We start from the raw sequence: 288,358 nt of genomic DNA, 5'->3' as shown, positions 1-288,358 counted from the left end.
CTCTCAAACTGTTGATTTCTATGGTATTGTCGAATTCTGCATACAGAATGACGTTCACCGTTTCATCAGGGATTCGGTTTGCAAATTGAATTTCCACACGAATCTGGCCAGATTTTATAGGGTGGAAATGTCCCTCGTCGCTGCCTTGGTCTGGAGTGAAATCAAAAGCCCACAAAGCATAGCCTCCTGTGTAATCCTCGTACGTAATACCGTGACTGGTGTTGGTTCCTAACTGGCCGGTGGCTTCGTACAGGGACAAGTACGATCTCAAGTAATTCTTCTTCTCAAAGTCAGGTTCGAAAGGTCGGGTACACAAGGTCTTGCCATCGCGACTGACTTCGATCTTGGACACGCCAAAGTGTTGAAAGTGGAAAGGATTTTTACTCAAATCTCCGTTGAAGGCTGTATTTTCGACGATACCAACGATCAAACGTTTGGGTAGCTGTCCTTGAAACAGATGATCTTCGATCATGGATCGTTGTCCCTTGGGAATGGTGAAGGTTTTCACTTCCACGCGTCGGATGGGATACTTAGCGGTCGTTCTGCTCAACGTCTGACTGATGTCGTTACCCACTTTAGGTAACACTTCTACGCGTCGTACGTAGAGCCTGGCTTCCTCGATGACAGTTTTGCAAACAGTTTTACCTATCAAATGGAAAGCGGCACTGCTACGATTCAGTCTCAGGCGGACATTGACCCCGTTTAGCAAATATTTCTCTTGTAACCACATGTCCAAATGCAAACGATCCATCAGTTCTAAACTCTGTCCATCTTTGATTCTCTTTCTTCGTTCTGTAAATCCCTCATTGTATGGTTTATCTTTATCATTTGTAATAATTTCGAATTCTTCAAACTGGCCTGCTTCGTCAGCTTCCCATAGCACACAGGCATTGAGATGAGTGTTCTTGGCATCTATTCCGTACGTCAAGAGATTTTCCAGGTACGCTCGATAAGGGTAAGTATCCATGCTGCTGCTGACCAGTTTGTTGTTCAAGTACAAGTCCACTCCGCTAAACAAGGAATGCATGAAATTGTTGACGGGAGCTATTACCTCATCGCCATCTAGGGTCGAATTGTCCTCATCGACAACTTTGACTTTCAAGTACAAGTAACTGCTATTCAGATCGATGTAATCTTCGGGCTGTCCTTTGATTTCAAACTCGATGGGAGCTGAGGCTGTCAATGAGGAGACGGGGTGAAATTCCACCCACTGGGATTCTTGCATCGTCATCATGGTAGGGGGCATGGCAAACAGATCCAGTTCTGTCTTGGAACAAGCGCAAGATTCTCGGTGCATCATTTTTTTGTCTCTTTTCTCAATAATCGAAAACGTCTAAGTCTCGAACGGTTCTTCTTTTCTTGGCCTTTCTCGCTTGAAGTCTGGTGAAAGGGTGTTTTCTTCTTCGTCTCTTTCTGCCTTGTCCTTGCTGAATGCTTGACTCGGTAGCGTGCAGGGCATTTATAGGTGTGTCTCGTCGGCCTAAAATGTCTTTGCCCGTTTGCAGCAAGACATTTTTGCCTGCCCTCATGAAGGCTTCTTTAGGGTTTTGTTTGTCGATGATGACATTTTGGAGAAATTCTTTGCCTTGCGTCAGTGCCGCATCTTTCAAGGCGTGCAATCCGCGTGTCACCATCGGTTTCAACACCGGGGCCACCGAACGAAAGGCCGATTTTAACATGTCTCCTAAACCGTGTCCTCGCTGCTGAGCCACCCCTCGGTACACTGGATACATGACTTACGAGTCGTGAGAGAACCGTTTTCGAAAATGGAGTTTCACCGTGACTTTTCCTTTGGTGAATGGAATATTTTGTCCCAAATCTCCTTTTATAGTAATGTTGACCGTGTCCAAATACGACTTGCTGACCGGCAAATAGTGAGGATGGACAAATTCGCGGTGGACGTGGTAAGTGTTTCCACCTTCCTCGTCAACGTTCGTGGTAGAATCCACTTTGAAAGGAATGACACGCAGTAATGGCACGGAGGTGTGTCCCACCACGTTATACTCCACCACATCGGAGTACACGAACATTAAATTCATTCCTTGGTTCAGTTCTACCGGTTTTCCAAAAGCTTTGTAAAAATCCATATTACTGTTGATCTTGGGGCTCCAATTGTTTGTGACCATTGTTGAATGTCCACCCAAAATTTCAAACAAAATACCATTGAACCTGAAGGACAATGAGTCCGTATCTGGAAATTTCATCAGTAAGCGACGAGCCACTTTATGGTACTCCAGGGTGACACTTTTTTTTACTTTGTTCAGGGCTTTGCCAAAGGCGAACTCGAACCTGTCCACAATAGTGTCCACCAAATGTTGACCACTAAAATAAAACCCTGCTGGAATTTTCACGGTGTAGATACTGAAGGTTGGTTTGCTGGCTGGTCTTGTGATCCCTGAAAACCCGATGTCAGTCATGGCTTCTTGTAATTGTTGGTTCAGGATTTCCACCTCAAAAAAGTTTTGTTTTTCGGTGATGTTTTGGATTTGTGTAGGGTGAATCATTTCTACTAAAGCCACTTCCCAATGGGCTTCGTGATCTAAGGGGATGGCTTGAGGTAATTTGGCCGTGTAACAGCACAACGTGTTGTGGGGAAACACCTCCATGGAACTGTCACTGGGTAAAGTTAAGTAAAATTGGTTTTGGTGACTCATAATTCCAGAGTTCTGTGGCTGTCCGAGGGGATATTACTGGACGTCAGAGGTGGTTCTGGTTGTGGTTGTTGGAGTGGTGACTGGCACTGGCACTGGACACAACGTTCCCGTTCGAGGAGAATTTCAGGGAGGGATTGGGAAGCAGGTAACCGATGCAACTGCTCAATAAAATGGTCCACAATTGTTTGTCTCCTTGTTGCAAACTCAAATTGGCGATGGCTGCCCCGATGACACAATACACCACGAAGATTTGGCAGAAAAAGACGATTTGCGTTTTAGGCACACGTTCTCCACACCACACCCACAAGGGTTGTTTTTGTAAATCTTGCACAGAAGAACTAGGTGAAGGAGGAGTGGTCGACGTAGCTGCGTCTGCTGTGTGAAAGGGCATGATGGTCACTTCTTTTTATAGTCGATGACTTGCGAAGCGTCGATCCAAGAATCGAAACTGGGTGGATATCCTTTCCAACGTACTTTGACTTCTTTGACACGTCGTTTGCCCACTTTACGGGTTCTGCGTTCGAGAATGCTTTCGATGTCGTACACGTCGTCTTCTTTTTTGGTTACACGTTGTAACTCGGGCAAATAAAACGTTCCTTTGAGCACTTCTCCGTTCATGTCTTCCAATTTATAGACGGCAGGATGACGGCCATGTACTCGTCCAGTGACGCGAAACAATTCGGTCGTCCAGTTAGGTAAGTAACCTTTGTCGAAAGTGCGTTTGGTTTTGCCAATGCGCACCCAATCTCCTACGGTCAACTCTCCACTTTTCTTGGGGACAGCCCTCGTCGGGGACGTACCGAACAGACGCTCAAACACCAACACTTCGTTGTCGGGAGTCACGTCTTGCGGGGCACGTCCGATGCTTCGATGGTAAGATTGGTTGTACGCTTGCACCAGATGCGGTAAGATGTCGATGTACTTCAGAGTGTGGTGATGCGTAAAATATTTCCACATGCGTTCTTTCAAAGTGCGTTGAAAACGTTCCACGATGCTGGCTTTGGTTTCGGGATTCTCGGTGGTAAAAAAATGAATGTCACGTTTCTTTAATTCTTTTTGGAAAGCTTGGTTCAGAAATTCGGTGCCTTTGTCCGTTTGCCATCGAAGAGGGTGACGACCGCTTTGTTTCAACACCCGTTGCAGGGCTCGCACTAACTCGCTGCTCGATTTGGAAGTCAAGGGCACGACCCAAGCAAATTTGGAAAAGACGTCGATGACACAGAACAAATATTTGTAGCCACGATTGTAGCTGGCCAAATGAGAGACATCGGCTAAATCGGCTTGCCATTGATGATCGATGCCTTCCACTCGGGTGCGACTTCTGGCAAACTTGCGTCGAATGGGTTTGTGCAAAGTGTAGGTAGCTTGTTCTTGTAACCATCGTTGCACTTGAGGTAAACGGAGACTTTTCAGTCGCGTTTTGGCAGCACGATACAATTTTTGAACTCCTGCGTAACCTGCAGGATGCGAGGGATCGTAGTAAATGCTAGCTAAGACTTTTTCCATTTTTTTTTGCTGTGTTAATAAGTCACCCACTCTTCGGTGATGCTACTTTGGGTGGGTCGAAAGGGTGGTTTGGAAACGGATTTACGTGTCCGATGGGCTACGGGAGTAGAAGTAGAAGGTAGTGGTGGTGGTGGAGGTGGCAATGGAATGGCTTTGGTTTTCTTTTCTTTTTTCGCTTCTGGTTTCCCTTCTTTCTTTTTCACTTCTGTCGAAGGAGGCGTGGACATCATCTTTTTAACCCAAGCTTTCATTTCTTCTCGTTGGGGTGTGGGGGACGGGGTCAACAAGGATGCTGCAATCTTGCTCGAAATGGGAGCTGCTGACGGTGTTTGAAACACTTCGCGCATCTCTTCTTCCTCAGGTCTTTGTGGGGTAGCATCTCTGGTGACCCATGGGGATGATAGTGGTGGTGGGGGTAATGATGATGATGGTGCTGGACTTTTCATCAAGGTCTTAAAATCTTTTAGAGTGGGTAAAGCTGTTTCGTCTAAAGCTTTCTGGTGAAAGAGTTGCAGTCGTTGCAAGAGTTGACCGTACTTTTGCGATTTTTCTGTTTCGGACAAATCTTGGCGATCCATCAAGGATTGCAATTCGTGTTGTAACTGGGACATCTCGCTCAAATTGGGATTGGGAGGTAAATGCGGGGTGCGTTGTTCTTGCCACCGATGGTATTCCATCCATCGTTTGTAAGGCACTAAAGCTAGTTTTCGTCCTTCCATGGGGTTGTCAGGGGTCGATTCTGAGATCTTGGAACTTCCGAGGCCTTTTTATCTTGCTCCCATCAGTCCTCCCAACATGGTTCCCAAGACTCCTTTCAGTATGGGGCCTAACAAGAGAGGTAAAATACCTCCACGTTGGACCAACATCTTCTTTTTTTGACGAATGGGAATTTTCTTTTGAACCATTTGGCGAAGAACGTGACGATGTTTGCCTAAGCATTGTTTCTGGTGTTTGGACAAAGGGATCGTGCCTTTCAAAACGTTCAAACAACATTCGCACACGGTATCGATGACCTCTTTGGAGGCCGTTTGAATGAGTTTTTTTCGTAGGGGTGAAGAAGCTTTGGACAGGACAGATAACAGGTCCCCATGTTTAGCTAAACGTGGTGGCAGTCCTTTCCTTTTCTTTCCTTGGGGTTTTCTGGAGGGTGACATTTTTTGCTTGTGGGTTCCGGGACATTCACCGAACAGACACTAACGTCGATGACTTAACGCACACCCTTTTATCTTTTTTTTGGGACTATCGCTTTGTCATAAAGGTGACAATGTTTTTCCCAAAATCACCAAGGAATCCTCCCCTTTGTTGACGCCTCTTTTTCTTGGAACGACTGTGTCTTTTCTTAGGGTAATGTCGATGCTTGGCTAAGCGCTTTGTCGGATGACGCGTCTGCCTTTGTCTCTTTCTTTTGTGGCTTCTTGGAGGTGACATCTTTTTTACAAGTTCACTGATACCCCGACTTGGTCACAGGCTCTTTTTATACTGGAACGCGTCGCCACTGATTGTCTTTACGTTTTATCAGTTTGAGGACAGGCATGACACGTCGTGCAGGGGTACGCAACGGACTAAATCGAGCCAGTTCTTGCTTGGACAAATCCAGTAAACTTTGTAACATGCCCGATCTTTCTTGGACTTTGATTTTGGGAGAAGGTACTTTGTGAGCAGCAGCCACTGCCGCTAAATGGGAGGGTCCTGCCACTGGAGAAGTTCTTTTGGGGGTCATCAACGGAGATGTTCTTGGTGTGATCAACGTCTCCAAGTACTCTTCAGTTCTGGGTGTCATCAACGGAGAAGTGGATGAACGTGAGGATGCCGGAGACGCAGTCACTGCCGTGGCAGGTCGTGGTTTGCGAGTGTAAGGTTGCGTCCTGGCCGAAGTGCCTCTCTTGCGACTAGTTTTCTTCTGTGGACTTTTCTTTTTCTGGGGACTTTTTCTCTGTTTCTTTTTCTGGGGGCTTCTTTTCTTTTTCCGGGGTGGTGGTGTCTGGTAAGAGGAGGGTCCTGCCACTGGAGAAGTTATTCTTCTTGGGGACCTGGTCTTTTTCTTTTTCTTCTTGGGGCTTCGTTGGACTTTTGTCTTGGGGATAACTTTGGGGGCATTAGGATCCCATCTTAAGAGTGAGCGAATGATGACCCCTCCTAGAGTACCGCTCCCTCCAGGTTTCAAAATGATTTGTTTTTTGGTTTGAGTGTCGATGCGGGGATCGGCCAGTTGGACCAAAGCGACTTTGTTTCGATCGAAAAAGCGTTGGGTTTGATGAGGAATCTGAATGATTCCTTGGAGTAATTGACGTGCCGTCACCGTGAACCATCGTAAGACTTCTTTGAGACTAGCTTCTAAGACACGGGCTCGTGTTTGTGGATTTTTTTCTCGACTGATGCCATACAAGGCACGAATCAATTTGACGGGAAGATGCGACTGAAGGGACGTCATGTTCACACTGTGTGAGACAGACGAAAAAGGGTCTGAGGTTTTTATAGATTTTTTATGGGGAGTGAAATGAAGTCGAGGACGGAGACGTGTACAGGACAAGCCCTCCGTCTTGGCACCAGTGGTGAAACAAGTGGGTACGAAATCGCAAATCCTCGGGGGTCGTAGGTTTCAAATCGACGAGTAAATAGGCGTGTGGCGTTTGAGTGGCATCGTCGTACGCCTGAGTCAGCCAAGGCGTTCCTAACTGTTTGGCTAAGACTTGCACTTGCGATTTATCTCGAGGGCTTTTAAACAAGACCACGTAATGCGCATTGAGACTGATGGTGCGATGGGCTTTACTTTGTTGAAACAAATTTTGGGTGATGTAAACGACACTGGCATTACGGTGATGCCCTTTGCGCGTGAACCACAATTTAATTTCTTCTTCGTCTTCTCCTAACATGTCGTCGAAAATGACCAAATGGGTTTGACGGGAGTCAGAGACGATGCCGTCGTCTTCTTTAGGAATGCCTTCCACAAACACGATGGAATCGCCTTGACTTTCTCGCAAGAGGCTGTACGCCGATTGCCACTCTTTGTAACACCACACGATCCGTTGAGGGGGCCGATCGATCAAATGATGTTTATGTTCGATCAAACGTTTGACGAATTCGGTTTTGCCTGAACCGCTAGGTCCAGCAATGAGCATGTTAAAGGGATGGCGAAGATACAAAGCCTCCCAACTGGCACGATCTAAGTGTTCGTCGATGACTTTGACAGTAGAGGAAGAGGGAGCAGAGACAGCAGAGGTAGCCATGGTGTGAGAAATGTCACTTGTGACACGAAAACAAACAAGACAAGAGTTTATATACTTTTTCAGAACACGTTTATTGAATGTTTTTTTTTTCAAACATGAATACGAAAGACAAAAATACATAAAAGCCAAAGGCTTAAGTACAAGGATAAAAGGCACATGATAACGATGAACGTGGAATAAACACAAGTGTCTGTACAACAATCACATCTTTTGGGTAATGTTCTAACCAGTTCAACAGGGGGTAAGGTCACACAAGTGTCCTCCCGAAAGGGTCTTTCAGGTCTGTCCACGACAGTCCTGTCCTGGGTGACGGGTTCTTCTGGCACCGTCACTAACACGGGTTGAAAAGTAACTTTTTTCCTTGAACAACTCTCGTGCATACTGGGCCACTTCTTGGGTCCAAGCCTCAAAATCCCATTCTTTCCAGGCACGGACATCTGTCCAATGGGGATGTAAGTCACAAGCTACACACACATCGTCATACACGTCTTGGGTAGCTAAAAGTTGACGAATCTTTTCTTCCCGTAGAGGTCGAGAAGTATCCAGATGAAAACGCAAGGCTTTGAGCAAAAGGAGTTTTTCGTGACCATTTAAGGCCATGGAGGTGGTAAGTACTGATCGTAAAGAGTCCACAAAGAATCGGCTGGTAAACGAAATCCCAAAAAACAAGTCACTAAGACACACACCACTTGTCGTCCCAAATTGAATGGATACAGTTCTTGTAATAATCGATGGTAATGATCCACGGTTTGAATATGGTCATTGAGTTCCTTCCACGGAATCTGTTGGATGACATGTGACATAAGTCGTGGCATGGCAGCCTGTTTTTATAGTCTCTTTGTTTCGGAAACAATACACGTACTTTCTAGCCAGAGATCTTCGTTCTCCAGTAGGGAATCTAAATCTTGCATACTGTAACCGAAACTTCAGAGTTCGTTTAGAAGTTTCCTCTTCCTCTAAGTGGATTCCACGTAAAATATGTTGATAATCCTTTAACTTGTCTTCCTCAATGTATTGCTGTAGGTGAATCTCGAAGTAACCAAAATAATGAACATTTCGATCATTCACTAACTCAAAGTGTTGAACAAGGTCTGACCACTGAAACAATTTCTGACGAATCAGTTCTCTTATACCATTCAGGTACCAGTGGTTAAAGATCTGGTGACGTAACGGATGCAATTGTTCTTTACGTTTGACTTGTATTTTCACCAGCTCTCGGTAAATGCGTTCTCTCAACTCCACAGGCAAAGCACGAATGTTCTCTAGCAAAGTATCCATGAATAGGTCATACTAAATCCTCTTTGGTCTGACACAAGAAATGTACTCTTTGCACAAACATGGTTTCACTTCAGTGTCGAATTTAAATCGTTGAGTCACTAATCTACACATGACAATTCGTTCAGAAGTTTCCTCTTTCACTAAGTTGACATTGTGTTCAAGATGTTGGTAATTCGTTAACTCTTCCTCTGGAATTCGATGCAGTACGTTTACAATGTAGTAACTACAATCGTCCATACCAAACCAATCCTTTTTATAACCAGGAGGTCGTTCATCAATGTCTGTCCGATGGAACACTTTCAATTGAATCAGTCCTTGTATAGCCTTCAGGTACCAGTGGTTCAAACACCGGTGACGTAACGGATGCAATTGTTCTTTACGTTTCACTTGTATTTTGACCAGCTCTCGGTAAATGCGTTCTCTCAACTCCACAGGCAAAGCACGAATGTTCTCTTGTAAAGTATCCATGAACAGATGATTATGGTAAGAAGTTACTTCAATGTCTCGGTCCCACTAAGGGTAAGTAATGACAATTCGGTGACCATCGAGCATGTTCTACGTAGGCCGAATCTTGCGGTTCCCAGTGGTGAAGTGTCACATCGCAACTGAAGCACCTGACTTTATCTCCTTCGCCCAAGTAGAAAAATCCGGCTCTGGCTAATTCTTCGGGGGTCGGTCCTCCCAGATACTTTGGCCATTTTCCTTTGAACGATTGAAGACGATTTTCAAAGTCGCAGTATTCCGACAAACGCACAGGAAACGAATATTCGTTTTTCACAGGTTCGTTTCGATGAGGGTTGAGTGACATGGGTAGGAGTTTGCTCAAGGCTGGATGACATCCGTAGGGGGGTAGACGTGAAGGTGAACATTCCCCTTTAAAACGAAACCCAGTAAAATGTCCAAGAGGACGAGCGGCATCACTTTCGCATCCGACAGGTTTGACACGCACAGCATCACTTTCCATGACAGGGGTAGGGGTACTAAAGTTCCCATGATGCTTTACGGCATCGCTCAGGTCACAACGTACAGCATCGTATCCATCGCAAGGCTCACAATCGCACTCGTCTGCAAACTCCGTTACGCAATTACAATGGTAACCACATGGACAATCGCAGTCTCCTTCCGGACATTTTCCGTCGCAATGCCTGGGTCTTATCCATCCAGTATTAGTCACACTAGAGGAAGATACAACTTTTTTACAATCCCCAAACTGGAACGATGTCTCTTTCAAAGTATTCATCTTGTTTGCTCGGTCTTGGTAGTCCCAATGAACTATCGATCTTGCCTAGGGTTCCTTTTTATATACAGACCAATACCGACGTGACCGTACGGTAAGGTGAAATGATTGGGAAGTCGAACTCGCTTCTGGTACACGATTTGATAAACTTTTTCCAAAGGTCGACTGACGATGTGGTGAGTGGGTAAACGTACAATCTTGTTCGGTTGATAGGTGGTCACTTTAAAGTTTCCATCCTCTCCCGATTGCAAGGCTTCTTTCAATACCCCAAAGTTGACCACTCGACTGGTACGATAATTCAGAGTCAGTCCTTTCACTTTGCACGTCGTGTGCACTTCTCCTTGTTTGTCCCGGTATTCGTAGCCGTAATTTTTGGGACCGCCACTGACGAAACTTAGAATCTTGTCGTCGGGATGCTCGTCTGTCCAGGCTCCTAAACGGTCTCCTTCGATGTCAGGGTGCTGTTGAATCGGGTGATGGATGTAAATGCAACTGTCCGTGTCAAAGTACAGGACGCGTTCTTCTAACAGTTCTAAAGCTTCGTACAATTTTAAGCGAGCATGGGCTGTCACGTAAGCCGCAATGATGACATTTCCAAAAGGGTCGTCTTGTACAAAGTCCAGATCTTCTTCGTAATTGACCAAGATCAAATCCTCTCGAACGACGTCCACGTGTTTCATGTATTTGGTTTTGTCGTGAATCATCTGAAAGTAGCGGGAAGGTTCTGTCAAATATTCCGTCTTGGGTAAACACGGGCGTTGTGCCATTTTACCCCACAAGCAATTTAACATCACTTTGGCAAACGATCGCCTGCCTTCGTTTTTCTCGATGTGGTCTAAAGTGATGCCTTCTTGTTCGTAGTATTTCTCTTTGAATTGTATTTGGTCTTCGGGAGTGTGACACCAGGAAGGATAGCCGCTGGCTTCTTGCTTCAGTTTCAAAAAGGCATCCACGTAGTCTGCGAAAATGCCTTTCTGAGTGGGGTCACCCTTGTGGTATTGTTGTGTCTTGGGAAAGTGGCAAATTTCGTACACTTCTAACAGTTGGTATCCCATGTCCAAAGCTTTGAACAATTCTACGCTGACCCAGGTTCCCGTCAAGGCCCGTTCTTCCTGGCTGTGATGACAAGGCTGGTCTTGGTTGCACGTTTCGGCACAAGTACGGCACAAGGGAAACATCAGTTTGCCTTGACAATGGTGAGGTAAGACGGGATGGTATAGGTTCGTGGGAGGCAAAACTTTACACTTGATCAAGCCTTCGTATTGTCGAATGTTGACCAGGTCGATGTGTTCCGTCAACAATTGCGGGTGCCCTACGGGAAAGCGACAATATTTGCACACGTAGGGATACAGCGAACACACGTCCAAGTATTTGATTTCTTCTCCTTTCTCTTCGTCGGCTTGGTACAGCAAACAGGTGGCATTGGTCCTTCCTCCGTACAAACTATCCCTCGGGTTCAGCGAGTCCATGAACTGGTAACTTTCCACGAGGCGTTTAAACTCGGGATCGGTTTTCATACGGTGATCGTACTCGTGTTCCCACATTTCCACCACTTGGTATCCTTGCTGTTCTAACTTTAGGCGTCGCTGACAAGTGTCCTGGTACAAGTCTTCCATGGTTCGTTGCAAAAACTGATTTTTAGTGCCACGGTCAGGGTAACAAACAGGACATCCGTGAAATAAGCAACCGTTAAACTCGTACACGATCTTGGGGTTTTCTAAGTCCCAGCCATCGACCGAATACGTTCCGATGGTCTTTTCGCCCCCTCCGTTGCGGGCATGCTGAATCCACTTGTCTTCCTTGTCGCACAAGTAATGTAACCAACGTAGGGCTTTGACCGAGTATTGACGTTTGACAAAGTGGGTCGTTTGAGGGCTGATGACAGCCACGGTGTTTTCAGGCATGAATCGTTGTCGATACACTAGGGAACACGCTTTGGCAATGGTGCAAGCTTCTTTCAAAGGATCCACCCCTCCGTGTTCCATGAACAGTTCTCGAAATTTTCCACAGCAACGCCGTAAAATGTCCACGTCGGAACGACAATACTTTAGCATTTCTTCCTGAAAGTCGAAAGGGTCCGAGGCGTGAGCCTGGTACCAAGCGTAGAAAGCTTCTCGTTGTTCGGTACGCATGTTGTCGGGGTCGTAATAGTGAGCCTCAGGTAAATGGGGTAGAACGGCGTGTTGATTGGCTTCCGTATTGAAAAAGTGTGGAAAGTACCCTTTAGCCATTTCTGTCATTCCAAACGTTTTAGGCATTCGGCTCAAAGGCATGGCCAAATAGCTCATCGAATCTTTAAACTGCACTTGTCCCACTTGCATGAAAATGATTTTGGCTCCGTTCAAAGTGACTTTAGGACGTTCGGTGCCATGTTCCGTATAGTACCTCAAAAGAAACTGTCCATCGTATCCGGAGAAATTGTGAGCCATCACTGTGGCATGACGATGACAATCTCGGTAACGTTCGATGTCCTCTTGGCTCCACGTCTTGTCGACGGGGTCTAAGACCCATTGGGCAAAATCGGCTAACGTGTTCGGTCCTCGAAAGATTTTTTCACGCCCTCCAGGAATCTTGCTGCAGTGAGGGCAATGACTGAAGATAGGTTCTTGAATGCACTTCTCGCACGCTCGATGAGCCACGCAGAAATTAGGGATGTGAATGCCAGTCTCTTGCATGCATTCGAAATCGAAAAAGATGAAATTGCCTTTCTTCTTGTGACCGTCCTCTTTCTCTGGTGGGGGTTGGTATTTTTGCACGTAACATTGGTGTTCCAAGTCCACGATGTGGTGACAAATGTGACATTTTTTCTTTCCTCGACATACGTGTGCCTTGGCATTGTTGGTAAGTATGCCTTGTCCACACGTAGAGCACAATCTCAGGAGTTGACAAGCACATTTCTTCTGTGAACCTCGTGTTTTCAAATGTTGTTGGTAACAGGTAGGGCTGACAAACGTGCGCAGACAAGTTGAACAAGGCACTGGTTCTTCGCTCAGACAGGGTGGAGAGGCCAAACATCCTGGGCATTTCGATCCACAATGCTTGTGTTGCTCTCGATTGTTATAACCATAATCACATTTCTCACAATAATAACCGTATCCTAGGAATCCAGTGATACTGGTAATGGTATCGAAATGGTCATCGTGATGATAAACGTGAATGTATTTTCCGTCCTTAAAATCTTGCCCTCGAAACAACAAAGACCCGCGCACTTCTTGAGGGTGCACTTTCAAGGTGTATCGTGGAGCTAGGGCATCTTGCAATTTTTGCATCTCAGGTATGCCACAGGGTGTGTCTTTGGACATGCCAGCTTGTCGTAACAGGAGTTCTGCTTCACTTCGTTGTTTGGCTCGATCGGATCGTTGAATAGTTTTCCAGGTTCTTTTCCATTCTACCGTGTCGTTCTTGTTGGCATAGGTTCGTCCCACCACGATGGCACGGGCTAAACACATCTGGTCATGAGGATTGTGAATTTGGACAAGGCTACGCTTAATGCTGCGAAGGTCATTCACCAATAACATCTTTTTGCGTCCGGTTCCTTGAGGAGGAGAGACGTGGGTCATGTCCAATGTGGCTTTTCCATCGGTGATGTCAAACTGGTCATTAGATTGTTGCACGTGTTGAATCTTGTCCATGACTTTGGAAGCGGTCAATTCTGCAGGGGTGCTAAACTCGATCCAAACAGGGGATTTCAAACCGTCGTGTTGTATGGAAAGTCTCAAGCGATCGTCTTCTTTGGGTTGACATTGTCGCTTGAGTGCAGTGAGCAGAGAATCCCACACTCCGGTGATGAACCCTTCTGCTTTCTCTAACGGTACTTCGGACTTGAAATCTTTAAACTTCACCGTGTATTTGTAAGCCGTGGTTCTAAATTTTCTAGAGGAGCGCTTTTCCGTCTCTCGAATGGAATAGTATTTTTCAGGGTTGACTAAGGGTGGTGAACTTGGTTTAGAGGGTTCTGATTCTGGTTCACTCATGTCCTCTTCAAAATCACTGGCATGAATTTGTGCCAAGATTTCAGCCCTGGTACGAGGCGATAGATCACGTTTCTGCCTCTTACTTTCTTTTTCTTCTTTCTTCTCGAATGAATGGGATCGTTTCATCTTGAAAGCAAAAAGTCAAATGACTCAAGTTGAAACACCATGAGCTACTTTATAGTCATAGCAGACCAGCGTATATAAAAGGGTGTGTGTCTTGTCCTTTCACTATTCATTTCACTCTCAAGCCGAGCACAACGATGGAAGAGACTAACCAGATGGAACGTTTCGTCAGAGCTTTGCGAGGGGTCATTAGAAAATTCTCTTCAGACCAGCCTACGGACTACTCTCCTTCCTTTCGAGATAAAAGTCAAGATACTTGCTATATCTGTCAGAAGAAAGGGCATTGGTCTTCAGAGTGTCCAGACCGTCAAAAAACAGGAGCTAAAAAAGACAAAAGTCAAGATACCTGTTATTATTGTAAAGAAAAAGGACATTGGTCTCCAGATTGCCCAAAAAAGAAACAAGAGGAGTCAGAAGAAAAGAAGGATTCTTCAGAAGAAGAGAGGGATTCTTCAGAGGAAGAAAGCAGACAGGTGAAGAAAAAGAAACAGGAGAAGAAAAGAAGAAGGGAAGAAAGTGAGGAGGAAGAAGAGGAAAAGAGTGTGACGGTGAAGAAATTCAAAAAACAGAGAGACTAAACAAGGAGAAAGAAGAAGTCAATGAACTTTTTATTAAAGTGTTGTGTTGTGAATTGTGAATTGGATTGTAAAAAATGGAGAAAAGAATAAATGAATGATATAAGGTAAGAGTCTTTGAGTTATGATTTTAAAATAAGAAGCTACACTCACGCACTCATACACAGACACGTACTATAAGGGTAAAATGGGTGGGTTATTTTTTTTTGAGTTATTGGCAAATTGAAATTGTATTTCTTTTCGAGATATGTGGGTGGCCCTGAAAAGGGCCTTTTTTACGATGTAGGGGTGAGTTTAAGCAATCAACTTTAACTGTCTTATGCCTTTGCCACGGCCAAGGCCTACTTCTGGACTGCGTAATGTTGATGATGATGATAATGATTGGGTTGAAATCACTAAGGGTGGTACGGTAGGCTTAGTCACAGGGTTGACGTGTTTAGCTCGGGAAGGTCGTATTCTCTTCGGTCGTGATAAAGAAGTCTGATACATTTGTTTCAGACTTCTTAACTCCGCTAAAATATCCAACAGTACCGTGACCGTTTGATTTTCACCCTCTTGTTTCTTTGCTGCTACTTCTTCTTGCTGTTGTTTTTTTCTTACCTCTTCTTCTTGTTGCTGTTGCTGTAAGAGAAAAGCCTGTTCCGCTTCCTTTTGTCGTTGCATAAATTTCTCCAATTCTTCTTTCTGTCTCTGTCTAAAATTCTCCACTTGCGGTAATGAAGAAGGTAACGAAGGTTCCGGAACAAATTCTTGCGAGGAGAGAAAATCGACAAAATCCCAATTCACCTCTTCTGAAAGTAAGTCCGGGTTCCCTTGGGCGGTCTCCGCTGCTGGTGCACCCCATTGGATCGTTTTCTGAGTTTCCGTCATGTTGAATCACTGTCGCATAGATTGACTGCACACAAGCGCTAACAGATCTATATTGACTACGTGACGTCACAGACTGCTCTCTTCGGATTGGATGCGGGCTGACTGAATTCTGTAACGCGTGTTCGGATTGGTGAATGAACTCAATCCGTTTCAATCCTACCTGTCCCTATAAATAAGCGCAGTTCAGTGCATTGATTCACCTATTGTAGGAGCCTCAACATGTGGACCGACGTTGAATCTTCAACCCTTGTGTCAACGATGATGTTCAGGACGGACATACTCATGTATGTCCGATCCAAGTGGACCGTTGTCCACAGGACCAGCAGCAGCCTGTGGATAAGAAGAGTCTATATAGAGAGACAAGGTTGCCTCAAGAGGACTCTGATGTATGGCCCTGCTGTAAGACGAAGTTTGAGGACAAGAAGATGTCGCAAATGCCCTTTATGTTAAGGGCATATTAACATAAACCAAAGGCCCTTTTCAGGGCCAGCCATATTTCTCGAAAAGAGATAGTCTTTGAATTGCCTACCCCTTTTTTATTTTTTTAAAATTTAAAAAAAAAATCCCATGTTAATTTCCTTTGTCGCTATATGTTCCCACGATTTTTCTCCATGTTCAAATCCCCTTGTCGCTCAACAGTCCCACGATTTTTCTCCATGTTAAATTTCCCTTGTCGCTATATGTTCCCACGATTTTTCTCCATGTTAAATTTCCCTTGTCGCTATATGTTCCCACGATTTTTCTCCATGTTAAATTTCCATTGTCGCTATATGTTCCCAAGGGGTCCTGTAATGCTAATTTTCATTGTCGCTATCCTATCCCACATAACTACTTTAATACAACTGAGTCGTAACAGTTTGTCTTTATTGGGAAAAAGGTATGGAGGAACATTTCAGAAGGCTAAAAATGTGCGTACGATGTCCTTTAGGAACAAGTGTCCTGCGTATGAAGAGTCCACTAAGACTGATTTCATCAGATACAAATAAACTAAATCATTCGCTTTAACATGAACCTGGTGGTCAAAAGTAATTATGCACTGCTGTCATTTGTATATATTGTATGGCATACTTCACTGATGAACAGATGCAATCTTATCACACAAGGTATAAAGTCTACTTGACTCTGTATGGTCGGCTTTATTACATTGTATGATTACGTGGGTACGCTTTCATGACACAATCTACAGGGCAGGTATTTTGTGGATATCTTACAAATAATCCATTTTGAATTGAAACTGATTCTTTTAGCGACTATTTTTGGGGTACACAAGAGTCAAATATGCAATGAAAAGTACGTGAACAGAAACAGCCTTTGGCCATGAATCCAAAGGCATGCAGAAGAAAACGTAACCTTTAAAAAAAAACAAATAGTACATGCAACTATCATACTAATACCCACAGTACTAAAATGAACCTGTTATTACTATAACAGTACCCACCCGTCGCCTTGTCTGCACGCACCAACCCCCATACACACTCGTCTAAGCACACATACACAATATGTTGACCCCGATCAATGAGCTTACGCTTCACAGTGTTCACAAAGATTCATTGTCCATACACGTATGTTGTCCGTTTAAGATTCGATTTTTGCGGTGGAACATGCCATATAGATGCCGTTTCGCTTGTTTTTGTGTTTGTTCGTTTTTTTAAATTTCTGACGATCCAAAAACTATCGGTTTAGCTGATAGTTTCATCAAATGTGTAAGGTTAAAATTATTCCGCAACCTTTAAAACAAGCTTTAGAACAAGAAAAATGCTTAAAAGTAACATAACTGAGTATTCACTCTCAGCACAGTTTTGTATTGGAACCAAGTGGTCATCCCAATAAAATGGATTCCCACATCTTCTGGTACATATTGAATGCTTTCATAAAACCAACTCGTGTCATTTTTTAGACACTTATTTGGATAATATAAGATTCTAGGTCATACGATAAGATTCGCTCTTTAGTATTAGAAATATGAAACTCTGGAGTGGTATTGGGAGTTCATCATTCGTAACTTCTCTGCCAATCCTACTGATCATACCTCTAGTTAGACTGGATTTCTGGGTACTTATTTAAAACATTATGTTGGTTCGTGTTGTAACTGTTTTACTGAGTGAATGTATTCAGCTCTGTAAGAAGATAAACAATAAATGGCATCCGGGATGGAAAAAAACGGACTCTCTTTTCTATTTGTATCCGTACAGTAGCTTTTCCACGAGTTAAAAGTGCCATGTTTCAATTATTATTTATGTTAACACACAAAATGTGTCGTTTACAGTATGTTTCTTTTTTAGATGCATTCACCATAACACCTACCCAATCCGAAAACACTGAACATAGATTTTGATTGTTACAAAAGCATGTTTATACTGTGCACAATCATGTTAGCACAAACTGATAAACGGAAAAAGAATGGATGATTTATATATGTGGGGATTTTTTGGTTGTTATATAAAGTAGATCATGCTCCTTGAATTGTTATTGTAGAAAAAAAACAATTCAGTATTGTCTATGACAGGTATAACTGTCAAGGTACATGGTTTTTAATCATTCTAATAACTGTCAGGCTACATGATTTTTAATCATCCCAATAACTGTCAGGTTACATGGTTTTTAATCATCCCAATAAATGTCAGGTTACATGGTTTTTAATCATTCCAATAACTGACAGGCTACGTGGCTTTCAGTTATTCCAATAACTGTCAGGTTACATGATTTTTAATCAACCCAATAACTGTCAGGTTACATGGCTTTTAATCATCCAAATAATTGTCAGGTTACATGCTTTTACTCATTCCAATAAGTGTCAGGTTACATGTTTTTTAATCATTCCAATAAATGTCAGGTTATATGGTTTTTAATCATCCCAATATCTGTAAGGCTAAATGGTTTTTAATCATTCCAATAAGCGTCAGGTTACATGGGTTTGAATCATCCCAATAACTGTTTGGCTACATGGTTTTTAATCATTTCAATAACTGTCAGGCTACGTGGCTTTCAACCATCCCAATAACTGTCAGGTTCAGGTTACATGCTTTTAATCATTCCAATAAGTGTCAGGTTACATGGTTTTTAATCATTCAAATAAATGTTGGTTTTTAATCATTCAAATAAATTTCAGGTTATATTGTTTTTAATCATCACAATATCTGTCAGGCTAAATGGTTTTTAATCATTCCAATAAGTGTCAGGTAACATGGTTTTTAATTATCCCAATAACTGTCAGGTTACATGACTTTTAATGATTCCAATAAGTGTCGGGTTACATGGTTTTCAATCATCCCAATAAGTGTCAGGTTACATGGTTTTTAATGATCCCAATAACCGTCATAATACATGGTTTTTAATCATCCCAATAACTGTCAGAATACATGGTTTTTAATGATCCCAATAACTGTCAGGTTGCATGGTTTTTAAGCATCCCAATAACTGTCAGAATAAATGGTTTTTAATCATTCTAATAACTGTCAGGTTACATGGTTTTGAATCATCCCAATAACTGTCTGGCTACATGGTTTTTAATCATTTCAATAACTGTCAGGCTACGTGGCTTTCAGCCATTCCAATAACTGTCAGGCTACATGATTTTTAATCAACCCAATAACTGTCAGGTTACATGCTTTTAATCATTCTAATAAGTGTCAGGTTACATGGTTTTTAATGATCCCAATAAATGTCAGGTTACATGGTTTTTAATCATTCCAATAAGTGTCAGATTACATGGTTTTAATCATCCCAATAAGTGTCAGATTACATGGTTTTTAATGATCCCAATAAGTGTCAGGTTACATGGTTTTTAATGATCCCAATAACTGTCAGAATACATGTATTTTAATCATTCTAATAACTGTCAGGTTACATGGTTTTTAATCATCTCAATAACTGGCAGTTTACATGATTTTTAATTGTCCCAATAAGTGTCAGGTTACATGGGTTTTAATGATCCCAATAAATGTCAGGTTACATGGTTTTTAATCATTCCAATAACTGTCAGGTTACGTGGTTTTTAATCATTCCAATAACTGAGCTACAGTTAGGATAACATTCACAATGCTCTGACCGTTCCGGTGGCCTAGTGGTTAGAGCGTCCGCCTCGTAAGCCGGAGGTCGTGGGTTCGAACCCCAGTCGAGTCATACCAAAGACACACAAAAATGGTACTAACAGCTGCCTCGCTAGGCACTCAGCATTAAGAGGTTAGTGTTAGGACTGGTCGGCCTGGTGTCAGGATAATGTGACTGGGTGGGACACCATGCTAAATGTCTGCGGCATGATGCCCCAGTGCTAGACATCACTATAAACTGCCACACTGCAGATATCGTAGCGATATGACTGAAAAATTGTTAAAGCTACGTTAAAAATCCAAATCACACACACACGCGTGGTTTTTAATCATCCCAATAACTGTCAGGTTAAATGATTTTTAATCATCCCAATAACTGTCAGGTTATGTGGTTTTTAATCATTCCAATAACTGTCAGGCTACATGATTTTTAATCATCCCAATAACTGTCAAGTTACATGGTTTTTAATCATCCCAATAACGGTCAGGTTACATGGATTTTAATCATCCCAATAAGTGACAGATTACATGTTTTTAGTCATCTCAATAACTGCCAGAATATATGATTTTAATCATCCCAATAAATATCAGGTTACATGATTTTAATCATTACAATAACTGTCAGGTTACATGGTTTTTAATCATCCCAATAACTGTCAGTTTACATGATTTTTAACCACTCCAATAAGTGTCAGATTACATGGTTTTTAATGATCCCAATAACTGTCAGGTTACATAGTTTTTAATGATCCCAATAAGTGTCAGGTTACATGGTTTTTAATGATCCCAATAAGTGTCAGGTTACATGGTTTTTAATGATCCCACTAACTGTCAGGTTACATGGCTTTTAATCATCTCAATAACTGTCAGTTTACATGATTTTTAATCATCCCAATAAGTGTCAGGTTACATGGTTTTTAATCATCCCATTAAGTGTCAGGTTACATGGTTTTTAATAATCCCATTAAGTGTCAGGTTACATGGTTTTTAATCATCCCAATAAGTGTCAGTTTACATGCTTTTTAATCATCCCAATAAGTGTCAGGTTACATGGTTTTTAATGATCCCAATAAGTGTCAGGTTACATGGTTTTTAATCATCCCAATAAGTGTCAGTTTACATGCTTTTTAATCATCCCAATAAGTGTCAGGTTACATGGTTTTTAATGATCCCAATAACTGTCAGGTTACATGGTTTTTAATGATCCCAATAAGTGTCAGGTTACATGGTTTTTAATGATCCCAATAAGTGTCAGGTTACATGGTTTTTAATCATCCCAATAAGTGTCAGGTTACATGGTTTTTAATAATCCCAATAAGTGTCAGGTTACATGGTTTTTAATCATCCTAATAAGTGTCAGGTTACATGGTTTTTAATGATCCCAATAAGTGTCAGGTTACATGGTTTTTAATAATCCCAATAAGTGTCAGGGTATATGGTTTTTAATCATCCCAATAAGTGTCAGGTTGCATGGTTTTTAGTCATCTTAATAAGTATCAGGTTACATGGTTTTTAAACATCCCATTAAGTGTCAGGTTACATGGTTTTTAATCATCCCAATAAGTGTCAGTTTACATGCTTTTTAATCATCCCAATAAGTGTCAGTTTACATGGTTTTTGATCATCCTAATAAGTGTCAGGTTACATGGTTTTTAATGATCCCAATAAGTGTCAGGTTACATGGTTTTTAATAATCCCAATAAGTGTCAGGGTATATGGTTTTTAATCATCCCAATAAGTGTCAGGTTGCATGGTTTTTAATCATCTTAATAAGTATCAGGTTACATGGTTTTTAAACATCCCATTAAGTGTCAGGTTACATGGTTTTTAATCATCCCAATAAGTGTCAGTTTACATGCTTTTTAATCATCCCAATAAGTGTCAGGTTACATGGTTTTTAATCATCCCAATAAGTGTCAGTTTACATGCTTTTTAATCATCCCAATAAGTGTCAGGTTACATGGTTTTTAATCATCCCAATAACTGTCAGGTTACATGGTTTTTAATGATCCCAATAAGTGTCAGGTTACATGGTTTTTAATAATCCCAATAAGTGTCAGGGTATATGGTTTTTAATCATCCTAATAAGTGTCAGGTTACATGGCTTTTAATCATCCTAATAAGTGTACCCTATATATCTAAGGTATTGATATGCTATATGTGAACAAAATTCTAAAGTTAGCTCGAAGTGCGATACACAAGAAACTGAGAAAAGAAATAATTCTGTTTTGCCTCTGGCATCCAAAGGAAAAATAAAATTATTCCTGTTTCATTTTCATGCATTAAGTATTAGTATGATTCTGTTGATTGACAGAGATTTGAAAACAAAGTGTTACGTATATTTAATTTGTATCGTTTGTTAGTTGTTTATTTTATATAATTTTTATTTTATTATATGCTATTGTAATGTGGCATTGTTTGTTGGACTTGACCTTGTCCAAAATGTATTTTTTTTTTTACTGGACCTGAATTGTTGATTTTGTTTCTGTTAACAACTAATATTTGAGAAAATATTCTCTGTGTTTATGGGTTTAATATTTAGTATCATTATTAATAGAAGTAACAATGTTTATTTGGGTCTGGGTATAGGATATTGGGATTCCCCTATCGTACCTGACATATGCGAGCTTATATATTATAATTTTAGTAACAGATTTTATAATTATAACTAAAATTTATTTTGTAAACATTAAACATTTTCTAGAAGGTTATTGTCCATTAGGTAATAGTTCTCGTTTTTTGATAATGCTAACTGTGATCTGAGGTCAGTTAAATTACGATACAATCTCGTCACTGGAAAAATTATTAAATTCATGCTTTAACATCCGAGCAGAATCAAGTTATTGCTTTGAGCAGTATTTGATTTGGAATTATTCACATTATTTCTTCTCTGGAAATACAAAAGTACTCTGATAACATTCGTTGAAATACAAACTTGAAATTATACTAAAGTTTCAAATAAGGATTTCTTTTTGGATTGTATTTATGTGAACCAATAAAAGAATGTTAGTACATCAACATGTTACGAGCCATCACAGGCACATCAACACTTTCAGCGTTGGAATTAGTTTGGAATGCCACTAAAGTTTACTCAGAACTTTTATTATTATGACTTGTGTCTGTAATTCTAGGATTATTTTGTGATTTAATTCGCAACACCGTAAGTTCTTTTTTTAAATTTTCACTTTGTTTTCTAGGGAAATAAAATCATTTTTTGAATTTTTACAAAGCTTATTGCTTTTCAATCTCTTTTGTTACTTATTTTAAGACCATAGATTTGTAACAAAATGCTAACCATAATACTTTCAATTTGGCAAAAGGTATGTCATAGTGCTCCCCGAGATGCATCCATTCCTCAGGTTTCTTCAGTGACCAAAAACGAACAGTTTGCGCAGTGTAGGTTATCAAAAGTAACTTGCATGAATTATTGTCATGTTTTATTTTCAAGATGAAGGATTAAACATTATATTTCATACCCTATTAAAGAAAAGCGATTACAAAATTGAACTAAAAAATGGAAGGTTTAAAAAAAATCACAAATTATGAAAGTAGGTCCAAGCGATTAAGTTGTCCTTGTCGAGTTCTCAAACTGTAAGCAAACAGTGGACTTCCTTAATGAAGTGCAGTTAACACTAAAACATTGAACACCATATGCTACATATAATGCGTACCCTAATGCGTACCCTAATTATGGTGCAGTTGTATTCCTTCTGCAGAGTCAGCATATTATAATTTATTAGCATTCTGTTCAAACTTGACACGGTTATACAGTCTCTTACAATATGCGTATCACGTTTTAAAACACAGCATGTTAAAACTACATTCTAGGATTAAGTAAACAGGAAAACTAATGTAGACAGCATAAATACGAAGATGTCTTAGCACCCGCAGGGTCAGGAATTTTTAAAAGCTAAATTTTCAATATTTTTTCCAGCTCGTTGAAATTGAGTTGCATTTTCAGTCTGCCAAAATTATAGTAACTATCAGGTTAAGAGTATATAACTACGTAAATGTATCACATCTAAACCTTTTTATCAAATCTCCAGTTTGTGTGTGTGTGTGTGTGTATCTATATTATATTTTATTACATGATTGACTTATACCAACAACTGAATTTAGACCTTCATGACTAATGTCTTTTTTGTAAACAACATATTACATAGCTAGCATTTTTCTATGAGTGTAGATTATATATTAAGATAATTATAGCTTGGAAGTAAACATGTATATGCGGTCTTTTGACCTTGGAAGTTTCCAGAAGGGAACTTGTTTATGAATTTGATGGGAAAATGACCTTTATCCTGGTTCTGTTCTTGTGTCTTAGTTTTTATTTATATATGGTAGAAGTAAAAATTCTTTCTTTCTGTCTTAACATCAGTCTTAGATAATTCAGTTTTAGTTGAGTTTCAGTTAATATTGAAGAGGATTTATTTAGTTAAATATTCATTGGAATTACAAAGTGCTCAATAATATTTTTCGGACTAAACCAGTAATCTCGATTTTGATTACTATTGATTCATTCAAGGACATTTTGGATTATATCACTTCGATACATCTAGACTGTTAGCACATCAACACTATTCTAGGCTGCTGAAACGCCAGTACATTCAAATCGGAATTCATTCGAAACCCTACTATAATCCATTTGGAACTCTAAATGTTTAGGACTTGTGATAGAACTTTTAGGGCTATTTGTGATGAATTTCACAATGCTGTAAGTTCTTTTGAAATTTTCACTTTGCATTTAAATTATATATAATTCATTGAAAATCTGTCTCTCAGCCCCTTCATACTTATTTATGTCCATATTATTACGCGGCTTTATTGTTAGAACAAAAGATGACTTCAGCAGATATTTAATTAAGAATGGAACTATTATAAATAGATCGATAGTTCAAATACAAAAGAAGAATTTTCACCAGGTTCTGTGCGATATGTGCCATTTTAGTCAAGCTATTCGGGGGTGTTTAACAACGGGAGTGAGGTGTTTCTTGGCCGAAACAATTCAAAGGTTACTACGTCATGACCCCAATTAATTGTTCTGTCAGTAAATTTGTCTCAGAAATCCACGAAAACTGGTACCACACGAACACTGATGCGTTCACAGTATACAGAACTGGACGCAGGAGCAATAATTTATGTTTATTAACGCAAAACTGTAATATTTATGTTTATTAAACGCAAAACTGTAATATTTAATCTTTGTTAAATTTATAAACCCTTTCCAGTGCTTTGTGTACATACAGACATTTTTTTGCTCTCTGTCACTAACATTTTCAGTACCTTGATACAAAGAACATAAATGTTGCATATTTTTTCCAGAATTTTATTTTTTTGTTGTATGAAATACAACTTCATTTGCAAAGAATTGTTGACACGAGTTATATGTTGAATTGCGGTTTACACTCAAAATTTAAAGCAGAATGGATCAATTATGTATAACAGTTTCTCAACATAGTTTTCAAGTTCATGACTTTTAAATGAATACACGTGACGTCAATCTTTACAAAACAAAATATGGTATTACATATTTTGATAGGGCACGAGACTAAAGATCCATTTGTCTTCAACGTGTACCTGAACTTTGGCAATAGAACAGTAATCTACCTCCTCCGTTAAATTTAATACGCATTTTATGTGCCAGACAATCCTATTTTTGATTGCCGGTGTCAAAGGACGCTTGTTCGCTCGACGCATTGTCATAGTCTTCTATTCATTGGTTTTGCCTTGGAATGAAATGCACACACATGAAGCTCTCTCTCCACAATCCTATCATATTAACACGAACCTCTTTGTAACACTCACAAAGGCGTGGGCTCCATAAAGCCATGTTTTATCCGCAAATAAAAAAAATGCGAAAAATATTTAGAAATTGGCGACCAGATACTATCTTTCCGACAGGTTCTTAAGTTAGACCACATTCATAGCTCTGTCAGGTCCCCCCGCCCCCCGCGCTCCTTATATGGCCAGTAATAATAGAAAAATTGGTCTCTAAGCTGGGCTTTAAGTTTCGCCACAAAACAAGGGCCTATACACCTGCGAAAAGGGAGTACATGTAAATCGTCTATTAGCGCAGTTGATGGAATGGCCAGATTTAATCCGAATCCATAATAGGAGCTTAATGCGATGATTACGTTTGATGTCTCGTGCTTAAAATCACGATAGACGGGAATGCAGTTTTATGAGCTTATTTTGATTGTCAAATAAATGAATGAATCAGTGGGTTTTTTCTCCAGGTCAATACACAAGTATAAGATAGATCCATGCACACGTATACAATGTGTATATGAAGAAAAAGAACATTATGTACACTGTTTGCTGTCAATTGCATGTGGATAAAAGAAATTTACTGACATTACCTATCAAATTTGTCGTTATAACGAAAAAGTAAAACTCCAGTAAGCGAAATATTTTGCATATAAATAGTATGCATTCACTCTGACAGGACATCATTATAGACAGCACGACCACCACCACCACCATCATCATCATCATCGTTACCACCGCTGTATTCATTATAATCATCATAAACGTCGTCATTATCATCGTCATCACGTTGTAAGCTTAAGTAAGATGATGGTATCATTTTCCGGCTGAGATGCGTCGTCAGAGTTAAGGTTTTATGTTCTTGTTTTATGGCGGGGGCGGGGTGGGAGTAATATACATTAATGTATGTACTCGGGTGATACACCAGGTTCCGCCGAACAAATTATTTATTTATTTATTTATTTATTATTATTATGATTATTATTATTATTATTATTATTATTATTATTATTATTTCAGATGGCACCTCTACGGGATCAGACAGTTCCTCGAATGCTGTTTCTCCCGCTATTAAAGCGTTAATCACGTGCAGCATAGCAGTCGGTGCTTTGTTAATATCTTTGATTGTTTCCAAGCTTGTTGACTATTGCTACGATAAGCAGACAATACAAGATGACTCCAGTGATATCAGTGAACACACACGAAATCTAATTCGTATCAGAATGTCGGTACTTCAACTCAAAAAGAAAGTCCAAACTAAGAAAAACAACAGAAGGAGTATATTTCAGAAATGGTTACATGGAGCCAGACATAAAGAACAGCAACGGAGAGACGAGGAGAGCCAGGCTCAACGTGTATCCGTCCCATCTATTGCTAGTGTTATCCAAAGTGAAATACCAACGCAACTTTCAGAGGCAGATCAAAATAAAACTAAAGTAAACAAAATCTTTCCAAGTGCAATGGATCAAACTCTGTCTAGCCTTCATAAACTAAACCGATCTCCAACGGTAGAATTTTCAGGGATAAATAGTACCTTAAGTGCGCCTCCACAAGAGAGAGCATCCCACTCACGTACAAATGGTGCTATGAAACTACTGCCATCGAAGGACAGTCCCCGAGGAGGAATAAAGTCAGTGCATTTCGAGGATGAAGTACCCAAAGCGGAAGTTCACATAATATCACCAACAAAATCTTCGAAATAGCAAACATTGTGGAAGGTTGTTTTGTATTTATACTTGTATGTCATCTAATATTTCCTACATATTGGAGTTCATGCGCATTGGTTAATTGAACATGCCTTTCTTCAGTTGAGCTTGGCAGCAAAGATATTTGCTGTGAACGTATTTCTTTCTTGTTGCTTTAATTGCTGTCACTGTAGATTATATTATTCGGATGATGGAATAAGGACTAATTTTAAACCTGACGCACAAGGATCTTTGAGACTAATTTATTTATTTATTTGGTTCAGTGCCAATTAACTCTTACGTATTACCAGATTTTCACGTGGATTAAAGTCGTTCTTGAATATATTTTTTTCGCCACGGGACTTTCCCGAACATGCAACGTAGTAGTTAAACCACCATCTGTCCGCTCGCCCGTCATCACTGTCCTCAAAATCGGGTCAAAGGTTGTTGAAATGACCATGCATACTGTTTGTATCTGTTACAGATGTAATCTCATTCAGCTAGACTCTCGCGTGACTTAAGTCTATGCTGGTCGTAGATCACTAGGATTCACAGAAATGTAAGGTATGGAAGAAGCTTTAAAATACGTCTTATTACGTTGCACATATGCTATAGGTTTTAGGGAAGGCTACATGACAGTTTAAAGTAATTGTCTAGGTGAAAGGTTTAGAGATTCGATTCTCGGGGGATACTTATTGCATCCAATGAAGAAAAATAACCCCATTAAAAATGTTTTTTAAAAAAAAATAGGTTTGTCGTAACATTATTTCTTAGCATTATGATGCACATATCCTGCAGTAAGCTTTCAGCTTAATCCGTCACAAATTACATAGTGTAGTAAAAAAAAATTTTTTCTCACGATGGTGTGGATTTCGAGTTCGTTATAATTATCGTATCGCATCTCAGTTAACACGTATTCGTAATTTGAAGGTATTGGTGTTAGTTCTATGAAATAGTAATGCCAATAACACACCTAAAGTTTACCCAGATACGCAAACCATATTTTTGCAACACACACACACACACAGTTAAATTCGAGCATCAATAAAACTACAGGAAAAACGCATTAAGTTAGGTTGTAAATTCATTTTAATTATCTTTATAAAGTAGAAACCTATTCTACGTAGTTATTTTTGTAAATTTATAAATCAACGTATTATAATTGTTTGAACAGACCGTATTAAAATAGTTCTGTTTTCTGCAGCCGATATCTAAAAGTGAATGTAGCTCGGTAAAATAGTCCAGACTGCTGGTTAATAAACTAAAAACGGATTATATACGTATATAATTATGATAGTGTGTGTGTGTGTGTGTGGTGGTGGTGGTGGTGGGGGGGGGAAGACTGTTGGTATGTTTTAAAATCCTTGACCCTATTAGCATCACTTGGAAAGTTCGTCCCTTTGACCACCACCCCAAACAAATATTAATGTGGACGCCCGTGGTAAAATGACAATTTTTGTGGAGCCAAAAAAAAATAAAAAAATATGTCTTAATTACTTAATTATCAGTGTTCTCTACGTATTGCTTCTTGTCTCAACTGTGTTGTGAGATACAGGTATAACATTTCCGGCGACGACCTCGTCAACTTTATTCTGTCTTACTATCTTTCTTCCTGCCTGTCCGCTTGTTCGTGTGTTCTTTTTTCCTGAAGTGAATTTAGCGCACAGTGCATTACAGAGAGACAGGATTTGATTGAGGGTAGTGGACGCTGTTATTTGTCAATGATTAAAATATACAACTGTGTTAACTTCGTCTCGCTCCCAGTGAGTAAGATTATTTGAAACATAAACGTGATTGTTATAGCCCAACGGGCATGTTTATCAATATATGTACTGATAATTGGTGTTGTATTGCTGACTGCTTTGTAGTGCGAAATGAGTAGGAATAAAAAAAAAAAGGCCTTCCTTGAGGTACAAAGCGTCTGTAAATGCAGAGAGCTGCAATAGCTAATTTGGCAGAGCGTAAGACTGGTAATCCAGTTGCCGTAGGTTTGATATCCGCCCAGACCAGCCTGTTTCAGGTAGCTCGGTATATCCTCGGTAGAGGCACATAAAAACCCATTTGCTAAGTTTGATGTAGTCAAATAGAGCGCTGAAAGTACCTTGAAAAAAGCTAACCAACCAACAACAAATGAATGCAGTATTTTTTTATTATTTTTTTTATATATAAAAAAATCACATTTATGATTCTTACCCCGAGACAAACGCTACGAACATGCCTCTTACATATTAGTAAAAAAATAATTTAAATCGGCGTTTCCTCAAGTATGACTCAAGTGTTGACATAATTACGAAATAATGCGCAATTGTGTTATATGCCGCTGAAAGGTTCCTTGATATAGAGATTGCTCTAAACTGACTAATTCAAAGCAACGTAGAGAGTGGAGCCAAGACACCGTATTCTAACTTGTTAGTTTCAGAAGTAACCCTAAACCGCCCGGTCCTCTCCCCTGCGCCAGTTATCCAATACAGTCAAGGTGTACTTTCACTTTGGCAAGGTTAGCAACACGTATACAGACGGAATGGATTAAACTAATACAGACAGAAGGTATTAAAGAGTCTTGCTTGACACTAATGTAGTGATTCATCCGAAGGTACATTATAAATACATTTCATCAGTGTAAAGCAAGTTATCCTTAAATTAAACTTGGTTTTTAAACTGATAGCGTCCATTTGAAAATCACAATAAACGGATTAAAAGAGAGAGAAGAAAAGAACTGTAGTATGCAAGCTCATCTTATGTATAAAAGGAAAAGTTTACACCATTTATTTTGAATCACCTGCTTTGAAATATATATATATATATATATAATATTCAAACTATGTCCATGAAAACTGCGTTATCTAATTAGTGGACTATCAAAAATGGCTGGCGTATGTGCCGTCCAGCAGCAGGGAGGGTGAACAGACCCATTTTGGAGCAAGAATTCTTTGAAAATAAAACTTCATACCAAAAAAATGAAAATACAAGGTCAACAACGTCAAACCGAAGCCTAGAACCGACCGAAATTTTCTCTAATTGGATTAGCTCATTTTGTTACTTTATCTTTGTCGTTCGTGTTTTCAAATTTGTATGTGTGTCTTGTTTACCCGTCCCACACTCATTTTTGGTCGCACCCTCCCTACTGTTGTCTTTTTATCCAAAGATTGTAGCAAGACCTATACGATATCGTGACTGAGGGTCATACCAATTTATCGTGATAAATCCGTGTGGAGTAGTTTGCACTTTTGAAAAGAAGTTTTTTAAAACTTAATCATATCTATATCTCCTGAACATCACGTTTGATGAATATTTCGCAGAGTAGGCGTATCAACTCCATTAAACACACTAAAATATTGCAGTTATCTCTGATCACTTTAGGTATTTGTGTATCTCCCTGCGTAACATAAATCACGTCTGTATTTTTATGTCTGCCTCGAGAAAATATCCGAGCTGGATTTGATTGTTTGTCCAGCATTACATCATCGTATACTACGAGATTATTAATAAATCCATCGAGGTCATCTACAGATGGGGCTTCGTCAATATCGGTGATAAAATCAGTAATATCATTAACGTCATCGTCCAACAATTTTGCATTTTCATTACAATCTTTAAGCACATCGTAGCATCGCTGATCATCTACAGATGGCGCCACTAAATATAACTTGTCCCACTTGAGCCATCTCATTATCAGATTAAGCAACAATTGCGTCTTACCAGACCAGTTGGACCTATGATAATTGCTCTGATATAATTTGGTAGCGCTGGATGATGCTTGGCTGGCTCTAGTCCGATTTTCCTCTGACCCCTTGTCACCCCATTTTTGACATTTGGATATTTATGTTCGGGTGTAGGGTCAGAGTCCATTCCCTATCAAAAAGTTGGAATTCGCCGACACCATTTGGTGTCGGCTTGGGGTAGCCGATTACTAACAGGTGCAGCAAATTTGAACGATCTTTCATTGAGATATACCTGCATGAAATCGATAGTAATATAAATTATTTTCTCAAAAATCGTGAGCATAGCACTCGTCGTGTCTTTAATCGCTGACAGACGAGACGAAAGTACGTCGTTCCTTAAATTTGAGCTGGATCTGGCTATTTCATTCCGAGTCAATGACTATACAAATCTCGCAACCTACATGTCAATGACATCATAGGTTATATAGTCACGTGATACCGACACACAATTACCACCGTTTTCGCTTTTGTGAACTAGCGCCTCGACGTCTATTACATTCATGACAGGTCAGCATCACATTTTCGCGTGTGTGACCAGGACTAATATTTAGTCTATCTACGGTAAACTGTAGACGGTAAACTGTCTTTAATTATTATTTGAATATTGCCACAACATTACTGTGTTACCGGTCGCACAACGATTATTTTGTCGTTGTTTCAGTGTCATGATAAATTCAACATCAAGATCAAAGTCACGTTTATTTTTTGTCACACTGTTTATAACCAACTAAAAAAATTCTGACTACATCATCGTTATTGCCTTCTTGAGTTTGATTATTATTTTCTGTGAAGTCTGTGATAACTCTTCGCAGCTGAGATATTCTTCTGACTCGAGGCACTGCGAGATAAACTAAATTTGACCATTCAATACGATCATCAACAATCCAAATATTAGTATCCGAGATAGTTAATCCTTGTGAAGAATGAATCGTTATAGCGTATCCTAGAGTCCACGGAGTTTTGTCCGTCGTTAAAGCGCTGTCAACAACACTGACAGGAACTAAAACAATATCATTTAATACAAGATTTTGTTTACTAAAACAACCTGGAATTTCAACGTCGATATTTTGCCGTCGGGTGTCTGCTGGGCGATAATACAATAGTAAAGGTAGATTTGAAATTTAAATTTTTTCTTTATGGAACAGAAATAATTGTTGTTGAAGTGTATCGCGAACTATTTTTCTACTTGCAACTATCAAATCATCTGGTCTCCACATATTCCAAAAAATGTTCATAGGAGTTTCTGAAATTACTTCACGCATTTTTTCACACTCAATTTTATTTGGTTGTAGTCTGATTAATTTCTTAAGCTCTCTTAATTCTGGATCAAGCGCTCTATAATCATCATCTATTTCTTCATAATAATCAACAAATTTCCTCAGCAATTCATGTGGAGACAATCCAACAAAAGGTGGCGGTTGACCATGATCGCCGCACATTATTACAGCAGTATATTTTATGAACAACTAATCAAGAAATATTTTTAACGTCTCCAGCGACATTGTACATCTTTCATCCCAGATAATAATCTTTGGAACATATTTCTCACACAATCGTTCAGGAGTCCATGTATCTCCCTTCCATCGAAAGAAGCTGGGATAAGTATGAGATTTAACTCCTCGTTCGTTCATTTCTCTGGCGAGTCTATGAGTAGGGGATAACACAATAATATCAACAGATGTTTTCGAAATTATTCAACTGCACGTGTTGTCTTTCCTGATCCTTTTGGTCCGTTTAAGTAAACTGTTTTACATCTGGCGACAGGATTATGTACCGATGGTGCAGATGCAATTCCGATATTTGATTATTTTTATAATAAATAGCTTTGATTTCAACGTCGGCAGATTCGGAATAGCTAAGTATCTTTTCTTGTTTTATTCTCCATTCGTCCCATGATGCATCAGCGCCGATATGTAATTTATCATCGATGATAAATTTATCGAAACGTACGCAAGCATTGAAGATCTTAAATGAGTAAACTGCGGTGACTCACCATCAGTGTAACTCACACTTGTACATAATTTAGTTCCATCCGATAAATTAACATTACTTTGATTTATAAATATGTTTCTCTCCGTTGTATCAGTAATTATAAAATCAACTTCAGCATCATCTATACTTAATCTTGTACAATCTCGTTTATGATCATATGATCCTCCTTGCGTAAATTTACTAATTATTTTCTACCAAGATCTTTTGCGATTTTATTCTCAAAATCGGTTATATCAGGATTTTCATCATCAGAATATTTCTTTTGCTGGGTAACCAAACTTGTTTTTGCGGACAATATGATATAATTGCTTCACTTACAACCAACGATATTAATATTTACATCAAGCATATACCGTAATAATACTGTTGGTGCCCACATTTTTTTCTGAAAAGTGTTTGCCAAACCAGACATGACAAATCGGATGAAGATTTTGAGAAAAAAGAATTGAATCGATACAAGCGAATCCAGTCAGGGCAAAATCTGGTAATGGTCAGTTTATCGATACTCTGGTCATTTCGTGTGTTGAATGTCCGAATCGCTTAAAATACTCAGAACATTCTCCCATTCCAAGAAAACTTCCAGGATAACATGCAACCATATCAACCGAGAAAACATCCTTATAATCGTATCTTGTATTCCAGATCCATCGTATCCGTATTCCACACCACATCGTTGTATTTCTTCAAAAAATTTCAAACGTGTTGGTTTCTATGAATTTTCCTTCTGAGCAAAATGAGCAGCAACCGACGTAACGGTAAAACAATTACTCATTAATTGTTCAGCATCGTCATGGGTATTTTTCAGCGCAAGATTTTTCATTTCTTCGTGGAGAGATTCTGTACGACAAATATATCCATTTGGCCGTACAAACTGATCATTGTTTCCATCGTCGGAACTTTGAAACAGCCATACAGATACAGGATCGTTTTTACTGATATTTCTGACAAAATCAATTATGTCACCGTTATAGAACTTAACAGTTCGATTTCGTGGAAATATTGTTATAGCCGATGTCCATGCATACGCATTATGATTAGTAATATTTATCGAAGCACATTTCGATTTATATTTCGATTCGTATAAGATCTCTTCGGTTATTGTTTTTAATATCATTAGAAATTTTAGTTTCTTTCCCAGTTCAGCAACATCTTTGATAGGCGCTCTGGTATCTTTAACTGTTTCTGCCCATTTGTTTATTTTTCACGTCGTAGATCTGTTAGTTTATTTCCACGTATCGCATGTGTGAAATGTTCTGTAATTCGCTCGGCTACACAGTTTATTTCGAAAATTGCATTGGTTTGAGATCATGAACGCCAGGTTTATTATGCAGCTGATATATTGCATAAATAACTGCAGTCACATGACATAACGTTCATCATACGGTTTATCAATACCAGTCAATATTCCTGTTTTGGAAATTTTATTTAACGTAACAATATTTCCAGTGTGAAGACGGACAAAGTTACGTTTGTCATGGATAATCCAAGTATCGTCTTCTGCGGTATCTACCGCTACAATAATTTTATTCTAAAAAAATATCTTTGATTGTCGAGATAATAAATAATTGTTGCTGCTCGTTGGTCTTTCATTGTAGCATCGATAACACCTTCGGTGTTGCGCATGATTCTTAATGTTGACCGCACATGAGCTGCATCATCATCGCGAAATTCTTTCTTGGCGTAATGAATACTTTAATCAGAGCTTTCGTCGGATCAACCAGAGTTCTCTTCGGCAAGTCAGTGGTTCTTCTGTCAAGATCGAATCTAGATTGAGAAAGTTCGATTGCAGATATAATTTCTCAAACGCATCCATATATAATTAAGGCATATATATGCCTTAATTATATATGGAAGATTCAATGACGATTCAAACAAAAAATAACTGTAAATGGTTAATGATAGGTTCTACAACCTGTAATAAAACAAATATAACAAAGCTTGCGTAAACGAATTATGTGGACTTCACCTACAAAGCGTGCGTCCTGGAAGTCTATGACCAAAACCATGTTTAAAGTGTCGTGTTGGGGTAGAGGAGAAACGCAGTTGTGTGCACAATATGGTTGTAAAAATAAAGAGCTGACACAATAATATGATAAAAAATAACGCCAATTAATCTCCATAAAAATGTTGAAGACTATCTAGCCAGATTTTCAAAATACATATTTAGACAAATAATTGTGTTATACAAAATGGACGAAAATGAATTTGTGAAACATCCTATCATCAAGAGTTATGAAGCATCCCGTGATGGTATCATTAGGAACTGTCGACTAAAAACCGGTCGGTAATGTCATTAATACTGGTTATCTGAGATTTACTGCTGGAAAGAAAATGTATCTTTTTCTCAAATTTATCTACGACTGTTTTCACGAATTAATTAAAAATGGACTTGTAATTGATCTTATCAACATTAGAAAACTCGATAATTCTATGGGTAGTTTACAGGCTATGACACAGAGTCAGAATTCTGCACGTAGTGGTTCTGGTAAGCACAACAAAAAAATTGCAAAAAGTGTTGTTAAATCTGAACGTGCAGACTGGCGAAGAAATAATATTTCAGTCGATAAATACAGCTGGAAAACATTTTTATATTCACCCAAATTCGGTACAAAACGTCGCGAATAAAATATTCAAATCAGCATTTTTGAAGAAATATAAACAGTACATAACATTTCAGTGTTGCATATAGCAAAAATTACAAAGGGAAATAACTCTGTAAAGGATACGTAGAACACTTAAAGAATAACTTCGCTTGTATTTTACAATATTCTCTTATATATAAATGATATTTGTGGTTGGGTTTTTTCCCTTCGGTACAACAAACTAAATCGGTGTTATAAATAACTAATATTTTCAGCATTTCACTCCTGAAGTAAAATAAGAAACACTCCTATCGTAAGACAGAGTAATTTAACGTTTTATGACTTCGTCGATGACAAAGTCCTGATATGATCCTTGACAGTGTCCTCATATAATCAGGGGGAATAACCCTGTCAGATAAAGGTATCTTATAAATACATTTTGTTTACTGATGAATAATGACTTTTTTTGGAAGAAACATTATCTTTATTTTTCTGACTCTGTAAAGTTTCTTGCTTCCTCTAGGTTTTGTCAGCGATAATAAGAAGAACCAATTAAGTGATGAAAATAATGACAAAGTTACTAGTGATTGTAAAAGTGTTAACACCATTATAATATTTATTCTGATAATAATACTCATTCTGATAATAATAATTATTCTTATTCTAATTTTTTAAAATTCTGATTATAATATTTATTCTAATTCAGGTTTACTTTTATTCTGATAATAATATTTATTCTGATTCAAATTTATTCTTATTCTGATAATAAGATTTATTCTGATTCAGTCCTATAAGTATCATTTTTAGTATCATCTACCCCAACAAATTATGCAATCGGTCCTTTAATTATTATTGTTAATATCATTTACCCCAACAAATTATGAAATCAGTCATATGATTATTATTTTTAGTAGCATTTACCCCAACAAATTATGAAATGTGATCTATGATCACAATTTTAAATACCGTTTACTCCAGCAAATTCAATAATCAGTGAAGAATAAAATTTTTATTTTTATTCTGATAATACTTTTTATTCCGGTGCTAATATATTTTTTTCTGATAATAATATTTTTTGTGATAATTCTATTTATTATGTAATTTTATTTTCTGTTTTCGATGAGATTTTTTTTTTTGAGAATTATTTACTGTATCAATTTGATGAAATTGTTTGGCAATATGATTTAGTTTGGGTAATATACCCATAAAATTGATGAAATTATTTGATAATTTGATTTAATTTGGGTAATATACCCACCAATTTGATGAAATTAACCATTAATCTAAAATACTATTAATAATGATAAAATCATTGTAAAATCATTGAAATCTAAAATTGTTAATGAATTTGACTAATAATCTGATTTAATTTGTGTAATATAACCATCAATTTGATTAAATTCGATTTTTATTCTTGATCAGATTCAATGATTTTATCATTGATATTTATTATACTCTGCCTTGACTTTGTCAAGGATAATATTTATTCAGAATTAGATAATATTTTTTAAGCTGATCAAATTCAGTGTAAGAATGTGCATAATTCAGAATCTGATCTCTATCGCACACAATCGTAATAATATGTTCTCGCTGCAATTAATTTAACTGTTCCTGCTTTAACAAAACTTCTTCATCGCCGTATTCATCAATAATTATATTAACACTAAAGTGTTCTGCCTTGACTTTGTCAAGGATGGATAGTGTCAATATTGTTCAGTCTTTGTTGTATGTAAAAACTCTCACGTGTTGGTACATTATATAATATCCCTTTGATTAAATCAAGAAATAATTATTTGTCACGAGCATGAAGATCTACGAAAACATCTAAGATCTTACATGCAGTTTCAAATTCAAAACTTCATATCTCAAATCAAGGTGTCCGGATTGGTCAGTAAACTTGAAACGTATCCTTGATAATAGCGGATTATGACATAGCAGATAAACCTGATCAATGGGTTATTGTATGATCAAATATCCAGTTGGTACTTGATGTGTAAATGGGTATAAAATATGTCCCTGCTGAGCCTGACTGGATTTTTCAAGATTTGCTTGATAACTGCCATCAGTTGCGTAACATACAAGATTAACTGCCATCGTTGATGTTATATTGACAATTCCTGGTGAAATATGACGACCTCCACCGTATGGATCATTGTTATACTTGATAATAATTGCTGGTGGGGCTGTTTTTCTACATGTGTCAACGACTTTAGGAAAGTTTTCATCGATAAGATCGTTGACTGATATTTTTTAGTTCGTCTGTGGTAAATTCTGGTATTTAAAACGTTGGTAATTGTTATTAGGTTATTTTAAACCGTGTTAAAATGATTGCTTAATTGCTTAAATACGTATTTGGATATATTAACATTTGCAGCACCAAATCTTTCCTTACCTGGGTCAATCACTGCTTTAACGATATTTTCATTAACATGAGCAAGGTCTGATGTAGCCTGGTTCAGATGTTTTATTGTTTCGTTGATCTATTGTCTTATTTCTTCGGAATACAATTTTGTTATACCAGAAAACAAATTTCGTAAATTAACGAGTACACGTGTTTGTTCAGATTTAACCTCTCCAGAAATTGCATTAATATACTGTCCATTAATATATTCTCCCTCGAGATATACTTCTCCAGTTCCTGGTATAAAAACATACAAGGTTCTTTCTAATATATGCGGGATCTTAAAATATACAGTAAACTAAATTTTCTCTCTTATATCATGTGTAAAGTATCTCTTTAGACTCTTTTGATATTCTGGATCCTTTGAAAAAAATGTAATATCCGTGACAAAATTAGCGAGTTTTGGTTCTAACGGTCCTTAATATTCTGGCAGAACCTCAGGCCATCCTAATACTGTTCGGAGTTACGACTGAGAGGAAATAAGTTGTTTACAAAATTGTCACTGATATTGGGAAAGGTCATCTACTAGATACAATGTTGTATTACCCACAGCATATACATACATGCATACATACATATATATATATATATATATATATATATATATATATATATATATATATATATATATATATATATATATAGGCGATTGTTGTTGCAGCTGAAACACAAATTGTTACAATTACTGGTGATGTCATTGTTATCGTTGATAACAATAGGCCGGTTCCAGCAATAACAGCAGACGCCGAATACACAATTATGTCAACAATAACTATACGTCTGCGATCTTTTTTTGTTTTTAATGTATATTCGTCAATAATATTTTTTAGGTTGGTTTGCCACTCACATACTTGATTGTATCTGTAATGTTGAACGTTGATTGGGGAGCTCATTATATTTTAAGTAGGTGGTAATTTAATTAAAAATTCAAGACACCAATAGTACAACAAACCTAAATTTTGTTCTTCGGGTTCCACAACAAACGTTTCCTTGTCGTTTTGCTCCAGCATGACTAACATATATCCAGATGATCAAGTTAGTGGATAACGCCTTGAAATTGTGGTAGATATCGTGAATGTCCTAGTAACGATTACTGTGAATCTGTATATACCGGTAACCTCAGAGCGATGTTTGATGGATTTATTTAGTGGTGTCCATAATGATGATCCATATGCAGCAGTATACACTGAACTGTCGGTAATTTTTTATTTATGTCTGAGAGGTCAATACCGGTAACTACTGATTTTCCAAAGAAATCATCAACAATTCCATTTATTATTTTGCGATAATTCAAAAATGTGTTTACACGAGTAGTATAATCAGATCTAAATGAGGTCATGCCATTTGCAGACTATCTGCAGTCATACTCAGGTCGAGGTTCAAGTAATTTGCAGACTATCTGCAGTCATACTCAGGTCGAGGTTCAAGTAATTTGCAGACTATCTGCAGTCATACTCAGATCGAGGTTCAAGTAATTTGCAGACTATCTGCAGTCATACTCCGGTCGAGGTTCAAGTAATTTGCAGACTATCTGCAGTCATACTCAGATCGAGGTTCAAGTAATTTGCAGACTATCTGCAGTCATACTCAGGTCGAGGTTCAAGTAATTTGCAGACTATCTGCAGTCATACTCCGGTCGAGGTTCAAGTAATTTGCAGACTATCTGCAGTCATACTGAGGTCGAGGTTCAAGTAATTTGCAGACTATCTGCAGTCATACTTAGGTCGAGGTTCAAGTAATTTGCAGACTATCTGCATTCATACTCAGGTCGAGGTTCAAGTAATGTGCAGACTATCTGCATTCAATACTCAGGTCGAGATCGAAGCAATTTACCGACTCTGAATTCAGTACTCATATCAATATTAAGGTAATTTTTCGACACTCTGAATTCAATATTCAGGTCGAGGTTCAAGTAATGTGCAGACTATCTGCATTCAGTACTCAGGTCGAGATCGAAGTAACTTGCCGACTCTGAGTTTCTTTTTAATGTATAATTGTATATGGAATTATTTCGTTGAAAATCTCTCATCCACATAGCGATGTATTTCGTGACACAAAGGTGTTTTTGCCGTTTCATTCCATTCTTTTGTTTCCACTATCGGTCTAAGATAGGATAAACGATATTGACACAGTGCATTGTTGAATCGATTTTGAAATATTTTGTCAATAAACTTTATCAGTATGGAAATGAGGAAGCTGAGGTCTAAAAGCGTGATCCTTTTGATCGGTCTTCTTGACTTTGGTGATAATGGTGGTGGTGCTGGTGGTATGATCCAGACACAAACGCGTTCATCAGCGATGTTGATGGCAAGCCATAACAGTAACAGTAGAATTTAAGTCAGATTTGCAGTAAAATAAATTGTGGAAAAAAACCCATAAAAATTGACAAAATAAAAATGCACAAAATAACAATACTAACCTCACTGCAATCCATGCCTCCAAATATCCATTACAGCTAGAAATGCGTTGGAATAAAATATCTCACAATTAGAACACTTCAGAAAGGAATATGTAAGACTGACTTTGATGTTCATCAAAAAGTGATGCATGCATGGGGAAAATATATTAACATTTTTTTAAACTGATCAATTGGAATGTTGCTTATTACTCCTCTTCCAATTGGAACAAAACAACACGAACAGGGAAAACAAAACAACTTGAACAGGTAATCATGGCTTATGGTTGCCTAACTGACTAAATGGGTAGGAAAAAAATAACATAATAATTACAACGGACTACTTTATTGCAATTACAAATGAATATTATATAAAATGACGCAATATCGGGACCTGTCTGTTACGACACTACAGTCTTAAAGTAGGAGAAATACGCAAAACCAACAAGTTTTGTACAACTTGAATAATTTAATTACGTAAGTTATAAAACGAAAATTTAAGAGAAATCTAAAGTATTGTGATTTAAACCAAAAAATCCTAAAAAGTTCTATCACAAGTCCAAAATAATAGTGTTCTGAATGAATCCCAGAACCTGAATGTGCCAAAATTCATCAATCTTGATGTATCACAATGACATTGTCGAAAACGGCTTTGAATTAATTCACAATAATCCCAAAATGGTGCTGTAATCCAGTCAAATGAGCACTTTATAAATCCAATAACTAGTTTAAATGAATGTTTCCTCTCAAGCAAACTCCAAACACAAGATTAAATACATCTGCAGACTGATATTACAACAAGAATAATACTTGGAAATAGCAATATGTTCCTACTTGATCTATGTCGCATTACTTCCCATGTGACGTATGTCACAACTTAGACCACCTGAGTTATGTCGCAACACAACCAATCTGACTTAATCATCCAGTGGGAAATTACCCCAAACTTGTAAGCATGTTCATTATTAAGAGGGGATATTATATAAAATAATAAAATATATGATCCTGATACACAGGTTCCGGGTATTTAATATAACAAATTTAAAAGCATGGGTGATTGTGGGGCATGTTATTTTCAAAGCCCATCTTTCATTGTGAGGAACAGTTCTTGGTATCCAGCCGAATGGTCATCCGCCAAAATCTCACCAATTCAGGAAGTATCACTACGATTTCTTCCGAGACTCCCAACTTCTGTCGAGTGATGTAGTTGAACTATGCCATTGCCTTCAAAGACAGTCTGAGTTGACATTTCAGTCATTTTTGCATACCATTTTGATGAACAAGGCTGTAAAGTTAATAGTAAGAACATAGCCCGTCCCAAAGTTTATATCATAAAGGACCGGTGTTAAAATGTTAGCCATGCAAATGTAATGTAATTTCCAAATCCATTTTTAAAATACTACTTGTATCATAATCTGACTACACTTTTCTCACTTTAATTTTTCCTATCCAAATGTTTTTACTATCATCAACTGATTCATGAAACTTCCACAGAGGACATTAGGATTTAGATAAAAAAAGAAATAAAATTGGCCTTGACCTTACATATTCGTCATTTTATCTTTATCTGATCATATTTGTCCACGTAGTATTCATTATTTGCTTTAGCATACCTATGTCATCAGGAACATATCATAGTCTGTCACTAGTTCCAATTCTATACCACCTGATATTTGTAAAACACGTATCATATACTAATATATGAGCACTGCGTCTAGTTTTGGAATTTCGCACACAGACATAAGGGCATTTCGAAGAGGTTCAGTAGCAACATAATATCGTTCTTCACAAGACAATTATATTGATCTCAAAAGTATTTTCAAATTTTTTTCAAATGTTCCATGATAACCAGTTTAAAATGGCAGTCGTCATTTTGATAGCTTTTGAAATCATTAAGTGATAAGAAAATAGTTATATTAATGATATAACTGTGGTATGAGACCTTTCAAAATTATTCGCTTTTTACAAGGATAAACGTCTTTCCCTTTCAAAGCTATCCGTGTTTTCATACGGGTAAACGTCTTTTCTTACGTTTCCACATGGATAAAGCGTCTTTATTTTTCTAAGCGATCCGTGTTTTCCTACAGGTAAACGTTTCTACCTTTCGAAGCTATCCGTATTTTCAAATGGGTCAACGTGTTTCCTTAAATATTTAGATTGTATATTTATAAACTGCTTCAGTGGAATAAAGTTTTCATCACTGAAAGTTTTAGCCAGCTGTTTGATAGATTATCCCATGAACCTAGAGATGTCTACAAACCGAACCGTCTTTTTAACTACACGTATTTTTCGTCTTTTAACAAATTATGTAAACAAGAATTCCATAATGATTGATACGTATTTTGCTTTGTTGTAATGTGGGCTTGCTAACTGCTTCAGCCGGATCATTTTCAGACATTGTCTTGATGAACGGATCTCTGTCATCATGAAAAAGTTATGAACGAGAAATTGTATTATTTTGGATATTTGTAATTCAAATTACATTCTTTATATGCAAAACCTCTATTTGCCTGCTAAAATGGTCCTAGTTTCTTACTCCTTTCTCACTGATATATTTGTTGAGTTTAAATGTTGCTCGAAGACCATAGAGTTTCGTATTTTTGGCAGTTAATTCTTAATACAAAATACTTTAATACAATCCATTCCTCAGTAAACTATTGGTTAGTATCTCTTGAGGATTGATTTAATATACAACAGTACCCCGATTAAATGTATTTGGATATTTTGTTTGTCCAGGATATTTCGTTTAGTTGATTATGTTTGAAGAAAGATTTTGTGCTTGTTACACAATGATCCTTTCAAAATCACAATATATAATGTAATGAGCTCTTAATTAGTGTTGATATTTAATAATCATACAACAGAACCTTTCTCAAGCAATACATCCATTAAATTATCTACAAGATAATATGATGTGTTTTTATACTGCTTCTGGTGCATAGAACAAACCCAGGTATTTTTTTTTAAAGGACGTGTTACTATCCATAACAGCTATTTATCAGTACCGGTGCTAATCTTGAAAAATTATTTCATCATTCTCATACCTTCCATCTCTGTAGTCTATATTACAATCAAACTGAAACATAATTAACATTTCAATTTGCCCATATTTCTAAGTTATTCCAACTTATTTGATATTTCTGTCAGTATTGCTGTCTCCCGTTCCATTATTGCATACAAATTTACTGATATACATGTCAGATCTATTTTAAAACATTTTCCAGTGTCCTCCATCTTTGCAGAATATCTATTCAACCAATGACAATATATATCTAAATTGTTTTGATGGTCGATCACTTGGACTAACTGAAAGATTCCACAGCATTAAAATAATTGTTAAATATATTTTTGCACATTGACAAAAGCCTTTTTGTTCTTAAATTAGTCAGGTAATACAATGTACAAGTTTCCTCTGAGCATTTAATACCTAGATTATTAATTATTAAATATTAAATTATCAAGCAGCCATCTTGGACTTTCACTTCTTTCCTATCCATATTTGGTATGTACAATACTGAATGACCCTATCCATCTTCAACACATTTAAAGGCTTTGCTCTGCTTCAATATTTCTATATTCAGCTGCTTGTTCTTCCTTCTAAATCTATTATACATCTAACTGCCAAGTCAAACTGAGCTTATTCTTCCAAATTTATCACAAGTCTAACTGCCAAGTCAAACTGAGCTTATTCTTCCAAATTTATCACAAGTCTAAGTGCCAAGTCAAACTGAGCTTATTCTTCCAAATTTATCACACGTCTAAGTGCCAAGTCAAACTGAGCTTATTCTTCCAAATTTATCACAAATCTAAGTGCCAAGTCAAACTGAGCTTTCACGGATGAAAACTGTTAAATTCTCCTAATGATGATCTTCATATATAGATCAAGTCCTTGACAAATTCATTAAAAAAATTGTGACTGCTATAGCCATAGACTCTATGGTTATTAACATCACTGTCTTTCACTACTCTATTTAAATTATATTCATCTGTCTTAAGTATGTTCTTGTTCAAGTTGGTTGTAATTTTGTTCTAAAATTGTTAGGTACTGGAATATCAAATACTGACAAGTACATTTTGTCAACAAAAAAAATCCCCAACAACAAATTTTAATGTATATAACTACTATTTTGTATTGAAAGTTTCATGTATTTTACTTCTGGGAAACTCCCCTGAATGATGTGGTAATATTTTAAGCTTTTGTGAAATCATGTCTGACTGGTCTAGCAATTTTTCAAATACACATTTTGATTGCTTTGCAATTTATTATTTTTTAATTTGATGTAATGCAAAAGCTTTTGTGGTTTCTATAACAAAAGAACACCAAAGTCAATTCAGTCTTTTGGGGTGACCATTTAAAATAACTGAATGAAAGAAATGTAATTTTGCTTCATGTGAGTTCCATTCAGTGACTAAAGTTGCAACATTTTTTGAGCTGGTAGTTAACTGAAAACTCGAATGCAGTTTAATATCGTTTACCTAATATTTTTTATCCCAACTACTTAATCATTTCAACCACATGTACTTCATTATAAGTAAGCAGAGTCCAACTTGCAGACCCAGACCTACCAGTGCATAATGTCTGACAGATCAAGGATCTGCCTAGTTAGTTTGTAGTAATCAGCAGAAGATAAACCACAAACCCTGATCAGATGGCACATTATGCAATGGCAGATCAGGGTCTTCCTAGTTAGTTTGTAGTAATCAGTAGAAGAAACACAACAAACCCTGACCAGATGGCACATTATGCAATGGCAGATCAGGGTCTATGCTGTTTGGAGCTGGACTCAATAGTTGACCACACTTTCTTGAATCTAAATATTTGTTGTGTCCATTGAAGACTTCAGAGATAAATTATTGCTTAATTCCTTGCTCGATTGCCTGATTTATTGGTGTTTAAAGGCATATCGTTACATGGAAAACCAAGCTGAGGTAATGGAAGTAAAGTGCTTTGTCTACAGACCAAACAAAGCAATCAACACAGGCCATTGCTCCAGTCAGAATTTGAAGGTTCTATCCTGTGTAGCAAACACAACTAGACGTTGATGATTCCATGTTTTTATTTACATTTAATAAAATATTCATTGGTATATGAGCGAAACCTAAACACAATGTTCATCATGAGGCATTAGTAATAATAATAAATAACTAATAGTCCTTAAAGAAAGCAGAATTAGAACTGAATATTATTAGAAAGCAAAATCTCACATTATTAAAGCATTTATAAACTTCCCTAAAAAATGAGTGAAATAAGGCAATATCATACAAAAGACAACCTGAAAAGATTGCAAGAAAATCACAGATTTATGTTTTATCTACAAGACACTGAATTGAACATTTTTCTTGGATTTCAATCTAGCTTAAAATTGTTAGAAATAGGGAAAGATTATGTTAATTCAAATTTCAAAAGAGAAAAATTGACAGTAAATGAATTAAATTAAAAAACTTTCCTTATTAGATCTAACTATAACATCTCTTAAAACAGCAGATATAACGAGCAATTTAACTGAAGATACATGTGTACAAGGCATTCCCAAATACAGTGTAAACTTGGATCTGCAAACCAATCATGTGACAAGAGATATTATGCTGTTGCATCATGTGACAACAGCTCTAGGTCAGTAAGGCTGCATCATGTGACAACAGATATAGGTCAGTATTGTTGCATCATGTGACAACAGATCTGTCAGGTCCTATCAATCTGATCAGGCCACTGATCTATGCCAGTTACAAGCAACATGTAAGAATACGAAGCTAACTGTCAAAAACCATAACTCCATCAAAAATGGAGTTTTTAGACCCCATCCCCACGCACATCAAAGTCCTGACACAGTATGCATGCCAACTTGCACCAGCACATGGTACCTGAGCTATGCTGGTTACAAGGATCTCGTGCTGTGGAAATATATTAATGATGGAAAAAAGGGCAACAATCCTGTAAAACAAATGTTTGTTCGATTGGTTTGAAAAAGAGCTTATAACGGTACTAAATATATCACTGAATGACATAATTCTTCAAGATGTCTACCAAGGTGGCCATATTTGATACCAGATTGGCACCCTTTCTATTTAGTACCAACTAGATATCATAAGAAGGCTTTTGGTGAAAGCAAAATGTTGATAACGACCAACCATCTACAAGTAGTAGTGATACAAATTTTTTCATTTTGCCATTTTGGCAGTCATATTACAACTTGAATTCGCACCATTCATGAACCCTACACATCATAAGAAGTCTTTCAGTAAAATACTAATGCAGATATGATAATTCATTCAGAAGATTCAGAAGAAATAGTTACAACAAGGTTTCCATGATAGTCACTATGGCAGGCAAACTGAACGCCTGAATGGCAACATGAAGACCAACTAAACATGACATGTTGTTTATTAAAACCCCATCTTGTTATGATCATCCATTCAGGATGGGTAGCAATAAGATGGTCACCTTTATAGCTACACTGAACACAGATTGACAACCTTCTCATTCTGGACCAATTTAGACAGCATAAGTGTTTTACGGTGAAAGCACGGTGGCAAAACTACTTTTTATTCAGGAGGAGAATCGCCAGTAAGATTTTCAAGATGACCACTGTGGCATCCAAATTGGACTTCACATTGGTATCATTTTCATTTAGAACAAACTATACATCACAAGAATTCAGGTGAAAAACCTCACTGCAAAAATTATCCTTTGTTATGGAGAATCAGCAATAACAAGATTTTCAGTACGGCCACTGTAGATACCATATTGGACTTCAGATAAGCACCATTTGTACTTAGGACCAACTAGATATCATAAAAAATCTTTTGGTGAAACCTGCCTGTTGATATGGTCATCAAATCAGGACGAATAACGAAAGCATGATTTTCAAGATAGTCATCAAGGTGACCATCATCCCTTTTCCATTTCGGCCCAACTAGACATCGAAAGAAGTCTTCTGGTGATAATCCAATGTCAATATGACTTTCCACTCAGTTTCAGTAATGATAACAAGATTTTCAAGATGGCCACCATAACGACAGGGTGTTTTTGTTTTATTTGCATCATCTAAAACTCATTAAAACTCTCAAGTTAAGGATTAAAAATATTAAAATCTGTATAAGGTTAGCAATAAAACATTAAAATGATTACGATAAGAGTTGGTATATTTTTTTTGGACATATCCTGTAGGTTCAATAACAGCTGAAAAAAACTGGAGTATCACTGCATCCAACAAACCTCACAAAGAAAGACGATATCCAGAAAAAAAAGAAAACTGTGAGTGCTGTGTGAACTGCCAGCAGTATAAAACTTACATCAAGTTTACTCCTTTCCAAGTCTTTGCAACAAGGAAAGTTCATCTATATATGTTTACAATCACTAGAACTATCAACAATCTATCAAAGATTCAATACTGTACAATGTGCCCCCAAATTTCTCAATTCTCTTATGCTCACTTGTAAGTGTAGTCCAACTGCAAACTGCACAGACCCATATCTGCTATCACAAAATGTGCTGGCAGATCTGGGTCAGCGCAGTTACAAGTAATCAGTAGAACAAACAAGACAGACCCAGATCTGCAGGTGCATTATGCTACAGCAGATCAGGATCTTTGTTGTTTACAGTTTGACTTCACTAATAAGTGAGTATACACCAGTTTCTGTTAAATAACATGGCTCAAGATTCCTTCAATCCAATCCAATCCAGTTCCCGACCAACGAGCATAGCTGAATGGCCAACAAGCAGAGCTATATCGACTTGTTCGTCAGTCGTTTGCATGAAAATATATTTTGTTTCAGGCAAACATGGACCTGATGGGAGCCATTTTTATCCACCAGTGTCATGATCATAAAGCTTCAAACTGATGAGAAAACATGCAAATGATTCCCTGGTTTCTTTATGAATGGTTCATCATCCATGCAGATGTCACAAGGCTAGAGAAAAAGGTTCCATTTAACTCTGCTGACAAACCTCCTGACAACATGAACAGGGTTGATCTATTGAAAGTCGAAACAGGTTCTGTCTAACTCTGCTGTCAAACCTTGTGATAATATGAACGGCTTAAAAGAAACAGCATATATGCAGAGTCCCTGCACAATGTAATGGCAGATCTGGGGCCATGCATACACTCATCATAGTGGGTTACCTCCCTTTACAGCTTGGATAAAGCCACTGCAAGTTGAAAATCTGCTAGAAACTTGTAGAAAGGCTTTTTCTCAACTTAACCATGTTTAACAGAACGTTATCAATCTTTTGGCAATAACAAGCTTGAGATCACTCATCTTGCTGACATGTACCTAACAACACGCAAAAGCAGTTGGTCAAGAAATCTGGGAAAACATAATGCATGTCTAAGAAAAATTTTCCAAGACTGTTGACTCACTGTTGATCTTATGGACACATCTATTTCAATTTTTTTTCTCAAGTTTTTATATCTTTATCAATATTTGATGTAAAACATCATCATTTTGTCCAATAAAGCAGTACCACTATGCAAGTATGTTTCCTGTCCAAGTTCTCATAAGCAGTTGTTTTACACAATAATATCAGTAATATCAGCCATATCTGCACAAGCTGTGATGCTTTCTATCAAAATTCCGTTTAGCAAACTTTTGTTACGTTATTGAAAGTCCCTCTTTATTAACAGCAGCCTAATTTGACAATATATTTTATCATTTACAAAACTATGAAAAACATTTATTCCAAGATACTTTATATAAATTTTGGGCAAATTCTCTTTGTTTTTGAGGAGTTGCTTAATGATTTTTTATTTTTAGCATTAGTTACAATACTTGACTATGGATTGACATCACTTATCTAAAACTGAAAGCGATCGATGCCAAGATGCTGTCAATTTGGTAGAATTCTGTTCAGTAGTTTTCAAGGAGCTGTTTAAAATGTTTTCTCTATTTCCATAATGGTAGCAAAATTGGAAGACAGATCAGCATCCAATGAACAAAATCTGAAAACCCTCAATGCCAGAATTCTCCCAAAAATGGTCAAGCAGTTTTGAGGCAAAGATGCAAGTAGTGACTGTGAAAAGACAATGAATGACATATGAAGGACTATACCATAGCCTCCAGTGATTACAGCCAAGTGAGCTAAAAAATATAAAAAAAATAAAAATAAGGATGAGGTTTCAAAATAAGGCTAACTCTGGGGAAGTTGTTGTTGTTGTTGTTGCTGTTGTTATAGGGTTTAACGCCATTTTTCAGCACAAGATTGGCTATACATGGCGGCCAGTAATGGTGGAGGAAGAACCCGGGAAAACCCCAGAAAGAATCACCGACCCACGAGAAGTTACCGGCAAGCTTTCTCACATATCCACATTGGCTGAGCCCAAGACTCGAACCCATGCAGACAGAGGTGAGATGGCAGTGATCCGTGACAGAAAGCACTTTAGACCACTTGGGCCCCCCCCCCCCCGGGCAAGTAGCGACTGTGAAAAGACAATGCATGACAAAAGGAGGACTTTACAAACATAGATGAAGTTTCAAAAAAAGGCTAACTCTGGGGTCAGATGTTTGTTGCAGAATATAACATTGCTTATGTCATATGAGGAAGAATTTAGATCTATACTATTTGCAGTTGCATCTGCATTATCTTTTGGAAATATGAAATTTTTGTCCAGTCTAATCTTAAGACTTGAGTAAACCAATCATCTACTTGTGCACATCCTTCAAAGATTAGGGTTAATCAAGTTTATCTTAATCCATGTTATTCTTCATCATGGTACAAAATACTTTTTACATGCAACCTATTACATCCTGCACCAATTGACAGAACCAACACAAAACAAAAATGAAATCTGACAAATGGTTTTTGAGGGCCTATGTACATAAGTTTGTTTTTTTTTTAAAAAAACCAAAAGAAACTGAGATCAAATAATTTAAAAAATGATGAAATGCACTAAATAAGACAACAATTCATAAACCTAGAGATTTAATAACATAAAAAAAGAAAACTCCATCATATGGACCTAATCTTCAAATGGTAAGAAGTAAACCCTTTACTACAGTAAAACATTAAGGACAGCCAATCCGCTTTGATACAAAATCATTTTATGTACATGCAAATATTACTATAAAACACTTAAATGTGTACAATTTTCATTTCACTTAAGATCAGTGATTTCTTGGAGTCTTTTTCTTCATCATGTTGAAAGAAGGAAAAGGTAAAGATACTTCTTAAAATTTTGATACTTAAAGAATGTCAATGAAACATAAACACTTTGCCATATGACATTCATGAGAAATCTCTATACAAAATGAAATATCAAAATTTCCGTGGAAGTTTTAACTGCTTGCCCTTGTATGCTTACAATAAATATAGCACAAATTAATGTTTTGTACTTTATTCCAAGATGATACAGAGTCATCCCCAAGTTTGAATACAATGAAACCAGTCTGTAAATACACTAAAACCAGTCTATGAATACAATGAACCTGTCTGTGAATACACTAAAACCAGTCTGAATACACTAAAGCCAGTTTGTGAATACACTAATACTAGTGTGTGAATACACTAAAACCAGTTTATGAATACAATGAAACCAGTCTGTGGATACACTGAAACTAGTGTAAATACACTGAAGCTAGTCCATAATGGATAAATGAGGGACCACAGGATTGTCTTTTGTGGACATGTGTCATTTACACGAAAGTTACATATGCAAGTGAAACTGAAAGGAAATTGAAGGGATTCATAATAGCAGGCACAGCTTGTTACAATGAAAGTATTCATTACCAGGCAAAGCTTATTACATTGAAGGGATTCATAATACTGGGCAAAGCTTGTTACACTGAAGGGATTCATAATACCGGGCAAAGCCTGTTACACTGAAGGGATTCATAATACCAGGCAAAGCTTGTTACATTGAAGGGATTCAAATTACCGGGCTCAGCTTGTTACATTGAAGGGATTCATAATACCAGGCAGTTTGTTACACTGAAGGGATTCATAATACCGGGCAAAGCTTGTTACATTTAAGGGATTCATAATACTGGGCAGCTTGTTACACTGAAGGGATTCATAATACCGGGCAAAGCTTGTTACACTGAAGGGATTCATAATACCGGGCAAAGCTTGTTACATTGAAGGGATTCAAATTACCGGGCTCAGCTTGTTACATTGAAGGGATTCATAATACCAGGCAGTTTGTTACACTGAAGGGATTCATAATACCAGTTACAGCTTGTTACACTGTAGGGATTCATAATATCAGGCACAACTTGTTACAATGAAATGATGCATAATACTGGGCACAGCTTGTTAAATTAAAGGGATTCATAATACCGGGCAAAGATTGTTAAATTTAAGGGATTCACAATACCAGGCAAGACTTATTAAATTAAAGGGAATCATAAAACCGGGGACAGCTTAATAAATTCAAGGGAATCTTGATACCGGGCACAGCTTGTTACATTAAAGGGACTCATAATACCAGGCACAGCTTGTTACATTGAAGGGATTCATAATACCAGGCACAGCTTGTTACATTGAAGGGATTCACAGTACCAGGCACACCTTGTTACATTGAAGAGATTTATAATACCTGGCACAGCATTTTACATTGAAGGGATTCATAATATCAGGCACACCTTTGTTACATTGAAGGGATTCATAATACTGGGCACAGCTTGTTACATTGAAGGGATCCATAATACCAGGCTCAGCTTTTTACATTGAAGGGATTCATAATACTGGGCACACCTTGCTACCCTCACAACTTAAGCTCTTATTATAATAATAATATATATTTAGTGTATGTTCTGGACTTTTATCAACCTGAGCTATGTTGTGAAAGTGAAACAGAGTTGGGTATTGAAAAAAAGCTGGAGACAGAACCAATTAATTAGACTACCGGTACTCTCTTCCTCCTTCCCTCTCTCTGTGTCTGTCTGTCTGTCTGTTCCTATACAAGCAATACATTATACCTGTTTACAATCCAAACATTTTGGAATAAATTATTTTTTGACTAACAAAATAGGAACCCAACCCCCCCCCTCCAATGAGATATTTCATGCAATGCAGTGCACTTTTCTTTCGGGCAATGGCTAAGCTTGTGTCACACTACCAGAAATCTCCATGGTGTCACACAATGTAAGAACCTGCATGACAACATCAGCAGTCAGTCAGTTGCACTTACTATATTTAGGATCTACCCATTTCACATCTAGCAGTGTATAAAAAAAACAGGTTTTACAATGTATATCACTGACTTTTATGAATCTACCAATCAAAGCAAATCTTTTTATACTGAGGACAGGGCATATATTAACATCCAATTATAATTTTTCATGAAGATTTTAAGCTGAACACAGCCCTACTGATGGTCTTTACATCAAGTATAAATTCAACCCGCATACTACAAGAGGTCACAATTTTAATTCTGGCAAAGGATGATAAAGGGGAAATGTCCATAAAAATTTCAAATATGTTTCTTTCCTTTTCTTCTCTGTCAAAATTCAGTTACCTTGTATACTCACTTATAGGAAAAGTCCAACTGCAAACTGCACAGGCTATCATCAGTCACATTAAGATACAGTAGATCATGATCTTTGGGCTTTCTTTCTTCAATTTAACTTGATCTATATGTGAGCATAGATGGTACTTTGATGAAATTTTATTTACCAAACAATGAATTTTAGTTGACTGGACTAATTAGGAACTTGTCATCTCCTGTGCAGAAGTCCATATTCGTTACCCAGCTCTGATAAGAGTAACGATTAGATGTATGGGAAGATCTGGTACACATTACCAAATATATATATATATATATATATATATATATATATATATATATATATATATATATATATATATATATATATATATATATACACACACACACACACACACACACACACACGCACTACAATATATACTCGCTGATGAGTTGAGTTAAACTGCAAACAAAGATCCTGATCTGCTGAGGCATGATGCACCTGCAGATTATAGTCTATGCTTTTTTTCCTACTCACTTACAAACTGTTTGGATCCAGATAAGCCAGTGCATTATGAGATGCCAGATCTGGGATTGTGCAGTTGGACTTGACTATTGGCAAGTACATATGGCAGATACCTTACTGATCAAAACTCTTTCAAGTCTTTATCACTTAATGGTATAACTGCACTTTTGGCAGCTATAAAACTGCTGCATTTTTAAGGTATGTTGCAACAAAAATTCTGTTTACACCATTTATTTTCTTGTCTTCTACTTGACAAATATCATTTATTTTTGTGGGTTTATTTACCAACAGTGAATCAAGACAGACAATCACAAGTCTAAGGTATGACTGATTTTCCTGAGATGTGTTGCCTGTATCTGATGGAATGTATCGTCAGGTACTGAATGACTTGTATCATTTTTACAAGGCAAAGGATGTACCACAGACAACTTTTGAATGCAAATTCTCTGTACATAAACAACCAAAAAACACTGTGATAGCACATGAATTGAGGCAAAGTTGAAGCAAAGTGTATTTATTTTCCAGGAAGTCTGCAATGAAAAGATTTACAAATTTAGCTATGTTGGTGTTAGTCCTTGCCAAAGTCATGATAGTTTATAAAAAAAAACTAACAAAACTTTGGATAACAGTTCATTTGTTAAAAAGCACAAATTTAGGGTCTAAAAGTTTCCAGGTATGTCCTATTTTTGCCTGACATTTCCTATGGAAGGTCATTGCTGGTCACTAGTGTTGCAGATTTCTGAGGTAGTGCCAATAATATACGGGACTAAATTTCTTGCAAAAACACTGTAACGATACAATTTATAATTTAATCAGCTTAAGTGGAAAAAGTTCAAAGACAAAATAAACCAATTGTCAAAGAAAGTAGTGAGCAAAAGACTAAAGCGAAATAAGAGTAAAATCCAGAATGGAAAATCCCTTACATATACCATTTTATAGAACATTCTAATTAAGTGACCTCAATGAAATACCTAGTGAACCTATTTTAAGATTCCTAGGAAAAAATATGACTCCTTGACTTTTAAATGACTAAAATGTTTTTCAAGACCTATGAAAAAAGCTGGCATTCATATCATGCATTTGTTTTATGCATTTATATGTACAGTGAAGATATATTCATGTAGCTTAAACCATTAAACTAAAATATACATTATGGCAAGTTTTTTCTTTGAACTTAAAAACTTTTCACATGATTTCTATAAATCTCTTCCCAGACCTTGAAAGTTTTTAAACCACTTGCTTCCTAAACTTTATGAAAAATATTAAAATGATGATAATTAGCTACTAAAAATAAGGATCATCTGAAGCATGTACTTTATATACTTGCTTATATGCGGAGTCCAACTGCAAACTGTACTGACCCAGATCTGCCAGCACATTATGCGCCAACAGATCTGGGTCTTTGCAGGTGGTTAGAATAATCAGCTGAACAAGCAACACAGACCCTGATCTGCTAACAGCATAAGGCAAAAGCAGATCAGGGTCTGTTTTGTTTCAGTTGGATTTTACTTACATGCAAGTATACAGGGTACACGTTTTTAAAGATGACAGCATGGAGTGATCAGAAGCTGTGAAGATTTTAAGATGATAAGAGTATATTTTTCAAATGAAACATCCTAACAAAACTATGCAAAGTCTCGTTTTTCAATTATGAATGTTACATGCATGTTCATAATGGTAATTTGTACAATGAACAATTTCAAGAGTGCACATTTTTAACAGCAGTCATAATCTCTTAATACATTCTGAACTGTAAAAGTCCAGCCAATATGATTCTTATTTTCCAGGCATGAAAATTCATATATCAGAGATGGAGTTCTATTCTTTCTACAGAACCATCACTGTTAAAAAAAGCATCTTCAAATCTGTGATTTGAAGCAACAATAAAAACAAAAACTGATATTGTACAAGAAATACCGAGTTCAGTTATTAGTATTTTTTTTAAATGAACCATTAAATGTAAAACATTTTATTCATGCATAGAAAACATGCCCACATACACAATTTCTTAAGTATACGTAAAAGGAGTATGTTTGCCGATTACAATAATGGAGGTAAAGCACAAGTTGTCCTGTCCTCAGAGCAGGCAAGATATAAATATGATCCAGGCTTGATTAAAATATTCATGTCTTAAACAATGGAATCCATGTAGGGTGTGAATCCTCATTTAGAGTCAGAATATGTAACAAGAACATGAGGTCCAAGTGGGTCCAATATTGCTCACCTGACTTAGATAACTTGACCATATTACAAAGAAGGCTTACATTGCACTGTAAGAAAACGACCTATATAGGCCATCTCCCAAATTATAATTTGATAAAAAGTCTTCGAAAAGAGAGGCAAATTTAAAATCTATAATTTCTTGCTCATTGCTGAAGTAATCCAAGATCTTTAAAAGTTAAGTCTAAAAAAACAAAGCTTTTATCAGTGGGATGCAGTCACATGACTTCAACAAATTCAAATTATAGTTATTTTTGAGGATGGGTGGGTTGGGTTGTTAAAGGTAATGGGTTTCTATACTTTGGTAGTTAAATCTGGAAGTGTTTAATAATAAAAGCATGTTAGGGTGTTTTCTTAATTAAAAGCTAAAGAAACCAAATGCAAAATTTCAAATAATTTGTGAGTCATGGCACTGAATATGTGAAATGCGATAAAATAATGCACAATGTACGTGATTCGATACAAATAACAAATGTTTCAGGCACTTTAGTACGTCAATACAAGCACAGTTAAAAACCCTATTTTTGACAAACATATCAAACAACTTCCATATTTAATAATTTCAAATGTGGTAATGTTTTCAGAATTAATAATATGCAAAAACATTAAAATCTCTTTAACTGTGAAAAGAAATTCTGATCCTTAAATAAAACACTGCAAAAAGTTTATGCTAGCCTGCAAATGTCCCAATGTATCTTCTCTGTTCAATCACTAGTCTCAAAGCTTTCTTAAGAGTCAGAAACATGCATTCAAATGTTTTGTTGGACCGAGCCCACTTTGAAGTATTTGCTTTGAAGTCTTTCGGTCATTTCTATTTCTTACAGTGCTTGCATTATAATAGTGTTAAAGTGTCATGATTCCTCAGTTTTGCAAACTGATCTTTTTGCCAATTATTTTATCTCTTTAGATTTTTAATTCATACTTTTCCTTCATTCATAAATTACAAATTATTCATTTTAATCCATACAGTGTATTATTTTGACAATTTGAATAAACTGTTCTATTAAAATGTATCATTTATGTTCAAAAATATTTTTTTCTTCTTAATTTGGATTGCCTTTTCTTTTGCAAGGACAACTCAAGTCTAACCCAACCCTGTCAATCTCAATAGTCCAGGTGAGAAGAAAAACATTTTTGAAAAAAAGAAAACACACCGAGTAAACAGTATTCACCTTGAGACCCGTTTCTAACTGCTAAATTTCATTAATACACAAAGCTCTCGCTCATAACAAACAATATAGTAATGATAAATGCCGATTTACTGTAGTGTGATAAAAGTCATAACAGAAATGGTAACAAATGTGTTGAAGAACTTATCAAATCAGATGCAACATCATCTCAACAATATGTGCTGATCTTGCTCAAAATTGTAGTCAAGTTTATCATACTTACTAAACAATTGGGTCAGAAATGCAATCCTCAGTGTAGTAGCAAGTTCAGCCAATCAGATGATAAATCAGTAGACTGGTATTTGTGGATATCACTCATTATCTTGTGAGATTCTGATCGTACAAGCTTACTTTTCAGGTCTGACTAAAATTGGATCAGAAATATAGGGCAGTATCAAGCTCAGTAATCGTATGCAAGATTACCTCATTAAAGTGTGTTAATCTACATTAATGATCAAACTCACCCAAGATCTTGATGAAGTAAATACATATTACAATTTTAATGAATGCTGGATCAAAAATATGGCCTCCAGTGTCAGAAAATTAGTTACAAGATCAATTCATAGATATACTCGGTGCTTTTCCATTACTGAACTCATCCAAGGTCATGATGAAATGAGCTACTATTCGTGGCTTACAGAGTGGTATCAAGCTCAGCTAATTAGATGCAAGATTATCTCATTAATATATATGCGACTATCAAACTTGGGTGATATCTAGATTATGTAAGCAATTATTCCAGGTTTGATAACAGTCAGATCAGAAATGCAGATTCCCAAGAGGTAACAAATTCAGCCATCTGATGTAAAATCATCTTAGTATGTGTGAATCTCATTATCAAACTTGTCCAATGTTGATGATACAAGTCCATATTCTACGCATGAATGAAACTGGATCTGATACTGGGTCAACTCCATAGTAACAAGCAATTGTTGACAGGCAGACACCAGATGATTTGTGAAGGACACAGAGCTACAGCATAAGCTCCATTGGTTTTATGGCCGGGTGAGTTAAAAATCAGTGATGAGTGAAATTTGCTTGTCCACTGAACAAAAGCTTAACACACACACACACACACACACAGGTGGACACCCCCCCCCCCCACTTGCAATCCCCCACAATGTATACCAATCCCTAATCATGATAAAAAGAATCAGCACTGAGACGTGTCATCTGCTTCTGATGAAAACTGCTTGAACTTTGACCCCTTTTTTAGTTCTGATATCAAGGACTGTCTAAAATCAGGTTGTCCTCCTAAATTGTTCTCTCTTGGCACAGACTGACTTTGAGTGACTGGATTTGAAACATTTGGCGTGTAATAAATTGCATGCAGTTCCTCCTCACTGGGAGGAGGAGGTAAGTCATCATCCCCAGAGTGTAATGGTGGGGGAGGGGGGAAATCCTCCCCCAGACTTTGCACTATTTCACCTTGCACACCTGGTGTGGCATACGGTGTGATGGAAGCAGGAACAGACATATTTACATTAGTCTTTTCAGAAGAAACACCTCTACCATTTGACTGGGACTGATTTTCTAATTGAGACTCTCTTTGTTGGAATTGTTGCTGATGTTTCCTCATTTGTATACACTGCTGAATCTCTGCTAAATCTGCATAAGAGTGTTCAGGCTGGCCACTGACACTACTACTCTCTCTATGCTGGGGATAGTGACCGTGACTATCTGCCATATGACCTTGACTATTGGGCATGTGACCTTGACCTTGATGCAAAGATTGCGAATTTTGTGGATTCAGCTGTTTAGGAGGAGAAGATCTAAGCTTGCGCATCACTGCTGGTGGAGCAGTTGTTATTGATGAAGAGCGCCGAACAGGTGGTGGAGGTTTTGGTGCATTTATTGAGGCCCTTCTGGTCAAAGATCCTACACCCTGAGATGCTGGAACACCTGTTGGGATAAGGAAACAGATGAATATTACAGAATTGCCTCGGAATAGCTAGAATTTACACAAAAACAAAAATAATCTCAAGGTCACAGTAAACCTGTGTCTGACCTTTAATTTTTATTTCCTAATGAACAGGTCTTCCTGAGTCTTGTGCAGTATGATTTCTAGCAGTTTTTACCAAATTTAACGACAACTTGTTGCAACAAAAAAAAGGTTTCAGTAAGAAAACAACAACTGAAGCTGGATGACATGAAGGACAACCAATAGGAAACAAGGGTTCAATTGAAAATAGTAATAGTAGCGAGCCTTTAAACAGATTAAAGCTAGAGAGACATGAATTATTACAAATGTACTTTACAACTTTAGGCAAACAATGAGACTAATTCAAAATTACAGTTTAAATACAGCAACAGTTATGATGTATACTTGAAAATTTTATCATAAAACATTTATTATATAGTCATCAAAGCAAAAAAAATGACAGGCTTGACAATATAATTTTACCAGTGTACAAATGCACTTTACCCATATCATTGCATGATGTGCAAGCAAAGTAGGGTCCACAGTGTTCATTCTATTCTTTGGAAACCAGCTTATATTGGCAAACCATCAGCGTAGTCCAGTAACTGGGCAAAGTCTCTGCCTCTCAACTGGTTATTAAGTGACACCATTTGCACAACAGTGACACCATTTGCACAACAGTGACACCATTTGCACAACAGTGACATCATTTTCATTAAAGCTATTTTGGAACACACACAAACCAACTCTTAAACTGCACTGACTGGTTGGTAACTTCAAACTGGCACTGTCCACGATGATTACTAAGCAGCTACCCTATGCTGACACCAAACGGTCTTAGCGAATTCCAACTTTTCAATAGGCAGTGGACTCTGACCCTACAATCCAACATCAATGTCCAAATGTCAAAAATGAGGTGGCAAGGGTCAGAGGAAACTCGGACTTCAAGACTACAGGATACAGCCTTACCTCAATGACTTTGACAAATGACACGAGTATGGACACAGGATACTTACTTTAATGAAATATCATCACATGTGCATTGACACTAACATGAGCATGGCCACAGAATACTACCTTTCTTCACTAACATAAGCACTGACATTGACCATTGACATGAGAAAATAAATCATAAAAGCATGGCTACAGGATACTGCCTTACTTCAATGACATAAGCACTGACATCACCCATTGACATGAGAAAATAAATATGAGTATGGCCATAGAATACTACCTTACTTCACTAACATAAGCACTGACATCGACCATTGACATGAGAAAATAAATCATATGAGCATGGCTACAGGATACTGCCTTACTTCAATGACATAAGCACTGACATTGCCCATTGACAAGAGAAAATAAATCACATGAGCATGGCCATAGAATACTACCTTACTTCACTAACATAAGCACTGTCATCGACCACTAACATGAGAAAATAAATCATATGAGCATGGCTACAGGACACTGCTGTACTTCAATGACATAAGCACTGACATCACCCATTGACATGAGGAGTATGGACACAGGACACTTACTTTATTGAAATCGTAACATGTGCATTGACAATATGAGCATGGCCATAGAATACTACCTTACTTCACTAACAAAAGCATTGACATTGCCCATTGATATGAGCATGGACACAGGATACTACCTTACTTCACTAACAAAAGCATTGACATCGACATTGACATGAGCATGGACACAGGATACTACCTTACTTCACTAACAAAAGCACTGACATCGCCAATTGACATGAGCATGGACACAGGATACTTACTTTATTGAAATCGTAACATGTGCATTGACAATGATATGAGCATGGTCATAGAATACTACCTTACTTCACTAACAAAAGCACTGACATCGCCAATTGACATGAGCATGGACACAGGACACTTACTTTATTGAAATCGTAACATGTGCATTGACAATGATATGAGCATGGCCATAGAATACCATCTTACTTCACTAACAAAAGCACTGACATCGCCCATTGACATGAGTATGGACACAGGACACTTACTTTATTGAAATCATAACATGTGCATTGACAATGACATGAGCATGGACACAGGATACTACCTTACTTCACTAACAAAAGCACTGACATCGCCCATTGACATGAGTATGGACACAGGACACTTACTTTATTGAAATCATAACATGTGCATTGACACTGACATGAGCATGGCCATAGAATACTACCTTACTTCACTAACAAAAGCACTGACATCGCCAATAGACATGAGTATGGACACAGGACACTTACTTTACTGAAATCATAACATGTGCATTGACAATGACATGAGCATGGCCATAGAATACTACCTTACTTCACTAACAAAAGCACTGACATCGCCCATTGACATGAGTATGGACACAGGACACTTACTTTATTGAAATCATAACATGTGCATTGACAATGACATGAGCATGGACACAAGATACTTACTTTATTGAAATCATAACATGTGCATTGACATTGACATGAGCATGGACACAGGATACTACCTTACTTTACTGGCATAAGCAATGACATTGACATAAGCAAGGCCATAGGATGGTGAAAAATAACCTTTAGAGACTTCTAAATAAAAAGGACACAACAAACATAATCTGATTTCATTATTATATAATTACTAAAGGGCAGACAACTTATTTTGATTCTCATATACCATAGTTTTAATGTTTTGCAAAGTGACACTTTTTTTGTGGTAAGACCAGTAAAATAAGCATAAATTCAATGCCTGATCAATCTGTGAGCACACAACGAAATTGATGAAAATGTTAAAATAACATGCAGCACAGCTTCCTATATGAAAAAAAAAGTTACATCCAGCAGTACTTGTGCAGTAACAGCTATAATCAAATTCTGTTTTTGGTTCGGAACTACAACTGATTCTTCTGAAATTATTATGTTAATTTTTTTCAGCAATTATTCAGTGAATCAGCAGCATTCATTCTTTTAAATATGGCACATAATTTGCCACCACTTGATTAGTTGTCTGTGACCATTCATACAGCATATTTAGCAGATAAAATGCACATATTTTTTGTAGGTATCATTCAATACTATTACATTTATTTTGATACTTAAACGTGGATATACATCTGGCAGAAGTTAAAATTCAGTTTTTAGCCAACAAGAAATGCATAAATATTTGTCCCCCCAGAAACAAAAATGCATTCATTAAACAATAATTGTTTTTGCATGATTTTCAAAAAGTCATTATCATAAGAGTTTTTGCTGAAATCTTTCAGTTTTAAAGTATATATATCATTAATGCATGAGGAGAAATATCAGCAGTCAATACAGTACTTGTATGTTTAATGTACCAATCAACTAATTTACGGTTGTTTCAGACATGGCCCTGGAGGTCAGTAAAACAATTCCTGTAATTACTTCTTGTGTTAAAGCAGGGACTTGAAAGTTTTTGAACAGAAGCAATAAGGATTAGAAGAAAAAGGTTGCTTGCCTCTTCATGCACAAAGCACCAGTCACAAACTGCTGAAGAAAAAACCATAAGCAAACATTTAAGTGCAGTGCATGAAGGAACAATGAAGACAGAGTTCTTAACAATTTTGGAATAACCAAAATTTTCATTAAATTCAACCCTACTGACATGTTATAAATTGGCAAAAGACAAAAATTTTAAGACAAATAAACTTATCATTATCTTTGAAATTGTAAATTTAGCATTGATGACCAAAAAACAATTTAAAAAAAGAAAAGTAGTGTGACTGGCATATTATATACCCACTCTGTCTTTAATAGTCATTTGTGCTGGTACTAAAGCACAATGCTGACTATGGGGATTATTGACCAAGGGGTCTCATCTCAATGACCTGGGCCTTTGGTTTCAGTATGCAGTCTTGAACAAAAGTAACAGTGCAGAAACTCTAATATTCATATCAGACTTGCCAGGAACTGGACCTCTGGCTGACAGACCTCAGAATCTAAAGATTTATTTATTATCTTAAGTGGAAGCCATCCACAAACATTGGCCAAGACACTAACTCTACAACAAAAGGTGCTATGCACAGCCTATTTCTCTTTGAGCCACAATGATTCTGACCTATGAACATTGGATCCCGAAATCAACAGGCCTCCTCCACATCTAAATGCAAGCCCTCTGCAAAGGCACTTACTACTCAAGTTATTGTACCAAAAACATTTTTTTTTCTTTGTTTAGTCAGAGTGACTTGGCCCTTAGACCTCAAAATCAATATGCTTCTTTGTTACTCAATGTGCACATCATACAAAAACTTGTGAAGCTACAAGATGGGGAACTGATGCATAATGAGCCTGCCCCAAAGTGGTTTTCTAATGAGCCTGATCTAGGATGTGGACAGATATACAGACAGACGTACAAATGTACATGGACATAGATGCACAAGTGATCACTATCTTGAGACTGAGCCAGACTGAGCATTACTGTAAAATTGTATCACATATTTGAGGTAGCCTTGTACTGAAGTACATTGTAACCAAGACTATATTGTAAGTATGATGTATCCAGGACTGTGTTATAAGGAGTATGCTGCATAAAAGATTAAGTTATAATAAGTATATTTGGTTATGTTATAATGAGTATGCTGCATATAAGATTAAGTTATAATGAGTACGTTTTATGCAAGGTACTGTTATAAGAAGTATGCTGTATACAAGATAAAATTATAATGAATATGTTTTATGCAAGGTTATGTTATAATGAGTATGCTGTATACAAGATTAAGTTATAATGAGCATGTTTTACGCAAGGTTATGTTATAATGAGTACGCTGTATACAAGATTAAGTTATAATGAGCATGTTTTACGCAAGGTTATGTTACTAAAAGGTTGTATACAAAAGCATTCTGATAAGGTATGTTTTATGCGAAATCACACATTATAAGCAATAATAAAAAATAAGTAAAATAAGCAATAACAAAAAGGAAATAAAATAAGCAATAGCAAAATAAATTAAGACACTGATTTAAAAAATAAAATTCATTCTTTGTAAATAGTTGCATAAAAGTATATAGTGGTTCCTTGCTTAAGATGCCACACTATAATGTAGTCCCTTTAATACATTGGGTACAGTCAAAGATCCATTACATTACATAATAATAATATGTCTAATCTAACTCAGTATAAGGCAACCTCATCTACAACATATTATACAGTATAATGTGGCCCTATTAATAAAGTGGCTACAGTCACAGACCTCATTATATTACATTAAGCCAAGATGGCTACCGAAGTGGATATACTTGAAATTGAACTACACCTACCATATCTGAACTTCAGTTGATACCAACTCAAACACATTATGCAAGTTTCATTCAAAAGTTTATGGATATGTGCTAGTCATAAATAAGGATCTGATATACTTTTGCTATCACTGCTATGAACAAGCTGAAAATATCAGAATCATGGAAACATATTTAAATACCAGCCTTGTAGGTTCCTTACTCAACACACTCAGCTCAACCTTTTCTGCATCATTCTCTGGCTTTAGTATGTCTGATATACCTGAAGATCAGAGCCACACAGATAATCCCATGCAGGAAAGTCATGTTCAGAATAAAAATGAAAACAATGGTGCAGATGATGATTTGGAATTATCCATTATGGCTGACACTCCAGAATTCTTGAGGGTCAAACATAATAAATACAGTATCACTGTGAATATAGATCCACAAAAGTTTGAGTTTGTAAAACAAATATTGGATTCAGAACCTTGCATGACTTCATGCAGTTCAAGTGTACAAAATGGTATTATCTACAGAACAAAAGAGAAAAACACTGTGACAGCTACATTGTATAAAACAACATGTGTCTTACATATACAGGGGCTGAACAGTCTCACATGGTTAGATCATATTATCTGTAAATGTAAACAGGATGAGAATACCCATGCTAAAGGCATTTATATGCTGACATCTACACCAGTAACTAGATGTAGTACCAAACATGAAACAGTTCCTAAAGTCTTTGACCTAAATGACTCAGGCAATAAAATTAACACCCTTCCAGAGTGTCAGGCAATTACACGCTCCATAAATCATGACCACAGCAGTGATGGCTTAAGCCTTAATGATTTCTCCATGTGTGTACATAAAAAAACAATTAGGAAATTGGAGACCCAAATCGAAGAATTAAAACTACAGTTACATGCTATTAAATCAGCACAGGGAAGGGTTAATGAGCAAGTAACCTCATGTGAAATAGCAATTCAGACAGACTCCCAAATATCAACAGTATCAGATGCTCAGACACAGACAATCCCAGTACCAGCCAAAAGAAAATGTAAAATGACCATGCAAATAAAAACTGATGCCCAAAGTAATCCTGCATTGCAGACAACAGTATCCCCCTCTCAGTCATGTGACACACCTGCAACAGCAATAAGTGTGCATCCATGGCCCGCAGTTCAAACAAGTCTGTTACCTTCACCAACAACTGCATTTCCCAGTGCTCAAACAAATGTGTCAGAATCAACAACAGTAGTTCACACAACTGAAACACCAATTTCAGCACCCCTTCCTCCAAGATATGTGTCTGAAATACAATCCAGAGTCCAACACACGACATCACAAGCCAGAAAAGATAGGACTCTAATAATTGGCTCCTCAATTTTGAAAAGTATAATACCAAGGAGACTTTTTAAAACAGATGTACAGACTTTAAGAGGTGCAAAAATCAACAACATCACTGACAGAATAATGAACAGTGACCTAACCAAATACAAACAAATTATTATTTTAGTAGGTGGAAATGATGCCTGTGAGGGAAGGTCACTAAATCAACTCAAAACAGATTTTGAAAGTTTATTGTACGCTGCTAGATATTGCAGCCCAAATACATGTAAATTAATGATATCGGGACTACCTCCTCGTGTGGACAAATGATCTGATAATTGACTTATGTGAAGATTTCAACCTACAGTACATTCCACAATACAAATCTTTCTTCATTCAGAATCAGGATGTCAACCTTAGTCTCTACCACAGAGACAAAATTCATCTAAGCAGAAAAGGAACCTCTCAGCTACTGAGAAATATTAACATGTATGCCCCTATTTTCAAGCACTTTAATGAAGAGTGTTGTCTTAACTGTGGAGAAACTGGGCACTTGACACAGGTATGCCATCATGGCAAACAGATCGAGTGTTTTAGGTGCCATAAATATGGACACAAACAAAGACTTTGTCCATCAATGTATACATATTAGGAAGCTGGCAAAGAGGAGAATGCCAATGCTTCATTTACAAAAAAACTAAATGTACCCAGTGGGACTCTTGACTCTAACTATTCAATGGACACTATTGTAGATGCAAATGTAAATGGATTTTCAGGGTTTGTATGTGACTTTGAAGATGCTAATATATATGAACATTTAAATATAGAAATAGGATGTCAGAATGATAAAAGCAGTATGGAGACAATCTCAGTGAGTACCCCATTGCATGATGACATACATGTAATTGATATGAAACTAAATACAAAAGGTTTTAACATAGGTCACTTAAATGTACAAGGTATAGTGGGAAAGATAGACCAGATTAAGTTAATGTTGTCTTCCATGGAAAATAATATACATGTTTTAGGACTCACTGAAACCAAATTAAATGCTAACCACAATGATGATCTATTTCACTGTCAAGGCTACAATAAACCATTTCGTAGGGACAGAGAGACAGCGGGGGGGGTCTTGTTGTATACATTAGGGAAGACGTAAATGTAAAAAGGCGACTTGACTTGGAGTCACATGAAATTGAGAGTATCTGGGTGGAAATTTTTCAAAATAATGCAAAATCTTTCCTAGCTGGTTTCATTTATAGACCACCTTCCTCCAAAGCATTTTGGAATGATAACTTTTTGAAACAAATAGAAAGTGTTCTAGCACAGGAGAAAGAAACATATATACTCGGAGATATAAATAAGGACCCTCTCAATACTCAAATAAGGAACAACTGGATGGAATTTATTGAATCATTAGGCCTAGACCAGCTGGTAAATGAGCCTACAAGGGTAACAGAAAAATCAAGCACTCTTATTGATCACATTTATACTAATCTACCAGACAATGTGGCTTGTGTTAATGTACCAAATGTTGGTCTTAGTGACCACTATCCTACTTTTTTGACAAGAAAGGTTAAATGCAAGAAAAATAAGAAAAATACACATAAAACGATCACTTACAGATCGTTCAAAACTTTTAATGAAGAACAATTTCTCAATGACCTATATAAAGTTCCATGAAGTATGATCCAAAATTTGGATGACATAGATGAAGCCATGAGGGTGTGGACTGACTTATTTATGGATGTAGTATCTAAGCATGCACCACTGAAAGTACATCGAGTAAAGACTGATTTTCAACCTAATTGGCTTACTACTGAAATCCTAGATGCTATGAAAACACGAGACAAATTCAAGGCTATGGAAAACCATGCACAATATAAAGTATGGAGAAATAAAATAACAAGTATGATCAAAAAAGCTAAAAAAACTTACTATCAATCATTACTTGAAAACAAAAAGAGCAACACAAACTCCATTTGGAAAGTCTTCAATGAACTCACTGGAGGAACGCACAAAAAACAGACAAATAAAATTCACTCACTTCTGGTAAATGACACCATAGTCACTGATGAAACTGACATTGCAAATGTTTTCAATGATTTTTTCATCAACATTACCACAAAGTTAAAAGAGCCAGTGATAGAAAACAACTTTAATGAACTGAAAAAGTTCTGCAGCAGTAAAATCTCAAAGGAGGTATGTTTCTCTATCCCACCAGTGTCAAAAAACTTTGTTAAAAAATGTCTCAGTGAACTTGATACCAAGAAAGCTACAGGACTTGATCAGATTGGTCCACGACTCATTAAATCTTCTGCCTTTGCTATTGTAGATAGCATAACATTCATAATTAATTTAAGTATTGCAACCTCATCTGTCCCCAAAATATGGAAAACTGCAAAAGTAACTCCTATTCACAAATCTGTTTCTAAGGATGATGCTGATAACTACCGACCAATTTCAATACTATCAAACTTGTCAAAATTGATTGAAAAACATGTCCATGACTCATTCATGTCATATTTAACCAAACACTTGCTGTTACACCCTAATCAATCAGGCTTTAGACAGAACCATTCCTGTGAGACTGCCTTGATCTCCCTAACTGATAAATGGCTTCAAGCACTTGACCAAGGTAGAATAATAGGAACTGTATTTGTAGATTTCAGGAAAGCTTTTGACATGGTGGATCATGAAATCCTTTTGAAGAAACTGAAAATCTACCAGTGTGATGAAAGAACAATTAGATGGTTTACTTCATACTTAAATGAGAGAACACAACATGTTTACATAAATAATGTTCCGTCTGAACCTGAAACAATTAGATATGGAGTACCACAAGGCTCAATTCTAGGTCCACTACTATTCATTTTATTTATTAATGACCTACCACTTTTACTAAGAGACTCAATATCATCTACAGATCTCTATGCAGATGACACAACATTGTCAGACATCCAAAACACAAAGCATGAACTCGAAATTTCTTTACAGAATGCACTAAACAAACTGGAAAACTGGTGCACATGTAATGGCATGGTGGTAAATACTGGTAAAACTAAAATATTACTTATCTCAACACGGCAAAGAAGGACAAATCTTGATAGTGATGAACTATGTCTGACATGGAAGGATACAAATCTGCAAATAGTCTGTCATGATAGGCTACTTGGTGTTCTGGTAGATAATAACCTATCATGGACTGAACATATCAAACATACCAGTAAAAAAGTCAATTCAAGTTTATGGCTTCTCAGTAGGATAAGACATTTTCTCCCTGAAAGGCACAGGAAACTATTTTATAACAGTTACATACAACCCTATTTGGACTACTGTAGTACAGTATGGGGTAATTCAAATGATAAAAACATAGCAAAGCTGGCACATCTTCAAAAAAGAGCATTTGGGCTAATATCAATCCAGAAAGAAAGCAAGGAAAGTTTAGCTGGTAGGTTAAAAATATTACCTATTAAAGACCGAATCTGTTTGAGAAAAGCCAAATTAATGTACAGGATATCTCAGAATAGTGCTCCTGAATATTTACAATCACTATTCCAGTATAGGCTACCTGGTAATACTCCCCACCTGCGATCCATGTCTACCAAACAGTATAAAATTCCCAAACCAAATAAGGAGTTATTTAAAAAAAGTTTCCAATACTCTGGAACTCTGCTCTGGAATAGTATTCCAGCTGAGATTAGAAATGCCCACTCTATTTCCTTCTTCCAAACCCAATATATTCAGTGGCTTCAGAGATGCAGCTTAAATAAATAAATTCCTTTGTATGAGGGCCTCAAGGTAGATTAGTTTTTAGCTAATTGTGTTACCCTCTTTAAATAAGGTCATTATTATTATTATTACATAATAGCAATACTTTGTGTAATGTAGCTCAGTATAAGGCAACCACATCTACAACATTATAGACACCCCTAGGGTTCCCATTGACAATAGCTTAGTGAGAAAACGCTGAATGTGCTTTCACATGGTTTGCTTATACTGTGTTTAATTGCAACTACCTTGCAAGAAGCAGGTAAAGCATGAATAACTGGCACTTAAAACAAAACCCAAAGCTTCAATGCATTTACAAAAAAAAACATACAACACAGGAAAAATTAAGTAGAAATATGTCTATTGACTACAGATGCTCCTACCAATATGATGGTAGCAGATGGTAAAGTCAAATTGGGACCATAACTCCAAAAATCTGAAAAAATTTATAATCAAACTTGACCAATGTTTTATTACTATAAATCATAATATTCAATTTGATTTCAATCCATGAAAGCCTCAAAAAAAAGTTACTGATTGGAAACTGTACAGCAAACTTCCAAGTCAAATAGGAGGCCATAACTCTGTAAAATGTTGGCAGCAAAAGTATAAATCAAAATTAACGTAGGCTTTTTTTGTGAAATTTTGTACCAAATTTGTTGTTAATCCATGAAGTTCTTCAAAAGTATTGTATTCGGGAAATTTTTTGGAATGGTTAAGTTCAAAGTCAAAATGTCTTGTTAATGTAGAACCTTTTTTATCCATTAAGTCCTTCAAAAGTTACTAAGCAGAAACAAAATTTGTGATGGACATGGCAGGATATAAAAAGACAGCCATCAGGCAATAGCATGGATATATATGGCAAATAATTATGGTAAGGATTTTTAAAAATGTGTTCAAAGGACTTAACGGGAAATTTCCCTGAATATTCTCACCCTAAATTACTCCTACTAAGTTTCCTGAATGCAGTCAAGTAATGGAGATGCAATCTTCAACAAAAGATCCAATGCAAATGTAGTGTGAAATTTAAGTGGCAGTGAATTAGCATTCTTTAAGGTTTTTAATTATAGGTGCATGAACAGTTTGGCCTTTGATAACCCGAGTTTTTACTGCTTAAAGTAAGTTTATTTTTACATAGGCAAGTAAATGTATGCCTACGCACTAAACATTATGAAATATGCAGTGATTTTCAAAGACAAATTTTGTCATATAAAAGAATTACATTAATCTTGCAAGAGTATGTTATGCATTTTTACTCATCAAAGATGACTGATTGAACATGGGAATGGAGTGAAAAAAATTTGGCAAATAAAAATCTTCAATTTATTTGGGTATGTAAACATTCAAAACATTTTTGAAGGACTAACAATAATGGAGATATGAATTTATGCAATAGCAAATCAGGGTCCATCAAGTTTATCTGATATCCAGTCCTGATGTACAATGAATCATGGCTGGCCATGCAAGGTCTCTTGTTCCCACTAGGTTCTCCCATTATTGCCCATACAATGCCAAAACCTGCACCCTTGTGAGTGCTGTGTATATAAATGCACCCTAAGGACACTACATACCAACATCTGTACCCTTATGACTAGTATGTATAACACAATACCAACATCTGTACCCTTAGGAGTAGTATGTACAACACAATATCAACATCAGTACACTTATGACTAGTATGTATAACACAATACCAACATCTATACCCTTATGACTAGTATGTATAACTCAATACCAACATCGGTACCCTTATGAGTAGTATGTATAACACAATACCAACATCTGTACCCTTATGAGCACCAAATACAACAATGCTGACCCTGCACTGCATGAGCACCATGTATAACTCAATGCTGACATCTGCACCTTATAAGCACTGTTGTTAGACACTGTTGTGCAAGTGGTGATTCATAAATAATGTTTCAAGTTTAAAACTTGAACAAAAATATATAAATATGAAACTACCAATGTGCAAATGCTTGAAAATCTGTAAACATGTAATGCTGATAAGCAAAATGAGTACTCAAATACTTGACAAAATCTGTAAACATGTAATGCTGATAAGCAAAATGAGTACTCAAATACTTGACAAAATCTGGCATATCTTTGTACTTGACAAAAAGAGGATATACCTTTCCAGTGACAATTTGGAAATATGTTACTTAACATTTTATGCTCACATACCCATGTATGGACTGAGAAAAGATCTAAGTCATCCGTAAAGGTGAGTTGTTACTGGGCCACCCTAGGCCCCTTCATGGACCCATGGACATGGCTGCATTAGCCAAACAGGACAATGATAATGATGATGACACACTGTGGTTAATGGAATACAGCACTTTGATTGGTAAACCCCAAAAGATACAATGTCAAAATTTCTTTAATAGTGATTTTTAAAAAAAACCTAATATGCAGTGTTTAGTAGGAATATACTAAATATAAAGGCAAAATCTGCACCTCTTGTTGACAGAAAATGTACAAATATCTGACATTTGAAATTTGCTGATTTCCAGAATCAAGTTCTAAGACTAGATGACCAAAGATAGTGCCAAGGGCGATTGCAATTCTGAGAACTTGAGGCCATGTCAAATCTGCTACTTTGAGTATTCAGTCCTAAATTGTGTACCCACTACAGCCCTAATGCACTACCAAACAATGATGTCTGAGGAAAACTTCATATAATGACAAACTGCAATGATACACCCCAAGTCTGGTTATTTACTCATTTAACAGACCCTGTTTACAAATATGTCAGAAAAATATCATATATTTTAGACAGCGGCCTTGCAGATGGCCCTTAAGGGGATCCATGTTGGGCAATGGTCAAACTGGCTCTACAGCAATTTCAATTAACTTTTTTACCGTGGGAGTTGCATATATGAGAAAGTCTGACAAATTGCATACTTCCTCTACTATCACACTGCATAAAGCTAAAAAAAAACCATGAAAACCAAGTACATGAAGATGGTAAAACATGAAAACCAAGTACATGAAGATGGTAAAACATGAAAACCAAGTACATGAAGATGGTGAAACATGAAAACCAAATACATGAAGATGGTAAAACATGAAAACCAAGTACATGAAGATGGTAAAACATGAAAACCAAATACAAGATGGTAAAACATGAAAGCCAAGTACATTAAGATGGTAAAACATGAAAACCAAGTACATGAAGATGGCAAAACATGAAAACCAAATACATGAATATGGTAAAACATGAAAACCAAGTACATGAAGATGGTAAAACATGAAAACCAAGTACATGAAGATGGTAAAACATGAAAACCAAGTACATGAAGATGGTATGGATTGCAAGCAACCAAATATACAACTGTGCTGGATTGACATACACCTCATATACAACTATGCTGGATTGATTTATAGCTCAGATGAAGAGGGGAAATGTTTACATAAAATAGAATCAGTGCGAAATGCATGCATATTGAGATAGGCTTGTGTTACTTTACAATGCAAGAATTATACATGCCTCCCACCCACCCATCACCTCCCATCCCTACTGGCTCTAATAGCCCCCTGTTTGAATGTAACGGACCTGCCGTAGATGCTGGCCTTTTGGCCTGGAATGCAGTTCGATACATTTGGCTAATCTGGCTGTTGCGGGGAATGGTGTTATATTTCTCCTGCTCTCTCACATAGTTGGCTGTATGAGTCATATCATAATCTGTAAAAATACACACAGGCACAAAATAGAAAACATAAGAAAATGAAATCATACCACCTAGCAAAAAGAAAAGAAACTACTAAGATGGAACTAATGCAGACTATCTCTTCTTAAAAGAGCATTAAAACATTTTCAAATATTATCTTACAGCTTTAACTGTGCAAGACATGAATGGTAATCATGTTTAACATGAACTAGTAATCAGGTAAGACATGACGGACATGAACTGGTAGTAATCATATCCGTCATGGAAAGTAATCATGTTCAGCATGAACTAGTAATCATGTTAGACATGAAGCTTTACCGATAGGTTTTGCTATTTTTTAAATAATTTTTTCATTTCTTTCCAATGAAAATCAGAATGATATGAAAAAGTTATGGCTAACATAAAGATGAAAACTTCAAGCTATGATGGGTCTGCAAGAATTCCATTTTTGTCTGCAAGAATTCCATTTTTCTTTCCATTATAATTCATTCATCATGCCGCAATGTTTTTTGCTCAGGCAAAAGATAGGGACAGAAAAACATATACACGTTGGTCATTATAAATAACTACATGCAACTGCAAGTACACATAACAACAAACAGGGCCGAAAATACAACACTAATTGCTACAAATATTTCAGCATCATAACCTTTTCAAGTTGACATATCGGCAACAAACAAATTTTGCTAATAACTTGACTGTCATGTCATAATTTTAATGCAAAATATTTTGGTAATGTAGTTTCCATGTAAGCTTTATTAACACTTATGTGCTCATTTACAATTGGACAGATATACTTAACTGGGCCACTATTTGTGTAATTTGTAGTTTTATACTTTTTACACACATAGACCGCAGTGCTTGTGGAGAATCAGCTTCAGCATACCCCCATTGTAAAATCAGAAAACTATTTACACTTAATTTCCTTTTTTTGTGGACTTAAACCTGAGCAGACACTTCTTATCTTGGCCCAATATTTCACAATAAATAAATTTTGGCCCAATATTTCCCCGATATAATAAATTCTGGCCCAATATTTTTTCACGTGGGTTTAAAAACAGGTTTGTTTCTAAAGTGATAAGTGAAAAGACATGAAGCAACATTCTCTAGCCAGGAAGTAATGTATCTTTTATGAACATAGTTTTACTTTATAGGTGGACAAGTTCATGTCGTTATATTTTCACAAATTAATTATTCTGGAAAATTCTACATGCTTAATTTTCTTCATTTTTGCACTTGGTGGCACAAATTATTCCTAAATTTTCACATGGTTAATCTTTGCAAATTTTACTTGAATGCAAGAAGTTGCAAAAGTGAAACCACATAAAAATTTCCTCATAATGCAGTATTACTGAGAAAAATAAAAATCTTGTTTTAAAGCTGCATTTCTTCCCAAAACCTATTATAACCATATAAGACTTGCCACCAAATTTTACCTACATGGTCCAGTTTTAACTTTCAGGAATTCACTATGCTGTAGTCTAAAAATAGTATAATTTATACGCACTGACATGGGAATTGTAATAATGAGACTGGTTTTCCTTAAATTGTAAAATTGCACTGTGTTCAGAAGATTGGACTGATTTTTTTTTATTGGATGTACTACATGTTTATATGTACATCAGGTTTTTCCAAAATCCTCTGCCTGTTTTAGGTCCCTGCTCAAATTCCCCCTATTCTTCTTTATTCCAGTGTACTGTCATTCAAAATATCTTCCGAAAGGAAAAACAACAAAATCATGTCATGCAATTATCTCACGCATTTATTTTCTGTGAATGAATGCAGCTTTAATTGCTTTTAAAATTTTAAATATCTTTTCTTTTTTCCACCACTGGAAAGTGGACAAAACCACCTTTTCCAATTTTTAAACCACCAAACAGGTAAAACTGATATTTATATAAAGGTATTGTGTTTTTCTGTCCCATACTGAAAGAGTACCTGCATCTTTATGTTAGCTGATCATGCAATATTTTATTGGATACACCTAATGCACATAGTAAAGGTAGAAATAGGTATTAAAGATGATACATGCTAATAAATGATTTCTCAAATAACTAGTACTGCATCTCTTTCCTGCCTCCTCTGGTCACAGATCTGCAGTAGCACTGTACATTGACTGCTATTCACTCAACAAGTTGTGTTGTCAGCCTAATTTGAGACTTGAAATTAAGCAAAACACAGGACAGCCGTGATTTTTCCTCCAATACCAAAGAACTAGAGCAGAAGGGAATGTATGAAGTAAAACTTAAAATATTTAGATATAAACATGACTTTAAACATATGACACCAATTGCTGTATATAACACACCTTCTAATGATGACGCATACAAATACCCTGTTTCATCTCTTAATCTTGAATAGCTTAGAAGGGAAAGTGTGATGGAAAAAGTTAAAACACTGAAGACAGGCCTGCCAAAGTGTTATGTGATGCACCTTTTAATTATAAAGTTTAATTGAACAATATTTCTTTCCTTATTTACAATGCCTTCAAAACTACAGAATGGAAATGCAAAGTGTGACAGCTATATTAAATACTATATCCATCACTTTTTGCAATAAGGCAGGAGACAATTGAGTTGTTGAGCTGAAATCAAATGGAATGGGTCTGGCAACAAGGGGCTGTAACTCTGTTAAATAAAGATGTACGATACTGGTTATCAACATCTGGGAAGATCCTAATACAGCTGTATACTATGATCCAATCAATATCAAGTTGTCTAACAAGGGCCAATCAATATCAAGATGCTGACCAAAGTCCAAACAATATCAAACTGTTGACCCATGTCCAATACTAATCAATATCAAGCTGTCTATCATGGTCCAATCCCAATCAGTATCAAGCCATCTACCAAGGTCCAATCAATATCAACTTGTATACCTTGGTCCAATCAATGCCAAGCTGTCTGCAATGATCCAATCAATATCTATCCACTGACCAAAGTCCAATTAATATCAAGCCTTCTACCAAGGTCCAATTAATATCAAGCCTTCTACCATGATCCAATCAATATTAAGCCATCTACCAAGATCCCATCAATATCACACTATCTACCAAGGTTCTATTAATATCAAGCTGTCTACCAAGGCTCTATTAATGTCAAGCTGTCCATTAAGATCCAATCAATATCAAGCTGTCTACCATGGTCCAATCAACATCTTGCTGTTGACCAAGGTCAGATCATAATCAAACTGTTAGACAAGGTCCAATTATAATATCAACATCCAATCAGTACCATGCAGTCTATCAAGGTCCTATTAACATCAAGATGTCTACCAAATTTGGTTGAAATCCAATCTTAAATGAAGGAAGAGTTGTGCTGCAATGAAAGTGGATGAGACTATGAATCAGGGGCTATAACTCTACTAAAGATGACATAGAAGACCTAAAAGCTAACCCAGCCAAGGTCTCATCATTGTCAAGGTACATACAAAATCAAGATGAAATCCAACAATAATGAACTTATTACAGTGTGGAAATGACACTGGCTTGGTCTGACAATCTGAACTATAACTGTTAAAATGATAATATAAAGAAAGCTGACAATCAAACTCAAATTTCTCATAATGTTTAGCTGGATAGCAAGTATGGTTCAAATCCAATAGTAAATATGGGGACTTATTTTACAGAAATGAAAGAGTAATGGACAGACAGAAAGCAGGAAGGATGGATGAATGCCAACAGCCCCAATTTATCCCCATTTTCTATGAAAATCAGGAAACAATAAAATAGTCACGACTACTGAAAATCAGCGATTGATTGTGAAAATCAATACAGGGACTAGGAAAAGCATTGAACATAATTCATAATTCTACATAAACAATACTTGTACAGATTTGCAAGACTTTGGCATGGAAGAGAATATTCTGCTGGCACAGTATTACATAGCAGTTTACATCCACGATGCAAAATTTCATGCAACTAATCTTAATTCATAGTGTTCTTATTTCATGATGTTCTCAAATTTTATTATTTATTTGGTCTTATAATAATAATATAAGAAATTTTTAAGTACAAGTTATTTTCATAAAAGACAGCACTGATCATGATTATTTCAAAACTACCTCCCCCAAATAATAACTTGCAAGTATATATTCACCTAAATACATGGCCATTTTAAGAAGTGGGTGGCTAGCAGACTAAAAGGGTCACATGTCAATATAACAAATGTTACTGAAAAGGAGGCTATGGTCCAATTTAAATACATTATACAACTTCCTGGAACAGCTAAATCATACAAAACTGCCTGAGAATTTCATCAATTATGTACCATCAATTAAATACAAGAGTTTAGTCCAAATTACATAAAAGCATTGGAATGAAAACTGGAAGATGGTACATAAGCTATCTATGACAGAGTACAGTGAAATATATGTTTCTTGCAAGATGGTGCAATGAAAGCCAAGCGATTTTCTAGGAAGATAATTTCTCTGTTCATTTCATCCTTTCTTCCCATTATCCCAACCCACTGTTAAGGCAAAAGACCTTGAACCTTGGCTAAATACAATATTAATACATGATTCTTTGTGGACAAAGAATGGAACTTTTTTATTTTTTGAAACTGCAGTACAGCTGATCCAATATTGTTATCAACTAATGAGGGCAGGCCTTTATAATATCATGACTGTATTACAGTATTCCAATAGAGAGAAAAAATATGACATGGAACCAGTCCACTTATTGGGGTCTCACCTTAAGTTTGATTCTAACTTAACCATATCTATCCAATAATAAGCCCACCCTGCTTTTTTATATGATGTTGGCAAATGTATGTTAAAGATATCTTTGCATCATCATAAGACCATTCCCCCCAACTTTAAAAACTTTATTAGAATGCCCCCCCCCCGGGCTTGTCATAGGATAAATACAGTAACTTCAAAAGATACTAGGGTTTTGAAATCTGATGCCATTCAAGCTTTGGAAACGATTCTTGTGCATGATTAGACAAAGAGCAGTGTCAAACACATGTCGGCCAATTATACAGAATTTAACTAAGCATAAAGATGAGCATAGCCTCATTAGTTTTCTAAACATTCAACAGCAGCCAAAAACACAAAATCTTAAGTTCTCTCCAGATCGACTTATCAAACACAAACCTCCACTAGCTATGGTGTCCTCCGAGCTTGCTGGTGTGCTGTTCATCGTACCATATCCACTTGAGCATTGGAGTGAGAAGCAACTGTTTTGACTATCAGTGTCATACGTGGACTGTAATGCTGCAGTGCTAGCTTCCAATTCTCTAATAGCAGCAGCAAGTTCCATGGAATTTTGTCTTATCTGTCATTAAAAATATAAGAAGAGCACTATTATTTTTCTGACGCTTTGATGTCGATTTAACCGTATTTCAGCGCTACCATCAATGCTGTACAATTTTGTGGAAACTTAAGGTCTTTTAATTTACGTAGTTCCCACATTTTAAATTATCAGCAAAATATTAGCATAACACTAAAAAAAACTTAATGTCATTTTACCACAACCAATTCCTGCCTTGTGTGTTTCACTAGTACAACATGTTTATTCATAGTCCCTCCTCAATGCATACCTCTAAAATGGAACCAAAGTTTTTCGTCAAAATATTTTACATATTTAACTTTACCTGTCTCATTGCCATGCATGAAAAAAGAAAACAAACAAAAAACAAAATAAGTTTTATATCATATGGACAACAGCAGACACTATGCTAGTTTCACTTATGTACTGCTCTCCCATTAGCAAACTTGCATATAGTTATGAAAAAATTATTAAAAAACACACCCTCAGCTGATGGAAAAGCATATAAAATGTTTAAGTATTAAACTGTAGGACAGTATCCTTAAAAACAGTGCGGAATAGAAAGAAATACTTAAAAATGATTAAACTGCAAATTACAGTACGTCAACCATTTCTAACTGTTCGGCGCATGAATTAACTTGTTTACGATACTGTTATCCAATCCACCACACGACAAATCAGTTAGTTTTATCAACTTGTAATTGTATTTTATCAGAATTAGAAAAACAACCTGTTGCTAATGTAAACCTGCATAATACATACCATATGTAACTTAATACCTGTTGCTTATGTAAACCTGCATAATACATACCATTATGTAACTTAATACCTGTTGCTTATGTAAACCTGCATAATACATACCATATGTAACTTAATACCTGCTCTGTGTACTAAAAATTCTTACTGCAAATTTCATAAGGCTGAAGTTTGGTTTGGTTTTATAAGTTTAATGCCGTTTTCAGCACATGATAGCAATACCCAGCTGCCAGAATTTAGTGGCAAAGAACCCGCAAAAAAGCTGTGAAGAACCACTAACCCATGAGAAGCTACTAGTAAGCTTTTTCAAACACAGACAAAGGTATTGTCAGTGATCTGTGATGGCGTGCACCTTAGACACCTTGGCAATCAGGGGTCACAAAGGTTAAAGTTCATCATAATGAATACCCCCTAAACATACATAATAGAAGAGTTAGCTCCCTAGCCTAAAGGCAGATGCTGTATGATGAACTTGTATCAAAGCAACAATGACAATCAAAGTGAGATGAGGTCTCATTAATATGACTCCAGTAATAAATCTTTTTAAATCCAGTAAGTGGTCACAACTTCAAAATGAAGCAGGCTGAAAACTGATATCAGCTACAGCTTTGATCAATATCAAGCTGCATTCCAAATTTGATTGAAATCCAATTAAATTAATTGATACTGTACTTAAATATCAGAGAATGAGTCCAGCAGGGGCGACAACTCTGCCAAATAATGATGCATAATTCTGATTAACCTAGCCAATGTACTATCTGGATCAAGCTGTCCATCAAGTTTGGCTCAAATCGAATTAATAAAGGAGCTGGGCAGAAATTAAACTGAGTGGGTTTGGCTTTAAGGCCACAGTTTCACTAATAGTCTCAAAATTTCTCTTTAAATTAAGATTTTACATTATCATGCTTATGATACTTCAGACTATACCAACATTTTTGTCAGTGGTCAAGTTAGTGGAATGCAAAGTCTGTTTTTAGTTTTAAAATTTAACACATGTAAACCATTTATTCTTGAAAAAAATTGGAGGAATTCCTTAAAATATGGAAAATCTCAACATTTTATCGAAGATAAGGCAAAACTGCTTAAGGAAAATTCAAGATTTGGGATCCTATTTTAATCCCTGATGCATGCTGAATGTTCTATGGAAGAAAAATCATTATTACTGACCATGCAGAAAGAAAAATATTACAATATCTCAGTTTGATGAAACATTTTTTATGTCTAGTAAATCTCACATGTTAATGATGAAAATACATAATGCTGACAATCAAACTCAGATGAAGACTCACCAATATCAAGGTGCACATAAAATTTGGTCGAAATCCAGTATAAACTAAAGGAGTGTGTGGAAAAGAAAGTGGGTGGGTCTGAAGTGCAGTATTAGTTAAGGGAATGTGTGGAAAAGGAAGTGGGTGGGTCTGAAATCCAATATAAAGTAAAGAAATGTGTGGAAAAGAAAGTGTGTGGGTCTGAAATCCAAAATAAACTAAGGGAGTGTGTGGAAAAGAAAGTGGGTGGGTCTGAAATCCAATATAAACTAAAGGAGTGTGTGGAAAAGAAAGTGGGTGGGTCTGAAATGCAATATTAGTTAAGGGAGAGTGTGGAAAAGAAATTGGGTGCATCTCAAATCCAATATGAACTAAGGGAGTGTGTACAAAAGAAAGTGGGTGGTCTGAAATGCATTATTAGCTAAGGGAATGTGTGGAAAATAAAGTGACTGGGTTTGACAGTCATGGGTTATAACTTTGCTAAATTATGAAGCAGAATGCTAATGAACTCAGTCAAGATCTCAAATATCTAGTTGTATACCAATGTTGGTTGAAATCCAATAATAAAAGTAAAACTGATAGAAGGATGGACAGATAGGCAGGTCAAATTTAATATCCTTCATTTTATGAAATGTTTAGAACAATGAAAATTAAGGTTAGATGAATATTGATGAGATAACTAAACCACAAATAAATTTTCACATCAAAGAAAGAGGTACCTGCTGTACAAACAAATAAAACTATTCTAATTTGCATTCAAGTTCATGCAAATGTCCTTCATAAATAAATTCTTGTTATGGCCAAGTATTATATAATGCAAAGCAGTATTCATAAGTAAATTTGAAAGAACAAAATGCTGTTGATTGATGCCACTACATATTTTAACATTTCACTGTAACCTTTTCCCTCAAAATGCATAAAGATAAGACAGTATACACATATACTGATACAATGTACAGAGTACAATCAATAGGACAGACACCATGTCACCAGCTAACAGCAGTGTACATTCCAGAGATGGAAAAAGTGGGGTCTCCTTACAAGATCAAAAGTGAGATCATTTAGAGAAAAGGTGGTCCCAATATCCATAATTGTTTCTTGCTTATTCAAGAAAATTTCAAACGCGTATCATTATCAGCCTCACCAGCTATGGGCCTTCTGTACTTGAATTTGAATTACTCAAGCTTGAGTACCCATTCCCTCCATTATTTGGGTAAAGTATTTCAGCCTAAATTTATACCTAACTGCAACTACTTTGGAAAAATATGCAACAGTGTTTTTGCTGAAAACTTCCTCTTCTCGTCTGTACATATTCTATCTGTGATCATCAAACACATCTTCTCAATCGTGCCCATCCTAAATCAAAATCATACAGATATTTCTGTCAGCCAAAGGAATTTATTTTATTGTGTTTCTTTGGCAATGGGCACATTCTGTTCAGTAAGCCTGCTTTAGTTCAGTGTGTGTGTGAGTGTGTGTGTGTGTGTGTGTGTGTGTGTGTGTGTGAGTGTGTGTGTGTGTGATTTAGATTTTTTAATGTAGCTTTAAAAAAAATTCAGTCATATCGCTATGATATGTCTGTAGTATGACAGTTTATACTTAAGTCAAGCACTGGGGCATCATGACACCGACATGTAGCATCATGTCCCACCCAGTCACATTATCCTGACACCAGGCCGACCAGTCCTAACACTAACCTCTTAATGCTGGACGCCAAGTGAGGCAGCTGTTAGTACCATTTTTGTTAGTCTTTGGTATGACTCGGCCCGGGTTCGAGCCCACGACCTCTCGCATCCGAGGCGGACGCTCTAATCACTAGGCCACCAAAGTGGTCTGTTCAGTGTGAAATCAACTGTAATGATTTTAATCATTATTTTCTGGGGCCTTTTTTTACATACCTTATGGCACCATAAAGGTACCATCTTTATTTGCTTATGGGTCGAGTCCAACTGTAAGCTGCACAGACCCAGATCTGCCATTGCATAATGCACTGGCAGATCTGGGTCTGTGTGGTTTGACAACAAAAACCCTATCTGCAGTTGCGTCATGATACAGCAGATCAGAATCTTTATTGTTTTCAGTTTGATTTGACTTATAAGCAACTATATACAGTAACTCTCTTGCACCAATAATGAAAATTAAGTTAACACTGTGACTGTATCTCACTACTGCAGGCTGGGATAAACTTCACATTGATATATGCATAGTTAAAGCTTACAAATTCAATATTCGGTGCTTTATTGTTTCTTTATAAAATATAAAATGATAAACAGCAAGGTTTTTGCTAACTTGAACATCATGCAGTGATTGCCAAGTTAGTGTGAAATAAATGGATATCACTCTATTTTGGGTTTCAGAACTGATGATTAGTAATAGTTGTCTTGGCTGTGTTCAGCATATGGCGTATATATATTTAGGTACCTGGAAAACATTTTTCTTCACAATAACTTTTGTGATAAAACTTTCTTCTTAAAAACCAATCTGAAAGACTAGTTTCTGTGAATCTACCTGCAAAGCTGACAACAGTCATTTGCATTTTGGAGGAATTTCTGATGTCCTCTAATCTTTCATTGGCTTTTTAAGAAATTCATACAATGTACTAATGTGTGCAATGACATCAAAGAAATTTCTAAAAAGCTTGTTTTACCAGTGGGGTTATTCTCATCAGGTGGCGCTATGAACTGACCATATCAACTTATAATATTCAGAAGCAATGCTATGGTGATGTGTTAGGAGCATCCAAAATGTATTTACACTGAAATGAGGTATAGGCATCAAAATGTGCATGCAATGAAATGTGGTAGACACATCAAAATGTGCATGCAATGAAATGTGGTAGACACATCAAATTGTGCTTACATTGAAATGTGGTAAACACATCAAGATGTGTTTGCACTGAAATGTGGTAAACACATCAAAATGTGCTTGTATTTTCAGTGGTAGAGGCATCAAAATGTACTTGCACTGAAATGCAGTACAGCTGTCCAGATGCAATTACATACAGGAAAGGGTTAATTAATCTTGTGTAGACGTTCTGAAAATGGCTGATTGTTTTTTTCCTCTTAGAGACTTTTAATAATATGCTGGGATAAGTTGTGACAGATACATTTCTAATGTAATAAATAGTATTGCCTGTAATCAAATTAACAAATAAAAACCTGGAACACATAAAAGACTAAAAAAAATCAACTGAAAAATATTAATTCCATGACAGGGTCTAAACATCAACTATATAGTTTCAAAAGTCACAGCTAATTTGTTAAAACTGGATACATTTATAGCCAAACAATTTAATCAATTAGCCTCACTGCTTTCATGCTGATTCATGTTTTCAATGTTCCTACGTGACCCTGTCATGACTGCAAACTTTTTTAAGATAACCTCAAAAAGTAAAAAACAGCCCAAAGCCAAAACAAAAACAACATTCCTGAAGCAAAAATTCTAGTAGAAAATCATTGCTGCTGGCTTTCTGTAGTACGTATTTAATATTAAATACTGTGTTAATTCATTTGTTAACCAAATGTTGAGTATGTATGCACATCTAGCAAAATGAATTTTAAAATGCAGACATTTTGTGAAGTACGTACTTCCAGTGGCTCACTCTCACTTTCCATCTCCTAGAATCAAAAGCACACATTAGAAGTTGTCAAACAATATCCACAGCATTAAAAACCTAACCTCAACATCTGTCATTGTATTTTAATCATAAAACAATGATCACTATTGTAAAATATAAATAAAGTCAAAATTAGCTGAAATATAAATAAAGTCAAAATATGTCAAAATATATTCAGGCATGAGAGAATACTCATAAATTCAAAATCCCAAATTGTATAGATGTATCTTAGTATGACATCACAGATGTAATCAAACAGGATATACCAGTACACTGCATTCTGGGATCAAAAGATCAAAGGTTGCCTGCAGCATAGCATTTTAGCAGAGTTAATAACTGAGGACAGATATTAAATAACCGAGGACAGATATTTAATAACTGAGGACAGATATTTACAACTGTAAAAGATGATGAGCACACAATCCAATTTCGCGCTTCATATTTTTATTTTTATGTTGGGATGAAATTCTAACTGAAAATATCATCATCTTCCTACCAGGAAACTTTACTTACTTTATTATTTGCATGCTAGACAAGTCCAGCTGCAAACTGCACAGATCCAGATCTGCCAATGCATAATGCACCAGTAGATCTGGGTCTGTGCAGTTTGTTAGGAGTAATCAATAGAACAAACAATATAGACTATGAACTGCTGGTGCATTATATTATGGCAGATCTGGATCATTGCTGTTTGCAGTTTGACTTGACCAATAAACAATTCTATTTGGTATTTTATTTTATACAGCTGACCTGTAATAAACTGTCAATAATACTGATGCAAGTCCAACTTATACGATGCAATAAGCTAGGAGTCTTAGCCGTTTCTAGCAAGATTTCATTTAAAGGGATATATACTGAATGTATTTTAGGTATATAAAGCAGCAATTAAAAGAATAATCTGGGTAAGGTATACTGTCTATACTCACTTATAATTTGAGTCCAATTGAAAACAACAAAGATCCTGATCTGCCATATTATAATGCGCCTGCAGATCAGGGTCTATGTTGTTTCTTCTATTGATTACTCCTAATAAACTCCACAGACCCAGATCTGCTGATGCATTATGCGATGGCAGATTAGGGTCTGTGAAGTTTGCAGCTGGATTTGTCTTACAAGCTAGTATATAAGGTGGTACATAAACTCCTTTATATCCAAGACCAAAAACACAAGCCACTGTTGGGACAATGGACATCAGCTAACCCCTGTGATTACATCAGTGATGTCATTATGTAGTAGATCAATTGGAGACAAGACTGCCGACACATTCTAAACTACACGAATGCTGCAAGCCATTGTTCTGTGCACTGACTGCAATAAAACTTCACTGTCTGTTAGACTGGATTTTCCAAAAACACTGGAATGTTGGTGACCTGTTACAGTGCATGAATCACAAAGAATATCAAATTCTGAATTTTTCTGAAATATTTGGGTGCAGTATCATTTACGTGGGACAATATCATACCATACAGAAGACACTGTAACAGGGTTCTACTATTTAACACATGTATCAAGTCTGTACCTATTTACTACATCTAACCATGTATAAAAACAACACACGTTGCCTGCTGCCTCCATTAAGGCCAAAGTACGACAGTTTGCGTGCAAAGCATAAAGCAATATATGAAGAGAAAATAATCTGCAAAAAGAATCATGAGTCACTATCTATGTTCAGTCAATGTTTACAATAGTAAAGTGAGAGAGAGAAGGAAAAAAATGTTTGATCTAGACAAGTTACTGTTATAATGAGGTTCATGTTTCAGTGACCTAAATAAAAGTCTGATGTATAGAAAATTGTCCAGGCCCCAGTTTTACTATATTTCTCAAAAATTTATCCTCAAATTTTGATTTATATTATCCTGTTTATGTTACTTCAGTTAATATTGGAACTTTTTCAGATGCAGAGAGGAGTTATAAAAAAAAGGATGAAATTACTCTAAATGCATAAAACACTATTCATCTAAAAGTTTTATTTTTTTACACTTAACATGCAAATAGATAAGGGATTCATAAATTTTAGGAAATTCTAAATGTTTTCCAACAGAGCAACCAGGATTCTTTTTGAGAGAATTTTAAACAAAAACTTCACAGCAAATTTGATTCAAATAAGTATGTGTTGGATTTTTAATGTAGCTTTGAATATTTTTCAGTCATAGTGCTGTGATGTCTGCAGTGTGGCACTTTAAAGTGATTTCTAGCACTGGGGCATCATGGTGCAGACACCCACTCAATCATATTATCCTGACACCAGGCCACCCAGCCCTGACACTAACCTTTTATGCTGACCACCAAGCAAGGCAGCTCCTAGTACAAGTTGTATGAGATTTTGGTTTGACCGTGACCTCCCCATCCGAGGTCGATGCAAAAACCCAGATGGGTTATTTATTTACGTTTTATTAGTAACCTCCTGCATCTGAAGTGGTTGCTAACCACTTTGGCTGCCGGAGCAGTCTGATTCAAATGTAATAATAAGTGTGGAAGGCAGTGTGTTCACAAGGTTATGAACATTAAATGTTGTTAAAGGGCAATAACTCTTAAGAAATATTAACAAAACAAGCATCACTGAACTTACGCAAGATGTTGTAGGTATTAAACTTCATAGTCAATTTGGTTAAAATCTCATACCCATGGAACACAGGATATTCACAAACACTGCAAATAAACAATGCCTATACCAAGTTGTTGTTGGGGGGGAGTAAGAATTCTCAGACATACACAGATGATCCCAGGATTGATTCATAATGGAGGATTTCTCCCCATTGTCAATAAAGTAAAGGGGGAGTAGAACAAAAATGATGGGAAGGAGGAAATGGCCATAGTTCAGTATGTACAAAAAACTTCAATGTTCACCTCTCCTTTTTTCCTGCTCCACTGTAAGACCCCTATTGAAATCAAATTCATAAAAGATGTTGTCTATAGTTGTATAAGCATTAATCTGTTGATTGTTTCTGAGCTTAATCAATTCCGTATCTGTGTATGAATATTGTTCTGTACAGAAAACCCTCTTTCACAGTCTGCTGTCTGAAGGGGCACATACATAGCTAGCATAGCCAGCTGCAACAAGTTTGAAAACTGTTCTTTGTTATATAAAAAATTTCACAGCCCACATATATTGTCTTTTGGATACTTCTGCTCTAAAATAACATTTTTCACCAACATAAGCTTTGTCAAAGTCTAACTTTCTTGAATTAGTTCCTTACTATGTCAAATTTACCATTCCATAATGGTGTATTGGGATTTTAAGTCCATTAATGCCATATTCTACTTGTTCAGACTGAGGTATATTGATCAAATAAATATCTTTACTTCTTAATTTCATTTTTAGATTTTTATTTATTAGATTTATCATAACCTTTATGCTACGGCAATATGTTTTTGAAACACGTGATCCTGCAGGGCTAAATTGTGATGAGAAAAGAAATGAAAATTGCACTCTACTGTTAAACTGTATTTTAATTTGACTTGTTATTCTGTCTTTTCTAAAGAAAAAGAAATACTGATGAAATGAGGGGTTTACCAGCATGCCATTTATTTTTGTCCATCCAGCATGTCTGTCCAGTGAATATTTAACACATTTTCAGGTTCAAAATCACTCACTTGTATCTTCATTAACACTTTCCCATCTCAAGTAATCTCATATGCTTACTGTAAAAATAAATTGCCTTCATCACTTTGATCAGCTAGTATTTGCCATTTTTGGTCTTCTAGATAGCCTGTATTATAAATGCATGTCTGTAAAACTTCCTTGATGCAAGGTTCAAACTATGACAGAATGCTTGTTATGGGGCCCAAAATGCCAATCAAATTTAGTTTAACAACCATTTATGTCAAGCCGAAGAAACCAGTTTTGAAATATACACATCACATCAAGCGCTACAATATTTCTACTGGCATATGTTGCGACACGCACTTTAAATGTCCATAAACACAAAAAACTGAGTTTGAAAAAAATGGGCATTCACTCATGGACATAAAGGAACAAAATCTTGAACATGGCCAGAAACTTAATCTTGGACATAGCTAGCACAAATGTGTTAGAATCATTTCTTTATGTATATCATGTACAACCGTGTTATCTTGACTCAAATGTAAATAATGACGATGAAGCATAGAGATGAAGTATGGATGTCTCTTCAGTCAAAAATTACCCATGGTCAACGTTGAGATGAAGCTTTATAAACACTGGTTGACATTTAATACGAAATACAAAAGACTGTGCATCAACAGCGTCTATGCTACAAATGATCAAGGGTCATAACTCTACAAATGATCAAGAGTCATAATTCTACAAATGATCAAGGGTCATAACCCTACGAATGATCATGGGTCATAATTCTACAAATGATCAAGGGTCATGACCCTACAAATGATCAAGGGTCATAACTCTAAGAAATATGTGTAGATAATGCTCATCACTCAAATCACCTCATTTACATGCATGAATCTAGCTTACTACTTCTAAGTTTTACCAAAATTCAGATCAGAAATATGGCTACCAGTATCGTAACAAGCTAAGTCAATCAGATGTAAATAAATCACCTCTTTAAGATGTGTAAGAAGCTAAATCAATCAGATGTAAATAAATCACCTCTTTAAGATGTGTAAGAAGCTAAATCAATCAGATGTAAATAAATCACCTCTTTAAGATGTGTAAGAAGCTAAGCCAATCAGATGTAAATAAATCACCTCTTTAAGATGTGTAAGAAGCTAAGTCAATCAGATGTAAATAGATCACCTCTTTAAGATGTGTAACAAGCTAAGTCAATCAGATGTAAATAAATCACCTCTTTAAGATGTGTACAGCTTGCTCACCACAGAATTTCCCTAAGACCTTGAAGATATAGGCATATATTTCAAAATTAGATCAGAAATACAGCCTCTAAAGTGTAACAAGCTAAACCAAGCAAGACCACCCTAACATGTGTGAATCTTTGTCCAAAACGGAATTTATCCAAAATCTCAATGATATATTAACATGTATTCCCATTCTGATCCAAGTCGGATGATAAATATAGCATCCAGAGAAGTAACAAGCTCGGCCAATCAGACACAAGATGCTCAGATCTCGCTTATTATGTATGGGATCTTGAACATTTAAGCATAAGTTCCAAATCTGATCGAAACTGGACGCGAAACATGGCCTCCTGAGTGGTAAGAAGTGAATGTTCACCTACTGTAAACTATACAGACGTATTAGGGTCTAAAAGGATGTCAGCACAACAAGGGCTAAATGATGCTGATTAAATGAACAATTCCAAAATGTAAAAATAATCAACTGCACAAAATATTGTGTCATAGCATATAATGGCTTGGCCTTACAACCAAGAGCTAAAATATGTGCAGAATGTTGTTGTTGTAGGGTATAACGCCATTTTTCAGCACAAGATAGGCTATACATGGCAGCCAGTATTAATGGTGGAGGAAGAACCCAGGAAATCCCCGGAAAGAACCACTGACCCATGAGAAGCTACCAGCAAGTTTTGTCACATATCCACATTGGCCGAGCCTGAGACTCGAACCCATGTAGACAGAGGTGAGTGGCGAGTGGTCTAAAGTGCTCTCCGTCACGGATCACTGTGCAGAATGTACTCTTCACTGAATTTGTATAAGGGCTATTTTAAGAATCTTTACAGCAAATTTAGTCAGATCTATAAAAAAATGTGGAAGTTACAGCATTCACAAGGCTGTTCATTGGCAATGCCTTTTCTAAATGAATGAAGGGATATAACTCTGAATAAGAGCTGAGTGTGTTCATCATTGAGTTTATTCAAGTTCTTATTGTGATGGTGAATGTTAATAAGATAATCCATTCAGGGACAAAAAGATTGTAAAGACTGTCATCATGGCAGTCATACTACATATACAGTTGGTACCATTTTCATTTAGGACTAGGTGGGCATCATTAGAAGTCTACTGAAATCCTCATGTTGATATAGCCATCCATTTGGGTGGAGTAGAGCTAATGTTTTCAGGATGGTCACCATGGTGATCATAATGTGGATCAGTCTGCATCAGTTTCATTTAGGACCAATCAGGCTGCAAAGGATGAAAATCACATGGCAACATGACTTTCGATTTAAGAGCAGCAGCAATAACAAGATTTTCAAGATGATCACAATGGTGGCCATGTTTGGACATCAAATCAGCACCATATTAATTTAGGACCAGCAAGACATTTTATGTCCTCCTCTAGTGAAAATGAAATTTTCATGTTGATAACTTTTTATTTTGGAAGAGTAACAATAAAATTTTCAAAATGTCTGCTATGGTGGCCATGTTGGATATCAGACTGCCATTATTTCTATTAAAGACCAACTTGACATCGTAAGAAGTCTTTTGATAAAACGTCCTTGTCCATGTGACTGTGTTCAGGAGTAGGATAGCAAGGTTTTCTTGACTGATGCTGATGCAACCTTGTTGGACTTCAGATTGGTACCATTTTCATTTAGGATCAACTAGACATTTTAAGAAGCTGTAAGTGAAAAATCCATGTCAATGTGATCATTCATTCAAGAAGAGCAGTGTAAACAAGATTTTAAATTGGCTGCCAGATTGACCATATAAGACATCTGATCTGGCAGCATTTTCATCTAGGCCCAACTACACATCATTAGAAGTGAAAGCCCCATGCAGATATGACCATCCATTCAGGTGGTGTAGTTGAAGAAATAGCAGTGTATCCCATAGTGGTGCAAGAGTGAGAGTCAAAAATCACCTTAGTGTCAAAACGGGGGGTCAGAGTGAGTTAAAAACAAACTCTGGTATCAAAACTGGGGGTCAACTTAAAAATTTGGGGGTCTCTGAAGCGCAAATGAGGGTAAAGGGAAACACCGAAACAGGTAACCCACTTTCTTTCACATCAGTGCCATGGCCTGTTAGAGATTATCAATGTATTTTAAGCATTTAAGTCTGTTTAGGGAAAAATTTATGGCAAACCAATCATTAAACATTTCCTTATCTTGATCACTATATGTTTTATATCCTTGGGATTTTTGGCCTGTCACATGGAAAATTGATAAGGTAATTGCTATGCTGAAATCAAGATATTTCAAATATTTTTTTCCTTAACTTTATGAAATATAAAACTTATAGATTTCATTTCTGAAGTAACAAGCTTATTGGTCAAAATATTTTTCGTAAAATCTACGTAAAGCCAAAAAATTTTACACTAGAGCCTGAAGAATATCATACAACTATGCTAAATACTGATGTGCTCTGTCATACTTTACAAAAATTATCTTGATTTAAATTTTAAAAAATTGGTATTTAACAGTAGACAAGAACAAAACTAAAGAAGAGAGCAAAAGGAAAATAAATGAAGCAGCAAAAGGAATGAAGACAATCCTTGCCTTAGAATTTCTGTCTGCGACAGTACCATGCTCAAAGTCACCATGGAGTGCTGCCGTATAATTATCCAGGTCACGTATCGCTTGGGTCAGGTCTATGGCATCCTCAAATGACTGATTGGTTGGAAGGAAGCAATGACAGAAAAGGTCAAAGGTTAAGTGGCATGCTATGAGTAAGGTATTGAGCAAAATAAACAAAAATGCATTTAATGCAAAATGGGTGGCAAAACCAATAGGATCTAACAGTCCTCCTTATATGTAGAATTTAAATTCAATGTACAGTCAAACCTGCCTTTGAAGACAGTATCAAATAAAGCATACCTGCTTATACAGGACAATATTTATGTTTCCCATTTGTTCTTTGTGATGTTATTATTACCTCTGTGTAAAGGACACCTGCCCAAAGCACAAATTCTGTGTTCTCTTTAGTGTCCTTTATAAGCAGATATCACTGTATTACTGAATTAATAATGCTGTCTGACAACACTGCAAAATCCCTGATCCTTGGAATGTTTAGGTTCCAGTTTACTCTCAAATACAAATTGGAACACTGAAGAAATAACAAATCAGAAGTGTATATTTACTTCAAAATTCTAAAGGGATCTGAAGCCAAAGGAGATACGGAGTGGACAATAACTATGTTTATGTGCCATCTGAATGTGTTTTTTTAAATACCATAACAATGATCATGTCAGAATCTGTTTAATTTACACTGAATTAATTAGTAGTCAGTTTAATTTTTATTACAGAGTACAAGTATTAAGTAGGAAAATGTAAGCATCATAACCAAAAATAATGTTCTATTATTTACAATAAGAAACCGGAGTCACAATTTTTATTTTTCTAACTAGGCCTGAAAGTGTGATTGTGTTATGTTCAAGTTTAAGATTTGTTTTTAAACCAGGGTAGAGTAAATAATAGTACAATGAATGACACATTATACACTGCCTGCCCCATGTTTTGTAGTCCTCTATGTAGATAACTAAATTGTTTTTTTGCATAAACCAATTATCTTCTTTCAGTCAATGACTTTAACTTGGAAATCAATGAGCTTCTACCCTGCCATTCTTCACAAAGTTTGGGCCAGGTCTGCGACGTATAAATAATTTTATTGTGTGGATCCTATTTTTTCTTCTTTCTGTTAGTGACCTTTACCTTTAATCGTCTGACCCCCCAGATCAATTTTCTTACTCCAAGTGCAAGCCATCCAAAAATCATATAAAACTAATGTCATTATGCACAAAACCATTTTTATTCTTTTAGTCATTGACCCTGACCTTTGACTAATTGACCCTGAAATAAAGAGAGTTCTTTTTCCACCAAGTACAAGCTATCCACAAAGTTTGTGACCCACAGATGATGAAGAACTCTCATCACCTGGAAAACTGAAGTTACTTTGCAAATGCTATTTTTCTTTTTTCAGTCAATGACCTTGACTTTTGCACATTTGTACCTGAAACCAATAGGGATCTATCTACCTTAACCCAAGTGCAAGTCATCCACAAAGTTTGGTGCAAATGGTGCACAGCTTAAGTTATTATGCAAAACACAAAATTGATAGTTGATGGATGGATGGAAATTGTAACATATTCTGCTTTAAGGCAGGTGTATCAAAATGCAATTGTCTGTTGAGAAACTGTGAACTACAACTTGTATAAATATTTTATGGACTGTACTTACAGTCCTTTCAGTCAGGTTTGACATAAACAGGCCATATGGCCTTCTTCATTTGAAAAAAAAATCTACCAACGGTGCGATTATAGCTGGTTAACATGAGATATCATTTATGTAGTCTATTTTATGTGTAAATTTTCATAAAAATCAAGTAAATAACCTTCCTTACTTTTAAGATACTTTATGATGCATCCAATCAAAAAAGCATGGAAAAAGGTGTTTTATGACCCTACAATATTATAATCAGTTTCTGCAATTTAAATACCCAGCTTTCATGTGATGCTGTATTTTTTTTCTTCTTTGGTTTCATCTATTTGGGAACCAAATAATTTTAGTGAAAGCTTCACTTTTTGTTTGACCTTCTTGGTTTTTGTGGTTTTACAATCAGTGGAGTCATCACATCACTGTCATCAGATGAACATGATAACGGAATAATGAATCGATTATCGGCTGTTTTGTTTCTAGCTCTTACTGAAACTTTGCCACCTTTACAAATAATAAAATGGTGCTGCATCATGGTTGTATTATGTCTTACAGTTTTTGCTTATGAAAATCACTGAGACTAAAAAAAAATTCTTTTACTTATGAATGGAAATAAAACAAGTAAAAGTCACCTCGGTGTATTACTTGAATTGTTTCATACATTTTGCAGGATGATTACAATTCGGTCACATGCCATGCTTATTCTTAACCAATTAACCAAGAAATATTAGAGCGTATTATTACGAGTACATAATTATTTTAAGATGATCTTGTGTGTTTGTAAGGAATTAGGTGAATGGAAGAAAAGTCCAAGCATAGATACCACTGTATGTGAAAAAGATTGCCCTTCAAGTCTTTTTCATTTGTATAAAATGAATAACTGAAATATTCAGACATTTATGGATTAGTTGGTGCCTTGTTTATATTTTTGCGTCACTTTTGGCACATATCATCTCCTTTTTCTTTGTGATTTTGAATCTTTTTTTAATACAAATCCTGCAGGAGTGCATTCTGGTTTAAACATTGCTTAGACACATCATTTTAATACAGTATTAAAAATACTTAATACTTAATAAAAATACTAATTAAAATTAACTGGGCAATTTGAGTCCTTGCTAATTTTTAACATGGAGGATACAAATAAATAGCAATTTCTACTAATTTGAGTGCATGTTCTCTTAATTTAGTATTTATCTACCCCTAAAACCTCATAATTTTTAACTTGGAAAATGGTTTGCTAATGTAAATATATTCCTGCCTCTTCCACATCTCACCAAACCCAATCAAGGAGTTGACTCTACAGTATAAAAAAAAAAACTTTCAAAAACAGACCATGTACAATGATTGGTTAACATAGATATATTCTGAGGACCATTATCTGTCCAAAGTTGAAATGCACTAAAAACTGCAACAGCAATTCTATCATGTATTCACTGCAAGATAATGACCATAATATGTATCAAGTTTCACAGTGATCCATCAATAACTGGGACAGCTTGTTTTCACAAGACTGTCATACAGTGTATTTAGCTGCATGCTGACAAAAACATTAATTCAAACAAAACTTGAAAGGAATTTGTTGATATTCATTTCAAATGATGGACATAATATGTGCAAAGTTTCATGGCAATCCACTGAAAACTGAGATTAGTTGCATTAACAAACTTAAGTTATACACCACATCAGGTTCCATGTTAAAGGGGCAATAACTCTTGTAAAACTTGTGGGAGCAAAGTGATCTGCTGTGACTCTTCAAAAGATAATTCAAGCTTCATGATTATCCAATGAAAACTGAGATTAGCTCCATTCACAGAATTTTGTCATACAAAGCGTTCTGCTCACATAAAAAAAGATCAAAAACTTTAGCAAAAATTGTAGGTGATATCGATGATATCAAGTTTCGGATCAATCCTTGAAAAACAGTAAGATTAGTTGCATTCACAGGATTACGTGATGATCAGAGGATTGGATTCCTATATATACTTGCCTCTATGGACGTTCTTTTTAAAACCATGTATACCATATGAAAAGCTCTATGACGTATTATGCCATTTTAACCCCAGAACTTTGACATAAAATCTTAATATTAACTAAGCCAACAATGGCACTGGAAACATTTATATCAGGTATGTGTATAAATGATGTTGATACAAAGATGGTCTCTATTATTAATAGCAGCCAAGAAGATCCTGCACATTTCTGAGATAAGAAGAAAGTTTTTTCTTCAAAGTTATAGATTAATCGAAAAGCCAGTCAGCCAAAAAAAGATAATATCCTTTTATGTTTTGTCTCATCTTGTCTGGTATGAACTAAACTGTTCAAGTAAAAAACAGATTTTTACTAAAACTGCAATTGTCAGCGATCATAGTTCTACTCAGGCAAAAGGTTTCAAACTGTACAATAATATCTTAAAGATTCAAATTAGCACGAGCTAAAAGTGTTATGAAATTATCTCCAACAGCTATAAAAATATTTCTTCTCACAGTATGGAGTATTTTCTCAGTCCCAATCTTCAAAGTTCGATGAATTCAAGGCCAGGTTACAAAATTATTTCAACATGACTTTTCCAATTATCAGTTTTAATAAAAGGGCAATTGCAAATAATTTGCTTTAGTGACAACACAATACCGTGAATTTATTTTTCAGGAGTAATTTATTTTTCATGAGTATAAATTTGTTATTTTTAACATGCCATTTTCATCAGTACTAGAATTTGTGGATAGTGGATGAAATATAATTTCTTTAACTTAAGAAAAATTTCACTTGGTCTTTAAATTTGTAGTTTTGTAGCAACCATAAAAATCACAAAAACTGGTACTACACAAATCAAACTACTGTGAATACTGATAAAGGACTCAAGTTACACTAATTTACATAACAGCTAAAGGAAGAACATTAACTCTGGAAATTTTGCAATTCATGGTACCTTTTACTATCAGTGCCTACTTTGACACACAAATACTATCATAAAAGGCCAGTGAATATACACTCTGTAACTAATAATAGTATGACCATAAAATTTATTACTATTTTCAGTAATACAAACTATCTTTGGTAACACAGAATGGACACTCTGGCATAAGCACAGAGGGATTTCAAAGCAAAATTATAGTATAAATCGTTTTGCCACACATCTTACACAAACTAAAAGAAAAATAAAATGAAATAGCAAAAGTAAAAAAGGTATCAAACAAAGAGCTGCAGGAAGAATCAACAGGCACTGACTTTAACAAACACAAGACACCATTTTATTAATCAGCTTATAACAAAATAAAAAAAAGTAAAATCGGGGATTAACAACTTCAAGATATAATATAAATTCACACTTGTTTATTACAGAAAAGTTTCAGATGGTTTTAAATCCAGTTAACAGTCCTGACCCAGTATCCTGTCTTATAGTTAATTTATAATGTGCTCAATAAATCACTCAACTTCTGACAGTACAAGATCTTTTAAACTGTTTCATATAATATATACATTTCAAGTGAGATTTTCTATAAATGTCAGCACAATGCAGACCCTTGTTTTCTAATGTATTGTATGCAGCAATAGCTGGGCTCCATCAATGATGGTACTGCACTTTTGTACGAGTATAAAATGTTTAACCTCCTGGCCTGGAGATCATCAAAACTTGAGGACCGAGTTTGAGATTTTGAACTAGAATACTGTAAACGGTTTCACTATTATTTTTTGCCTGACTAAATATAAGTAATTTTACTTTTACAAAATTATTTTTCAACTGCTGATAAAGAATATCCAACATTATCAGTTTCTTGAAATCTGGTGAGATAATATCCTTGGAAAAATTCCTTTACCATTTCCAAAGTTGAACTAGATATGACATCTGCTTTTCCAACCTGAATAATTATACTGCCAATTAAACTTTTCTTATTGACCTAAGTATATTTCCTTCCAACAAGATATTCCCTTTCAGTTTACTATACCTTTCAGCTAATTTCTGCATTAGGTTAACCAAGCACGAGGCTGGATGTATGAACATACACACTGATCACTGAGGTAAATCAAATGCATGGATGCATGTATGGACATACACATAGATACCAAAAAGACTGTTATGCTGAGCTACTGTCAAAGTGTGCTGAGTAAATATTCCTACATTAATCCAGACTTTTTTCTTTCCTTATCGAACATTTGTGAGGCACATGACATTTGGCTGCTTAATTGTTTTGAGTTTTTTCTTTTTATTGCTCAGTCAAATCAAAAGTTTTTTCAACGTCAAAGTAACAAGAAAACTGCTAATGGAACCAGTATGCAAGCCATGAAATATTGATCACAGTGATCCAGCTTTCACTGACGGTTGCTGTACTGCTCATGAAATATTTACAAAGCTATGTAACTTTCCAAACAATAGTTGGAGAAAATTACCTAAATGCAAACCATAACCAGTGTTGATGCAAGACATGTGAACAGATGAATGAACATACATCATCAATCCATAAACCTGAATTGCTTTGCTATCCAGAAAGATACCAAAGATAAGAAATTAAGAACAAATGACTTGTCATTTAACAGACTGCAGCACATTTCCAAGCTTTTATTTAATACGGCAATTACTGGAATGAGTCCTGATTTATAAAATATTAATGTACTTATTTTTAGGGGTTACCTGTGAAATATCTGTAACGGGTGGTTGTTTTGCTGTTGGTGTTTTTTCCAAGTCTTGTTCTACTTCAACAGATTCCTGCTTTCTTTCAGCAATTAACCTTGCAATGTCTTCTAGATTAGCATACTGTGGCTGCTCTGCTGCAAGAGGAGACAAAAGTCTTGAAAACGAAAACCCCTTCATACAAAATTTGCTGCAACATCTGCAAGATATTCAGGATGTTAATCCCATACATAACAGTTAACTCGGAGAGATAAACCTAACCTGCATTGATCTAGTTGTGGAATCTGAAACATATCTCATTGCGTAATTTCACCCCTGACAAAAATATTAATTGGATGGAAGTTTGAAAGAAAATTAAGCAGCATCATATCAACTTGCCTATAAGAGGAGTCCAACTAAAAACTGAACCGACCAAGATCTGCCATGGCATAATGTACCAGCATATCTGTCTGTGCAGCTTGTTTGGAGTAATCTGTTGAATAAACAAACACAGACCCTGATCAGGCTCTTTGTTGTTTGCAGTTTGACTCAACTTATAAGTGAATACCGACAGTAAGTAGTATTACCTATTGGTGGGACCTTTGGTGGTGGAACAACTTTTGGTTTGGGCTTGGGTCCAAGAGGTGGTAGTACGGGCTGCATCTTGTTGATGGCTGCTGATGGCCGAGAGTATATCACTGAACCCATTGTGCTTTGTGGTCTCTGTCTCTGAATCTGAGATCTTTCATAAATCTCTTCTGAACAGGATTTTTCCAATGTTTCCTTTGGTGGAGGTTCAAATGTTTGTGAGTTAAGAGTTGGCCTAGAGTAGTGAGTTTTTTCATACGCAGATGAAATTGTGTGAGGCCTATTTCCTTCCGTCTTTCCATTGTTTGCAGGTTGGTTTGGCCAGTTTGTCCAGGTGGAACTTGCAGACGGAGTTCCACCAGGCAAGTGATCTGATGGCGTGGTAGGAGTAGAGTCCAAATCTGGTGTGTCTGTTCCTGTACTGGCATTGTCTGAGTTCTGAAATAAACACAACATTCTTAAATACATGTTGGAGGCAATGTCGGTCTGCTGTTCTATGAACATGAAAAAAATGTCAACTGTGGCAAATGTAAGTTTCAAGCCTACCAACCACAAGGCTACAAGGCTACTGCTTTCATGAAATAATAAAAGCTTAAAAATTACATCAGAAATATGCATAAGTAACATAATGATGAAATGTTATGCAAAATCATGATTCATCTTTGTTACATGAAATGGGGCAAAGGGCCTTACCACAGACAGTGAAAAAGTAAAAAGCTAAAAATATTTGCAAATTTAATCCCTTAAATTTAAAAATAATTTTTAAAAAAAAATGGTCTGTATAGTGAATAACATGTCTTAAAAATAAAATTAAAAACAACTGCGGTCTGTGGATAACAACTCTTCCCAACAAAATGCTGCATAATTATTCCAACTAAAAATATATTCAAAGACCCAAGCAGCCAATAAGAGTGTCTAGAATGACCTAAAAAAATTTTTAAATGGTCTGTATAGGGAATAACATGTCTTAAAAATAAAATTTAAAAAAAATGCGGTCTGTGGATAACAACTCTTCCCAACAAAATGCTGCATAATTATTCCAGCTAAAAATATATTCAAACACCCAAGCAGCCAATAAGAGTGTCTAGAATGACCTAAATTCAAATTTTAACCAAGGTGTGATAGATGTATGGATAGACACGGGTAACACTATACTAGTGATGTTTGTTACAGTAAAACCTGTTATGTGCAAATCACACCTTCTACCAACAAAATATGGTCTCTCAAGAGAGGTGGCCTTTCATTAGCAGTCAGTACACTTTTTAACAAATTAATCAGTGTATCTGGCAGTCTTCCAGACCAACAGCCTTTCAAGTCTGGTTTTACTTTATTATATATTGCTGCAGTAATCTCAAAATCCTGGGTGGTATTTGATCTATTACAATTCTGCTCACAAAACTGATTGCACGACACTTTGCAGGGTACCATCTTTTTATACAGCCACCACCCCCCACCCCCAAACAACAAACAGAGCAGCTTGTGGTTTTGGATGGGAGAGGTTTAAGCCAGCTGGCATGTTAGTTGTACTTGCACAGCACAATACTGGATTAATACTAAAGACTATCAGAGCTACAAAACTCTATTATTGCTATTTTCTGTTTGCTTGCAATTTTGTCTGATATGAGCTGTTGCCTATGAAAGTACAAATGACACTTGATACCTTTTGTGTAAATGTTCCAAAAGAATCAGATTTTCCATAATGCAAAATTCAGAGATTGAAAATAAACAGCTATGTACAGTTATCATGCAGAAAGTAATTGGAGCATGCCAACATATCATCTAAAAAGCTAAGCACAAAGATGCTGGCTGGCATGCATGCGACAAATTAGTAACAGGTACAATTCTGGTCTTTTATTTGAAAAGTTTTTTCTTGGCCTGAAAATCATTTTAGTTTTGGAAGGAGAAAAATAAACACAATATAAAACATCTACTTTTATCTTCCCAACATTATTGTGCAGTCATTATCATGCATGTATTTTATCCTCATGCTGGGAATATTTTATGGGAATTAATATAAAGGATTTAACAAACAAATAAAGGCAGGGTTTGAAAATACAATAAGCTCATTTCACACATTTGGTTGATTTTTCAGTGTTATTTTTTAAAAATTAGTGTGAACCTGCAATCATGCATCCTACAGTAGAACCTGTATGGCAGTAAATTTACATGAAACAGCTAGGAATTTTTCATGACAATAGACCCAATGAATTTAAGCTCATTTTATTTCATGGAAGTTCATGATCACTTTAAATAATCATTGCTGACTGAATTATGTGAACTCTGATTCTGCTGGTAAACACTGAGATTTTACTTGAAAATGTCAAAGCAGGTCTTCTTAGATTGTGTAAAAAAACACAAATTCTAGAGAAAAATTATACTCAAGGTATTTTAATATTTTTGGCAACAAATTATTGTGTGCAAAAATAGTGTCTGAAAACAAGCAAAAAATATTGTTATATATGGGTTAGAATTTTTCATCAAAATGCAGGACTTTTGCAGTTGGTCTATTATAATACCTCAGGCCATCAGTGTATTGTAGTTTTATAAACTTTAGATACTTTAAATCCCCAACAATCTGTCAGGTTTTATCATGGTCATTTCTTAACCCTATTGCACATTAAGTTTGCAGCGTTGGACCTAGGATTGCCAAGGGCAGAAGACACAGTGCCCCCATCCTCCAAATGTGGAGGACATCCAACATTTTAGAGGGACAAAAAAAACAATTGCAATAAATTATGTACAAATAGAACCATAAAAATGAGATAATCTTATCTGCTTTGACAATTTTGCCACCTTTAATTTGTGGTCTGCACTTTATATTTTCCTTGGACACTTTATATTACTGTAACAGAAATTGTTACAGGCTTAAGCAACTCAATAAAACATGAACATGACTGGATATGTTGTTAACTTGGAGCAACACCAAAGAATGTTCTGTTCCAGATCTTGCTCTCATTTAACATTAGTCTACACTCATTATTAAAATAAATACCCATGTTTTCTTAATTACTTTTTTTTCCAAACAAACCAATCATTAATGAAATTAAAAACTGTGTATTTGCATAAACTGTCTCTTTTGTCAATATTTCAACATCAAAATAAATTAAAACTTCCTTGCTGTATAGGTGACATTAACCTCAAAAAGGGGTTACAATAATGGCCATCAAACATTTTACAATGCAATTTGGCTGACTATCATAAACCTGAAATGTTTTGGTTGCCGTATACATTGTTTAAAAATAGATATCCACTGCCATTTTGCAGTTTCAAATCACCTTTCACTACTCTGGCCATTGCTAGTACCAACAGTCACAGATAGACATACATAGCTGCCAACCTTCCAGGCTCACAAATTGTGAAAATAGGGATGAAAAGTCGTGAATTTGGACATGAATTAGTGAAAAATACCATGACAATAACTCCATCCACTCTGACCGTCAAGACTACACTATATCAAGATCACAATATAAAACTAACACTACATATATGCAGAAATATATCTGCATTTCTATTTATTATGGTATTCATAAACTTCAATTGTTCTTGTGGTTATTTATCAAGGCATGATACTGTGGTAGACTGGAACTTCCTCAACTGCTTGATCATAAATTTGTTTTCTAACAGTTCAGACTTCTTGCCTGCTGGTTTTTCTTGGTGACTAAAATTGTTGACAAATTTTCTGCAGCTAAGGCCCTGATGTCTGTCTTATTTTTCCTCACTAGAGAAAATACTCTTTCGCAGTCACTGTTGCTGTGAGGAATGCAAAGGAGCTGCAGCACTTTTGGTTCTTCCTCAGGAAAATTTGGAAGCAATTTTCGAGTCTGGGAACATTTGTCGGAACAAATGTTTAGCATGATCTCCAGCTGATAAAGGTAGATTGTGTTCAACAAGAAAACTCACAAATAATGCTTCAGCGTTGGTAGCTTGCAGGTCTTCCGCCGATGGCTTAAAATAGTCCAGAGCTGAAATCTGCGAATTCTTAATTTTCCCAACTTCTATGTGTTTTTTGCAACCTATGTGCTTCCTCACATCGTCTCTGCGACCATGCGTAGTACTACAATTTGTGGCATACTGTGTGCAAAAAGCATGATGTATAACAATGTTTAATGGCAGAATGCACAGCCAATTGTTGATATATTCCAAATTAAACTTCACTTTATGAGCAATACATTTCTTTTTCCTTGGTGGTGAAGGCATTTTCAAGATCTTACATGTGATGCTGAACGGTAAACTCAAATCAGTGTTGGTGATGCATGCGCGGAGCAAAATTCCGGTTAGGCCCCAGTTTCTCTCAAGAGCTACTCTCATACAGATTAAAATAGGCTAAAATGCTTGCTACTGGGCCAACTGTACTAATCGGCTGTAGTTCTACTAATATCGCGACCAGCAGTACTGGACCGTTTCGGCAACTGCAAATATCACGACTAGCACTTTACGGGAAATCAGTTATTTTATTAAAGATTTAAAATAATTAAGAATTGGAGAATTCGTGAATTTTTGGCTTGCGGCGTGAATCCGTGAATCACTGAAAAAGTAGTGAAATTCAAGCCAAATTCGTGAGGGTTGGCAGCTATGGACATACACTAATGAAAAATTGTTGACTTATATATTTTTTCTGATGAAAAAGTGTCCAGGGGAGGGAGGGGGGCACACAATGTCAAGATTTGGGGCACATATGAAAAGCAAGTACGAAATATACAACACTGAGGTAGCTGGTCAAACTGAAACCAAATTCCATAGTCATAAAACTATTTCTGCACAAAAATCGAACTTGTGTTAAAATTTGACTGAATCTTCAACAACTCTGTTTAGCACAAGTACAGAATTACAGTGAGTATTACCATACTGGTGCCATATTTCAATGATAATGAGAGACTCAAAGCATTAGTTTTAGTTTGGAGTTCGAGTCCATGTCAAAGCAGTTTGTCTGCTCAAACAGATTTGTGCCAGCTCTGATTACATTATGATGCCCATGAATGGAATGCAAAAGAAGACATTCCTGTAACATCATTCACTTTTCTGGTCATCTAGTTGATAACAGAAGATGTATGACAAAACTGTGCTCAATATTTTAAAAGAGATATTAAATCAAATCCATCGTAAAAACCTAAGTCTGGCTAAAGAAGTTCCAAAGTAGTCATCACAGTTTGACCTATTACACTAAAATTGTTTGATTGCATCATGCACAATAAAAGGCCTGAACAATCAAACTCTCCATTTAGAACTGAAAACTACTGGCTTGTTTGATCATCTAATGCACCATAGAAGGGCTGAACAACAGAATTCTCCATTACAGATCCATCTCTTATTTAACTTCCTTGGTCATTATCCATATACAAAAAGTATTTTCTGTTCTTTTATAAACTAATTTTTTAAAAAAAATCCTTTTATTTATACATTTTGCATGTTCCTTTGCTAAGACATTATGTTCCTTACAAATATAAAACTTTGAAAACACTAGCAGATATAAGCGACTTCGAAGCAAAAATCTGCTAACAACAGCACAACCCATTCAATTTTCAATCACCAAATATTGTTTTTATTGAAATTAAAATGTATAACTTTGAGAAAGAAAAACAACTCAAAACCTGCATGCTGTTTGTAGACGAATGTCAGACAAGAGCAGTAAAATTATGTTTGTGGCTTATAACTGAAATAATCCTGTTTTGAAACAAGCTGGTAATTCTGAAGCATAATACTAAAACAAACCTAGGTAAGTTTTGAAACATTTTTGTAATTTTTAGGCTTAATAAGAATAACAGCCTTACAGAAGAACCAAATTCTTAGTCGAGTTAGAAAACAGTGCCAGGATCTAAAACAGCTTGAAATTGTACACAAAACAAACAACACAGATCCAGCTCTGCTCATGCATTATGTGAAAGCAGATATGGGTTTAGGCTGTTTAAACCTGAGTTTGTGTAATACAAGTGTAGTACATGTATATACAGTACTAAAGCTGATATATCCTCTGCTAATTAATGTTATATGTTTACCCTTGAAATGTGCCTCCAAGTCAAACATGAAACATTATAATTTTGAGGACTAATTAAACACACCATATTCATTTTTACTATGGGATACAATGGACATCAAATAACATAATTTGCAACAATACTGAAAATCCAAAGAAGAACATAATTTCAGTTAAATTAAGTTTGCCTTGGGTTTGTGTATTGTAATATAAATATTTGAGAACACTCTCCATATAACTGAATGAAAAAATGAAACATTTCACTGGAGTAACACTTGTTTAAAAAACAATTGCAGAATGCAGTGGCGATAAAAATTAAGTATCATGGTTAAAAGTTAAAGTTATTTTTTAAAAAAAGAGACTTGTTTTGTACCAAGCTAAAGGAATAAACAAGGCATAAGCTTTACCAGCAAAATAATAGAAATGTAACAATTCAGTTATTAGAACATCTCAATGCATTCAACATCATTTGGCACCCCTTTAATTTTTACTTAAACAAATGTAAAGTCTGATCAATAACTGAATATCATCCTACCTGACTTTGCAAGGTAAGAGATGAGGGTGTTGTCGGTCTCATGAAGAGAGTATCCTGTGAGGTAAACCCTGAATCTTGGGAGGACACACTTGTTAATCGTATCGAGCCAAGTGGAAAGGGCTGTGAGGAAAAATGCATGAGTTACAGCTAGTAATTCGCTCAATGGAATGCCATAGGCTCTCCAAACCTGTTTGTCTTCTCAAACTGAACTTTTAAAATTTCCTATGTTTGAATACCAGATATGGATAAAAATCAATTACTTTTTTAAAAATATTTTTCAATGCAGTTGTAGGTTTTAAAAATGTAGATATAAATTTAAATGCATGGATCTTGCATTAAAACTTTTCAAACACACAAATTTACTACCAATATACTAACTGAATACTGTTCACATTCAAACATGCATTAAGGTTGGCTGCGCTGATAATAATAGATCGAATGATAACATGTTGTTCAGTTCTTTAAGAAATGGTAGAAATGTTAGAATGACAGGGTTTGTATGATTCTTATCATGTATGAACTATTATTTTGGGTGTACTTGAAAAAAGCAAGCAGCCCAAGTAGACCTGGCTTACATCTTCCCAACAGCTAAATGTAGGAAAAGCTGGCCAATAAATTTGGATCACTAGAATACATTCTGCTGAAATTACACCTGGATGCCTAATGTCAAAGCTGCTCAAATTCTTTTCAGCTGTTTCTATGAGATTAGAAATTGTAAATGATTTTTTTTCTTCTTCTACTTTTAGTGGTGGATTGTAATCTTCAGTACAAATCTGAAAGGCTTCTATGCCAGGATGCTCTCTCAACTTTGGTTTTTGACAAAAAGTTATTTATTATTTCTCTTTTTTAGTAAGGGAGGCAATATTTGATGACAGAGTGGAATCACATTATAAATCCGAAATGTCTACTTTCTATTGGTTAAATCTTATGCAGCAGTTTCTGAGAAGTCACGAAAGGTTTTCCCATCAAGTGTGGCCTATTCAATAATTGTGGAAAAAAGGTTTCAAGGATTTTGTATTCTTAGCAACATCGTCATATTTGATGGCAGATTGGTATCGTTTGTACAAATTGAAAACATTTTCATGCCAAGATGCTTTCTGTAAAATACAATAAATATGGTCAGCAATTTTGGAGAAGTTTGTTTTTAAAAAATCTACATTTAGCAATGATTTGCCATATTTGACAGTGGACCAGCATTTGTATAAATCGAAATGTCCTTATGTCTGGAAACTTTCTGTAAAAATCTGGTAAAATTCTGCAGAAGCAATTTTAGAGATGACATTGGTTATAGTTTTATTTTTTGTAAATTTTTTGATCAACATTGTTTCAGTGACTTTTTTTAAAAAGTTGACAATAGTAATTGCTGATGGACACATGACACATGATGCAGGGTCATACTATAAGCTCAGTCGGCCATAGCCAGGTGAGTTAACAAGTGTATTCTATGGAACATAATGTGCCTGCATATCAGGGTCAATCTTGTTTGTTCTACTGATTACTCCTTAAAAGTGAATAATAGAGTAGCTTTCCACTTATGTGGGTTAAAACTTTAGACATATTATAATATGTCACCAATGTTTATGTTGAATACAGTGTCTGATGTAAAAGATACAAGGCTTTCAAAAATTTTAAAATGATGCCTAAATATATTTCATGTTGCCAATCAAGTTATACATACATCCCTCTATTCATAACAAGACACATACTTGTTTTAGTGATTAAACAGATGAGAAGACAAACAATTTGGACAGTCTGAAAGTTAATATGTTTCAAAGAACTATTCTACCATGCAACATATATTTACTGACCTCCAATATCAGAGGCCATTGGATCAGTGATTTCTCCAGGATTTTCAGAGAGATGAATTGTGGGTAATATGAGGGGTATATGAGAATAATGTCCATAAATAAACTCCTTACAGAATATTTCAATAAATCTGTGATAAGTAACTTTCAATGAAGAAAGATAAAAATTAGTTGTTTTTCATTACTTAAATTTAGTACAGTGGCAGCAATCACATGTTACGACCACAGCACTATGTCAGATATACTGGAATTGCATGTAACAGCCGAGATATTGTCACCAAATACTTAAAACTTCATGTCTGCCATTTTACAACCTCAACAAGTGCAGGTGGTAAAATGCTTTTAATAATGGATCGGGTCACTTAGTAAACTCTAGATTATGCAAATTAATTTTGAAATAAGCATTTACTTAATCAAATATGAGCTTTGCTAATAGTAAAGACTGTAGGACCTCTTCTTATGCTCATGGCTAATTGACTGTGCACAATTTTTTTTCTAGCACTTGCACATTTCTAAGAGGGATTCACGAAACAACAGGGGATTCAATCCAATGCATATCCTGGAGAAGCTTCTGATTGATATCATTCCAAGCATCCAAGGATTTCCGTATATGAAAGGACTAATAGTAATGTATACAGGAGAAGCACATATCTGATTTAAAACCTTCCAGCTCTTCACTTTTAAAAAAGCAAAATATGGTAGTACTTGCAGTGCATACAAATATATATATATAAATATACATACATTAATTAGGAGAACACATGCACAAGCCAAAACAAAATCCTGCATACTTTTGGTGATATTAGTGTTATGCATTATGCCAATTTACTGTAACCTGCAAATTAGGCATAACTAATACATATATTTTAACATAACACAGTTTCTACAAAAGGATCATTAAAAGCAGAAATTACTTTTTACACATACACTATTTGAGCAGCAAAAGAAATTACCATATAACTAATCAGGTACTATAACACTGGACAATTTTTTTTATTCTGATTGTGTTTCATCATCATGACAAAGAAAATAAACCAGGAAAACACCCTCTGTATGCTTGTGTACAGTATGTAGACAAGGCGCCAAACATCAGGAAAATAGGAATATGACAATTAAAAAGACACTGTATTGCTTGTGTACAGTATGTCAACAGGGCGAATTACATCAGGAAAACAGGCATATAACCATTAAAAAGAGACTGTATAGCTTGTGTACAGCATGTAGACAGGGCAACTTACATCAGGTAATAGGCATATAACAATTAAAACAACAATGTATTGCTTGTGTACAGTATGTAGACAGAGTAACTTACATTAAAGAAATATGCATATAACAATTACAGACACTGACAAACATTTCCTGCTGAACAGTTGCTGATATAAACATTAAATTCAAGCACTAAACAACTTTTTAATTCACAAAGTGAGCAACAACTCTAAAAAATGACTTATGAGCATAGCTGCCAACCTTCCAGGCTCACAATTAGTGAAAATAGGGATAAAAAGTCGTGAATTTGGACAAGAATTCGTGAAAAATACCATGAAAATAACTCCATCCACTCTGACCACTCCGACCGTCAATACTACACTATATCAAGTTCGTAATACAAAAATAAAACAAACACTACATATATGCAGAAATATTTATTTAACAAGACATGATACTGTGGTAGACTTGAACTTCCTCAACTGCTTGATCGTAAATTTGTTTTCTAAACAGTTCAGACTTCTTGCCCACTGGTTGATCTTGGTGACTAAAATTACTGACAAATTTTCTGCAGCTAAAGAGGCCCTAAAGTCTTATTTTTCCTCACAAGAGAAAATACACTTTCGCTTGCACTGTTGCTGTGAGGAATGCACAGGAGCTGCAGCACTTTTGGTCCTTCCACAGGAAAATTTGGAATTGATTTTCGAGTCCGGCAACATTTGTCAGAACAAATGTTTAGCATGGTCTCCAGCTGATAAAGGTAGATTGTGTTCGACAAGAAAACTCACAAATAATGCTTCAGCGTTAGTAGCCTTCATTTCTTCTGCCAATTGTTTAAAATATTCCAGAGCTGAAATCTGCGAATTCTTAATTTTCCCAACTTCTACATGTTTTTTGCAACCGACGTGCTTCCTCACATCATCCCTGCAATGGCGCACTGAGTGCAAAAAGGATGATGAATATCAATGTTTAATGTCAGAATGCACGGCCAATTTTTGATATATTCCAAATTAAACTTCACTTTTTGAGTAATAGAGTTCTTTTTTCTTAATGGTGAAGATGTTTTCAAAATCGTACATGTGATGCTGAACCGTAACTCAAATCAGTGCTGGTGACGCATGCGCAGAGCAAAATTCCGGTTAGGCCCCAGTTTCTCTCAAAAGCATTTGTAAAACTACTCTTATACATACAGATTAAAATAGGCTAAAATGCTTGCTACCAGGCCAACTGTACTAATCGGCTGTAGATCTACTAATATCGCGACCAGCAGTACTGGACCGTTTCAGCAACTGCAAATATCAAGACTAGTGCTTAACGGGAAATCGGTTATTTTATTAAAGATTTAAAATAATTGATGATTGGAGAATTTGTGAATTTTTGGCTTGCGGCGTGAATCCGTGAATCGCTGAAAAAGTCATGAAATTCACACCAAATTCACGAGGGTTGGCAGCTATGTATGAGTCATAGTTTTATTTCAAAAATGACTTACGACTCATTGTTTTTTAAGCATGATAGTGGTGATTTGAGTCACTATAATGTTTGCATACATATGAGTATGACCCATGCTTCCAGCTGATTTTAATTTGTCTCTTTGTGTTTTGGAAAATTAAAGAGGAAAAAGAAGACAAAGAAAGAAGAATAGAAGTTGTTATGACAATCCTGATCAAAGACTGAAGATTTCAATATCAGATGCAGCATGAAGCTGGAGTGAAGTATGGTTAATATGTCATTTTCAAAAAAGTAGGACAAATATTTCGAGTGACTTTTAGTCTTAAGATTTGTGTCAAAAAATAAATGGTAATAAGGAAAGCAAAATAAAAAAATTGGGATATAACAATAAATAATACAAAAAACAATGATTACTGTTTTCAGGTAATCAATAATCTGAAACAGAATATATGATAATTATAATGGCATATTTTTCAAATGCCTGTGTAACAATATATTCAATATACTGTTTAACCTTTTGGACTTCAATTTTCTAGGCTATCACCCATTACTGTGCAATATTTCAAGCTTTTGTCATTTTGGAAAATTAACATGCCAAAAGATGATTATTGTTCCTCATTTAGTTAATCCTTCACTAATATGTACATAAAACAATTGGATCAGTATTGACTTCATTTGTCACTAAAATTGCTTTTGGACAAAATTTTCCAACAAATCCAGTATATGTGATAATTTTTCAAGATATAATGGATTTGTAAAATTCTCTGTTGATCCTAACATAACAGAAATAATCTTATCATTGAAGCAGACACAAAAATAAACTTATGATAAAAGCCACCATTAAAACTGAAAAAAGCCACCAATAAGATGTAAGAACCATATACAAGAATATTAAAAGATATGAAAAAGAAAAGAATTTAGCAGTTTCTCATTTGCAAGGACTCAGGAAATCAGTATACAAGTCAAATTATCAACTCTTGGTCATCCAGAAAATGTTCAATTCCATTTATTGAACTCGTGTCTCCATGTGGCTCAGTTGTGTAGGTCAAGTGGCTCCCAGCAGGTGTGCAAGTCTTTCTATTGCTGGGGCTCTAAACTGAGGGTCTCTAAACAAAACTTCAGATTACTTAATGCGGACATTTTATTGATGGGAAAACAGTGCTTATATACAACAAGAATTATGCAGGATGTTATATCTTGCCAGCTTGAACACATAATAATCCTTAAAACTGACAACAGTCCTACCTTGTTTGATGAATGCAGCAGTGTTTCATAACCGTACATGCAACAGCTTTTAAGAAAGATACAAATACAAAAGCTTAATACCAACTCAAACAACATCAACAACCACCATAATAACAAAAGTTGAAACCTATGTTTTGCAAATGCTTTTCATGGTGAAATGCAAAGACATTTGATAATGTAATTTCACAGTATGCTCTGCACAGTTCCTTACCTGAATTACAGTTTTGTTGTGGCTGGGAGAGTGGGACTGTGTTGATCCACTGGAAGAACTCGCCATACTACTGATGCTGCACATGCTGGACTTCCGTGATCCGAGAGAACTTGGCGAGCTCGGAGGAGTCTAAAAATGGTAAAATTGTAAAACAATAATAGCTATTTGAGAAAATGCTTTTTGATCAATCAGGTTTATTTTAACAACATTTTTATTAAATTTTCAGAAAAAGAATTAAGAATAAGAGCCTTATAATGAATCATGGATAGAAGACGAAAAATTCATCTGTTATGAGAAAGTGATCATTATGTCTATCCCTGTGATGAAATTAAGACTGGTTCTTTGTCATTTATACCAGATGATTTGAATTTTTATATTTTATCTGGTACCAATTTTTGAAGATTTTGTAGTTGCTAAAATAACTGAACAATGATTCTTCCATAGAAACTGTGAAACCATGTTTTTCAATCCATAAATCAAAGTAATAGAGAGAAAAAAAAATAAGAATGAAAAACACATATTTGTATGGTGGCCATAATGGATGTGGGATTGGTAATATTTTTATTTAAGACCAAGTACACATAAAAATAAGATGATGATATTATCATTTACTCAAAATCATAAATATTACAAGATTGTCAAGATAGCCACTGTAATGATAACAAACTTGTGCCAATGGACAACAGGCCATACCATACTAGCCTATGACCAATACTGCTACAAATCATATTTTGCAAAAATCATGAAAATTGATACCCATAATTTTTTTGGTACAGTACTTGTATTAATTTACCAGGAGAATCCCTATTTTAGTTTAGAAGACGAGTCATTATTTTCATTACCTGGAGAGTCCTTATTGTATTTATACCTGGAGAGTTTTCCTCATGTAAAGCAAATAACTACAAGCTCCCGCTTTCAAAAATCACAGTTTCTATAATAAGTGAATTGTATTTGAAATGGATGAAGAAATCATGAATTTGGTTAGATTTGTTTAAATCATTTGCCAGAATACTGTTTCCTAAAGACTCTTGACAAAACTTTAGAATCTGATAAAAACTTGTAAACATATGCAAGTTACAAAATTTTTACAGCACTGACAAGGTTAATGAAACCGCTCATTAAGGCAGCTTTACATTTCCCATGCTGAATGACCATCTCCAAATGGAGACAAAAGAAAAAAAGTGTAACAAGGTCCTCATGAATGAGTACAAAGGAACAGCCTTACTTAGCAACATCCCATTATGATAATTTCAACCCAAAGCAAATTTTAATAAGAATGAAACTTTTTATTTCCAAAACCATAACAAAAACCCACTACCATCAAGCCATGCTTGGCAAGCAATACAGCTATACAAAAAAATCATTTCCAAACAAGTCATCATGTTAATTGTCAGTTTATGTTTATGGTGAAAATCTTGTTTATTAAAAAGTGCAAAAAGAAACAAAAGCTACATATAAATTGCAACATGAACGAAAAAATCAGCACATTTATCAAATGAAATGGAAAAAGACCAGCGGAGATCAAATTAATATGTGAAGGTCTGCAAATCTATGATTTACTTTACATGACAGAGCATAAATAAAAGAAACAAATATACACCTAAGCAAATAACAAGAGTACTGTGAATAATACAAATATGTAACTCTCTCTCTCTCTATATATATATGTATATACACACACATAAAGGGAAGAAACTCTTAATCATGACATCCTCTTACCAGTACTAGTTGGTTACCCATCAGCCAGATATTAACCAGTTTAAGATGACAGTGTTACCTCAACAACGATGCAAGCATTTGTAAGTGTGTGTGTCTTGGAGAAACATAATTTACCATATATATATATATATATATATATATATATATATATATATATATATATATATATATATATATATATATATATATAACATACTTTGTCCATCAAATGCATTTTCTAATAAAATTAATGCCTGAACTTGTAACAGGATCCGGAAATGCATGAGAATCCAACCTCTACCATGAGGCTGGATTCACTATACGAACAGCAAACTGTGCTCCTAACATTGGGTCAGACAACTCATGATAACAATACATGATTAAGAGAGAAAAAAAGAGACTTTTTACTTACTGAGAACAAATCCAAGCAAATCCAGTGAAAGTACTACACCCATGAGGAGGTTGTGCTGATGTCACTTGGGTAGTGGCCATCTGGACCCTGGCTAATGGATATACACCCTTGAGGAGGCTGTGCTAATGTCAAATTGGGTAGTGGCCATTTGGACCATGGCTAATGGAGACATACCCCTGAGGAGGTTGTGCTGATGCCAACTTGGGTAGCGGCCATCTGGGCCATGGCTAATGGACATACACCCTTGAGGAGGTTGTGCTGATGCCAACTTGGGTAGTGGCTATCTGGGCCATGGCTAATGGACATAAAAGATTCCATTCTTGTACATACCAGCCAACAGTATCTATTATGTTGTTGTTGTTGTTGTAGGGCTTAATGCCATTTTTCAGCATACGATAGGCTATACATGGTGGCCAGTATTAATGGTGTAGGAAGAACCCGGGAAATCCCCAGAAAGAACCACCAACCCTCGAGAAGCTACTGGCAAGTGTTCTCACATACCCACATTGGCCGAATCCGAGACTCGAACCCACACAGACAGAGGTGAGATGGCAGTGATCCATAACGGAGAGCGCTTTAGACCACTCGGCCACTCAGGGCCCCGTCTATTATGTATTGGATTGTAACATATGTTTAAGTGAGATGCTTGCAGAAATCACTCTAATCTATCTAACTCAAATCTTATGAGGCTGATCTGATCTCTGGAATCTCTGAGTATGCTGAGCAGATTACCCACCTCAGTCACACTAGGGCTTCAGAGTTAGATCCTTTTCCAGCACCACGACGTTTCTCTGTGTGCTTCAAGTAGTGCTTGAGAGCACTTACCAGTCTTGCATCACCACCTCTCTCGATATATCAATAGAGGGTGACCACTCTTTGATTGCCCACTAATGGCAGTCTATTCTTAATTACAAAGCTCACTTGCATCATTAGGAACATCAAACCATCCAATCTGAGCTAGAGACAGTCTGGGTCCATTCGAAGGGAATGTAACTGACTCATCAGGCATGAAAAAGTTAGAGCAATCTGAAAGCAAGTTCAGCTCCTGGCTAAAAGCTCACCAATCTAACAGCAGATGGACAGTGGGACTGGTTTCTTGACTATTTTGGAGCAGCATCAATGTCCCAAAAATACAATGCTCAGGCATGTGTGGGGGAGTCTACGACTCCAGCAGTGTCTGAGTCAAAATAGTGACAATATCAGTGGATTCCTAGATACAAATCAAAGCAGAAAGCTTAAACTGGCAAACATGTGATGTGTGGACACCTAGTGGAGGTAAGAGTTTCTCACTTTGTCCATATGGTAAATAGATGCAAAAGATGTTATTTTTCATCTTTCCAGGAGGGGGGTATAACTGAAAGGAAATGAACTTAATTTCCTAATGTTAATGTGATCAAGGAATGTATTTGACACAGAACCTACATAAGGTACAGACACACACCCCATATGCATGCACATATATGGATGTACAGATGTGTGTACATATATACTGATGTACAGATGTCATAACACAATATATGGATATATATGTGTACATATATATGGCTGTACAGATGTATGTACATATATACTGATGTACAGATGTCATAACACAATATATGGATCTACAAATGTGTAGATATATATGGATGTACAGATGTGTACACACATAAATGGATGTACAGATGTGTACACACATATGGATGTACAAATGTGTACACATGGATGTACAAATGTGTACACATGGATGTACAGATGTGTACACATATATATGGATGTACAGATGTGCACACACATAAATTGATGTACAGATGTGTACACATAGGGATGTACAGATGTGTACACATATCTATGGATGTACAGATGTGTACACATATATAGATGTACAGATGTGTACACATGTATGGATGTACAGATGTCATAACACAATATATTGTGTCTTATGCTAGGTACGTAAAACAAAGACATATGATTATGTTTCCTAATATTCAAACTGTCTTTGGTAAAATAATAACACTGACAGTGTACTGTACTTTCTCTGAGATTTGGGAGGGCAGGCATTATTCTTTTCTTCCTAATTTGGGGTAAACATTATCATCATTACCTCTAGTAAAATTCACTTGGAAACTCTATTCATGGTGAGATTTGATTATTGAAAGCTATCTTTGTGGCTTCATCAAATGAGCACTGAGGCACAGAAATAAAGTTTTCTGTCTCTACCACAAACAAATTATACAAATGAAAAGCTAAATGCTTCGTTTTTCCTACAAGTATGATTTCTTGGCGTGCTCTTATCCACTGTTTAGAGAACATTAAACTTCCTGTGGCCAATTTAAATAAATACTTACCAGTACTCAACATTTTGTAGCAAAATATCCATGAAATATGTTAATACTGAAACAAGGCAGAACACATTTAGGACCACTCAGACAAGTACATGAACCTTTTACTATAAATGCAGAACTAATTATTTAGGCTGCATCTCTTATCAAACAATCAGGATATCAGTTATATATCACTGTTTGATGAGGTTCATAATAATAATAATAATAATAATTCTATACAGGGTAGCTCACTCTATTACAAAAGAGACTAAGCCAATTCAGCACTCTATTTTGAAAGTTCAAATCAAATCAACTGCTGAGGATGCTGATACAAATATTTACAACCTTTCCATTGATGACAGTTACTGATTCCTTCCTGGTAAAAATAACAGGGGAAAAAAAAACAGGCCATGAATCTGATGGGATTAGAGCTATACAATGGAATAACAAGTCTTCATTTTCTTGTGCCGTTGAAACCATACTTGATGCATATCTGTTTAATAAATAATACACACTAAAATGCATTGTGGGATACAACCCCATAAACTAAAAATATAAATAGAAGACCTGAAAAACCTCTAAATCTTTGTGCTCACAGAAAGATACTGAATGTGTCAGCAGTATCCCAGTCTGGCAATGGACCTATTCATTTATGAAGAATCTAGAAAGAACTGCACAGTGATCAAGTAGACCTGATGTGGATGAGTCTTTGGTGTCTGGAATCATCAATATTTTCATGACATTTCAATCTTCCATTAATATCAGTGGCGACTATGACATCAACACAGCTGAAAAAGTTACACCTATGTCTCTTTTTTCTATTAATACCAGTGGGAGCTATAACACCAATACAGCTGAGAAAGTCATACCTGTCTCTATCTTCTGTGAATGCACGTGAGGACAGTGTTAAGTCTAGCTCTAAAGGTTATGTTATAATCAAGGGACAATGGTATTAATTAGTAAACAAACTGCAAGGTCTGCATTTGTGGAGAAGGAATTCAAACGAATAAAGCCCAAAAGGAGAATGTTAAAGAATATCTTAAGTACGTGTTGATACAATACTGTGGACCTAAAAAACCTATTTCACTATTGTGTCATCAACTGGTCATAAAATTCGAAAAAGCACACAAAGTACTGTATTCTAATTATAGATCTTTGGACAACAACAAAACAACATTTTCCTTCTCTGATAAATAACTTCAAAAATCTTACCCAAGTCATTTAAAAAAATGAGAAATAACTACCCACCCCACCAATTCCTTCCCCACAATTTTGCTGCATCTAAAATTGAAATAACTTCAAAATCTCTGATTGAAATGTCAAGAATACCTTTCTTCTTCTTTCTTTGACTTGTTTGTTTTCTTCCCTCTTGTACGAATAAATCATAAGACACAAGGAAAAAAGTCAAACATTGGCAGGAAGTGTGGCTGTTACTATCACTAAACTCCAGATAAGCTGAGAATTTGTGTATTTTATACAATCAAATTTATTAAAATAGATAAGGAAAATGTTCAATGCATTTATTTACGGAAATTAATCCCAAGCATTTGGTCCGAAGATATCAGCACATGGATTCTGCAGTAAGCATAGTCCTTGTTTAATGGTGACACATTCTATCACTGTAAACTATGCTAATATGACAAGTTCCACATGTTTTGTACACATCTGTAATGATAGTACCTGAACACTGCGAGAGCATTCATTCAAAGCCCTAACATCAAATACTCCTGAAGTCTTGGCCAATAAGCCATCTCAAAGGCATGATTAACAAATTTTAGGAATGTAATTAGTTCCATAGCTGTAAGTAAAATGCCCAATTTTGAAATTTCTTATATAGAGCTCTGCTCTCACCTATGCAGATATCACAGGAACTTGAGTTGCCACTACCATGTTTGAAAAATGTTTACTCCAAAGTGATAATTTCATGTTTAATCTAGTTCAGATTATTACTAAACAAGAGTACCACATTAGCACCCAACTTTTGAGCAACAGACTTGATTACTGTACAATACTGTGGGGATCCTTGGTAAAATTTCATTAAAATATTTTAAGGCATAAAATATGACAGCCTGGATAAAGAACAGACCACAGATTTACATTATACATTCTTGTCATCATGACCTGAAGCTGGGGTATGATTGTGAATACACCACATACTTTCAAGATATATAACAGCCTGAAGCTTCATTAAAATATCCTTACCGGTTTAAATGATTTTCCTGAACAGGCATTGAGGTAACCGATATATACTTCCCCTTTAGACAACCTTGACCCTGAAGCATAGTGTGTGGCAATGGTATGTGACACACTGTCTAGTCATGAAAGATAATGGTTAAAGTTCATTTCATTGAACCTTCCATACCCTAAGGGCCCCCCACAGGATGATGCATCAAGTCAAGTGACTGGTCAGTACACAAGTCCAAAGTGATGGTCAGTTAATGATTTTGGCTACTAATGACATTTTTTAAAAAACATTCTATTCATTCAGGTGTGCCCTCAAATTTCAAGACTATTGTAAAAGGCAACTGGACTCAGATTAGCACCGTTTCCTTTGTTTGCACTAAGTGTACAGTGATTCTTCTGAGCTCAGTTTCAGTTCACTGGTCAGTGCTGCTACCATAATGCCATTATTAATGGTAGATGATGCACTGCATGCACAACTAAAAACCTGACTCCCATCGCACAGAGATTTTTTGCAAGAAATCATGCAAGGTTACAGATGTTCAAAAGAATTTTAATCTTGTCGGAAATGTTGCAAATATATCTATTGTTGACATGATTCATGATGCTGAGATCAAGCAATCAATTCATTTGTTGTTTAACACCATTTTTCAGCACAAAATAGGCTACACAAAGCAGCCAGTATCAATGGTAAAGGAAGAACCCTGGAAAAACCCGGAAAGAACCAATGACCCATGAGAAGCTACTGGCAAGCTTTCTCACATATCCACATTGGTCAAATCCAAGACTCAAACCCATGCAGACAGAGATGAGATGGCAACGATGCATAATGGTGAGCGCTTTAGACCACTCGGGGCCCCCAAGATCAAGCATGTTATTGGATCTTGTAATGGGGCTGCAGTGTAATCATTTCGATTAAGTGGGCTAGATTCATCCTCTCTGTTGCAACTATATCTAGTGTTGATATGGTTCACGATCCCTGAGACAGGCAAGTTGTTGGAGCTCATTTCATGGACCTGCAGAGCAATAATTCAATTAGCAAGGCTAGTTTTACTTGCATTTGTTGCAAATATTTCATGTAGTTAAAATGTCTTTAGTGGTTCAAATGCTAAACTATAGACAAGAAGACAAGTCACAATGCACACTTTCCCTTGCTATTACCTTGACCTTTAGACAGAGGACATGGTTATCAATTGTGATACACTGTGCATTCATGATATATACAGAGTTTTATTAGCCATTGCCTTGACCTTTCACCTTGAGGCAGAATGTGTGACCTTGGTAAAAAAAAAAGCACAAACAAGTCATGATATATAAATGGGCAAAGTTTCATCTACATTGATCGAAAACTGGACAAGGATACAGAATATCACTTTCCTTGCTGTAATCTTGACCTTGAAACAGGGGACATGGTTGTAATATATGACATTGTCTATTCCTGATATATACTTTGGTAGTTGAAAAGTGTCAAGCAAGCCGCAGATGATGTAGAACAGACAGACAATGCCATACCAACCTCAATTAAAAGACATATACAAGTCTTTTAAATGAAATGTCCCAAATCTTACAGTGCATTAAAAAATTCAACTTCAAAATTTGGAGGGAGGGGTCCCAACTTTTACATTCTTCCAAAAGATATTGTAAATACTGTAATAAATTTTATACCAGACTCTAAAATGTTTTTTGAAATGTAGCAGTAAGGCATTGTAACTGAAATGAATAGCTTAAAGCAAAATATGGTTTGTAGTAAAGTTTAATGATGGAGGGCATGATGGCAAGATGACAATGTAAATGGAAATTTATGTATTTATTTTCATGGTAAATATAACTAACGAAAAATATGACTGTAGGATTGATCATTGCAAGCAGCATCAATAATGTATGTATTTTCAAGAATGAGAAGTGACAAAAACAAAATGCTAATTTATGGCATGAATGATATTAAACAGTGATCACATCCTTTTTTGAATATGTTACCTTTTGATTTTACAAAAACTAGCGCATACTTGTGTATAAACAAAAATGAAACGCACCCGGACATGCAAGTGCATCTAATAACAACAGTTCTATGTTATGTACATTCTACAATGGAGTAAGCAGGGTAGTATACATCTTTTTAATGGCTCATAATATGGTATATGAAATGTGATAACAAAAATGGTATTAGAATTTAAAATGTGTGGGTAAAAAGGGATTAAGTGTATAATTTGTTTCTAATACCTTATCTCCCTTCACTCCAGGAAATTTCTGAAAATCAGTCAAGACACAGAATTTAAAGAAATGCAGGAAAATTTCTATATTTTCTAAACTGAAAGGAGAAAAGAAAGAGGAACGTTACTTTTTCTGCAAGTACCATTATGTACGGAAGATTAGATATTTGTTCATGGAACATGCATCCGCCACCATATTGCCCGATAGGCCTTGAACACAAACCTTAACCAAAGTGTGATGGATGGACACGTGGATGGATGGGCAAAAGTAACACCATGTACCCCAACCACTGTTATGATGGTGGGGCACAAAAATGATAACCCACTCTGAAACACTGCAGTGCATTTTATGTAGAAAAAAGTACACAGTAGTGCAGCAACAACAATGTCTTATATCTTGAGGTATCAAACTATTGCATAGGTGATATTTTCCAATACAGTATGATGTAATTTTCCTTCTCTTACATCTCATAATTCTAGCTAATTTCAAGTCAATTACAAATAGAATTTCATCTACGTACCATTGAAAACAGTGAGTAAGTCAGAGATTTCTCCAACAGCAGCAGACCTCCTGCTGTAATGAGTGTTTTTGTTTAAAATAAGAGACAGTATAAAATTACAGTCTTCTGATTAAGATAATATTTGACTATATTGATCTGATTCGTGAAATATTAGAAATGTTTATTGACAATGAATTATTCCAACTATGTGAACATCTTTTCAGAAAAGAATCCTTCGTGGACTGGTACAATTATAACAGAACAGACTGTGCAACTAATAATCTGGCCTGTCTGGTAATGTCTCATCAGCGGACTTCACACGGAGTAAGGTTAGAATAATAAAAAATGCTGTCATCATCTTATTGTCTCTGTCTCCACAGATACACATAGTTGCAATGAGAATGAATTACTTCAAGTATGATTTTTAATTTTGGAGTTTTCAGACCTTATTCAATCTTTGTTCTGCAGCTGTTTCATGACTTGATGGCCAGAATATCATAATGGCTATATCTGAGCTATCCTTTTCTTAGAAATGACTCTAACACTGATAAAATGTCCAGCATGATAGTGTAATACCAAACAAGCATATCAGAGCACAAATTGTCCAAATGATATATGCCTGGGCCAATACTGTTAAGACTGGTACCCTGCCTTGGCAGGTATGTATGTGTACCTGAAAGTTCCATACACTGGTGTCAAGTCCTTTGATGTCAAGAATAACCTGTTCACTGGAGGAGGGAAGGGTTTGGGGATCGCCCACCTGCTTGCACAGGTTGTCCATGATCTCTTCCAGGTGATGAACTTCCGACAGCAGACTCACCTCTTCATCCTGAAGAAGCAATACACAATTTACTGCAAACTCAGCACATTAATGAGCATAACAAATGTCGCAAGGAACTGGCACTCCACTAGGTGAAAAGAATTCACGATAAGACAATTTCTTCCTTTTAACTTTCAAGTGTTGAAACCATTTCAGATATTCTTCAGTGATAAAAAGACTTTCAAATTAGCTGCTGTGGTATACATAATGGATGCTAGTATGGCACCATTTGCATGATGGACAAAGGAGACATCATTATAAGTCTTTTGGTGAAAACTCCATGGTCTAGGGATCATTCAAACTGAGGGAGTAGTGACGACAATATTTTTGAGACAAGTGTTGTGGCAGCAATACTGGATGCATGACTAGCACCATTTTCATTTAGGACCAACTAGGTATCATAACAAGTCTACTTGTGAAAACCCCATGTTGATATAGCCATTCTTTGGGAGAGGAATAGAGATAATATTTTCATGATACATTACTTTCCATTCAGAAGGAGTAACAATAACAAGATTTTCAAAATGACTGCTGGGGTGGCCATATTGACTGTCATATCGGCACCGTTTTCATTCAAGACAAACTGAACATCACAAGATGTTTTCCGGTAAAAGCCCCACATTAATATGACTTTCTGTGACACGATTTTTAAGATGGCTGCCATAGTGGCCATATTAAATGTCAGATTAGTACCATTTTCATTTAGGACCAGCTTGACATCATAAAAAGTTGTTCAGCTAAAACCTCAAGTTTATACAACCATCCATTCAGGAGGAACAGTGGAGTACCGATGACCAGAGTTTTAACATGGCTGCAGTGATGACCATACAGGACATCTGATAGGCACCATTATTTTTTTAGGACCAACCAGACATTATAAAAAGTCTTTAAGTGAAAACCGCATGTTGATGTGACCATCCGTTCTGGTGGAGGAGTGAGAACAAGATTTTCAAGATGGCTGCTATGGCAACCATAATGGACATCTGATCAGCACCATTTTCATGTATGGATCAACTATATATCATAAGATGTCTTTTAGAAGTGACTATACATTCAGGCAGAATAGCAATAACAAGATTTTCAAGAGGGCTGCTGTGGAGGCCATACTGAATGTTTGAGTAACACCTTTTTCATATTGGACCAACTAGACCATGTGATGAATGTGTACGTAAAGTTTCATGGAAATCCTCCAAAGTAGTTTAGGAAACTTATTCTAATGGGCAGACAGACAATGTACAACAGACCATCCCAAAAGCTCTTCTAGTCTATGACCAGCAGAGCTAACACTAATAACATATATCAACATATAAATAAATAATATTTCACAAAAAATGCTAAAAAGATCACAAATTTACAAGATTAAAAAGATTATGCTCTGAAATTGTGCCTCTGAATAGTTGGCATCCTAAAATACATTTTAGAACCAAGTATTTTTTAAATGAAATATCTGATATCATTAAGTAATTTTAAAAAAGAATCTGAAAATGAAGGAAAAATATAAATCTAGGTATAATATCATGTGACAGATGTGATGTCATGTACAATATCATGTGACTGATGTGATATGTATAATATCATGTGACAGATGTGATATGTACAATATCATGTGACTGATGTGATATGTATGTCACAGATGTGATGTCATGTACTATCATGTGAATGATGTGATATGTATAAATAATATCATATGACTGATGTGATGTCATTCAGCATATGATTTACAACCTGAAATGAATTTTTGTTGATGATAATGAAAACACTGACAATTACTGTTTCTCAAATGCACAGATCATGTCTTGCTGATGATCAGTGTAGATTTCTCTGCAAATGTGATAATGAAACATTCAAGTGCACTGTGATCTCAGGAAGAAAAAAATTACTGACAATAACAATCAACTGTACTCTAAATTATCAATAGCAACATTTTTTTAAATTTCAATTACTGGAAAAATATGAAAATAAAATGTTTGGTATTTCAAAATTTACACTGGGGTACAATTAGAATTAATCTGAATGATATGAAAGAGCATTTTCTGTGGCACCATCTGATCATCACTGACTGAAGATGGCATCATTTGATCATCACTGACTGATGATGGCACCATTATCACATCACTGACTGATGATGGCACCATTTGATCATCTCTGACTGATGATGGCACCATTATCACATCACTGACTGATGATGGCACCATTATCACATCTCTGACTGATGATGGCACCATTATCACATCTCTGACTGATGATGGCACCATTATCACATCACTGACTGATGATGGCACCATCTGATCATCATTGACTGATGATAGCACCATTTGATCATCACTGACTGATGATGGCACCATCTGATCATCATTGACTGATGATGGTCAGTATGCATATTATGGCTTTTTCACTATGAATTAAAATTCCAAGTCTATGTGGCTGTATACTAAATTTTTCCTACATTAATTAAGATTACAGCATCAACCTACTTTCTTGCATGTATACCATCCTGGTTTTGTGTCAAGTAAATGTCTGATTCCTTCTGCTGATGAAGTCCTAACACAGATGTGACATTTGTCTAGTTTATGGTGATACTGATCTTTCTACTGTGGGAATACCAAATTTCATTGCAGGGACCAGAGCGACAGAGTATCTCTTCGTTTTTAAAAGTCAAACAAATAATCCTCAGCACTGTCTACAAGTCTGAAGTAAAAGTGTAAAGTCTACCTTCAGTTAAATCCATAACAGTAATTCTTTAGACTACGCAATTTGTGTTCGATTATCACATGTCTGTGTGAATTTTTATCATATCCATGACCGCAAATATACAAAAAGCTGCACAGATTTAACAGAAATCTTAACAAAATATGACTGAAGTTGTAACGAAGGTATTCCTAAGTTCTAAGAAAAACAGCCACCTGGACTGAAAAGAAAGGTTTATTCCCAAAATGCAACATAACAGATAAATATCATGTTCACTATTGCACATGAAACAGTTAGCTAACCAATCATTTACAACAGCAGATCAAAATCTGCACATTGTGTTCTATATTTAATTTCTTGCAAACAGCAATTGCATTTATTGTCTGGTCTGCATTGTAAGCAACAAGCTATAGTACTCTTGAGTCATTTGAATAAGTAAACAATGACAGTACTCTGAGTCATTTGAATAAGTAAACAATGACTACTCTGAGTCATTTAAATAAATAAACAATGACAGTACTCTGAGTCATTTGAATAAGTAAACAATGGCAGTTCTCTGAGTAATTTAAATAAACAACCAAATCCATTACTCTGAGTCATTTGAATAAGTAAACAATGACAGTACTCTCATTTTAACAAGCAGCAGACTCTGATCAACTAAAATATTCTGCATCTATTTTAAAAGTAACCAACTCTCTAGTACATTGACTAAATACAATACTCCAAGTCATTTTTACAAGTAACTAAATCCAGCACATTGACCAAATACAATACTCTAATTTTAATAAGCAACCAACTCAAGTACACTGACCAAATACAACACTTAGAGCCATTTTAATAAGCAACCAAATCCAGTACACTGACCAAATACAATACTTAAAGTCATTTTAACAAGTAACCAACTCCAGTAAATACAAATACAATACTTCAAGTCATTTTAATAAGCAACCAAATCCAGTATATTTATTAAATACAAAACTCTGAGTAATTTTAATAAGTAAGCAACTCCAGTATTCTGACCATATACAATACTCTGAGTCATATTAATAAGCCTAAGATAGTCATGATCTGGGTCTACACACTAAAATGGACACTTTATTTGATGCAAGATATCAGTGGCATTCCCTTAAGCGCAAGGTTCATTCTATGTACAATTAAAAATTAAACAATGCAATAATTCTGTCTTAATGTAAAGTAGTCAAACATTTATATAATATACCTAAAATTTGATTTTTTTTTCTGTATGCAAGTCACAAAATTCCATCTAAATAGACCGCTTACCCCAAATGACCTCTGACCTGTGGAGTCCTTCAATTTATTGCAAAAGTACCATGTATCGCAAGCTATACATCCACAATGTGTTAGAAGTCCTCTATATCAGCACTAGTAGGGCATGGTTTGTTGAGATTAATGACCAAACAAATCCCAATGACCTTGACTTCTGATCAAGCTGTGCCAGCTTGAACTAAATTTAAAGTGCAGAATCCTATATTTTCTTACAATAAATTTCATAATAATGACCTTTAGACACAAAAATCAAATCAATTAAGTTTCTTTACTACCCTAAGTGCAAGCCAGACATAAACTCTGATCAAGGAACTTGATCAGGAGCAATCTGCAAAACTCATTTTTCTTTGCCTTGACATATGAACTTTTGACCCCAAAATCAACAGGCATATTTCATTCCTTATATGCAAGTCTTCTAGAAATTTTGATCTTTGACCCCAAAATCATCAAGACTCTTTTAAACCTAAAATGCAAGCCCTCCAAAAATATTTGGACAAGGTAAGTTATGCAGTTCTTTAAGTTCATGTCCAAAGAAAAAATGTCTTTATGTATCTCCAAACCATACAGTAACCTTGAACTCTATTTTACACCCATGTCAGTATGCATCTTTCTTATCCAATGTGTCATCGACAAACACTTTTCTTCCTTCATTCATACTGACCTTGATCTCTGACCCCAAAAGTGATATTTTCCTTACCTCAAGCGCATTTCACAAATGTCTGGACTGGTATATATGATGTACAACTAATTTTCTTGTATGGACACTATTTCTATTCTTTCAATCACTGTGACCTTGAATTTTGATACCCCCCCCCCAAACTGACAGAATTCTATCTTCACCCAAAGTGCAAGCCAGCCACAAAGTATGAGTAACTGAAGATGGTGGACAACTAGAGCTGTTGTGCAGAAACAAAATTCACCTTTATTTCTCAAAAAGAATGTGAGTGTTCTTGTCAATTTTATGTTTTAGAACAGACCCTGCATGATTCTTCTTCTGACATTTAAAAACAAAAACCCAAATATATCATATTCTCAATGGTGGAGTGTAACAAGAAATTAGCATAAAGAATGCATCATAAATAATACCACAAATGGCTTTAGGCTAGTTATAAAGTGACAGAAGCGTCCTCTCTCTTCAATAAGAGCCATTCTGACGACATTTTTCTCGGCCTCCTCAAGCTGGTAATATTTGTCATTCACATCCTGCATGGCACTGTCTAACCGAGCCTGCATGTCAGTTTTTCCTGAAATAAGACCATAATTTTAAAAATATGAAGGTTGCACAGTCACACTTGTCTGTAATGGTCATTTTGGGACTTACAGGAACAAGGGAACTTTATGTATAGGCAGAGATGTAAAGATACATAAAAAACACAGGAATTTTAATTCTTGGTCTTAGTATACAGGTAAATGCTATATTGAACTGATCACAATAACAGACTGGCCTATACATTCTCAAAGTTTTATATTAAACTAGAAATGTGTTTAAGGATCACTAATGCCTCCTTACATTGCCTGAGAAACTGACCTAATAACAGAAGTTCTATGGGCTTTACCTCTGTACCAAGACACACAAAGAGGATCATTATGCCCCATGCAAGGTTTGGTTTAGTTTGGTCTTATATGTAAGAGCAACACAAGCAGGTTATTTAGTGCCAAGGAAACTGAATTAAAGTGCCTTGCCCAACAACGCACTATGGCAACTGAAATGGGCTGATCAGATGGTAGCATTCAAACCTACAACCTTTCAGATCTCTGGCAAGCAATCATGACTCCTGCCTCCATCTGTCATCCAAAATGACATACAAAAGAGAGCACTGGGTCAATTCTACATCCCTGAGCCTGCACTATGGCATATGGTTTAAAACATTTAAAAATGTTTAAAGAAAAAAATCTTAACACTATTAACAACATGATGCCAAAGCTTTCATTAAAGCTTTAAAAAAAACTAGTGTCCAAGTACTGCTAATTGACAACACTGGGTATAAAATGACAATTAATGAAACCTTCAGCGCATATGCAATTAAAGTCTTTACCATGTAAAACAAAAAAAGGTCAAAAAGATACAAGTTAAGACCACAATCAAATTATTGCCTTTAATTGTGTGTACAGTCTTAGGTTATAGTGATTCAACCCAAGTATGAAACAAATCCATCAAATGGTGTTGGAAATATAAGCAAATCAAATTTTTTTAACAAAACTTTCATGCAAATTTTCCATGACTGACCTTGACCTCAAAGAGATGATTATGTCCCTGAATGAATTGTTTCAGCTTCATAATGATTCACCCATGAATGAAGGAAATCTATCAATGATTTTAGGAAATACAAGCAAAAGAAAAACCTTTAAACAAATATCAATGAAAATTTTCTATGACTGTGACCTTGAGCTGATAAAAAAAATGAGTGTACATGTTATAAGAAGAACTGACTAAACTTCATGATGATTCATGCCATGTATGATGACAATTTAATAAAGGGTTTAGAAAATTATATGCAATGAAAACCTTTAACAAAACCTGAACAAAGCATTAACGCTGTCAATGACAGAAACCATGTGCTATGACTCGCACTAACATGGATGGGCTAGGCAAAAAAATGTAAAATTAAACTTCTTTTATAAAAAGCAAATTTGCTGAAAAGCCATGCTCATAAAAATGTGATAATTTGTAATAAAGGGTCAACATTCAAGGTAAATTATCATTCTGTATTATTAGAAAATCCATAGATATGCATGAGGCTATATACTGTAAAATGCAATGTATAAAAAGTGGCAACATAAAATGTGCAGGTATGTTTTGAAGTCTGAAATAAGGTAAGTAATGTGCATTCATTATGTGCACCATAATATCAGATAACTAAAAACCTCATGTGCAAAATCTTCATTACCTGAAAAGGGTACCACTCATTATGGTACAAAACCAACTAGAAGTGATAGGGTATTGTTCAAGCATATTGTTGTCCTGACTGCATACTTTTGTACTGACTTGAAACAGCTTTTATTACTCTCTGACTAAGGACTATGTATATTCTTCCTTAAGACACCTTCCTCTAGTCAGCCATGTTGTGCTAATAACTCACCGAAATCAATTAAAATTTCGAACACACTCGGTCATTATTGGTTATTTAAAAGTGCTTGTTTTCTATTGCTCATTATAGTCTTGAATTAATCGATATTAATCAAAGTTTGTTCACTGAAATTGTCCAAGACACTGACACAATTTCCCCTGATGAACCTCATCTGTAGTCCAGCCAAAGTCACCTGGCAACAAAAATACCTGGTAGCTACAGTATTTGTATTGTTACACTGATGTCAAGTATCTAAAAAAAAATGTTTTTTGTTAAACAACAAAGCCTAAAATAAGCATCATTATCTTTCCAAAAAGGAAAGTAGTTATCAGAAGCTCTGATCCGTGGCAAACAAATAAGTGGCAGAAGAATTAATGGATGTAATTAGCTAACAGAACAACAATCTTGGAAAATAACAAACAGTTATCAGTCACAATGGGAGGTCTGACTCTACTATGATAAAAGAGTGCAAAAAATAGTATCAGTTTTCCTCTACACCATTTTCTATAACCATTAGTCCAAGAGGCACTAAATTAGAACAAAGTGTAATTATATATAAATTCAGGGTAAGGAAATTTGCCACAAGAGGCAGATGAAAAGTTTGAAAATGCACAACCTAGACTCAGTAACAGAAGATGCTGAACACACAAAACCAACGACAACAGCAACAATTAAAAAAAATGCAATTTTTTTTCTTTCTTCCCAACATATTTCCAAGTTCGTGTTAGTAATACGTACATAAAATTTGGGACTTTTCATTTATATTTAATTAAATTGCTTTAATTCAAAACTTCTGAACATCAAAATAGCATGGCTTTCGCATATTAGTTTACTCTGATTTGGTGGGAGGGGGTGTTGCACAGCAACACAAGTAGGCTATTCAGTGTTGAAGTAATTGGAGTATAGTGTCTTGCCCACAGATAACACCAAGCTGACTAAACCAGGCTGATCCAATGATAGAATCTGAACAAACATCCTTTTGCGCACAAGTCCTGCATGCTAACAACTCAGCCACTCTTACCATAGGAGGAGGAGATGCATACAAGTCAACCTGAACAGTCAAGTATTGTTTCTTGTACTTCAATTATTCAACATCTTTATACATTCTACCTTAGTTACCTAGCATTTGTTTTTATAGTAGTCTCATTCAAACAAGATGAAGTTTATAAAATGAGTAATTAGTCAATTTTATTAGTCAATATTCAACACCCTTCCATTGTTTTGATGCGGTCATTTCAATGACTTCTGACTGTGGCATAAAGAGTCTGGCTTGTTCTAGGTTTTTTTCTAGGATGACAGGGTATAAAAGCCAGATGCAGTAGATCCTGGTGTGGCAGGTTGGCTCTGATTTTGTAGCAAACAGAGAAAGAAACAAAAATCCATTTTTATTACTGTCTTCTGACAACCAAAATGGCCCAGAAAGCTCTTGTATTGATGCAAATACCTGAGATATTATGATAACATAGAAATAATATTAAAAACACAGAAGTATGATTATCTCCAGAGACTGATGTGATTGATACAATGTAGCTATTCATTAATATTCATGATGCAAATCATAAGCATGCAGCCAATTCTCTGGAAAAAAAACATCTTCTATCTGAAGTTATGAAATAAACACTACCATACGTACTCGCTTATAAGAAGAGATCAACTGCAAAGTGCATAATGCACTGGCAGATCTGGGTCTGTGCACTTTTTGTTAGGAGTAATCAGTAGAACAAACTGCATGGATCCTGATCTGAAGGTACCTTATGCTACGGCAGATCAGGATCTTTGCTGTGTGAGGTTTGACTCGACTTGTGAGTACAGACAGTATTTCAATCATATCAGCCAACAATCTACCTACATAACAAATTATCTAATTAATAATTTTCCTTACATATACATTCTGTTCTTGTGAACTGTGCTTATATTTATTTATAGAACCTCATCATATCTACATGTATTAATAACTGTTAGCCACCTTAACTGTTGACAGTTTCTGCTTTTATTATTTCTTCTCTTATGATCAGAGGTAGGGGACCCATAAACATTAACTGCCATTCAAGTCTGTTCAAAGCAGACCCTGAATGTAAATGAACATAAACACAGCTGTTGTTGAGTTCACTTCTGTAATTCTTCCTCATTATAACACGACTCTAGATATAATGCAGACCCTGAATGTAAATGAACATAACCACAGCTGTTGTTGAGTTCACTGCTGTAATTCTTCCTCATTATAACACGACTCTAGATATAATGCAGTACTGCTAGGGACCTCATGACCAATAGCAAACCTTTGCACTTAAACATTTCAATCCATTACAGAACATCAGGGATTGAGGTGCGGGGCATACATTTGAATGATACTCTGAACACTGTATTGATTGCATCATGATGAGGAAATGGAGCGAGTACCTTTCCCAACAACACAGCAGCCAATCCAGATTGGTACTGAATCCAGTTTTCGGGATCACGAGTTGAAAGAAAACAGTACAAAGCTAAATATATTTCCTTTTCATGACATTATTTGATGAAGTTAAATGCACAAACATCTTGAAGTGAACAAATATATTTAATTTACATAAACAAAATTACTAATGTGCCTTTGTGTTTTGTTTAGCCCACCACCACAACATACAACACATATACACACAATCATTAAATTTATTTTTATCAATGTCACTTTACTGTATTAAGTACATTTTGCCTGGAATTGATTTATCACCCCATCCCCCACCCACCATGGACACACAACACTTGAATTTTTAAATTATTTCAACACCGTTACGTAACACTGTCAAAAGTTATGTACCCCAAATACCATGCTATAATGAGGGAGAACTGTACCTATCTTTTACCCAAGCCTTACTAACGTAGAGATAAAACTATCCCATATGCTTCATACTTGCCTTTTTTTACTTTCTTTTGTAACTTGACAGTATCCTGAGCAGCTTTCTTAATCTCAAGTCTGGCTTTCTTATAATCTAAAATAAAATTAACAAATAATAGCCTTGTATGGTGACAGTAAAATACAGTTCAAAATTGACAATGCTGTAATTCAGAAACTTAACATGCGTGTAAATACTCAATCTTTATCATTTTTAATTCCTGAACACTGGCAGTAAAATTAGCCTTACCTGTATATGCCATATGCTTCCTACAAAATCAGATTTGCAGTTTTTTTTTTAAAAAGAGAATCTGACCCAAGTGTACCATTCATTTTTAACTCTGCCTTCTTGCTTTATCTTCTAATAAATCCCTGGAAAATCCAGACCTTCAGAATACTTTGACACATGTCCAGCTGTCTGTCAACTTAGATTCAAACCTACACAACTGACATAAAAGAAATACAATTAATATTCAAGTGATGGAATATTTCTGCAATTTCTTTACCCTACTTCTAAGCCACACCCACCCATCTCAAGGAGTCATCCAGGATTCAAAACATTTGTCGTCATTTATTCATTCTTAAAAAAACATCCCTCCAAACTAATGATCACCCCTCCTACAATCAGTGTAGATGGTGCTCAGGTTATCACCCCTCTCCTACAATCAGTGTAGACAGTGTTCAGGTTATCACCCCTCTCTCAGTTGTAGATAGTGTTCAGGTTATCACCCCTCTCTCAATTGTAGATAGTGTTCAGGTTATCACCCCTCTCTCAATCAGTGTAGATAGTGTTCAGGTTATCACCCCTCTCTCCATTGTAGATAGTGTTCAGGTTATCACCCCTCTCTCAATCAGTGTAGATAGTGTTCAGGTTATCACCCCTCTCTCAATTGTAGATAGTGTTCAGGTTATTACCCCTCTCTCAATCAGTGTAGATAGTGTTTGGGTTATCACCCCTCTCTCAATCAGTGTAGATAGTGTTCTGGTTATCACCCCTCTATCAATCAGTGTAGATAGTGTTCAGGTTATCACCCCTCTCTCAATCAGTGTAGACAGCATTCAGGTTATCACCCCTCCCTCAATTAGTGTAGACAGCATTCAGGTTATCACCCCCTCTCATTCAGTGTAGACACAGTGTTCTGGTTATCACCCCTCTCAATCAGTGTAGACAGCGTTCAGGCAATCACCCCCTCTCAATCAGTGTAATGTTCAGGTTAGCAGATCTCTCAATCAGTGTAGACTGTGTTCAGGTTATCAGGCCAGAGGATTGAAGGATGCATAAACAGACTGATGAAGTGTGTATGTGTGTGTGATTTGGATTTTTAATGCAGCTCTAACAATTTTCCAGTCATATTGCTAAGATATTTGCAATGTGGCAGTTTATAGTGATATCTAGCACTGAGGCATCATGCTGCAGACATGTAGCATCATGTCCCACCCAGTCACATTATCCTGACACCAGGCCAACCAGTCCTAACACTAACCTGTTAATACTGAGCACCAAGTGAGGCAACTGCTAGTACCATTTTTGTAAGCCTTTGGTATGATTCAGACAGGGTTCAAACCCACAACCTATCACATATGAGGCAGACCACTTTTGGCCACCAGAGCAGTCCTGATCAAAATGTGGCCAGATGCAGCATGAAGAAATGAACCAAAGAAAAAGAATGATCTCAATATATCTTCAAAGGGACAAATATAATAATGGCATTGCTTGTTAAATCAAACCAATCATAAAGACAACACTGAAATAGAACAAACCACTTTGATAGAAACTATATTTATAATATGTAGTTTCTTGGGCTGTAAAACTGCAAACCTGGTACTTTTCTAGGCAGAAAATACCCCAAATGCATGATGAGAATTAGTCCTCCCATTAGAGTGAACCTGAAGATCCTAGAACATGAGATCACCTCTGATCCAACCTGCAGATACCTTGCCATGTGTACCGTCACTTCATTCTTTTCCTGGTCACTGCCTTCATGGGCTGCTTAAATATGCAGTAAAGAATTGCCTTTGCTTCACACCTGATGCTGCGATTCGAGTTTTCTCTTTATCACATGACATTGACCCTGTCTAAGAATCTTTTCTGTCTGAATTAAGCTATCTCAAAAGCAATCTGCATTTTTTCCGAGCATGTTTGATATGGCCTTGCTTTTAGGTTTCTACCCGACAGGGGTGTCAGCATAACAATTGTTGAGAATTTATTTCTAGCTCGGGTAGGTATTTAATATATTTCCCTATCTTTGCCAAATTTTGTCTAGTATTGATTCTGTTTTACTTTTTAATTAAAGTAACAAATCTTCATATTTCACGTTTTCTTTTAACGTGACTTGTGCTATTTCCATCTCAGGAAAGCATGTCACACAGTAGTTTTTCACTTTATGTCGTGTGTTTAGTTATTGATCAAGAGTCCGAATAATTAGTATCAGACAGTACTCTTTTTTATTATGTTTTATTAGCAATCTTATCCAAGCTGGATTTTTGCTAAATTAGAAGTTGCCAATTCTTGGTAATGGTTGACATAATTTTTTTTAAAAATAACTAAAATATTATTTGGAGGTTTTAATTCCTTAAGAAAATTTGGTAATCAGAATCACAGATTCTGTTTACTCAATATTACAGTAACAAATCACATAATTTTTCTTTTCTTATAAAGTGACTTGTGCTTTTTTCTATCTTGGAAAGGCAGGTCACACACACCAGTTTTTCCCTTTATGTTGTTGTGCTTAGTTACTGAACACCAATTCATTCTCAGCTTGGCAATGCTACCTACTTGCATTAAAACATGAGACTCTCTTAATTTTCTAAGACAGCACCTAGAAAAGGTGTGTTACTGCCATTATCATACATTTACTTCCATAGAAAGTTTTGGATACATTATTTTTTACAACATTCCCTTTCAGCAATGGCTACGCAGAGTGTGGATTATCATATGGTCGGGGGGGGGTCAAGTGGCCAAATGGTATAAAGCGCTCGCCGTCACAGATCATTGCCATCTCACCTCTGCATGGGTTCAAGTCTCAGGTTCGGTCAGTGTGGGTATGTGAGAAAGCTTGCCACTAGCTTCTTGTGGGTCGGTGGTTCTTTCCTGGGTTTTCCCGGGTTCTTCCTCCACTATTTATACTGGCCACCATGTATAGCCCATCTTGTGTTGAAAAATGGCGTTAAACCCTATAACAACAACAACATATGGTCAGGGTATTTTCCATCAGGAATAGCACCAGCTATGACATAACAACAGGTTCTGTATTACTGATATTAAAACATTTGAAACGTATAGAACAGTTTACCTTTGGCATGTTCTTTATCTAACTGTGCAACTGTTTTCTTCCATTCCTCTATCCTCTCTTGGATCGGCGTAACTAGATGATCTAATATAGCACTGAAATGAAACCAAAGTTCACACTGAACACAGAAAATAATCACTTGGATTATGACAATGCCGTGAAAGAATCTAATTAAAATCTTATCTGAATTAAGATTTCTTTTTGAAAAGCATCAAATTTCACAACTCATTTGGAAAACATGAAATCTGAAAACTCATAAGAATGTTCCATTGCAACATTGGCAACAAAATGATGAATCTGATATGGCTATTTAGCAGCTTCAAAAACTGCATCTTACCTTGTGAATGACTTCAATTTGTTTTCTATACTCCTGTGCCGCATACATAATCGTGTTAAAGCTGAACCAATTTCTTTTGTTGCACCTGAAATGGAATATTAAGTTTGTTAAGTGATGTGAAAACTTCATGTTCATTCAGGAGTAGTAACAGAAATATTTTCAAAATTACCACAGTGGTGGCCCTACTGGATATCTGAGAAGCACCATTTTCATTTATGACCTACTAGATATCATAAAAAGCTCTTTAGTGAAAATGACAGTATGCTACTACTATAAATTTCATAAGTGATAACAAGAGTTTCAAAATGGCCCCTCTGGCAGCCATTCTGGAAGCGTGAAGAGCACCTACTAACCTTCAGGACTAAGAGGGCATTATAATAAGTCTTCTGGTTAAAATCCCATGCCAATATGACTCTTTGTTCAGATGTAGTGATGAAAAGATTTTCTTCATGGCAGCTATGATGCTGAACATTAGACTGGACCATTTCATTTACAACCAACTTGACAAAAAAGACATCTTTTAATAAAAACCGTATGTTAATATGACCATCCATTTAGGAGTAGCATGATTTTCAAGCAGCTGCTGTGATGGCCAATACTAAATGTCCTCCTGGCATCTTTTTTAGTTAGACCATGGGATGAATATGTGCATGAAGTTTCATGACAATCCTTCATGTAGTTTAGAACGAGCAGCCATAACAAATGGATGAAAGAAAACAGACCATTCCATGAGCTCACTTGGTCTATGACCAGTAGAGTTACAAAAGATCGAGAAAGTTTCTCTCTTTCCAAGGTTTAGCCATCATGAATGGAAATACTTTGCCAGCAGTATTGCACAATCATCACCCGGGGCCTCGAGTGGCCGAGTGGTCTAAAGCGCTCTCCGTTATAGATCACTGCCATCTCACCTCTGTCTGTGTGGGTTCGAGTCTACGATTCGGCCAATGTGGGTATGTGAGAAAGCTTGCCAGTAGCTTCTTGTGGATCGGTGGTTCTTCCCAGGTTCTTCCTCCACCATTAATACTGGCCGCCATACATAGCCCATCATCTGCTGAAAAATGGCGTTAAACCCAACAACAACAACAACAACAACAATCATCACCCGTATGTTTGACGATGTAAGCTCTAAAGTAACTTGTCTGTAGTCATGCATTACATATGCCATTCATTCACAGTTCTGAAATCAACTTAATGATCCCATGCCAAAGGCTAGTATCCACTTCGTACCACATCAACTCTTGCAATACTTAGCTATCTGAAAGCTCTGAACAATTACCTCTTGTAGATAAAACACACCTTGCCCAAGGCAAATAAAATCAATTAACTCATGAAAAAGGTCATTATCCGACCTGTGAGGTATTAGCAATTTCCATGATGTCCACATTAACTGACTTGGAATTAACAGTTGCTTTAAATGTTTAAACCTTCATTTAATGTCTCATTGTGTGTGGAGACTGCCATGATTATTCCTAACAATCTTCCAATTAAAATGTAACAAGGGATCTCACTGGATTCATTTCTTTCAGCTACATCCAATCAAATCACAGAGCAGTTGATACCATTTCAGCAACAGCTAAATTTGGCCAGGGTTGGTGTGAAAAGATGTGCCATGACAACCCTTGGCTTGAAAAGATGACCTTGGATGTATGCAAATAGTTACAAAACCAAGAATGACAAAGTTGCAAATGCATGGAACTTTTTTTGAATTCACAACTTCTCTCTCAATCCTACAGTCAATCCAAATATAGAAATAACCATGGGGCTTTGAACAGTTTGCAGTATAATTTTTCTGACAAAAAATGTCTGAGTTTTCTGTAAACTACTATGCCAACATAAAAATCTGAGGCTATCTGTATGTCTTGCAGAAAAAGTCAAGGTAGTCCTAACGACGTTAACTTGCAACTAGTATTTACCTATAGTGTTTTCTTGGTTTTACTACCACAGTATACAAGTTAGTTTATTTCTTGTTAAAAAGTGCCAGTTTCTGATCAATTACCAGAATCTCCCTTGCCAGTAATTGCACTGGGAAAGTTTCTGAAACTACATATTTATATTTTTTGTGCCACATACAATTATAGTTTTGTATCATCACTTGACTTTGATACTTGCAAAAAGGTTAATATAGTCATCAGTTGACTTTGATACTTGCAAAAAAGTTAATACAGTCATCAGTTGACTTTGATACTTGCAAAAAGGTCAATAGTCATCAGTTGACTTTGATACTTGCAAAAAGGTTAATATAGTCATCAGTTGACTTTGATACTTGCAAAAAGGTCAATATAGTCATCAGCTGACTTTGATACTTGCAAAAAGGTTAATATAGTCAGCAGTTGACTTTGATACTTGCAAAAAGGTCAATAGTCATCAGTTGACTTTGATACTTGCAAAAAGGTCAATATAGTCATCAGCTGACTTTGATACTTGCAAAAAGGTTAATATAGTCAGCAGTTGACTTTGATACTTGCAAAAAGGTCAACAGTCATCAGTTGACTTTGATACTTGCAAAAAGGTCAATATAGTCATCAGCTGACTTTGATACTTGCAAAAAGGTCAATAGTCATCAGTTGACTTTGATACTTGCAAAAAGGTCAATATAGTCATCAGCTGACTTTGATACTTGCAAAAAGGTCAATAGTCATCAGTTGACTTTGATACTTGCAAAAAGGTCAATATTCATCAGTTGACTTTGATACTTGCAAAAAAGTTAATACAGTCATCAGTTGACTTTGATACTTGCAAAAAGGTTAATATAGTCATCAGTTGACTTTGATACTTGCAAAAAGGTCAATATAGTCATCAGCTGACTTTGATACTTGCAAAAAGGTTAATATAGTCAGCAGTTGACTTTGATACTTGCAAAAAGGTCAATAGTCATCAGTTGACTTTGATACTTGCAAAAAGGTCAATATAGTCATCAGCTGACTTTGATACTTGCAAAAAGGTTAATATAGTCAGCAGTTGACTTTGATACTTGCAAAAAGGTCAACAGTCATCAGTTGACTTTGATACTTGCAAAAAGGTCAATATAGTCATCAGCTGACTTTGATACTTGCAAAAAGGTCAATATTCATCAGTTGACTTTGATACTTGTAAAAAGGTCAATATAGTCATCAGCTGACTTTGATACTTGCAAAAAGGTCAATAGTCATCAGTTGACTTTGATACTTGCAAAAAGGTCAATATTCATCAGTTGACTTTGATACTTGCAAAAAAGTTAATACAGTCATCAGTTGACTTTGATACTTGCAAAAAGGTTAATATAGTCATCAGTTGACTTTGATACTTGCAAAAAGGTCAATATAGTCATCAGCTGACTTTGATACTTGCAAAAAGGTTAATATAGTCAGCAGTTGACTTTGATACTTGCAAAAAGGTCAATAGTCATCAGTTGACTTTGATACTTGCAAAAAGGTCAATATAGTCATCAGCTGACTTTGATACTTGCAAAAAGGTTAATATAGTCAGCAGTTGACTTTGATACTTGCAAAAAGGTCAACAGTCATCAGTTGACTTTGATACTTGCAAAAAGGTCAATATAGTCATCAGCTGACTTTGATACTTGCAAAAAGGTCAATATTCATCAGTTGACTTTGATACTTGTAAAAAGGTCAATATAGTCATCAGCTGACTTTGATACTTGCAAAAAGGTCAATAGTCATCAGTTGACTTTGATACTTGCAAAAAGGTCAATATTCATCAGTTGACTTTGATACTTGCAAAAAAGTTAATACAGTCATCAGTTGACTTTGATACTTGCAAAAAGGTCAATATAGTCATCAGCTGACTTTGATACTTGCAAAAAGGTTAATATAGTCAGCAGTTGACTTTGATACTTGCAAAAAGGTCAACAGTCATCAGTTGACTTTGATACTTGCAAAAAGGTCAATATAGTCATCAGCTGACTTTGATACTTGCAAAAAGGTCAATATTCATCAGTTGACTTTGATACTTGCAAAAAGGTCAATATAGTCATCAGCTGACTTTGATACTTGCAAAAAGGTCAATTGTCATCAGTTGACTTTGATACTTGCAAAAAGGTCAATAGTCATCAGTTGACTTTGATACTTGCAAAAAAGTTAATACAGTCATCAGTTGACTTTGATACTTGCAAAAAGGTCAATAGTCATCAGTTGACTTTGATACTTGCAAAAAAGTTAATACAGTCATCAGTTGACTTTGATACTTGCAAAAAGGTTAATATAGTCATCAGTTGACTTTGATACTTGCAAAAAGGTCAATATAGTCATCAGCTGACTTTGATACTTGCAAAAAGGTCAATATTCATCAGTTGACTTTGATACTTGCAAAAAAGTTAATACAGTCATCAGTTGACTTTGATACTTGCAAAAAGGTTAATATAGTCATCAGTTGACTTTGATACTTGCAAAAAGGTCAATATAGTCATCAGCTGACTTTGATACTTGCAAAAAGGTCAATATTCATCAGCTGACTTTGATACTTGCAAAAAGGTCAATATAGTCATCAGCTGACTTTGATACTTGCAAAAAGGTCAATAGTCATCAGTTGACTTTGATACTTGCAAAAAGGTCAATAGTCATCAGTTGACTTTGATACTTGCAAAAAAGTTAATACAGTCATCAGTTGACTTTGATACTTGCAAAAAGGTCAATAGTCATCAGTTGACTTTGATACTTGCAAAAAGGTTAATATAGTCATCAGTTGACTTTGATACTTGCAAAAAGGTCAATAGTCATCAGTTGACTTTGATACTTGCAAAAAGGTTAATATAGTCATCAGTTGACTTTGATACTTGCAAAAAGGTCAATATTGTCATCAGCTGACTTTGATACTTGCAAAAAGGTCAATAGTCATCAGTTGACTTTGATACTTGCAAAAAAGTTAATACAGTCATCAGTTGACTTTGATACTTGCAAAAAGGTCAATAGTCATCAGTTGACTTTGATACTTGCAAAAAGGTTAATATAGTCATCAGTTGACTTTGATACTTGCAAAAAGGTCAATATAGTCATCAGCTGACTTTGATACTTGCAAAAAGGTTAATACAGTCAGCAGTTGACTTTGATACTTGCAAAAAGGTTAATATAGTCAGCAGATCCCTTCTTAACATTTATATTCATTATAGCTGATGTGACAAGTGGCACAGGAAGTCAGCATATACAAATTTCTTAATTAGCAAAAATGAATTAGCATTCGCACAATAAATGTACACAAAGGGAATCTTGTGCATTTCCCAAAACTATAATAGATGAATAAGCACACCCAAGAGGTGCACAGAGGTCAAAATTTAGGGAACACTGGGAAAAAAAACTGGGAAATCTGCAAATCCCATGCCTTGTTAAATATAAAAAGTACAAATGTAAAAAGTATATAAAATCAAAAATAAAGGTAAAACCTGAAAGCCTTAAAGTATTTGGTCAAAATGTTTTATATGTGTAACATGTATTCACTCAGAAAGTCCATGAACCAGAAACTGGGAGATCCTGGAAGCAGGGACCTTTACTACAGACACAAACTGTACCAGTCATTTCTGTTTTTTTTCTCCCTAACAACCAGTCATCTTCATTCATTTCTGTTTTTTTCTCCCTAACAACCAGTCATCTTCAGTCATTTCTGTTTTTTTCTCCCTAACAACCAGTCATCTTCAGTCATTTCTGTTTTTTTCTCCTTAACAACCAGTCATCTTCAGTCATTTCTGTTTTTTTCTCCCTAACAACCAGTCATCTTCAGTCATTTCTGTTTTTTTTCTCCCTAACAACCAGTCATCTTCAGTGCTTTCTCGGACCTTAATAAGACAGGACTGTAAGAGGATACTTTTAAAGTTAGATTTTACTGTCAAATTGGGTTATATAAATCCATGATAACAAAGGTGGGGTCAAACACATGGGGAGATATTTGCACTGCATAATGCGCAAACCTTGGAGGTTGAAAGTCTTACAACTAGGTTATCACTCAAACTGGCAAGAATGTTTCTATATTACTTGATGGTGTTACAGCAAAGCAAGACTGATACCACAACTGAAGATTTCTTTCAGAATAACAAATGTGAATAATAGTATACAGTTCCATTTTACGTCCAAATAACTTTTGCATAAGTGACAAATAACTATTGCATAAGTGACCTGATGACCTTGGTGAAGTTAACTGATTATCCTTCTTAAAAATGACTACTGATAGCAAGTGTCCCCTTACCGTAAAATTTGTAAAAATGGCTACTGATAACAACAAACAGTGGCACCTCACCATAATACCATTGCCCTACATTAAAATGCAGTTATATCATGGGTACCATCCTATCATTTCAATTTTGTTTTATGATTGATACAAGTTATTACACCTAATTTTAGGTCTTTGTTAACAATAACCAATTGTAATTTGAATTCAGACAACCAAAGAGACAGATCTTTTTCTGCAACAATTATGACATCATTTTCGTAGAACATCCCTTGTTATAATGTTTCCTCACTCACAATGAAGCACTGTACTTGTTTTCCTTATCTACTGCTGAGAATTTAACACTATTTTGGCTTTCCAATAACAAATCTGGATCTTACACAAGTTTTACTTCAACATAAAATGTATGCAACAATTTGAAAACCATGTATTACAGACCGTAGGCCACATGCAGCTGGTGGAATATTGTATTCTATGACATGGGCCACTTGCAGCATGGCATATGGTATTATTCCCAGTCTTTGATAAGGTTTTTAAGAATTAGGGCTATTTGCACCAGTATTTCTAAGAAAAGGGGTCAACAAGTGAGGTGGGGGGTCAATGTTCATCATGAAATATACTTGAAATGAAGACTCTATACAGAACAAAAATAATTAGGCTTCCACCTGTTAAAACTCAAATAGGGTTAAGCAAACATCCCCCCCCCCCCCAGGCTTCAATGTCATAGCTAGCCAACTATATGAACAGCACAGACACTGGTTCCGATTATCAGACACCTATATGAACAGTACAGAAACTGCTTCCCATTATCAGACACCTATATGAACAGCACAGACACTGCTTCCCATTACAAAATGTTATAATGTTTGGGCTGTTTCTCACTTTTGTCTGGGACATGCATAGTGAATACAGCCAATCCGAAATCTACATATGACAATTACATATCTGACCTGTGTATTGATGTTTCTAAACACAGCAAAGAAAAACATGTATCAGATTTATGCAAATTTAGAGCAATGCTTGTTTTTGTACCCCATCAAGTGTAATGAGACTAAAATTTCTGGCGCATTCTTTTCCAATTTTGCAGAAATCTGGAAATCTCACCATCACACATCCTAGGTGCAATCCTGTTATTGGGGTACCTGAGTGGCCGAGTGGTCTAAAGCGCTCGCTGCTACGGATCACTGCCATCTCACCTCTGTCTACATGGGTTCGAGTTTTGTGCTTGGCCAATGTGGGTATGAGAGAAAGCTTGCATGTAGCTTCTCGTGGGTCGGTGGTTAATTCTGGGGTTTTCCTGGGTTCTTCCTCCACCATTTATACTGGCCACCATGTTTAGCCTATCTTGTGCTGAAAAATGGCATTAAACCCTACAACAACAACCCTGTCATTCAGAAGGTTTAATAAATTTCAGGTCAAATCAATACAAGATGCTAATGCATGCATGCCAAGTCTCCCGAATTGTCTGGGAGTATTTTGATTATCGACCCCCTCTTTGCCGATTTGCTGACAAGATCTCTCCGAAATAAACAAACTGCCAAGCATAGGTATTTCCAGCTAAAACAACATTCAATACACTGTTCATGACTACCGTAATCCGTCAATCCAGTTATTACATTTGGAATGTTCTCTGCCTTTTCCATCAATTCGAGAAATAAACCTCGGATTTATTTTTCCCCATTGAGAATTATATTCTGAACTACTTTTGTTCAGATGGAGCAATATGGCAGTGGAAGGAGACACATCACAATCGGAATATCATTGGCCTTTGCTGTTTTACAGTATGTAGTGTGCTCCACTGGAGGCGAATCACCAAACATATAAATGTTGATGTATCTTCCTACAACTACTTCTGGGGTTATTAAAAGAATTCTGGTGCCATGTTGAAACTATCGCTAACGGATTCGATGGAAAATATGCCTTCGAAAAAAAAGAAATATGTTTGCAAGTTCAACAGTGCTTGGATAGGCGAATTTAAATCAGTGAAGCGTAGTGAAAAGGGAGAAAGCTTTGCATACTGCACAACTTGCAACACACATTTGAACCTTACTAGTGGGGAAAAAAATGATCGTATAAGACGCTTGAAAAGTATGCAGCATCACATAATGTGCCTAAAGTAACGCAAATGTTTGCGCCAACATCAGTAGACAGTGTCACTAAAGCAGAGGTTCTGTTTGCTAACTTTGTGGCGGAGCATAATTTACCATTCTTGGTTGCTGATCATTTTAGTGAACTGTGTAAGGTTATTTTTCCTGACTCGCAAATTGCTCAGAAATTTTGCTGCAAAAGAGCTAAGGTAACAAACATTGTTAACAATGCACTGGGTCCAATGTATGACAATCAAGTAACTTTACTATGTAAAGGAAAACCCTTTCTCAGTGATGATGGATGAGTCTAATGGCAGTAGTGATGAAAAGTGTATAGCATTTCTTGTAAAGGTGTTTGACAGTGACATTTATAGTGACAAACCAAATTCCTGGCTATGCTCATTTGCAATATTGGAACTGGTGAAAACCTTTTCAACTGTCTTTAAGAAGTCTTAACAAACAGACAGATTCCATGGAAGAACCTAGCAGGGTTTAGCAGTGACAATGCAAATGTAATGGTTGGAAAGAAGAATTCCATCCTCTCCAGAGTTTGTGAATAGCAACCAAATGTAATCGACTTTGGGTGTATCTGCCATTTGGCCAGTACCTGTACAGAGTATGGTTTGAAGAAATTGGCTGTCCCTGTTGAAGAACTTCTGGTTGACACCTACTAGCACTTCACTTACAGTTCCAAGTGTAGAGGTGTATACAGAATTCCTACAGTTTACCAACAATGAGGAGTACAAACTGGTCAAGCATTGTAGCACAAGTTGGCTGTCACTCCAGAAATGAATTGTACGCTTCCTTCAACAGTGGCCAGCTCTTCAGTCATATTTCGAGAGCCATGAAGATACTGTGAAGACAGGGAGTAGAGTGGAGAACCTTAAAAACCCTGAGATGAAACTGACATATCACTTTCTTCAATACATCATGGAACCACTGAATGACTAACACCATGTTCCAGGCTGGTGATGCTATGGTGGGATACCTCCATGTGGGGATGGAACGAATTCTACGAAAATTCATGGGAAAGTTTGTGAAGACGAGTGTTATCACTGCATCAGCCAACAGTATGGAGGTCAACTTTATGTCACCAGAAAACCAGCATGACAACTCTTTGTTGGCAGTGGGTATGGAAGCCAGACATTTTGTTCACAACAACCCAGACGACATTTCTCCAACCCAGCTGAGCTCCTTCTTTAGGAGTGTGAGGTCCTTCTATGAGGAAGTTTACAGCAAAGATGCTAGCAAAGTTTCCATTTAATGACCAGACCCTGAAGGCCCTTGGTTATCTGAATTCTGAGAGGAGATTGGAGATTTCAGTAGAAGCTGTGCTTCAGCTGAGTGACAGACTGGTACAGCAACTGACATTGTCAATTTGAAGATGAGTTCAGGGACTTCCAGTTCACCCCGGCCTCAGACCTGCCCAGTTTCACTCAGGGAGAAACACCATTTTATATCTTCTGGGTAGACATGAGCAGAGTTTCCACACCCTTGAAGAAACCCAGATTCCCAAATCTAGTGATGCTTTCTATGGCAGCACTCAGCTTGCCTCACAGTAATGCAGACCCTGAGCACTGTTTCAGCATGTTGAGGAAGATTCAGACAGACCACCGTGGAAATTTATGTGGAAAAACTGTGTTGTCGCTAATATCGTGTAAGATAAATGCAAAGTGTGACTGTTTTGAGCTCAGACCTTCAAATGATTTGTGTATCGCTGCAAAAGGAGCTTCTCTACAAGACTAAAAGACAACCAACACATGTTGAAAAAGTGTTTGAGGTTCCAGTGTCATTATTTTTTGAACCACAGTGATTCTTGTGAAGATTCGTGAATTATTTTTTTGTGAGATTAAGAAAATAACATATAGCAAAAATAATAAAGTTCAGTAACTATTATTCATTTAGTTACTTTACTTAGATCTGCACTTCTGCACTTAAACTTATGAGAAAAATGGTTATGCTAATCTCCCTGATTTTGACCTAATCTCCCTGATTTTGACCACAAATCTCCCTGATTTGGTTCCAGAAAACTATGGCATGATGTAATGTATCAAAAAAGACCGATTTGTCATTGCTCATTGAACAGTATACTAAGTTGTGGTTCCTGAGTTTTTCATCGCATGTCTACAAATTTTATGATGTGACCTCATGATATTAAAGGAAATGTTATATGACATATGGACTTGTGTGAACTCTTAAAGTTGACTCAGTCTGACACCATGTGCATGTATGATGAATCCAAAGACCATATAACCTATACACTAACCTGCCCTACAATTTAATACAAACTACTGCATTTATTTCCTCCGAGTCAAAGTGCACAGACCCAATTCTGCCATTGCATAATGCACTGGTATTCCTGGGTCTGTGCAGTTTGAAAGGAGTAACCAATAGAATAAACAACATAGACCCTCAACTGTAGGCGCATTATGCTACAGTAGATCAGGATCTATGTTGACTGCAGATGCACTTGACTTGTAAGTACAGATGGTAGATGTCTAGTCTAAAGGCAATATTCAATACATTTCATTTCATTGAAGCCTTATATAAATATATAATTTTGGGGGGACTGAATTAGTTATATGCAGTATAAATACAGCATGATATAAAATTCTCAAGTGTACACTGATTTCAAACAAAGAAACCACTTGTTATACTTGTAACTGTGAGTAAGCTAAATACTTCAAATGATAACATCAAAAGCTACACCCCTTCCAAGCCTCGGTATCAAATGGAAAACCTCCCACTGAAAGACTAATTGTTACATCTTGTATTAGAATCCAATATACCACATATAAAATACATATAAAAGACATTTTTCTGTTAAAACATTTTACTGTAATTTCCCCAGCAATATTTCAAAATACTGTAATATCTATTCAAAACACTTTGTTATAACATTCCTTTGTTACAACATTTAACTGAATATACTGTTTGATCTGTCATGTCTGTCCAAGAAAGCTCTATAACAACATTTTTATCACCTGATGTGTCAAATCCAGACAAACAGTGGCAATCATTTAAATAACAGGGACAGAACAACAAAAGTGCCAGGTAACAAAAACATGATAATCATGCTTTGTAATTAGTAAATACCAAAGGCCTAACAAAGACATGATAATCACACTACATTTATTATACATGTACTTCAGAATCACAAGCTGCTGGTTCAACGTAATCGAAGTTGTTGTTGTTGTAGGGTTTAATGCCATCTTTCAGCACACAACAGGCTATACATGGTGTCCAGTATTAATGGTAAAGGAAGAACCCGGGGAAACCCCCGAAAGAATCACTGACCCATGAGAAGCTACTAGCAAGCTTTCTCACATACCCACACTGGCTGAATCTGCGACTTGAACACACGCAGACAGAGGTGACATGGCAGTGATCCGTAACAGATAGCGCTGTAGATTGCTCGACCACTCGGGGCCCCCATAATCAAAGTACTTCTCTAACTAAATAATTCAGAAGTATCCTTTAGCTATTGTTCTATACTTATATGTTGCCTAATTATGTACAGCTTTAAGTAAATCTCTCGTGTTCTTTTTCAATACTGAAAATGTTATAAAAACGTCTGAAAATTCACCTGTCAGAAAAATAAAAAATATGTCTCTTTTGCCACAAAGCTGCAAATTAAATACATTAAGTAAAAGTACCAACATGCTCTAATCCAAAGATTATTCACAAGCTTTCACCAAAAAATTCAATAATACTTGTGTGAAATAAACAAACTGTCTCCAATCAATATAATTTATCATACACAGCATGATGTTTCCGCATACTGTTTTGCACAATGTTTTCTCGAGGCAGAGTTTTGCAAGCAAACCAATGTCATAACCAGTGATGGCGATGGTGCTGCTAATGGTGTTCCCCCTTGTTATGGTGTATGAAAACAGTGCTTTGAATTTGTAATGAGGATACTGATTTCTTGGATTATGTTAATTCTGATATCAACATTCACACCTGTGATTTCAACAATGAAATGCACCATGAAGATATTGACTGAAATCTGACAAGCAACTACATTACTGAACAATGATGATTTCACATACAAGTGAGTTTAACAATTCAACAGCTGATACATAATATATGTATGATGACACTTTCATTGGATGGTAAAATTTGCTGTTTTGTTTTTTCATGATAACATGTTTGAAAACTGAATTACCATTACACGAGTTCTAACGGTAATCAGAGCAGTATCATTTGTTTACATGTCTTACATACACAATGTTAACAACACTGACAAATACATACGTGTTTTGAAACTAAAAAAGAATTGATTACTTTGGATATAATGCTTCTACTTTCCAGTCCCTTGTGAAACATTAAGTTCTCATGTTTTAATACATCTTTTGTGGACAACTTTCCTGGTTCTTACTTGTTCTTTCAAGACAGGTTTTAATAAATACAGTACCAACTTTATGGGGTCATTTCTCTTGGTCTCATATTAAAATATCTCCCAAATAAGATGGATACAGTCTAAGGGCAAATGCTATAGTTTAATGTCAGGTTTGTATTCTAAATATCTCTCTCAATGAATGTGTGTGTGTGTATGTATGTATGTATGTATGTATGTATGTATGTGTATATATATATATATATATATATATATATATATATATATATATATATATATATATATATATATATATATATATAGATAGAGAGAGAGAGAGAGATAGATAATCTACAAGAAAATAGAGTTAAGATAACTTAAATTTCATGATAAACTTGCAACAGTCATGAACGGTTATCATTTAATGCATGTATGTAGCAGCATTTTATTACACAGTTCAACACATTAGTGTCTACTTTATATGGTGCCAACTAAAGTTAAAATTTGAAAATGTACAAATAAATTGAACAAAAAGTTTATGAGAGAAAGAGAGAGAGAGTTTGTGTCTTTGGATCAATGCTTAGAAATCTTCAAAGAATTATTACCAACTATACATTCCACAGCAGTCAGAAAAATGGAAGAGACAGACAGTGACAGTTAGTCCAATTTGTTATACAATATTTTATAGTATTGACAAGGTGGGTTTTTCACCTCCACTAACACGTACAAGTTTTATCACACTGATTCTGTAACCTGCCTGTGATTTAAAAAAAATAATATATTTTTTAAATAATTAATTACCCATTTTATATTATATATGTAAGTATAACACATGTGTGCTCCAAATGTAGAAAGGCCATCCTCTAATAAGACCACTTTCCTGTTATAGAAGGTGGCCTTGTAACGGGGGAACCAGTATATCAAGTCAAATTTGTGCTTGTCGATGTGAATAGATCATCTTCTAATACAAAGTGTATGGTAGGAATGGAGTCTCAACTGCATCTACAAGTACTGGGACATTATCTACCAGCCTATGCTAGAAGCCAGATAAGATGTGTACTGTACATGTTGGGCCAAAATTTCATGGTGCATGGTTGATTCTGCCCTTGTCTATTGATATGTATCATAGAATGTACACTCTTAAAACCTAACTATATAATAATTTCAGTAGTGTGCTTCCTCAAATGCTGCACTCCACCCATTTTGCTCAGATTAAAATTGAATACATACATGTACTCGACTTTGTAAGAGATCATCATTAGGGCAATACCTTGTTTAAATGGTTTAAAACAATACAAAATACTGGCTTACCGCTAAAATTACATCATGTTGTATTACCTATCTCTGCTGAAAAGACTATAGCAGATATGATATTGGTAAAACTTGACACATCTGATATATATACATATACGTATACACACAAAGAGATACTATAAGGCCAACGAGTACAACCTGGTTCCTGTTGTAAGCCCAGTATGGTCATGGATCCTGTTTTATTGTTGTTCCTAATTTAACACCATTTTTCAACCCACAATGGGTCATACACAGCAGCCAGCATATCTGATGTAGGAGGAAGCTGGTAAAATCCCAGTAAGAACCACCAACCTAAAGGCAGTTCCTGGCAAGATTTCTCACTAGGCTGGACAAGCCTATCACTCGAACCCACACAGAGGTGATATGTCGGTGAAGGTGAGCACCTTAGACCACTAGGCCACCCTGGACTGTTTTGTAACGTAAAATTACAGGCATAATCTACTTTATTACATCCAGTGGCCTAGTGGTTAGAGCGTCCGCCTTGGATGCAGGAGGTCGTGGGTTCGATCCCTGGCCGAGTCATACCAAAAACTTACAAAAATGGTACTAACAGCTGCCTCGCTTGGCGCTCAGCATTAAGAGGTTAATGTTAGGACTGGTTGGCCTGGTGTCAGGATAATGTGACTGGGTGGGACATCATGCTACATGTCTGCAGCATGATGCCCCAGTGCTAGACATCACTATAAAACTCTAACACTGCAGACATCGTAGCGATATGACTGAAAAATTGTTAAAGCTACGTTAAAAATCTAAGTCACACACACACACACACACATACATTATTACAAGGCAGTATCACTAAACACAGTATACTCTTACTTAAGCAGTATAATAAGAGTCTGGTCTAGTTGGGAGTTTTGGGTACGCCAGCACAAGTAGGTTTTTGTTATTACCAAGGCAACAGAAGTAAAATACCTTGCTCAAGGACACACCATAACAGCCAACATATGTTGATCCAATAGTTGGATTTGAATCAGCACCTTTTTGTCCATTATGCTGTATATTCAAATATATAATTGATATGATTATTTCAAAGGAGGCTACATACATTTTCTTTCACTGATAGTCAAATTCCTGAACATATACAAGTATATATTCACTTAAAAGTTGAGCACAATGATAAACTGTACAGACCAAGCTCTGCCATAGCATAATTGCCAGCAGATCTGGGTCTATGCAGTTTATCAGAAGTAATCAACAGAACCAAAACAACACAGACCCTGATCTGCTGGTGCATTAAAAACTATTAGAGTCTGTGTTGTTTGCAGTTGAACTAGACTTACAAGTGAGTACATGTTTAGATACCAATGAGCTGTACTTCAAACTGCTGTATTTATCCTTATTATATGCTCATTTTTTTCTCCATTAACTTTACATTGTCAGAATCATTCAGTATTTTACGATATTGCACTCGTATGCGACTTCATATTGAACTCATGTGTGCCCAATAGTGTATTATGAACTACTTTGTAAACAAATCATGTACACTCTCGTAGTAGACACTTTACAATTTGGTTGATTAAATTTTTTTTGAATGAACTAAATAAAATGTTTCATGGACTGCCACATACCAGCTGCTTTGGCACATTCCACGTTAACTTTTTTGATACAATGTTTCGGATTTAGGCTAGCTATAGATGCCATACAGGGTCCTTACAAATAACATGCAAGTGACAAGGCATAAACTGTCTTCTTTAGCTGGTAATAAGAATGGCAAAAAATATACTTACAGTTTTACATCCCGAGTTCCTCAGAATGTACTTTCTTAGTTGTGCAAATCCAAATTACATGAACCATGTCATAGGTTCTCGAGCTTGATTACATATTTCGATATTGTAAGATAATTTCTACTATATTCCAAGTACAATTACATCCTTCTTACTGCACTCAAAATGAAATAAACATTAAATTCCGTAGTGTCTTTTTGATAATTGCAATTGAAAGACTTCACATTTTTCTCACATTATGGTTTCAAACATCCAATGACAGAACAGTTTGGTTGGTTGTTGTGGGGTTTAACGCCATTTTTCAGCACACGATAGGCCATATATGGCGGCCAGTATTAATGGTGGAGGAAGAACCCGGGAAAACCCCGGAAAGAACCACCGACCCACGAGAAGCTACTGGCATGCTTTCTCACATATCTACATTGGCTGAATCTGAGACTCGAACCGGCGCAGACAGAGGTGAGATGGCAGTGATCCGTAACGGCGAACGCTTTAGACCACTCGGCCACTCGGGGCCCCATGACAGAACAGAAACACACTTGCAGATGTCAACACACTTCTCCCTCTCTGCTTCAATCTGATGTATTTCATGTAGAATTGGCATAGATAAATCCAGTCCATAATCATGAAATTTCATAGAATCTACAAAAATATTAAAATCTATTATTCCAGATCAAATGGAAAAGTTGTTGCAATGCACATTCATTCACATCAAATTTATCTGAGCAGAGTTATGTGTGCATTAATAATGTTCTTGTGAAATGACGAATCTGCACTTGTGTATTTAGTTTGGAATATGACATACATTCAGTTACTTTGTTTCTTGTAGTGTATTTTGTTTATATAGTTAAGCCTGAGGTAGAATAATAAATTTTTTAATTTATATCCAAGGTCGTGCAGTATTTCCATCCAAAAAACTCTTACATTTTCCCATACAAATGCAGTAACCTATAAATATTAACTACAATACTGTACGTATAACTCATCCATATTAACAATAATTCTGCATGTATGAATTCCATATTAACTATTTTACCCAATGTATGAACTACCCATGTTAGCTATAATACTGTACGTATGAATTATCCATATTGACTGTATATATGAACAGTATTAAAGATATACCAGCACAGCTGAATTTATACTGTTTGCAAAAGACTATGAGGACAATGAATAATATTACATATAACGCTATTTCACAATTTTATGCAGGTGTTACACAGGTAAATATGGTACATGGGGGGGGGCACTAGAAGTGACACTTTTTTACCTGTCAGTGCTAACTATTAACAAAGTTTTAACACAAAAGAAAAATGGAATGCATCCATGGATGTCACATTTTGACATAACAATAAAGAAAAAGCGCACTTAACAGGAAACAAAAAAAAAATGACATGTTGTTCAACACTTAACTTTGTGAACTGTAAGATAGTGTCACAACAAAATCCTGCACTGAAATGAAATTCTTTCCTGCTAACAGCTGAAATCAATAAAGCACAGAAGTGGACCTGGAAATATAAACAGCCTTTATAAATAATGCACGGCTTTGATTTTTAAAGCGTATTGGAACAAAAAAATGATAGATTGTTTTAAGTATCAAAACAGTGTAAAAGTCACTGTAAGTGGGAACAGATCCCCTGGAATAGATGGTAATTTTGGATTAACAGGGTTTAGCGAGTAAAGAAAGATCCACGCTGAACAAATAGCTGTTTATCTAGCACCAAACAATGAAACCACATATAACCTATATAAAAAGGCCACCTGTTCATAATGAATTTTATTGTTAATTTTAATTTTATCTTTGGAGTCTATATGACAATGACACCTCAACAATGAATTAAGACACATTAAGTAATTATACTGGATACGCAGATATAAATGGTACATGGTGCCTGTATCTGTTCTTGTGGCCTGGCTGACCAATTTGCCTCTTTAAAGATATAACATTAAGCTACAGCAAAACTATCAATGTTTGGTTTCTGAAAATATTCAAACAAACCATTTTGAGGCAAAATACATTCAAAATATAATTATTTGTCAAATCAGAATTTTACAAAAAGAACTATTTTGAAGTGTTCAAAATTTTACATGTTTTATTTAATCAAAAATTGTCTCCGTTCATTAAATTGCCAAATAATGTACCTGTAAAAATTGGGTATGTGTTGATTTACCAGTAAAATTTGTTCATGAAAACTTGGCTTGTCTAAAATCTGTACTTTAAACCACTTTCATATTTCTTTACTGCTCTGTACAGTAGTTGTCTATGATGGACTAATGGACTTAACTTTCTGACAGTGTCCTTCAGGTTTATTGAGATTTATTCCAGTTCCTGCATGAAAAGACATGACCTCTATTAAAAACAGTGCTGATACTTTTACATTTAATAACTCCCAAGCATTATACAAATTTTGGTTTATGTTAAATGCATAGTGAGCTGTCTACTGCATACAATAGGCCTACTGCTGCTCTCGTTTTCAGTGTGTAAATGGTAGAGATGAGACTGGAATGGATATCTATGAATTGATTATTAGAAGCTTAGGATCAATAATATTCTGGAAATCATTTCCCTATACATTAATTTCATATTCTTCCAGCTCCTCTCCCATTACTCCCAGTACCATACACTGTACTATGTGTTCTTTCCTTACAGCAGCTATGGCTCTTAACTAGACTGAAATAAAGCACACCGAATTCACATTTCAAATCGACATCTCGAAAAAGAGAGTACGACAAATTAATGTCATGCAAATGACAGTCTTTAACACCAAGCATGCCATCACACTTCAAGTTTTATTTTATCACTTGTTGATCGGTGTTAAAAAAATTTACTACGGCTGAATCAGCTCCACCACATACATAAATATCATTTAGAAATAATCTACAAAGATGAATTCTAAACCAAAAGTAGAAAATCTGCACTTATGTTTACTATTTACATATACTGGGACTATTCTAGAACTTAAAAAGGCCCGGGGGGAGCCTACCCCCAATTTGTAAACAAGAGTCTCATAAAGGAACAACCACTCTACTAGATAAAAAAGATATCCTGGAATCTAATATTTCCTCTTTTCAACAGCTATGTGTTCAAACCATCTCTAATATTTTTAAACAATAAGATTTTCAAGATGGATTGGATCTAATATTGGCACACTTTTCATTTGGAAGCAACAAGTGATCATACAAAGTGAAATTCATGATGATATGACCATCCATTCATGAAGGAGCATTAAAACAAGATTTTCATGGTGGCCATATTCGATGCAAGATAGCAGTCATTTCATTGAGGACCAATCTGATATCATAAGAAGACATTTACTGACAAAAACATGAATATGGCCAGACATACAAGGCATAGAATTAGATGTCAGATCCGCTCCAGTGTCATTTAGGATCAACTAGACTACAGTTACAAGTCTTCTGGTGAAAACCCAATGTCGATACAACCATCCATTCAGGGGACCTGAGTAGCCAAGTGGTCTAAAGTGCTCACCGTTGCAATCTCACCTTTGTCTGTGTGGGTTCGAATCTCAGGTTCAGCCAATGTGGGTATGTGAGAAAGCTTGCCAGTAGCTTCTCGTGGGCCGGTGGTTCTTTCCGGGGTTTTCTTCACCATTTATACTGGCTACCAGGTATAGCCTAAATGGCATTAAGCCCTACAACAACAACAACAACCATCCATTCAAGATGACTCATGGCAACAAGATTTTTTGTAAGCTAGCCAATGTTACAGTCATATTGTGCATTAACACATTAACCCCTGGAGCTTTTTGCCATTTTTGCCTGAAAATCAGTAGGAAAAAGATTATCTGGTATCATTGTAGAGCTACATCTGTCTACCTTTCTATAATACCACCCACTTTAGTGTATCATGCATGACCATGACGCTACTGCGCTTGGCAGTAGGCTACTACCTCCTGCCCCATAAAGTCGTCGCTAGTTGTTAATGTGTTAACAGTTTTCCTTAAAATCAACTAGATATCATTAAAAAAAATCTTCAAGTTATTCAGTTGAAGAAAAATAACAATACGTAAAGCCTTAACCCCCTGTTGATATGACCCTCCATTCTGAGGGAGAAGCAAGGTTTTCAGTATGGTCACTGTGATGGTAGCAACACTATTTTCATTTAAGCCAAACAGACCTTGGGATTAACATGTGTGTAAAGTTCCATGGCAATCCTCCAAGTAGTTTAGGAGAGCAATAATAACAAACTTGTGCTAATGGATGGACATTGATGAAGATGATGGATGGACTATGAACAACATGTGTTCATAATCTTTTCTGGTCTATGGCCAGCAAGGGGAAAGATTTTAATCTAATAAAGAAATACAGGGGTTGAAAATATGTGTAATTTATAGTTATACACATTTGTTGTTTTTTTCAGCATGATATTTTATACATAAGTATAAATTATGCAATCACACACCCTTTGTCTTAGACAAATTGGAAAATTTTTAATTGGGAAGCTCCTACAATGGCAGAGGAAATTTATTAAAATTAGTGTTATATGTTTATTAAAATATCCGTTCATAAAGTGAAACAGCCATGACGGCCAAGGTCAAGCAGGTTCCAAATTTCAGCACCAAGTCAGTAAGTCTTGATTCAATGAAATCAGGTTGTTGAAATTTAGGTTCTTTCATCTTTCTGGGTTTAAAGAATTAAGGCTGGACACAACTTGTATTAATGAAATCTAGGCCAGGTCTGTTGAGTGTGTGTGTACATTGTTTAGAATAAAACACAACTTTAGCAATTTTAGTCATATTGCTACAATGTCTGCAGTGTGGTAATTTATGATTTATATCATTGGGACATCAAGCCACAGACATGTACCATCATGTCACACCCAATCACATTACTCTGCTAATACCATTTTCATAAGTTTTTGGTATGTCTTGGCTGGGGTTCAAACCTGTGACCTCCTGCATCTGAGGCAGACACTCTAACCGCAGTGGTCTCATATCTGGAGATCATACAACTTTGAGATCAAGTCTATGATTGAATTTCTCGAACCAGTCAATCAAAAGTGACTCCATATTAGTACAAGCCTTTGTGACTGGTCCCACAAGTTTAAATAAAATCCAAAAGTTTAGGAGTTTTCAGGCCACTGTCCCACTTTTGCTATAATATACTATTCATCAGCTAATAACTAAACTGAACAACTTACATGGATACGTATGGTAATGACTATGTTACCTCATTTAGCACACAAGCATGCATTTATTTTCTACAGCCCCCCCCCCAAAAAAAACATCCTGGGAATGCATACTTTTCAGGAAAACTGTCTAAATGTCATGGAAATAAGACAAATTACACTAAGCAGATGACATTCACATCAGAATACTGTAATTGCACACCTACTGGGGGAAATGACTTGTCTTTGAATGATGCAACCAATTTTGCATTGTACACAATCCCTTTATTCTCATTTGCAAATACGTCATTATATGTCTATATATTTGACGTGTCCAAAGAATTAATTTCAACTGATTTCCCTTTACCAGTTTTTCATCTTATAAGCAAGTAAAGATTGTACAAATTCCACTTCCATGAATTTTTTTCTTTCTTCATAAAATTGCTATCATGATACATCTCTTAATAGAAAAATTAAAATTCTGCACATCACTTGCATAGCAGTTTTTATTTTATGTTCCTGGATCCAAAACAGCATCATCTCCCATCCCCATAATTTAAAGATTACAAATCTTGCAATTATTGTCCTAAAGGAGAGGCCCAAGTGAGACAGAGATCACTCACTTGGCATACATAAAAGCCAAATGCATGGGCAGGTGCCAAAGAAATATTGCTTCATATCATGCTTGGTAATATTTCTTAAAGTTTTATATTTTCAGTTATGGCAACCAAATTGGCTGGCAAATATTTCTGTTCTACTTATTACTGTACTTCTCACAAATTGCACGGTGCATTATGCAGTGGCAGATCTGGGTCTGCGCAGGTTGCAGTCTTACTTGACTTAAAAGCAACAGTATTGAACTGTTAAAAACTTGGTATCTGAACATAGCCAAGGGTCAAGGCAATCCAAAATCAAACAAAATCATTAGTTCTTACTTTCATATATATTCACAAGTAAGTGTCATTATATCAGCAAGCAGGAGAAAAAGCACCCCGCCACTAAGTGTTCATAAAACAGATACAGAATGAATATTTGATACTTCAACAAATCTGATCAGGAATATCACACATTTTTCTTATCAAGTGCACAAAGAAACCCATATGTTTTAAAATTATAACACTGTTAATGAGTTATGCACATTTTGATGTCTTCAACAAATGGCTTCCGCAGTTGATTTACAGCAGACTGTGAATAGCTAAAGATTTCCCAAGGTCTTGTAAACTTTTCATTTACTTTATCATTTTCGTTTGCATGAAAGTTAAGACTATTACAACAACATAAGCATTTTTCTTTTTCATTATTGATTAAGAGACTTGCTAACCACTTCATTTTATGGCCACTTTCTCCCAGAATTTATAGTCCTTGAAAATAATCTTAGGTAACAAGTGATATCATACTGATGATGCCAAGTTTCTTTGTTGTATACTTTCAACTGGCCAAGTCATGTTCAGGAAATGGGAGCCAAGTGCCTTCCCCAATCATACACCAATGGATCTCACCCATACTGAGGAAAGAGGAGTCAAGTACCTGTCCCATAAAGATACCAATGGATCTCACCCATACTGAGGAAAGAGGAGTCAAGTACCTTTCCATAAAGACACCAATGGATCTTAAGCATACTGAGGACAGATGAGTCAAGTACCTTTCCCAAGCATACACCAATGGATCTCACCCATACTGAGGAAAGAGGAGTCAAGTACCTTTCCCATAAAGACACAAATTTTACTGTTTGCAACTGGATGTGAATTATGCACAAGTAATATGAAACCCACTACCACCTACATCACTGAAAATTGTTTATGTACCATACTTTCTTATAAGTTGAGACAAAATGTAAACAATAAAGATCCTGATCAGTGGTAGCATAATGCACCTGCAGATCAGGGTCTATATTGTTTGTTCTAGTGATTATTCCTAATGAAATACACAGACCCAGATCTGCCAGCACATTATGGTACAACATATCTGGGTCTGTGCAGTTTACAGCTAGACTAGCCTTATAAGTGAGTATATATGGTTAGTATGAAGGGTCAATGAAAGGCTGGACTGCTATTTTTATAGGATTCTACAGAAGAAAAAAAAAGATAATAGTTCTGCTGATTGATGGCTCCAGTTCCTTTAGGGGTTGCCTTAAATATAATATGGCATCTGTCTTGCATGTGATTTTGGACACTACAAATACTAATGCATGAGAGCATGCCTACAACTGAACATAGGTAAAAACATGTGCACAGTGACAAAGAACTACTTGAACATGTGCACAGTGCCAAAGAACTACTTGAACATGTGCATTGTGACAAAGAAGTACTTCAACTAATTACCATAGTTTTCACTCTTGAAAATCTAATGGAATATGAGAAGTTTGGAGCCATTTGTATTGATAACAAAAAACTGGTTAGTCTTAATATTTGGAGGGATGCTGTTTCCATTTGCTTCTCAGATCCATGATAGACAATTTAATCAATCTCAAATTAGTGACTACCCCTCACTGTTGCATGTATAAAATAGAGAAATGAAAATCAAAAAGTCTAGAATTAGGGTACCGTATCTCTCTGACCCCAAAGGAAGACTTCCTGATTTTCAGGAATGTGTGAAAATAAGGTTGCACCCCGCCCCCAATTTAAATACTATGGTAAACTTCATAACAAAATAAAATGTAGCAAAACAGTAATGAAGCAAACTGCATTTTCCATTATGGTGTTTTATATATTCTATTTTAATATAACAAAATTGGATATAACTGAATGAAGTTGAGGGTGCCATAGGATTCTTTACATCCAAAGATTGCTGAATATTAACAGCTTTCTGGTATTCTCTGTACTAAATTCCAAATAAGAAACATTGTAAAATGCAATGTGAAATAAACATTACTGCAACATTTGTAAATTACTTATCACTTTAATTCAATGGATGTATCTATAATTTTAAAAATGTTCACAAATGCAGGAAATCACACATAAGCTTGCTAGAGCATGCTAAACATAAAAGTTGTTCACTTTATAAAATTCATTTGAAATGAGCACTCTCTTAATATTCTACTTCAACATTTATTCAATAAAACTTCAAGACCGAGTAGTCAAACGAGTTTTAAATGCATCTAAATGATTCTAACATTTCCACTTTAATGATGTCATGATGTCCTTCGTCAGGTCATGAGGCATTTTCATGCATGAAAAGTGGCAAAAATAGGGCTTTATGAACCTAACAACATCAGGTTTATCAATTTGGCAGAAAAAAAAAAGTTGAATTGAAACTTACTGACACCAGCAATTGAAGCTATCTGATTAATTTTTTTTGTCAAAATGTGAGCGACCTTGGCATCAGAAAGGTTAACTAGTTACTGACTCCTGTAGAAGCCATCCTATTAACCTCAAGTTGTGAAGTGCTTGCCTTTGATTTGTGAAACTAATCTGTTCATCACTCAAACCCCTGCCTCCCTTTACCCACTATTTCCATGGAAACTGTCCAAAATACTTTTTTATGTATGAAAAGCATTGTCCTAACAATGGCATGTGCCTGCTTTTCTAATCTATAATGACAACAATGTGTGGGCAAACTGTATTTTTTGTAAAAATACAGCAAATTGTCAGAATTTGCAGTTTCCATTGCCAATTCTTAGAGTTCCAGTCAGAATATGAGATTCCCCAAAATTACAAAGGTAACGGTGTTAAATCAGCATTGCGAGCGCATGTGGTGCCAAGAAAGATCTGCAAAGACAAAGAAGGCATCCTCTGAAGTGAAAATGCAAATGTGAGTATCTGGCTTGATTCTGTATTCCACTACAGCTTTGTCTACATGTTTCTGACTGATCCAGGTTTATCTACATATATATATATATATATATATATATATATATATATATATATATATATATATATATATATATATATATATATAACAGCTCTTAATCTATAGATTACATCAAAGTATATCTCAATGTGTTTATCACTTGATGCATTAACATTCTGACTGAGATAAAAATGCATTAAGAAGTAAAAATGCAAGCAGTGTTGAATCCATAAACATGCTTTAGAGCTCACAGCCTGCATCATTAAGGAAGCAAACCACCAACAATCAGGGCTCCTGTGTTTCTGTGAAGGTATAGCTAAAGAACAAGAAAAGGAGGTTGCTGTGACACATGTCCCTTGTAAAAGTAGAAAGTAATGTAAAGAACAATATTCTGGTTACATCCATGAGTATGGCATTCTCCATCTGATAACCATTAAGAAAAGCTTATCCACCTATGACAAAAATAATAGTCTAACAAACATGAATATCCAAACATCACTGATCTTCGCCATGGGTTAGCTTCCAAGTTGAACTCAACCCTGTGATGATTTTGGCTCAGAGACCTTAATTCAAGATCAGCAATGCTTTTCCTATAATTTTAAAACTGGAGGTCCTGTCAACCCTCATCTTTGGTAAGCTGGGGATCAAAAGCCCAGTTTTGGGGATAAAAAGAAGAAATGATCATTTTGGTAAGAATATATGAAATTTAAAACAAATAAAACTAAAATCTTGCGCAAATCAAATTTTTTTCTTCATCTTATTTAGATTAGCCTCATAAAGTAACATTATTTTGTATGTGTGCATGCAAAAACACACACACACATTGATAACGGAGAAAATTCAAAACAGTTTCCCCGTTTCAGGCTTAGCAAGCCCTTCATCAGGTGAGAATATATATATATATATATATATATATATATATATATATATATATATATATATATACACATACATACATTCATACATACACACATACATATACACAAAACAAACACTTAATACAAAATCTTTGAAAAATTCTGGACTTACATTTTAGAAACACTAGAGGTAATTTACAACAAAGAATTTAACAATACAAAGTTGTGCAGGAATAATAGTGGCTCAGGTTCTTGTTTCTATCACATTACAAACCAGGCAGTATGTTTTGACCTCATTCTAAATCAAGAACAAAGGACATAACAAAACCTAGTGAGAGATCGATGCCTAAATTATATCCCAGTAGATGTATGCAAGGAGGTTTTCAAGGAAAGATAATAACAATAATAATAATAATAATAATAATAATAATAATAATAAAATCATAAAAATGTAATTAGTTGGGTAGATATTGTAACAAACCTTTGCACTGGGTACAAAATTAATAACTGGCTGTAATTCTGACATGGCTGCAACGGGAAAATTAGGATCATTTTGGCCAACTTCCCCATGACTTGCCCCTCATGATTCAACCACGTTTCTAAGTTTGTTTTTAGGACATTTTATTGAGAAAATCTGCACACAGTACATAGGAAACAGGAATTACAACAGCAACTGAAGCCAATTTTGACAAGATCGGGAAACACAACAATCAAAAATTAAATAAATCCTCCAAAGTCTATCTTGTTTCTATATTAAATAGGTAAATGTCTGAGTATATATGATTCTGAAAATGAAAAGGAAAGAGATTTTCCTTTGACCATCAAAAACACTCCCCAGCAGTCCAAAATATTTTGATGAAATGGTTTACTATCACGATCTCAATGATGGCTGCCTGGTTGTCCTTTATCTTTTACACTCATATCAATGTAAAAGAAACATCATAATTCTCCATGTCTTTTACATAAAACTTGATGAATAACAAGGATGATAAAAAAAAATGAATGAATTTCATTTTTAGATATTGACTCAGCTACCATTTAGACATGAAATGAAAATCAGAAAATGACGCGTACAATATACTTCCAACTGCAAACAGTGTTAGAAAACACAAGTATGAGTGTCAAATGTAGTTACAAACTCCATTCTTATTTTGTTTCTTAGCCTTAAATGCCTAAATTAAACTGAAATATAAAATTTCTCAATTCTGCAGAAAAAGGAAAGGTTTCATTTTTTAAATATAACATATCAAACTTTGCAAGATATATGTGTCATTAGGTTTCTTCTGATTTTATCCTTTCTACTAAGTGAAATTTTTGCATGGTATCAATAGGTAATCTTGGTTTTGCCCTTAAACCAAAGTATGCAATTTTGGTACACATATATATAGTTTTAAAGTAAACCATTTCTGAAAGTTTTTGAAACATTAAAATTTTATTTCAAACATTTTTTTAAGACAACAGAAGTATGCCTGTGGTAAATGAAATACCTAAAACATTTGGAATTAGGCATTGTTAAGGTATACATTTCATTGGTCATCAATTTACATGGTTGTTGTTGTTATAGAGTTTAACACCATCCTTCAGCACGAGATAGGCTATACATGGCGGCCAGTATAACTGGTGGAGGAAGAACCCTGGAAAACCCAGGGAAGAACCACCGACCCACGAGAAGCTACTGGCAAGCTTTCTCATGCAGACAGAGATGAGATGGCAGTGATCTGGAACAGTGAGCGCTTTAGACCACTCGGCCACTCGGGGCCCCCAGTTTACATGGTAGTAGTCTCAAGGCACAGTTCACTATTCTAGGTACTTTGGTGCAAATTATGCATTCATTAAAATAAAATAGAGGTTTTTAAAGGTGTCTTATATTTTTCAACTGCACATACCTCAGAATACAAAAGTATACCAAACAATCGTATAATTTCGATAAGGGAGGGAACTCTGAACCAAAGATGGCAGATGCTTAATTCAAGGGTGGTAAATCTGATAGGAATTGACTTGAACCCAAATCTACTGAAGAGCAGTGGTTTTCTCTGAAATCTTTTGTTTCCTTTATCTCTAAGACCATACTTTACCAACATCTGCAACTTTGAGAGAATCTAATTCCTAGATATCAATTAGGTTAAGTGAGTGCTTGAATTTTTTCTGGAATATTATTAATGTTCAAATTTAAGGCTGACATAACCCAAGGAAAAATGGAAAAATCTTACATTAAGTAAATTGTATCCCACCCTATCTTTCCGGATGTATTTCTGTTTACACTCTAATTACAGTCCAAAACCCTTCTCTGAAACTTGAATCTCTCTTATGCTTATTTCCTATACCACTCTCCATCTTGATAGATGTGACTTCCTCAATCTTGATGCTAAATGCATATATCTATATTCCATACACTCATGTAATGTTAAGAAAGTCAATGAAAGGTTGCAAATGTAATGTTAAGAAAGTTAGTCATACAAACATTGCACATGTAATGTTACGAAAGTTAGTCATACAAACATTACACATGCAATGTTAAGAAAGTTAGCCCTAGAAAGGTTGCACGTGTTAAGAAAGTCACAGAAAGGTTGCACATTTAATGTTAAGAAAGTTAGTCATGCAAATATTGCACATGTAATGTTACAAAAGTTAGTCATGCAAATACTGCACATGTAATGTTAAGAAAGTTAGTCATACAAACATTACACATGCAATGTTAAGAAAGTTAGCCCTAGAAAGGTTGCACATGTTAAGAAAGTCACAGAAAGGTTGCACATTTAATGTTAAGAAAGTTAGTCATGCAAATATTGCACATTTAATGTTAAGAAAGTTAACCCTAGAAAGGCTGCACATGTAATGTTAAGAAGGTTTAGTCATACAAGAGTGATCACAGGCCTCTACAAGTCTAGCTCTCATATCTTGAATAATTACATAACTTAATAATTAAAATAAATGCAATACCCTTGATAAATGCTATCTACTTTGCAAGGACATTGCATGTTATTTTTCTAGGTTAAGGTCATGTAGCAGTTGATCACATACTCTGCTATGGTACTAATATTCCACAAACCTTTAATATGTATGTACACTTTTCCTGTCTTTTTTAAATGTGCTCGTTTCTTTGAGACAAATTTTTTTACATCAAGAACAGTGAGCCTGAAAATTAAACTTTTAATGGGTGGCCAGTATTTGCAAGCATTTCTGAAAATGCAGTAAGTTTCTTTTGCTGTAGGGCTGAAGGTGCAATGTTTTATTTAAAATATAATTAGAAATTATGACAACTACCCAAGAGGTCTCTGAAAAACTTGTGGCACCAACTAACAAAAATACTTCGCTATAATAATTCTGGCCAACCCTCACTATGATAATTATGGACAACCCTCGCTATAATAATTATGGCCAACCTTCACTATAATAATTACGGAAACCCTCACTATAATCATTATGGACAACCTTGCTATAATAATTACAGACACAGTGTATCCCCCAGAAGTGTAAAATTGAGGATAAAACGAAAAACATGGTGTCAGAACTGGGGTCAAATAAAAAATGTGGGGGTCAAAATGTACTTTCAAATTTTCATCTGACTTTTTCAGCTTGAAATTCTCTCTCTCTCTCTCTCTCTCTCTCAACATAGATACAAACCAACATGCACAATTAACAAACCAATGCATTGTCCATTCAAAGAAAAAATTTATTAGTTCATTTTTGTTTTAAAGTCGTACTTTTAACAGTCTCCTTATAATCTTTTTTAAGCAATGTTATTGACCAACACATTATATATAAGCCAATACAAAAAGCCAAATAAATCTTTTTAACCAAATGGCAGTTAATTTACTGCCTGTCATAAAATGTGTACTATCATCAGTTTCATTGTACTTCATCCTAGAACAAATTAATCCAAAAATCAAGGAGGTTAATGATTCATCTTCTTTCTAATAAGTTACACTTGAACTTTAAGATCCTTCTTTAAATGCAGCTAAGTTAAAAACAAACAAAATCTGCAATGACCCCCTGACTTTGTAATCCAAAAAATGCTTGTCTTGGGTTATAATGTGTTCTCCAGATATCTTGTGGCAAACGAGGGCAGATTTTTTAAAATTCTTAAACCCTGTCACGAAAGGATTATTCACTTTTGCAGATTTTGCAATGATGCGATCAGAAGTCACACCACTAATCCTAATGAATGTGCCATATTCCGGTCAAGGGAATTATTTTCTCCACTTGTCATTAAAGTTAACTTCACAGTTACTCTTTTGTGTTTTAATCTGGAGATCACTTTCTCGTGCAACAAGCACTGAGGTTAAACATCTGGATGACATCTTGCTGAGCTCGATGGAAATCTCGTTAAAGCTCGCAAGATTAGGGGAACCTAGCCCGTCATAACATTGCCTATGCTAGTCTGGTTCCTTATTTTGCATGTTCCCTGCATCGCACTCTGCTATACCAATAGAGGAGCGCAATGCAGGGAGCAAACAAAGGGGGGAACCAGTCAATGCCTATGCTCTAAGTATACACGATGCCATCCCTCGTCCGATGCATTGGATATTAAATAAATCTTGATTGCATTATGCGAATCCTTTGCATAAAAAAAAAACCACACAGCAACAAAATGTGTGCGTCAATTTTCTCCAGCATGCATCCCTGACGCACAAATGTGCGTAAACGGAAACACTGCAGACAACTCTCACTATAATAATTATGGCCAACCCTAACTATAATAATTATGGCCAACCCTCCCTATAATAATTATGGTCAACCTTCACTATTATAACTATGACCAAGCCTCACTATAATGACAAACCTTACTATAATAATTATGTCCAATCCTTGCTAAAATAATTATGGCCAACCCTCAATGTAATGAATTTCACTATTATGACTCCTTCATTTATTACAAACATCAACAATGGACCTTGAGAAAGCACTTACAAATAAAATGAACATGAATGCTTCATTATAACAAACAATTATTATGAACCCCAAATTGCTCATTATAGTTAAGGACTACAACATTTTTACCCCCAGTTCCAACCAATGTCAATGGGTGCTGTAAATCACATGATAATCCACACAGAAGTCACAAAGAAGGACTATGTGCATACAAGGCACTATTCCTGATGTGATTTGATTAACTAACTGCTGCAAATAACTGCCATATTACAACATCATCTATGGGGGCAAAATTTTGTTTAATGCTAGAGACAAAAGAGAATTGGGGAAAACTGCAACAGTCACTGATGCAAGATGTGATGTTGTTTCTAGATCAATGGTGCATCTTCAAAAGATTATTACTAATTAGGTATTAGATATAAAAGTGTTAAATGAAATACGTTTACTTCAAAAACAAATCACGCCAATAAATATACTACAACGCTAAAAAGGTGGATAATGAGAACTGGGTGAGGAGAATGAGGACATCTACTCTGGTCAGGCTGTTTGTAGAAATCACCTACACTGCAAGCCATTTGGAACAGAATGATTGGACCTGATAAGAACTGCAAGGGAAGAATGGACAGCCAACAAGCAGCTGCATCACAAGATATTTTCAAAGCATAACAAGCATGAATTATACAGTGACTGACTACCAGCTGGACAGCCTACAAAATACATGTCATTTACTTAACACTGCTATCAGATGTGCTGCCAGGCAACCCATATTTGGGTTATCTTTGCTAGCCAAGGTTCTGATAACTATCTACACCTTGGAATATCGAGTGGATATTTCTGTGCTTCGGAAATGTGAATTTCAGTGGAAGATTCAGTTGTTCAAATCTGAACTTCTTCCTACATGATTGAGACAATGGGAGCACACAACTTGAACGGACTGAAAAATATTCACTTTTCCAGTGCCAGTCCATGTTCGCACAAATACCTTTCAGTTTCACCCAAATAAACCTGTAATGGCTTCCATCTGGTACACAGTCATACTTTCGGTGCTAAATGTACAAAGTACCATATGCTTTTTAAGTCAATTGTTACCAACGTTTTTGGCTGATGTACAATGCACCATGCTATTGGTTAGTTGGAATTACATACTAAGGGAGGCAACACATGAAATCCAATAGATGTCGTTAGGACAAAGCGCCAATATAGATGTTCGATCCGCCAATGTGTAGATAGGGTTACCTAAACCTTGGCTAGCTTATCAAGACTGCTGTGCATTATACATAGATATATACGTAGAAATGTTGAAACAGAAGAGCATATTCACCTCAATATTTATCTCAATCTATTACACATATTCACTAAATCCTTACTACAATTCTCCCTCATTAAAATGTGTTAGTTGGGGTCCTTCACCGCTGACTGCATTATGTACTAAACAGCCTTATACCAAGTACAGCGATATACAAAACCAAAATATATTGAGAACTGTGTAATATACGGAACCATTGTATAGTAGGCACTATCAAAACTTATTTAAATAATCATGTTTTGAAAAGGAAGATACAAAACTAAGTTTAACCTTGTTTCTTTCTACCATAATTGTTAAACATTGGTAAGATTTTGGTTGTGAGGTTCATAGTAGTACAATATTATATTCAGAACCACATTATAATGAGGCACGTTATAATGGTGAAGTGTTGTACAGGCGGAGTTCATCGACATTTGTGTACATTATACAACATCCAATATACATGTACTAACATGTACTATTATATAAAGCACAACCGTAACTAACAGTCAACCCTGTTTGCTAGAAACATAGATTTGGGATTTTTTACGTAGCTTCAGCAATTTTTCAGTCCTAAGATGCTGGCAGAGAGCGCATGCTGTTATGTGAGTATATATGGCAGGTGTTTGTGTTCAGTATATATGGCAGCTGTTTGTTTTTAAGAACAAATATATGAAGGATTTGAAGTTTTTATCTACATCCAATCATTGTAATCTCCCTCAATTCAATAAATTCAGCATAATCATAACTTAATATTTCCACAATCTGCTCATTGGCAACAAGGATATTTTATGTCTTGCACAGGGTGTGTATCAAATTCCAGCAAAGAAAGCTGTCTTGCACAGAAAACTGTAATCTCATGAAAACTGTATGATTTACAAAAATTCTGTTTACTTCAGAAAGGGTGAGAAAAACCATTTGTCTAAAAAAAGTAATGCCAATGGGGTACCTGAATCAAGAGGTTTAGAAACTACATCATTATGAGAAAATCTGACTGGCATCCTTATGAGAAAATATGACAAAGTAAAAATACACATACATGAAATCCTATTGTCTCCTGTTAATAAAGCATTTGCCTCTCGCTGGAGTTAGTACACAATTAGAACATACATTTTCTAGGATATGTGACTAAACATTATTTACATAATTCATTCCAAACAAAGCTGGAACTTTTTTCTTTCTGAAGCTATATCAGATGTAGGTTGTACTACAACATATGATAGGAACAAATTTCACAACCCATTATTTAAGTGTGTCCATTGATCAGTTTCTATGTTGTTTCTACTGATTAGGACTAACAAATTTCACAAACCTAGATCTGCTGGTGCAAAAAGTGCCAGCAGATCTGGGTGTATGCAGTTCGCAGTTCGATTGTGAGCATGTAATACACAAACTTATACACATGTCCTATTTGAAGGACATATTGACATATTGATTGACTGCATAATTGCAATTGATTCAGCTCTTCTGAGATTTGTAAATCTTTATCTATAACCTGTATCAGTCACAAAAGATAAGGGATCAGTCAAAAGTCAAAATTTAGGCCATACGGGAATCTAAATCTAGCACACCTGATAATGCCCCTGATCCAAAGCTTATACCAAATGTGTATTTTCTTGGCCTAATTTCCTTTTTTATCTAAGGATCTGATGACATAACATAAATTACATAGGCCTGTCATAGTACTGTGTATAGGTAACACCAAGTTTTTCATATAGGTCAGAAACAGGTAAGATGAAATTCATGTGACACAGTCTTGGTTTAACATTATTTAGGTCTGTTTTTCTTTGCAACAATATATAATAAAAATGGATCACTTTTAGCACAATCCTGGTTATATAGGTCAAGCAAGCTTTTGTACCCCACCCCCACCCCATGCAAATAAAACAGGAATGAAGGAAAAGAAAAAGCAAGATCCTTAAAAATACAACAAAACAATTTATATACAGTAAACTGCACTCTTTTAAAAAGTGCAAAACCTTCTAGCTCAAACATCATGAGTTGCATCACATGGAGAAAAAATTCTCAAATCCATTAGTTGTCTCACTCCAACCAAATACATGTACAGCCGATGTCACCAAATAAAAAATGTTGGAAAGAATAGTTGTAGCAAATAAATCATGAAGGTGATGTTCCCAAAATTTTGAAGTCTCTAATTTTGTGTACACTGTATAATTGCTGATGGGATTTAAAGATAGTGACTTTCTGGTGATGATTACTTTGGGCAGTTTTACCATGACTGATATTATCTATGTACCACTACAAGATTTACTATTGTAGCCATGACTCTCTTGACAACTCCCCCTGTTGGTTTCAGCAAGAATACATGCTTAAGTTCTAATGCCTTGGGACACCATTGATAACAATAACAGATATATATTTAAAAAATGTCTCCATTTCTATAAAAGTCAGCCAATGATACACTTAAACATCATTCAGGCAGCCACCTAAAATCCTGGAAAACAAGAGAAAATAGTGGACATAGACAAAAACATGTATGGTATGTGAATGGACCTATATGGTACCTTAAAATCTGATAGAGATAAGTTGGGTGGATAATTGAAAGTAGGATGAATTAATTGATGTCAAGATAAATTAAGCCTTGATTTACTCCTTCTGTAATACCATAATAGTCCTATGTCATGTCAGTGAACACAGGGCAAAGAAAGATTATACAAAAAAAACTAGTGCAAACTAAAGCTACCATCCTTTGTGTGTGTGTGCGTGTGTGTGTGATTTGGATTTTTAATGTAGCTTTAACAGAGTGATTACCATCCTTTGTAATGCTTTGTATAGTTTCATTTGTCTCAGGAGATTTTTTAAAAAAGAAAAGACATTTACAACTAAGAAAATAAAATCTGCATTTATTTATATCATACTCAAAGATATAAAAATTTAGGTTAGAAGTTTGTGGAAACCTATTTTGCCTCCAGTAGTGAATTACTTGCAGATCATGTGATGAAAGATCTATTATCAGGAGTTTTTAATTTAAAGGCAGCTCCTTCATGAACACAAACTTTCATAAAATTTGTTGGGCAGTCATCAACCTGATTTGCATAAAAATCCGGCTATGTCAATTAATGCAGCAACCACGGTCCTATCACAGCCCATTAACGCAGCCACCCAAATTCTGATGTTATAAATGGAAATCAGATAAATAATAAAACCGTTTAATCATTTAGCTCTCATATAAAGTCCTCACTAGTATCACATGTCTTGAATTTAACATAAATTTCTTTGCAGCCAAAAGGTCAAGTATATCTTCACTAGTCCTTCCCTCAAAAAACACTGGCAACAACTGAGACTTTAATAGCCATCACAATAATGACATGAAAGCTACTAGTCCAAGTGGAAATTTACTCACCATCACACTAATGACATGAAAAATACTAGTCCAAGTGGAAATGTACTAGCCATCACATTACTGACATGAAAGCTACTAGTCCAAGTGGAAATTTACTCACCATTACACTAATGACATGAAAGCTACTAGTCTAAGTGGAAATTTACTAGCCATCACACTAGTGACATGAAAGTTACTAGTACAAATGGAAATTTACTAGCCTCAGTCTAGTTGGCTACCACTAATTTCAAGCCCTTTTATTGTACTACGGTGTGAATTTTACAAAAATAATCATAATCTATTTATAGGTGTGCAACATAGATGTACTAAGCCCTCTCCAAGTTATTTTGCCTAAAAGAAACTTCATTTTTTAACTAGTTTTTAATGCACTTGTGAGAGCTAACCCTTAATCTACACTGAAGACTGCTCCGAGATGTCCCTCTACATTGTAATCAACTCTTTTAGCATCAACAATAGGTTGTTTCCCCTTTTATCAAACGAGTTACCTTTCCAAAGTAGCATGATTTAATTTTTTTTATTTTTTTGCTGATAATAGTTGTCCTACAAAAATTAAAACAACACTTGACTTTTATTTGATATAAATTCTAAATTTTGGACAAATTTATTGAAAACTATTCTTTTACAACCTGTTTCAACTCATACAAGTATTAATACAGCTAAATGGAGCCCCAGGCTGTCAAGTGGTATAAGGCACTGACATCTCACCTCTTCAACACTTTGAATCTTGGGCTCCACCAACATGGGTATCTGAAAAAGCTTGCCAATAGGTTCCTAAGGGTCAGTGCTTCTTCCCAAGTTTTCCCATGTTCTACCTCCAAAGCTGTTACGTAAAACCTATCATGTGGTAAAAAATGGCATTAAACCCATACCAACCAACCAACCAACCAACCAACCAACCCAATCATTCAGTTAAATACTTTACAGAAGAAGAATGGTACTTTAAGAAAGCATTAATAGGGATACAACCAAACAGTTTTCAATATACTTCCAATTTATGAAATCAATTCAAATATTTAATTTTTCTCTGCTTCTTTGCTTATAACTGGATTCAAATTTGAATGACTGTACTAACAATGAACCAATAGGAAACAAGTTTTCAATGATAGTGTGCCTGTTACACATGTACAACAAATACATAATCCAAAAACTTCACATACCCAGTTCAGGAAGAAAAGTAAGCATTTAGGTGTACAACCACAAGTGATAAATGTGAATATGCACATGAAACTGCATGACTATACATGCAACAGTGTCTAGGAAACTGCATAACCATTGCTACGTGTTCAGGCTCGAATAAACAGTAACACAGAAAGAGTGAAAACAACAAGGTTTTAAAATTTAACAAATAATTTATTTCCCTGAAAAAATTCTGTACAAATGAAAAAAAACGAGAACGTAGAATTTCAAGAATCAAATCCAAAAATAATCAAAGAATAACCCACAAATTAAATTGCAAAAGTCCTAGTAATAAATGTTCTAATAATTTCAAGTTCGAATCCTGATGGAAAATCCAAGATGGATAACGATGACATATGCTGTGGTCTGTAATGTATTGTCTTTTACAGTTCCTTGTAGAAATACAAATAATGACACTCTGGTGTTGGCAATCCAAATTAAATTTGTAAGCAGTGTCTTTCCAAAATTTCTGTGTGAGTACTCCTCAAAATATTTCCAGAGAAAAAAGAATTAATCCTTTTGAAATCCAACTGATCTGAAAAAAAATTATAACTCAAAATCTGGCTACAACAAAATAATTTGACATCAGTGTAAAAAGCCCAAAACTGATAAATCTCTCTCAAAGCATCTCTATTAAAACTAACAAATGCACAGAAATGGAAAAACCAGAATTGCTAAATTGAAAGGAGGGGGGTCACGTGATTGTGTTTATGTCTCATACACGAAAAAAATAACCCTGATGAAAACCAATCATTTTAAAATAAATAAGAACTTGTTTACGAAGGTTGCTACAAATTCTGAAACAAGGTCAGGATTTAGATCAACATATGGTGTTTACAACAAGAATGATTCAGGTCAACCGATTTTCTGGAAAAATATCATCTCCAGTGAATAAATTTACATTATAATAGCATATAATAGAATAAAAAATTTAAAACTGACAAACAATTAAATTTCATATGAATTAAATCAGATATATGTAACAACCATACATGCAACTGTGTCCAGGAACTGTATGATTATACATGCAACAGTGTCCAGGAAACTGCATCACCATACATGCAACAGTGTCTAGGAAACTGCATCACCATACATGCAAGTGTCTAGGAAAATGCATCACCATACATGCAACAGTGTCTAGGAAACTGCATGCCCATACATGCAACAGCATCTAGGAAACAGCATGCCTATACATGCAACAGTGTCTAGGAAACAGCATGCCCATACATGCAACAGTGTCTAGGAAACTGAAAGACAATACATGCAACAGTGTCTAGGAAACTGCATTACCATACATGCAACAGTGTCTAGAAAACTGTATGTCCATACACACAACAGTGTCTAGGAAATTGAATGACCATACATGCAAATGTCTAGAAAACTGCACGATTTACATGCAACAGTGTCTAGGGTCTAGGAAACAGCATGACCATACATGCAAAAGTGTCTATGAAATTATATACAAATAATACAGTGTCTGGCATACTCTGCCAAAGCAGTGATTACTGGATATATAACTACAATATATGAGAGACAGAAAGAGAAAATGTAAGTGTAAACTTTCACTTGTCATGATTTCCTTTACCCCACATATGACTTGCTTCATCTACTGCTCTAAAACAGCAGATCAAAACTCCATTTTGATGTGACCATCCAACCATATGTAGAATCTAATCTAGAATATGACTTTCAAGATGGCTACTGTGGTGACCATATAAGATGTCCAAGCAGACCTTGGGATGAATGTATGTGTAAAGTTTGATGGCAATTCTCCAAGTAGTTTATGAGAGTATGGATAACAAATGACAGACAGGGACAATGGACAACCATCACATAAGCTCTTCTGATCTATGACCAGTAGAGCTATGTAAAAAAAACCATTAATTTACCTTACAGCATTAATATATAATGCCAGTAAAGTTGTCAGATTTGCTCTCCTTAAAAAAGTCCAGGTGTATAATGTATTCATGATGAATTGATGCCGAAGTACAATTGCTGGATAAAGTTTAAATGCATACGCATAACAAATAATACTGCTCTTGTTGCCCAGGGAAACTAAAACAAACATGTATCAGGAAGTAGACCCCAAACTACTTCTGGACTAGTCTCTTCTAAAAATATGGTATTTCTCCTAAGATCAACCTACAGTAGGTAGTGTTCCTTGTAAACTGCTTGAAAAGTGTTGTTGTTGTTGTTGTTGTTGGGTTTAACGCCATTTTTCAGCACACGATAGGCCATACATGGCGGCCAGTATTAATGGTGGAGGAAGAACCCGGGAAAACCTCGGAAAGAACCACCGACCCACGAGAAGCTACTGGCAAGCTTTCTCACATACCCACATTGGCTTGAAAACTGGAGGTGGATTTATTACATACTAATTTTATAAAATTATATATGGGATGAGATCATCGTCCAGTGTGGTCTTATCATGGACAAATTATGGTAACTTCTATTTGTAATGATATAATTACAGACTGCAATGAAGTAAGAGCTGAATACAGTAATTCAAAATGAATACACCATGAAAAGGACATGAACTGTGTGTAAACTCCAAGACCAAAAAAGTACTGGTTTCCTTCAACTGATGAGATCAAAAAGAAATATAAAAAGTTATTTAGTACATCCATCTTAATGTATTTGTGATCAAATGTTTGCATCTAACAGCTCAATGTTGTGTCAAAAATTTGTTGTTCCTCTTAACAAAATAGTATATTATAAATAAAAAGCCAATCAAATACACATGTACATCTGTCAGGAATTAGTTTAAATGTTCATTTTAAGATTTCTTGCTTTTTTCCCTCCAAACCAAACCTGCTGTTCTTCAATGGTCATTTGTAATATACCTTATCAGATTCATTTCATTCAAGGTTAATTCTTTTATCATAATTCATATACTGATATCATATGAACACATCAAGGTTACAAAGCCAGTGGCTCAGGATCATGTGTGCCAGAATCACAAGAAGAAGGGCACAGGTTTGAATCCTACCATCAGCAGATCTGCCTCGGTCATCTACATGTCCCTAGCCAGGTACTTTACTTCACTTGCTTTTGCACTAAATAACATCCAGGTGCTGAGATGATCTAAAAACAACAATCCAAACCAAACATCATCCTTGTCTAATATCAAGCAACATCTGAGGATTCAAACTACTTGATAATACCAATAGTAAGCACTTTTGATGTAACAGCTGGACCCCAGTCTGGTCTACTGTTTGTTGATAAACCCTGGACCCCTGTGGCAGGTATGTATCAAGCTAAAATACCAGTCAAGATATAACATTTCAAGAAGCCAACTGCAAAAGGGCCTTATCTAAAAGAAACTGCTCTGACTTAAATATTTCAAGAGTAAAACAAGGTCACTGACAATAACAGTCAAGTCATGTTAATCTGACTTCCACACATAAACTAATGAAAACCTTTTTCTGAACCAAAGTAAACTGTCAGTTATCTGGACCCATAGGGAGATAAGAATTTTGTCCACATACCATATATAATCACTTATAAATCAAGTCCAACTGCATACAACAAAGACCCTAATCAGCCATCGCATAATGCACTGGCAGATCAGATTTGATGCGCTTGTTCTACTGAATACTCATCATAAACTGCCAGCACATTACATGATGGTAGATCTGGGTTTGTACAATTTACATATGGGATCAAACTGTAAGCAAGTATAGATGGTAACTGATAACCAGATAAGTAACACATTTTTATGGAATAGGTGTCTACTCATGGGGCATACTGTTGATCCATTCTATAAAAAAATCCAGAAAAATGATATTGATATATCAGGTACTAAATCAGACAATTTCCTAGTGTTTTTACAATGATTTTATTTCTCAAATCTGTCATTGTTCATAATTTAAATGACTTTAAACTAGGCATTAATAGTTATTTACTTTGGTCATGATCACCAGCCGAACTCTGCACAGAAAAAAGGCCACTAAATCTAAAAGCAAAAGGGGATACGAAATAACTCGCAAGGTTAAAATAAAACTAAAAGCCAAATATATCAGCAACTGGCCAAGCAATTTTTATTAAAAAGATCAATTTTATTTTTCTCTCCAAAACAGAGCTCAGAAAAAATATTTTCTCCCGTTTTGTCATCCTGTATGAATGTATGACAAATGAACCAGAAGCAAACAAAACGCTTGGAACACATCATTTGCAGTCATGAATTGAGGGTCTAAGCAGATTTTGAAAGCAAGCAAAAGTGTTGTGTTTTTAGATTTTTAATGTAGTTTAAATAATTTTTCAGGCATATTGCTAAAATTTCTGTAGTGTTGCAGTTTATCACTGGGGCATCATGCCAAAGATATGCAGCATCATGTCCCACCCAGCCATATTATCCTGAAACCAGGCCAACCAGTCCTAACACTTAACTTCCAAATGCGGAGCACCAAGCAAGGCAGCTGCTAATACCATTTTTATAAGTCTTTGGTATGACTCAGCTGGGGTTCAAACCCATGACTTTCTGCAGTGGACACTCTTACTACTTAGGCTAACAGATCTGTCCAAAACACAAGTTTGAAATTATTGCCTTCTACCAAAGCACAGTTTAACAGAGACACCTGAAAGCCAAACCAAGACCACTGAAAGTTTGGCAGTAATCAGACTGACTAAAGGGAAGTCACTATGAACATATGGATGGATGGATGACAAACCAGTACATTCCTGACTAAATTGTGCCAAATAAAAGTTGCGTTATAAAACGATGGAGAAGCAAAGAAAAAAGTGAAGACAGCCTCCAGTATTAAGTGACAATATCACTGCCAAAGGATCAATATCTTCTGCAGTCTGCGGAACTGAGATTGCAACACCTTTGAGAAAACTGTGTGAACTATTGTTCACTCAATGAGAAGTTTCATTGTTTGCAATGGATTTTGCAGAAAAGTGTTATCTGATGCAGACAGGCAAATCTCAACACGCTATATCAAACAAGGTTCCTTTATATATATAATATGGCAAAGCGGAGAAAAGATTTTACGTTGTAAAACTAACCCTATTCACTGATGTGTAATACAACTAGTTTCCAAATAAAACATGATTATATTGCATTATTTATACTGAAGTGTGATAAAAATGAATCAGAGTTTGTCCATAGTTTTTTGCAAAATTATTCCTCTTTTCAATTCTAAGACATGCATAAACAGTCTTGTTTTACAATCATTCAATCAATTCTGCATTTCACAGTAGTTATTTATACCCCTATGCCTGAAATACCATTGAAAGTCCTTAAGTACTTGCATATAAATTGGGTCTAACTAAAAAAAAAGAGATCCCAACATGGTGTTGTGTAATGCACTGGCAGAACAAGGTCTATGTTGATTGTTCTACTGATCAAGTCTAACATAACTGTATAGATCCAGGTCATCTGACACATTATGCAATCATGGCAGATGTGGGTCTACACAGCTGACAGTTGGTTCATACTTATATACTGGTATATATGGAACTGTGCCAAAACAGCTATGGTCATGGATTATGATTGATAAAATGTACAAATAAAAGAAATATTTCAATTTTAGTTTAGTAGAAAATGTTGCAATCAAGTGTAACAACCAGCAAATCAATGTACATCCCAAATTTAAATTCAACAAAATTTGGTGTATATTTTTCACCTTTAATGACAGACAGAAAATGGTAAATTCAGCCTTTATTCACAGAAATTTTTATGTCACACAAATATGCTGCATTTATTAAATTAATGAAAATTTAATGACACACGATAGTTTGCAACATCAAAATCTGCACTGATTCAAGTCACATCCTCTGCCCTTTATTCATAGTTATCTATTCAGCAACAAGCACTCCCCCACCACACAGTAGGCAGGTAAAATAATTAGATCTTTAATCACCATCAACAGACCATCCCCAATCATATCCCAAAAAGTGAAAAGTCTCCTTGTTTAAACAGCTGTAAAGACACTACATATAAATGCACTCAACCATGTGCACACATGCATGCATGGATGAACTGCATCACTTAATATGCAGGTGTATATGAAAGAACTACTAAAATTGTTCATAACAAGGAGAAACACAATCAGAATGAATATTTATAAAGTTTTACTCACAATGTTTCAAGGAGCATCAATTTTCAAGATTAAATGGCCATATTTTGTACCACAAATGCAAATATTCATTTAGAACCAACTAGATATGACTACAAAAATGTCCACTGAGGTTCATGCAATTTTTCCCGATTGTTCAGGAGGAGTAGCCATAAGCCGTAACTAATAGTTGTTTGCAATGGAACAACAGATGGTTAACACTGAATTTCACGCCATTGCATAAACTCTACTGGTCTTCAGCCTGTTTCAACTGTTTAAAAACGACTGGAATGATAGTATATAATGTCGGGACAAATCAAAGTAACTAGTGATTGTTTCCAGAAAATTACAAAGCTGGCTAAACACTATCATTGCTCTATGGAAAGCCCTCACTGCCACAAAAAATCATTAAAATAATATAAGCAACTTTAAAATAAACCAAGAAAAGCTACAATGAAACCAACATGCTTGTAAAATAATATTAAAGCTCAGACAATAACGGGGCCCTGAGTGGCCAAGTGGTCTAAAGCACTCTCTGTTATGGGTCACTGCCATCTCACCTCTGTCTGCGTCGGTTCAAGTCTAGGATATGGCCAATGTGGGTATGTGAGAAAGCTTGCCAGTAGCTTCTCGTGGGTCAGTGGTTCTTCCCGAGGTTTTCCCAGGTTATTCCTCCACCATTAATATTGGTCGCCATGCACAGCCTATCATGTGCTGAAAAATGGCGTTAAACCCCACAACAACAACAAAAAATAAAACAAGGGATGCACAAATGAAAAAAATATCAGCTGAAAGAAAGAAAATATGAATGAACCAAGCAAACTTTATGATGAAGCAAACTGTATTTAAAGAATAAGACCAATACTCAAATAAAACAAACAAGGCACAAACAAAACAGTCATATATCTACAGAAACAAACCACATACCAGTGAAAAAAGCAAACATCAAATGAAGTAAAAGGTCTTTACATGAAAGAAACAAACACAAGCTGGTTAAGCTGATGTGAAATGATACAAAGTAACAACAAAAATGTGAGGAAAGAATGAAACATGATAGTCAAATTTGTTGATGATGATGTTGTTGTTGTAGGGTTTAACGCCATTTTTCAGCACACGATAGGCTATACATGGCGGCAAGTATTAATGGTGGAGGAAGAACCAGAGAAAACCCCAGAAAGAACCACCGACCCACGAGAAGCTACTTACAAGCTTTCTCACATACCCACATTGGCTGAATCCGAGACTCGAACCTAAACAGAGAGAGGTGAGATGGCAGTGATCCGTAACGGAGAGCGCTTTAGACCACTCAGCCACTTGGGGCCCCTCAAATTTGTTGAAAGAACAAGGTGCCACTGCATTGTAAGGGAAGATTACAGCCAAGCGTGCAACATTCTTCAAAATGGCATATGACGTAGAGTTAACTAACACAATAAGGCTTCTCAATGACATGGCAGATTTGTTATCACGAGGGAGGCTGCCACCAACCATTAAGATATCCTCTGTGCCACAGTCTAGACTGTCCTGCCAATGAATGAAATATCCCCTGTGGCTCTGTCAGGATCACCACTCCAATCAACCAAGGCATTAGATATCCCAAACACAAACAGCATCATCAGTGAGCACAGACACACGTTTCAATCAGTGTCCAATGTAAATTGGATTAACTGGTTGAAATGTTTGTTTTACATTTTTAATCAATTCAGTTCAATTTATTATTTCTCATAAAATTTCCAGGGAGTAAGTAGAGGGGCTTGAAAATTATTTTAGATGTGGTTTTATTAAATCATGAACCCCTTTTCACTGAGAGAGAGAGCGAGGGAGGATGGATACAGTGTCTTACACTGACTCCTCATTTTACTATGTTAAATTTTTTACATTAATGCATTTTATAAACTATATACACTTCTTCATGACGAGTAATGAATTTTTGCTACAACCAAAGCACACCAAGTTGATTATGCATAAATTGCCCTCCCTAACCACCATCACTCGTGCACTGTCTGTCTTTGTACATGTACTGCAATAGAGCTGCTTCATTGTCTTGTTCTTTTATTTAGTTTATACTATATATGTTTTAATTAGTACTGTTCATTTCAGATTTATAAGTGTTCATTCATATTATCTTTTTTAAAAGTTTATTCTGTTTTAATTAGTACTGTTAATTTCAGATTTACTAGTGTTCAATCATATTAATGTTTTTAGTTTATGCTATGTTCATTTCAGATTCATTAGTGTTTATTAATTTTTTTCTTTTTCAGTTTATTCTGTTTTAATTAGTACTGTTCATTTCAGATTCACTAGTGTTTATTTTTTTATTTTTTAGTTCATTGTTTTAATTAGTACTGTTCATTTCTGAGTTACTAGTGGTAATTCATATTTTTTAAGTTTATTATATATGTTTTAATTAGTACTGTTCATTTCAGATTTACTAGTAATCATTCATATTTTTTTATCAGTTGAATACAAAAACTGATGCACAAGATATGAAAATTTAAAAGATTTTAATACAAAGCTTTAACATTGCTTTTACAATGAAAAAACATGTTCGGCTTTTGCAGTATAGACAGGCAAGACAGGAACTACAAGCATATCAGCATTCCAACTTCATACATACTGTGTAATACTAATGCAAAATTGGAATTGAATGCGGCAACAAATGTAGAAGATCTGTGACTTTCCAGTATTATAACAAAAAAATTCAACATTGTTCACAATGATAACCAAAGAATTCTGTGCAACACAATCACCATCAAAATTATCAAACACGTCCCATTCGTAAAACTATGAGTCAGTTTATGGATTATCCCTGGATTCTGGGTCTTGCTCTACTCATTAGCCATAACAATGATTATTTTTACAACAAATTCCAATCTCACAATTGTGGATGAACATACAACTCTCGGAGTCACTGAAGTATCAAAGTCAACCATCTCTGTATATTTTCTTCAACTTGAATATATTCTACAATTTTACTCTGTGGCACAAAGAAAGTCTCAAATGATGATAATCGTAAGTATGTGCTTGGAAAAATATCCTTTATCGTCACTGTCAAATAGGTTACACGGTCCAACAAATATAAACATTTATCTTCAATTGTACTGTAAACAGATTCCTCTGCATATGAGGACAAAATGTGTATACCTCTTCAGACATTCAAAGTAGAGAGAGACAATTGGAGTAGTGATCTTGACAGGGGCAAGGGAGATATTACAGTCATCAGCCAGGGTCGATCTTGATGGTGGCACTGGGAACATCGCAATGGTCAGTGGCAACTGCCCTCATGATAACAAATCAGCTGCTTCATTGACATTTGCTTGTTTCATTGGTATGTTGTTTGTTTCTGCTGACATTTGTCTGTTTTATTTGTATCTCGTTTATTTTATTTCGGCATTAGAGTTTAAATACCGTTTATTTTGTTTTGCGTTGGCTTGTTTCGTTGGTATGTTGTTTGTTTCTGTATATATTGGTCTGTTCTGATTGTGCCTCATTTGTTTAATCTGAGTATTGATCTTATTGATTAAATACCATTTATTTCGTTTAGCGTTTATTTGTTTCAATGGTATGTTGTTTGTTTCAGCTGACAATTGTGTTTCGTTTGTTTTATTTGAGTATTGATCTTATTGTCTGGAATTTATTATTATTATTTTACAAGCATGCTTGTTTTGTTGTAGGTTCTCTTGGTTTATTTTAAATTTACTTATATTATTTTAATGAGATACTTTTGGTGGCAATGGCTTTCCATAACACTTTATACCCATGACTGAATAAGCAAACTAATTCAGGAATACAGAAGACTTGAAAATCCATTGATTTATGACTGGCTGGAACAAGTTTCCAAGACACAGGAACTAATCTGACATTCAGTGAAATAGGAACCATTCTGACTGAATTAAATCAGTAAGACTGAATCCATTCCCAGCATTTTATATAACACAGAACTGATATGTAGCTGACCTAATCACTTCTCCAGACAATCTAAGTTCTCATTACATTATACCTCTTTCAGGCAATCAGTTTGCCAAGAATAGACTGAGAGCACATAAGCCCATTTCATGATGATTCTGACCAATAAATGTTTCTGTGCTGATTCTGTTGTCAACATAAATAATGTCTATTGTACAACATTACAACCGATTTCACAAAACCCATCTACGCCTGCATTTTTATTTTAACAACCCCAAATTATGTGTGAATGACATCCAATGCCAGTTTACTCCCTGTTAACCTTCAAATAACAACCACCTAACTATTACATGCTAATGACCAGTGTATTCATGATATCAATGATACAAGAGAGAAATTTAAACAGCATGCCCTCATAGCAGAAAGTGTTTCCCAAATGGTCTTGATGTTTGTATATTATCTAGAGGAAAGTTTGTGCTGAATTGTTTTGATGCCTGTATGTTACAATCAAAATAATTTGTATGGTTTCTAGCTAAATGCTAAAACCTGTTCTACACATTTGTGTGTTGTTGTAGGATTTAACGCCATTTTTCAGCACACGACAGGCTATACATGGAGGCCAGTATTAATGGTGGAGGAAGAACCCAGGAAATCCCAGGAAAGAACCACCAACCCACGAGAAGCTACTGGCAAGCTTTCTCACATACCCACACTGGCCGAATCCGAGCCTCGAACCCACACAGACAGAGGTGATATGGCAGTGATCCGTAATGGTGAGCGCTTTAGACCACTCGGCCCCTTTGTGTGTAACAGACCTGATCAAAAACAAAAACAAAAAGATGGCCCACTGTTTGACAAGGCTGAATACAAGGCTGCTGTAAGATATGTTGCAAAACAATACACACCTGTAATTTAAAAGGAACTGAGTGGTCTATGCAGGGTAGTAGGTTCCATCTTTTCACAATATACTATCTCACAAGCGAATTGTCCAGTCCAGACATTTTGCTCGTCATTATTAACATACCCTCTGGAATCAAATGAATATCTTCTTGGAATGTTTGAGGCTTGTAATTTTTATACTCAGACCATTCCTTATAAACTTAGTGTAACCAGGTATTAACTGAAGAGCATAGGTTTTTTCTTGTGGTACACTTTGATCTTGTTGCACTTTTATGTTTGCTTCTGGTTAAGCAAACTGGGTATTTACTACACTATTCTGAGATTTCTGATCCAGTGTATGAATTCTGAAAATATTTGTTAGACCAAAAAGATGTACACTTGTAAAATCTTCATTCAAACAGTCTGCATGAAGATCAAGCAAACTAGAATGACCACCACTGCCGTCCATGTTTCAGGTAGAGAATACCTGAGACATCAATTTTCATAAAGAGCACCCAAATGCTACAGGTATGTCAATGATTGATGCCAAGTTAGGTTACCATCTAAGTATTAGACTATTTGTATAAATAGAATGCTAGAGATAATGTAAGGTAGGACAACAAAAAGGGAATTGGAAGAGAAATCAAGGTTTCTTTAGCCCCCGAGTTTTCTCTGCCAATATCCTTTGAGTTGCCCATCCTACAAAGTCCCTGATATTCCACTCGCGCATACAATCAGACTAACTTATTGTATGTAAGTGACTTTCTTTAAAATTTATACATAAATTAACTGTCATTTATCCATTTGACACATATATTCCCTATTGTGCCTCTTATACCATATTTGTTTCCAGTGGGAAATTGGTGTGTGTGTGATTTGGATTTTTAACGTAGCTTTAACAATTTTTCAGTCATATCGCTATGATGTCTGCAGTGTGGCAGTTTATAGTGACGTCTAGCACTGGGACATCATGCCACAGACATGTAGCATGATGTCCCACCCAGTCACATTATCCTGACACCAGGCTGACCAGTCCTAACACTAACCTCTTAATGCTGAGCGCCAAGTGAGGCAGCTGATAGTACCATTTTTATAAGTCTTTGGAATGACTCTGCCAGGGATCGAACCCATGACCTCCCGCATCTGAGGCGGACACTCTAACCACTAGGCCACCGGAGAGGTCAGTGGGAAATTGGTGCATCCTGCAAATAATTACGTAAAAGTATCCAATCCAAATTATTCATGTGATCCATGGTAACTGAACTCATAACATTTTCTGAACAAGTAAAATGGCCAGCACAGATGTTTCTCAGAAGATGACAACCTCATTTTTATTTATAAGTTTTGGAACATTGAAATGCAGAGAATGATAACATTATATTGTCTCAAGTTATGGATCTTGTTAAAGGGACACACTTAAGAAATGTTGCAGAATGTCAAAGTGTAATTTCAGGATTATGTTCTTCGGAGTGATTCTCTACAAGATTTGTTAGTTCTAGATTTGACTCACTGTCTCTCGTCTGAATGATCTTATGTGATTTGATATTTACTTCAATTGTTTCAATAAAAAGAACCTATTTATTTTTTTATTTCATTTAATGACATTCATTTGTTTTTTGTGCACCAGCAAGAGAAGCACTCTACAACACTGTTCACCCAGTGCCAGTGATGTTATGAATCAATAAACCACTTGGTTAGACCCATCTGTAGAATTCTACAGCCCAGCCATTGATTACCAGAATTCAGACCGCAGGAATTATTACACAAGAAAGACAATCATACAATAAGTTAGTTTATATAGAGTGAATTTGTAGTGGTAAAGAAAAGGTTCACCCATCGGCACTTACTCTGCCACTCTTAACCACTAAAAATTAAAAGAAAATATTACAAAAGTCTTTTCTCAAAGATACAAAATTAGGTCATGCAAGAAAATATTACAAAAGTCTTTTCTCAAAGATATAAAATTAGGTCATGCAAACACAGTTCACTTTTGATAAATGGAGGAAAAAAAGAATCAACATTCGATCTTATTCTGACCAACCTACTTAATATTGTTTTAGCAAGAAACCATAAACATACAAATAATTTTGTAAACCTAACTGTCAACAAAATAAAAGATGGATGAGTATTTAAAATTTCATCAAATTTGCACAAGTTGAAATGTCTTGCAATCTTCTTATCAAATTCACAAATAAAAGGGTATGTTTGCGAGTAAATCTTTTAGGAGGACAAAATTATTCAGATACTTCAGTTTTCTACAACAGAAAGCCTGCACAGGCGACTTATGGCAAGTCAAAAATTGCAAAATATTTCCAAAAAGTTTCAAATACTTTGTCATTTTCTTTCACAGAAATGGAGTTTCAATTATTAAAGTTGTATAGGCATTTTCTTATTCATGATTAAATACGAGACAGAAATGTAACCATATTACTTTAGGTCCAGTCTCTCCAAGAATTCATGAGCTATGATACAACTAAATAAAAGGCGGCATATCAATGTCAAAATGTTCAGGAATCACTGATTTTACAGAAGTGAACTATCACAAGTAACCCAAGTGAAAGATCACACGTACAGGATAATTTTTTCAAACATTTTTCAATGATGGTGACGGACCAGGGAAACTCTGAATTATCAGTTGTGTTTATAAGCGATCATTGAAAGACGGTATCTCTCTACATTCGGAATTTACCATATTTTATCAGTTAGGAATGTACCGTATTTGACCAGTGCTCAAGTACACCCAAATATGAACTGAACAGGGCCTCCGCTAGGCTTCACATTTGGCAACAAACGCGAAAGAATTTTGAAAGTGGCGCAATTACTGACTGACTAGCAAAAGTTTCTGGTGACAAATTTGTGTAAAGTAAATTTTAAATTTTTCATTGATATAAGTGACTTGAGCCACTTAATACCTGTTTTCACTATCTGCAGCAGTCAGTGGATTATGTCAGTAGATGACGAATAAAAGGCGTTATTCAAACATGATTGCAGGTAACTGCATGCTGTCAGTCAGTTTAGAGAAGCAATTAAATGTGATTAGAAGGAAATAAGGAATGATCAGGAGATAAACTCTACTGTTAAACAGGTAGGCAAAAAGATTTATATCCAGCAGCATCTAAGGCAGGTACCAGGTTACTTGTTGCCCCTATTTCTACTGCAGGATGTGAGAGGGGGTTCAGTCGCCAGAATCTGATCAAAACAAACATAACTGTATGGGTATATCTACTCTGGCAAATTTAATGAGAATTTCTATTGATGGGCCAAGTACTGAGAATTTCCGATTTCAGGAAGGCATTTAAAAATGGTCTGGGAAAAAAATGAGGCAGATATTGATGAAGTGTTAGTGACATTGTTCATAAAGGCTAAACATTCTTATTCATTCTTGCTTTTCATATAGTATACACTGAACTTTACGTGTATATAATGATATTGTTATATTTATTAATAATCATTCTTGTGCTTTGAAATGTAATAAAAACATAAAAATGATTTTATTGTCATGTTTATATAGATTAAAAATAGGGCCAATATAATATTACACATATATTTTAAAGTCCCTGCATCATGGCATAAAATGGCTCCTAAAATGGATTTTGATGTACAGTACATGTTTACAGCTGGCACATCATGCACTGCAGGATTTTGATGTACAGTACATGTTTACAGCCGGCACATCATGCACTGCAGGATTTTGATGTACAGTACATGTTTACAGCTGGCACATCATGCATTGCAGGATTTTGATGTACAGTACATGTTTACAGCTGGCACATAATGCACTGAAGGAACTGAGTGTACAGTATGTCTTTGTAGTTTGGCAATAATGCCATAAACATTAAAGTAACTGAACCCATAATGCCATAGGCAGACGTTACAGTGACACAGAACCTTTCATGAAAGCCATAGATATTACAATGACACTGAACCTATAATGCAAAAGACAATAATTACAGTTATACTGACTCCATAATGCAACAGACAGTCATTACAGTGACACAGACCCTATGATGCCACAGACATTACAGTGACAGAACCTATAATGCAATCAATAGACACTACAGTAACACAGAACCTATAATGTTGCAGAGTCATTACAGTGACACAGACCCTATGATGCCACAGACATTACAGTGACAGAACCTATAATGCAATAGATAGACACTACAGTAACACAGAACCTATAATGTCACAAAGTCATTACAGTGACACAGACCCTATGATGCCACATACATCACAGTCACAAAACCTAAAATCAGTGTATCCCCCAGGAGAGTGAATTTGAGGGTAAACAAAACCTTGGTGTCATAGCTGGGGGTCAAATAATAAATGTGGGGGTCAAAAATGTACTGACAAATTTTCATCTGACCCATACATTCTCAGCTTGAAATAGGATATTCCAACTTGTACAACGTACTATCTTTCTCTATAAACATACAAATAAACCAACATGCACAATTAACAAAGAAATGCATTGTCCATTCAAAGAAATTTTATTAGTTCATTTTTCTTTGAGTTTAAAATTGTACATCTTTTCGTAGCAATATTACAGACCAACACATTACATATAAGCCAATACAAAAAGCCAGATAAATCTTTTTAACCAAATGGCAGTTAATTTACTGCCTGTCATAAAATGTGTACTATCATCAGTTTCACTGTACTTCGTACTAGAACTCATTTATTCAAAAATCAAAGAGGCTAATGATTCATCTTCTTTCTAACAAGTTACACTTGAACTTTAAGCTCTTTCTTTTATTGCAGCAAAGTTAAAAACCAACGAAATCTGCAATGTCCCCCTGACTTTGTAATCCAAATAACATATTTGTCTCTGCAAGTTTACTGATTTCTTTGTTGTGAAAGAATGTCTTGGATGATAATGTGTTCTCCAGATATCTTGTGGCGAACAATGGCAGATTTTTTAAATGTCTTTAACCCTGTCACAAAAGGATTATTCACTTCTGCAGTCTTAGCAATCACGTGATCAGAAGTCACATCAGTAATCCTAATGGATATGCCCATATTCCAGTCAAGGGAATTATTTTCTCCACTTGTCAGTAAAGTTAGATCCACAGTTACTCTTCTGTGTTCTGCTTCTTTCATTTTCTTTGCTAATGATTCTTAGTGCATGCCGTTTTGATCTGGAGATCACTTTCTAGTGCAACAGGCATTGAGGTTAAACATCTGGATGACATCTTGCTGAGCTCGAAAGAAATCGTGTTAGAGCTCACAAGATATGGGGTAGTTACTCCATCATAACATTGCCTATGCTAGTCTGGTTTTCTGTTTCGTACGCTCCCTGTGTTGCACTCCTCTACATGAATAGTATAGTGCAATGCAGGGAGCATACAAATCAAGGAACCAGTCTATACCTATGTTCGAAGTATGATGCCATCCCTCATCCAAAGCATGAATATTAAATAAATTACATTATGTGAATCCTTTGCGTAAAAAATATGCACAGCAACAAAACGTGTACATCAATTTTCTCCAGCGTGCGTCCCTGATGCAGAAATGTGCATAAAGGGAAACACTGATAATGCAATAGACAGACATTACACTGACACAGAACTTATGTCACAGACAGACATTACAGTGAAAGAACTTATAATGCAACAGATAGACATTACACTGACAAAGAACCTATGATGCCACTGACAGACATTACAGTAACAGAACATATAATACCACAGACATTATAGCAACAGAACCTATAATGCCACAGGCAGACAGTGAATGACCCTATAATGCCACAGGCAGACAGTGAATGACCCTATAATGCCACAGAATTCTGACTGAATCTATAATGCCACAGACAACACTTGGCATGCTAACTGTGTTTCAACTTTTGAGTGACTTCACCATGACTAGATGATGCACTAGAATCTTTCATAAGAATGTAAAAGGTGTTCTGTATACGATTCCACCTACCAATTTAGTATGGAAGTTTTGGAGAAAAAGTCCTAACTAAAATTAACAGCCATTTTGATCAATAGTGGCATGGCAGTTCAAGAGCAGACATTGAAAATAGATTTCATTAAAAACTGCATTGATCAAACATGTCCAAGGAAACCTTCCTACCAGGTGTGAACAAAACTGGCTCAGCAGTTCTTTAGATTCAAAAATAAATCTCTGCCTGGTTTCTAAGGAAGTCACACTGTTGTTATGAGAGTAACATCTGACAATATTCTAATACAGTATTTCCTAACAAATAAATATAGCAAAACATATTGAAATTAGCTGAACCACTCTGAACAAGAAGTGCAAAATAGGATTTTCCATGATGTTGCTAAGGAAGCCACAGCACAGCTAGGGGAGCTATCCTAGAAACAATCTGACTGAGCATAAACAAATATTCCAACCATAAGGCAGCCAACCAGAGCTGATCTGATGGGAGGATTCAGACCCACACTATCAGTGAGTGGTCCGACATGCTAACCACAAAGCCACGACAGCATCTAGGATCAATGAAATATTGTATTTATACAATTTCAGTAGCTGGTGATTAATGTTTGACTTATAAACCATTCTTCCACTGGCAAAAGCTTTCAGTATGTTGTGATAGGGCTCTGTCAAAAAAGGGCCATAACTCTGACTATGCAACTTATATAATCATAACAAATGTGAAACATGAACATGTATTGATCATAACCATAACATTGCTAAGTGTCTTAGAAGTCAATCAAAACCTTCAAAAGCAAGTGCCCATGCAATATAAACTTCAAGAACTAGATGCAAATACATAATAGTAGAAGTACTACAATGTGTGTTTAGGAGTTTGGGGAATGCAATTTTGCCCCACAAAGCATATCAATTTAGCAACTACTTTTGTCTCATATACAAAAATCAAGGAGTGATATAACTGACATAAGCTGAAATACCAAGTAATCTTCAAAATTCTATGGACAAAAGCTGAAATACCAAGTAATCTTCTAAATTCTATGGACAAAAGCTGAAATACCAAGTAATCTTCAAAATTCTATGGACAAAAGCTGAAATACCATGTAATCTTCTAAATTCTATGGACAAAAGCTGAAATACCAAGTAATCTTCAAAATTCTATGGACAAAAGCTGAAATACCATGTAATCTTCTAAATTCTATGGACAAAAGCTGAAATACCAAGTAATCTTCTAAATTCTATAGACAAAAGCTGAAATACCATGTAATTCTATGGACAAAAGCTGAAATATCATGTAATCTTCTAAATTCTATGGACAAAAGCTGAAATACCATGACAAAAGCTGAAATAAAAAGTAATCTTCAAAATTCTATGGACAAAAGCTGAAATACCAAGTAATCTTCAAAATTCTATGGACAAAAGCTGAAATACCATGTAATCTTCTAAATTCTATGGACAAAAGCTGAAATACCAAGTAATCTTCAAAATTCTATGGACAAAAGCTGAAATACCATGTAATCTTCTAAATTCTATGGACAAAAGCTGAAATACCAAGTAATCTTCTAAATTCTATGGACAAAAGCTGAAATACCATGTAATTCTATGGACAAAAGCTGAAATATCATGTAATCTTCTAAATTCTATGGACAAAAGCTGAAATACCATGACAAAAGCTGAAATACCATGCAATCTTCTAAATTCTATGGACAAAAGCTGAAATACCATGACAAAAGCTGAAATACCATGCAATCTTCTAAATTCTATGGACAAAAGCTAAAATACCATGTAATCTTCTAAATTCTATGGACATAAGCTCAAATACCATGTAATCTTCTAAATTCTATGGACAAAAGCTGAAATACTATGTAATCTTCTAAATTCTATGGACTCAGCCACTATCTGATACAGCACTAAAGTGCTTAATGAACCCATGAAGAGAAGGAAAAACTTGGTGAAAATTTTGGGCAAGTTCAAATTATCACCCGCTAAGCACTACACATGTGTGGATAAGAGGTCTAGATAAAATATCTGGCGGAAAATTCATCTGGCTAAAATATCTTGCACCTGAGGTAAAAATTTGACCAAATATCACTCTTATGAAAATGATGAGAACTCTTGCTTTATTATCACATAAGAAGGGGGTGGTTGAAATAGAAAAGAAATAATGGTAAAAATTAGTGATTATTAAACTCTGTTCAAACATGTTAAATCCCATCAGGTATGAAGTAGATCGAAATGTTCCATTATCAGCTCAAAAAAAATTAAACAAAGAACAATTTTAGGAACAACATACCACATCTGAAGCAAAAAAAAATGTGTAAATAGTAAATACAACCAAATGCAAATTACCAGAGCTGTTGCTGTATTTATTACCCTATAATGATATCCATGGTTATCCCACAAACCAGTTCTATCTATGCCTCTCCCTAAATATTCCCATTTTTTTAAAATCACTTTCTTTTCAAATAAAACTTCATTGATCAAACAACAAATTTGCATAAATGAAGTCTCTTTGTAATTTAATCTTGAAAGAAATTAAATCTTCATAGGTGTACCTTCAACCTCTAAAATATGTTAAACTAGCAGCCATCAAAGATTTCACATTGCAACACAACAGATTACCACAAACCTTAAAGCTTTAATTGTCAAATATGTTATTTTAAAATGGATAATAATTGATGAAGTAGCTTTGTTCTTGTACTTAAATACCATTTTTCAGCACAATAAGCTACACATGGCAGCCAGTGTATCCGGTGGAGGAAGAACCCCAGAAAACCAGTGAAAGAACCACCAATCCATGGGAACCTCCTAGCAAGTTTTTTCACGTACCCACGTTAGCCAAGCTGAGACTCAAACCCACAAAAACAGAGGTGAGATGTCATTGATTTGTAAAGGTGAGTGCCATAGGCCAGTTCCTTACCCCCACCCCGCATTTAGTAGCAAGAATAGAAAGAATTTGACCTATTTAATAAGACTACTGTGGTTTAACAAAGGCAGCTGTATACAGCTGAGCTTTATTTTAATGGACTATTGTGTTTCTTGCGCCCATGAAATGAATTCAATTTGTTTTCCAAGATAAGATGATTCCATTCTGTTGAGGCTAGAAATAAAATATTCTGGTAAACTTTTTCTCACATGAAATTTTCAGTTATCTATGACATCAAACAGGTACAAGGTTAAAGTGGTAAAGCAATTTGGCATGTTTGTTTTTTGCTTTTTTTAATGCATGCTTTATCTGCTCAAGTTAAAATTTGCATTATAAGAATACTTCAGAGAAATAAAAAGTATCTGAATCATTAAATTTTTCAAGATATGAAATGTGACAAGAAAAAATTCCCAAACCATGCCACAGACCAAGTAAACTTTTGATTTAAGACAAAGATAATGCCTCACATCACACTAGGTCATGCCATGAAGATAATAGTCTGATTGACTAATCAAATACCAAGTTCCTTTCCTGGCAACTGCCTTTTTGCAATTTGTCTGACCCTAAAAAGTACAAGAAGTTGGTGGTTTCTATAAAAGCCAGCAATGAATGGAACTTGCCTCCTGTAAATCTGAAATTAATACAGCATTTTACATTCTGACTCATATACAGTCCAAAATGGTAGCATGCCACCTGCTTCGGACTTGTTACTGTCTGGTCCAGTCCTTAATAAAAACCCTGCCAAACAGTGGTTGACTTACCCCTGGAACCTGTGGCAATGTCTGCCACCTTCTGGAAGGCATCTAGAAAAGCTCCTATCGCTATCAGAGTTGTCCTGAAAAATGCATTACAAAACCAGTAAATATTGATAAAAAGGTGGTTGAATAGAGCTGTTATTTTATGAACACAAACCAGAAATTATGCAGCAAAGTAAAATGGAATAAATATCAATTTGTAAGCTTTGTGTTAACCCTGCATGGCTTGTAGCAACTACCGTATATACTAGCTTATAAATGGAGTTCAAGTGTAAACTGTAAGACCCAGATCTGTCATTGAATATTGCTCCAGCAAATCTGGGTCTATACAGTTTGTTAGAATAAATAGTAGAAAAACAACACAGACCAGAATCTGCAAGTGCATTATGCTACAGCTGATCAGGATCTTTTGTTGTTTGCAGTTTGACTTGACTTAAAAGCAAGTATATATGGTAAATCACATTTGACTGAGATGATACAAACTGCATTGTATTTATCCCAATTCAAACTACTGGTATGCGCTACAACTGACCAAGTGGTACTGCATTATACCAAGTGCTGCATATCACGATATGTGCTACACTACAACAGACCAAATGGTATTGCATTCCACCAAGTACTGCATACAAAGGTATGTGCTACACTACAACAGACCAAGTGGTATTGCATTCTACCAAGTGCTGCATACCAAGGTATGTGCTACACTACAACAGATTGAGTGGTATTGCATTCTACCAAGTACTGCATATCACAGTATGTGCTACACTACAACAGACCAAGTGGTATTGCATTCCACCAAGTACTGCATACCACGGTATGTGGTACACAATAATAGACCAAGTGGTATTGCATTCCACCAAGTACTGCATACCACGGTATGTGCTACACTACAATAGATTGAGTGGTATTGCATTCTACCAAGTACTGCATACAAAGGTATGTGCTACACTACAACAGACCAAGTGGTATTGCATTCGACCAAGTGCTGCATACCAAGGTATGTGCTACACTACAACAGATTGAGGGGTATTGCATTCTACCAAGTGCTGCATATCACAGTATGTGCTACACTACAATAGACCAAGTGGTATTGCATTCTACTAAGTGCTGCATACTACAGTATGTGGTACACAATAATAGACCAAGTGGTACTGCATTCCACCAAGTACTGCATACCACGGTATGTGCTACACTACAATAGATTGAGTGGTATTGCATTCTACCAAGTGGAACAGTCAAATGCAATGCCATTCACAATCTTAGTTAAATTTATCATGCTGTTACCATCTTTGGCAAATGCAAAACTCACAAATTACTTTGTGAGTGACAGATCACTGATTTGGGTTAAGATATACATCATCCCTAGTACTCTAATGTAAACAAAAATTGCATTCAAATCTATCCCATAAGTTATCTCTTTTTAATAAACTACCTGTCAAGGATATGCAGCCACATTCTCAATGTCCCCATTACCCAAATGCCTTCAATAAGGACTAATCAAGGACATGTAGCCACATTCTCAATGTCCCCATTACCCAAATGCCTTCATTAAGGACTAATCAAGGACATGTAGCCACATTCTCAATGTCCCCATTACCCAAATGCCTTCAATAAGGACTAATCAAGGACATGTAGCCACATTCTCAATGTCCCCATTACCCAAATGCCTTCAATAAGGACTAATCAAGGACATGCAGCCACATTCTCAATGTCCCCATTACCCAAATGCCTTCAATAAGGACTAATCAAGGACATGCAGCCACATTCTCAATGTCCCCATTACCCAAATGCCTTCAGTAAGGACTAATCAAGGACATGTAGCCACATTCTCAATGTCCCCATTACCCAAATGCCTTCAATAAGGACTAATCAAGGACATGCAGCCACATTCTCAATGTCCCCATTACCCAAATGCCTTCAATAAGGACTAATCAAGGACATGTAGCCACATTCTCAATGTCCCCATTACCCAAATGCCTTCAATAAGGACTAATCAAGGACATGTAGCCACATTCTCAATGTCCCATGTCCCCATTACCCAAATGGCTTCAATAAAGACTAATCAAGGACATGTAGCCACATTGTCAATGTCCCCATTACCCAAATGCCTTCAATAAGGACTAATCAAGGACATGTAGCCACATTGTCAATGTCCCATGTCCCCATTACCCAAATGCCTTCAATAAGGACTAATCAAGGACATGTAGCCACATTGTCCATGTCCCATGTCCCCATTACCCAAATACCTTCAATAAGGACTAATCAAGGACATGTAGCCACATTCTCAATGTCCCATGTCCCCATTACCCAAATGCCTTCAATAAGGACTAATCAAGGACATGTAGCCACATTGTCAATGTCCCCATTACCCAAATGCCTTCAATAAGGACTAATCAGAAAACTATCTAAGTAATTAATCACTTTTTAAGTTCCTGGAGTTGTCTCGTATAAAAAAAAGTCTGATGAATTTGTATATGCTACATTTTATATGCAACATGAATCCCTTTCATACCCGTAGCAAAAATAGAATTAACATATCACCATATCAAAACTAGAATTAATATATCACCATGTCAAAGCAAGAATTAACATATCACCATGTCAAAACTAAAATTATCATATCATGTCAAAACTAGAATTAACATAGTCCATCACCTATGTGACTACAACTATCAGATACCAATTCAAACAATCACACAGTCAACATTTTGAATCAATTTTTCATAAAATTTTCATTAAGCATCAAAAACAATTAACACTAATTCACAACAGGGTGTCAAGATAGAATATTTTGATTCTGTGCAATGCTAATGAGCCGGGTGTCGGTATATCTACCCTAGCTCAGATTATAACCAACATGATGATTGGTTGAGTTTCAAAATGTAAAAATATACAACATGCACACTTTTTACTTGTTTTAGCCAACAAGTAAATTTTATAATGCGTTCAACAGCTGATCATTGAGCTGGAAAAATTCCAGCCTCTGTGGAAAAAAAATGTATCCACATGCAGAAACAATACGAATTATGTCAGCCTGATGCATTTCCTTCTTTGAATCAACAAACTATTCGATACAAAAATCAGCTTCATCTGCAACTTATTGCAGATTCTTCTACAAGCATACAAAGAAAGATGGAAGTTTCTGTGCATCATTAAGCCAATAAATTCATACAAGTCTAAAGCTGCAACCTCAAGGAAGGGAAAAACTGACCTTAAAGACAGGTTGTTGTTTACTCAGTGTTGCACATTACTTGAGCTGCCAGGGGGACAACTGATGTACCTCTGTTCCCATATAATTAACAAGATATGGGGATTGTTAAATTTGAGGGGATACTGGCAATTATGAGGTGGTGGATGTCCTGTAGGCTTGTTCAAGGTGCAATACTTATAAACATATCTTCAATACTGTGATTTATGGGATTTTCAGAAAACTTGCTGCTGAATACACTAGACTGCTTAATACATTTCACATTTAACACATTAACCCCTAGCGATGAGTTGACGTGGCAGGAGGTAGTAGCCTACTGCCGAGATCTGTAGCGTCATGGTCATGCATGATACACTAAAGTGGGTTGGTATTATAGAAAGGTAGACAGATGTAGCTCTACAATGATACCAAATAATCTGGAATTTCTAGTCGCACTACAAAATACAGAGGGAAAAACCTCATTTTTTGGACCCGATTTGTTTCTACCCAAAATCGGTCCGTGGTTGGGATCCGATTTTGTGTTTGGATTTTAGACTTTTTGGTCTCAAATCTAAGGTAGTCCTGTATGAACTGCAAACAGACAAATGAACCTTCGCAGAAAGTAGGATAAGATGGGCATTTGGAATAAAGAGTGGTCTCGATACAAAAATAATGGCTCCCCATAGCATAAAAAAAATGAAAAAAGAACTCCAACTTTTACCCTTCTGCTCATGCGTGAGCCAAATAGCCAATGAAAAACAATGTTTCTAACACAACTAGGCAGTATGTTATTGAAAGATCACCTGAGATTTGGTGTTTTCAGATCTATTCAGAAATAGCTTTCAAAATGTGTTTCCTACTCGAATTTCAGGTGAAAACGACAAAAACCTCCAGGGGTTAATGTGTTACAGGGTGCATTTTGATGACGTCACCAAATTTGAATATTCCTTCAGTACTTAATCACTTGTGCATCAACATTGCACATCAATTACAAATTTAGCCATTCCTTGATGATTTGTAAAAAAAATTAAAAACTCCTTGTTAACACATTAACCCCTAGTGTCGAGTTAACATGGCAGGAGGTAGTAGCCTACTGCCGAGCTCTGTAGCATCATGGTCATGCATGATACACTAAAGTGGGTGGTATTATAGAAAGGTAGACAGATGTAGCTCTATAATGATACCAAATAATCTGGAATTTCTAGTTGCACTACAAAATACAGAGGAAAAAACCTCATTTTTTGGACCTAATTTTTTTCTCCCTAAAATCGGTCCATGGTTGGGATCCAATTTTGTGTCCAGATTTTATACTTTTTGGTCTCATATCTAAGGCAACCCTGTATGAACTGCAAACAGACAGATGAACCTTTGCAAAAAGTAGGATAAGATGGGCATATAGAATAAAGAGTGGTCTCAATACAAAAATATTGGCTCCATTTAGAAGAAAAAATAGAACTCCCAACTTTTACCCTTCTGCTCATGCGCGAGCCAAATAGCCAATGAAAAACGATGTTTCTAACACAAATAGGCAGTATGTTATTGAAAGATCACCTGCGATTTGGTGTTTTCGGATCTTTTCCGAAATAGCTTTCAAAATGTGTTTCCTACTCGAATTTCTGGTGAAAACAACAAAAATCTCCAGGGGTAAATGTGTTAACCCATGTCTGACTATATGTACATGTACTACTCTAAAGAAGTCCAGACCCAACTTGCAAATATGGTGCATCCTAGTCTATTTTACACTTACTTAGAATTTAGGTTTCACAATAAAAACAAAGGATCAGATCAAAGCCAATTCCAAGGAATAATGTGAGCCTCTGTAGGTTGGAGGTTCTTCTTAATATCCAAACAAATATATATATATATATATATATATATATATATATATATATATATATATATATATATATATATATATATATATATATATATATATATATATATTCATTCAATATTGATCCTGTTGTATATAAATGTAGATCTTTACTTTTTTTTAGTATAATATTTAATGAAATGTCATACTTGAGAGTGGTGTGAAGTTTCGTGGCTTTGACTGAGAAATCTTCCCAAACTGGGCAGCTGCTCTGAAAAAAAAATAAAAAACAGTGTATATGTTACATCATAAAGTTTTTCATCACCAAAAGCAAAACCAGCCACTGATACATGTGAAATACAGTTCAGCTTATAAATTCCTGCCAGACTGAGTAATAAACAACATCAGCTAAAAGATTTAACATGCAGTACACATATCACAGATCTCCAAAAAATCCACCTATTCATAATGGCTATTAATCAATCCACCTTGTTATACACCTACCAGAAGGCGGAGTGTGATACCTACAATTTTGTCCACTCATCTTTTTTAACCAGTTTCATTACTAAACAATAACTGGAGTTTCTTACCATCTACAATTACAAAACTTTGTGGATGGCTTGCACCGGAGGCTAGTAAGAGTTCTATTAATTTTGGGGTCAAAGGTCAACGGTCAGGGTCACTGACTGAAAAAAGACAAATGTCTTCTGCACAATAATTCAAGTCCTCCACCATCTAAAGCTACCAAATTTTGTGGATGGCATGAACTTAGGGTAAGGAAGAACAGTATTGTTTTTGGGATCAAAAGCCAAGGTTACTGTGACTGAATGAAAAACTATGGTTTCTGCTCAATAACATTAGTTCTATATCATGACCTTGAAAGTGGCCTTGGGTGGTCAAGTGGTCTAAGATGCATCTCTTTACTGAGCACTGCCATCTCATCTCTGTACACATTTATTCGAGTCTCATGCTCGCTTGCCCAGTGTGGGCATGTGAGAAAGCTTGCCAATAGCTTCATGTAGGTTGGAGGTTCTTCTTAAATTTTCCAGTATGGAGGTTCTTCTTAAATTTTCCAGTATAGCCAGTAAAAAGGGAGACCAGAATCAAAATCAGGAAAACCCAGATTTGTCTCTAACATTAAAATTATTCTGGGATACTGCATATTTGTTTGCAATACTTCTATCAGAAGTTGAAATTCTGTCCAAATGTTGGAATTCCCACAAAAGAATAATCTTTACTTATCAGGCTATACATTACTTACTGACTGGTAAAGTTTCATGAGCTGGTCATCCCTTAGAAACAAAAATCCAACTGCAGTAGTGAGTTGGTGGCAGGGGTCCAGAGACCAAAGCTACCAAGTGGTAATTTTGTCATAATTTGTATATTAGTACTAATAATCTTTCTAAGTGTGTTACACATGTACTTACAGGTAAAAATACTAATAATAATTTTCAGCTTATTGCTGCAGAAGCTTCCTATGGATCAGTGCTTATTGCCAGGTTCTTCCTACACCAGCAATAAACCAGACAAAACAAAACCAAAAACCTGTCTGAATTATTTAAAGAGAATAAAAAAATATTAGTGGGTATACAAAAATAAGAGATCAGTAACAGGGACAAGATATGAAAGGAATTGTTAGTCCTGCTGGAATATTACAGCACTGATCCAACCATCTGCATATAAAAACATAACAATGTACATGTACCTTTATTGTTTTTAAGCAGTGAATTATTGGGGAGAATGCCATGCAATCTGTACTGAACCCACTTATCAGAATGTAATAGGAGACTTATGACTAACAAGTAACTAAGACCTGATCAAGCACTTTCTAAGTTGCAGAACCAGTGTCTGCATCAACTTCACAAGCCTGGAACTTAAAACTGCACAACCCATGCCTGCACATTACTCACCTAACAGTACATTATCTACATAGTGAGGTAATTTAAAAATTATATATTCATATATATTCTGTATGATTAAACATTTATTGGACAACATCTTCCCCAAAACAGCCTCGCCCTGTACCTCAGTCACTATTGGAGAGAATACCTCTCACACCTATTTTATCTAATGCATAAGCAACAAAGTACTAAATAATGATGAGTAAGCAGTTATCATAACCAAGATCAAATGATCAGTATAAACATGTGCATCTCTATCAAAACAGCAGTAAATGTTTATGGCAGGATGAAATAACTGTTAACAGGAAAATGTAAACAACCTGAGGATCTATTACAGTGTCCGATATGCGATATGCAGACACTTGTATAACACTATTTTAATGCAAATCACACTGTCAAAAAACAGGACAGTTTACTGGTACCACATTAGTATTAGCAGTCCCTTATCTAATAAATGTACAACACTCCCTCACTATAGTGCCCTTCATTAAAACAAATTTCCTGTTATAAGGTGGTTATGATCAAAGACTACATTTTACTATGTACAGTATATACTTGTTTATAACTCAAGTTCAACTTAAAAAAACAGAGATCCTAATCTGCCATAGCATAATGCACCTGCAGATCAGTGTCTATACTGTTTCTTCTACTGATTACTCTTTATAAACTACAGACCCAGATCTGCTGGTGCATTATGCAATGGAAGAACTGGGTCTGTGCAGTTTGAAGTCAGATGAGTAATAAGCGAGTATATACGGTAACACAGAAATCACATGTATAACGGTACTTTCATTATAAGGCAGTCTCAGAATAAGGTGGTATAATCCATGACAGTGTTATAATGAGGCAATACTGTATCATGTACTTCATAAATAAGGCAATCTCACCACAAGGCAGAATATCTGGGCTTCCATGAACAACATTAAAATGAGAGAATGTTGTATGGTCAAGAATTACATTTTTTTAATGGATATAGTTTTGATATTAAACCTACCTCATTGTACGACAACCCCACATAAAATGCATTACATCTTTTTTTAACTCTCCTAAAAGCATTATAGAGTGTGGGGTGGGGTAACCACTGTATGAAAAATTGAAGTCACTAAAGAATTGAACAGTTGTACAAATCATTTTCTACAACAGAACTATATAAAAAAATAGTCCAGATTATCAGTAAATTAGTTCTTAAAATGAAAGACATTTCACAAAATGACTGTAGTCTGTAATGCATGAATAATATCTAGACAAATAGATTTTACACAGCAATCATCTTGAAGGAAGTCTATGAAAATAGTCAAATTATCTTTTGTTGTCTTTCTACCCTGCTAAGCAAAATAACAGAAAATATTAGGCAACACTGAAGTCTTGTATTTTACTTGTTCATTTTAAGTTGGGTTTTTATAAACATTTTATTTAATGAACCGAGTATATCAGTGATATGAAACCCATCAGATAATCGTGTGCTTCCAAACCATCATCAATCCAAAGATGTAATTCATAAATGACTGGAGCCGACAAAGGCATGTCAGGATAAAAATAAAAGAGGAAATTTTTAGTAACAACACTGGCCATTACAGACAAGATGTACCATCTCATTATTCATTAAAAGGTGTCTAATGGAGTCAGGAACTCTAGGACCCACAATGCAACTCCAAACAGACCACAGATTTTGAATCCTACCATTGGATCAGCCAAGTCCACTACCATGGTATGTCCCTGTGCAAGGCATTTTATTCTCAAATACATAGCATTAAATAAGTAGTGCTGTTCTCCTGTAAAACACCAAAGCAAGTCAAACCAATCATGTACATGTTTGTAATAGAACTTTACAGATGCTATAATCAAGATTAATTAAAATGGTCAAAGCTGTTGGTCTTGCTGATAATTATAATCCTGATAGGTCATCAGCTGATTGGTCCCAACTGACAGGGCTGATGCATGATGATGGCTTAGTGTGTAAACAGGTGTGGTCAATCCATCATGTTTGTTATCAGGAAGAAATAAAATACTGAATATTTCAAGACAGAAATAACCCCAAAAGGCAAAGCACTTAGAAAGCCCTCTGAATGTGTCCTCTTGCACATGAAGGTTGGCACAATGAAAGGAAGCAAACAATCCTCAGAGGAAATTCCTAATGATGAGGGGGAAAATAGGTGTCCAGTAGCTATAGTTAACTCAAGCCAAGTCAGTACATCAACTTGCTAGTTCTGTTACAACAGGATTAAATTATACTATGTTGTCTTTAAAACCAGTCAATTTCATTTTCAAAGTCCTGAAATAGCACATGAATATCTTTTGACAGGAATATGAGGAAGGTCAAAAGTGGAGTCCTTGAGAGTTAACTTTCCAACCTATAAGAATTTTTTTAATGCATCTTTTGCATTCTTGAAACACTGGAGTCTACTGGTAAAGTAATCTCAAGGGACCATAAAATCACAGAACCCCTTTATTATCAGGGTCTTCACTATAACAAGGTTCCTGTTTAAAAAGGCAGGTATGGTCATGGATCATATTTTATTATTCAAAAGTAGAATTATATGCATTACATACTTCATTCATTATAAGGCAGTCTCACTATAAGGCAATATACCCTATGGCTGTCAATGGCAGCATTATAATGAGGGAATGTTAGGTCCTTTATGGACATGTTCTTTACATAGAGTTTAAATATATAGAGGAAAGGAGGGTTTTTAAATGACATATTTTCTTAACAAGTGTATTTTATATGGTTGTGTTTACCAAAACAGGTTTAACTGTTCTTGTCAGAGTTAATCTGGGTTCTTACAAACATCAGGTTACTGTTTTTAAAGACATTTAAAGAACTCTTCAAGAATTAAATTTCCCAATTTCCAAAAGCATATTTTCCTTATTGAATATTTTTCTTATGTTAAATATGTTGACACTGTTTATATACATGCACAATGGTCCTGAAGAGAAAACACATACGACTTAAGTTAGTTACTTAAGGTGCTATGGTATCATGGTTTAGAAGAGAAGATAGATTTTGATATTTAAAAAAATCTAAATTCTCCTGATAAATGTAATAACTATGTCTATGATAGAGGAGTACATCTTTATTCACAGCAAAATTTAGTGGCTGTGATTCTTGTTAAGTGCAGTGCTATTTTTAGCCATTCTGATCCAACTGGGGTTGTTACAGTTTTGTCTGACAGGCCACTGAAACAAAGAAGCCATTATAGTGGTAGGATTGTGCATTTTGTAGACTTCCTATAAATCAATAATAGCAAGTTCCCTTAATACTAAATTATATATATATATACATATATCACTCATCAAGAAGAGACAGTCTAATCGGAGCTATTGCATACACAACATTTTAGTTCTATCCAAGGGAGGTTGTCTTTACACAGGGTAGTCGGAGTTTGCCCTCAAGCAGGGACAGTCGACAGCTTCATGCACCAGTTTTGTCACATGTCCATGCCCTTGCATAATACACAATTGCCACATTTTTTATGAATATTTTTCAAGAAAGGAATAATAAGTATTTGCAAGTGTCTGAATGGAATGGGTTCATTATGAATTAAGTGGAACTAACTTTCTGTGTCGAAAGCACAATGTGACGAAATTTGTATTGAAATGCTAGAATTGTAGAAGTGAATTAGTGTCAGTTCTGGATCATAGAATGGAATTTTAACAATTCCCCACACACCTATCTGCCAGGGGTAGTGCACCCTGAACCCCATCTTTGCTACTAACAGTAATAACTCATTTTGTTCCACCTCTACCTTTGACTACATAGCTGGACATGACAGTGTTTTCAACAAAAGCCTTCTTGCCTATGAAGACCTGCTGTTCATAGCAAGCAAACTTAACTGACCAATCGGAAAGCTCATTACCTGACCTACTTGATTTTTAATATGGTGAATTCCATGACATTCAAATGCCTGACTTGAATGAAAAAATGTGTATGAAAGATTTAAACTGAAGAACTTTACATGTAATCAGTTTTTGTCATCAGAGACTTCTATGATTATTTTGAGCTATCTTCCAATGCAAATGTAACAACCAGTCCATCATTGTAACAACCGTCCGCCACTGTAACAATCAGTCCATCACTGGAACAACTAATATGACTCATTTTTTCCGCACATACAATCAGGTCAGAGAAGATGACAATGTTTTGGATATCTACATATGGCAAGTGTTGATTTAGAATAAAATAAATCAATGACCCTAGCTAGTAAATATGCTTGGACCCTTGACCTCCCCCACCCCCAACTACTTGTCCAACTTCTCTTGATGCTTTCTTTCTTACTGGACACTCAAACAATATGGAATATCAAACATTCTAAAACTAAAGCCATTGTTTCATCCTGATTTCATCAGTGAAATTCTTCCAGGCTATATGAGTACTGCTGTATGGAGGAAACATTGGCTGCAAGATGGTATACTTTAACTTTATTAAGGATATTTTATAAAAATGATGAAACTGTAACATAACAAACTAGAAAGTCCTGACTGACATGAAGCAGTCAGTTACATGTTGTTCCATGCAAGCCATGCAATGTAGCAAGTCACACCTAGAAAATAATTACTGGGGGCCCCGAGTGGCCGAGTGGTTTAAAGCGCTTTCCATTACGGATCACTGCCATCTCACCTCTGTCTGCGCCGGTTCGAGTCTCGGATTCAGCCAATGTGGGTATGTGAGAAAGCTTGCCAGTAGCTTCTCGTGGGTCGGTGGTTCTTTCCGGGTCATCCCGGGTTCTTCCTCCACCATTAATACTGGCCGTCATGTATAGCCTATCGTGTGCTGAAAAATGGTGTTAAACCCCACAACAACAACAACAAATAATTACCTAACAACATTCATCAAAAGATTAAACAAAACCATAAAAACTGAAAACTTTAAAAGAGTTCATGATGGAATAACTGAGTTCATGATGTTTTGCATTATCTTTAAAAGCACCTCTTTTGGAGAGGAATGGAATGCTTAAAGTTTTGATATACATTTGAAACAAGATTTATATGAAGCCTGATATATAGGGGGTGTTTATTTGCTTATGACTCAGAGTTTATCTGAGAAGTTCAGGACCAGCATCATGAAACAAGTAAGTAACAAGCTGATAACCCAAAATTTGTCTGGGAGTTTGTTCTTAGTGGCATCAAGCTACTACACCCTACAGAGCAGCATTACTAATGCTACAGAATGTGCCAAACTTCAGTTAATTGCTGGGGATAATGAACTGTATGTTCTGAAACCCAGACTGTGTCCAAGAGTCACCAAACATGGCAGCAGAACTTTTCTGGATATTGATAGCTGAAACAATAACATAATCATTAAGATGTCAAAACAATGATATGTATGAATTCATGAACTTGGTTTCAAATACCACTAAAAATTATTTTTTTAACAACCTGACCAGTCCAAGTTATATCAAAATTGCCAGACACCTTTGTGTTATTGCAAAAACAGGTTGAATTTAAAGCTTAATTTGGATACTATAATTACAAACCAGAGAAGCAATTTAAATAAAAAATGAAATAATTCAACATGAAAAGGCTGCTTCATGTGACAACTTGTCATATATGCATTCAGTCTTATAACAAGCAAGCCAAGTATCATACTATTAAATGACTTTGCAGAAATATGAACATTATGCACTCCAACCATTTGACTTTTGCCTTTTTCATCCTGAAATTGATTGGCATGTTCCTTACCTTAAGTGTAAGACATCCATAAAGTTTGGGTCAGGTCAATGATATAAAACTAATGTTATTGTGCAGATCTTTTTTTCTTAGAGCAGGCAACCTTAATTCTTTTACCTTCTGATACCAAAATCAATAGTCTTCTGTGTTTGCAGCATGTCATGCAGAACTAAAATTATTGTGCAGAAACCATTTTCATCCCTTCTATCAATGACCTTGGCCTCTGATCTTCTGACTCCAAGATCAAAAGGATTCTTTCTTTTTTTACAAAGGGCAAGCCATCCACAAAGTCTGATAACCACAGGCGATGAAGAACTCAAGTTACTGTGCTGAAACTATTTTTCTTATTTCAGTTGGTGTCCTTGAGCAGTGACCTTTTGACCCTAAAATCAGTAGTATCCTTCCTTACTCCAAGTGCATGCTATCCATAAAGATGGTAACTCCAGATGGTTAGGGACTCAAGTTGGTGTGCACAAAAAAATCATTTTTCCTTCATTCAATGCCCTGAATCTTTCAGTTTTTGACCTTGATTTCAATAGGATTCTTCCTTTCCTAAATGCAAGTTATCCACAAATTCTGGTACACAGACACCTTATTGATAATAGATGAAGGGGTGCACAACATCATAACTTAATACATCTCTTCTCTGCCTTATGTCTGAGGTGTAGAAACTACAATTAGGGCAAATGGCACATCAATGCAATTCAAACTGATGCCACTAGGAGTAAGACTTGACCAAAAGTACAATGCTGCATGCCCATCCAGTTAATGTATATATGGGGATACAGGGTGGGGTTGTTAACAGCTTCAAAGTTATGACTCACTGGCAAGACTCCTGTCTCTGGCGCATGACCCTGGACCTGTACTGCATACAAGCCATACTTCATCTTGTTGTATCTGTCAAACTTATTTATGGTTATAAGGTAGGGATCTCAAGAGTTTTAAAAGCTATAACCCAGGGAAAACACTCTTATAACCCAGGGAAAACATTCTTATAACCCAGGGAAAACACTCTTATAACCCAGGGAAAACATTCTTATAACCCTGAGAAAACACTCTTACAACCCAGAGAAAACACTCTTATAACCCAGAGAAAACATTCTTATAACCCAGGGAAAACACTCTTATAACCCAGGGAAAACATTCTTATAACCCAGGGAAAACACTCTTATAGCCCAGGGAAAACATTCTTATAACCCAGGGAAATCATTCTTATAACCCTGGGAAAACACTCTTATAACCCAGTGAAAACATTCTTATAACCCAGGGAAAACACTCTTATAACCCAGGGAAAACATTCTTATAACCCAGGGAACTGGTTAAAAATATATTCCAGGTATCGAAGACTATTCTTATTAACTGCTGATTGTTTAAACCATCTGATATTCCTCAGCATTAACAAGACTATCAAAATGTGTGTTCGTGTATGTGTGTGCACAAGCACACGTGTGCATGCACGCATGTATTTGTGTCTTATTTGAATTTTTAAGATAGCTTTAACAATCTTTCAATCATATCGCTACAATGTCTGCATTGTGGCAGTTTATAGTGATGTCTAGCACTGGGGCATCATGCCACGGACACATTATCCAAACATCAGGCTGACAGTCCTAACACTAACCTCTTATGCCGAGTGCCAAGCGAGGCAGCTGCTAGTACCATTTTGATTTATGTGGTGGTTATAATGTTGGATGTCATATCATTTAGGACATCCTCGAACTGTAGACATCATTAGAAGTTTTTGGGTGAAAACCCCATTTCAATATGACCATCCATTTAAGAGTACCAATAACAATATTTTCAAGATGGCCATCATTACAGCCAAAATGGATTGGCACCATTTTCATTTCGGATCAACTTGATATAAGTCTTTTGGTGTCAAGCCCATGTTTATGAGAGTTGAGTTTCAAAACAGTCACTATTGTGACCATACAAAAAGTCGGATCAACAGTATTTTCATTTAGAACATCATAGGTGTTTTCTGGTGTGAACCCTGTGTTTACATGAAATTCTGTTTTGGTGGAGTAGCAGTAACATAATTTGAAAAATGGTTGCTAGGGTGGCCATATTGGAAATCACATTAGCACCACTTTTGGTTAAGACCTACTAGACATTATAAGAAATCTTTAGTGAAAACTGCATGCCAATATGACCATTTATCTAAAGAAGCAATAACATGATTTTTCAGGATGGCCAACACTGTGACCATATTGGAAGTCATTCAGGACCAACTGAACACATATACCAAGAGAAGTCTTCTTGTGAAAACCCCATGTCAATATGTCTTTCTTTTTAGAAGTTGCAAGAGTAACATTTTCAAGATGGCTGCTGTTGTTGTTGTTGTTATAGGGTTTAATGCCATTTGTCAGCACAAGATGGGCTATACATGGCGGCCAGTATTAATGGTGGAGGAAGAAGCCGGGAAAACCCTGGAAAGAACCACCAACCCACGAGAAGCTATTGGCAAGCTTTCTCACATATCCACATTGGCCGAGCCCAAGACTCGAACCCACACAGACAGAGTGAGATGGCAGTGATCCGTGATGGAGAGAGCTTTAGACCACTCTGCAACTCTGGACCCCCAAGATAGCTGCTATGGTAGCCATACTGGATGCCGTATCAGTAACATTTTCATTTATGACCAAGTAGATATCACAACATTCTAAGATGATAATGTTTTAACATGTTGATATATATTTAATCATTAAGATAATATATTTAATTCAAGAGTGGACAATGGCCCAACATAACAGCCATTATTCCACTAAACTGATTATTTGGCATCATCACAATTCATGAGACCAAAGCGGGTTATATCAGAGAAATGTGTAAAAATGCAGCTTTACAATGATACCAAGTACTGTAAACTTACTACTCATGTAAAATATACAGTAAAGAAAATTGAATTATTGAGACCAGACTTTTTGTAGGAAAACAACTGGCAAGTCCAAAATCAGAGTCTGTGTTCAGATTTCTCATATCCTGTAGTGTGATCTAAAACAGATCAGTCCAACTTGCCCTCAAACAAATAAACCGTTGCAAAAAGTAGGGTCAATCTGAGATTTAGATAAATGGGGCCTCGAGACCAAAAAATTATTATCCAAATAAACAGCCAAAACACAAAATGAAAACCCAAGACCACTTGTCACGCATTTGCTCATGTGTTGGCATAACAGCCAATCAGAAAATAAATTTGCACATCTAAGCATCTGACATTATGAAAGTCTCTCTAAATTAGACTTGCATCGATTTAGTCAGAAGTAATGAGAACAAGTAATAAGACTGACTTCAATGGATGAATGCTCTATTGTCCAACAAGCATTTCCTGGAATTCCAATAAAACCATTTCTTCTTCTCAACTGTTGTGTGTTGAAACCATCTCTGATATTCCTGAGTGATAAGATTTTCAAAAAAGCCACTGTGGCAGTCTTACTGCACATAAGATCAGCACTATTTTAATTTATGATTAACTCGACACCATTTGATGACGTTTGGTGACAAATGAGTGTTGATATAAACATCCATTCATGATTATTTTTTTTAACAAGATTTAAATATTTTCATTGTGGCAAACATATTTGAGGTCAGATCAGCACCATTTTTATTCAGGGCCAATTAGGTATCATAATTAGGCTTCTGGTGAAAAGCCATGTTGATACGACTTTCCATTTAGTAGTAGCAATACAAACATTTTCAGATTGGCATCGCTAAATTTAATAGACATAAAAAGTCTTCTGGTGAAAATCCAAAGTTGATATGACTTTCCATCTAGCAGGAGCAGTGACAATATTTTCAAGATGGCCATATCAGATTGGCACAATTTTTATTTTTAAGATCAACTACACACAATACGTCTTCCTTTGAGGTGAGCTAAAAATAAAATCAAATATCATAAAAAGCTTCATTCTTTCTCAAGTATATATGTTTACTAAGTAATCACGACATTCCATATGATACCAGTTTTGATGGATTTTGTGTTTGCCAGTTGCCACAAGCAACAAATTGTTTTAAAAGTTATTTTCTTTTATACGAAACTATGCCATTTTATACCCATAAACATAATGAACTGACTGTACCTGTAGGTTTCATTAGTAAATTCACTGAAATGTCAAACAGGGACACAATTAGTGTGCTGCAGTACAAACATTATCTATCACTGAATAGGCTGTACCACCTGCATTTAAGTACACACCTGTAATTCAATGGCATGTTTTGCAACATGACTTGATTCTCTCAAACAGAAAGTGCACTTAACCCTAATTCCACCAATGTTTGTCTCATGTAAATCATTGGGGTTTTTTTTATTCTTAATGGTACATGATAAAATAGGTTGACTGATAAAGTTCAGTCTATTTTTCCACAATCTATTCTTTCTTTCATGTCTCTAAATTCTAAACTGGCACATATTCCAAACAGTTTCCCACTGGTTCAGAATCATAATAAAATTAATGTCTATATACAGTAATGGAATTTCAGAATGTTTCCCTCTGCACACCTTAACTTGTGTCTAGACATTACCAGGTAAGTACTACCTGTAAATGCAGGTTAACCAGTTGACAATGGGGCTATGATTAGGCTCACTTCCAAGACAGGTAACTGCCGTAAGTTGATCAATGCAATCTGCCACATTCAGGCATATCCCATTACACTGCAGGCACCACCTACTACCTATGACATCAGTAATGTGCAGTTAGCAGTATTAGCCCTAATCTTCCTTACTTTGTGTGTGTGTGTGTGTGTTGCATCAATATTGGGAAACCTAGCCTTTACCAACTTTCTATAATTTGGGGATTAGAACTGTCGATCAAAATTAATTAAATGAATATAGTGCTATTTATCTTTTCCATTACAGTTATTTCTGTGCATTTCATATTTTGAAAATAGCAAAATTTGACCATGTATTGTACTTTAAATATTTTACCCAATTTTTCCTTTCTTTCTGTTGTATGCCTTTTGAGGTAGTTTTCTCAATGTCTTACCTTTGTCAGTTGTTGTTTTGGGTTTAATGCCATTATTCAGTGCATGATGGGCTATACATGGTGGAAGTAACATCTAGTGGAGGAAGAACCCACGAAAACCCCATTAGGAACTACAGATCCAGGGGAAACTACTGACAAGCTTTCTCGTGTAGCCTCATTGGTGGAACCTGAGACTTAATCCCACCCAGACAGTGGTGAGATAGCAATGATGGGTAACTGCAAGTGTTTTAGACCAATCAGCCACCCTTGGCATCACACTGTTTTCAGTAGTCTCTTCGTGCATATGTACATCTGGTTGGAGGTGTTTGTCTTCCTGTGTATTTTGGCTTAGTTTTTACCTTTACCATTTTTGCTATGTGGTTAATCATTTGGCATTATACACAGTAAAAAAAATTAATTATCAAGACCCATGGAGGGACACATTTCATTCCAATAATATATTATCCATACAATCAAACTTTGCTCAAAAATAGAAGTCAATACAGAACTAGTTCCTGCATGAAACTAAACCATTAACCATACATATGTATCAATAATTAAGTAAATATTAATGTTTCGTCTATACTTGATAGCAGAAAAAGTACAAATAATAACAAATATTAAGATACTTTAACTGAATACTAAAACATTTATTCTTACTTTAAAAAGATAATTTAGTTATTTATAATAGTACATGTACCATTATAATTATTAGTGTATACATTTTATTGCGTTTGTGTTTGAATTCTGATACTCTGTTCCATTTTGGCACCGTGTCTGGCAAATTAGTTTTATTTATAAATACATGTACACTGTAGCAAGTAAGCATTATCGGGACAGTAGTAGTCCATACGAACAAATAATCCAGATAATCAGCATCCAGATAATTCAGGAGCAACTATAGCTATGATTGTGCTTATGTGTTCTTAAACGGTATACATACGTTTACATATTGTTATCATAGTAAGCACCTATAATTTTAGTTCCTTGTTACCATTTTAACTAATAAGCCTCCTGTCCACTGACCTTATATGGAAATACATTACATTTTGTAAAAGAAAGTGTGTGGTCTATTCAAGTTCACAAGGTTGCACAGTACTCGCTTGTAGCACTGTCCATGGGAACCAAAGAGAATACCCCTTATTGTAAGAGAAAGTTTTAATAAAGTACATGATACATATATCTCTATGACCAATTACTGAAACTGAATCAAGGACCATTCTTGCCTTATAAAAGGAACTATGTTATATGGAAATACATTACATTTTGTAAAAGAAAGTGTGTGGTCAATTCAAGTTCACAAGGTTGCACAGTACTGCCTTGTAGCACTGTCCATGGGAACCATAGAGAATACCCCTTATAGTAAGAGAAAGTTTTATTAAGTACATGATACATATATCTCTATGACCAGTTATTGAAACTGAATCAAGGACCATTCTTGCCTTAAAAAAGGAACCATGTTAACAAGCAATGATATTATAGATAGTTGGAAATCAAATTCATTCAAGGTCTTGGAAAAATAATGAACTTAATAAAATTTGGTTGAATCCTTTGAATGTAAAGGAACAAAAACAAGAGTGACAGAAAGCTGAAAACAAATTCTTTCAAGATCCAAAGCTACATATTAAATCTGGTTAAAATCTAACGATTCCTAGTAATCTCAAGAAAATCAAATTGCTGATTGACAGACAAATGGACTGACAAACAAACATGATTACTACTGGGCTGAAGGTGTTCCTCCAACTCTGTCAAGTGGGGCCTTAATAATACAGAATCACATCATCAAAGAACATATTTTTTTATGTTTTTCTGTAACATGACACAGACATACTTTGCCATAAGATGACCTCAAAACAGTCACTTTTATGACTGCCAAGAACAACCATAAATAGCCCACACTGTACTTCCTCACTAATTAAGAAGTGTGTAAATGAATCATGATAAAATACATTAAAATGTCCTGTACATCCTGGTCTATTACACAACCCACTAAATTGCTTCCATTATTTCCTTGGTCTTGCATTTTCCATAAAAAATTGTCATAAATACTACAACTTCATTTTACATATGCAAAGTCTGATGCAGTTTATTCAGACAGGTACTTTTTTGTATCTGCGTTTTCTTATCAAAAATTAATTTTATCAAATGTTTAATAATAATTACTCTGCATCATCCCTTTGTTTGATACCCATCTAGAAGGGGTTTGAAACCTTCAATTTTGATGCACAGTTAGTCATAATTAGCTTTGTCTGTTAGACTGCTATTGTGCTCAAACACTGCACTGCGTAATAACTCAAAATATGATGAGTGGGAAAAAAAAACTTTCTTCTTACTCAGATTACATTAACAATTTCACAGGTACTCGGTTTTTGTGTTATGTACCTCATAAAAAGGTCCTGGTACTAATCATTCAATTTACGTTTGTAATTTGAGCCAGACTCGTGGCCAGGTTGCTGACAGCTATTTATTTCCTTTGCTGGAAAATAAATGGCCCTCAAACATCAAAGCCTTAGTTTTGCACCATTTTTCCAATAGCATTCCAGTCATTTATTTAATTATGCATGTCATCCAATCCTATGCATCTGGAACATTTTACTATTTTATTACTTTTATGTAAATGTGTGGTGTGCAACTGAACAGACTACCTTCAATACACATGGGTGTTTTGGTTCTACATGATATGCAGAGTGTACACAATACAGTATTGTGTAAACCCGCATTTCTTTCAACTGTACTTGTTTAGTGACACTGGCAGAAGGAACCAGGCAAAGAATCAAGGCAGATAATATAAAGATCAAACCAAAGTATTTTTGTAAAACATTATTACCACTCAGTATTACATGTACATACGTATTAGCATTTAATGGCACCTCAGTGCAGTAACGGCTAGATACTCCAATTAAACTAACATTCTAATGTGTAAACATTTAGAATTACACAAAAGACATAACATATTATTGGGACGGGACCCAACGTTTTGGTAAGAATTTGATCGCATTGAAAATTATCATTCCAGGAGTAAATGAACATTTTGCCTAATTCTGAAAATAAACTTTTTCCTGAGGGAAATCCATTCTATCCTTAAAATAACCCTGCAAGAATAATCAAACTTTCATTCTGGGACTTACCCAGTATGATGATTTGAAAATGTATAACAAATTTCCTACAAGAAGATTGTTCCAACAAAAGTACCTCTTATCACACTGAGCATACCTACTGCTTTGCACACAAACACCACACCTATCAATTGCAAGCCACAATGTGTACCTGATACCCCCAGTACTCTAAAAAAAAACATGTAAATATTTTCTTACAAATGCAGTGGGTGTTGACATATTTGAGGTATCCACCTGCTTCAAGGGAAAAGCTTCCTGTCTAGGGCATGTATCATTGCTGATGAAAACCAAACAATTTATACTTAAATTTATGTACACGGGTAACACTATTTAATAACGAAATAAAACACTGGTGATAGTGTCATTTTAACCACCTTTCATATAAGACAACTCCCTTATAACAGCTACATTTGTCACTATGAATTCCCCTCCCCCCCCCCCGCCCCGAAAGGACCATTTTCAAAATAGACACTTAACATGATGGCTAACTCCAAAATGATGCCTTATGACTCTCTGAGCCTGAACATTTCAATTTGGTAAATAGAAAACATAATCTCTAAATTAGTTAATCAAATGTTATAAAATAATGATCAGATCTGACCAGTAAATAATGTTACTTGAAATGAAAAGAGGGGCCCTGGGTGACTAAGTGGTTTAAAGCACTACAACCTTACCAATCACTTCCATCTGACTATTCGCATGGGTTTGTGTCTCAGGCTTGACCAATGTGGGTATGTGAGAATTCTGTGTACTGTGGGTCTGTGGTTTTTACAGGAATTTTCCCCCAAGTTCTTCTTCCACCAGTTATGCTGGCTGCCATGTAAACCAAAAACAACTTGAAAAGAAACAAGCTTAAAATCCTAAACTGAAATTAAAATGTTTATTAATTGACCTTTTTGCTATTTTGTTTGTCACAAGCTGATTTGTGTGATTTTGTCCATTTTAAAAAGTCAACTGCACTAACAATTCAACTCATTTCATTCCAATGCTACCTTTCCCTGAAAATGCCACAACCTAAATGGATTTTCTGTATATACATGCTTAGTGCAAGTCATTGCTTAACAAAATTAGGATAGTCTTTGTACAGGCTTGGTTATAACCCGTGAACTGAAACTTGTAAACATAAAGGGAAATATTTAAGGAACATAAAGGTCAAATATGACGGCTTTCCATTTGTGATTAGGTTTAATCCTGTACAAATAAAAAAATCAAATGTATTGTTATTATAAAATTATACTGCATGTTTTAAGAACTACAACATTTAAAAATGTTACCCTCACTCAAGTTGTAGCAGGTGGTACTGGTGCTGCACAGAAGTGACATGCCACTGGTGCATGAAAAGATTCCTGCACAAGTTACTGTAAAGGGCACCACAATAAAAAGTACTTTTTATATTATATAAATCACAAAGAGAAAAAAGCATACCAAATTATATCCATCTATGTCAAAATTATTGGCAACAACCATATGAAAATACACGAGTCAGATGAGATGATAAACAAGTGAAATCCCCCTTTCTGGGGGTTCCATTTGGCCAATTGGTCCAAGGCACTAGCCTTTACAGATCACTCAAACATCTCAGCTCTGAATCAGTTTTAGTCCCAGCTCGTCCAATGTGGATATGTGAGAAATATTGCCAGTAACTTCCTGTGGGTTGTTGGTTTTCCCTGGGGTCCTCCCATGTCCTTCTTCCACCAAATATACTGGCCCACATGTTTAGCCTATCATGTGCTTAAATATGGAATACAACCCCACATAACCTAAACAATCCAATCCATTACCCTTTTAATGGAACTTCTTATCCCTAACATAATCTTTACCTGATATAAGTGTGCATGTATTTCTTCCTGCCTTCTTAATCCCATGTTTTCATGAAAGAAATCAGGGTCTTTTCTGATGTCCAGAAACAATGGGCCAAAGGAAATTTTTCTAATTGAAACTATCAGAAAACATAGTGTAGGGGTGGAACAAAATCTAAATTAATTTTTGTTTCTTGTGGCGGTCAAATAATGACTGTACTTGTTATGTTGATATAACAAAATCAAAACCATTGTACTCTTTCTTTCTCTGTTTATATATATATATATATATATATATATATATATATATATATATATATATATATATATATATATATATATATATATATATATATATGTATATGTATATATATATTGACATCTCTGATATAAATGCTGCTCTCTGCAATAAAGAAAATACAAGAAACAGCAGCTTTGTCAATGTGAGCGATATCCTAATTCTGCTGTCAAAGCTGCCATGCATGATATCTCACCGTGTACAAAACTCAACTGTTTCAGCCCTACTAAAGATTAAAAAGGGACAACAGAAAGCTTGCATGGCAAAAGATCCAATGAATGATGCTTTTATTATTCAAATTTACTCTGTAATAGTCCAGAGAATGGCAAGCTGTAAAATGCCAGTTTCATAGAAATTAAACAATGAACCAATCAGTGCTTGGATCATATAGAAATTAAACAATGAGCCAATCAGTGCTTGGATCATATAGAAATTAAACAATGAGCCAATCAGTGCTTGGATCATATAGAAATTGAACAATGAGCCAATCAGTGCTTGGATCATATAGAAATTAAACAATGAGCCAATCAGTGCTTGGATCATAAGGAACTATATAAGGTGTCAACATGAAATGGAAGCATTATTGCAGAGTCCTAAAAGTCTGACTTCCTTCTGACATCTGAATGTGTTGCAAGGCATTCAGCTGAGTGAACACTAATCACCACTGCATTCTCTCTCTCTCTCTCTCTCTCTCTCTCTCTCTCTCTCTCTCATTTTAATGTAAAACAAAGAAAAAACTTTCAAGGATAAATATATGCATATTAACTCAACTGATCATAATGTTTTGGTTTTTTTGTTTGTTTTAAATCCGAAATGTCAGTATATAATGCTGTCTGGCATTTCTGCGCACCTATAGTTTCTGTCTCCAATACTGAAAGTAAAACACACACCGAATTCGACCAATTGACAAAAATAAAATACTGCAATGCTTACCATATGAAAAGAGGCTATAGTCACTAGAATATTCTGTTTAAAATAATATTAATTTTGGACACATGTGATACCAACCCCGTGTTTTCATGACTCGTGATATGTTTGCCTATTCTGCGCACATCTTTGAACAGATGTAATGTTTAATTAATTGGGCTATGGAAATGAAATACATTACTTTGGACTGTTTCTGTCAGCACTTCGGTCAAGTAATTAGGTCAGGTTTATAGCTGGTTTTACAAAATTCAATGTAACAATGCCAATAAATGACAAGAGATATTAAGCAAACTAAACCAATCTTGTAAAAAAATTAGTAAAGTTCAACATTATAACAATAAAATTAGCTATTCTGTGAAAGAGAAACAACAATGAATAGGATGTAATGTGTTTACAACATCTTGTTTATGGGGAAAAAATTATTAAAGAATTTAGAAACTGACTATACACAGAGATTTTCTTAAGAATCCCATTCTAGCGGTAAGTTGACATGTTGGGTAGCAGGCAATTTTGTATGTGGGACAACTTGCAAAATTGGAAACTCTGATTAAGATGCATAATTTTTGTAAGGTATACATTTCATCTTTTATATAATGTATTTATTTGTACGATTCTAACATACACAGTAAATAGAATTTTCTGGGTTACAGGTTCAAGAAGGTCATGAAGTGGGTCTTCATGTTGACATTTAGAAATCACATTTTCATATGCATTTCAAGTCGAAATGAAGGATATTTTTTGCACACTTTACGAATATCACATTTCTTAATTAAAGTACAATCGTTCTTTCTTGATACAAATTGGATTTTTTTTACCCAAAATAACACATGATCCAATGTTTACAGAAATTACACATCGTTGTGCAGAATTACCTGACGTGCAGAATTGGCCGACGTGTATATAAAATAAATATAACACAAATCTTTTAACCTACCAAAAATAATAATTTTTTATAAGAATTATCTGATATATCTATCTGATAATGGGATTAATGCATTAAATGTAAACTTTTTATTTTGCAAAGGGTATCAACACTGCAACTCACAAGGGAATGACCATTTGTAGTCACAACATGTCTGGGAAAGGGCAGATTTAAACACTTTTTCAAGTTTAATTAAATTATATTAGGAATTAAAGTTGACGCATATCAGATTCATCAATGTACCCTTTCTTTTTAGCAAATCTCCAGCTGTATCAATGTATCCTTTCCTTTTGTTAAATCTTGTGCTTTATCTACATGGAAAACAGAGCTCTAGATACGGTATTATATTCATTATACAGCTTCTACCTTTAAAATTCAATATCTGGAAAAAAGTAAGAAAATGCCTAAACAGGACAAAAGTATGTTTTTTTAAAATAAATATGTGGAGAAAATAAAGTGCGAAGTTTTGGAGAAGATTTTATAACCTGTATTGCACAATTTGTCATTAATGATTTATTACCTTGAAAAAATTAAGTAATTAAGAAAATGGGTATTTATTATGAGTGAGCACTAAAGTTAAATGAGAGCATGATCCTGAAAGGAAAACTGAACAGTGCAAGATCAGCCATATATCTATTCAAACATATTCATGTTTTTTGTGAATCGTTATATCACATGATAAAATGTTTTTGCAATAGCGTGTCCATGTAAAACATGACAAAGTTAAGGTGGCTAAACTGTTGAGGCAAAAATTATTATCTCCTCTTTTTAGTACTTATATTTCATTACGCACAATTTTTATTTGCCCATTTAAATTGTTTTGTGTCCCCCAAATATGGAGGATGAGGGTCACAGTGTTTCCTATCCTTGGGATTCTTGATACAACAGTACACCAACTGATGTTGGCTTTCTTCTAGAATGACATCACACACAACACCAAGCATAAGCCTAGGGATAATCTAATTCCTGGCTGATTTTAGCTCTTGAATTCATGATTTTGGAAACTGCACCAAAACAACACAAACTTTTAATTTAAGCATAATTTCTTTAAGCAAACTAAACTTGCCAAGTAAAACTTTTCCACATATCTGACCTTTCCTCAGTGTGGTAATAATACATGACATGACAACAATCTCATGGTAGGTTTTCGCAAAATATTCTTGTCCATTTTGGAGATGTCCATTGAAACCACTTTTCTCCAATTTGATCAGTGAGTGATCTGTATTGTCCTTCAATCAAGCATAATAGCTGGTACTGCTCTATTTGCTGACCTCCATTCAGATGTCAATATTAGGGCAACCAACTTTGAACAGCAAGGTCACTCAGGTCACATTAAACAGGGTCTATTTTTGGACATTGGATTCATGCTTATTTGTATAGAACTTACTTTTGGTCAAGCCTACCTTATATTTAGCTAGCAGGGCTGCCACCTTGAGTGATATGAAAATCAGGATCAGTGTTTGTGACCATATATTTACAAAAAACTTTACAAAGGAATTAACAAATTTAGAAATATATGCATGTTGTAACACTATGTAGTTTATTTACAAGAAAGACAACTCTTCTTATGAAATGCATGCAAAACTTTAAATTAAAGTTTAATCAAACAGATTATCTCATTTATCCATAAATCTGCTTTTTCTCTTTACCACCGATGGTGTTGATTTTTGCTCTTTCCAAATGGTTTGGTGTTTATATGTGCCTTTCTGTTTGGTCACTGCATGCAAACTTTATATCTACATCACAAACAGTACACCTGACAGGAGATTCGTCAAGCTTTGACAGCATGATAAAGCTCCAAGTTTTAGTGTATTCTTTGCAGAATTTCTGAATCACTTTTGCTCTCTATGCCATCATGAATCATAGGTATAAACCATAGCAATGTTTACTGTCTTATGCCAATGACAAGACTGAAGATTCATAAAGCGGCAAAACAGTGACCACTTGAGATTTGTACAATGCCAACTGACTCGGAATATCAAATGTTTTAACTTCCGATTTGTTTGCTCTTTATCAGTTCCATTTTATTTCGCTTTCAGATTAAGGTGGGGTTTTTTTCATTGTTAAAAAGCTGGATTTGGGGAAAAAAGATCAGAAAATCTGAATTTTCAGAATTAATTTTTGGGGATTAACTCGAGTATATTGGGATAAGTGGCAGCCCCGAGCTAGAATGTAATAGGCTTCAATGCTGAACTAAATCTCGACAGATGGTAACACTGACCTTTAATCTAAGGTACGAACAGATGGACAGACATTGTACACAGAAACACCAAGAGTGATCACTATTACACCGAGGCTAGCTCAACAAAAATGTCCCAAAAATTAACTGAAAGTACGCATCCTATTTAGAAGCCTCACTTTTATCTCTTGCTAAAGCTCTCCTATATTTGGGGGGGGGGGAAATCATGTTCCTTTCAGATGATGGGGGGAGGGCAAGGTTTGCCCGTAATTTTCAGCTCAAGAATTCTAAAATAGATGCCACATTAGTGCAATGAGAGATCAATGATGTCTGCACCACTTATGATTTAGAGTGAATCATGTAAACCCTGATTTTCCATCTTTAGATATTTGTAACATTAGTATAAAATTATATGAAGTCAGTATTATGTATTTTTTTGCAAAAGTAATGGTGTTACACTGAATCTCCATTATTTATTTTTAGAAATCCCACAAAAAATGTGCTGCTTTGAGTTATTTTAAACAAACCAAACGACAAACTTATCTGGGTAACTCAGACTGTACATGAATGGTTTCATCTTGAATCTGCACTTAACAGCAGCCTTGTAACAAAACAATACAATGAAGTTGACACCTTTATTAAAAATTAAAGTCATGCAAGAGTATTCCTCAGTGATCCTTAGACCAGTGCAGGACTCTTCACTGGCCCTGACACTGAGAATCCCGTACCCTAATTCTCCTGAAATTGAAAGTACTAATGAGAAAGGTGCGGTTCTGGGTAAGAAAAAGGAGTGACCATAAATAGGTTTTAAACCATTAACATTTAAAGAAAATCAACAAAACTTTATTGTAATAAATATTACTATTTTCAACCATTCTTTATATTTTATTTCCCTTTATTGAATCACAACCTTCTGATTATAAATGTAAATTTCTATTAATGTAAATTATCCTTCTGGCCAATTAATATTTTTCTTCACAAACTGTTTTAGGGTTAATCATATCAACATGATTCAATTTCAGAAAACTGAGGAACCAGGGCTAATTATTGTGGGTCCCAATGATGCAGTCTTGGAATAATGGGGTGGTGGTCTAAAACCAGTACCTGAAGGTCCATAACGCACTAGAAGAATTTACAGGGAACTCTCAATACGAAATTACCGACTGAGGTTCCCTACTATTTTTTCGGTGTCCTAGTGGTAAGAGTGTCTGCCTTGCATGCGTGAGCTCACAGGTTCGAACCCCAACCGAGTCCATAGATGATAAAAACGTTTCTTCGTTTTTTTATTTTACCTCGAAAAACACATTTTTTTTTACGTTTTTTATATTTGGTACTTCCATTTTTTTTAATCATCGGCCATACAGGCGGTCCTCTGTCATACTCTAGATAACAAATATCGATCAATAATGAATCTATGATGCTAGCCTACGATACTTTACAGTAAACATGCTACAACATAGTGCTGATATCTGGTAGTGTAGGCCAGGCGGGTATAAATTGGAAGATGACGCTGTTTAACCTTTTGCAGTCCCTTTTTTGGAACTTTAAAACTGGTATGTAGCATGTAAATAAGTAAAATATTGATTTTTGTGTTACCTAAAAACTACTGGAAAGTTTTTTTTGTTTTTTATTTATTGAGAAAAAAATGCATTTTTTTAAGTTTTTTATTTTTATTTTAATGTTTTTAACATCTATGACCGAGTCATACCAAAGACATAAAAATGGTACTAGCAGCTGCCTCACTTGGCACTCGGCATTAAGAGGCCAGTGTTAGGTCTGGTTGGCCTAGTGTCAGGATAATGCAGACATCGTAGCAACATGACTGAATTTCTTTTACAGCTATGTTAAACATCCAAAACAAACAAAAAAGTGTTAGAAGTATACACACCACGACTGGTCTACCAGCAATAAAATGACCATACAAGCTCTCTAAGCCATTCAACACAACAGCAGCCAGTAACTCAGCCTTGTCATATATATGTACCTGCTTTTACATTAGTAATACAATATACTGAGACAAAAACACGACTGTAACTGCTAACTCCAAAATAGAGTGAAAGCAGTGTTTCCACTGAAACTGACATCTAGATATCATTACTCCTTAGGACAAACACCTGGCCTACATATTAGACAAGGTCAGTAGACCATGCCCAGGTACCCAAAACAACATGTAGTACACACACCTCTGATGGACAGGATTCAACCAAACTGGTCCTGGTCTACTACCACTATCGGAGTATTTCCAAAAATTACCAAACAATTCAAAGCTGCTTGCAAAGTTCAGTCAGATTAAAGTGAAAATGCATTTAATTCTTACTGTTTATATTTCCAGTTACTTATTATTTAGTTAGGACAGAGGGGTACATCTCTTTGTACTGTTAAATTATTAAGCAGCAATCCCTGTTAAATATGGTGTTAACTGAGCCACTCGGGGCCCCCAGTGGCCGAGTGGTCTAAAGCGCTCACCGTTCCGGATCACTGCCATCTCACCTCTGTCTGCGTGGGTTCGAGTCCTAGGCTCGGCTAGCGTGGGTATGTGGGAAAGCCTGCCAGTAGCTTCTCATGGGTCGGTGGTTCTTCCCTGAGTTTTCCAGGGTTCTTCCTCCACCAGTTATACTGGCCGCCATGTATAGCCTATATTGTGCTGAAAAATGGCATTAAACCCTAGAACAACAACAACAACAACAACTGAGCCACTCCTGCCCAGTGTGGGATGTTACATTCTTGCTGTCAGGCCAATGAAACCAAGAAACACATGATTGGCCAGGAAGGTTGGTTTATATACCTGCAATAAATCACTGATTGCAAGTTTTCCTTTATAACCAAATATTTACACTTGTGACTGTTGCAAAATGTGCAGCTCTTTAAGCAGGTCTAACAGAGTTAAGTAATTGCAACGTAATTTGGGATTAAATAACATATAAGGAAATATTTTACAAACAAATAATTCCCCACTCTATAGATTTCTGGAAATTCCAGTATACATTAAAGCTTATTAGCACATTAACCACTGGTGACGAGTTTCAGTGGCAGGAGGTAGTAGCCTACTGCTGAGTTCTGTAGCATCAAGGTCATGTATGATACACTAAAGTGGGTGGTATTATAGAAAGGTAAACAGATGTAGCTCTACAATGATACCAAATAATGTGGAATTTCCAGTTGCACTACAAAATACAGAGGGGAAAACATAATTTTTTCGACCCATATTTTTTCTACCCAAAATTTGCCTGTGGTCGGAATCTGATTTTGTGTCTGGATTTTAGACTTTTTGGTCTCAGATCTAAGGTAAACTGGTATAACCGCAAACAGTCAGATGAACGTTTGCAAAAAGTAGGATAAGATGGGCATTTGGAATAAAGAGTGGTCTCAATACAAAAATAATGGGTCTGTTGAGCATAAAAAAAGAAAAAAAAAAAAGAATGTTTCTAACACAACTAGGCAGTATGTTATTGGAAGATCACCTGGAAGTTGGTGTTTTCGGATGTATTCAGAAATAGCTTTCAAAATGTGTTTCCTACTCAAATTTCAAACGAAAACGACAAAAACCTCTGGGGTTAATGTGGGAGTGTGAGTAGAGAGTGGATATACAGGTTATAGAATTTAGGTACTGTGGATTTGGTTTGTATACTCCTGTTAGATACAAGTCTGCAGTTAACAGGAACTGAACAGAAGTTACCTAAGCATTAGTCTAAAAAGGTCTTCAGGGAATATTGTCTCTGAGGTTAGTTATGGTCATTTGTAATCTAGGGTCAACTAAAGTGCACGCAAGTCAGCATGTAGAAACAGACCACTTCATATTGAATTAAATGTGTAAATGAAAAACCTTCTTCTAATTTCCCAAGCAGAGTGCTGTTACACCAGTCTGGTAAGGGTAATCAGAAAAACAAGCAATATAGACTCTGATCTGTTGGAGCTTTAAACAACAACAGATCAGGGTCTAAACTGTATCCAGTTAGGCCTCACTTATAAGCAAGTATGTACAGTATTCTGCACCTAACCTGTAACCTGGCAACCATTCTTGTTTAGGACTTCTATTTATGAAAGAAGTTAATGCAAAGTATATGCAATAATGGAAGAAAAAAAATCCTCAAAATAAACAAACCAATAACACCTAAATTAAACATGTATGTACTACATCAACAATGACCTTGAACTGAAGTCAGAAACAAAACCCAAGGTTGTACATTTGCTTTACTTGTTCATTTCCAGATTGTCTTTCTATAATTATTGATGCTTCAAATGTTTTCTCCAAACAATAAAGCCCAGCCAATGTTAACCAGCCATCAAACTGTAGTGATAAGTTTGCTTGTTTATATCAAGTAGCTTAGTAGTATGTATAATGAAGACTGTTGATTATGTTAGGGTTTAACGCCACTTTTCAGCACATGATAGGCTGTACATGGTGGCCAGTGTATATGGTCTATATTGTATATGGTGGTGAAAGAACCCAGGAGGAATGACTGACCCATTTGAGGCTAATGGTACAGCTTTCTCATATACCCATGATGGTATAGCCAAGACATTCAAACTCATGTGGACAGAGGTGACATCTGTGAGTGATGTGTAAAAGGGAGCACCTCTGACACTTTGGACCCCCAGGGCTCCTACAATGAAGGAGGAATAGGTCTTGGGAGAATATAAAAATGAACGAAAGAAATCCACAAAGTGGATTTTCCCTGAACAAACAGTACTGATAATAGTCACAGACCATTTCACAATTTCATGCCAGATAGGATGAGTAGGAATTTTAAAATGTTTAAGGCTTGCAGGAGGTTCTGGGGGAGGTCAACAATATTGGAAGAGGAATAAAAACTGCCAGCTGTAAACTAGCCTCACGATAGTAAATTACTAAAGGACTATTAGATGTCATGATTGGGGGTGGGGAGCTGTCCTTATGGCTCCTAGAAATGTGGCCATCCCAATTTTTAAATGTTAAAAAGGCAATTCAAAGACTTAGAATGTTTCTGGAATGCAAGTAAATGCTGTTTATGTTTTTTAAAAAGCAGTTAGATACATTCTTTCTGTAACGGTAGCAAGACTAGTAACATCATATTGTAAAATGTTTCAAGATTTTTTACACACAACTTACCCTTTAAGAGTACAAATATTCTGGCATCATAATATTACATAAATGGTACAGATACTTCTAATATGCTTATAAAGGAATTAAATGTTAAAAGATGTCTCTGTTAAAACTATTATTAATATGAAAGTCGGCTGATTTTTTTAAAAAAAAGATCATTAAAGTATGAGATTTTTCTTCACGTCAAGATTAAAAGAAAAAATTAGTATTGTTCTTTCTTTATTTTTATGAATTCATCCACAATTATTTTATTTGCTTGGCTGCACAATGTACACATCCTCAAAAAAAGATTAAAGTTTTCTTACTGTATAGATTTATCTACAGACAACTTATGTTAATATGATGATAGATGCTGTCCTGAATGTCATTTGTTAAACACCTCACTTAAATAAATAAAACGTAAAGACCGAGTTCATTGTTTGACACTTCTGCTTTATTTACCTATTGCTAATCAAGCTAAACTAGGCATGTTTACTTTTCCAGGTGAATATATCAGCTTTTAATGGTCTGACCTGAAAGAAAGTCCAAGCAATTTACCTTAAATCAGATTGTTAACACAATTAGGCCAAACGTATAGTGCCTTCCTCCATACCCTCCTAGTTAAAAATTGCAACAAAATTTCCTCTAAGCTGTATTATAAGACATCATTTTTTTAATCAAAAATATTTTATCTCTTCAATGTTATCATCAAAACTTTTGAATATTAAAGAAATTGCCCTAAGTTATTTCTCCTGGATATTTTTTAAAGTTTAAATATCCTGAGTTTACAGCTGGTGATAAAATTGTTGCTGTTGTTTATATTATGATGCTCTCTTTATTTTTATATTTATTTGTAAACTTCATTGTCACTTTAAAACCATATTGTTTATAGGCTTTTTTTTCCATAGCTTTGTTTTGATTATTGTTGCCAGACATTTTCATAGGCCAGTTTGATATGCACTTGTAGCCATGGTAACTAATATACCTTCACCAGTTCTTCCATTTGACATCCTCACAAAAGCACACATTTCTTCCAAATATCAAGTGGAACAAGGAATGCAGAAGAGAGACAAAATATGGCATCCATCTACAAACCAATGCAGTCCGCTGACTTCAAGTCATTTACATTTACAGACATATTAGATGCAGTAGTACAGTAGGTCATTCTTATGAAACAAGCTGGTATAGTCTAAGGTCAAAACAAACATGTTTGTGGTAGGCCAACGCCCCCATTTTTCGCTGCCAACCCAAACAGTTTTTCCATCGTGTATTAAAAAAAATTAAAAAATAATATTTTCCCCAGATTTATTTATACATCTGAGTTGGTTTAGCAAAGTACTTGAGGTATTTAGTACATTATATACTTATCATTATAACAAATATAATGTTGAGAATTTTTTTTTAAACCAGTGCAATAGGAAACACATTTTTTGGCCAATAATTTTATAATGTATATCCCTTAAACTTCAATGTCACTTTAATTCACTTAACAAGGTCAAGGAATGCTTTGTTGGGTTGTTTCTTTTAAAGTTTTACCACATTTCTGGCTACATCATGCCAATGAAATGGGAGCGTAAGTGCTTTTCCCAAAGACACACTGAGGCAGCTGGAGGTATCAAACTCACAACCCTTGGAGTGTGAGTGTGACTAATTGATGCATTCCAATCAAAGTCCCTGCTGACCTACTTACAAAGCATTCACTGGTAAAAACAGCAATCTTGTGCTGATCATGGGAAAGTACTGGGTGGTAGTAAATGATGCTTTGACAAGCTGTACTGAGTTAATTAGGAACTGCAGTAGAGCCATCAAGCTGTACTGGCAACCAACAAGCTAAACCAAAGCTAAGGAACAGATGGGGGGGGGGGGGCCTCTATCTTTTTTTAATTTTAAAAACCCAATAATTTTTAAATACCAGATAACTACTTTCAATTAAAAAAAAGTTGGTCTGATTTGTAGAAAAAAGGAACAAATTATCTTCAATATATTATATTCCCACGCCAAAATGAAACTAATGGCCTCACAAGCAGAATTAAGATGACAAAGATTAAGCTGACATGAAGCTAAATACAGGTTACTGCCATATAAAGAACTGCAGAATGATCAGATCTTAAAACCTACTCATTCTCCTGGCCTCAAAAGATATTTAGGTCATGCACAAATCTCTTAACTTATGATGCATTGATTTAATTTTTTTTTATATAAAAGTTAGTCTGACCAAGGCAAGATGTCTAGAAAACTGAACTTGCCAATGGGAGATATGAACTTGCCCAAAAATATGACATTATAATATCTCAAAACAAAAAGTTACCCCACACACACACAAAATGGTAGAAATAAAACATGGGATGTTTGATGGAAATTGTGTTACAATTATTTGGAATATTATACAACTAGTGTTTTTTTGTTTTGTTTTCTTGTTAACATCAAAAATATTAAACTGCACAGTATGTAAAGGATACTAATTATATAATAAATGTATATAATGTAGACAGATTAATGGATTGGAAGATTAAAGTTGTGGAAATTGCCATATTTGTAAAAATTACACAAGTTTCTTTAAAAAAAACCTTGCCCTGAAAAAGTCAACACTCATCAACAAATATAGAATGAATTTAATTTTAATGTTTTAATATAAACACCTAAAATTGTAAAAATAAAAAATTATCAGCATAACCATGAACTGACCAGTCATTCATTTAAGAGGGCAATACAAATCAAGTGACCAAGTACTTGATTTAACTGGGCAATAAAATTTACTCACCAGGACTTCATTCAACAGGGTAGAAAAAATGAACTGACCAGTACTTCATACAACAGGGCAATATAATGGCTACATTAAATAGGCCAATAGTCACTTAACTGTTACATTTATCCACAACTGCTCAAAATCCCTTGGCTACTTTGTGTTATAAGGAACTTCTTTGTGATTGCAAAGTACACATGTACTGTATGTAATTTTTGTACATGCTGTTTTGAATTTATCTATCCCTGGATAGCTTGTGGGTAAAATGCAGTAATAGATATGAATTGTGCTTTTTTATTGAATTTGTTTAGTGGATATTCTAAGTCGAAGGTGGACACCTTCTTATATTTAATTGGGGAGGGGGTATTTAAGTAGAATGTTAAGGACGGTATTGGTATATAATAGCTGACTGATGGTATAGGGTAAGCGTACACACGAACTGATGGTATGGGGTAAGCGTACTCATGAACTGATGGTATGGGGTAAGCGTACACACAAAAACAATACTCTGGTGGATCAGATATTTACCAGAACAAATCTAAATAAAAACTGAATATTATTTTATTTATTTTACGAGAAATTTCAAGGACTAATAATTGCTAAATCCTGACAGGCTACAATTCTTTGACATTAAAAAGACTGCAGTTAATTTGGCAAGTATTGTATAATGGAATGAATTGCCCATTGAACTTAGACACAAAGACACAGTGATCACATTCAAGAGGGCTCTCAAAACTCACTTATTTCGACTGCAAGAACAAACTTAAAGACCTAATGTTTCCTACCTTAAATATTCTCAGCATGTTTTTTTAAATGTTTTCTAATTTCATGGTGTTTGTTTTTGTAATCATATCATTATATGTTTTTTTATCTTATAGGTGTTGTGTGTAATGTTGCAAAGCGCTTAGAGCTTCTAAAGATTAGGCGCTATACAAAGTCCTCATTATTATTATTTTTATATACAAGGAAATGGCTTATATACATGTCATAAGCTGGGTTGTTGTTAACTTAATTCAATGGCCAGTCTGTATTATTTAGTATCTTGAAACTAAATGACATAGAAAACAGATTACACAGTACATGATTTAAATACATGTGAAGATGAATATCTCAACAGAAGCACAGTGCTTTGCTAAAACCTTGTAGTTTTCCATTCTAGGGTGGAGGGGCATAAATGAAGAAAATAAAAATACCCACCATAATGCAATCCCACCCCCAAGTTGGAGAGCTACTTAACAGGTTTTTTTTATAATGGGTGAATAATTTCACTTTCACAACATATGAAAGTCAGAGTAGTAGCTTCAATACCAAATTTGTTTTTTAAAGTCTGCATTCCTATGAACAAAGACCAAACATGATCCCTTTCCAGATATCTGTTGGGACCTGATCTGGTATCTTACCAATGTTCATTCCACATTATTCAGATGATGGGGTTCTGGCTAACTTTCTTCAGGTACTCTTGGTGAAAAACTCTACAGACCAACACACAAGGTAGGAAGTAGTTTGGAAGTTATAAAGCCAGCACCAAATCACTGGGCAGATGGGAAAAGTCTGTCTGCCATCTCATTAATTACCCCCCACATAAAGTCTTGATGAAAGTGAGCTACACACATGGCTGTAAAGACAGTAAAGCAAACACTCCACACATCCAAAAATGTTTCCTGGATCTGGTACATGACTTCTTCTGGAGTTACAATGAACTTAAATTGCGCTTGTCAATATTAGTGTACTAACATTTGCTAATCCTACTTCACATAACATCACCAAGCAAATTTTGAAGTGTCAGCAAATTTGAAGGCATATTCATTACCAGGTTGAAAATATAGGTCACTGTAGGTGATAAAGTGCACAGTCCAAGCACCACCTTCAAAACTGATTTTATAATAAATCATCTATAGTCAATACAGTATCGATCATTTCTCTGAGTTATTCAGACTAGAGCACCTCACTCCAACTAAATCTGCCTCCAGGAAATGTTTTTCAGTTGCCATTTTTGACAGGTGCCCTTATTCCGAATTATGTTATTGTTTATCACAATAAACTGCAGCTTATTATTATTTGAAAAACAATGATTCTGTCAAGAAAATGGTCATCCAGAAAATCAATTCCATGGAGTCCATCAATGGACATAAAATCATTAATCTGTAATGCAAGGCTAATCAATAAAACTTCATTATAGTAAATATTATTGACCATAATTATTACTATCTTTAGGTTAATTTTCATTACTTTTGCTTTTGTAACATAAACTTTTCTTTGGTCAGTTTACCTCTTTCGTCAACAAAGGCTTTGTGTCTGATAGTTTGTAGATGAAAACGTACATCCAAATAATGCACAACCGTAACAATCAACGATAGTGAAGAAAGTATTAAAGTATGTAAAGCGAGTTTTGAAATACACTCAATTTCTCTATGCGACCACTGTAATTGCAATGGTGAATAGTTATCATCTCGCATTAGACTTCACCCAGTCTAAAGCTTGTTTGCATGCTTAATAAAAACTACTCAACGTAAAGAAATAAAAGATTGACGGCTTGATCATATATACCTGCTGATTAATTTATTCAGCTTTCAGTCTTTCAATAGCTCTTGCAATTTTTATCACTTTTTTCTTCTGTGCGAAATATGTTCTGGGCCTAAAACATATTTGTGGGATTGCATCAAAATTACCGATGATACTGTATATGTACTCATTAATGAGTAAATTTAGACAATTGGATTAGATATCTATACTGGTTGTATATGTAAATTGTTTGACTGAATTGCACATAGATATTCGGACTGAATTTCTATATGGTTATATCAAACATCTTTCCTTTGGAATGTAAGAATTCAAGCCATAGTTAATTATCAACCCAAAAGGGCTGAAAATTTCTTTGCATCTTAGCTGTTTCATAATTGACATTGTTTGCTTCCACAGAGTTAGGTTTATGTCTCTTTGGAGGACTAATTACCTCAGACTGGCATCTTTATATTTATCCCAGTACTTTCGTGTGAATTTTCCCTCTTTGAATCTTACGATGTTCCTTATAAAACAATTTATTAAATACGTTTTATTCAAATAGAAAAGATCCTCTCAGCTGATGACTACTTCTGCTAAAATGATCATAACATATCCTGTTGTTTAAATGCTACTTTAGCACAAATGTTTCACTTCAAATGCAATACAGCATGTCGAAGTCAATCCTAAACTTAAAAATGCTCATTACTGGCAACCATGAAGGAAACTCACTCATGTTTAAAAAGTGCCTTCATTAATTTCATTGCACTGACTCCATGGACTGAAATCAAATGTTTACCTGCTCGCAAGTATCCAAGTTGAATAAACACAATATAACAAGATCGTTTAAAGCACTGCTAATTAATCATGAAGAATTCGTTTGTTTTAAGTGTTTTGATAGGCTGATAATTTGGACACTTGGCCCAATATGCAGTCAAGCAGTAATAGAACATGTTTGCTTAGTTATCAGTGACCACCGATTGTAGTATCAAAAGATGTAAATGAATAGATACAGGTAGATTCGTGCATTCAGTATTCCCAGATAAAGGTAGATAAAGTGATTAAAGTATGAAAATTGGTGTCTGACTTGTTTTAAACAAGAAAAATGCACTTATGCTAGACTAGTGCCTTGTTTACTTGTCCAACTGCAAAAATGTATAGTCCCAGTTGCTGGGCAATGGGATTTCATCAGCCCTACCCATAGCAACTTTGCAACCTTAAAATCGACATCAGCATTTGCTGGGACTTAGTGTTTTATTTTATTCCTGGCTGTTTCAAATCAACCAATTATCTTCCCTGCTCTTTCATTAACAAAGTATTCCACATTCCTTTTATTTATCTTTAGTACAACTTTCAAATCAACTGCACAAATTATTTCCACATGTAATGGCACAAAGAAAACAGTACTAACAATGGAAATCATGGTGTTTGTATTATACCTAATATACAGATTATGACAGGGAATAATCAAGAATATTGGACAGAGGCATCATTTAATCACAGAAACTGCTGTTTGGACCTCACACATTTGTAACCTGGACAAAAACAACAAAACAGTATAGCATGATTGCAAGCATAATATGGTTATGCAATGCAATAAATGCACATATCAAACCTGACAACTGTACATATAGCTTGTGAGAGTGAATTCCTGTTGGTGTTCACATACCAACACTCTAAAAGATATGATGCTGAGGAAAGCAGTCAAATGCCATGCTTATGGACACAACAATTTTACCTATTCAGGCCGATTTGATGTGGGAATCAAACACATACCCATCTGGTCATAAGTATAATGCTTTATCCACTAAGCCACCACAGCTTGAGAGTAATAAGTATAAACAATCATTTATTACAGTGCAATATTACTGCAAACTGCACATACACAGATCCGCCATCGCATACCGTGCTGGCTGATCAGAATCTTTGTGTTTGAAGCCTCATGCGATTTACAAGTGAGTATAAATGGTAAGTAAACATCTAAAGCAAGCAGAATTTCATTTTCTCATTGAGTTTTATTTTGTTTACAATGCTCCAAAGTTATAAATAGAATCTCATTACAAAAAATCAAGCTTGCAGTAACAAGATGACAACTATGTGTATCTGTACAATTTTGCTGGCAAGGGAAACAAACGAATTACACTTTGATTAATGGCTGCAAAAAAAACAGATATGCCATGCAGGGCATTACGGCAAACTTTCCTATGGGGTGGGGGGGTGTTGGTGGCTCAGAGAGAGAGAGATAAACCAGCAAATAGATTCTTCTACAACTAGAAAAATCTAATTAAGACTACAGCTCATTTAAAGACAAATCTGAAAATTTCTCAGAGACCTTTGACACCAGAGATGCATGCTGATTGACTCGGTGATCATTTAACGAGGAGCTTTCTGAACCTTGAGAACGGACGTTATGAAAACTTACAGCTCCATGGATAATTTTCCAACAACCAGCATATTTCAAGGCAAAATCCAGATTATTTGATACAAGTTAACTCTTAAAACCTTTATATTTTGAAAAGATAAAGTCTAGAATGATCAATTTCAGAAAATTCTGTTCGGACTCCTGTTTGATATACTCGAGATGTCCTGACCAGTTTGTGCTGTGTCAGTGTTTGGATACCTACCCTCATATCTGAGATGATGGTCTGGAACAAAACTTCAATGGCACTGCAATCTTTTTCGATATTGGCCTCCATCTTGTCTTTTTTGAGAAAAAATCTAAGCAGCTATTTATCCCAAATAATATATCCAGTGGCTAAAATATGAATAAATATATTCCAAAGCAAATCTACTCTGGGGAACGTTGCAAAGACCCCCAATCGTCTGAGATAAAATATGATCGATCACTGAAAAAGAAACATCCTTTCCTATAATTCCAGCAACCTCAAGAAAGCGGCCGGAAAATACTTAATGTCCCATCTATCATTTTTTCACACTTGTTATGAAATAGCACATCCATTTTGTTTAGATGGTGTATTTGGCCCACATTCGTAAGTAGTGCTTGCCACCAAATAACACGAGTGTTTCTCCAATTAACAGGAAATCACGTGGTTTTAGCAAGCCGCTCCGATTGATTCAAACATTATGACGTAGAGACACGACAGATAAGCTGTACCGTAAACAATGTACAAATTTACTCATGACAAACCATTATAATAAACTTTTATTTCAGAAGAAAATCAGTACATTGAAACATTTTGAAACAGGCATTCGGCTTGAATTACTTGATTTTCTAATTATTCTTATGTTATACTACAAACAGTTTCGATTAGGCAAGGAATAATTTTGATAATAAAACTACGTGGCTTCATTTATGGCAGACAAGAGAAACAACTCTTTCTAAATGTACTCTTGAGAAATTTCGGTTATTACAGGGTCTGACGGCGATTCTCTGCACGTGAAAAAAGAGTGACTTTCGCAATGAAAAGGGTGCATGTGCTTGTTATAGGGAGGGGGAGCTTATTCCCCTAATATCCAATATATAATTCAAAGAATGCCTTTTGTGGTAAAATATCACAGTTGCGGGTTTTTAACGTGTAGAACAAGACTGCTTAATTAATAAATGTTTTCTACAGTGTCACTAACTGTGAAACTAATTACATTTTTCATGCTGATTTGTTTCGAAGTAAATGAAAAAGCCATTCAAACAATTTTGTTTCATGGCTATACACTAGAAATCCCAGGGTAGAATTACAGAGTCCTTCCAAATAATCTTTCACTGTAATATTATTTTTTAGTATAAAGCATATAATAGGCTTAAACCCCCCCCCCTCTCTCTCTCTCTCTCTCTCTCTCTCTCTCTCTCACACACACACACACACACACACGCACACACACACACACGTACAAGCATACACGCATACACATAGCGAAACAAATTCGGTGTTTAATTCATATCATTCTACCAGAAATATAAAAAACATCTTTTTCTCGTTTAATATAGTGATGTATTATTTATAATTCTGAGAAACTTTATTTTGGTACGATCATTCTTTACCCACAAAATTAGAAGCGGGGGTGGGAGACTATTTAACAATGGAAGGTTTATGCGATGACACGGACGATGTCTTTTTGTAGTAGTGAGGATAGTCCTGGCGTTATTAGGGTCGTCGAGAGTATTAACAGCTCGGAATAATATTAGAAGCTAAAAGAAATCGACTTTTATGTTTACTGTATTTAAATAATTCATTCACGTTGAATATATTATCTGCACAAAGAGTTACATAAAGCAAAGCTGAAGTACTCGCTTTAAAGTCATCCTTTCTCTCAATCAAACACGACTTCATTATGTAAAATTTTCATTTTAATACATGTTGGGATTCTGTTAGGGTATATATTTTTTTTTATTTTAAGCCATGTTGGGATCCTTTTTGTTCAGTATTTGGAGAACTATATCAGATCTAGCAATGAAATATTTTTCTCGCCGAAATGAAGTTCATGGACATGTCTTATAAACAGTAGTATTCAGTCGACCCCAAAAAAGAAACTAGTTTTAATAAGAACACCAATTACAGGCAAATGTGTGTTGTAATTTTTGAAAAATATAAACTGCAGATCAGCTTTTGAATGGACTGAACAGCATCGCAAATGATAGGTCAAATGTTGTCAGGCCGATTCACCATCTTTTCTTTCAATTGCTGATTAAAAATCGATGGCATGCGAAAAAAAGATTTCACGAGATTCTAAATAGTACAGCATAAGTCATGCACATTATTACTTTACATGGAATTACACAGCAGGGACCTTTGGACTGACGGACTCCCAAATGCTCATGGCAGACTGTGACTGCACCCCCACCCCCTACCGTCCTACTGATCCAGCTATTCAACCCACTAGGTGTTCAATTTCGTTTTTTATTTATGGGGAATCTATATGCGCATATCTTTGTGAAAAGTATTAATTATCTTTGTTTTGCATATATCAAATGTGTAAATTTATGATCCGTATTGATCCTTACCGGACATACCGCCCAACCTATACGGGACATAACCGCCCGCGAAGGTTCTGGCAAGGGAACCCACAACATGTCAATTTCGCTTCGCAGTTTAATGACGTTTCTAAGTGATTTTACTGCAAGCCTGGTTAAAAGATGTACTTTCTATCCATCCCATTTTATGAAATAGTTAAAGTAACTATAATAATAATAATGACTAATTTTGTCAAGTCGCACCTGGTACTAGTTGTCGTATTTCATTGGCAAAAGGATATCAAGGTGTATCACTTGTGGCTATATAGTGACATGAAAATTCATACACCGTATTTACCCTCATGTTCTCCAAGCCGAGAACAGAATAGGCGAAGATCTCTTGCCGTAGATTTATTAGAAAGATGAAGATCTATACTGTTTGTTGTTCTTAAGATTTCAGCCGAACAGCTAAGATCTTGATAACTGTATAATTGGATACACATTTTACGATCAAAATACGCCTTATGCAAATACACGCCAACATGCAGTATAAAATATGGTTTATGCAAATACACGCCAACATGCATCACAAAATTAACCCATCCCTCTCATATACACACTGCATATTTTTAGACTTGCTACGATAAAATTTTTTTGCATAAGTTACCTGTTGCTTAATTCGTTCTTGCTGAGATGTCCAGCACCTTATATCTAAGAGTGAGATGGAGAGAAAAGGAAGAAAAACATCATCGTTATTCCTTCATAATGTGAATAGGCCGCAAGGGATCTTATATATATATATATATATATATATATATATATATATATATATATATATATATATATATATATATATATATATATATACACACATATATTTGACAAAGATCACAAATGGGTCAGCGGGAGTGAGGGGCAACTCAGTAAAATGAACATTTTAATTCTGTATGTTACAGAGGATATTTATTTGATTGAATGAAAACATCTTGATTGCCCCAGGGTTGAGAACACGGTTTATTCGAGTTGATAACATTTTTGACATACGTTGTGTACAATATTGCATGAAACATCTGAAAATGAGATAACTCTGTTCTATATTATATTCTACGGGTGTGGTGCAGCCATAAAACAGGCAAACGTCTATCTTACTAAACAGCACAAAAATAATATATTTCAACAAATCAACAAATGCCCCACGTGCTGATCTTATCAGATGCACCGTATATACCCTCTCTCTCTCTCTCTCTCTCTCTCTCTCTTTAATGTTGTATGATTAATTTCGTGTGTAAAACATTGCCATATTATAGCTAATGTGAAAACAATGGAGATTAACTAATAAGTATAAATTGTTCCCTATTCAAACGTGAGAGCGCTGTAGCTCAGCTGGCAGAGCAGTTGACTTGTAATCACGGATACCAGGTTCGATACCACCCAGCCCAGACTTAGTCGGCTGCCTCATTGTCTCCATGGGGACGGTCACTCCATTTCCTCGGTATGATATAGTCAATAATTTTTTAAAAACGCCGTTAATACCAAAACTAGTCAACTGCCTTTTCCAATAAAGAAGATAAAACAAAATAAAACTAAAATAAAAGATAATATGAGTCTGTGATGTAGTTTTAAAAGACAAAACAAATTCTGCTCGATTTATTTATATCATCACTGGTGGTTCCCCAAAGTCTATATTGCGCCAACTAATATTACGCACAGCGATATTTATTTCAAGTCTACATATAGAAGGAACAAGGAAAATATTAAGCAAATAAACTAAATTATACAGCTGAACACTTTCCGGATGATATTTAACAGGAAAATATTAACTGAGATTGAAATCAATCCTGATCAAACATTCGCTTCCATTTGATCAGTAGTGTTAAGGAAGATTTGTAATTTATATATACGAAAAACCTTTTAAAATCAAAGCGTTCTGACAAGAACTAATAGCCACAGGTCATGAATATACACGTTATTAATGACATGCTAAAAGGTTACGTTCACCGAAACAATCACTTACCCTTTCTTTGGTAACTGTATCTTTAAGGATTTTATATTATATTTTTTAAATCTTTATATTTTATTTTTTTTTAATTTGTGTAAGAATGTCAGCGGTACCTTTTATTGGGTATCTTGTTCGACCACATGTTGAAGATTATATAGAAATGTTTGTCTTCACAGTTTTGGTTTGCAGCGTTTACCTTCACAGTTTTGGTTTGCAGCGTTTACCTTCACAGTTTTGGTTTGCAGCGTTTACCTTCACAGTTTTGGTTTGCAGCGTTTACCTTCACAGTTTTGGCTTGTAGTGTTTACCTTTATAATTTTGCAAGTGAACTTTTAATTAGCGCTACTTAGTATTGTATTGGCGCGCTGTTAACACTTTACTTCCTATTGCAAACTTCAAAGTTTCTCTGTTTTCCCAAACTAACCACGTATATGTAGTTATTATGAGATTGCAAGAACTACTTGCCTCCGAGATCGAAGGGCTTGATGACGAAAGTGCTCCAAGGAACGTGGACAATTGCACATTTTCCACCCAAACATATATATGTATATATATATATATATATATATATATATATATATATATATATATATATATATATATATATATATATATATATATATATATATATATACACACACACACATACATATATGTACATACATACATACAGGAATTATGCTGTATCATTGATTTACTACGGGATGTATACGTTTTTCATTAAAAGGAAACAAGGCATGACAAATTTATACGAGTGGTATATCAAAGATACAGCGAATTCAACCGTTAATTTAGATAACCTAATTCAAATCCCTATTAAATCGTCAATCTTTGTGTCAACTGTCCAAGAGATACCTCTGCGTATTGCATTATTCAATGCCCAATCAGTAGGAGCACCGGAAAAGCGCACAGAAATAGTTAATTTTATCAACGACCAGAATATCGACGTCTTTTTCCTGACAGAAACCTGGCTATGAGCCCAAGTGTGCGGATCTAACACCCACCGGTTACTCCATCAAGTCGTTCTCGCGCCACTCTCGCGGAGGCGGATTTGCTGTCATCACAAAGAAGTCCATGATCAAACGTCTTAACCACACCACAACTGTCAGTTTCTACCACACATCGTTTGAACTAGTCCAAACCATACTCACACTTGAACAAAGGTCAGTCCATTTTTTCTGCCTATACCGCCCTCCTCCTGGCAGAAAAAACAAGGTGACTAAATCTCTCTTTTTGGAGCGTTTTCCGAATCTCCTGGAGTATGGAAATTCGATAGGTGGCAACCTGATTATTCTTGGAGATTTCAACTTTCACTTTGACTCTCCCGGAAACCCAAACACATCAAAACTCCTAGATTCCTTCAATGTTTTCAACCTCAAGCAGCCCATTAACCAACCACCCATAAACATGGTCACATTTTAGACTGGATTCTTCATAGACCTGATGATAATATTCTACAGTCATCCCTGGTATCCCACGAACTTGCATCAGATCACCTCTGCATTATATGCCATCTTGACGTATCAGTCCCTAACCCTCCACCATTATTTGCTACTAAGAGAAACCTCCGTATGATAAATAGAACCAATCTCATGCATGACATCCAAGCAAACCTAACAACTTGCTTCCCTCCAGGGGCGTATTAACCATTAAGCAGACTAAGCACGTGCTTAGGGCACCAGGGCCAAATGGGGCACCACAAAGTTGAAGATTTGTAAAAAAAAGATTGATAAAACTATTGCAAATTGATCATAATGTTCTCTTTCTTGATCATGGTGCACCCTAGGATTGTCTTCCCAGGTGTAGGTGGAAAGGAGGGGGGCACCAAGATTTGTCAGTGCTTAGGGCATCAGTGAGCTTTAATCCGCCCCTGCTTCCCTCATACAGCAGAACAACTCGATAACTGCCAGTGTTCATTCATTGCTCAACAAACATGCCCCAAGTCTAGCCACCCAACTGAAGTTGATGCTACCATCCAAGGTGTAGAAAGGCGCATTTCTGATGTGAAATCATGGATGACATGTAATAAGCTGCAGATGAATGATGATAAATCTGAGGCCATTCTGATCACAACACAAAGACTTTCTCATTCACATCCTTTACCTCAAACAATACATATCAGTAACACCAACATTAATTCACACAGTCAGTACGAAACCTAGGTGTCACTCTGGACAGCAATCTCACATTGCACCAACATGTCATGAACAGATCCATGGCTGCATATCTTGAGCTGAGACGCATCAGGTCCATCCGCAAATATCTTTCAGCTGATGCCACTAAAACACCTGTGTGTTAATTAGTACTTTCAAGACTGGACTATTGTAATTCAATTATGTCTGGTTCATCTCAATATCTTCTTTAGAAACTTCAAAATGTTTAAAACACAGCTGCTCGGATCATACTTAGAATAACACGATCAGAGCACACCTGCCCGCTGCTCTGTACCCTACACTGGCTATTATCGATTCGATCAGAATCAAACACAAAATTTGTTCTCTGTGCTACGTTTCACTGACGGACTCCAGTCCAACATACCTATCCGACCTCACCCATGTGTACACACCAGCAAGATACTTACGCTCCTCTTCTGTCAATCGTATACTCATTATTCCCACTACGAAAACGAAGTCATATGGACAACGTTCTTTTGCATACCAGGGACCAGCAACGTGGAATGAATTGCCCACTAAACTTAGACACAAAGACACAGTGATCCCAGTCAAGAGTGCTTTTAAAACTCACTTATTTCGACTGCAAGAAAAAACTTAAAGAACTAATAATGTTTCCTACCTTAAATATTTTCAGCATGTTTATGTTTTCTAATTTAATGTGTCTGTTTGTTTGTTGTAATAATATCATTATATAAGTTTTTTATGTTATAGGTGTTGTCTAATGTTGTAAAGCGCTTAGAGCTTCTAAAGATTAGGCGCTATACAAAGCCCTCATTATTATTATTATTATTATGTTATTAATCTGACCTAACCTAATGAAATACTAAGATTCCGAAAATGACACGGTATTTAGCCGAAACTTTATATAAAATAAATGGATTATTTAAAACAAATTTAAATACTTACACAGAATTTAGATGTCATTAAAAATTCATACAAATTATATAAAATTCTTAAAGATATGTGCAAGAAAAACCTGCACAATATTTAATTAGTACACGTTGATAAATGAATACTTCTTTAAAGGGACTTGAAAAAATCCCACACTGTCCTTCTTAGTATTGTGCATCTCTCTCTCTCTCTCTCTCTCCATGAAAAATGTTTATCGTGGCCAACAATATATTATTATTCATGACCGAAAAACTGACATCGAAGTTTTGTTTCAAAATTTGTCTCTTTATCTTGATGAGAATCGATTTTCAAAAGGAATACTACATTTTTAATGAGATAATCAAGAATTTTAGAAGGCCACACAACGGCTTTACAAATTCATTCTTTTTTATATGATCTCTTTTCTTTACAGGGATTAACTAACCAGTATTGTGAAAATTACTATTCTGGTACAAACTTATAGTCACTTAACAAACGACGTGTTTCTTATAAATGTTTGGCAGGCAACATGGCCAGACTAGCAATTATTTTCTACATGAAATTGTTGCACAACGAAAAGAGCATATTTCGATAAGTTATCTTTAATGAAGATGTGTCAAATTATTCATCAAATGAATGGTCGAAGATTTTTTTCTTCAAACGTTCGAATACCCTTTACATGACATGAAAAATCAGCTAATGACGTTCATTAAATCCATGTAAAAGAAAGTAATTTAAAAAAAAATAATTATAATATTATTGAGTATCATTTTTATCACAAAGTTGCATGTTATACATATCATTTTTTCAGTTTCTTAACCTATCTCCGTTTGCAAGCTGATTTTCGCGTAAAACATTTTTTCTTTTGTGTAACATTAAACAATTCATTTCGCTCGTTTACTCGGTGGGGTCCATAAGAACAATGCCCGCCTCGGTATCAAACATAATGACACTGTGAGAGCTTTGCCACGATCGTGTAAGGTTTATGCAAACGAATGTAACGCTCAAAAGGATGTTTACCAAAACATTCACCCACAACTGCATAACTCGTCCGGTTTTAGTGAAACCACAGATTTTAATTTTACTATATATTCACTACATTTTTTTTCAATATTGACCTTTCCACTGTGTGACAATCAATACAAATCATATGTCAATTTAAAATACCTTTAAAGATGACTTGATGGTGAAGTTCTTGTCAAAGGTTGACCTGCCCTGTTTTTGAGAGGCTGAACTGTCAACAGAGCAGCATGTAAACAGAACACAGATTTCACTTCCGGATCATTAACCAAGACCTTATTACTCACTGTGCACTGTCGCCGAAATACACACGAAAAACCACACCATGAGCTCATATTCTCAAGAATAAACAATTACCTATAAATCCCTACAAAAAAATGTATAAATATAACCCTTCTATCACTACCAAAATGAGAGAGGAAAAATGTTTTAAAAATAGACTAGAACTACATTCGTGGCACTGAACTGGAACTATTCATTGTGACGCGATTCCGCTAAGCACTCCACGACATGACTATCCAATCAGAATGCACGGATTTTGCTATTAACCGGCCTATGATTTTGACTTGCTAATTTAGGCCGCGTAATACGATCAGGATATCGCTTGGCAATTTCCTAAGGTCCTAGAATAACCTCAGAAATAGTTGCAGGAATACACTGCAATATGATGCTTTTGGTAATCCACGGGATCGAACACCACGTATATTACGACAACAAAGCCGAACATTTACAGATTATGACTTTGTCGTCTACAACCGCCATATTGCTACATGTAAACTAAAGTAATTCAAAATACAGTTCTCAAGGCGACAATTTACATCCGAGGTTAAACTTCTCATGTTCCGGTGTACTTTGCTGGGGTATTTTTTTATATATATTTTTTTTTTACACTGATCACTTCTATTTAGGTATTATGGGATTGCGGACTTCAAACACCTCTGAAAATGAAGATTTGAAAACGGAAACGATACAATAAGCATCGGTAATTTTACGCTTTAGAAAAAAAAAACACATATTAATACATTTAAGAAAAGAATTGTGCTTAGTTTAAAATTATTTCCAAGAGATGTATTAGATTGACTTGAGTAAATCTTGAAAATTAACAAGGTAATGGGGCCACGCGTTTGGATCTAATTTGTTCCATTTAACATACAGACGTGACCTCAGAGTTGGTCGGCGTAGGGATAATATCTAAAATTGGATAGTAAATCGCCAGATAGCACGTTGTGCATCTCTTTCTCGACTTAAGTACTGATGACCTTGACCATACTTTCTTATTCACAACTTCGAGGACAATAATTTAGATCTCACATTTAGCTTTGGAGAAATAGCCGAAGTGGTTCGAATGCAACCTTCTGTCCTCGAAAATCTCTCGAAGTCTCGCAGGGGTCTGGTTAAATGAAATCACGTTAAACTACACACTGTAGTATGAGAAACGGACAGAGAGAGAGAGATAAGAGACAGAAAGAGATGGGGAGTCACATATAATTGGAAAGAAAAAGTCGTTACAAAAAATGCACGGTGCGACTTTGGTGTCACTATGCGTCATAGTCGTTTGATTTTGTTTATTTTTTTATATATATTTATTTCAATCATTTGTTGTTACTTCTGTTGTTACGACTGTTTTTATTGGTGCTGTTGGTTTTTCCCTGGAGTTGGGGAGTACTGGAGACAAAAGTAAATGGACAAGGAAAACACACGGGCTTCAAACAATAACGTAACGAATTGTGTGTGATTAAATCTCGTGAGTATTATTAAGACTTTTATAGTGTGGTCATCTACTGTACTTGTTATTTTGTTGTTTGTTTTTCTACAATGGGCCGTTCTGAAAGTATACCCATCTTACAACAGTCGTCTAACACACCATATACATTTATCTTAGAATAGGTGACGTGTGTATCCTCGTAATAGCAAGACAAACTTTTCGACAACCATCTGGTTTCTGTTGTTGGCTTCTTTTTGTACAACTACCCTTTAATAAGATAAAAGTAGCATTTTAACATGGGGGGGCTCGGAAATTGGGCTTACCATCTCAATTGACATTTAAAGGGGGTGGGGGTGGGCTTATTTACCATCTTAATTGACAACAGTGAATTTTCAACAGTTAATGGCAATATCTTTACTAAGTCAGCTGTGGCAACCTACCAGGCAACACCCTCTCTAGGGTCCAAAATTCCCATCAAACAAAATTTATTTCCTTTATTGAGAGGTGAGAGAGGACTCCAGAATTAAGGTTAGCAGGGGATGGGGGCGAATTTCTTAATACGTAGTTGTGTGTGTGTGTGAGTGTGTGTGTGTATGTATGTATGTATGTATGTATGTATGTATGTATGTATATATATATATATATATATATATATATATATATATATATATATATATATATATATATATATATATATATATATATATATATATATATATACTGGTGTGCTCATACTTTAGCGATATAATTTTAAAAGAACAATGAACTTGTGGTTTCGGGTATAAAGGAGTAGAAACTAAGTGTAAATAGAATACCAATATTTAACCTTTAAAAGGGTATACGTACGTTTCGCTGTCTAACTCAATCGTACATATTTCTAATTCACATTCAGTTTCAAAAGATACAAAATAGTAGGTAAAGGAATATACCCAATCTAAATGAGCTGTGCATTTTCTTTCCTTTTCTTTTATCTTTTTTGTTTCTTTCTATGATATTTTCAAAGGAAAGTATATGTTTTATTCTCATACATACATAGTTTGCTTCTAATTGAAAAAATGTGACTCTGGACATTTTAGTTTATAATTTTACCCTTCTCGATCTTTGTGATATCCATCTGTAAAAGATGACAAAATTGTTAGGCGAACATGTTATTTTTTGTTAATTTCATTTCTTAAATTATAGAAATCTTGTTTTATTTTATTTTTTGTGTAGATGTCGTTCTCGGAAGTCTGTCAAAAATATCGGCATCACATTACTCCATATAGGATGTACAATGTATACTTGTTAGGTAATTAAATTAGTTTACAATTCAAGTAAAATATACAGAAATCAAAAGCATTGTGTTTGGATGGTGAAATGAAATATGGACTAAACACATGATCTCATATTTAATATAGCTTAACTATAGACAAGGACATTTTTAAAAGAACGCAAATACTACTTTTAGCGTTCGTAATTTCTCATGATGAGGTCATTTAAAGTAAAACAAGGAACAAAATACGGCATTTAAAAGATTTAGTTTATCAACAAATTGCAATATTTCCTGTTACGTAAAACGTTGGATGCAAACACCAGCCCACCCCACTTTCGGCTTTTATTACCAGATACCCAAAACCGTACCCCGCTATCCAAATCCACTAGTCGCCATTCCCTCCCTGGGCCGCGGATAGGACTTGTGGGCTCTAGGAAAAATTATCCAGTAGCCATTATGAATTATAAATTATGTGGGTGGTGCGCCCCTTCGACCTATACAGCAATGATTTCTAATGCCTTTGTCGGGAGAGAAAGTGATTCTTAATTAAGCCTTCGTTTACTTACTCATTAGACGACTAGAAAAGGGAAGGTTACCTTCGTTTTTATATAGGAACTGTCAGATTTGAAATTTTCCAGAGCTGTTGTTTGGAATTCTATAAGTCATGCTGACCACAATTTTGGCGCCTTTTTTATAAAAGGCGGTAAATATATTTAATCCTGATTGGTTACGCTAAATAAGGGGCGTGGTTCCCACACGAATATTCTTGGGGTTAAGTTGCCCTCATCGAAAAAATCTAGTCAGTCTGCATCTTTCCTGCAAGAGTGAAAATATAAGGACTCCGAGAGAAAATTAGGAAGAAATTCTCAGGCAAAACATTGGTGTAAAACATTGGTGACAGGGACCGGATGTCTGAAACGTCAACGGACACAATTCGGGCGGTAGAAGCGAACAAAACTTGAAAGCACAAGGTATTTGCGTCAATTTCATGTGGTTTGTTGATACCAATATAATGATTTTCTTGAATTTAATTGTTTATATTTGCATGAATTCGTTTGTTTAAATTCGTAGATCATGATTCTTGATATATGTATAACTGTGTTGAGTTCAGATATCTGAATTTGTACAATGATCTTCTTTATATAAGTTGACGAATTGTTTGAATTTGTCATCTTGTTTGTATATGATTTGGGTATTCTAAGATTTCATGCATTACTTTAGTTGATATGAGTTACGAGAATCCGTTAGAATTCACCAGTCTTATATGGTTTCATGTATGCTAAAGACTTGAATGTGTGTATTCGCTGAAAATAATGTAGTTAAAGCATGTAATGAATTCCATTCATTCATCCGTGTAATTGAGACGAGAATGGAATTGTTATGTCTCGTGTAATGTTAATGGGAATCGTGATGAAATAGCCATTAGGAAGTACATTAATCTTGTGAAACTAGGTTTGTTTATGGTCTGCCATGTTTAGCTAGACCAGGTAGCCTTTGGTCTGTTTGAATTCCGATAGAACGATATCTGACATAACGAGAGGAGAGTAATGACCTGTTCCAAGTAGGACAACTGACAGGATATTTAGGTTGCTTCTCTGTTTACTTTGAAAGGGGAAATAGCTCCACGGACGTATCCACTGAAGTATCAACTGACATATCCACGTACCTACTTATCCAAGTACCGACGTATCTGCGTTCTTACGTATCCACCTACCCATACAAAGTTTGAGGGCCGGAAAGAGGCGAGTAGTAGGAAGGGTGGAAAAAGGGAAAAAAGCGATAGGACCTAGAGGAACCACCATAGTGAAGTTGGAGTGGACCGGAATAAGCAAGTTATGAAGTTGTACCAGGCAATGACTTCGATCGTTCACTCGATTATATGATGAACTAATTCTATCATATAAAACAGCTCGGCTATTTTTATAAATATATTTGTGTCTGAAATTCGGTGAAAGATTTATTCCAAAAAGAAGTGCATCTTCCTAATGTAATGTATTATTTCAGTTGTTTATGTAATAGGTTCAATTTTTATTTTTTCATGTACGGGGACTCGTATCATTCTATTCAGATCTCTATTTTTTCCATCTATAAGTTTCACACTTGATTTTAATATTTACTAGATCCGGGCAATAATACTGAGGCAATCACCCTCTAGATAACGATAGCCAAATAAAGCGGATACCTTGTAAGAAGGTACAACCTCACAACAACACCACCAGTGGCACCGCAACAATTGTTTGTATGAATAAGAAAGCATTACGATTTATTGGGAGAGTATTGAGATTTCTACAAAACAAAATATCAGTGCAAGCATAAATGGGCATAGACGTTCAAAAAAAAAAAAAAACAACAAGTAATCAAGCAATCAGTCAAGCAATCACGTATTATAACTTGATACAACAACCTCATACGCAAAATCTTTTTGAATTGTGTTTTCACGCTGCGTATAACTTGGTTGCGTGTCTTTGTATAGGGGGACTAAAGACAAGATGAGTGACTGCTGTTGCCATACTTTGTGCCTCTCTAAATACCTTAAGACTCTTATTTCCAGGGTTTTATAGATGACATTTTAAGCTTTTTGCAGTCGACATAAGGATATCGACTGCCATTTGAACAGACAATTCATTAACAATTTATCCATCGATTATTTCCCTGACTGAAAACAAGCTATTCCACTGTAAATTAGCAAGGAGAAAAACCAGTAGCAGACTTCCTGCCATTTTTTCGTCTTCAAGTCATTTAAAGTTAAGTAATCCTGGATTACCTCACACCATCCCCCACATGACGTTGATTCTATTAATATAGTTTTGGCAACCACTTTTTATATTTAAACTTTCCTTGACACTCCTAATAAATTATTTAAGAAACAGAAGTCACATTTGAAGTGTCTACATTGATACAAAGTAGTTTCTTTCTTCGTTTGGGAGATATGCACTTAGTGGTATTCGAACATCGTCCTTTAGGTTTGTCGATTTTGTTTCATTTGGAATGACTCCTAATTTCATCATCATTTGGACATATGATGGTGGTATCAGCAAGACAATTCCACATTATTTGCACGTTTTATTCGTGGTCATTTAACTGTTTTCTTTCAGAACAGTATCCAAATTGGGGTTTGGGGGCTCAGTGGTTGGGAGGGTTCGTTTGTTTATTTTTAATTAAATAAAATATATATTCCCTCAGGATGCCTATCTTATAACAAGCATAAATACATATAATGCACAATAAACGTAAACGTTCTGGTTATTTGAAAGAGAGAGAGAGAGAAAGAGAGAGAGAGAGAGAGAGAGTATGCGACAAAAAGAGAAAATATAGGTATAGTTTTAATATTAAAACGTCCCTATTACTTTTTTTATCGTGGCTTACAAAGAAACTTAAATATATTCAAAATTGTAGAGATTATATAACTCTAACGCTATAAATATGCAGACTGCACACAAATAAAACATAATCGGATGGAAGCATATGGCATATATTACTATGTGTCATAAGGTAGTTTATTTCTTGGAAACCGTTCTTGTCTAGCTGCATTCCGTGTGTTACACATTATTTGCAAGTATTATTATGTGTTATAAGGCAGTTTATTTCTTGGAAACCGTTCTTGTCTAGCTGTATTCCATGTGTTACACATTATTTGCAAGTATCACTATGTGTTATAAGGCAGTTTATTTCATGGAAACCGTTCTTGTCTAGCTGTATTCCATGTGTTACACATTATTTGCATATATTATTATGTCATAAAGCAGTTTATTTCTTGTAAAAATTTACATTTGTCATATTCTATCTAAAGATTAGAAACGACTGCATAAGCAAAGTAACTTTGTCTCGTAAGTACATGCCACTATATACAAACTTTTACATGTAAACAACCTAACAAATATGTGGAATGTATAAACTAATCTTTGTATCATAGATGGATTAATTAAATCACATCGGTCAACAATCCAGCACATAATGTAAACATTTTGCAAAGTTATGTACCTCTGTGAGTAAAATTGTCTCTTTAATGATTACTCTTGTATGCTTCTAATCTAATTGGCTCTCTTTGTCAGTCAGATTCTTGCAATTACTGTCCTCTACTGGAAAATTTCAAAATTCTGAAGATAAAGGACAAAGCAGACTTTTCTTATACGAAACTGGAATCAACCATACTATTTGAGAAGTGGATCGTGACAAATTATTTGGTTCGCCATTTTCTAGATTGTACAGTACTTGGGAACTAACATCCTCCATCTTAGTGAAATTAGGTGTCAGGGGACAATTTCGTAATTATGGCCCTTGGCAAATTTCTTAAATTAAGGCTATGGTGTAACTTTTTGAGCTTTTGTTGTGTAATAATTACAGATTTTTTGAATTTGGTCTTTCCGGCTTGTATTGTTCTTGACACTGATGTGAGGCATGTACACACACACATCATTTAGTCACTGATTAGTATGTAGCCAATGAAATACCAATAGTCGGCTAAGAAGCAGAGCTAGTCACTTATAGCAGTAGACACGTTGGTTCAAGGCAAGTAGAATATCTAAAACAACTGTCTGGATGACAACTATTTTGAATTGCATCAAACTAATAAGAACACAATGTTTTTCAAAATTATCACCCAAGGAAAGGGTTTGTGTTTGCACCGTGAGCATAATGTTCTCAAAATGAGCTTCGCACATGAAAAATGCATGTATAAATTTGTGGGTGGGTGCATCACCTTTTTATACTATGAATTTCCACTGACTCGTCAAGTGAATAATATTCTTATGCTTTGCTGTATTATACCTATCCTAAAATGTGGACCTTTCTGACCTCGCTCATGTATTTTATTTTTGTTATGAATTTTCGTGTTAGGCAGGTGTATGCAACATAACATTTGTGCATAAAAACTGTCCCTTGTACCCTTAATCTCAGTACACTGTACTTTTTCCATGATGCAACGCGTTGATTATATTATTCCAGTTCTCGTATGCTCTCGCACTCGACTACATAACTAAACTAAGCGGGAGACACATGCTGTAGAAGTTACCGGCCTTGCCAATTTAGTCCAGGCACAATGTCAGGAATCAGGTCACAATTAGTACTTCCGGTTCAGTACCCACGAATGTAGTTCTAGTCTCTTTTTAGAACATTTTTCCTCTCTCATTTTGGTGGTGATAGAAGTGTTACATTTATGCATTTTTGGTAGGGATTTAAAGGTAATTGTTTATTCTTGAGAATATGAGCACAGGGTGTGGTGTTCTGTGTGTATTTCGGCGACAGTGCAGAGTGAGTAATAAGACGTTGGTGATGCTCCGAAAGTGAAATCTGTGTTCTGTTTACATGCTGCGCTGTTGACAGTCCAGCCTCTCAAAAAAATGCAGGTCAACCTTTGACAAGAACTTTACCGTGAAGTCATCCTTCAAGGTATTTTAGATTAACATATGATTTGTATTGATTGTCACACAGTGGAAAGATCAGTATTGAGAAACAAATGTAGAGAACACATAGTAAAATTAACTATGTTATATGTCCACAAGAGAAATTGTTAAGAGAGAACGAACCGGCATGATTGTGTAGTGAACGTCAAATAATCACGTTGGATCTTCAGTGGCTAGTTAAAACTATGGGCGATATTTTTATTAATATTTTGGCAGCTCTTCAACATGCAATTGGGTTGGACAAATCAATTCGAAAATTTAGAGAAAAGAATGGAGGGAATACAAGCCATATGTCTTGTTTTTGGACAAGCTGCAGTGATCTACATCACGTACACTTATTGCCGAAACTAAATGCGGAGCATAAATATTTAATTTCAGCAGAAGATATGTCAAATATAGCTGTTAGGTATGGTATAACGTATCAAACGTGAACTTGCGTCAAAAATATTATTCACAATGAATTTGCTAACAGTAATAGGCTGCGAGGCTTTGTCTAAGAATTTTGGACTCCTTTTCCCCAGAGCATATTTCTTATCAGTGGACATGTACAAGTTATACAACTGTTAAACGAAGGTGTATTGGGCAACCGCAATACGCTTGCCTTGTATCTATGTGGTCTAGAATTTAATTCCTGGAGAAAGGGCGTACCATGGTTAGTGGTTGCCCATCTAAGGCCGTGGTTTTCTTCAGCTCTCTGGTTTTCTTCATCTCAAAAACCCAACCTCAGTTTCATTTGAGAACGTCAAATAAATAAATAAAGTGTTTGAGCCTGTGTTTTTTTTTCTCTCTCAAAAAGTACAACACTGAAACAGAACATGACCGTGAACCATTCATGGGATGATTCATGATTTATTTCTGAGGACTTTGAAGTGAATAATGGGGAGTGCGTTTTGCATTACAGTTTGCATTTTGTTATATTCGTTATCTGAAAACTGAACAGAATACTGTTTTAACAGGAAAAGGTGGTTTAACTGAAAACGCACCTCACAAAATGTATGATTTTTCTGTAAATTACCACACCGACATATATCCGAGGCATACTTTTGCCTGGAAGAAATAGCCGAGGTTGTTCCCAATGCACTATGCATGGGTAAAGAGACAAAGTAAAAATCCGAACATTGTCTGCCTTTGCTTCTCGTTACATGTGTGGTACGCTTCGCCACAGGCAAATCACATGACGGAAATGTTCGGATTGGGGAAAGATGAAGAATGTAAGTGCTAGATTCACTGAAGGAGAATAATATTGAATACACACTGCCTTTGTTTGTTAACTTAGTTAATCCTTGATGGTATTTCACTTCCATGTCTACCGATTGCCAGGAGACAGCATTGGATGTTGATCCTATTCCACTTAGATGTCTGTTGATTGCCAGGAATGCACATGAGACAAAGAACTGCATGTCGATCGTATTTCACGGAAATGCCTACTGACTTTAGGGGCTGCATTTGTGACAAAGGACTGCGTGTTGATCCTATTTTACCTAAATATCAATGGACGGCATGTTGATCCTAATTCTCGTAAATGCCTACTTACTGGGAGTGGGTGGCTGCATAAGAGACAAAGGACTGCATGTTGATCGTATTTCACCTAAAGACTTAAATGTCTTTTGATTGCCGGGAATGCATATGAGACAACGGACGGCATGTTGATCCTAAACACGTAAATGCCCGTTGAATGCCTGGGCTGCATTTTAAACATTTTGATCCTGTTTTATTTAAATGCCAACTGATTGATGTGGCTCCACACGAGACAAGGACTGGATATTGGTCCTGTTTCATTTAAATGCCAACTGATTTCCGTGGCTGCACATGAGACAAAGGACTGCATGTTGATCCTATTCCACTTAATTACCTAATGATTTCCGGGGCTGAATGTGTGAATAACAACTGCTTGTTGACCTTATTTCACTTAGGTTTCGTTGTATAAATTCGCACATTCCACAGGGTTAGAAAAAAGAATTTGCCTACTGGTTATGAAGGCTATTTTGGAAAAAAAGACATTGAAGATCTTAAAGTATTGTTTAAATAACTTTAAAATCCCTTTATTTTGGAGGATGAATGATGTGTGATATGGCTTATTGAGTATTCGGCTAAGCTTTATTGCAGATGTCCGGGGCTGCATGTGAGAATAACAACTGTATGTTAGCCTTATTTCACTTAAAGTTTTGTTGTACAGTTTCGCACATTCCATAGGGTTAGAAAAAAGAATTTGCCCACTGTTTATGAAGGCTATTTTGGGGGAAAAGACATTGAAGATCTTAATGAATTGTTTAAATAATTTTAAAATCCCTTTATTTTGGTGCATGATTGATGTGTGTGATATGGATTATTGAGTATACGGCTAAGCTTTACTCCAGATGTACACCTTTCAAAAACTTCTATCTCCACTTCGTCATTTCCTGAACTTCAAAGGTAAATAAGAAGAAGAAAAAAAAAAAACGAGCTGATAACTTTTTTTCTCCAGTTTTGACACATTTTATAAATCATTTATTGCACTTTCAAAAGCTGGTATTTTCTACTTTGGCAAAATTCATTTTCCCTACTTTATAAACCGCTAAAGTGAGTATATTTTGGACTAGTTCAGAGTTTATAAACCGCTAAAGTGAGTATATTTTGGACTAGTTCAGACTTTATAAACCGCTAAAGTGAGTATATTTTGGACTAGTTCAGACTTTATAAACCGCTAAAGTGAGTATATTTTGGACTAGTTCAGACTTTATAAACCGCTAAAGTGAGTATATTTTGGACTAGTTCAGACTTTATAAACCGCTAAAGTGAGTATATTTTGGACTAGTTCAGACTCATCAGCACATGGGAAGAACTCTTTTGATAACTGTCTGCTTTAGACAGTGCAAAGTAACCATAATGGTCACATGTAAAGAAACTGTAGTCACATTACACGAAAGAAGCATAGACGTATGCAAACATTCTCTTCTTTGTGTATGTTGCCAATGTAAACAACTTCACCTTATTCTGTCCCCTCTTCCATAATAAACCTAAATGACTACTGATTGCCAGGGTAACAAGAACTGCAAGTTGATAAATGCCTACAGAATGCGAATGCCACAAAGAACTGCATGTTGATAAATACCTACAGATTGCCAAGGTCACAAAGAACTGCATGTTGATAAATGCCTAATGAATGCGAGGGTCACACATAACTGCATGTTAATAAATATCTACAGATTGCCAGGGTCACAAAGAACTGCATGTTGATAAATGCCTACAGATTGCCAGGGTCACAAAGAACTGCATGATGATAAATGCCAAATGAATGCGAGGGTCACAAAGAACTGCATGTTGATAAATACCTACAGATTGCCAGGGTCACAAAGAATTGCATGTTGATAAATGCCTACTGATTGCCGAGGTTGCATATTGCACTTTCAAAAGCTGGTATTTTCTACTTTGGCAAAGAATTGCATGTTGATCATACGTCACTTAAATGTCTACTGATTGCTAGGGCCACAAAGGACTGCATGTTGATAATGCATACTGATTGCCAGGACCACAAATAATGCATGTTGATAATGCCTACTGATTGCTAGGACAACAAATAACTGCATCTTGATAATGCCTACTGATTGCCAGGACCACAAAGGACTGCGTGTTGATAAATGCCTACTGATTGCCGAGGTTGCATCTGAGACTAAGGATTGCATGTTGATCCTATTTCACTTAAATGTCTACTGATTGCCAGGGCCACGAAGGACTGCATGTTGATCCTATTTCACTTAAATGTCTACTGATTGCCAGGGCCACAAAGGACTGCATGTTGATCCTATTTCACTTAATTGTCTACTGATTGCCAGGGCCACAAAGGATTGCATGTTGATCCTAGTTCACTTAAATGTCTACTGATTGCCAGGGCCACAAAGGACTGCATGTTGATCACAGTCTAACTTTTTATTTATTAGAACAAACGCTACCTCAGAGTCTATCATAGTCATTTATGGGTGGTAAAGTGTCCCATGCGTGCCTAACGGTGTTTAATGTTTACAGTAAGAATACTTAAGCTTGATAAAGCTTCATAACATGGAATGTGTGTGCTGTGCACGTAACCAACGTGTACTGCAAATGATCCAGTACGATGAATGAAGACATGATATCAGAGAGAAAGAGAGGCCACCTACACTTCAAAATTACCCTGTTGAAGATGAGACGGGCCCAGATTTAGCATTGATGAATATCCGCACACGACGGGCGGTATTTGCCAGGGTATATACATGTATCTTTCAATGAGAATTGAAACATGTCACTATGAAAAGTAGATTGTTGTTTGCTGGTCAGTCATTGGCGAACTACCCTATGCTGCAAAATAATGAACAATGACAAACCGAAACAAAGTCTTCAGCATGGGATACATAAAGAACGATTTGCCAATGTGTGGAAGGTTAGCCACAAGTATGAAAGAGGTTGATAAAAAATCTTTAAACTCTTCTAGAAACATATCGCTCTTAGATTATTACAATATTTTATTTTATGCCACCATCTCTATATTTTAAACACTCAGAACTGCCAACAAGTTTACCAATTTACATTAGTGTCTGTAACTCTGCGGTGTTCATCCGCATCAGGGGTCAACTCTCTTCATCTCTGAAAACCTCTTGAGTGGATTACCCCACAGATGTTAAAAACGTTAAAATTAAAATAAAAAACGTAAAAAACCCCGCATTTTTTCTCATAGATAAAAAACGAAAAAAAAAAACGTTCTAGTAGGTTTTAGGCAACACAAAAATCAATATTTTACTTATTTACACGCTACATACCAGTTTTAAAGTTTCAGTGATACAAATGTATACACGCCTGGCCTACACTACCAGATGGCAGCACTATGTTGTAGCATGTTTACGTAAAGTATCGTAGGCTAGCATCATAGATTCATTATTGATCGATATTTGTTATCTAGAGTATGACAGAGGACCGCCTGTATGGCCAATGATAAAAAAAAAATGGAAGTACCAAATATAAAAAACGCAAAAAAAAAAAAATAAAAAACGTAAAAAACGCGTTTTTCGAGGTTAAATAAAAAACGAAAAAAACGTTTTTATCATCTATGGATTACCCCATATGGCCAATTCTTCACTCTGTGGGAGGATGTATTCACATCAAACGGATGGTATTTTTTTTTTTTGGCACGTGAAAGCAAATCTATATAATAGCGATAGACAAGTATTACATAATAATAAGTAGTTTACACCTCACCCCCCGAAAAAACACACCTTTTCTCTATTAATTTTGCTCCCACATGTGTGTGGACGAGTCGATTTGGAAGAAAACATAAGTAATTTTATTCATCGTCTGCGATACGTGCCAGATAATTCAGTAAATTTCCATAGATTTTGGCGTTTCATCCTTTTGAACTTATGTACAAAACAGTTACAACGCTCGCCCTTTTGATTTTCTCCTTTTTTGTTTGAGAAGGTTTAAAGCAGGATACTGCCAAATATTAGATTCCGAAGACACAGTTTTTAACGTTCGATGTATCACTGGAAATGTACTATTTTAGGAACTAAAAGACTAAAGCCAGCATGGTTGTTGTTTACTGTTTTGGTTTGAAACGCGACCAACTTGACAGCGTTAGGGACACCTGTCGATAATCAGATAAGAAATAATAACAATTAATGACCAAAATTACTAAGTTCTGTGCAAACTGCCTGGAGGTGAGTACTATAAATTGCCCAGGTCATCCGTGGTTTGTAGGTCAGATTAAGATGGGTGTAGGTCATTTAATATGAGCGTTTTGCACCGAATTGTTTGCGGCTTTACTTAATTTGCAGTTGTCCTCATTGTTCGAGAAATTCTACCATTTGAATGTGTAGGAAAATAGTTGGGACTGCCAAAATATAGCTGTCTCGTGCTTGTGATTGTCCGTTTTCTCGAGTGTCGGTTAGAACAGGTTTCACTGTATACATACATACATACATACCTACATACATACATACATACATACATACATACATACACGCATACATAACATACAGATAATACCTTTGCCTGTATGTTCATACGTGTGTGCGTGTGTGTATGTGCGTACGTACGTGTATGTATGTATGTATGCATGCATACATACATACACGTACGTACACACACACACACACGCGTATGTACATACAGGCAAAGGTATTATCTGTATGTTAATCTCAGACCATGTCATAAGATGAAGACAGTGTGAATCGTGACAATTTGTACAGGTTTAATTGGCCTATTTTACAGGACACAATTGACAAAGTCGTCAATGCTCTAACTTTGTATAATATTTGTGTGATTATGATTTTTAACGTAGCTTTAACAATTTTTTTCGGTCATATCGCTACGATGTCTGCAGTGTGACAATTTATAGTGATGTCTAGCACTGGGGCATCATGCAGCAGACATGTAGCATAACGTCCCACCTAGTCATATTATCCGGACACCACCCGGCCAGTCCTAATACTAACCTCTTAATGTTGAGCGCCTAGCGAGGCAGCTGTTAGTACCATTTTTGTAAGTCTTTGGCATGTCTCTGCCGGGGTTCGAACCCACGACTTCCCGCTTCCGAGGCGGACGCTCCAAACACTAGGCCACCGGAGCGGTCTTTGTATAATATTTAGCATAGCCATTTTCAAACATGGGGTGGGGTATGGGGCAAAAACCTTTAGTCAAGAGTAATGGTGGCGCTCTGCAGTTTCGTAGTTTGCATAGGGTTATAATTTTAATGAAAAAGAATTTCCCCGGCTTTCCTCACTGGTTACACTGGCTATTTAAAAAAGACGTTGTATATCTTAGCCATAATTCAAAGAACCTTTAATTCCCTTTATTTGGGTGTATGATTAATTCCAACACAAATAGGTTGTATGATTAATGGGTGTAATATGGGTTACAGAGTATAAAGCTTGGCCTTACTCCAGATATGCACCTTTCCAAAAAGTGCTAGCTCCACTTGGTCATTTTCACTTCCTGAACTTCAGAGGCAAATTGTATATAAAAAAGAGCCGATAACTTTTTTGATAACTTTTTTTACATTTTATATATTTGGTCATTCATTCATTGCACTTTCAGAAGCTGGTATTGTCTAGTCTGGCAAAATTCATTTTCCCTATTTTAATAGCTGCTATGGATAGTGTACTTTAGACTAATTCAGGCTGATTTTTTAGCACAAGGGAACAGTCATTTTAGCTAGCAGTGTGCTTAGATTATGTACAATTTCCAAAAGTACAATATCCAAAGAAATATCATCCACATTACATTAATGTAGCATAGAGGCATGCCAACATTTTCTCCATTGTACATGTTTTAAATGCAAACAATTTCACCTTACATACGTCACTCTCTCAAAAGAACATAATAACTGGTGAGCGCCCCCAATATGAATAAGACTAAGTTTATTGTAAGTGGACGACAAATTGCCACAATATATACTGCGTGTCCACAAAAGGCCAGGCTAGCCTATATATGCAATATCTGAATGTAATAATACATATACCTTATTTCTTCTATGACAAATATAATAGACCAGGCTTGCTATTTTTATGAAAAGAGGTGGTCAAGAAATGGTAAAACGTTTGGATGACATTATTACCAAAATTGGATTTATAATCGAGAAAAAAAAAAACTGCACGATAAAACACATCGGTACCTTGAACATATAGTTTGAATTTCCCAGACTTAAAGTATAAACGCAGTGCTTCATTTTCAGTTTCCCAGTCAAACTGTCGTATTCCAGTCGCATCGCATGATCGTACATACAACGATAACTGAGGCATTTGAGTCGTGTCCTAGTCGATTAGAATTTGCAAATAACGGCAGTCGCAGAGGTGCTGGACATTAGGCCTGAATGACAAACAAGTATCCGGTATACTTGTAAATCACATGATTACTAGCACATTTGCTAGCGATAGTATTGGTTGGCGGTCCGTATGTATACGCACGTGTTAAGGTTTGACAGGCATAATGCGATATGTTAATTATTCGTTTCTACTCCAAAACAATTGAATATGTGACTATATAACATGAAAAAAAGCATTTTGCCACTTTCCCGATAAGTCGCCTGTGCCAAGAGGTACAAAGCGTATGTGACCAAGTGGTACAAGGCGTCTATGGCCAAGTGGTACAAAGCGTCTGTATATACAGATCAATCACGCATCTCACTGTTGTCCGCATGGATTCGAGTTTCGGCTCGACCAATGTAGGTATGTGACAAAGCTTCCCGATGGTCGGTGGTTCTTCCCGGGGTCTTCTCGTTTTCTTCATCCGACATATATACTAGCCGCCTTGTATAGCTTTTAGTATGCTGAACAATGGCGTTAAACATCACCAAAAAAAAAAACAAAACAAACGAACCCAAAACAAAACAAAACAAAACAAACAAACAAACAAAAGAGACAATTGTAACAGCACTTTAATTGCCAGTGTTGAGGCAGACGTGTCCTACTGAAGCATCATCGCAGACCATCTTCGCTAGCTAAAGATCGAGATCCACTTCGGTCTACATTAATCCTTGGCATTTTTATCCAGTGGAAGCCATATATACTGCTCCGCTGTATGATTGGATGCAGCTGCTAAAATGATCAAATCAGATCCATTGTTACTTTTAAATTGGAAGATTGCAAGGAATAAATGCAGCCGTCTCGGTACACAAGACCGCATATCACACGTTTCAATCAACTTGAATTCTAAGTCAATGCCTGTGGACATCGTGGAAATTACCTTAATTACCTAACAGGCCATGCACAGTGCTCTCTCACTGGTTAATTGACTTTGCTTACTATGGACAAGGACTCTTTTCAGCAAGAGCGATATATGACAAAGATTGACACGGAACGAAGTCGACTGGCAACCCTTGGCAAGCTTAGAAACACCGCAGACATCACTTCATTATTAGTGGTCGCCAGGGCGTGGAACAAGACAAAATCATATTGCAGGCCTGGTGACTTTTAACGTGCACATAATCAAAGACTAAGTGTAGGTTAACATGATTTGCAAGCAACACACCTCGTCGTTGGACATCTTGATTATGAGTATCCATTTCAGATGATGGTTTTTACGCCCTGTTGTTTCTCGACCTTTGTTGCGGCCGGTCGAAGAGCAGTAGCGTCCTGCATTTTTATTTTATGTATTGTTGAACGACTTTTATCAGAAGCACTTGAAGAGTATTACAGTCAAGAAACGAAAAGAGCACAGACTTTATTAGGCAAACATTTCCACAGGCCACTTGCGTTTGACGTAACAGAACAGATTTGTATTATTCCTATAAAAAGCGTAACGTCATGCAATGTAAGTATACAGTATTGAAACAGTAGTGAATAGAACATGTAAAAGCATTATAGTTCCAATTAACCCAGGCAGACAGGTGATCGGTAGATATACATGGACTTTCGAAAAAATAATGATTGTCATTGTCTATGGATTAAATTACGTAATGTATCTGACATTTCTGTATCATTTCATCTCCCGGTTACAGTGGGTAGTCTATAATTGCCTGTCCATTTTTTTTCTTCACAAAACAAAAATATCTTTTTGGAAGTGAAGTCTTCGAATAATGTCGATTACTTAAGACCAAGATACTAAAGATAATTTCGATAATATGACAACTTACTTTGGAACTAAATTCCTATAATTCCTTTTTAAAAAAAAACACAATATTTTTCATTAATATTTAAGGTGATATATCCAAATAATGGAGTATTGCCAAAATATTGTAGAATTCGGTGTATATATTCTTCTCTGTCTGCTGAAACCACCGTGTCACAAAAGTAAAACTAACACATCTCTCTCTCTGTCTGTGTGTGTGTGTGTGTGTGTATATATATATATATATATATATATATATATATATATATATATATATATATATATATATATATATATATCCTAGTGGTTAGAGCGTCCGCCTCGGATGCGGGAGGTCACGGGTTCAAACCCATGCCGAGTCATACCAAAGACTTACAAAAATGGTACTAACAGTTGCCTCGCTTTGCGCTCAGCATTAAGAGGTTAGTGTTAGGACTGGTCGGCTCGGTGTCAGGATAATGTGACTGGGTGAGACATCATGCTACATGTCTGCGGCATGATGCCCCAGTGCTAGATATCACTATAAACTGTCACACTACAGACATCGTAGCGATATGACTGAATTTTTTTGAAAGCTACGTTAAAAGTCTAAATCACACACACACACACACGCTCTCTCGCTCTCTCTCTCTCTCTCTCTCTCTCTCTCTCTCTCTATATATATATATATATATACACTCAGTTAAATTACATGCCATCTTTTGAGTCTAATTAGTATTCCTCCAAATCAGTAAAGAATAAAACCAATAGGACAGGGTAGATCGTCACCCTGTCTCAAGCCAAAATCGAAATCAAAGAAAGCTCGTCGTTCCTCATTTAAGGCAATACCAGATATAATTTTTAAGACATTTTATAATGAATATGGCTAGAGTCACAATGACTCGGATACTATTTTCAGTCTTTGGTTCTATAAGTTTGTTTTTATAAATATGGTACATATGAATATGAATAATAATGTTCACTTACAAAGCATAGCAATTATATTTATCTCTAACATATATGGACTGTTAAACTAGCAACGATTCCTGGCAACTGAGCTAACATGTGTAACCTATTTTCGAGGTAGCGGTTCATTCCGTAAAACGTCTTTGAAAGTCTGTCATCAAGTTTTCAGAGCGTACTGTTTAGCTTATCTGCTACACATATTATGCTCTTATGCTATTACTATTTGTAATTTATGTAAAATACCTACAAAATCATGACAAAAAAAGTCCATGTATATCGTTGTATCACGATGTCCGCCATTTCGGATTAGCATGAGAGTTTCGTATTTAGAGATTCTACACTTTCGCATTTGCAATTATTCTCTCTAATGATAGTAGGGTACTGTAAGAAGGTAATTTGTATGTTTTAGTGATAACATTATTGCAATACCGTTGTATCGATGTATGCAGTTGATGTTTTGATGTGACAATAGCGGTCGTCTGCATCAAGTGCAAAACCCGCGTCTACATGAACTGATTCAATTATTCAAGACTTAAGTTATCATCATAATGTTTAATTTCACATAAACTTGAGCTCATAAAATGTTCTTATTCGTTTCAAAGACAAGCCCTACATTTTTCAAATACCTATTGTTTAATATGTAATTTATGCATTTGTAATGTTGACATTGTATATCATGCAAAACTGTATTGTTTACAATGCAATACACGGCACATCACACAAGATACTGACTGATTGGTTACATGGGTTGCCGTGCATTCAGCGATTGGTTGAACTGTCTCACATGGTGTCTGGGGAAGATTATACATAGGGAAGCGATGTCATTGTTGGTCAGACAACTGACGAGTATGGTCGGCGCCAAAATTCAAAGTGACAAAAAAAACCCAAAAAAACAAAATGTTGGAGTTAGTACATTTTGGATCTTTAAAAATAGTACATTTTACAATATCAAATAAACAAGAATAATATATTTATTCCCAAAAAATAGATTGTAACAGTTGTCTCCCACCACACCTAACAGCACCCCCCCCCCTCCAGTTTGTTATATTAAAGATACATAATCCGGTTGTACACAATAACTATTGCTCTCATTTATTTATTTAGTTATTTTTACAATTCATTAAACATTGTCAAATTGTTCTCGATTTTATGTTGATGATATAACCCCATATCCATCTCCCCAACCCCCAAGCTTTTGACCTTTTCTAACATAACTCTCTCTGTTCCTATGTACAAATATGTGTAGCACCCTTAAGGACCAAAAAGGGCCTTACACTGTCTTAACCCTTAATTGAAATCAAAGAAAGCTCGTCGTTCATCATATAAGGCAATACCAGATATAATTTTAATACATTTTTTAATATTTCTGGTGATTGCTACATTTATATTGTTTACGAGTAAGTTATCCCACACAAAAAAGTCGCCAAACGGATTCAACAGCTTTTCAGAAATGTTCAAAATAAACAAGTTTCTTATTCTGGAGTTTTACAATTTCTATGATCGAGGACAAAACAAAAATATATGATTATAGTTGAAGAACGTTTTCTAATATCACCTTGATTATTTGTGAAAAAATAGATTCACTATCTTAATAAAGTAATTTTGCATTTGAACAATGATGTATAAAGCTTAGCAAAACAGCCAACAATGTCATTTTGGGATTACAAATTCTTCCCTTGCCTTGGTATATCGGACTAATAATGCATTTTTGTCAAAATTGAGATAAAATTCCGGTATCAGATATAAGATGGTATAGAATGTATAAATGATTACAATGAGCTGTAGGGCACTTTTTATATACTTAATTAGGTTCGCTAATAATTACAATCGTCAAAATAAGCGTAGGGAGCCGAAATGATTCGAACAACGAAAGCCTAAACCAGTTAAAATATCTAAGCACAGGCAGGCAATGGATAGGTTTTCACCGGATGTTTTTTTTTATAGTATTAGATCGATATAGTGTTGGAACTATGGTGCTTTGAATGAATGCCGATTGTATGCATGCGTTTCGAAATACATAACTACAAAGAATGGCTTCCTGCGCTTGGATATTACGGCTGCGTCCAGAATTAATTTTTTTAACAATTCGATTTAGAATATCATTGTATTTGTCACTGGTCTTTCATTTTCTGTTGAATCAGCGAGCAGTAGCGCAATAGTGGAATAAACTTTGGTTATTTACATTCATATTTTCCACAAAGAAACTGCACACGTATTTATTCCAGGATCACAAAAACAACAAGAGCATCTAAATATAAATGCGTGTTATCAGCCTGACCATTATCTTTCAGTCATTTGACAATAATGAGCATACAGTCAGAGCCTCCTTATATATCCGTGTGATGAGTCGGAGATGACTCGCATTACCATTGATCAAGGAAAAAAACTTACAGGAATGCCTCGATTCACTGCACTTGAATTGATTTAGCTGGCTTTTTTTCTCATTTAAATTTTGATCACCCGCCTGCTATTCCTATGTTAAGTATGTCAGTGTGAAGTCTTGTTCCAACAGATCCCCTTTTATGTTCGAGGAAGAGCTCATTTGCCTGGCGTAGGACTCACAGAGTTGCGCGCGAGGACGTTGAGTATTAAGTTTCCAACAGAACGTCTGAAATGTTGTCATATGATCGGTAGAACACATCATCCAACAAAAAAAATTCTTGACGACTATTAGTATCATAACACTTGCCATACTGAAATATGTGGTGCAGCTCAAAGTATGTTATTAAACCGTGATTTATTTTAATATGATTTTGTATTATTTGGATGGAACTACAAAATAAATACCGCTGGAGCGAATAAGCCACTTGATTTGACGTCGTTTCGAAGATCTATTTTAAAATTAATCAGTATTTGTCTTACTTTGACTTTTCAAAGTTAAACATTTATGGTGGTCTTCCATGCTTGGGCAACATTAGAACATGGAGAAAATCAAGGAATTTAAATTATCACTACTTATTATTGCCTCGAAAGAAATCGATAATTAAAGCTGAAACAGCAGAGGTCTCTCACAAGTATGTTTCCATTACGCAGTTTGGCTATTAGTTATACATCATTAGATCAACTTAATAACAAAAAGAACCTTTCCACCTACAGATGAACTTAGCATAATACGTTGAGCGGTACTTGAGTTAATTGACCATTTGGAAAAACAGATAATGTGTCGTATAGAAGACAACATAATCTTAGTAGACTGAGTTCCTAACTAACAATGATCTTATGGTGCCTGCCATTAATTAGTCACGTTATGGTGCCTGCCATTTATTAGTCATATTAGGATGCTTGCCATTCATTAGTCACATTATGGTGCCTGCCATTTATTAGTCACATTATGGTGCCTGCCATTTATTAGTCAGATTATGGTGTCTTCCATTTATTATTCACATTATGGTGCCTGCAATTTATTAGTCACAAGAGATGGTTCATACAACCTTTATTTTCCAAGTCTTACGAAGAAAACCCTTGAGGATACATTGTAAACCAAAATAAGAGAACAGCCAAATTGCAGCGGCTAGTGGTTAGAGCGTCCGCCTCGGATGCGGGAGGTCGTAGGTTTGATCCCCGGCCGAGTCATAACAAAGTTTTACAAAAATGGTACTAACAGATGCCTCGCTTGACGCTCAGAATTAAGAGGTTAGTGTTAGGACTGGTCGGCTCGGTGTCAGGATAATGTGACTGAGTGGGACATCATGCTACATGTCTGCGGCATGATGCCCCAGTGCTAGACATCAAGATAAACTGCCACACTGCAGACATTGTAGCGATATGACTGAAAAATTGTTAAAGCTACGTTAAAAATCCAAGTCACCCCCTTCCCACTCCTTGAGAATACAGTTTGGCTAATGACAGTCTCGTTTAAAAGAATGTTGTGCAAGAAAAAAAGCCAAGTATATTGAGACGGTTCTAACCTTAGAACGATGTTAGAAATATACGTGAAAAAGAATTAAAAATTATAATTACAAACCATGAATTTTGGCCATATATTATTGAAATCATATTGACGACCTTGGCTGCTATTAGGATCTTTATGTCACCGGATAAAGTTAGACGGAATACGTTCGAATGTAGTTATTTGTTTTTGATTATCTCGGGTCATTTAGTTTTTGGGGTCTAGACTTAGATCTTTTACCTTTAGCTTATGATCCAGCTTTATTGAAGGATTGCTGGATGCTATGAGATCCCAACAAGACATTGATTAGAAGATGTCGGCACCTTATCAGTTCTTTGATAAACATAGACTGGAAAATGCTGTATAATTCGTAGGACAAGGGAAAGTAGAATAGCCATTGATACAGAAGTTTTTGACCCAGACATTCGTCAGCTGTTTTATAAGCAGCGGATTCCGTAATATATATATATATATATATATATATATATATATATATATATATATATATATATATATATATATATATATATATATATATATATATATATATATATAACAACCGTTTGAGTGTTGAGCCCGTGCAAAGTGCACGAGGTGAAACAGACATTGCATTAATATACTATATATCAGCAATTCCACCGTCAGGGTGGTCAGGGTGTTATGTCAGATAATCAACCTCTTTTTTGTCCCCATTCTGTATTGTGCAGCATTGTTTACAGATATATTTATTGTCTCTGAAACCCAAATATTTGGTTGCCTAAATCAGCTTTAATGTTAAATATAAGTGTGATCCTGAAATATAGTAGCTTTTACTTGTTTCCATGGCTTCATCTGGATATAAATAACTTGCAGGCTTGCAGAAATCGTTATGGTTGTTTTACATAAAATTCAAAAGACACTATCCAGTCTTTCTTCATACTGGAGGTACCATGGCTAATATGGAAACCCATGTGAATGCTCACACATATCTGTTGCGAATCAACCTCTTTCTTCAAACTATTAGTATAATGAAAAACAAGACATACGGAAAAACAACTTCCTCGATTCGAAATTATTTGGCAGAAGAAAAAAGCTATGTTACTATCGTGAGGTAACGTTGCCAATCATTGTGTTCTAGATCCTCGTAACTACTGACCCGTTAAGGACAGCCCGGGTCGTCAGTATGTTTTTGGAGAAGACACTTGGTTCGCGTTTCTTCGATATGATTTATCAATTAAAAGTACCGTTAAGGTCAGTAAAAACAAACTGATGGCCACGTTTAGTAATTAGGAGATAGACAAATTGTCCAAGAAGAATATATTGACATCCACACCAGTACATATGTATATTTTCCATTTAGACTTATTCCTATTTAAATTTAACCAGAATTATGGAATTATGACATGATGACTTGTGTAGTACACACACACACACACACACACACACACACACACACACACACACACACACGCCATTGCAAGACACCGGATCTTAGCATATACACGCTGACAACACTGGTCAACAGTGAAATCATTACTGACTTGAAAAGGCCCTAATCTGTAGTATTTTGGTGTGCCGAACACGAATATAACCGTGAAAAATTTGTATTGGCTCTCGTTTTGAAGATATTCATATACCTCATTTTCTATGTTTCACTGTGTAAATTTCTCCAGTAGGATTGCAGCAACATCCGGAATAATGATGTAACATTGCATAATACCATCATGCTCACATCATCCACAGTTGATTGCATCATTTTCTGATGCAATGCAATACTAATGCCATGCGGCTGCTGAAGTAAGTTGACGTCAACAGTGTACTATACATATGTAGGCCTATTATACTAATGCCAGGCGGCTGCTGAAGCTGACGTAAGCAGTGTACTATATAAAGCCCAATCAGATAGGTTCAGCGTTTAAAATATTTTAGACGTTGTGCGAGACAGTTCAAGCTACTGTTACATAAAACTTATTATTTTATCCATTTACGTACAATAAAGAACAGTAATGCCTCGAAAGTGTGTTAATACCGCGGACAATTTTTGCTATATTTGTGGGGAAGTGACATTTGCCAACCAGAAGAAAAGTATCAATTCTCAAGTGAAGAAGGCATATCATCTTTACTTCGGATGCAAGGTTGGTGACCAAGACAAGCCTTGGGCTCCGCATATATGCTGTGCTACATGTACAACACAGCTTTCACAGTGGTTGAATTGCAAAAGGTCATCAATGCCGTTTGCAGTCCCAATGGTGTGGAGAGAGCCAAGCAACCACCTAAATGACTGTTACTTCTGCTTGGTTCCTCCTCTTTCCGGCGGAATAACGAAGCGAAAGAAGTCGAGAATAGTCTACCCAAACATTCCGTCTGCATTGAGACCAGTTCCACATGGTGAGGGACTTCCTATTCCAGAACCTCCAGCAGAATATTCTCTTGATTCATCTGACGAAGACAAAGGTGAGTCGACCTGTTCTTCTCCTGGTCCATCAGCATGCAGTGATCCAGATTTTCACTGTGGTGCATCATCAACCCCACACAGAATAACACAGGAAGAACTAAATGACCTGATTCGTGATTTGGACTTATCAAAGAACAAGGCAGAATTGCTAGGATCAAGACTCCAACAATGGAATCTTCTAGAAGAAGATGTCACAATTACTGCATATCGAAAGCGCCACCAGCAATTGGAGCCTTTCTTCAGAAAGGAAAGTAATCTGATATTCTGTTCCGATATTGAGGGCCTCATGAATGCTTTAAAAATCACTCATGACCCACAAGAATGGAGACTATTTGTGGACTCTTCGAAACTGAGTCTCAAGGCTGTGCTTTTGCACAATGGAAACATTCTTCCATCTATTCCAGTAGCGTATGCTGTCCACATGAAAGAGACATACGATAACTTAAGGCAGCTACTGAATTCCATTGAGTATAACAAGTACAGCTGGCACCTCTGTGGTGATTTGAAGGTAGTTGCCCTTTTAATGGGACTGCAGCAAGGATATACAAAATACATGTGTTTCTTATGCGAGTGGGATAGCCGAGCAAGGGAAATGCACTACATGAGGAAGGAATGGACTCACAGGCAGAATGTAGCCATTGGAGAGAAGAATATCCAACACCCAGCTCTGGTTGAGGCTCAGAAAATCTTGCTACCACCCCTTCACATCAAACTAGGTTTGATGAAGAACTTCGTGAAAGCCATTGACCGGACTTTGCCAGCATTCCGATACCTGCATGAAAAATTCCCTCGACTCAGCGAAGCAAAGATTAAAGAGGGAGTTTTTGTGGGTCCTCAGATTCGAGAGCTTTTCAAAGATGACCGGTTCAACAACTTGCTGGAAGGTGACGCGAAACAAGCATGGAATGCTTTTCGCCTAGTTTCTACAAACTTCCTCGGAAATGTTAGGGCAGAAAACTATAAGGAACTAGTAGAAGACATGTTGATGAAGTATAAGAAACTTGGCTGCAATATGTCTCTAAAGATTCACTTCCTTCATTCCCATTTGGATTTCTTTCCTAGCAACTGTGGTATTGTTAGTGATGAACACGGCGAACGTTTTCATCAAGATATCGCAACAATGGAACAAAGATACCAGGGAAAATGGTCCACTACAATGCTGGCTGACTACTGCTGGACACTCCTCAGAGATGCTCCCGAACAGCTGTACAAGAGACAGGCGAAGAAATCTAAGATGTAGTCAATGACTTGATTTTTTATAGGTAGGCTATTACAGTTGACCTTTTACTATTGGAATGCATTTCGTTATGTAAACATTAATTTCTTGCAGATTACAAAAAAACTAGAGCCAATTTTGCAATTTGACTGTCATATTCGTGTTCAGCACATAAAAATTGATAAGAATTGACTAATTTTATTTCAGTAACATGACTTTTGTAAAAATTTGTTGTCCAGTGCAATTAGTAATTTTTAAAAGTCATACAACAGTCGCTATGGTGCAAAAATGTAAATTCTCGGGTTCAGATTTTTTTGTCATAATGGTAATGTTTGTGTCGAGGGGACTGTGGAGAGATATTGGCTCTATCAGGTGTACATTTACCAAAAAACTTTGCGAAAATTGAACAATTGGGCAAATAGTTGGGTGCAGAACCTCTATGCTCGAGTTTTAGTGCCTATGACCCATAACGAATGCATTCACAAATCTGATACATCCATATATTTCCTGTTATATACTAACAACATAATAGCTACCTACTGCAGAAGAGCGGGAATTCAAAGGCATTTCCGATGGATAATGGTAGCTGTTGTCCTTTCAGAACTCAGCAATTTGTGATTATTCCTTGCAGATAAAATCAAGTGTTTCCGATCTCTGGTGCTGTCATGCAAGGCGCCAGTAAATCACTCTTGTTATTCCAGTTAATAAAGGCTCCGAGTCCGTTATCGCTGTCAGATAATTACAACAAAGGTTTGAATATAAAAATCATGTTATTCCTATTACAAAAAAATAGATATAGAGATATCGTGAAAAAGACCAGAATGTTTCTAAGTTAGGTAAAGATTTTGTCCGCATACTGATCTAACGTTAAAATCTGTTTTGGACTATACCGTAATGGGCAAAATAACGGTAGCTAATAGTGAGTTCACCAAAGGACAAAGCGTTATTATTTTCTTTCACTGTGGTGAATCTTACGACTGGTAATTTTAATATTAGCAGTGGATTGTCTTCAGTTATCGGTGCTGAAAAAGAAAAATCAAACTAAGCGTGTGATTTGTGTTAATTATTCAAAATTCGTTTATAACATGATGAAATTTATGAGAAAATTAAGAAATCATATCATGGTGCCGCTCAATGTTACGCAAAGCCTGAAGAAATCACGTTTTCAGTTTCTAATTATATGGAATATTAGAATTTATGAAGTCATACAATCACCATAAATAATTAAGATGTACGAAGTATACAGAGTCGAACAATGGGAACTGCTAGCCAGGAGAAAATACACTTTATGTGCTTACAAATCTTCTCGTCCAGATATAAATGAAAAGCTATAATAATTTATTGCACAAGGAAATGTTACATCATTATTTTTCAGAATCATTCTAGTTTATTTGTTGTTTATTTGGGCATGCAGTGGTTTTAAAGTTACTTGTAACACACTGTTGGCCGTATCATGCCAAAGAAATTGGAGCTATGGGCCTTTCACAAGGACTCACCGAGGAAACCGACCCTGACTTGCCCGGGCGGGTAGTACACCAGCAACCCATGGATTACAAGTCGAATGCTTTACCATCTTAGCAGCGTCCGTCTTAAAATATGCACATTATGTGTATAGCACCGGATGCCTCATGAAGCGTGCAAACTTTCATCCTGTTGAAGTGTAGGCTAGAGTGGGTTTGTGGTTTACATCGTAAGTCTAAGGAGGTTAGTTTTTAATCCAACTGTCTTAGGTTGAAAGATTAAACTAGACAGAGGTGACGCTGTTATCCAAGGTTTATTGAAAAACAGAGCTCCATGACTTTCATACACACAAGGAAGAACAACAGTCCATGGTTTTCACAGAAGTGTATGGCGGCAGATACAAAAAATTAATGATGGAAAATTGTCGCATGCTTCTAAATGTTTTGTATTCATGATGTGAATCTACAATAAATCAAGATCTCATGAAGAAAGAAGACAACAATTTAGACTAATGTTTTTTTGTAAAGCCAATTTAAAAAAAATATAATTCCACATATACAATGGACTGATTTCTCCATGAAAATATGTTTTGGTGTGCCCAGAATAATATGTTTAGGGATTGCAGATATTAATATTTAGTCTTCTTTTTCGGCAACTCATGTGAGTTATAATTTTATCTAATGAATGTGACTTACACGTTTTTTTTTGTGTTATAGAGGATAATTATAACTTTGTCTTTTGCATAGAATACGTATGCCTAAAATCTTAAGTTGAACTGTGTGAATGAAGATTTGTGTTTGATCTAACTACTCAAGTACACTTAAAAATGAACTGTCCGTTCTCATTTTAACAAAGTTCACTTAGGAGAAAATGAGTTTTAAAGCGTTTTAACCTCGCAAAACAGGAACAAAAATAAAACAAAACAAAACAAGGATACGTGATATGTCACACTTATTATAGCAGCACATAAAATGTAATTGTTTTACGTTGTTTAATCAAATTGCAATGATAAAATTAAGGATGATGATCTTTTTGAGAAATGATGGCTTCAGTTATAATTGATGTGTCATTAACTCACTAAAAACATGCAGCAAATGTCTACGTGCAAACTGACACCATGATTTTTCTCTCACTGCAAAAATACTCGTTGACCTAATCGTATAAAATTTAGGGAAATTGTACTTCTTTGCTGGACGTCTTTGTGCCTGATCCCAGTAAAACCATCGTGAAAGCTTACATTGTTTACGTGTCATACATTGTGGTACATGCTAAGATTTCGTCTCTATTTAATTCATTGACTTTAATTTCAAAGCGTCTAACAAGCTAAGTGCATGCACACCACTCATATAGAGTCTAGTTAAAAGATACAATGTCACGAAAACAATGCTCTTGCATGTCGTCTGCAAGACGAACGAGAACATTGTGGTATACTGGAACTTGACCCCAACCACGTTTCACTGGTAAAGCTCATTTAATACGTTTCTGTGCGCTGAAATATAAAATTTGTATCGTTAAAATTGTTTCGAGATATAACTAGTCGACAATGTTGCTGAATTGGGGTTTCCAACGAAAGTTGGAATAAATGTACGTTAATATAAGCAAGCTATCTATACCTGGACATACCGTCTTCATAAAAAGATTTGTAAACAAAATATAATACTCCATAATACCGATAAATACAATTTTTAAATTTCAGCAATTTTTTAAAATAATTTTTATAACATAAGACATTACCCCTCGCTGTACACAACTATAATATGACTTAAAATTAGATGGTAATGCAACCTGACCCATTCGAACGTTTACGGTTCTGGAGGAAAAGAAACCTATTCCAGTGTACTTTCCAGACCTATTCCAGCGTATGATCCTTGTCTTATCGGAATCTTTCGGGACTTTTCACAATTTTAATTGTACAAAAGTAATGACGAAAAGGGAGTAAATCCAGCAACTAAGTACAGACCAGCACAGTTTACGACCTTTTCTCTTACAAAGCCTTGGGGTCACAGGAAGCCACAGCTTGGACCAAACGCTCTTTTAGCAAGACCATCTGAAAACAAAAGTGTAAAATCCAGGCCAGATTGAGGATGTAGCAACATTCAAGGCGGTCATCTTTTTTATGTTGACAACTGAAGAAAACGGTGTGGTAGTGATGATGTCCACTTGTAATGCCCCAGACACCGCTCGGGTGGCCTAGAAGTTAGAGCGTCCGCCTCGGATGCGGGAGGTCGCGGGTTCGAAACCCGTCAGAATCAAACCAAATACAAAATAATGGTACTAACAGCTGCTTCGCTAGGCGCTCAGCGTTAAGAGGTTAGTGTTAGGACTGGTCGGCCTGGTGTCGGGATAATATGACTTGGTGGGAAATCGTGCTACATGTCTGCGGCACGATGCCTCAGTGCTAGACATCACTATAAACTGCCACACTGCAGACTTCGTAGCGATATGACTGAATTTTTTTAAAAGCTACGTTCAAAATCCAAATAACACACACACACACACACACACACACACACACACACACACACACACACAATGCAGTGTCGCATGCATACTTGATGATTACCGTTTGGAAGGGGGCCGATATGTCATTTGCCAGTAAGTAATGCACGGATTTATACACTCAAATTCGTGTATAAAGGATAATCAAAGGAAAATGAAATATTAGATACAAGTGACATTTATAAAAAAGTTGAATATGCAAGAGAAATTAAGAAAACGGATTCACAAATAGCCTTTTGGCGAGTGTGTCCTTTGTATTAATGTATCCTCTAAAGCAGGCGTTATTGCACTTGGAACTAACTACAAATTTTTGATGGTACTGAAGAATTTACAAATCATGGTATGCCGTAATATTTACTGCCTGGGAGAATGTACAAGCTAAATAATGTTCGACACGTGTACGGATGTTAGATAATATTTTACATAGTAACAAGTGCTCGTTTTAATCGCATTGTTCATTGTTCATGGCTAGTGAATATTCTACAAAGCCGAAACACACATGACATTTTTGAAGCTCAAGATAACATTTTCATTTTTTAAATTTCATCACAGTATATCTCATTAATTTTTATTTTTCTGGTCAGAAAGATACGAGAGGCGAAGTTTCCGAATTTTGTTTGTTTTGTCGCCCTTGCCTTTTAGAATCAGGTTTCAACGATAAGAAGGCACACAAGGTCAAAAAGTTTGCATCTTTAGGATGAGCAAAGTGTTTCTTGGAAACCCATCAAAGTTGCAAGTTCGGTCACTAATAATTTGCTGGACTTGTGTGGAAAATTTATTTGAAAAGTTCGTATTTGATGCCTACATTTTGTTGTTTAGAATTTATTTTTTAAAGTATTTTATGATGGCACCAGATGGTCTACAGCCTTGACACAAGTTTAGATCTGTTCATCCAGAGAGAGAGAGAGAGAGAGAGAGAGAGAGAGAGAGAGAGAGAGAGAGAGATGGGGGGGGGGAGAGAGAGAGAGAGTTGTACCATAAGGGAGGAGGGTGTTAAATATGAAGTATAGCTTTTAATACTTAAAGGCAGATATATTTCCTAATGGGAAAAGAAAGTGTCACTGAATTGTATAAATCCCTTTATTTATTAAATACATGTACTCGGGTTTCGTTTTTTTTGTGTGTGCTACGATACTCGAGGGTGATTTATGCATGTTGTACAATATTTTGAAACAATGAGTTCGTTTCACCCTATGCCGCTTGTGCGAAGTGCTATCGATTTGAAAAACCAAATACTTCCACCGTACAGACGCTGTATGGCTGCATCATCTGTGTATAAATGCCTCACCGTAAGATTAAATCTTCGTATTACGGAACGTCTTGTCAGTGAGCAGTCTACTTAAAGGAAACTAATACAAGCAATAACATCGATAGGTACAAAAAGAACAAAAACAGTGGGACAGAGATTGGCCTTACTGATTAAGGAGCACATGATGGTACGATACCTAAGCTACGTGGCTCACGCGAGGTAGCACGGATCGTATTGGATCTCCGCAAAGGTAAGGTCAAATTATAGAACATTAAGAAAACACAAAACGGGGGTACATATACAATCTACTAAAACTACGAAGTATAAAATGCACAACATACACGCACTCAACAATAAAAATATTATCTTTTTTCTTTCTCCTCCTGATTATTTTATTCTCAAACTTTTACTTTCCTCTCCTATTCTACACACATCACTTTTACATTAGATAAGGACTCTAAGCGAATTAAGGTATTAGCCTCTGTCATGGAAGCGTGTGAACAAAAGAATCGAGTCACATGTCACCGCCAAATGCTAATACCGGACCTCCCAAGCTGGAATTAATTGTTTTCTTACATAGGAATCCTCATAACTAAAGACAACTCTAAACATAAATGTAATTATAGAGCCAGTCCATATAAAAAAACTGGTAGCATAAGGTACATATAGCATACGCATATAGCATACACTGGACAACATAGATCCCTGGCAGGGTTAAGGAGCTATATAAACACTAGAGTAGGACGGTGTACAAAACCCTAATCCAAATTAATAAATCTGTCAAAATTCTATTTGAATCTGTCAAAATTCTATTTGAATTTACACGCACTACATATACTATGGTGGCGACACAACACATAAAATCATTCAATTTTCGGTACTAGGGGTTCTCTCTATAATGGAGTCTGAGAGGGACCACACCAATAAATTAAAGGACTTGCACATCTTCAACTGTAGAGGTGTGTGAATTATATATTAATTTCTTGTGTATAAGTTATAACTATTGTACTACGACGTTTATTTTTGTATATTTTCTATGTAACTTCGGCTTACGTAGTATCATGCAAATATTTTCTATTCTTGTTTGTGACTTAGCAAGAGATTTATATTAGAAATAAAATTGCATTTTGTTAAGAAACGTTTAGTACCATATGATTCTGGTCGAGTAGCAGGTGATCGGGCGTTGCTGACCGATTGGTGGGCGCTGATTGCTTGATTGACCAAGGAATTGAATGGTGTTCGGTGATTACCTGGAATACTGACTGCTCGATTGACCAGTGGGACTGGTAGCCAAGTGTGCTGGTGACGGAGTGTGTAACTCCATACATGCAATCTTTTAGTCGTGGGCTAATTGTGGGGTTTGTAATACCCATTGCCTTTGGGATTGTAAAGATATTTTGTATGAGATCTGTCCCTTTGTTTTCACCATTTTGCTGTTTGAGTAAAATACCTCATTTTTCACTATTTGAGTGAATTCATTTTTACTATTTGAGCAAAACATATCATTCTTTTCGTCGAGTGAAATTACTGTAAACCATTTACCTTTGCCCTTGTACTGTGTAAGGTCATTTATTTGCATTTTCATTTGTTTCATTATTAGGTTCGTGCGGATTATGTTAATTTGTCTAATATTTGGATCTTATACACGCACGTATTAATCATAATTATTTTATCATTCAAGTCAGTCATCATTAAATATTGTATTTGTATCACCATCAAAAGCGTTCTGTTATAAATCCGAAATCCAACCCGGTTATATTGTTACATAAAGTATTTGCCTAAGTAATATCGCCAATATGTCGATAAATGTGGTATCATCAGTTTGGTGATATAATTTTCATCCCACTGTGATATTATTTAATATCTCATTATGAAATATATAAAATACTCCCGTTTAAGTCGAATCCAACAACATAGACCCTGATCTGTCATTACATAAAGCGTAGGCAGATTAAAGTCTTTGTTTTTTGTCAGTCCGATTGATCTTAGCAAACTGCATAGACGCAGCAATATGCGACTACAGATCTCCGTCTGTGAAGTTTGCAACTGGATTATACGCGAGTCTGTATCGTATAACGTTGTTGTGGGTTTAACACAAATTTTCAGCACAAGATTTAGGGGCCCCGAGTGGCCGAGTGGTCTAAAGCGCTCGTCTTTACCGATCACATCTATCGCGCCTCTGTCCGCGTGGGTTCCAGTCTCAGTCTCGTCCAATGTGGGTATGTGAGAAAGATGCCAGTAGCTTCCCGTGGGTTGGTGGCTATTACTGGGGTACTTTCTTTCTCCACCAATTATACTGGCCGCCATGTATAGCTGAGAAACAAGAGCAACATGCCAGGATACGTTATATATAACGGCCAGTAGGCTATAACTGATGGAAGAAGAAACCAGGAAAAGCCCGGTAAGGACCACCAACCTACAGGAAACTTTCCCACATACCTACATTGGCCAAGCGCAGGACTCGATCCCACGCGGACAGAGATGAACATGGCAGTGGTCCGTAAAAGCGAGCGCTTCAGACCACTCTGTCACACGGAGCCCCCGGTAGAAGGTAAAAACGTGGTGTTTGTTTCGGAATGTAAAGTTTTGTCAATCAAATGCTGCAAGAACCCGCAGGGTTCTAATCCCTTTTGAAAGCTGAAAATCCACATTCTTTTGCGAGTGTTCTAGCAAGTATTTGAACTTTTAACATCCGTATTTTTTCTTCAAACAAAGAAACAAGATATTATTTCGAGAATAATACGCTTAAAATGAGTGATCTTAATTATAAAGAAATAACTTAGTATTCTAAAAACACGTTTTAAAAAATAGATTCTGTTAATTTGACATATTTAATTAGTTTTTGATCATGGCTACAATTACATAATAGCATACTTGAAACCAATTTAGCTGGTCTGAATTTGAGAGAATGAGTATTTAACAATGGACATCTAGCTAACGTGCTCCTAAGGTTGCTTGGCAAGAGGTATACAAACAATAAATGTTTCATCCTGTAATTTGTTTAAGTTATTGAATTTCAAGATTCTTTATGCAATCTTATTTTAAATTACAGGCGATAATGGACACACAATTTGGCTTCAGGCTTAAACGAAGAACAAATAAAGAGAATATTAAAAAGATCGTCACACAAAAGGCATTTTTTCCTCACTCACTATGTTTAGTTTGTAATACAACAAATTTACTTGCGAGTTGAAGTCGGGGAATGTAGGTTGGGTGGGTGGAGAGTGGACACGGTGTGTGTGTGTGTGTGTGTGTGTGTGTGTGTGTGTGCATTTAGAAAGAGATTGTCACTGTGATATCATGGTCGACGCAAAAGTGCAGAGGCCAATCTTTTCTTTTTAGAAATAAAGAAAGGGTACTGCTCTGTACGATCTTTTAGAAAGGAACAGGGTTGCAACAAATTAGGCATGCATTCAGGTGTCACAATACGATTCTATTCCTTCAGTATTACTTTTTGCGTAATACAATAAAATAAACAAAAGCACACGCAGAAATTATTAAGTAACACGATTACTGGGATTGCACACTGATTAATACAGATACTAAATAGGTGCTCTTAATTTACTGGGATTGCACACTGATTAATACAGATACTAAATAGGTGCTCTTAATTTACTGGGATTGCACACTGATTAATACAGATACTAAATAGGTGCTCTTAATTTGTGCATGTTTTAGGCTTAACCCAGTTGGTATGTTCTAATTTTTGCTTGAGACCTTCAAATTCCTGGATTTTCTATTGTTTTCATAGCCTAAATTATTTTTGTTATATCATAACTTAGATTGTTGGTTGGTTAAGACTTGGTACAGAAAGTCTTTATTAAGATATATCTAAGACTATCGGTTGATTGCTGACCTACCCACTCTTTGTCAAGAATTCAAGCCTTTTTTTTTACGACAAAATCAAGCGCAAGTGCTTTCTTTGATTGAAAATTTCTTTTATATGATCTTTTAATTTGGTACAGGTAAACGTTCATGTTATACAACGTATTACTATTAATCGGTGTAAACGGTATAAATGTATAAAAAGTAGGTTGCAGAAATGCAGAACGGTCAAATGCAGATAAAAGAGATTCTGATACCAGTTTTTCATTGCTCCATCATAGTTTCTTCCATTGTTCTGCAGTGATAGGCTATAACGAGTGTATAAGAACCGATACGATAGTATTTGATTAGATGTAATTATTGTGTTTGCTTCTGTCTCGCAAAGACCATACCAACACGAACTACTGAAATATCTTGATATTTGCTATAAATGCTGGTCCCCGGAAGACTACATCCTTCCTCTATTTCAGTAGTACACCCTTCCTCTACACGTTGATATGATTTCCTGCAATATGTTAGAAATTAGTAAGGGAAATAGTTCAGGTCAAACTTGCACTGAAGGAAATATGTAAGAAGTTTAGTCCCTGTAATTTCAGAACATTTTTAGCACCAATGCTCGAGCTTAAGCTAAAATCACAAAACCAGATTTGATATGTTGACTAAATATACTATATTGAAATATAACCCAATAAAAGAACCAACCTTAGTAAGATCATGTAATAAGAGATATACGATGTTCAAGGTTACAAACTGAGATTCAGCTTCACGTTCTTGCTACAAAAAGCAATGAAATTGCAATGTCAGCATGCAGAAGGTTGTGTGTGAGGTCAGCATGTATTGCCAGACTCATTTTAGTGTTGCTTGTTTGTTCTTTATGCTGATCAATATCAAGCTATCGAGTCATGTGTGATCGAGCATTTTAAGGTATATGTTTTGTTGTATCTCGACGTTTGACATGGATTCAGTTTGAAGTAAAGTTATGAAGGTTCTCATGTGAAATCTAACATTTTAGGACGTATGTTTTGTTGCTACTCGACCTATGAGATGGATTAAATTTGAGGATTCCCCAAGCACGAAAGGTGGATACAATTTCTGTACCAGATCGCATAGGGGATTGGATTCTGCGGTCGCAAGGTCGAAAATTAGTACTTTACCTGAACAGCACGAACACTATGTCACTGTTCTTTGTAAGTGTTCTTCTAGTTTTATATTACATATGTATCACACTAATCGTGTGGAGTTTGTGCAAATGCATCTAAACAGCAGGAACAGATTGTAGGATGATTATCGTACCGGTTTAACTTCATTCTTTTCTCAACAATGTACAAACATATATTTGTTTTAATAAATCAATTTAAAACAAACTAAAAGCTTGAAGAATTTCTCACTGTCAGACATCGATAGAACAAAATATATACATCCTATGTTCAGTATACACGTTCACTCGACTAAAACAAGATTGGACCGACAATGTCATGTATTAATTGTTACGTTCAAAGTGGTTACTTCCGAAACATCTGGATTTATCTCGCTATTAATAAACCTTTTGAGTTCTCCTATACCGGATGGTTATAAGAGCCAACCAGTCATTTAAAAGTATGTACAGAGTTGAACATTTAATTTTTTTGCTATTGGGATGAATGCAGTCTCTGATATACATCGGTGCATGATTGGAAAATTGCATCCGATGATCAGAATTGAAGCAAATGTTTCAAACTAAGGGTGTAATGTTCCAATCCGACACCATACGTAATGAAGGTTTCTTTTTTTTTACTTCCCTGAACAAAAGTAAAACGCCGTATTGTAAACATTTATGCAACTTTAAGACAGTAAATCGTCCATTTAAAAGTTCTCAACTTTGATGCAAAGCGTAAAAAGACAGGTTCAGAGTAATTAAGTTTAAACACAGCGTTTTAAGACCATAAAATGTAATGGCTTTACAGAACAATACACAGTGTCTGAATTGTGTACTAAAGTTAGCATGCGCAATGATACAGATATGAACAGGTTAAAACTATAGTCCATTTTCATACCTAAGATTAAATGAGACAGACAAAAAATAATGATACATTCCTCGATTTAACTTTGATCTAGAATCGGCTTTCCTTTCACAAATAATAAAGATAATATGGATTAAAAACAAAACACTAGAAAACATTAAATACAACATCGTTTCTTTTCCCCTACTCAGAATCGAACTAAAGAATCTGTAAACGTTTTCCGACAACTGTGCCACACTTCTTTGCTTGTAGACCGCAAACAACAATCAACCATCTTTGAAGAAACTACAATTCTTGCCTACTTTTTACCCATTATGCACTGCGCCGACAGCTTATACTCATTCAAAAAACATGATGATCACGCCCTCGTCGAACGATGAAATATTATTAACATGTCACTAGGAAAAAAACCTGTGCAAAAAATCCAAATAAATGAAATAATGTTTAACATTTTGCACGTAACACAGGTCATTTTCGTAAAATGTGCCAAGTTCATCTTGCACTTTTCACTTTTCATGAAATGGACATTCTCTCTGTTCGCATTGTGAGCATGTCGTCTGTAAATTGCATGAAGTGAGCAAAGTGGCTTTCTCATTTCATAAAGTGAGCGAAGTGCTTATCCCATTTCATGACATGAGCAAAGTAGCTGTCCCATTTCATGACATGAGCAAAGTGGCTGTCCCATTTCATGAACCAGATGGTTTCACAGCAAGGTATACGATATGTTTACTAGATAGAACAAATATGTTGATAAATTGGTAAATGAATGGATACATGCTATGTGTGTGTGTGTGTGTGTGTGCATGAGAGAGAGAGAGAGAGAGTAATACTTAAGGAAAAAAGAAGAGAGTTACCATTGTTGATGAAAGTCATGTGCTGATATGAAGGTCAGTCAGGTTAAATTTAAGAACTCCGACATAACGGAAATCTGATTGAAACTGATAAACGTTCATCTTCTGGCGGCATTTGGAATTTCTGATACAAGTATTTTTAGTAGCCGAACAGATAAAGAGCTGCATTTGGTATTAGAGCGAGTTATTGTTAGCAGTATATTTAAGAATGACATTTTGTCGCTTTCATGAATGGGAAAACTGATTTGATTTTCGATTCACAAGGTCTACAGAATATGACATCGTATTGTTGCCCACAGTATTTACTAAAGTAGATCTCAATCATTATATGACATCGTATTTGTGCCCACGGTATTTACTTAAGTAGATCTCAATCAGAATATGACATCGCATTGGTGTCCACAGTATTTACTTAAGTAGATCTCAATCATTATATGACATCGTATTGGTGCCTGCAGTATTTACTTAAGTAGATCTCAGTCAGAATATGACATGGTATTGGTGCCCACAGTGGTAGATCTCAATCAGAATATGACATCGTATTGGTACCCACAATATTTACTTAAGGAGATCTCAATCAGGATATGATGTCGTATTGGTGCCCACAGTTTTTATTTAAGTAGATCTCAATCAGAATATGACATCGTATTGTTGTCCACAGTATTTTCTTCAGCAGATCTCAATCAGAATATGACATCGTATTGGTGCCCATACTATTTACTTAAGCAGATCTCAATCAGAATATGACATTGTATTGAATATGACATCGTGTTGGTGCCCACAGTATTTACTTAAGTAGATCTCAATCAGAATATGACATCGTATTGTTGCCTACAGTATTTACATAAGTAGATCTCAATCAGAATATGACATTGTATTGGTGCCTATAGTATATACTTAAGTAGATCTCAATCAGAATATGACATCGTACTGGTGCCCACAGTATTTACTTAAGTAGATCTAAATCAGAATATGACATCGCATTGGTGCCCACAGTATTACGTAAGCAGATCTAAATCAGAATATGACATCGTACTGGTGCCCACAGTATTTACTTAAGTAGATCTAAATCAGAATATGACATCGTATTGTTGCCTATAGTATTTACATAAGTAGATCTCAATCAGAATATGACATTGTATTGGTGCCTATAGTATATACTTAAGTAGATCTCAATCAGAATATGACATCGTATTGGTGCCCACAGTATTACGTAAGCAGATCTAAATCAGAATATGACATCGTACTGGTGCCCACAGTATTTACTTAAGTAGATCTAAATCAGAATATGACATCGTACTGGTGCCCACAGTATTACGTAAGCAGATCTAAATCAGAATATGACATCGTATTGGTGCCCACAGTATTACGTAAGCAGATCTAAATCAGAATATGACATCGTACTGGTGCCCACAGTATTACGTAAGCAGATCTAAATCAGAATATGACATCGTACTGGTGCCCACAGTATTTACTTAAGTAGATCTAAATCAGAATATGACATCGTATTGTTGCCTACAGTATTTACATAAGTAGATCTCAATCAGAATATGACACTGTATTGGTGCCTATAGTATATACTTAATTAGATCTCAGTCAGAATATGACATCGTATTGGTGCCCACAGTATTACGTAAGCAGATCTAAATCAGAATATGACATCGTACTGGTGGTGCCCACAGTATTACGTAAGCAGATCTAAATCAGAATATGACATCGTACTGGTGCCCACAGTATTTACTTAAGTAGATCTCAGTCAGAATATGACATAGTACTGGTGCCCACACTATTTACTTAAGTAGATCTCAATCAGAATCACATTAATACTCTAACGGACTGTGGGTAGGGAATGAGCTATATAGATTCTTTTTCTCACCCAATAATTTCCTTTAAAGTAAAAAAGAACTTCTCACTTGTGCAATATAGTTCACACACCAATGTTTACATGCGGTGCATTAATACAAATAAGTTACTGAGGACTGGTGTGACCGTGTCATCCGAAGTACACGGTTTTTATGCGTGAGCCAAACAAAATAACAACATAAAATGTTGCATCGTATTAAGGTATTATCACATTTAATATATGGATGTTATATGAAATTAACAATAAATAGTTAATATTTGTTACAAGAAAGTGTTTTATTTTCATCAGTTCCAATTTAGAAATTTATATTGTAAATAATGAAATGATACTGGGCCCACACCTATGTTGTAGTGTATAGGCTAATATTATAACGAAAAGTTACATGTAGCATGAGTGTCCGTGCTTGGGTTACTCACAGGTAATTAGTGATCTGTGTCACTATCGTAAATAGCTCCTTTTTTCTTTGGAGGAGGTGAAACTGTTTGTGACATTCTTGTATTGTTCTTAATATTGATTGTAAAATTACCCCCATGTATAAAACACCTTCCAAATACGAACCCTGGCGGAAATTTATTTTTCTGTCTTGGAAATACGGCAATTGCTACTGTGAAATTTGCTTATGGATTAATGTGTTGACAGATAAACGATTCCTTCTGGTTGGTAAGTGCATTATTTGTCATTAAATATTATAGGTATATTTTTGATTCACCTGGGGCACAATGGAGATGCTTAACAAAATTAGAATAAAGCATGTTCGACATAACACATTTTCTGGCTGTTACTAAGTTTTCTGTAGTTGTTAAGAGAGTTGGGAGGCTATGAAGTGTATAGGTCTATAGTCTATGTGCATGGATCAGTGTTTTTTGTCATAGTTCATTTCGCACCGCACTGAGAATGTTATCCTCTCTGTAGCAGTCATTTTTTTCAGGTCAGCGTCGTTAATGTAGCTAACAGTATATAATTTGTTTCACACAAAGTATTTAAAACTAGTTACGTACCTTTAGCTACATTTAATGACGCTGACCTGAAAACGTATTGAGCTAGGCCTGCATATAGGATAAAATTGACCATGCTGTGTGGAAGGAACTAGCATAATACCAAAAAGCTCAACATCGTATGCGTGTGTGTCTTTGTCTCTCTCGAAATGTTTTTGTATGGTGTATTCTCAAAGAATGATTCACCTTAAGTTGCTATGTTTTGGTTGTATATTTGTTGTTGTTGTTGTTTGAGTTTAGAACAACAACGTCAGGCACAGCAGAAGACAACAATGGTTTCTTTTCTTACAAGTAGTTCTGAGCGCGTGGACACCTTGGCTGAGACGACAGGTCTGAGATGACTAGACTGAGATAAGAAAAGTAAGGTTAGCAAAACAGCTAGATTTCTCTGTCGCATGGATGAGAAGTATAATATATATGTGATGATATATACTATATATGTGATGGTGTATACTATATATGTGATGGTGTAATATATATATGTGATGATGAATAATATATATGAGATACCCAAATACTATTTTATGTTGGCCTTCATAAGCCAAATCTTATCATAAAAAAGAAATGGATGGCCTACGTTGTATTTTGTAAGATAGCTGCTTATATATAGCATGAACAATATTACTTTTGAAACGAATCTGATTAAACTGAATTGATTCCGATTGCATAATTGTATGAAGATTTCAGGGAAAGTCACGACCTCACCATTTCCAGTCACATGACAAGTCACTATCTCCACGTTTCCAATCACCTTACAAGTCACTCTACATTTCCAAGCACATTACAAGTCACTCTTTATTTCCAATCACCTTACAAGTCACTCTACATTTCAAAAGCACATTACAAGTCACTCTACGTTACCAATAACATTACAAGTCACTCTACGATTCCATTAACATTACAAGTCACTCTACGTTTCCAATAACATTACAAGTCACTCTACGATTCCAATAACATTACAAGTCACTCTACGTTTCCAATAACATTACAAGTCACTCTACGATTCCAATAACATTACAAGTCACTCTACGTTTCCAATAACATTACAAGTCACTCTACGATTCCAATAACATTACAAGTCACTCTACGATTCCAAAAACATTACAAGTCTCTCTACGATTCCAATAACATTCAAATGCACTATTTCATCATTATATAATCATTTACATTAACAATATGTTTAACATATGACATAAGAAAAATAAAATCTCCATATATACCAAAAGATTGTGAAGTAAATATTAGCTAGATTAATGTTCTTACAGGGTGTATTTTTAAAAGATACATCCCTCTCCCACCCAATAATGTATGCCCGACAGATAAAAAGAAATGAAAAACATTTTGAACATATATTATTATAATGCCCTAAAACTCTAATAAGGTCATCTAAACCTGCATGCAAACATGCATATAACACATTTAATTTGAATGTCTACCACTTTTCTTAATCAATGTACACCAATTTTTTCCCCCTGTCAAACAAGTATGCGACCACAAAGTTCAAAGTATGTATTAAAGAAACTATTGTTGAAATGTTAATAAAATATCGTTATGATCGTGACAGATTGTGTGCAGATTCAATGGTTTTAAGTTACATAACTTTTGTGCTATAGCGCTAAGATCGATCAGGGACAAACGTTAATAACCACGGACGTATAGCATCAAAACAGTATGTTGTCTTCTCTTCTCGTGTTATCTATATTTAATTTGTATTGTGTGATCAGCCTTTGTCCATAATTGAAGGTAGGAGTTTGTGTCTACCTGACTGATGCTTTTTTTAAAAACAAAATAACATATTACATAACTAAGTCTTGCCTATGATTGTAGATTATAGTTTAAGATAATTATTACCTGTAGGTAAACATGTTTACGTAGCCTTTTGATCTTGGAAGTTTAAAGAAGTGATCTTGTTGACGAATTTGATATGAAAAGTACCCTTATTCCGGTCCTCTTGTGTGTCTTAGGTTTTTATATCAAGTTTGTTTACATTAGAATTTCTTATTCCTATTTTAATATTTAAGTTGTGTTCAGTTATACTTTGAGAGGATTTATTTAAATTATTCATTGGAATTATAAAGTGATCATTGATACGTTTGGACTAAATCGCTACTTTGGAATTATTGTGAATTCATTGAAATACAATTAGATTATATCATTGTGATACATCAAGATGTTAGCACATCAGCACATTTAAGGCTAGTGTCACATCATCTCGTTCAAGATTGGAATTCATTCGTAACACCATTGAAATTCATCAGATATGCTGTATAAGTTTGGTATTGTGATATAACTTTCAGGGCTTTTTGAGGTTTAATTCACAATATTGTAAGTTCCATTTAAATTTTCACTTTGTATTATAGTAAAATAAATTATTTCTTGAATTTTACAAAAGTCTTTGGTTTTCGGCTGTATCTATTACTTAATTTAAGACCACAGAGTCTTAACACTTGCATGAGGGGGATTTCAAGGCAGGAAACCATCGTGGCAGTTACCTTAACTGTCCTTATTTAATGTCACGCCTATGGTCTCAGACTAATACTTAAAATGTTATGAATTCAAGTCCTAATATTAAACTTAGATATGCTATATATAAACTTTCTACAGGATACATGCCTATGTAATTTCAGTGACCTTTCAAATACTTATAGATAGCAAGGACAGCGATAATTCAGGGTGCAACGAATATCTTACGGTTTCATAAGTGCAATTAGTTGAATTAAATATATTATGAAATACCTTTTGTTTGTGTCTGCTAGTTTTAATGTTACTTTAAAAACTTTATATGCTATGCCTAGCAAATGGGAGCTAACTGCCTTTCGGAAGGACACGCCGAGGCAGGCGATCTGGGCTGGCATGAATGGGTATCAAACGTATCCAACATTCTACCTACTGAACTACCGTGGCTACCTATACAAGATGCAGAAAAGGCTTGGATTAATAAGGCAGTGAACATTTTCAGCGCAGCAAAATTTAGGGAGTGGCTTGAAGAAAAAAAAATTCTGGTTGAAGCCAGTGACTAGCAACATCCGGCAGTCCCGCTATTGCTCATAGAGATACCAGAAGATGCTAAGTAAGGTTGATGGATATAATGAAAATAATATTGAAAAAGATGACCTTGTGTCAGCAATCACTGAAAGCTGGAGCTTGAATACTTTGTAAATGCACTGTTAATTCCTTGTCATGGTGCATTCCATGGAAATAATTTTGCCAGTAGAACATGTCTGTATCATATTTTTGTAAATTTCCTAAATACCAAGTTTTATTGATGCTGATTCATCCATCCGTACTAAATATACGTTGCGGTAAATGCCCCCCTCCCCACTGTGTTTGTGTCTGTGTGTGTGTGTCTATACATAAGACCAAATTGATTACGATAATTCTATCTATTTTATAAATAAGAAAAAGTCGACTGCTATGTAACTCTTTTAACTTGGAATTAAATTATTATTTCTTTTCTAGAATTATCGAATCTTTTTTGAATTAATATATCTTTCTCGAATTAATAAATCGTTTTGGTTTTTTGTATTTTAACTGCATATATAACACATTATTCGCTGTACTAAGTACCATTCCAAAGTACTTTGAGGCTGCTGACCTGGGCGGGTCTTTAACGCCCGAGACTTCGATTTGAGACGGACATTCTCCCATCTAAGCTTGGTGTCTCACTTTTTAATACAAAGACTAAGAATTTACTCAGAACTTTATGACGAGAGAGAGAGAGAGAGAGTCTTCGCTTTGATATATTGAGCAAACATTTCATTACATCTGTACATAATTTTATTGTTACAAAACATCAACATTCCATGACACTAATAACATCATAACCATGACACCAATAACATCAGGATTGTTGCAACATTGTCAACATATTGATACCTCCTACACACAGATTATCTGGCGTGTGACCGACCACTCACAAAGTCCCCTCAAATGGCACTAGGAAACATCTCATGGATCCATTCTTACATTTTCTCGTAAATAGGTATTCCATAAGGTTCCAGCTTGCTGATACCTGAATTAGTCTTGCCTTCCTGTTCGTTCCGCTTCTGAGTCCTTTGGATGATTCTTTCTAAAGAGTGAAGTGATTCTGTATACCGACAAATAAAAAGTAGAGGATGAAGCTATTGCATCAGAATTTGTTTCTGCTTAAAATAGTTGACACTGCTGAATGGACACAGAGGTCTTTAGTATATAATAACCCTCTTTCCTAGACTTGCAACTTTGTAGGTGACAGCAAAAATCACTTACATCTGTTCCTCTATGCGCTTAAATCTTCATTCGGTTACGAACTTTTCCGTGAGCATCGGTTTACTTCTTATTTTCTGCTTCTTGACACATCCTCATCCATTCGAATAGGCATTGATCCTGCATCTTCTTTATGTTACTGCCCTCTGATTGATCCTCAGCCGTGATTGCAAACACAGCACCCGGGAGATAAATGTCCATTTTATTTGAAACGGGACGTGTACGGTTTCCTTTGGCGGCCTTGGGTCTAAAGCGGCGATCTCTCGTATCAAAAGATGGTCCGTTGATATTTCGTGTAGACTGGTAATCTTGTGCACTGGGTGACGACTGAATTTGGCTCGGGCTGTCTATCGGGGTTGACAGGCTCACAAAGCTATCGTTTGGGCTTAGGCCAGGGGTAGCTCTAGTAGATACGTTGTGACCTGGTTCGTTGACAAAAACGTTTACACAAAGCTTCTCGTGGAAAACATTGTAGCTGTCAGTTTCTTGGGCTTTATCACTCGGAAGAATTAAGGGGATGATTGGGCCATTCTTTTCTAGTTCTGGACAGGGTTCCTCAAAGTCGATGGCATTTGCCTTCTTTGGGTTTTCATCCATAGCTTCTTCTCCTTTAAAACACTGGAAGATCTTTCCAAGTCTTCCAAACTTGCATTTTCTGCTACACTTTGTTATTTGTGTAAGCTTTGTTGAAGTTGAATTGCCCATATTTTTACACGAGAGAAAAGGAACAGAAAATCGAGCGTTATCACAAAAACGCGTGCGACTGCAAAGTTTTGCAGTAATTAATGATGACGTTGACAGAAGAATGACAATAACGTCATGTGATACATATACATATACGTATAGCCTCCGATTTTTCTGAGTCGTCTGAGTTCCAAAGTTCATTGCACACACGCAACAATACATTTAGGCCTTAAGTAGACTTTTTGTATCAGCTTTTTGTTTAGGTTGGGTTGAACTTAATGCCACCTCGCAATCATCTCGAAAAGGATTTTTGTTTGCGATTACGTTTTTGAGCCATTTTTATTGATTTTTCAACAGTATGACATATTTTTCAACACAATACGCCTAAAACCGTAATATGCGCCTAAACCTTTTTCCTCTTTTCCTTTGCATTTTTTTAAAAAATATGTTATCGGCCCGATCTAAACGAAGAAGCCTTTGATTAGAAACGAGCAGTAAACACTAACCATACGACATGAACAACGAACCATTACTTGATCTCTGTTTTGCTCATAGCTGCAGATCTTTACCCGTCAGCATCTTATATTAAACTGAAGTCGTTATCACAACTTAGGGGCGCTCTAAGGATATTATGAATTTCTGAGAGAGTGACACGTGTAAGGGGAAGCTGTTCGCATTTAAAAGATGCACAGTGGAGAGAGTGTTGGCATACCTCTATGTTATTTTCATGTACTGTGGCTGAAATTTCTTTGCATACTGTACTCGTGGAAATAGTTCATGATCTAAAAACATATTTAATAACCAGAATGAATCCTCCCACATGCTCGACAAAATCAGCCAGAATTAATCTAAAGTACACCATCTTTAGCAGTTATTAAAAATAGGAAAACGAAATTTGCCATAGTAGACAATACCAGCCTCTGAAAGTGCAAGTACTGAATTACAAATATATATAATGTAAATGCTCTTTTTTCACAGTTTACCTCTCAGGTCCAGGAAGTTATAATGACCAGGAGGAGCAGGTAGTTTTTGATAAGTGGACATTTGAAGTAAGGCCTTGTTGTATATTGCATAACCCAATTACACCCATCAATCATACTCCAAAATAAAGGCCTTGCTGTATACTGTACAACCCAATTACACACATCAATCATACTCCATAATAAAGGCCTTGCTGTATATTGCATAACCCAATTACACCCACCAATCATACTTAAAAATAAAGGCATTGCTATATATTGTATAACCCAAATACACCCATCAATCATACTCCAAAATAAAGGCCTTGTTGTATACTGTATAACCCAATTACACCCGTCAATCGTACTCCAAAATAAAGACCTTGCTGTATACTGTATAACCCAATTGCACCCATCAATCATACTCCAAGATAAAGGCCTTGCTATATACTGTATAACCCAATTACACCCATCAATCATACTCCAAAATAAAGGCCATGCTGTATACTCTATAACCCAATTACACCCGTCAATCATTCTCCAAGATAAAGGCCTTGCTGTATACTGTATAACCCAATCTCACCCGTCAATCATACTCCAAGATAAAGGTCTTGCTGTATACTGTATAACCCAATTACACCCATCAATCATACTGCAAGATTAATGCCTTGCTGTATACTCTATAACCAATTACACCCATCAATCATACTCCAAGATAAAGGCATTGTTGTATACTGTATAGCCCAATTACACCCATCATTTATACTTCAAAATAAAGGCCTTGCTGTATACTGTATAACCCAATTTCACCCGTCAATCATACTCCAGGATAAAGACCTTGCTGTATACTGTATAACCCAATTACACCCATCAATCATACTCCAAAATAAAGGCCTTGCTGTATACTGTATAACCCTATTTCAGCTGTCAATCATACTCCAAGATAAAGACCTTGCTGTATACTGCATAACCCAATTACACCCATGAATCATACTTCAAAATAAAGACCTTGCTGTATACTGTATAACCCAATTTCATCCGTCAGTCATATTCCAAGATAAAGGCCTTGCTGTATACTCTATAACCTAATTTCACCCGTCAATCATACTCCAAGATCAAGGCCTTTCTGTATACTGTATAACCCAATTACACCCATGAATCATACTTTAAAATAAAGGCCTTGCTGTATACTGTATAACCCAATTACACCCATGAATCATACTTCAAAATAAAGGCATTGCTGTATACTGTATAACCCGATTACACCCATCAATCATACTCCAAGATAAATGGAATTAAAAGTTGTATTTGTTTTAAATACACAAGATATAGAAAGGTCTTTTTAAATAGCAAGTATAACCAGTGAGGAAACCCTGAGAAATTCTTTTTCTTTAAAAATCCAACGCTATGCAAAATACAAAAATGTAGAGAGAGAGACCTTAAAAAATATGAAAATTTGTGCAATTAATTTTCGTTATTTTCATATAAACATGCAGGATGCTCTCATCAAGACGGAAGATTAACATTGATGTCATGCATGAAATTAAGCTAATTTTGCTCTTTTTTTTTACACAGTACGCCTTGTGGTAGAATTATGTTTGCAATGACCTTTATTATGGGGAAATTATAATTTAAATCATACAATAATACAACATAATGTGTGTGTGGTTTGGATTTTTAACGTAGCTTTAACAATATTTTCAGTTATATCGCTACGATGTCTGCAGTGTGACAGTTTAAAGTGATGTCAAGCACTGACTGGGGCATCATGCCGCAGACATGTAGCATGATGTCCCACCCAGTCACATTATCCTGACACCAGGTCGATCAGTCCTAACACTAACTTCTTAATGCTGATCGCCAAGCGAGGCAGAATTTGATACCATTTTTGAAAGTCTTTGGTATGACTCGGCCGGGGATCGAACCCACGACATCCCGCATCCGAGGCGGACGTTCTAACCACTAGGCCACAGGAGCGGTCACAACTTTATGAAGGCGCTCTATAGATATTATGAGTGAAAAAATTGTAGAGCGTAACCTTATCAACCAAATGATGACGCTTGGCACGCATGTCTAAAAATGAACTCCGGGCAATACTAAAAAGGACCGAAATCTCCAAATGCCCTTCATTTAATTAAATGCTATAAAAGATCTGAGTTAAAGATAACATATGAAAGGTGACACATGCTTTTGATGCAAAATTAAATTAAGGAAAGGAGATTAGGAGACAGTGACATATTTTGTTGCACTAAATTATGTGAGCACAAATGCATTTCTTCAACAAATCTCAAATTAAAATTAAAGGTTTCCAGAGAATACAGTCACAATAAAACATCACGTCGTATAAAACAAAACTTACAGGGAATATTCGGGCTAGTGTATAAAGTTTTACCACCATTTAGCCCACAAGGTGAAGTAAAATTCGTCTCTAATTTCTTATATTTTTATGACACTAAGATTCGCGGTTTTCTCAAATAGGTAGCCGTATCCATTAATCGTGCGTGCATCCATGAAATGAAACCGGCATTTCTTATCCTTGCGCTCTTGGTTGTTGATTTTTGTGTGTGCGTTGATCAATGTGTGAATAGCACGGGTTCCTTTTAGTAACGGTAAATCTCGCGAAAACTAACTTGGGAGGTTTCACCGAGGAAACAAGCCCATCAAGCACTCTTTATTTCATCGACAAATTGCTAATAATGAAGACAAACGTAAACGTATTAAAGCTTTACTTTAAGCAGTAATACGTTTACTTAAAAGCGTGTACTAACTCCAGTGGATAATAGACTTAGGATGTATAACAATTTTTAAATTAACATGATATAATTATGCCAAGAATGTTACTTATTATGTTAATTGTCAGCGATCTGATTTTGATTAAATTGCTGTGTGCGTATTATTTATGCATACAAAACACAAGGACATCACAAGATCTAGTATACTAAGACTTGTCTTGTTGTCTCTGACTTCCGACACGAGTTAAAAGATATTTGCTTTTTGTTGGGTTTAATAAAAACAGTAAATAAAGGCATTTTAAGAGTAACATCCATTTTATACTTTGCGAAATTAAATGTTAAGTCCTGAACAAAGAGAGTTTTATTTGATCTTGTGATCTTGAAATCTTGCAGTGTTCATTTTTATTTGATCATGTGATATTTAATTCTTGCATTGTTCATTTTGTATTTCATCTTGTGGCATTGAACTCTTACACTGTTCATTTTGTATCTGATCTTGTGATCTTGAACTCTCGCAGTGTTTATTTTGTATTTCATCTTGTGATCTT

At 35.8% G+C, this 288,358-nt stretch overlaps 2 protein-coding genes, 1 long non-coding RNA gene and 1 pseudogene across 10 annotated transcripts in view; 3 read left to right on the top strand and 1 right to left on the bottom strand.

Annotated features, from left to right (window-relative positions):
• Window positions 1–28,445, top strand: part of LOC149782882 (uncharacterized) — a 50,335-nt gene extending 21,890 nt beyond the window's left edge. Inside the window, exon 2 of the mRNA XM_089934942.1 lies at window positions 26,280–28,445. Within this exon, the coding sequence (XP_089791068.1) occupies window positions 26,280–26,962 (683 nt within the window). The 3' untranslated portion in view covers window positions 26,963–28,445. The remainder of the gene's footprint in view (window positions 1–26,279) is intronic.
• An 18,722-nt stretch (window positions 28,446–47,167) lies between these two features.
• LOC149782879 (protein MTSS 1-like) lies at window positions 47,168–230,121 on the bottom strand. 8 transcript variants are annotated; one of them, XM_089934420.1, is made up of 18 exons: window positions 229,707–230,121; window positions 195,221–195,282; window positions 190,018–190,091; window positions 133,501–133,585; window positions 133,167–133,258; window positions 129,896–129,970; window positions 125,020–125,177; window positions 119,812–119,967; window positions 118,649–118,675; window positions 115,577–115,615; window positions 109,835–109,963; window positions 103,919–104,038; window positions 97,412–97,850; window positions 96,846–96,982; window positions 90,566–90,676; window positions 77,405–77,585; window positions 72,196–72,324; window positions 47,168–58,275 (listed from the first exon to the last, which is right to left on the bottom strand). In XM_089934420.1, the coding sequence occupies exons 1-18, from the start codon at window positions 229,776–229,778 to the stop codon at window positions 57,527–57,529; spliced, it is 2,835 nt and encodes a 944-aa protein (XP_089790546.1). In that variant the 5' UTR covers window positions 229,779–230,121; the 3' UTR covers window positions 47,168–57,526. The 8 variants fall into 8 exon arrangements, with proteins under 8 accessions (XP_089790546.1, XP_089790550.1, XP_089790553.1 ...); XM_089934424.1 differs by lacking the exon at window positions 90,566–90,676 and adding an exon at window positions 83,191–83,220; XM_089934427.1 differs by lacking the exon at window positions 72,196–72,324.
• On the top strand, window positions 127,729–129,584 carry LOC149782881 (uncharacterized). Its single transcript, XR_016414472.1, has 2 exons — window positions 127,729–128,059; window positions 129,312–129,584. It is a non-coding gene; the product is annotated as an uncharacterized LOC149782881 (long non-coding RNA).
• Window positions 142,256–144,005, top strand: LOC149782880 (uncharacterized; annotated as a pseudogene).
• Window positions 230,122–288,358: the final 58,237 nt, after the last annotated feature.

The sequence above is a fragment of the Sinohyriopsis cumingii genome, chromosome 15, assembly GCF_028554795.1.
Source record: "Sinohyriopsis cumingii isolate HCF-2022 chromosome 15, ASM2855479v2, whole genome shotgun sequence".
Lineage (NCBI taxonomy): Eukaryota > Metazoa > Mollusca > Bivalvia > Unionida > Unionidae > Sinohyriopsis > Sinohyriopsis cumingii.
Note: the sequence above shows the minus strand (reverse complement) of the source record. Positions and strands in the feature narration are given on the sequence as shown.

Bases quoted from the DNA above. Each gene is read 5' to 3' on its own strand.
- LOC149782879 (XM_089934420.1), bottom strand. From the start codon at position 229,778: ATGGAGGCCAATATCGAAAAAGATTGCAGTGCCATTGAAGTTTTGTTC. The intron at 72,325-77,404 runs GTTTGTGTTTGA...GTATTTTTACAG, and splicing joins GGACACCATAGCTAGTGGAG to ATTATGATATGACTCATACA. The intron at 58,276-72,195 runs GTCCGTTACATT...TTATCCCAACAG, and splicing joins AAGGCCAGCATCTACGGCAG to GTGTTCCAGCATCTCAGGGT.